Source organism: Lissotriton helveticus, chromosome 8 (genome assembly GCF_964261635.1).
Source record: "Lissotriton helveticus chromosome 8, aLisHel1.1, whole genome shotgun sequence".
NCBI lineage: Eukaryota > Metazoa > Chordata > Amphibia > Caudata > Salamandridae > Lissotriton > Lissotriton helveticus.
The window spans coordinates 929,096,874-929,385,231 of record NC_136069.1 but is presented as its reverse complement, the minus strand read 5'-3'; the positions used below and the strand labels follow the sequence as shown (position 1 = coordinate 929,385,231).

The 288,358-nt window shown below is 44.9% G+C and overlaps 1 protein-coding gene across 1 annotated transcript; it reads left to right on the top strand.

The window, feature by feature from the left end:
- The first annotated feature begins 92,212 nt into the window (after window positions 1-92,212).
- On the top strand, window positions 92,213-252,927 carry LOC144773829 (uncharacterized). Its single transcript, XM_078658924.1, has 4 exons — window positions 92,213-92,349; window positions 230,321-230,424; window positions 246,094-246,197; window positions 252,791-252,927. The coding sequence occupies exons 1-4, from the start codon at window positions 92,213-92,215 to the stop codon at window positions 252,797-252,799; spliced, it is 354 nt and encodes a 117-aa protein (XP_078515050.1). The 3' UTR covers window positions 252,800-252,927.
- The last annotated feature ends 35,431 nt before the right edge of the window (window positions 252,928-288,358 follow it).

The following is a 288,358-nucleotide window of genomic DNA, read 5'->3' as shown; positions in this document are numbered from 1 at the left end:
TTGGGGACTACATAGGGGCTAATTTGCAGTATATATGTAAAACAGGGGAGTGCCACCATCTTAGATAGCGCTTCTCTACCTATTAAGGAAAGAGACAGCGCTCCCCAATGCCCAACATCCATTTCCAGATTTCATAGTAGTGGTACAAGATTGTCCTCAGAATGGGAGTCTTCCCCTTGGGAAACCAATATCCATAGATATTTAAAGCGTTCGCTTTCAATTCAGAGTGGCATTGGGAAGATACTTCCTGCCTTCAATGTATCCATCCAGAAGATCAGGGATTTTCCACAGTTGATTTGCAACACACAATATTTCCCATATACTGCAAATATTTTGTCCACCTTTTCCAGGGTCTTTTCAGGGTTGGCCAGATGCAATAGCACATCATCTGCATAGAGTGAGATAGTTTCTTTCCAAGGTGGGGGTCCCATCTCGAACACTCTATCTGTGCATTTACCTGTATCTATTGTGCTAAAGGTTCAAGTGCTACTGCAAATAGCATCAGTGTTAGGGGGCAGTCCTGTCTGGTACCTTTCCCAATATGAAATGCCGGTGAGAGAACCCTGTTCAATTTTAGTTGCGCTTCAGGCTTTGTGTAAAGCAAAAGAATCAAGGCTAGAACTTGTGGCCCAAAATCCCTTTTTTTCCAAAACTTCAAATATAGTGCCATTCCACTGAATCAAACGCTTTGTGGGTATCAAGGGAGGCTACTACAAGCAGTACTCTCAAACCTTTAGCTGCATACATACTATTCTGTAGTCTCCTAAGGTTGACTGAGGGGGATCTGTGAGACATAAAACCACTCATGTCCGGGTGCCTTCGCTAGAATTTTCACGTATGCATTCAGTAGGAATATGGGGCTACAGGAGTCCCATCTATCCGGGAGTTTCCTCAGGTTTCAGAATGAGGGCCACTGTTGCCAACCTCAAGTCTCAGGGGAGTTTACCCTTCTTGTACGCTTCAACGTACATCTTGTGGGGAGGGGGTATAAGTTTTGCCGATAGTCTGCGCAAGAACTCCACTGGTAGGCCATTCGGTCCTGACACCTTCCCAGATTGTAACCGTGAAAGTGCCAGTTGCACTTCCCCCTCCGTTAAATCCTCCTCAAACTCCATCACTCTCCCTCTGTCCAGTTTTCTGCAGGAGCATTCCCTGACAAATTCCCTCAACTCCGATTCCTCTTCCTTGGAATTTCCAGCATAAAAATTTCTCCGGTACCCTGCTACGGCATCCGCAATACTGTTGCTACTTCGTATATTTTCTCTTGTTGAACCTATTGGTAATATGCTATCTCTCAGCTTCCCGTACTGCTAACCATGCCAAGAGTTTGCCTGCATTTTCACCCACCTCATGTAACCTTCTCTCTTGGGCCATATTTCTCTGTTTTACCTCATAGGTGACCACTGTTCAGTATTCTTCCCTCTTCCTTACCAAGCGCTGGTTCACCTCCTCTACTGGGGTATGAGCATGTCTGTCTTCCAGGAGCCGAATTTCTCTCTCCAGCTCCAAGCAGTCCCACACCTGTTTCCTTTGGTCCTCTACCTCTCCTGAAATTATTTTCTTGCTTACTGCAGCCTTATAGGCCTCCCATTGGGTGGCCGCAATGCTAACCGTTTTTGTGTTTTCTAGAAAGTACACATCTGTGAGTCCTGAGAGCCTCTTCACTTCCACCGTGGAGGTTTACCGACCACATTGACAAGCGCCATTCATTCAACCCTTTAACTAGCCTGATATCCCCCTTACCTGCAATGTTGTCCTTACAAGTCTAGGGAGTGCCAGGGAAGGCGTGAATACATAATCAATGCAGAAGGTATATTGTGTGCCCCTGAAAAGTAAGAAAACACCTTATCTTGTCCATGTAGGGAGAACCAAATATCCTCCATATCTAGTGCCCGTGTAAAGTCCCTCAGTTTTCCCCCATGAGCTGCCAGGGCTGGTCTAACATTTGTCGGATCCACAATTTGCCCATAAGCATATAAAAATCACCCCCCCCCCCCCAATAAGACTGTGGCCTGTGGGACCTTCGCTATTATATGACTCAATACCTGGAGGGTTTCCGTCTATAGTCCTGTTGGGAAGTATATATTAATCAGCACTAGTGTATCTCCCTCCCAGTCCCCTAGTTTCACCACATATCGGCCTATGGCATTGTCCATAACTTTGTCACTACAAAAAGGAGTGAATTTTTAATCAATATTGCCACCCTCCTAGATCCCATTGTGAACCCTGCATGTTCTGCCACCCTGTATTTTCCTTTCCCCAATGGTGGAGCTTGGTTCCCCCTCATGAGTTCCCTGTGAAAAAAACACATCAGCGTATTGTCGTGTAAGTGCTCTAGCTACAAGCCCTCATTTAATTTTATGGACCAATCTATTAACATTCCATGTCAATAAGGTAAGGCCAGCAGTCTACTCTGCTCTGTTGGCCATGCTGCCTCGTATGCGGTCAGGTGCTGTGTTCCCATACCTGGGCAGGGATCAGCAACCCGCTGAACCAGTTCTTAACATGAAAAATGGTCTCACATCGGCTGTACCTTGCCGAGGCCCAGCAGGCTAATGAGTAAGAGGTTTTGGGTGAGTGCATGACCATTTATCACGTGTGAACATGGGACCAAGGAAGTCAGTCACCAGGATTTCTCAGAGTCAAAGGACAGTCATCTGTGTGAGCCCATCATTAAAGCTAAATTTCTTGACTAAGAAGCAATGACTCAACTCTACTCCTGGTGCCTGCACATGATGTCATATTTCCTTTCTTGTGATGATCTTGCTGATGTATTAAGGGATGTACAGGAGGCAGAGACTTTTCCGTCTAGGGATGTTGGGTTCCTATCTTTTTCACAACCAACAGATTGGTAGCAGACTTTTTGGAGATGCTGTAATGTTTTTATCTGAATCAAATCAAACCGTCTACAGTTCAAGTCCTCCCCAGACACAGCTATATATATATCAAATCAGCCCTTCAGCTGTATATATCTTGATCACTGTGGTCCGTGTCCTTCAGATGCTGCACAAAAATATATTTTTGTTGCAGTTGATTCATGCACTCCATTCCTTTGGGTTTGGCCACAAAGCAGGGCTGACGCTTGAAATGTCATTAGAGATTTGCGTGTCTTTCTCTGGACTTTTGCCTGTGGCACCTTCCATTCTGACCAAGGTCGAACCTACACCTCTAAGACGCACAAGGACCCGATGAAGTCTTTGGGGTTCTGGTTCTGGGTTTTCGTCTCCATTCAGGACTGAGGACTATTCTGTAGTGGAGCGAATGAACCGTGACTTAAAGCAATCTTTGACAGCTAGAGTCTTAGGTACTGGCAGGAACTGGCTGGACTATTTTTACCGGGTTGAATGGGCACTTAATAATCTCCTAAGAAGATCTCTGGGTGGGTGGACCCCATACAAAACGCTCTTCGGCATCAAAATGTTTGTGCCCCACCTTGATGGTCTAGACATGGTGGCGGTGGCTGCCACATTTGACGTAGATAAGTATACGACTATGTTACAGGACCTTCAAAAGACCAGTGACAGCTTTGCTACTGAATATATACCCTCTTCCACTGACACAGCAATGCTAATTCGTGTCGCCGGCTGGCTTCCTAAGATTGGCGATCTGGTACGAGAAAAGCTGGAGAACAAAATAGAATTTGGTCCCTCTTATCGTGCACCGGTCCCAGTTCATGGATTGAAGGATACTTGTACAGTGATACTGCCAGCTTTGCCTGGTCGCAAAGACAATCAATACATTTCAATTGACAATGTCAAGCTACACCATCTGCCCGATTCTGAATAGCGTGACTCTAAGGGTTTCCTGCAAAGCTCTTCCTTTGAATCTGGTGAAGTCTGCTTCTTCCACTAATCCCCATGCCATTGATGGTGAGATGTAAATTCTGGCTAGTCTTTTGCCTGCTGTGCCTGCTTCAATCGCGCCTTCAAATGCGGATGTTGAGTATACTTATCCTGCTGATGAGTTCCATATTGAGGTACCGGACAGTCCTTTACAGCATGATGCTGACTCTGCAATGCCACCATTGCTGAACGTGGATGCAACAGCAGTTATTTCGAGGACTGTTCGAGTTTCTCTTATGACTCTTCTTCGTCTTCTTCTGTGACATCTCCACCATCAAAGACAAGTATTTTTTTCTCCTGGTTCAAAGAAACTTATCTGATCCCACCCTGGATCTACATCTGGTTGGTGCTTATCCTGATTTTCCTTTTTATGTCAATTGGATTTGTGATGGTGTTCTTCTTGCTCATCAATGGTCATTATTTGCCAGAACGCTCTGCTGTCAAGTTAGTTGATGGCATTTTGGCTCCCCAAACATCGTCCCATATCATGAAATGTGTTCAAGCCCTTGTGAACATTTTGGTTTTCCCTATTGCTGAGGGCATTGTTTGGAATGAAGTAGCATTCGAAATTCATGGTCCGACAGAGGTCACCAAGATACCATACGTGTTTCGCATCTCCTTAGGAGATGTGGTAACACAGGACATGCATTCTGATGGCTGGGATGTACAAGCTGTACATTCATTGTTTTCTGATTTGAAATGTAATCCTGCTTTTGATGCTGAAGATTTGTATTTAAATACTGCCAATTATGCAGATTTATTCTGTTATCAACATTATGGCCACCATTTCTTGCACAAAACAAACACATTAAGACCAGTTTTTAACTGCACGCAGTGGGAACATTGCCCAACTCCGTTACAGGGTAGTTCAACAACACTTAAAAGTAAGTTCACTTGTTTCACTGATTATAACACATCTAATCCAGACTCCGATTACTTTAAATTAAAATTGCAATCTCAATTAAAATTCATTTTGATACACTCTAAGCTAATATATTCAAACTCTTTTAGAAGTCAATTGGCCTTACATGGTTATGAAAACTGGAAAAATACCATTGATATAAAATTGATTTGGGGCTCTAAGGTTTGGCAGGAGCAAGGAACAGAGGCTTTGCATCATGTATGTCTAATACCAACTCAAATATTGTTTTTGAATGACACAGTGCACCAGACAACTTGCTTTGGCCTGGCTACTGCCAAAAATGTGAATACTCCATCTATTCCGTCATTGGCTGAATATGATGATTGGTGTAATCACACCATGTGTACAATAGATTTCCTACAAGCTCTGTTTCAAAATGGGAGTTTCAATATCTCAGATGTTGACCCTTAAGTTAAGGATGGTTGGTGTGGCAAACCAATTCTAATGCTTGTCAACTGCGTTTTTAATAATGCAACAACAGGTTTTACACAAACAAGATCTGATCCGCGATACCCACATTCACACTCGGTCACCACATACTCAGTAGGAAAATTGTGTCAACAGTGGTTAGAACATTCCACTCTGTCATCTGTGAAACAACATCTGTCACTCTTGTCTAGCGAAATTAACTTTTCCAATTTTCTCTTGGGTACAAAATCTCCTAGATCTAAAAGATTTATCTATGCAACATACAGTGAAATATGGAAACCTTCTCAAATTGAGGCAGCACCCCGTCTGCGCCAAATTGACTAAGCTAATTTGGAAAAAGTTCTTGCAGTAGTAGATAACAGCATAAATACACTGCCTTCTCGCATTTATACTTTAGATAATATCGTCTCATCTGTTATTAATATTGTTCAAAATTATGTTTCTGTGTGATATCATGCACAAAATCAATTACGATCTGTAATGCAATTTGCTTGGACATTGCAGATGCTCAAAATAGGTGAATTTCCATGGGAATATTTGAATGCTTCTGCCTTGTTTTCGCCATTTAATCTAACTGAGAAACAACAATTCATGCCCATGAAAGATGCTACATACACACTGTTACATATTGAACAATTGGAACATGCCATTTTTTGTAGCGGAAACAGGTTCGTCTGTATGGTTATTTCATGGTGTAATCTCTCTACCTTTTTTACTGTTTCAATTTAAAACACTGCATGAAACATTTTCCTATTGGCCGCTTTGAAGCATTGGGTAGTGCGTTCTTACATGAATTATGGTCCGTTCCATTTATTTACAGATGTCAATGGGAGGATACAGACATTTTCCTATCAGGGGAGGACTGCGATTCCACAGTGGGACACTCCCTAGTTTGCAAACAGGTTAAATTGCACAGCGCTTGTAATGTGTCTGCACCTAATCTGGCTTGTTTTTTTAAAGGAACAACATTTTCAGCAAAAATTCCTGCTCTCCCATTGCTTTCTAACAGCAGTAATCTTATTTTGAACAACAACGACTGCTATGGCTTGCGGGTAGGCATCCCATATATAGTTACAGTTTCCCACTGTGTTACTTGTTGTAGAAATGTGATTTTTCCACCCCCACATGAGACTCTAGATAGTTAACTTTGGCCTTCCATTCCAACTTTCAAACCAGATTTCAATACATTAAGCAGGCTCAAAGGGTTATTGTTTCAACAAGAAGTGGCTCTCACTTCGTCTAGAGAGACCTTCGAATTGCAGGTGGCTAGAACATCTAGTGAGATTCAGTCACTGCTGAACACAAATCTCCCTCTACATTTTGGAGAACTGATGAATAGAATAGTCAATGCATCTGATACAGAAGGCCTTGCTATTTTTTTTAGACTTGTGGGATTTGGCCTTTTTACTCCTTTTCAGATGATTTTTGAGTAATACCAGCCTTTATACATTCTATTTTTTTCAGTGCTTTCAGACGCTTTCCCTTAATACTGGCTGTGGTGGCTGGCGTGCTGATACTTCTACTCCTCTTACGCAACAGCTGCCCATCTTGTGGTACAGTTTTCACAGATGTCCCTGTAGGAATTATTTCAGCAGAAATCAATCAATTTTCATATTGGCACCATAGTGGTCAAACATTAACTGAAAGCAAGGAAAACAGATTTAAACTGTTTTTTATTCCAAATATTCTCAATTTCTTCTTTTGTGCTTTTTACATATACAAGACTAAAAAATATGGCAACAAAAATACTACAATATTGACAAGCAAAATTCTTAGTAGTATAGGGCAACTTTTGTTAGACACATGGAAAAGTGAATGTCATGTGCAAACCAATACTTATCACAATACAGTCATTTAGCAATCAAATGATGATATCGGAAATGAACAAAACGTTGCCAAGCGTCGACGTTTCGGTCCTTAGTTGGTTTAAACAATCCATAGGACCATCTTCAGGACCATACGCTGCACATATTAATCCAGGACCTCCAGCCGGAAGTCATAAGGTCATGCGCTGCATTAACCTCAAGTCTACAGAAGACGTAAGGAACTCCAGTAGTCTCGTGTTTCAAATGGAAATTCGGCCGTAAGTTTAGGGAAGTACACGTCACTTAATGACATCTCGTGGTACTGCGCAGACCCGGCCAATTGCAACTGTACAGTGACCGAATGCAGCAGTTTTTTGGATGCTTGCCATTAGTGACGTTCAGCGTAAGTTATGGACTAACTTTTTGCTTTGCCTACTTCACTTGCATGTAACCTGTGTTTTACTGCCAGCAATGCCCTTTCTACTTGGCTTTGGATGTATGCCTTTCCAATACGTCATGCACTTACCCGGATTATGATCTGTTAATGGGTCCCTTAGTAGCCCATGACCAGACCTGTTCACGGGATTGACGCATGGCATGTGCCGCTTCACTTGGCATGTTGGCTGAATGGAATATCTGTGCGACTGCACAGCAGCTCTTGCAATGGAGTTTCATTGAATATCACACAAGTTGCATGGATATGGTCTTGGAGGCATCGGATTATGAGTTACACGTGTGTTTCTTTGAGGTACTTGATGGGATGGCATCCCTTTTTGCACGAATGATAGGGATGTCCTCTTGGAAGAAATTGCATTCTTAGGATCACATACTCCAAATTGAGCTTGTTCTCAATGAACTATGAAAGTACAATAAAAAAATGTTGTCTTTTTCTTTTAATTTTTTCCAAATTTGGTTTTTTGAGCACTTCTTGACTCTGCTTACCTTTGAACTCTGTTTTTGGTTCTTTCATCTGTATGCTTTGACCTGGCTAGGGGGAGGGTGTAGTATGGCCGTTAGGGTCATTGTTGATATGGCTAAGTTAGCATGAGCTGTGCTGCCATGCTGCTGCTTTTGCGCATGTTACTACATGACTTTATTTTGCAAGACTCTGATTGTGCCTTTCACATGAGAACTGTCTGATTTCTGCATTCTCTGCCCTTTCCTTGAGTTTATCTGGACACACAGTGCAAGGTCGATAAACAATGCCCCTTGTTATTCTGTTCTGGTCAGTCCCTAGCACTTAGACAAAACATGCTACACAGCTGCAGATGCTAGAAACCCGTGCTTTGATATTATGGGATGGCATGGTCATTTAACACACACTTGGAGAGGGACCTTTCCAGGGAAAAGAGCTCTGCAGTTCCTATGATGTAAAAACTACAGTCTAGGCACTAAGGTATGGGGTCTGCTGACAGCCAGAGATTTCCTTTAAATAACAAAACTTCTTCTAGCCAAGGGGATGGTGGTTAGTCCTTATAGGCCTTTATCCCCTGTCTGTATACGATCATTTCCCATTTCATAGTCTATGGACTTGCTACAATGCTGTTTTAAATTTATGAGTTTTGCCGCAGGTAGTGACTTGTATACTGCATTATGGAGCGCGATAGGTAAATAATAATTTTAAACATATATCAGTGACTCTGAACACTGTTATCGTGGACAAGTATGAGTGAGTGAGCGAGCGAAAGGCTTCGTCATGCCACCACGATTCCTGAGAGATTCGAGAGTGTTGTGTTCTGGGTTGTCTAATCATTTGTAGCTTCATGATTATGTAGGAGAACGAATGAGACACTATAACTAGTCTGTTCTTGGATTTTGAGTACTGAGGAGGTAGGAATGTTTAGCCCCCACACACCGAGGTCCTGTTTACCTGCGCATAGTTCTGTGTGTGCAGAATCCCCGCAATAACTGGAAATCCAAATTCAGCCAGTAATTACCTTCAATTTATGAATTACGACTACCAGGGACCTCAGAATAAGGCATCAAGTGCCTTTTTCGAGTTTGATCAAAAAAGGTCCTGTGCAAAGGCAAGCCCTATGTTAGAACGAGTCTGCTTCAAATTCTAATAATAGCCAAGCAGCAGTGTCACTTTACATGTTTTTATGGCTAGTTACTGTAGGGAGACTAGTATTTTTTGGTTGATTATTTCCCCTCTTTTGTGAAGACAGTTGACACCTGGAGCCAACATGCTGCCTTGCCTAACTTCACAGTCACAACCACCACTAAGTCGCTATCACACTCTTTGTTTATTCATCCACTCATGCTTACTTTGCTTTTTTGCTGTTGTTTTTTCAGAAAAACACGCAGATTAAAACAATGTGCTTTTTAGGTGCCACATTATTTGTTTTTCTAATAATGGTAAACTAGCCATAGACCATAATTATCGGAGACATTCTTCAAGGTGTTGTGCTTTAGTGTTCCCATTCCCAATATAGCAATACGGAAACTGACATAGGTCTTGCACTATATATTGCTGCGGCTGTAAGGTAGTCTCTGTAATAGAAAAATGAAATACTGGGGCCAATTCACACATGTATTTATGAGTTCCCGGGAGGAGTACTACAGGAGTACTCTTGAGTTATCTTACATGACTTTGTGAAGCAGCTCAAAAACTTTCCAACTCACTTTTAGTAAAATAACAAAGTGGGTGCAGTCCTTTCTGTTTCCACTAAGAGTTCGAAAAGAGTACTACAAGAGAATGTTTTATGTACTCCAACATACCTTTGTGAGTACCCACCCTCCCCCTTATTTTTGATGGAGTGGATCGGTGAGCTGCAAGCTTGCCACTAATACATAAGGTGGGCACCAAGTCACACGTCTGGAACCTGGCAAGGCTGACTTATCCTTTCACAATTTTGAAGTTGGTAAAATTGAGAAAGCTATATTGGGTAATAGAAACGCCTGTTATTTAGAGCTCTTAGAAAGAAATGGCACGTGGTATAAAGCACATTTTTTATTGTTATCATCTACATACACATTAACTGACTAAAGTATACCGTTAGGATAAAAAATAATGCCACTGAACACCAATTAGAATTGTACGTGATGTTCCTAAATGTGCCTGTCCTCTTATGCAACGAGGAAGCCCCTCCTGCTGCATCACATGAAAACAATGTGTCAGAGAGTTCATTTTAGGCCATGACACTACACACAAATAGTTCTCGTCAGGGCATGCTTAAAACGGTTTTCCACAATACATTAGCACAGTCTTACAGGCTATAGGCAAATATGTGTATTATCAGTAACATGATGAAATGTACCTTGATATGTAATGGGATGCATACACAGTTACATTTAATTATATCTAAATCAACACAAAAAAGCTCAAAGTTGGCATATATGTTTATATTGAAAACGTTTATGAGTTGAGCACAAATGTGCCTTTCATGAATGATTTGTGTAGGGCCATGTGTAGGAAGAGGGTGTGCCCTTGGGAAGAGTGTGGTATTTATCTGGTGTTATGTTATAGTTGAAGGGGAATTGATAGTTTTTTTTGATACGCTCAATTTGCAGCAATATAGATGGTTGTCTTTGTGAGAAAACTGACACTTGATCTTGATCACAGCAACAAACGTTATTTAACTATATAACGTTTTTCTGGTAATTTCAGGATATTTTGGTGAGAAAGAAACAAGAGGGTTTTTTACGTTCAACAGCTGCCAGGATGGGTCTGACGTATGTGCCCTTTGCTTCCAGCCCTCATACACCTATCACACATGAAAATTCCACATCTTCACTGGGCTTATAAAACAGCCTATTGACTCATGTAGCCTATTAACATCATACATTTTCCAAGGGGCCTGATGATACAATGTGATGGGAAACCTGAAGTTCAGGATTTATTGGTTGAAGAGGTGATGATGAAGACTAGTGTATTTGAGATTTCTCATTTAAGGGCAAACCTTCTTCAGGAAATTCTTCTGGGACCAGGCACTCACTTTCTGACAAGACTTCATATATAGCCCGATTATTGCAGTGTAAAGAGTGAGGAATTTTAGGTGAGTGAATCACCATTTTCCCAGTTTGAGCATGGAAACAAAGAAGCCAGTCACCAGGTTTGCTCAGAGTCAAAGGACATTCATCTGTGTGAGCCCTTGATTACAACAGCCCTATCTCCTTGAACTCAACTCTAATCCTTGTGATGGAGGCTCGGAGCACGATTTTTGCAAAAAAAATCTGCTCAGAAAATCCACCCATGAGTATGTTTTAATAAATTACTAACATGAGTGAAAAAAACAAAGGGGCATATTATCAAGGGGGTTTATCTCCGCTTTTTTGGCGTTAAAAGCCAAGAAAGCGGAGATAAAATTATCTCCCTATTACCTGGCTGTCGCTAACACCAGTTAGCGACAGTTCGTAGGAGATAGCGACCATCTTGGGCCCCACTTTGCATGTCAGTGATATTTATCACTAATGACATGCAAAGTGGGCGTGCCAAGATGTTAGCGACTGGAAACATAAAAGCACATAATAAAAACAGTCATTAAAATATTATACAAAAGGTACAACATTTCTAGAACGATGGGGAGGGTACCATAAACAGACACACCACTCCAAGATACAATTAAATTTGATCACATCACAATTGTTTTCCTGCATTTATAAACATTCCTTAAAAAAGCTATTACTGATGTTACAGCAAACACAGATTCTAGTTGTTGCAGTTTAACATAAGCAGGCCGGCAAGTACGTATCCCCAACATTTTAAATACCGGGCGAATCCATGCTTTCCTGTACAAAGTGTAAAATTTGCAGAATAACATGACATGAATGGAGGACTGGTCTGACATATCGTCACAGGGACATTTACAAAGCTGTTTTGACCAGTCATTGGCAGATGGGAAACTTAATAGCCTATGGATAGTACCTAGTCGGAAACGGATCAATAAGAATCTGTCATAGTCAATCGTTATCCATTGTAATTAGGGCTGCAGACTAAAGGATATTAAAGTCAGATTGGGTGCTTCAAGCAGCACCCGCCGCAATGTTAAAAGTGCATGTGTAACATTTACATGCACAAAGCGGCAGGCACCGCGCGGTGCCTGCCGCTTTGTGCATGTAAATGCTGGGGGGTACCATAGGTACCCCCCATGTGAACCCCCCACCCGCCTACGCCCTGGGGGCCCACAACGGGCCCCCAAAAGCAAAAGTACACATGCTTTTCCACGGCGGAAAAACCGCCGAGGAAAAGCATGTTTAATAATGCTTCCTAATTTGGCTGGCGGTGTCTGATAGACACTGCCAGCCAAAGGAGAGCTTTTCCGCCGCGCTTGTAATCCGACCGAGGCGGAAAAGCAGCGGACAGAATCCAAGACCCACCAGCCATCGTAATGCGGCGGTGGGTCTTTGGTGACTCCGCAGAGGATTTTCCGCCTCCTCCGGGCCGGCGGTGGCTTCCGCCGGCCCGGAGGAGGCGGAAAATCCTCTATCATAATCGGCCCCAAAGTTTCTGGTCATTCAAAAAACACAGGCAGATTTTCTTTAGATCCTTCCTACTGATACTAGTTATATTTAATGGTTCATCGTAAAAATCCCGAAGGCCTATTTCATAAAGAAAAGTTTTAACATACATTAACCATTTGATTAGTTTCAACCCGTCTAGCCTCCTACAATCATTTATTATCTCGCGGTTAAAATTAGTTTCCTCTATTGTCCATATCCTGTGCCACAGCAGAACCGGTTGTATCTTTATTATATCTTCCAGATAAGTCAAACCTAGCTCTGAGTGGCAAATGAAAGATGAGGTACTTTTCGGGACCATGAGTAGGAATCTTAAAAATTTATTTTCGGTGACTTGCAGCGCGCTTACATCCGCCATCCCCATATGCCTGCTCCATATGCGGCTACGGAAATGGATTTTGCTTTATATATATCCAGTAGCTCTGCTGTGGGGCGTCTATTTAATTTACTACTAAAACTAGTGAGTGCAGACAAGGTCTTTAGGTATAATAGTCTCCTTGTTTTAACAGTCTGCACTCATGACCCCGAAGAATTAAATAAAATTCCGAGATAGGAAAATGATTTTGAGTTTTCAATACGTTTGTTGTCAATAAAGATAGGTCTCATCTTTGGGCACCCTGTGCCACAAATCATTGTGAAGGTTTTGGCAGAGTTTATGGTTAGGCTCCTGTCTGTCATAAAAATTTTAAAACTAGTAACCAGCCTTTGTAATCCCAGTGGGGTGCGCGACATTAAAACGGCATTGTCCGCATATAACAATGCAGGAATGGGACGTTTGCCTGCCTCTGGAAGGTCTTTACATTCCTGAATCAGAGACTTCTCTAATTTATTAATGTATAAAGTAAACAGCAGCGGGGCAAGGACACAGCCTTGCCTCACACCCCGTTTTACTTTAAAGTGACTCGTGCATTCCCCCCTAGACCAAACCTCACCCGTGCCCTTGCCCCTATATAAAACTCTCTAATAAAAGAAATTAAAACTGGGTCAACTCCTAATTCAACTAGGGTTGCCCATAGGATAGTGTGGTTAACGCAGTCAAATGCCGATGATAAGTCGACAAAGACCAGATATAGTGATTCTTTTTTTGCAGCAGTGTATTTATCAATCAGGTTATTTAAGTTTAAACCCTGTTCTATTGTGCTAAGCTTTTTACGGAATCTATACTGAATATCGCTTAGCACAGAGTTTTCCTCAATCCAATCTTGTAACTTGTTTAGTTCTACCTGACCTACTATTTTCGCTGTTGATTCCAATAATGAAATTGGTCTATAGCAGGCCGGGTCGGACCTATTGCCTTTTTAATATATTGATTCATACCACGTATCAATAAAAACACCCAAACTTACTGCGTTAAACACTTGGGTAAGGCGGGGGCCCCATAACAAAGTGTTTTCTTTCAAAATAACCACAGGGACTCCATCCGGGCCTGATGCCTTACCTCCTCGGCTTGCTGTAATGGCCATAATAACTTCATCTAGTTCAAAGACCAGTGCCGGCCCTTTGTCTCTAGGCAATACAACTTGTTCCCCTCCTTCCCCTTCTGTTAGGTTGCTGCGGTCTATCCCAATGTACACCTCCTCCTGTTGCTCTGTTGTATTTTCATTGTATAGATTCGTAAAGTGCTCTATCCAGCTGTATTCGGAGATAGCCACCTCTATGGTGGCAACATCCTTATCTCTAAGGAAAGGGGCGTTCACTGCCCTCCAAAATGCACAAGAATCTTTAGAGGAGGAAGCTTCACGAAGGGCTTTCCACGCATCGTCCCACAGGGCCTGTCTTCTAACTTTTAAGGCAAAATTATATTTTTGCCTTGCTTCTCTGATTGTGACTCTATCTTTAGGCACGGAGTGAAGGGCGTGCTTAAGATTCCTATATGTCCTAGTACCGTTCGAATCAAACCAACCCTTTTTCCGTTTATGTTTCATCCCGCCTTTTAGAGTTATAGTGAGAGCCTTCTTAATATGGTCAGTAATATTTATAAAACTAGCAACAATATCCTTTGGCAGAGCTTCTTCATCCAGGCATACTTGGAAACTATTCTGGCACTTCTTCGTTAGAGCTGCCAAAAAGTCAATAGGGACCACTTTCTCCCATTTCAGGGTATAGCCATTTTGCCTAGAAAGGGATATATTTTCCAACATACAGTTGGAGGCATCAGGATTCCTTTGGGCTAATACCGGGATACTAATCTTCAGACTCTGGGCGTAATGATCACTTATTGCCACATCATGGGTACAGAACTGTTCAATAAGGGGGGCATGACAATTGGATACCAGGATGTAGTCTAATGTTGAAAAAATTCCGCGACCAATAAACGTAGGGCAGAAAGGCACAGTCGGACTGGACAGTGTATTTGCAAACCCTAAGTCAAAGTCAAATATTATCTCGTTCAGGAGTTCACCATACCTTGTCTGTGGAAAGTGTGGGATATAGGACTCCGTGTCATAGGAGATACTACAATTCCCGTACTCCCAATAAGGGCATAGGGCCGTATTAAGTGTGCAACTTAATCAAAGGTAGAAAGAGAAATTCGTATCTTGTCTGTCTAATTGAAATGTTTTTATGTTTCAAGATCAGGTATAGAGCAGAATTGAGACATCTTAACATGACCTATCATATCTGATGGTGAGCAGCAATATGTCTCTGTTTAAATGACAAGTTTGGGCTGTCTAATATCAATAAACACCTATCCTTATTCTTCCTGACTGTTGTTTGGGCGCTGGAACAATTGGAGAAACCCATGCAATGAGTCCCGTCACTGGCTCAATAGTGCCCTACTGTGAATTCAGTATTTCTGCTGTAGTAAATTCTGTATTTCTGCTGTAGTAAATTCTGTATTTCAGCTTCCATTGCCTGTTGTGCATTTAAAGTGATTCAATAGAAATGTTGAGCCACTGTCTTGAAAAACTTGTCAATGCGCAATTATACATGTCTGTCTTTTGTTTTTTCCAGGCCTGCAAACAATCTGGAAAACATTTCCCAATATTGTGATCTAGTGATCACAGCTGCTTGTGATATGAGATGACACAATACATGTGGCTGAATTTGAAATTCAGCATTTTTTCTGATGTCCACCGCTACTTCAATTACGTAAACATTGAATTCCGCTCCATTTCAATTTATTTACTGGATGGTATGAAAGTAATATTAGCGTGTGAAAGATATATGCAATCAATGGGCATTTACTTTCATGTGAGATGCCTGAAGCCAGGAATCTTCTGAGAATCTGGGACATGCCTCATCAGACATGCTATTTATCAATTTTCATCCAGAAATTGTATTCTGTGATGTACCTAGAGCCAGTGACTGGATGTCAAGTGTGGACACATACTTTAGTGGCCTTACAATTGGTAATTACATGAGGTCTGATATGACACTCACCACTGAATGTACCTGATATGAGAGGGAATAATAAGATCAGATGATTTCTAGGAGCTGTATTCGTAAGATCAAAGTGATTCAGTACTAAACCTGAAAACGCATGACATTACAAGTAACATTGACCTGCTTACTATTATATTAGTGGCAACTATTGGAATGTAATAGCATTTGTAGTCTCTTTTTTAAGTCTGGTTTGAGAAGTAGTCCTATTGTTACCAATTATTCAAAACATATACAGAATTGGCATTGGCTCTGCAGAGAGGAATATTACTTTTTTCAGCTATTGCTGTTTGGGGTCATTTTACCTATTACTGAGTGCTTGCATTACAGTTCATGAAAGGGTTTTCGAATATACCCTGACCACCACATTACTGAAATTATCCCATAGTTGAACTGCTGCAGGAGTTTTTAATTTAGTCCTTACAAGCAGTGGCTGCTGGTGACATTTGAAAATGGTGGGGTGTAACATTATTGGCGTACTGCACAACGGCGAGAGAGCTCGAGCTACCTACGGGGGGATTTGGGGGGGTGTTGTGAACATTTTGAAAAAAGAGTGGACAAACTGCATTTTTAAGCAAATTTGAGGAAGCAGGAAGGTTAATAAAGCAATTATTGCTGGGCCTAAACTCCCCTCACAGGCTTATCTACAAGTTCCTCATCTCAGCACCAGAGTACCGTGTGAGTAGCACAACTCCACTACAACAACAGGCTCTACCTCACCCGGGGAAGATACGATTTTTTCAGCTGCTTTAAAAAGTAGCAGCCAAGCTAATAAAGCTCCATTGATGCTCAGGTATTATCCTGCAAACCTGACAGCACAGTGTAACTCACACTCGCTAGTCAATTAAACATTTTGCACAATCCATAAATTAATGTTTTCTGATCCACAGACACACATGCTCCCAGCAGCATAAACAAGTACCAACACCTCTCACCTGCACAGACATGATAAACGGATTACACAAACAGGCAGGCTAAGTTAACGTTGCAATGTCATTTAGCGTGGGCACTGCATCGAGCTATTCCTACACACCATGCTGCCTTGATCACCCTGTGAATTTCTCTCCAGGACTCTACAATCAGTGGAATGCCGTGGTGGCAAACGGCATAAGGCGCAGGAAGAGTCTCTTGGACAAAGAGAGCAGCATACCATCAGCATAAACAAACGTGGGGGGCATTCATGCTGTATGTTTGTATGTGTATGGCACAAACTCGACACTAAGGTATCGGTGCGCTTTACATGAGCCCCAGCTGCACTGCATTATTACAGACGGGCACATACATTGTTAGGCACGGAGAGATTTAAGTGATTTCAAATCACTTCAATCTCACCTTGCTGATTTGCCCGGAATCACAGGATGTTGAGCCTCTGTTATGTTCCCGCCGAGACTTGAACCCTTGAACCCCAGCCAGCTTCAAGGTTGGCCGGTGGGACAGCCCTTTGTGCATGGGAGTTATCCAGCTATTAGTCTACTCAGTCCCGACAGAGAAAAATTAAACTGGTCCAATTAACACAGGGCATTTTATATCTGTCCACATAACACCAGTCAACTAATGGAGGAAACTAACCGTATTATTTCCATATTTAACCCTTTAAATCAGCGTATTGGTCGTAACCACTCTAGTGATGGATAAAAACATAAACCCACTGTGACTTGCCCCCCCAACACCAGCGCTCTGCTCATACTTTGTAACCCTCACAAGCATCTCAACCATGACAGTTCTACCACTCACCGCCCTCCGTGTCCCTCCCGTTCCACACATCCAGACATTATCAACCAACACATGGAAATTTAACATCAATTCTCTCCCACCACCTCCCCAGAGCAACAAACAACCCTTTCTACCCTAAAAGTAAAAAATAGAGCAAGCGCGTACTGTTAAGAATAACGGCTTTCTAGGACAGTGAAAACAAAGGACAGTGAAAACAAAGGACAGTGAAAACCAAGCCTATGGAGGTGAAACCAGTGCCTTAATGGATGGTGAAACCAAGGCCTTATAGGAGAGGAATAACGGCTTTCTAGAAAAGTGAAACCAACGCCTCACAATTGTCTTGTGGGATCGCCACAAGGTGTTTATTACTTGCGCAATATAATGAGGTTCGCCCAAGTACACTGCAGTTTATTTTACTGGGAGGTAAGCCTCCGAGATGCAGCTGCAAAGTGGCCCAAAATGTGCCATCCCTGGGTCCATGTTTTCCCCATGTCAGCACTGCCTGTTGCAATCTGGGCGCTCCTCTTATGCCAAATTTCGTTTCCAGTGTTGGGGTTCGATCCTACCCCAGCCCTAACGACCCCATGTTTGCCCATAGACCCAGGACTCCACTAGCGAACCCATGCATTATGGATAGCGCACCCATTAGTGCCAGGCACCCAACCGACCTCCCCCTTGCCCCACCAAACGTGTCCTGATGCCCAAGGAATCCCTGGGAGGCCCCACCTCGTCATCCTTATCTCAAAGCCTCCTGGGCAGCATGGCTCCCCCCTTAAGTTATAATTCGTCTCTTGTCAGTCCTCTTGCCCAAATTTGCCGAAATGCGGCCCTCGTCTCACCCCCTCCTGTGTGCTCCACCTGCAAGCGCTTTCCCTCCCCCTTAGCCACCGCAATAGTCTAACCTTTCTCTAATTGTGTAACCTTGTGTTCACTTAGCACCATCTCCATAGCCGCCGTAGTAATATACAGGTAAGCATTTTTTTACCTCTACGTCCTTCCATCTTATAAAGAAAGCGCTCTTCCCACACGAGACCTCCTCTGAAACCAATCCATGCCCCATACTGCAAAAAAAATTCGACCCCGCAAAGACCCTTCGTTCTCACAAGGTTACAACATTTATATCAAAAGAAAACTGAGTGGGGGCTGCGAAAGAGGGGGTTTGCCGGGTCTGACCCCAGACGGGAATATTACAAGACAGTCGCGGCTCGCGGGGGTGTGGGAGGGGGGGTTGTTCGCTCGGGGGTGGTTGGCAGCCTCAAGGGAGTTAAATATAATATATACAAAGGAAAAAACTTACCTCAGCCGGTCCGCGCCACCTCTGCTGCTCCCCTTGGCGCCTTCACGAACTGCCCTGGAGTGAGTGGCAGCCTCTCCCAGCCAATCCTGGTGCTGCCAGCAGCGCCAGGCATGGCAAAGGGCACGGCTAATCTTCACCCACAGCACGGCCATTAGGAGGCCGAGGGGCTCCTAATGGGCATGCGCAAACAAGGGAAAAATAGTGCGCATGAGTGGGTACGGTGCGAAAATTCACCCTCCGTCCCCACTCATGCGCACTTGTGTTGCTGCCTGCTGCCCCTGGTGACAATCATGTCAGTCAACATGACGCCAGACCGATCACCCCCTTCAGTCTCTGAAGGGGGTGGGCGGTCCGACGTCATGCTGACTGACATGATTGATTATCAGACAGTTCTCCCTCGGCGGCGTCTTTGAACTTAAATAAACTGATTCAGTTTACTTAAGTTCAAAGACCAGGGAGCTGCAGGCAGGGGGGCTACGCCCCCACGCCCCAATGGACGCACCGTGGCTTCTTACAAATATTGCATGCCAGACCTATTGACGTTTACAATGTTTGCCGATATTTCATTGAGCAGATGTGTCTTACACGTTCCAAATTCATTTCGGGACTGAAATTCATACATTATATCCCAAATCTTTTCTTTTGTATTTAAAATGACAAGTTAGAAAATAAGTGATATTCCTCCAACAGATGTTTGCATCTGTTTTTGTTTTCATAACACATTTTTTCAAGATGCATTAATCGAAGATTTAATGCTGCATTATCTCCCTTATGGAAATATTATGCATCACCAGGTGCTTTGGAACAATCAGGCAAGACAAATGGGTAGATTTGCTAAGGTTTTGCCTGGACCTTTGAATGGCTCAACCTAAAGTAGGAAGGTAGCAGCAATCAAAATACGTGCTAATAGATGATAAAAACCTACAAACACCAGGGATCCACCACAGGAGCACACTCCCATACCATTAGTAAATATATTCCGAATACTGCAATAAATATGTTTGGGCTACTAGTTTCCAAAAGTTTCTGTTATCATTTATTTTACTAGCAGCGAGCAGGTCTTGCCAGAGGTTTTCATCCCAGTCCTTTTGTGTCTGTTTCAGTCTGGTTTGATAGATACGTCTGGCTATTCTAATTTTAGTCCTGTCGCCAGCTAGGATAGCTGGCTTTAAAGAGCTCTTGGCCAGTTTACATGTTGAGTAAAACCATACTTTACTGACTTAGATTTTATATGTGACACTTCCTTGTAAAATATCTTTTGTAACGCTCTGAAGATCTGATTATGTACAGTGAAAATAGGAATATTATCTGTGTTCATCCACTCATACTCTGCAACATATAACCTGTATAACTGTGCATAGAATTTAGGGTTGGACAGAACTTTGGGTCACTTGACAAAGCAATGATTGTTAGTTACAAAGGGAGCAGGAATATATGTATGGCAGAATATATTTTCGTATTTCAGTGGTTTGCCAAATAGTGTTACCTCCAGAGAGTTGTGGTCACTGTCTAGTCACACAGTAACTTCCATGTCAACCAAAAGCGACCATAACCTCACATCAATAAGAACATAATCAAATACGCTAGTGCCCATTACTCTCTTGAAGGGAGGCGCTCTATCGGGGTCAGAGGTGGTGCATCCATTGCAGGCCCTAAGCCCTCTATTGATTGTTAATGAGGCTAATTTGAGTGAGATAGAGGAAAGATTTTTTCTTGGAGGTCCTGATTACAATGGACTATCCCAATATTCGTCCTCCTCTCCAGTAATCGCGTATGTAAGTGTGGAAGGTTTGTAAATTGTATTAAAATCCCCAGCCATTATTATTTTTGTATGTGTTGGACCTAGCCCTCCTTTCAAGGCTAACCCCGGAACTTTGCGCCGCAATTACCCTTTTCTCAAACCTATTTGGGTTCCTTTTCTATATATCAGGCACCCCTATGGTCGGCCCTTGGGCCAGGGGCGTTGTTAGTAGCAGATAGGTCCTGCCTTGGTGTGGGTGGCATGACCTCGTAATACTTACATCCATCTTCATTTTTTTAGTAGCTTTTGATTATTACCTCTTATTATTTATCTGACCCAAGGAACATGGTAGAAATAGCAGACTAGCGTCCCAGCATTCAGAATTGATTAGTGCACCCTCGAGGATGGAGGATTTCTACCGTCTGAGTGGGGAAGTAATACTCTTAGGAAGTGGTAGTCTCCTCGTCCACTCGAGCTGGGGGCGGCTGCTGAAATGTGTATTCCCCGTCTGGAGCTCATGACAGGGCCTGGGGAAACTCTAGCATCTGGTGATCGCTGCCTGCATGTTAGATCAGGGGGAGGAGTAGTTTCAGGGCTGTGTCCTGTCCTCCACAGTGCCAACGCCGCTTCCTGCTGGGCGGATGATGACCCTGCCTTCCTGCTTCACAAGGTGAAGTGTCCCATGACAGAGGACACCCACCACCCGGATCCGGGGAGGGGAACTCCCTGCCCACATGAAAGACTTGAAAGACATTTTCGGGGGATAAAGGAGTGGGCCTGGGACAGAGAAACAGACTCTTTTGGGGAAACAAGAGAAGATGCATCCCCAGAGCCCTGCTGACGCTGTCGCGGCTCCCACTTAAAGGCACTGCGAGTGTGGGAACAACAGGAGAATACGCGCCGTACTCCTGGCCTGCACCCGCTGGTGCGCATCGCAACCTCCAAGCCCGGGACTTGTTGAGTACGCTCCGTACCCTTGGTCCGCACCCGCTGATGCGCATCGCAATCCGTGAATCCAGGAATGTAGGGTACGCTGCGTACTCCTGGCCCGCACCCCCTGGTGCACATCGAACCCTGCTATCCAGGAACGTAGAGTACGCTCCGTACTCCTGGCCCGCACCCGCTGGTGCGCATCGAACCCTGCCATCCAGGAACGTAGAGTACGCTCCGTACTCCTGGCCCACACCCGCCGGTACGCATCGTCCTTCAGCCTGTCAAAGGATCAGAGTACGCCTCGTACTCCTCACCCGCACAGTACCCGCAGCGATGGACTAATTGCATCATATTGGCCTGCATGCCTTGTACCGGCCACTTGCCCCAGCAGATGCGCATCCTTGCTTTTGTTTAACGTCGCCCCAGCTGAAGGGGCCTGGTTCTCCATTGTTCCCCAGTTATTTTGAGACACTACGAGTAAAAGGGGGTGCTATATCAAGAGCTTACGTAAAAGACTCGGACACTCATCCAACCAAAGCATCTGTACGAAGACACATAAGCCTCGTTTTAAAAGTGATACTGTGGATGGTTATCGTTATTGGTCCGGTGTCAAATTTATATAAAGAATTAGATATTTTTACATACGTTCTATGTGGCGTCTATCTGTTGCAGGTCTCTTTTACTACCAAGCTTAGTCTGAAATGCTTGGCACGCTATCTAGGGAGTAAGCCTGTCTGCCCTGGCTACAGTACTACCACGGTGAGCAGGCGTCATTTTGGGGGGAGTATACCTCCCCTCGTTACTTGGGAGTGGGGTTTCTACTGGACTTTGGTGCGACCCTCAGCCAACGGGGAATCCCATTTCCAACACTATGCGACTGTACAGTTTATAATACAGCATCTAAATGGCAGAGGGTGGAAAATTTGTCACTTGCTATTGTCGTTCTGACATCCATATTTATACTGTCCAAGGACAGTCCTATATCTAAAGTTAGTATGATTCCCATTAGATCGAGGCAATCTATATTCAAAGGGGTTAGTGAGCTTAAACGCCTATTGTTTACTAATATTAGAAGCCCTTTCATTGCCCTTCCAAAACGCTCAGCTGGTTTTGCTTCTACACTAAAAGAAGTAAACCCAGCTATAAATGCTTTCTCAGTGGCCCATGTTTCTTGGAGCAGACACATGTCATATTTCCCAATATTTGATAACCATTCAGGATCAATCCACTTTGAGTTCAAACCCACTATGTTCTAGATTAGTAAATTAAGGCTAATGGACAGACAATTATTGGTAGTCAACTTGAGCTCTGGATGAACTTGTTGGCAAAGTGACTCGTCTATAGGTGAATGAATGTACATGTTGACCATGTTATGCAAATTCGGATTCACACCCCCACCTTCTCTGATATTATCCCTATTAATCCTCTCGATCTGACCAGGTACTTTTCCAATAGTATTAGCATTGTAAAGGTATAGCTTATATTATCGTTAACCTGGATTGGATTTGGTTCATACATCCTAGGCACTTTATAGTTAGCAATGGTTGGTATATACGTTACATTTCCTTGATATGTGCTTGAAGTCATTTGCCGTTTTCCTGTCAGTCAGTTGATTTCATTCAGGGTCAATGTAGAGGGAGGTTAGGGAATAACAATGTTCCATTGAGCCAAAATAAACTGTGGCCTATGGGAACCTCCCATTGCGTTCATGGTTGGAGGAATGCTTGCAAGCGTATTCCCAGCAGTCTACCCCAGAGAGTTGGCAGGTGTGTAGTTCAACATTTTATAAGATTTTCAACCAAATGATTGAAACACAAGTGAGTTGGCTGAGTGCCCTTTTGCAAAAACAATGTCGGATCTAATAATCGATAAGCATTTCCGCTCCACCCTGTTCCAATTAATCACTTTGTTAATTAAGGTTACGGTGGCCTCAAATGTTCTTAGCTTCCCAGTTTTGGAACCTGGACCACGTAGATACCCTATTGGATTTTAGACTCGTTTTCTGCAAATTAAATTGGTTGGTGGAGAGATAGTGGCAGAGCAGAGGAATAGCTGGTGTTCTGGGTTTATCCAATGGATACTGGGGTCTTTTGCAGGGATACATCCTCTCATCAAGAAGAGTATCTACATGAGATGTCATTGCAGCTTGAGATTTTGGGCAGCAAGCATTTTGTGAACTAAAAGGTCCATTTTGCACATTCTGCTTGAGTAGCTCTGAATGTAAACTTGCAGGAAAATTTTTATTATTTAGGGAACCTTGGGTTACATTCCTATTGCTAGCTAAATGTAACGATGGGATTTCACCCTCGCTTACTGCAGAATCTGATTTAACGGCTTCCTGGTCTATCGAAATATTCTCTTGAGCAGCTTTTTCACACCCGTGACCCCTGTAGCTACAAATGGATTCTGATGAAAGACCAGCTACCTGTGTCCTTAAGGACATTATTAAACTTCGATGGTGGTTCAATTGCCACCCAATGATTCAGTGGCAGCAGTTCCAGCATGATCAGTTTGGACACCTATAGTAGACAGTCCTGTGAATCTTTCTCGTCAGGGCTCACTAAGCATATGCGTTGCTCAAGGTTGTTCAATGGATTGCAGTGGGTTAAAACGATTTTGACAGGGCACATTGGGGACAATGGTTTCCTCATGGTATAAGGAGCAAGGAATTGTGATGGTTTGACCTGGAGAATAAAAAAACTCTATGACTTGAGGTAGTGGGAATTAGAACTGTCGTACTCAACTCATCCTGAGCAACTGAGGTTTACATATTAGATTTGGTCTATTTAGTGTGCTCCTAAGGGATAAGGGAGGCTCTGGCTTTTTGTTTAGCTTTAAACATATCCAGTGCATTTGGTTATTTACCCTTCCACTTTACATTACTTGTATTCAGTATCAACTCAACCTCTTCTATTAGCACATCTATATCAGCTAACATAGAAGACTCAGTTGGGGGGGGGGTTCTGGTCTATTTTTCCCTGGTCTCCTCGGTTTCATGGCAAGACTCTCAGGTGTTGAAAGGTCTACAGCTTTGCGTTTACCCATCACTAAGACAGGTAAATGGGCTAGGTAACTAAGCGAACAAAAGGACAGAAAAAGAAAGAGAAAGGGTTTTATGGATCAACTTACAAGTGCCAGGAGTCTTCCCGTTCGAGAAAGAGGGTAGGCCCGGCCCAGCCTCTTCTGGGTTAGGACGAGCAAAGATGGGCCTGGTTTTGGCCCGGTCTTGGTTCGGGCACGTCCCCCGCAATATAGAGGGGACCCCCTCTGAAAAAGCAAAAAGAGGTCAGGGAGAAGAGGGGAAGTACAGAAACGTCAAAGCAAAAAATCTCCCTCAGACCTACAGTTATTTTACATTACCATTATTTCAATTCCAAGTGTGAGACATCCAAGAACTATTCAGAAACACAGCCAATTCACAAAAATATCCTTTTAATTAAGGTCTTTTATCAAAAATACTTTTATCATCTTAATCTCTTTTTTATATAAAAGGTTTTTCTTTTTTTCACAATTGTAAGACACTGCTATACAAATTAATCAAAATCAAAATACACATATACAAAATCAAAGAGCATTAAATACACAACAACTAGCAACCCCGAGAAGAGAGACACACACCAAGTTCACACAACAACTTTCATACCACAGTCTCACTACCCCCAACACACATCCAGTCAATCTAGGAGGATCTGCTACAGACTGATGTAGTAGTTTTAGTTGACCATGTCCAACAACTGCACAAGGCAGGATCTTGACCCTGCTATGGTCGACGCGTTTCGGTGGCCAAAACAGGGATGACATGCCACCTTCTTCAGGACCAGCCCGATATGAAGAGGGGTGTCTACTCAACCAAGGGAAAAAAACGACCTAAAAGGACAAATATAAACAAAAAATAAACAAAAGATGCCCACAATAAGTATTAAAAAAGATGCCCACAATAAGTATTAAAACATGATGCACTATTATTTACACATCTCTGGGCCACCAAACTATCATTATTTACCATTGCTTTGACTCTCAAGGGTACAAGAAAATAGTAGATGTCCTACATAGATCCCATAAAAAGGAAGGCACACACATATAAAAACTCATGTAGCCCCTACCTACTCAGGGTACAATGAGTTATACTCAAAACACTATGGGGCTCATTAGGATGGCAGACGGACTTGCGTCCGTCCGCCACCCTAGAGTAGGAGGGACCGTCCGCATGGGCTGCAGCGGTCCCTCCGTGCAAATTAGGATGTGACCGCCACCCTGGCGGTCACATCCTGGATATTTAACATTGCGGCGGGTGCAGCTTCAAGCTGCACCCGCCGCAATGTTAAAAAAGCATACATTGCATATGTATGCAGCAAGCAGCAGGCACCGCGCAGTGCCTGCCGCTTGCTGCATACATATGCAGGGGGGTACCATAGGTACCCCCCATGTGCACCCCCCACCCCCCCTTCACCCAGGGGGCCCGCAACGGGCCCCGCAGTGAAGCACCGTATGCTTTTACACGGCGGAATATCCGCCGTGTAAAAGCATTTCTTTCTGTGCATCCTAATATGGTGGACGGTGTCTGAGAGACACCGTCACCATATTACAGCTTTTCCGCCGCGGTTGTAAGCCAACCGCGGCGAAAAAGCTGCGGACGGAAACCAGGACCCACCAGCCATCCTAATGTGGCGGTGGGTCTTTGGTGGGTCCGCTGCGGTTTTTCCGCATCCTCCGGGCCAGCGGTGGCTTCCGCCGGCCCGGAGGAGGCGGAAAAAACGCAATCCTAATGAGCCCCCAAGTGTGTATACCACCACCAATCACAAGTGAGACGTACATAGCAAATTCATGGTGGGGGACGGGCACGGCCCCCACCATGACACTGCTCCGCTGGTCTTATGGAGCAGCCTCTCCTGGCCCCGCCTTCAGGCACTGGAATGCTGGGGGACCGAGTCCCACCCCAGCAGGGTGTATTGTGTCCTCTGAAGCAGCCCAGAGCTGGAAGATTACAAGCAGCCCTCTGTAATAATAGGTCGCATAACTAACTCCCCAGGTACATGAGGTCATACAATTACCTATCTAACTAATATTAAATATCTGCAACCCCCTTTTTAGGTCGAGCCTGGCGTGAGCAGTGCGAAGCACTGCTGTCACCAGCGAGCTCTATTGTTAGGGAATTGCCTTGAAAGTGGGACAGGAGATGGGCACGCGCAGAGTTTTCGGCGATTTCAGCAGGTGTATGCGCACGTACAGCCACGCGGTGTGTCCATCTCCTGTCCTGCGTCTGAGGCAAGAGACACACACACACACACATATACACACACACCCCTCCCCCCTCTCTCACCGGGCTCTTTTGTCGCTGCGCTGGTGTCATCTCCTCGGCATCACCCGGCACACGTGGGGCTTCCCTCACGCACGGGAGCCCCGCACTTGCATCGGCAGCCTCAGCTGCCACCTCCTGATGTCTGCAGCCGCCGCGGAGCTCTCCCTCTGGCATGGGAGCCCCGCGTCACCACTGCTCCTCTCGGCCACGCACTCCGTGGGCACGGCGTTCCCACAGAAGTGGAAGTCCCGCCCCACGACAGGCTTGACGCTCCCGATCTTCCGGTTTTCGGGGCGGCGGCGGTGATACCTTAACTCAGGGGTACTCATAGTACGGCCCGCGGGCCACTGGCGGCCCGGCAAGCGTTCCCTGGCGGCCCGTGGACCTTTCAGACATCGTACCCGAGTTTTTTATATTTTTAAAGGCTGTCTGCAACCAGAGCTCGACTCAGAGACTCTGCTGCCTGTGGGGGCCGGGCAATTTCCACCGAAGTCAGAGTGGGGCTGCAGGTGTGCTGGGAGGTGAAAATAGCCTCATTAACATGCTAATGGTCTTTTAAAGACCTGTGAAATGCTTGGGTGCGGCTTTGTGCGCGCGCCTGGAAGCTGTCACAGCCCGGGAGTAACACAATCACCTTCCTCCAACCCTCTTTTAAATACTTGTTCTCATGTGCTTTCTCGTTTGAGGTATTGCGAATAATTGCTGAATCAGTGCTATGAAACTAAACATAATAAAAACAGCTTTAAATCAGTTCCGAGGCACCTTTTACACAGTTTTCATAAGTCACTTCTAAACTGTCTGTAGTTCCGAATGTTTGCCAACTGCTAGGTCTGGTGGCAGGCATTGTGACGTCACAATTCAACTGTACTTTTTTCATTACCATTGAGTGAGGACACAATTTTATTGTTTTAAGAAATGTAGAGGGAGGGATTTAGAGAGTTATTACACGTTATCATCAAGAATACAACGAAATGACGCCTTCAGATGCAAAAATTCATATGTGAACAGGATGAGTCAACGTTTCCCATGCGAAATCATAATGTAACGTTCAAATTTCGACCCGTTTACACAAATTAGGTGTATTCTGCTTTTGCAAAAAAAAATAATAATAATAAACTATAAGAAAGAAAAAGCAGCCAGCCATAGGAAAACTAAATCCGAAAATATAAGTTTGCAGGTGATGTGTTGTGTCCAGTTTGGCGGAACCCAAAGGATCTCCTTGTTGGTGTGTGATGGGAGAGGTGGGTGGATTGTGAATGAGGGGAGTTTACCTTGAGGGCATTGCCAGGTTATTGATGGCAGACAGCTCGTAACTCGGATGTCAGAGCTGTCCAGACATGCGCCGGGCCCCGTCGGTGCCCCCGGGCCCCTTCCTGCCCTCGTGCTGCGATGCGGCCTTTTCCAGGGAGATTCAGTAACATGCATTTTCGCAGCCTTCAGATCAATATATCGCGGTGTGGTCTGTTCTAGCTCTGTCCCGTCCTGTCCTGTCTGGAGACGGACAGCAGAAGGCACAGAGTTCGGGGTCTGTACGGCGGTGTCTATGCGCCTTAAAGCCAGGCGGCCTGCAGCAGAGAGCGCAGTGACCGTCTCCGGGCAGGTGAGTCGGGCAGAGCGCCTGAATCTGAACGTCTATGATGCCGAGTGGTTTTCGAGATTCAGACCGGCCTGATGTCGGCACTGGAGGCCACGTGAAGGACCCGGGCCTCCAGTGCCCTCCCCCCCGCTGTGACAGTTTCCAGGCGCGCGCACACAGCCGCACCCAAGCATTTCACAGGTCTTTAAAAGACCTTTAGCTTGTTAATGAGGCTATTTTCATCCTCTCAGACTCCCTGCAGCCCCACTCTGACTACGGCAGAAATCGCCCGGCCCCCACAGGCAGCAGAGTCTCTGAATCGAGCTCTGGTTGCAGACAGCCTTTAAAAAAAAGGAGGGAGACAGAGGGAGGGAGAGGGAGGGAGGGAGGGATAGCGAGGGAGGGAAGGAGAGCGAGGGAGGGAGGGAAAGCGAGGGAGGGAAAGGGAGGGAGGGAAGGAAAGGAAGGCAGACAGAGGGAGGGAGACAGAGGGAGGAAAAGGGAGGGAGAGGAAGACAGAGGGAGGGAGAGCGACAGGGAGGGAAAGAGGGAGAGGGAAAGTGAGGGAGGGAAAGTGAGGGAGAGCGAGGGAGAGGGAGGGAGGGGAGGGGAGGGAGGGAGGGAGAGTGAGGGAGAGCGAGGGAGGGAGGGAGAGCGAGGAAGGGATGGAAAGCGAGGGAGGGAGGGAAAGGGAGGCAGACGGAGGGAGACAGAGTGAGGGAGGGAGACAGAGAGAGGGAGGGAGACAGAGAGAGGGAGGGAGACAGAGTGAGGGAGGGGACAGAGGGAGGGAGACAGAGGGAGGGAGGAAGTGAGAGAGTCAGAGTGAGTGAGACAGAGGAAGAGAGGGAGTGAGAGAGTCAGAGGGAGTGAGAGAGTCAGAGGGAGAGATGGAGACAGAGGGAGAGGTGGAGAGATGGAGAGAGATGGAGAGAGAGGTAGTGAGAAAGTCAGAGGGAGACAGAGTCAGAGGGAGACAGAGAGCGGGAGAGAGGGAGAGGGAGAGGGAGAGGGAGGGAGAGGGGCAGAGATGTGTGTCTATGCCGGGTCTGGTCGCTCAGTGGACGAAGGCGTCCGCTTCAGGGACCTATGATCAACCTCATGGTCACAGTTTTTTTTGTTGCTCTAGCCCCGCCACTTCCCCATTGACCCCGCCCCCACCGGTGCGGCCCTCGGACACAAACCACACTGTAAATTTGGCCCCCGAGAGAAAGTTTGTGAGTACCCATGCCTTAACTGCTCTTGTTGTTCAAGTTGGCAGGCATGGAGCAGGTCCTTAACATGTGGTTTAGCACACAATGACATTGCCAGCGTCACTTATACACACCTGACCATTGCTCTGCAAACCGACCACACCCAACATGTACTAGTTATAGATGCATCGCTAAAAATACTCACTCCTTGAGCATGGCATTTGATTCGAGTTTGCTCCCTTTGCGAGAAGAGCACAGACCGGAAGCTTCCATGTGCCTCCTGTCTGCACGAACAAGCCTGGCCGCTAAAACCTGCAGGTCCCTCAGATCGAATCCATGCAAGGCCGACTCACGCTCCTTCAGAGGTTGGTGAGTTGACTACCAATAAACTAGTTAGTAGAAATACTGGGGTTTGGTTTTTTTGCAGTGTTTAAAAATGGCACCAGAGGAGCGCGTTAAAAACGTATTATTATTTAAACGCAGGTCTTACAATATTTAACAAGGTCGTAATGCATTTTTATCGCCATGTGACACAGCTAGACCCAATAAAAATGTATGTGTCGATAAAACCAGCTGTAGGACACTGAATGTTAAAGCATAAATGCAGAAGTACATTCCTCAAGGTTGGTAAATATTCTCTTCAATATATTTTTTATAATCCAAAATAACGATTGAACTGTTCACGGGAAGCAAATAGAGATCTAAGGACGGCTGTGAAAGAGCTTTACGTCTAGACTATGAGCAGTTATAGCACATTTTACTGCAAACTGAGATGTAGAAACTCATTTTCTGACTTTTCGGTAGAATCTATCATCGCTGTGATTCCAATTACCAGTACAAATCACCATTTTCCACTAACCACAAGGAGCCAGGCATTTTAACAGGTGCTTTGCAGGTCACAGATTGTTTTCTTTTCAGGTCTGTGCATACATATATTGCATTGGTGTTACTATACATATTTATAATACTCATTTAATACACCACCAGGAAAACGCATCCAACAGACCTTCAACGGGACTCTTTGTTTAAGAGTAAAGGTAATGAAGGAGTCAGTCTGAATGAGCGACACACTGACCTTTTGGGGATGGCCTGAATGGTCTCAGTATTCGTCTGTTCAACCCACCACTAAACCCTCTCCTAAGTTTGTAAGCCCCTCCCATGCCTGTATTTTCATTCTTCCTGTTTGAGTGGATTTAAAGGCACCTGAAAATAGATTTTTCCTAAATGTTCGAGGACAGCACTTTGAAAGGTAAATTATCCTGACAATGAATATTGCGGCATGTCTGGTGGCTTGGTGGACGAATGCATTCGTTTCCTCAATATATGTTTGACCTTAAGGTCACAGATTCAAATCTCGGTGGGTCCACTCAGCCCTTCAAAGTCAATGAAATATGTACCATTGAGGTTGGTGATGACAAATACCTGTCATTCAGCACCAACAAGCCACGTTATTTCTATGTATTGTCTCTACTTATATTTTTGGGGAAAGTACAGCTATACAATTACTTCCAGGATTCACAGACAAATGGGGAGTTTTGACAGTTACAACATCGACACAGAATTACTGGAAACAAATACCAATACGCCAGAGCATATATGTATGTGATATATATACCGTGCCATATGCATTACTATCTACATTGGAGTGGATTTGATTAGGAAGTAAATAATTATGACGAAAAATAGTCATGAGTGAGGGGTTATTTAGATGTTTTTACATCTGGGCATTGACAGTGCAGCTGCCAAACAGGCCAATTGCTAACAATATTCCTAGAGTGGACTTTAAGTCCACTCTTTCCAACCACTGATTTTCTTTCCCCAGCCTCTTCCAGTTATTGTGCTGAGACTTTATCAATCATTGGCTCAGCCAAGTAGAGTATCATCCCTTACCTAATCCTATTGGCTCTTTACATATATCCATCAGCCTCCACTCGAGTGATTGCATTAAACTGAATGAGGAACTATTTTACAACTAATAGCGGTTTCAGTCCACTCCTGCTGGCTCCCTCTCCTTTATCTCACTCTAATGTGCGAATGATGAATGAGTTCACAAATTGAACCCAGACTAATTGGCTTTGTCAATTCTTATTGTTTTGTAAATCATTTCTACCTTGTACTTGCCAGCAAAGGGGTTCTGAATGCACGCAGCACTGTACTATAGAATATTGTAATTATTGTACACATTATGGCTATCATCATATTGTACAGCACACACACATGCACTAGAATTTGGTCAACTCTGCCAGAAAATAAGTCAAACTGAACCGAAAAATAAGCTTACCTCTGCCAGTTAATACTACAAGATATGCCCTTGAATACACCAATCAGTGTAACATCATAATTTCATCTGTGCCAGACAACAGGTTCAACAGTGCTTGAGAACTAGCCGACCCATGGCAAGGAATAAACCTAAGTGCATTCACAGGGGTTAACTAGACAGTTAACAATGGAGTGAACATCAAGACATTATGGAGGGCCTCTTGGATCTAGACCTGTGGGAATGCCTGGTTGGCATCTTTAAGTAAAAGTGAGGATGACCAGCTAAGGTTTATGAGAGGGTTTGGGAAGTGATGTGAGGTGGCAGAGGAAGAGTAGCTGTGTTTGTAAAATAGGAGAGCACAAAATCATGCAGTTTTGGGCTTGTTTATTTATGTCGCGGCCGCGAGGCCAATGCTAGTTTTTATAAGCATTGGCCACGCGCGCACACAACTCCCGATTCTCTCCCCCACCTCGTGCGCGGCCAATGCTTGGGGCCAATGTAGAAAACCTGGTATAATATAAAAAACGAGTCAGGAGGCACACTGAGCAAAGTTCTGTGGAGTGCTATATCAGATCCGGGTTACACAGCCAGGCACACAAATATACGAACCTAGCTCTAACAATATTGCAGTCTAATCCACTGTGGGGCTCAACACTCACTCAGACTGCTTTCAACGGAGCCATTAATTCAGCAGCCAATAAACTTTCTTCCCTTACTGACAGAGCCATGCTGACAAATAGATCCCATGCATGGATGACTATAGGCAAATATTTCCCCCCTAAAGTCACCTCTGTAATTAGGAGAACTGTTTGGTTTAAGGGCAAAGCTCAAGTTCCTGAGTTACCAGCTGGGCACCTTTAACACCTCATGTAATGACCGTGTCTGGCTGAGACAAACCACTGTGATCGCATGCTGGCTGTGCCAATGCACAAAGGGGGTCATCTGCCACATTGTCTGCACATGTCCTGCATTGAAGAGAGAGTGGAAGGGACTCACACACACACAACAACACACAAACACACAACCACACACACAACCATACACACAACCACACAGACACACATAACCACACAGACACACACAACCACAACCACACACACAACCACAGCTAACAATCACACACGACACACACACACACACACACACACACACACACAACTGAAAGCACACACACAACCACAAACACACACACAAACACATATACAACCACACACACAACCACAAACACACAGCCATGCACACAACCACACACACACACACAACTACACACACACAACCACACACACAACTACAACCACACACACAACCACACACAACCACTCTAAACACACTCACAACCACCCACACAAGCACACACACAACCAAACAATCCCACACACACAACCCCACACACACAACCACACACACAACTACACACACAACCACACCCAAGCGAACACCAAAACACACACACACACACACCCACACCTACACCCACACCCATAACAGCACACACACACACAACCACACCAAGCATTGGCAGAGCCAATAGGTTTAGCATTTGGGACCTTATAAGTGTTTAGCCATGCAACACTTGATGTAGTTGCACAAAGGATATCATGCTGCATAAATAAATACTTAGAAGATCTCAAAAGCAAGACATATTGGCTATGCCAATGCTTTGTGTGGTTGTGTGTGTACTTTGTGATATATATAAAAAAAAAACAATTTCAGTGCAATAGGTCTCACATTACTGAATCTTTAAGCTGCTAGTGTTGCATTATTAATAGCAATGCCAACAGCTCAAACTTTTATAATGCGAGACATATTGCATTGCAAATGCTTGTTTTAAATTCTGTTTGGGAATATATTGAGAGGAGGCTACTGTAGTCTCCTGCATCAATATCCACTCCCCTTGAGGTCACCCAAACAGATTCCCATTTACAAATTAGTTACCACCTTCTTTGAGGTTGTGGTATCTGATCAAGAAGTTACAAACTATTGTGAGTCGCAAGTAGTAGGGGACCAGACACCCATTTCACACACCCTTCTAACTGTGATTTGGAAAGGATCACAAAATGCGTTTAATGAGTGGAGAAAAACATTTTGCAGGGTTTGCAATTAATAAATTGCTTTGTACTTCGCGACCCTGGTACCTTAGTGCTGTTCCTGTAATTAACAGCAAATGAACCATCCCACTTTGCACACCTGATTTTTATATTTCAAATTGCTTCTGTAGGAGGGGTACAGCTTCCACTTACAATGGTGTCAGGAAAAATAATAAGTAAAGCCAAATGTTCATAGATGTATATTTCATTGTGACATGGTCTAACAATAAAGTATCCTCATAGATTATGATTATGTTATTACATTATGTTGTTGTATAGGGTTTTAGGACCCTAGTGTAATTTTCCCGATTCATGCCATTATACAGGTATAAAATATCGTATCCTTATATAGGCTTGGAAATCATAACCATATTAAGACATAGCTCAAGTAGTCCTAATACGGCTTGGCTACTTCCGCTAGTTCCGAAAATCTACAACGATTTCTTGGAAAAACCCGCCTTCAGCAGTCAGGGACTTCCCCCTGCATGAATATTAATTTATCCAAGAACTCATAGAGTTTTCAGAGAATTAAGTCTCTAATGACTTTATTATGTCCAATCTTACATCAAACTCGGCACCTTCAAGGTATAAATATGCCCACACTTGTCCAAACAAACACATGGTGGTTTGGAGCAGTTCGACTATCTACTTGCCCGACGCGCCCTGCTGCAGCAAGTGCTGAAGGAAGCCGACCCACCAGCTGACGCACTGAGAGACACTGTACTTTCTCCTGCTGAGAAATACAGCTCCAGTGTTTCCAGGCTACCCTTGCGGGTTGCTGGGAAATCGAGTCCTGAGAGAGAGATACAAGACCTCCTTCATTCTAAACCAAAGGAACAGAGCTGATGAGACCCTAAGAGAATTCTTGGAATAGATTCTTGGCAGAGAATAATAAAACTAGGCTACACCTTACTTACTTCTTCCCTTGTACTAGACCTAGGTTAGGTACACCGGGGTAGGCGTATTTTAGAAGCACCAGTTGAGTACTTTTGGTCATTATTTATCACTGTATGTATTTTATGCATTTTAGGTATTTTATGGCTTAGAAATCATATCATGCTTTTACAATATTATTTTATAATACTCTTCGTACTGTACGCTTTGTACTTTACCACAAGTATTACGATTGCAGCAATTCATTTCTTATGCTTGAGAAAGAAGACTGTTCAATTAACACCTTTATTGAAAACGCCCGTCTCTCTATTTCTCTGCACCCCTGGTGAAAAGAAGCATGCACGATTGACTGAGTGAAATAACTATATGTTGTTTCCACGACTCTAGAGATATATTTCTTGTTCTTGGGAAACAAAGTTGTCATGTTTTAAGCGGTAGGGAGACAAAATATCGAAATTAAAATATCGATATACAATAATATTGATGTTTTAATTTCGATGGTATAGAATATCGATGTGCAATAATATCGATGGACAGAATATCGATTTTAAGGTATGTATGTTACTAATATCGAAATTTTGTTTAGTGTTATGTATTTTATTATGTATTTTATATGTTTGTTAAACATGTTTTTAATGTATGTTTAGACATTAGTAATTTTGTTTACATTTTGCGTTTTAGTATCAGAGCGGGTTGTGGGTTTATAGGGGAATAGGGTGGGAAGTAATTTAATTATAATGAATTTATTATTATGTTTTTTAAATATTTTTGATTAATAATTAATAGTTAATAATAATTAATTGGTAATTAAATATTAATTAGTTAATTAAATTAACTATAGTTGAAGTAGTCATATTTTGTATTTTTTGTTATTGTTAATTAATAATTAATTGGTAATTAATTATTATTAAGTGATTAAATGATAATTACATTTTTATGTGATTTATTTATGTGTAGTGGGTTGTGTGTTTATAGGGGAATAGGGAGTGAAATAATTAAATTAAATTAATTAAAGGGATTGTATTTATTTATTGGTATTTCTTATTAATTGATTGTTACCTAATTAATTGGTAATTAGTTTTTTTAATTATTTTATAATATTAATTAAAATAATTGATTAATATATTTTGTTTATTTTTGTAAATATCGTGTTGATTAATTATTAATTGGTAATTCATTATTAATTGGTAATTAATATTTTTCAATTAGTTAATTTATAATTACATCAATGTAATAATATTAATTGTTATTAATTGATTAATTGATATTTATATTAATTGTTTTTTTGTATGTATAGTGTGTTGTGTGTTAAAGGGGGAGTAGCATGGGAAGTAATTTTTTGTTATTTAAGTAAATATTAATTATAAATATTTGGTATTTAGTAATATATTTTTGTAAATAAAATATTATATCTTTTTTTTAATAAAAAAAATATCTAATTGATAAGTATGTTAATATAACGCTTACGCTATTCTGCGCTTTTTCAACTATTGCACCCTCTGGAGTGGGAATAGTAATTTTTACCCCTATGCTATCCAACGCTTTCCCTACAGTTGCACCCTTTGGAGTGGGAATAGTCATTTTTACCCCTACACTATCCAACGCTTTCCCTACTGTTGCACCCTCTGGAGTGGGAATAGTAATTTTTACCCTTACTCTATCCAACGTTTTCCCTACTGTTGCACCCATTGGAGGGGGAATAGTACTTTTTTTCCCCTATGCTATCCAACGCTTTCCCTACTGTTGCACCCTTTGGAGTGGGAATAGTAATTTTTACCCCTACGCTATCCAACGCTTTCCCTACTGTTGCACCCTCTGGAGTGTGAATAGTAATTTTTACCCCTACGCTATCCAACGGTTTCCCTACTGTTGCACCCTTTGGAGGGGGAATAGTATTTTTTCCCCTATGCTATCCAACGCTTTCCCTAAGGTTGCACCCTCTGGAGTGGGAATAGTAATTTTTTACCCCTACGCTATCCAATGCTTTCCCTACTGTTCCACCCATTGGAGTGGGAATTTTAATTTTTCCCTTACGCTATCCAACACTTTCCTTACTGTTGCTCCCTATGGAGTGGGAATAGTCATTTTTACCCCTACGCTATCCAGCGCTTTCCCTACTGTTGCACCCTCTGGAGTGGGAATAGTAATTTTTACCCCTACGCTATCCAACGCTTTCCCTACTGTTGCACCCTTTGGAGTGGGAATAGTAATTTTTTCCCCTATGCTATCCAACGCTTTCCCTACTGTTGCACCCTCTGGAGTGGGAATAGTAATTCTTACCCATACGCTATCCAGCGCTTTCCCTACTGTTGCACCCTCTGAATTGGGAATAGTAATTTTTACCCCTACGCTATCCAACGCTTTCACTACTGATGCAATATGTAGAGTAAGTATATATATATTAATTTATATGTAGAGTTTTTAATTTATTTTAAATGTATATATATTAGTTATTTTTTAAATATGTTTTAATGTTTATATCTATAATTTGTTAAATTATATGTATTTTAAAAATATTTTTACATTATTATTAATACATTTAAAAAAACGATATTTTTTACTTCTATATTTTTGTACTACAATATTTTTTTTCGATATTTTTGTACTTACCTTTATGTAGATAGAACTTTGATATTCTTGATGTCAATATTTTTGCTTCGATATTTTTGTATGTCTGTATTCTGTCTGTCGATATTATGTCATAGATTTGTTTTAAGCGGTTGTCAGAAACTAATCCCTTCTTGTTCAATCGAGAAAGTTGCTAGTGTCCTCTGAGCTAGCTGGCACACACACAATTAAGTCTAGTATATTCGGTAGAGACCTAGTCGACTCCACTCCTACGTCTAAACTACAGGATACACTATTCCAATGCGCAGAGCCTATTGGGAATATAGGAACTACACTAGATGGCGCCCAACATTTGGTAAGGCGATAATTTAACGCTAGATACTAGAGTTTCTCAGTCGTGCTTTTCACACAGACCACTTTTTCCCGTAAAAATACTCCAATGGACGCCTGGAGTGGGTTAAAGGATAAAATATCCGCTTGAAACTAAGTAGGCCAGAAAATCCTATGTATTAGTTTTTAGTTTGTTCAACGTTGAAGGATACAGTGTTTCAAAAACATTGTGCACCTAATCTTTGTTTCTTTGAAACTTGCTCTGCAAACTTTCGGTCAACACAATGAGTGACAATGAAAGGGATAGAGCTACAGCAGCAGCTCAGGCAGTTTTAGACGACACAAATCTCCAACAAAATGAAGCGGATGCCATACTCATCGCGGCAAATATAAGGAAAACTATCACTATAAAACTTATAGAAAATTGAGTATCATCGAGAGGTGGTAAAGTAATATTTGTTATAGAGGCACATGAATATCGGCAGACAGAGGTATTCTATTAATGGATTCTGTTTCCTGCAGCAAATGCAGTAACACACAAGTTCCACTACTATAAATTAGAGGAACCACCAGCGGAATACGTTCCTTTCGAGGACTTTGAAATTCCACTAACTTACCAAGAACAGCAGCTCTGGTTTAATGGTGCCTTACAACATCAAAATCACATTACCAGGCTCGGTCCACTAGGTAGACCAGGAGCCACATGGCGGGTACTCGCCAGCTGTACACCACATCCTGACATTGAAAGAATGACAGCTCCTGAATTGTTAGCTCAGCTACAACAGCTGATTAAAATACACAGGCAGTTGGTTCAATTTGTCATGCGGACTTTAACAGTCCAACCAGCTTTAAGAATTCCACAGCAGATCCCACACCAGGGAAACACAAACAAAATCACACCACAGACTATACAGTCAGTCATTGGTAAATTGCCCGCAAAACGAGAACAAATTCCGTTCTGGTTAGCACAAGAAATTACTCAAATAGAGGCAGTATTCCCTGATAGTACACCTCACGAGAAACACAGGATTCTGACAATCTGTTTACCAATGGGGATTGCACCATACGTAGAGGACTGCGACACTTGGGGTACCGTCTTTGCTTCAATCTACACAAAAACACATGGTGTCCCATCTATGGCGGTGATACCAAACGTTCTGAGACAGATTAAAAATAATTACGGTCCAGAACCGGCCTTAAATCTGGGTATGAAATTACTGAAAGATTTCAAACAGTTCGGCTATACTATCAGCCAACATTAAAGGTGAAGCAGCATCCGTGGCGATCCGCTAAAACTAAAAGAAACAGATATTACTGAGCAACTGTATGAGCTTGCCAGAATTATTGAAAAATCTTAGAAGAACTAGGTAGAGATAGTTTGGGTGGGAAACCAGTAAAACCCCAACTAACTGAAAATCATGAAAAAGAATTTAATAAAAATAATCTCACAACTACTAAGAAGAAGTGGGAAAACACCAACCAGGCACTTCCTAGAGAGAAGCATACACAGTCCAGAGGAAGGTCTCCTCAACAGGAACCCTCTGAGAAAAAATACAACCTTAGAAATAGGGATAATTTGAGAAAACCTGATAGATATCAAGATAATGATACACGTTCCTCTCATACCTTTCAGACTTCCTCGCAGAAATCTGAAAGAAGAGGATGATCAGAACAAAAAGAAGAACGAGTGAAGTCTAAAGACGAACAACACGTTCCAAAAAATAAGAAAACTCAATTCACCAAAAGGAAGGTAGCAAGTCTAAAGATCAGACATGCCGAGGATCTTGCGGACACAACTCAAGAACGGGGAGTGGGCCCAAACAATGCTAGACAGCGCAGCTGAGGTAACCATAGCTCGCAAGATCTTGAAGGATCATCTGGAGACAGTGGACTTGAATGAAAGCATCCAAGTTGAAACTGCAGATACCAATGTTAGTGTACCACATAAGTTAAATGAAGTAACACTCCGGATGGAGGGGGACAAACCAAGAAATATTGGAGCACTCTTTTGGGAGAAGCTCTCTAAGGGTTATGACATTCTTCTAGCTGAACAAGACTGGCCACCTGAATTTGTCAGGGAGTGCCCACATGGCGAAGATATAATTATGCCAGCCTTCTCAAATCACATTCCAATTCATAAAAATTACACATATGCCAGGAAATGGGCTGTGTCCCAGGCCCCCACATTATACAAAAATCATGTAGGATGTGATGAGGATTCCCCTCACCATAAAATCCAGTTGAAAACTCAACCAACAATGCAAAGGCAATATCCTGTAAAACAGGAAGCTAAAAAACAGGTCAGGGAGATCTTAAATCAACTTGAATACCAAGGGGTGATTGAAACATGCACCTCATCAATGAACAATCCTTTGTTTCCTGTGTCCAAACCAGACTAGTCATATCGTCTAGTTTTGGATTACAGACATCTAAACTCCTGTTGCAAAACTTTTGCAGTACACAATGCATATAGTGCAGCACTGATGAATAACATTGTGCGCAAAAAATATAAAACTACGTTAGATATCTCAAATGGTTTCTTTTGTCAAAACATTGCACCAGAAAGCAGGTATTTGGCCGCTTTCTCCATAATGGGGGCACAGAGACAATTTTGCTGTCTCCCCCAGGGATTCAAGAATAGTCCAGGGTTATTTTCAGCAAGAGTAACGGAGTTACTACAAATGTACGATGATGAGGCATTATCCTATGTCGATGACATCTATCTTACAGATGATGATTTGGACGTGCACTTGAAAAGAGTGAACACCATAATACTCGGGTTCGCTTCTGAAGGGTATAAATTCAATTTTAAGAAATCACAAATTGCCCATCTCAACGTCCTATTTTTGGGATATGAGCTATCAAGTGAAGGCAAGAGCCGGGCAGCAAACTTTTTAAAGAAATGTGCGCTGCTCCAAAACGCTGAGAAACTGACAGTCAATTCTAGGTTTCCTGAATTTTGGAAGAACTTATGTTCTAAATCACGCAGAAAGGGTTAAACCTCTCTACGAACTAATCAAACCTGATTTCAAACCTACAAATTGGACACAAAAACACACAGAAATTTTGCGTTCAGTGCAAACAGACATGTTAGCAAAAACACAGTTACAAACACGAGACAACATGTAAATTGTAAATTGATACTGTATAGCGCACTACTCACCCACAAGGGTCTCAAGGCGCTTGTACGAATACCGCTGTGGAACCCATCCTGGCTTTCCCTGTGAGGTGTCCACTCCTGGGCACCCCCAAGGTGGAGGCGCAACCTAGTGATCCGAATCATCCCAGGGAGATGCGGATTCACATACCTAACCTTTAACAAAGGTGAGACGGTACCAATAGCATAAAAGGCACACTTGTACACACAAGTGGAAATGAAATTCATTTCAACAGAAAAGATACTGACAGCGGTTCAAACTGCTGTAGCAAAAGAAATAGCCCTCTCACAGGGTAAACACATTAAAATCGATATACCTGTACCTGCCTTAGAGGCAGTGACAAAGGCAAAAATTCCAAATGCTAAGGCTTTACATCTGAGATGGATACAATGGGTTAATTCTCTTGCTGCAACAGATGTTGAATTCGTTTTTGACCCGTATTTAAAAACACAAGAATTCCTACAATACAAATTAGAATGTCCTATGCCGACTGAAATTCTGCCACTTGAACATTACGGCTATATAATATATACAGACAGCTCAGCACAACCAGCAATTGGGGGTAAACAAGCCTATAGTGCTGCGTGCGTGATTGTGAAAGGTCGCTGGCGGAAGGTAAATTTAGACCGATGGTCAGTAAAACTCAATCACTCGGGGACTGTACAGCTCAGTGAGCTGAACTACAGGCTCTCAAGATGGCGCTTGAAAATACAGATCGCGTATTGCCCACACTGATAGTATGCGACTCGTATTACTACATCCAATCTAACAATAAATACTTGCAAAACTGGGTTCAGAACGGCTTCAAAGACGCTAAAGGTGGCACAATTAAGCATAAACTGCTATGGGAACAAGTAGTTCTTTTGCAACAAGAACTACAAAAGACTCACGTGATTCATACACTGAGTCATCAGCGTGATGGCGTTCACATTGAAGGGAATTCATTGGCTGATGAGGCCGCGAAGGCAGCTGTGCAAATGGCTTCCGAAGCTGCAATCACTCGTTCAAAAACAAAAATAGACAGCGAAATAATGCAAGCTGTCACTGCTTCAATAAAAGACTGTGGTAAGACACTCCCGAAAGGCTTTCCAGTTAAGTACTCATATATAACTGATTCAAATAATGTTCCTTTTGCTCAAATCCCTGGAGTGGGGGATAGGGCAATCCCAAACATGGAACATAGGCTACGACTAACCTTAGCAGCACATGAAGGTCTCGCCTCTACACACGCAGGAGTTTCCGCAACAGTATAATTGTTAAAACAGGGATACTGGTGGGCGCGCATGAGAAAACAAACTAGAAACTATGTTCTAGAATGTGAAATCTGCCAAAAAATTAAAGTTTCTACAGTAAAACGACCTGCGTAGATGCCCCTTCTAATTTCAATTAAACCATTAGCATGTGTTTACCTGGACCACTGTGGTCCCTTACAGAGGGATGGTAACTATAAATATATCATGGTCGCAGTGGATTCCTGCACAAGATTAATTTGGATATGGCCCCAGCGCTCGGCTGACGCCACAACTGTTATAAAAGATTTGCGAGTCTTTATCGGCACATACGCAATCGGCATGCTACATTCTGACCAGGGTCCTGTGTTTAGCTCCAAAGCTTGCAAGGAGGCCATGGCCAGCTTGGGTGTTGCATTGCGGTTTTCGAGTCCCTTCCATTCTGAGGCAAATGAGGTAGTGGAAAGAAAAAACCGTGACATAAAGCAATCTATAACAGCTAGGGTATTAGGTTCGGGTGACGGGTGGGTCAGACATCTAAATAGTGTCCAGCGTAGTCTTAACAATATGCAAGAAATTCTCTGGGGGAATCACTCCATATGAACTATTATTTGGTACTAGAATGCTTATCCAGGACCTTGATTGTCAAACTTCAGTGGTGGAACAGAAACCCTTTGATATCAAAGACCGTTTGGCTGTTTTACAGGACTTAAATGAAACAAAAAGAAGTCTGAGTAACACAACACAAAGCCCAACGACCACTGAAGAAAAACCACCTGTCCCAGCAAGACCAGTCTGGATTCCAAAGATTGGGGATCTAGTCAGGGAAAAGATCGCGGTAAAGAATGAATTTGGGCCTTCTTATAGAAAAGCTGTGCCTGTCTTAGCAATTCTTGGAACAAGATCAGTGTTACTACCGCCGCTTGCTGGAAAAAGGGAGAACAGAACAGTATCAATTGACCTGGTAAAACCACATCATGTGGCCGATAATAAGTAGTAGGCCCAGTGGACTCCCAAGAAGTAACAGATGACCAAATCTGGCTACTATTCAATAGGTTCAAAGTGAAAGACTTATCACCTTTGATAAACCTGCAGTGAGAAAAGAAGGACTTTGCAACACAGCCATGGAATTCGTCCCTCTTGATTCCCAAATATCAGTTTGTCAAGAAACTCCTGTCTACAATGATGTAGCATCTGACTATACAAACATGTCAAAGGAGGAAGCAACACCAGTGATCTCATAAAATCCGGATGCAATACCAACTATTGACCGAACTGCCTCTGGCTATTTTATCAACTACGATAACTTTTCTGAGGATCCCAGTGAACCAGAAATAACGCCAGCAAATAAAGATTTTAAAGGAAAAAATAACAGAACTCTTTCAACAACTTGAGAAAACATATCTGGTTTTGCCATGGGTTGAATTTTGGATAGGATTAGGTGTACTTTTTCTACTATTATGGCTCATTCTTGTTTTGAGTTTGGGACAAATGATAGATGGAAAATACAGTACAATGGACACAGCAAGTAAGAACATCAACTTGCTCCTGCAACCTTACAAGTCATCTCATCGTGAGCGAAGAGACCTGTCATCAGTAAACATCACAGCTGTTCCTATACCTGGGGGTATAGCATGGGACACAACTGATTATGACATTTATGGTCCGGTGGAACTGCTTAAAATTCCACACCAGTTCAAGGTTTCTTTAAGTGATTTTGTTTCATCAAGCACCTTTTCAGATGATTGGGACTTTGAAACTGTCAATAACTGTCAATAATATGATGACAGACTTAAAAATGTCAGCAACATTTCAAAAACATGAACACCTAGAAGGTTCAACAAGTTATGAAGAACTGTATTGTTATAATCATTTTGGTCACCATTATTTGCACAAATCTGTAAATCCTAGAAATGTTTTTACTTAAAATCAATGGGAACATTGTCCAACGCCGCCAGAAGGCAGCTCTAAAACATGTTATGACAAATTTCCATACTTCTCAGGTTTTAATGTCACAAATCCAGAAACATGTTATTTTAAAAATATAGGGGCAGATTATGATGGCGATGGGTCTTGAAATCTGTCCGCAGCTTTACCGCCGCGGTCGCCTTCCGACCGCGGCGGAAAAGCTTTAACATGGCTGGTGGTGTCTATCAGACACCGCCAGCCATATTAGGATGGCGTAAGATGTATGCTTTTCCGCGGCGGCTTTTCCGTTGCGGGCCTCCTGGGTGAAGGGAGGGTGGGGGTGCACATGGGCGGTGCCTGCCGCTTTGTGCATGCAAATGCACAACTTTCATTTTTAACATTGCGGCGGGTGCTGCTTAAAGGCAGAGTAGAAATGAATAATGCACCTTTGGAACAAACTGATACCTTTTCATATCTAGGAGTAACTATGGGTAGGAGGATGAACTGGAAATCCCAGTTAGACGTCCTAGTCCTTAGGCACAATCAGTTAGCAGGAGCCCTACTAAAAGAACACCGACTCTCAAACACTAAACCGACTTTAACGATCTACAATGGGAAAATCAGAGCTTCTATAATATATGGTGCAGAGCTTTGGGGGTTCGAAAACCAATCCCCCTAGTTCTTGCACAAAATAAGTATCTTAGATTACTGACCGCCCTCCCTCAATAAACCCCCATTAAGCCCCTGCTGCTAGATCTAGGCTGTATTTCATTTGATCAGGTTACGGGAGTCAGACTCCTAGCCTGCTGAAGGAGGCTTTGGACAAGCCCTGAATTGGCACCTTACGCCAACGCACTAATTTATATTAGAAATGCTGATCTGTTCTCAAAAATCAAATGACTGCATAACTACTTGATTATTTCCACTGGCAAGTGGGCATTCCAATGATAGAATCTGTAGGAAAATGTTCATATATGGATTTGATTTTACAGTCGCTTATTTTAAATAATTGTTAGGAATTTTTGATAATGCTGATATTAAATTATGTAAAGAATTGTATGATTTTAGGGTGATATTTTTATGACACTTTATGTTTGGATTGTGTCTTTTATGATTGAAAATTATGGAATAAAGACTAACTGATGATGATGAATAGAGGGTGGGCTAAATAATGTGGGATTAAGAAAAGCGAATCATGGCTAGGTATCAAAGCAAATACCTGAGGAGTACTGGCGACAGAGAGTGTCTAAGGGGGATTGAGAAGTGCCCTTATCTGAAGGTGATGGACCACAGACTGAACTGATATGAACTTAAATATTAGCATTCAGAGTGCCCTAGGCCCTATGAAAATGCAGTAATTTCTTTAACTAACAAGATCTAGGCTACATTATATTCAGCAGATTGTCATGAAATGATATTTAATATGACACACATACAACATAAATGTAACACATGAGCACATGGCATACATTGTAATGTATGACAACAAACAAGTTCCTATGTATCTAAAGAAAGGGCTAACTGTTGTACCTTTGACCAAGTGTCACTCTCTTAAGCCAGTATTTGCTCAGATGACCTTTGATCATCTATTGTCTCAACATATGCACTTAGAACAAAAACATCCACTTATCATCAACTGTAACAGACCTAATGTATTATACACAATTCAAAAAAGTAAGTTAAAAACATATTTATTTAGTTTACAAAAATAAAATGTGTATATAGACAATCATTATTATCAGTCAAAATCACATTATCATTCCTCCCTGAATGGGTTACAATCTTATCAAAACTATTTATAAAATCTAAAAAGTTGACGCAGCGTTTCGGTGATCTCTTGAATGGTTCCACCTTCTTCAGGACTAAAATAGTTTCACCAAGTCTTTTTAAAATCTTGTAAGTAAAAGTTCAATTGTTCCTTTTCAGGGGGGGGGGTTTATCCTTCACAAAATCTAACCAGAAGCGGCGTAAGGGTGAGCCTTGTTCATAATCATATTAACTTAAACATCCGCGAGAGCCACCATCTTAGTATACCATCTGTGTTGATTAAAAAGCCGCTGCAGTCAATTCAGGACTTTATCCCAGAAATCGATGCAGGGTGGATTATTTTCTCATTTAAATTGAGTCAGACCGGTATTTTCAATTACCCGTGGAGGTAAAGATTCTGTAATTCTTTTAATTACCTCACTTAAAAGTAACCGTTAAAAAGGATGTCGGCCTCCCTGCTCTCAGGGACTCTTCAAAGAACATTGTAATGTCACACATAACTGAATTGAAAACTTTGTAGCTCTGATTCCCATGTTCCCAGTATGATTGTGCGTAAAATTTCAATGCTCTTTGTGGGGTACTATGAATGATACTTATTACGAGCAGAACAAAGCATGTATGTCCAAATAGTTTGATGAATTACTCACTCTTGTGTGATATTATGGTCTCATATGCCTAATAATGTAGTATGCTTCTGTGTTTCATTTGTCTGCATTATGAGTGATAATGTCAGTGACACCTTATGACAAGTATCTAAACACAGAACACTACTCAGATATTCAAACATGTGAATTCTTTTTATAGATCCAATAGAACGCAGGAGCCGTGATATGATATTGCAATAAATATTTTTTTTATTCTTTACAACAAACTGATGTCTACAAGCTATTAATTCTTGTGACCAATGCCTCAGTCCAAGCTCTGGGAGCGGTTTTGATTCAGCTCAGTCAAGATGGAGAAAAGCAATCAATTGCCTTCTTCTGATGAAAATTCTCCACAGTAGAAAGAAACGGTTCCTTTTTATTTATTTTTGTTTATTTTAGTAAGCCATAACCATTCATTAAACATTTACAGAAGCTTTGTTTACACACAAGGGGCAACTCAGTAGGGATCACAATATGCAAATCCTTGCAGTACATAACAGAATAGTATACAAACAAAAAAAGAAAGAATGACTGTACCTGCCTAATCCCATGACGTTGGTGCATCCTCTTTCTGAGCCACCCAAAAAACTGTCAACATATCTGACTGTATTTCGGTTAAAAAAATCTTATAGACTTCAAGCGGAAGCTTATCCGGCCCTGCAGCTTTCCCTGCTGCTAAGCATCCAACCACCTCCACTAATTCTTCCAGAGTTATGGGTTCTCCCAGGTATGCAGAGTCTTCTACACTTAGTGTTTTCCTATATGGGTCTTTATGGAATGATCTAAATCTATCCTGAGTTTCTTCTTCCTCTGTATATAACTCCTCATAAAAAACTCTAAACATCTCCGCTGGTGTTTCTACAACTTTCCCATTATCATCTTTTATTGCAGTAATTGTGTCTTTTACCTGCCTATTCTTGATTTTCTTGGCCAAACACCTGTCTGTAGTCTCCCCAAACTCATAACATTCCCTTCGATATGTTTGATATTTTTGGTGTTGTCCTTTGCCGATTCCTCATTTATCTTGATCTTATACCGTGCTACCTCAGTTTGTACGTGGGAGCTATCCCTCTTTTCTCTCACAGCCCAAATTAACACATATTAAGCTTGTTAAAGGCTGTCTTACAATTCCTGGGTTAACTGTCTCTGCTGCTTTTGAACATGTAATCCAAAACTCAGGGTTTCCCCTGTAAGTGCTGCATTTAGTGCATCCCACAAAATAGCATTTTTAGTAGTATTCCGGTTTATGTCTAAAAATTGCTTCAACCACTGCTTTATATGGCTGACACACTGATCATTTAACAATAGCTTCTGATCAGAAGAAAAAACAGCCCGAGGACAAACCACTCCTGGCATTTTAAATTTTAATAATATTGGGTTGTGATCTGAGGTAACTCTTGGGAAGGTCTGTATTTGCACATTGACTAAAAGTGTTTTAGTAACTAGAAAATAATCAAGCCTTGTCACATTCCAATGTGGACAATAATAATGCTTGTATCCTGGATCTGATTGCTTTAATTGGAGCCAGGCACCATGCAGCCCATGATCATATATAAGCTGCCATAGGGCCTTGTAAACCTTAGGCTTTCAACCATAATATTTATCTCCAGTAGAGCCCTGCATAATTTCTGCCAACTGTATAGTAAGATCCCCACATAGAATCAAAGGAGATACCCAGGAAGCTAGCTCGGTATTTAAATAATTCTATCATCTGGTCTTCCTCATGATTTGAACTATACACCGAACAAATTGTAAACTTTTTATTAGCCACACTACACTCAACAATGACCCAGTGCCCTTATTTATCCGCAAGACTTTCCCTACCATTAAATTACGTATTTTAGCCAATATAGCTACACCTCTAGTTGTAGTATATTGTGAGGTACAAGCCAGTACCTTATACCCTAGGTCTGCTAGTACCTTCCGCTTGGACCAAGGGATATGCGTTTCTTGGATACAAATCACACTAGGCCATATTTTTAATTTCTCGCGCTACCCTCTGCTGCTTAGTTCTCTCATTCAAACCCCAAACATTAAATGAGCAAACTGAAAACATACTCATTGTTGACCTTCTTCATACTGCGAGAGGCAACAGATCTCTTTCTCCCAACATAATAACTTGCTTATTTTGCTTTGCAAACAAACATTTATTGGCTTTGGTGGCTTAGGTGTTTTGTATTGTTAATATGTATCCAATAGCATTGAAACTTCTAATGGTCCTACTGCTCTGAAACCATAAACCAAAGTGAAAAACATAATTCAAATGGGAATGCCTAGAAAGTCCTATTTCTTTCTGAAAGTTCACCTTATTACATATTAATACAGATTATTGAAACATATGAATTCTTTTTTGCCTTATTAGTATGGTGAGGAGCATCGCAGCGGACGGAAAGACCGTCCGCCACTTTTTCGGTGGTCGGATTGCCGGCTGGGCGGAAAAGGCACAGGTAATGGTGGCGGTGCCTTGCAGGCACCACCATCCATATTAGGATGCATGCCTTTCCATCGCGGAGACTCCAACATGGAAAGGTATGCAGGAAATCACTGTGGAGGCCTATTGTGGGCCCCCAGGGGTTGGGGGTTTGGATGGCTAAAAAGCACATAATCTAGAACGCCCTCCCGCCCTCTACTAGTCAAACTTCACTGGTTGCCAGTGCGGCAACGCACGAAGTTCAAAATTCTGTGTACCATTCATAGATGCCTGACAGGAAAGGGCCCCAAATACTTGACTAAAGCTTTCCGACCTTATGTTCCAGGCCGATCACTTCGATCGTGCAATCTCCATTTACTACAGGTCCCTAAAATAAAAAAATCTCGTCAGGGAGGTCGTGCTTTGGCACACACAGGACCTGTTCTCTGGAACTCCCTTCCCCTTAAACTCAAACTTATCACCAACCATTTATCCTTTCGCAAAACCCTCAAGACCCACCTTTTTACTATTAACTAATCAGCTTACGATTTACTACCTCTGTAAATGACCAGGCATGGGACAAATCTCCATCTCTAGAACAAGCGCGGAGATACCCCTTCGGGGGTTTATTCAGGCGCTATAAAAGCACATAAATAAATAAATGGCTGCACTGGGTGGTACCCATGGTACCCCCCTATCGTTGCCATGCACACGGTGGCAGGCACCGCTTGGTGCCTGTCACATTGTGCATGGCAATGCACAACGTGGGCTTTAACATTGCGGTGGGTGCTGCTTAAAGCACCGTCTGCCGCAATGTTAAAGTCGAGGATGCACCCGCCAGTGTGGCGGGTGCATCCTAATTTGCCTGGTGGGACCACCGCAACTTCGGCGGTTGGTCCCGTGCTCTGTTTCAGTGGCGGGTGGACAAAGTCCGCCTGCCATAGAAATAGGCCCCAAAGTCTAAATTCTTTGTAAAGGCTTAAAAAGAATCATGCTTTAAATATGTCATGAATCATTTGTCAACTGGCATAGAGGTAGAAAGGTCACAGAAGATTTAGGGGCTGATTAGGATGTTGTTAGGAAAGCATTCCCACCTAGGCCAGATTACGATGCGGTTAGGGAGGCCTCCTAACGGCATTTGCTCCTTATGAATCATACTGGGAATTTGTCGTCCCCATCGAGGTCAAGATTACAATCCGGTTAGGAACATAGGCTGCCATAGAAGTCAATAGGAGTTCAACTAAATTGTATCTGGAAGCATCCGTATGCATCATACTCAGTCGGTCAGGAACCATTTCCAAACCAACTTCATCAGGAATATTTCCTAACTGCATTGTAATCGGTCCCTAAGTCAGAAGGATGTTCTGGTGGCCATCTCTAGATCACAATGTTACAAGATGTATTAACTATATGAGGTCTGTGCCTAAAAGAAATCTGTAAAACAATGAAAAACAGGATAATTAGTGACACTTAAAATTCCCTCTCCCTTGGGAAGTTATTTGTACTGACTTTATAGTAGACTTACCTCCTACTGAGAATTTTACTCCAATAATGGTTACAGTGGATTTACATTCTAAAATAGCTCACTCTTCCGAAATTACCTACTTAGTCAGAAATGGCAGAAGTGCTCTACTCTGACATTTTCCAACTCAATGGATTACCTTATACATTATATCAGATCATGGACCTCAACAGGTGTCTAAATTTGTTAAAAGCATGTGTCATAAACTTGCCATCCAAAGAGCACTATCCTTTAGCTTCTACTCTCAAGTTTTTAACCAAAATGTAAGGCTTAATCAAATTTTGAAGAATTCAAAGTGTGCTACATTTCTGTTGGCCAAGGCAATTGAAAGGCAATCCTAAATGCAGCAGAGTTTGCTTACAATGACTCAATCTATAATTCCACAGAATTTTCTCTATTCTTTCCCTTAACAGGCTTCTATCCTCAAACCTTTCCAAGTTCTTTGGAAACAGACGATATAGTACCAGTATTTCAAGATTTGTTGGAAAGGTTAAAAGAGGTCCAATAGAAAATAATTCAGAATTTACAGACCACTAAGTCAAAAGAAAGATTACAGGCCAATTGGCGTAGGCGACCAGCTCCTACGTATAAGATAGGAGACAACGTTTGGTTACCTTTATTAATTTACCTCACTCACACAGTAGGTCTTTGTTTTCTCTGAAGTATTTTGGCCCTTTTGAAATTTCCAAGTTCATTGATCCTATCATTTTAAGACTCAAGCTTCCCCTTTCCTAGAGAGTTTATCCTACCTTTAATTTATACAATGTATAACCCTATCCTAGAGGCTGAATCTTGCTGAGGAAAATATGACAGTCGGCTAGAGGCAGGTCGCGGGTGAACTGGGAGGCACATAGCAGAGCGCGGTTTTGGATGGTGGAGACTGGGAGGTGTGATTGAATGTGACTAGAAACGGGACCTTAAACAGAGGCGGAAAGAATTGACAACTAAAGTTTTAACGAAGCTTACTTGTATTTCTTGCTGCTCTGCTGGGTCGGCTATGTCATCTTCGGTCGGAGGTTCAGTGCAGAGGTGTAATGCGTCTGGGTGTTCAGGCAGGAGAGCTGTTACTGCACTGCCGAGTCTCATCAGCTGGAGGCTCAGTGCAGAGGTGGGAAGTGTCCAGAGGAGAGAGCAACCACGGAAGAGCGTCTGTGGCTGAGAGCGGCTCTGGAGCTGTGCTGGGGGCGTCATGTGGCTGCAAGCGTTCTCTCCCCTTCCGTGGGACTGTGGAAGAGACAGCGGAATTTTGGAGAGTGGAAGATGAAATGGTAGCAGTAAGCCCTTACAGGAGTACTTAGTTTTTGGTATATCAGACGCACGGGCACAGGCATAGGCGGTGCCTCTATCTACAGCAGCCCCAGAACCGGAAACTGACGGTAAGGAAAAATGAGCTCTAACAATCAAATCAAGTACAGGAAATGGAGGAAGGGGCAACAGCATTGATTTGAACATTAGTGCTGGGGTGGTGGGAGTCTCAAGATACGCATTGAGAAGGGTGGGTTAGGGGAATAGGGTGGATTTCCCCAAGCTGCAAGACAACACCCCTAATTGTGTTAAACTGTGTGGGGTGAGTAGGAAGGAAGTAAAGGAGGTAAAATCCAGGGGAGGGCTATTGGGTAAGGGAAGTATAGCTCATAAAAAAAACTCTGAGAAGGGGTGGTAACGAGCATAAGATTAAAATGACAGCCTCTCTCAGGACCTACTTGAAAGCAATACCAAAAACACTAGTGTTAAGGGGTAAACCTGCAATGGCGGCGAGTGAGCCCTAACACAATTAGCTACACCAACCAGTTGAAGAAGACAATATAAGTGGAGCTCCAAATCTGGGGGAATGGACTGCGCATCAGAGCCCTAACCATTTTCAGGTGTTGGCCTCGGAGATGGGGGGAGTAGATGAGTCTCCAGAGGGGAAAGTCTCTCCAAATGCCAGTGCGGGACCTTTAGACCAGTCCCCTCCTGATTCACAGGGGATATCCCGAAAAAGCAATGCGGGCCAGGTGGAGCCAATGTCTGAGAATTACGCCAGGGATGTGCAGGAAGAGAGGGGTAATGTTGTTATAAACCCAGAGAATGGGGACCCTTCTATCAGTAGTCTGCTAGCCACTCTCACGCTTGAGATATGAAACAGATCCGAAACCTCAGAGCTGAATCAAAGAGATATAAGGTCTGCTTGTGATATCTTAGAGAAAAAGATGGATGTTCGTAGTGGAAGGGCTTTGGCATTAGTAGCAGAAGAAAGAGACCTTAAAGAAGTAGTACAAGTTAACAGAAAAGAGATAGATCTTAGGGCAAGGGAGAGAGAGCAGGATGAAAGAGTGGAACGCTGTAGAATTTCCAGAGGAGAAATAATCTGAAAATTCTAAAACTTCCTGAGGGTAAGGAAGGTAGTGATATTAAAAGTTTTGTGGTTCAAATGCTTAAAAAGGAGCTTCAGTCATATGAAAAGGAAGATGAAATTGCTAGATACATTCAAAGGATCCATAGAGACCCGTTCAGGTTAAATGTAAATAGATCTAAACCTAGGAGAATCCTAGTTAATTTCCTCTCTTACTCATTGAAGGAAACGATTTTGGCTAAGGACCTGAAGAATAAATCATTAGTACTGGATGTAGCAAGAATTGAAATAAGATCGGATCTCTCAGTAGTACAATCTAGTAGGCAATGGGAGCTAGGGAAAAGAATGGAGCCTTTAAGAAAGTTAGGAGCTTCGGTTCAGTTGAAATTTCCAGCCCTACTTAAAGTGATGTTAAATAACAAAATGCACTCTTTTCGATTTGTGGAGGAGGTTGATAAATTTATTGAGGAGCTCCAATCGGGGGCTCATTAATAATGTCCCACTCAGATGCTTTATTGTGCACTTTTTTGGTGGTAAGCTCTGTTTGCGCACCTAGAGGTTCCCCCATAGGGATTTTGCCCTAAGAAGTTGGTTAGGGTTTTCCAAGGGTGGGGGGGGGGGCTGGGCGGGGGCACAGGGTGGGGAGCACCTCAAATGTCTTGTTTTCGCCAAATCAGTCTGCACTGCCAGCTTTTTAGGGGATGAACGGGAATGGGGCAAATGAGATAAAAGATTTAGCGTGGGAAGTAAATGGGCTCCGGGAAAAGGGTAGAAGAGATAGGATTAGGCAATATGTGAAAGATCGCCCAGCACAAGTTATTATCTGGTAAAGACACATCTCACGGAAGGGAAAGTAGGACGTTTTTTAAACCACAGAGGTGCGTTGTACATGTAGTCTACATGAAGCAGACAATTGTCACGAAGGGGATAGCACTATTGGTTAAGCAAGGTACAAATATTTCAGTAGAAAGTAGTGTCTCAAATATTGCAGGAAGATGGATTTTAGCACAGTTAAACATTTTTGGTCAGATCTGTACTTTGGTGGGGTATTACGGTCCAAATCAGGATGAAACAGGTCCATTGGACGAGTAAGTTACTGAGCTTTTCGGTTTTCCAGATCAGATTATTATGGCAGGAGATTTTAATGCCGTCTTGGACCAGAAATTAGACAAATCCCAGAACAGCAGAGAAGCATTTAATCCTAAAATATCGGATAGGGTCCGATTGTTGATGGCCCAGTGGGGTTTCTGTGACATATGGAGGTGTAAGGCTGGGTCGCAACCAGGTTTTATTTATTACAACAAAAAGTATAAACATTAATCTCGGATTGACTACTTTTTGATTGACAGGGTTTTAAAGGACTTTGTGGTGGAAGTTAAACATATTGGTGTACACCTGTCAGATCATTCAGCTATCATCCTTCATGTGAGGTTAGGAGAAGGAATTGTAAGTTCTAGGTGGACGTTAGACCGTACAATCTTATTGGAGGATGAGACTGTTGAGATTCGAAGAGAAGAGACCAAAGAATTTTTGGGGAGAAATCAGGGCTCAGCCACCATTGGGACTGTCTGGGATGCTTATAAGGCCTATTTATTTATACGAAGACTGGGAACTCTAGCGACAGGGAAAAGGCGAGCTTACTATAGAAAAGTTTTGTAATTAGAAGCGCAGATTCAGAAACTGGAAGGGGTCTTGAGTAATTTAGGAAGATCTGAGGGAGGTGAGAGGGAGCTGGCCAAAATGACTAAGTTAAAAGCTAGTTTGTCAGGAGTTATAAGTGATAGAGTTAGAAAGAGTTGGGAGTCTACCCAGTTGGCACATTTTGAGTACGGTAAAAGTTGTCGTAAATTACTAGCGTGGAAGGCGGAGAGTGATCAGGTTAGAAATTTTATAAAAGAGATCAGCTGTGAAGATTCAGGAGCAGTGCTGAGTGACAGTCAAGGAATTTGTCTGCCTTTTACAGGCATTTTTGGAAAGTTTATTAGGAAGATTGGGTTATAAATGAGGCGATGTGTTGACTTGGCTGGATTACATAGAACCTTTATCTGGAGAGGCAATAGAGGAATTAAATGAGGAGATCAGGTTGGAGGAGCTTGACGAGGTGATAGATGGTGGCAAGAGGGGGAAGGCTCCAGGGTCAGGGCTCCAGGGCCTTCCACTTGAGGTATATAAAGCCTTGGCCAGTGCTATATTTCGTATTTTGAGGCAGCTTTTTAATGCAATATTTTTGACAGATACTGCTCTACCTGAATCTTGGAAGGAGGCAATTATAACTTTAATTCCAAAGCCTGGGAAATCTTCCCAAAAAGTTGATTCTTATAGGCCTATTTCCCTTTTAAACGCCAACTATAAGCTTTTTGCAAAGGTTATGGCGGGGAGGCTAAATGGTGTTAGGCCTCATATGGTAAATGAAGACCAAAAAGGGTTTATAAGAGGAAGAGCCTTGAAAGAGCTGACATACTCATTGATTAGCTCTATAGATATGGCAACTGCCTACGGTCTTCCCCTGGCAGTTATAGTGTTAGACGCATCCAAAGCGTTTGGCTGCGTTAACTAGGCTCATTGCAGAATATGGCTAAACGTTTTAACTTAGATTCAAACTTCAGTAGAGTGTAGAGAGGTATTTATTCTGCCCCCTAACCCAGAGTGTTAGTTAATGGGGCTTTGACTCTGCCAGTGAAGATTATGCGAGGTACCAGTCAGGGTTGTCTCCTGTCTCCTCTTTTGTTTGATCTTTATTTTGAGCCTTTGGCCAGGAAAATGAGGAGCAGTAGCAGTATCTTGCCGTTTGAGTTTTATGGCTGGATAAAGAAGGTTGGGCTGTATGCAGACGATATTCTAATTTTCACAACAAACCTTCTGCAATCCTTGAGAGTGGTGATGGAAATAACAACTAACTTTGGCAAAGTTTCAGGGTATGATATCAATAAAGATAAGACAGAAGTAAAGAGTTGGACTATGGGGCAGTAGGGATTGATACTAAGAGTGAAATGAGATATCTAGGAGTTAAGATCACTCAGAATATTGCTGACCTCACTAAGGCAAATTTTGACAGGGTTAAAAAGGAGATTTGTGCTAGTCTATGGGGCTGGATGCTTCTTCCTTTAACATTATTTGGCCGAGTGAACTTAGAAAAGATGATTTTGCTTCCGAAACTAACTTTCTTGTTTGATACAATCCCCTTATTTTTGGGAAAAGAGTGGCTCATTAAATTACATAGTGATATAAGTTTGTTTATATGGGCATCAAAAGGGGCACAAATATCATGCCGTAAACTGAGGAGGATGTTGGTGAAGGGGGGTTTAGCGCTACCCAATCTTTTGTTTTGTTCCTGGGCCTTTTTATTAAAAAACGGTAGAATGTTATTGGACATCCCCATAGATTCAGAGATAGGCAGGACGTTTAGAGTGATGCTGACAAAGGAAAAGGGTGCTGACATGGGTTTCATGTATAAATATGCTGATCCGAAATACTTTAAGAAGGTCAGGCTTAAGATTCTCAAGGACACAGCGGAAATGTGGTACAAAGTTAGAAAGGTCTTTAATATACCATATTTCAGTCAATGGTCCGCCATCTGGGATGCACCAGGCTCTCCTGAATGGACAAAAGGCTCACTGGCTTTACCCTGAAAAGAAGAGGGCATTTTTAGGTGGAAGCAATTGTTGCCAGATGGTCAGATGGTTTCGTGGGGCTGGTGTGAGCCGGTGGTAGGCCCAACGCTTTCAAGGTTTAAATACCTCCAGGTCCAAAGTTGGTACTTGGCAATGGGTGTAACGTTAGGAGATCCTAATGAACTCGAGACAAAAACTGTCTACTGTGGTGTTCAAAAAGGAAATCGCACTATGGTATTGGATGATCCTGGAGATGGAAGACGGCGCATTCACCTTGCCAGTGGATCTGTGGGGAGGCTGCTTGCCAAGGACCAAGCTGGAAGACCAATGGCAAGTATTTATGTCTATGCTTTACAAAATAGTTAAACCTACATATCTGAGAAGGAACCATCTTTTTACTGTGCATAGGGCGTACTTGACTCCACAAAGGCTTTCTAAATTCGGGTCAGGAAGAGTGGTGGCGTGTCCCAAGTGTGGCAGTCAGAATGCAGATGTCTTACACATGTTTATGTACTGTCCGAAGTTACAGCTCTTCTGGGAGGCCGTAAGTAAATGCCTGGCTAGTGCTTTAAACCTGTAGATAGGTAAGCTGTTTATTGGTTATTTTTTAAAGATTGTAATTCCAATGTATTGTTACTAAAGACTGTACAAAATTGGTATTTTATGCTTTTAGTGCATATTGAGATATGTAAACTGTGGGTATCTCCGACACCTCCAACAATGGATGATTGGTTGAAATCTATGAGTTATATTGCTAATTTGTATATTTCGGATCAGGGGGAAAGGAAATGTGAATTTTAGACTCCCTTTGTGTCTAGGGGAACTTTATGAGTGGAGGAACTTGTAAAAAATTGGTCCAATGCTTAAGCCTTCTCTTGCCTCTGCTGGTTATAGTCTTTCTTGTGTGAGCAGAAGGACATGGGGAAGGGTCTGTGGTCGATTGAAGGAGGAGGTCTATTTGAAAGATGACAGGGATGCTGTTCTGGGAGTCTTCACCTTATTACACCTTTTCCAGTGCATGGGGTTTGATAACCCAAGGTTGGCATTGTTAGAAGAAAGAAGGGTGGAAATTAGGCAAATGAGGATAACAAAAATAAAAATAAATAAATGCATACATGTATGTAAATGTAAATGTAAATGAATTTATATAGCGCAAATCACCGAGCGGTTTCTAAGCACTTGCTTAGGGAACCCGTCCTGGTATTCCCCTGTGAGATAACCCCAGCAGGGTATCCGCAAGGTGAAAGCCAGGCATCCCGCCGCGAAGGGCCATTGTGGAGATTAAGCAAGCTATTGCCCAGAGTCGCAGAGTGTGAACCCATGAATCGAGTAGGCACCGGAGCGAGAATTGTCGAGTCCATGGACATTTTAGGACTCAAGACCCCGCCGAGCCGGGAATTGAACCCTGGTCCCGGGTCTGACCTCTGCGTCCAGGTCTGCCTCCTCTAACCAGTGAGCCACACTTCTCCACATAACCCTATCCTTGTTGTAGAGGACCAAAGGTTGAAAAGAGACCAGCTCCCATACTTGTTTCTGGGAAACCGACTATGAGGTTCAGGAAATATGTGTCTCTCAATACTAGGTGGAAGCTTCAATATCTTATTGACTGGAAGAGCTATATTCATTGTGATCACTCATGGGAACCAGTGGAACGGGTTCATTCATGCTCCCTTTTTGGTTGAAATTTCCCCTTAAACCAGGAGCTATAAAGAGGAGGCAAAGTGTAAGGGTTTTTCCTTACCTTGAACTCAGAGCACCTGGGCATATGCTCACTAGCATCTCCAGCTGCCTGCGGCTCACGGTTGCGCCTTGACCTTCCACATTTCTTGATGCCAATGCATCTCAAGAGCCATTTTCTTCCCTTTCACACATATCAGTCAAGATGCACTAGGCATTATAGGTCAACTTCCTGCCTGCAAGGAGGCCTCTCAGAACTCTGCAGGTTCCCTCAATGTATCTCTGTGTTTTAATACACCATTAGATATTTACAGATTCTACTAGTATAATATCTATTTTATCCTGAAAATTACAATACAATAAAGTATATTTTGATGTTTTACCTTATTTCAACTTCCCAATTCAAGATGACCTAACCAATTTGCAGTTATTTTATTTCCTGTTTTACACTATGTAAAAGGAGTCCCTTTTGAGTCCAGTTAAGTCTCCATTGTGCTTGCTAGATGGTTTGCTCGCTGAATTTGTGGATTCCTCGCCTTCTGTTTTCCTTCTTTGATTTTCCTTGCACTTCTCCTTGATGCCTGGCCCGGACAGTTCAAAGGGTTTTCTGGTCTCTAGTTCTTGCCTACCTGTTGGAAATTATTTTCTGAAGCGATTCGAGACTCCCAGTTCCATTCCATCATCTGGGTTTGTTTCTAGAGAATGTAGGCCATTCCTAGGAACCAAGAAGACTGTACAACCGTCGCGAAGAAGACCTGATCTTGACAATCTATCTAGACTTAAAAGAGCCATAATTAACTGTATTAAAATGGAATAGATTACCAGTGTTGTAAATCGATGTTCTAAACTTGTAATATTTAACTTATGCATACACCCCTGTAGCATTACCAAAAAGGCTAGGCAGTGGGTCATGAAAGAAGTTTTTGAGATTAGGTGTTCAGAGAGGGAAGCAGCTGTACTTCAAAAGCCCTCAGCTAGATATCATGCTTTGTGAAGAAATTCTTTTGACGTGAAACTTTTTTTTATCATTGGTCACTAACTCATGGGGGAAATATTTTTTATGCTATTTCAAGATTGAAATTACACACTATACTCTCCTTTCCTAATGCCTGGACTTGCTGTGATACAGTATGTTGTTGTCTATGTGATGAGTACTCCCTGTAGCACTGTATTATTATATTTTATTTTGGTACGCTTAACAAACTCATGTATTGCTACTATTTTCTACCTCGGCTTAAGAATTCAGTTTTTTTCTAAATGTAGGCTAGCACTTATGTTTTTACGAAGGTTATAAACCCACTTAATTTTTTTTTGCTTTGTTTGCAGTTGGTGGCTTTTAAAATTTTGCTAACAAATTCTGTGACTCCATGGGGATGCCAGAGAGTCGAAAAGGAAGATAGTAGCTTAACAGGGGGTTTTCTCAGTCTGATAAGTCAATAGCTGCCAGTGTACCCATAAGTCCCATTAGTCCCGCCATCATGACTTCATAAAGCAGATTATTGAAGATGCTGATCCAGGCCTGGCCTGGCCTTTCTGTTGTGGCCTGCCACTTGTCCTGGAGCCCGCCCTCAATTGTGCATTCATCTTAGGTTGTTTTAAACTTGATCACCTGTAGGAGATACCCTGGTTTAGCTATATAAAAAACACAGATGGAGTTAATTGAGCTGATGTATTGTTTATATAACCCAGCGAATATTCCTAAAATTCCAAAAAACAAATTGAGAAAGGACTTCCTGACCTGTTTTAAGTTGTCTAGTGAGCGTCTTGAGATGGTAAAAAAGCATCTCAGAACACTCGCTTTTAGTACGTTTTCCAGGTGTTGAGTCTTATCTCTCTTTTTATTTCTGTCACACTAAATTGTTTTATCTTATTTGATTCAGGTTTGGCATCTCACACCTTTTGGTCTATTGTGATGCTAAACTGGATCTTTGCCCTTGTGACTCAAAATCTACAGGGAGCATGCTTTGCTTCCTATTTTTCTGTCAACTTTATATCAATCCAAGGAGCAATATTATTATTCCCCTGTTAAAAAGTTTAAATATAAGTGTCGGACAGCTAAATATCATCTCCATCCTCAAATTATGAATTTACTTGTTCAATGGTCTACAGATATATCCCTACAGCTGTCGATCAACGTAATATTGTTGGGAAATTATTTCTTCGGTTCGATTCTTAATGAATTACTTTATCATTTTATGATCCTTGGGACAGGGGGTTTATCACAAAGTATATTATACACTGTTTTTAGATCATGTTGCCACATCATAGAAACATTAACTTAATTAATCCTCTTTATTACAGTTCAATTATGAATTACTACTATCTTGAAGTGTCCTGTATATTGTCTGTGTCATATTTTTGAAAAATATTAATGTTTCGATCATTTTTATGATGTATTCTTTTATGGCTGCAAGACAGCTGAATAAAGATATTTGACTGACTGACTACCCATAAGTCCCAAGAGTCCCGCCATCATGACTTCATAAAGCAGATTATTGAAGATGCTGATCCAGACCTGGCTGGGCCTTTCTGTTGTGGCCCGCCCTGTGTCTTCACAGTTTCCAAACTTTTCTAAAGTGAGAGCTACTTCTGATGAGTGAAAATCATTGTGAGCTACTGAAGGCTAAACAGCCTGTGCATTGTTACCAGACACCCCCATGCCCAGCTTCATTAGCTTTAAGCCTCCTAAGTCCATAGAGCCAGACACTGTGGTTTGAAAACAATACTTTGACTAGTTACAATATGGCTGCCATATGTGTCAGTGAGAGTGTGGCTTTTGGGGATGTATTAACATGTGTGCCTATGAATGGGATATATGTGTATGTGTTACTAAGAGAGTGTGTCATATGTACTTGTGGCACAGGACCTATCTTTTGCCATATGTGGCACTATTTCATATAGAACACAAACATACAACTTTTTTTTTAAATGGTAAAATTTAAAGTGCAAAGAAATGTTCAAAGAATGAAAAAAATTTCAGCACTTTAAATTTCTCCCACTTAAAATAATTACTGCTGTTGTCAGTTTTTCAGTTATACATATGGTACAGTGTCCACTGGCCACTGGGAGCAGGAGGCCTGCTGTTTATCAATACAACACTTTTAAATGGGAGAAAATTGAAATGAAGAGTTAACTTAATCATTAAGTTAACTTTTCATTTTGATATTCTCCCACGTTAAAGCATTCAGAAATATAATGTTGTCCTCAAGCTACAATACTGAGTTGACAAGGACTTTTGTTTAAGAGTTAAACATCTCAGTGCTTCAGTTTTTTACCACTGTCCCCAAGCCCCAGCCTGGGTCATAAATGTGACTGATCACTGCTCATTATCCGGCCCTGATATCTGCAGCCTGATGATAATAATGTACATTAAAAACAGTCTTCCTTTAACTATAAAATGAAAATGTGACCCTGTACTAATTTGAAAATAAACTCAAAGCAATGAGCTACTCTGAAGGTGTCTGGGAGCTACTGGTGCCTCATGTTCGACTTCTTAGAGACACCTGATTTGGGTGGATTGTGTAGACCTGCCAGTGCCCTGTTGTTGGTGAACCCAGGGTTCGTCCTGATGTCTCCATTGGCTGGGGATTGGCCCTTGTGCTGGGTGGAATCTTGGGGATTGCTGTTGTGGTGGTCAGCCACAGCGTTGGCTGTATGATATGTCTTCCGCTACTCCCATCAGGAGCATGAGGGCTGGTGCCCTGAAGATTTCACCTGATTGGTCCCCACTTATGGTCGTTGGCCCTGCATATCACCTCTGGCTTGACAGATCAGTGGCTGGCACTGAAGACCTGCTACCCAGGATGCATGGCTGATGCTTCCTCAGTTGGCTCTTTGGAGCTCCATCGGAGACATTACCTTGGGTCATGGTGGTGATGGTGGCTGACCCGGGGGTCTGTGCAGGGCTGTTTGAGCTCTGCAGTCACACAATATCACTGCAGTGTCAGACACTGTACCCACATGATCGTCTGGTCATTGACCATAAGACCACGCTCAAAGATAGACCCTGCACTAGAGTAACCCAGTTGTTGGCTCCCTGGAGTTCCAAGGCATATTTCAGATAGTTCTTGGATATTGTACCATGGGGTCTATGATGCATATGACTGCTTGACCTGCCCACACCCCCACCTCTGCACCCCCCCAGTGGACCTCTGTTGCTAGCCAGCGAGCCTGGGGCTGTACACCTAGTGGGTGTCGGGGTGAACCTGTGTTGAGGTCAGTTAAATCACAACAATCTTGCATATTGCTCATGCCCTGAGGTGAAGCTGCTTCACTCCTGGGCAGCTGCCACATTGCTGGTATTCTCTTCTAGGTGCCCTTCATGCCTCTTTTATAGTGGCAGGTGACATGATTTGATAATTAGCTAGTTGCTTGAGAAACATAGAAACCACTATGGGCAAAATGGATCATGAACAAGTAAAGTTTCACTTTGATAAGAAACAGACCACTGCACGTTGGATTGATCAGCAGCTGTCAAAAGTGGCCCAGAAGAGGACACTGCTATCTTCCTACCTGAAATAAAAGACAGCTTGCATTCCATAAATGGCAAAAATGATCTGTTGACATTACTAATGGATCGTTTTTAGAAACCTGTGGGTAAACACGATGCAAAATGCACCCAAGTAAAGATGAGTATCTTTGATATGGAGGACACTCAAAAACAGGCTGAAGCCCCCTAACTAAAGTTACTCATGATCTGCAATTGGTGAAGGTCAAAAATGAAGATTTGTAATGATGCTCCTAAAGGATCAAAGTTTGGATAACGCCGGTGGCTGAAACTTATAATAATAAAGAGATATCTTCTAGCATCTTTAAGGTGGAGAGAGCTCACTGCTCTCTCATCCCTACAGAGTCTCCAGGGCAGAGTCCACACCCTAACATCATCAAATTACTAAAATAACAGAGAAGAAGTCTGAATTGTATGCTTCAATAGGTTTACTCCAGTTCTGCAATATGCCAGCTCCACAATTGTGTTTTTATTTTGAATTCACTCCTGTGGTCCAGAGGGCAAAGTGGGCATTCATAGAAGTCAGAAAAGCTTTGATGGAAAAAGATATAAGGTATTTGATGGTCCCAGCCATTTGAAGAATAGAATTCAATGAGAAAACCCATTTTGTCACCCACTCAGATGCAACTCTTGCATTTAGTGACACACACTTGGCGAGTTGTGCGGGGAGCGGGTCGATGCCCAGTAATCCCACATCTTCTGTTGGAAACAGATGCTGTTGAGCCTCACATCTTAGCAATAGTGATTGAAGGTGACTTTTCTTGCTTCTTGCTTTGAGGCCTTGGTAAAGACGTATTAGACTCAAATAGAGTTAGAGATGCTAATGCTGACCTTTATTTCAGCTACTACTATGTTATATCCATCAATGAGAGCTCAGATTATTATTGATAAGCTTCTCATTTATGTTGTCACATGTAGTGATGCATCTTTGAGCAAGCTGCATTTTTTTCTCCTCTTGTGCCCATTACCAGACTTAGGGCCTGATTATGAGTTTGGCGGTGACGCCAAGCTCGTACTGAGACCACCTGCCGCATTCCAAGTGGGATACAGGTCGGGCAGTCCTACAGTGGCTGACCCATCGTGGTACCTTTTAAAGGCTTGTATGTGAGCCATAGAAAGGCAGCGCAGTGGGACCGCCACAGCACGTTCCTGCCCGGCATGAACTATTAAGTCCATGCTGTGCAGGATCTGGGGGTTCATGCATACAGGGGGGGCACAACATGTGCCCCACTGCATACAGCCTCTGGCTCACCGCCATGAAAACTGTGGCAGTGAGGAAACTCAAGAATATGCTTGCAGTCCCACAGCGGCGCCACCAGCATATTGCTGGCCTCAGACTGCCGTGCCACCAATGAGAGATCGCAGATCCATGGCGGTAGCAGCAGTCATCCGGTGGTCCAACTGCTAAACTCGTAATAGGGTGGTCAGACCGCCGGTGCGGAAGTGCCCGTCCGCCACCGTGGCTAACGGGGTCAAACAGGCCATCATAATCAGGCCCTCACTGTTCATGTATTGTTGCTTATTATGTTTTCGGTTTTGAGGGTATTTTTTCTTCATGCATATCAGTTATGATGGTCTAAGTCCCCTTTTTTCATAGGATTATCCTTGATTTTGCAGTTACACTAGTAATCTGGCAGACTCGGGCTCCACTATATGTACATTCTTGATGTGAGGTTTGTCGCCTGGGCTGGTCTGCACTCCAAAGAGCCCACATGCATGAATAACACACACAACATTAATGTTTGATGATGTAGTTGTTTTTTTAGGTTGAGCATTCAAGACATCTAGTATATACTTTAGTATATACTTTAGTATATATACTTTAGTATATACTTTAGTATATACTTATATGTGTATGTACTTTGTGGGCTCTGGAGATCAGCCCTAGGACTTGTCTGCTTCGATTAGGGACGTTTTTTTCTGTTCAACTGCCTCTATTTACCTGTCTTGATAGAAAACAACCAGCAGAGGTCAGTGAAATAACAGAATTGCTTTCTGCTAAGGTACTATATTTTTCTGGCAACTGCCTCTATTTAACTTTCTTGATAGAAAATGAGCAGCAAACCTCAGTAAAATACCAGAATCACTTTATAATTTAAAATCTTGTATTTTCAGTAATATGACCACAGAAGGCCCTACTTTTATATTAAAAACAGAGCTTTGGACTATACCATTTCCCGCTGAAAGGCAATATTTCTCTCCATGTGTTCCCATACCTGGCTTGTCACACAGTTTGGCACTTATTTTCCCTCCATGTTAAAGAAGCGTAGATGTTTCAGTGCACAGGCTAATGTGCTGCAGAGCTAAATACATATAAGGTCCCAAAGGAGAGACCGATTGCATGGCAAATGCTTGTTAATGTGTATTTGGAGATGTACAGTGCTGAGCTGCATGACACAGTGTTTCGCTCTGAAGTAAAGGCAGCCATTCTAAAATATTTCACGTTAAATTAGCATTCTGTGCCTGGTATTGAAACCCTGCGGGAAGCCTTCAAAGTTTATATACGTGGGATTCATACATATAAAGAAGCATGCATCTTTAATTCTGTATGCTGCTCCTTCGATCGTTCGGAAGCGGAAATGAAAAAATTTGAAACTGAATATGCCACCACAAAAGAAAAACATATACTGCTTAAATCCCAGGAGACTCTGCACTAGTTTGAAGGTGTGGCTAACTGTGAGACTCTCTATTTTGGAAAGCATGTGCTTGCACGTACATTTGGGGAGGGTGACAGACCCCGGAAAACTATTGCATGGATAATTAAGACCTCAACTTCCAGTCCCCAAAGCCCATGTATTAGAACAGATGGTGGCACTGTCTCCTCTGAATCATCAAACATGGTTGAAGCCTTTATGTAATGTTATAGTGAACTTTATACAGCTAGGACCCAAAAGTTACCAAATGGAATTGTGGACTATCTAGACAATGTGGACCTAGCGAGGGTTGAAGGGGCGGTCAGAGATCCGCTTGAATCACCATTAATGTTACAGGACATAAACATTGCAATCAAAAGTCTAGTTAGCGGCAAGGCATCCTGAGGGAATTGTCTTCTCATTATTCAGTTTTATTAAGAATGTATTGATGTTTATGACACAGCCTGTTGGAAGTGGGTGTCCTTATCGCTTACCGCTGCTACCAAATGCTGGAGGTGGGAGTCCCCAACCCCTCGCTTTAACGTTAGGCTAAGTAAGGACACTGTCTGAGATAGCCCTGCTCACCCTCTTTGCAGCTTGGCACGAGCAGCCAGGCTTATCCCCAAGGCACAAGTTTACAGTATGTGCAACCACGCTCACAGTAACCCAATGATGTCACCACAAATAGACTCCACACAAGTTTTTATAAATTTTAAATAAGAAGTTATACTTTATGACCACACAATGCAAAGTCAACATACAAAAATGGGTAGTATACTTTCCGGTGGGTTGGTAGGTTTTAATCCCAACCACCGCTTCTAACCAACAGTTAAGCTCCCTTCTAACCGTTTCCAAAAGGGTAGGCCAGTAGTATTGCTAGAATGACACACGTTGCAAAGGAAAACGAATTCTGCAATGCGTAACGGTATTCTCTTGTACTGTGAAACAGAGAAATAATGCCAAACGTAGCACCACAGTCATGAACATTGCAATAGTAGGAATAATGCAATGGTTATCATTACCAGCATGCCCTGCACCAGGAAGAAACAAAGCAATGCGTCATGCTACAATCCTGTACTGTGCAACAAAGAAATAATGCACTGCATCACGTTATAATCAGATACTGTGCAATGAAGAAATAATGCAATGCTCCACGTTACAATCAGGCAATCTGCAAGGGAGAAATAACGGAGTGCGTAGCGCACCAAGCATGTAATTCGTCAGGCACAAATGAGGCCAGTATGATAGTTTGTTAGCAGCAATAATGCAAAGTGTAATACAACAGTTCAGGTGCTCCGTTAACAGTGCCCCCAATATAGATCAATGATGAGACAAAAGTACTGCTTCCGAATCCGGCCCCCAGTACTGCCCCACATTGGGTCAGCACGGGCCGAGATCCGAGCCGAAGCAACAGGCTCGTGCAGCTGACAGAAGTGAGAGGCCAAGATAGTGTCCCTCCAGGCCCACACCCCACCCCAGGTGGTGATCCCCGTTACCTGGGGGGGTGCGACCACACTCTCCTTTCCAACTTCAGTGACTTGGACCTTGATCCAGAACTCTGTCACGGGGTGCGACGGGCTCAGGCCGGCGGCTCAGCTCCTCCGGGGCTGCCGTTCCGGGCTGTTGTACTCTGAGGGCCCAATGATTTGGCCCTCCTTCCCACGGTCTCAGTGAACACCGAGACCCGCCCTCAGCACTGCAGAGACTTCACTTCAAATTCGGAGCACACCCTACCCGGGCACTCCTCACCAGAGCCTCAGGTTGCACCTCGACATGCACACTGCGCCTCCGAGACTCGCCTCTTCTCTGGTGCTCACGATGAACCGGCGCTCTTCACCAGTACCCTGTTTGCACCTCAACAGGGACCTTGCGCGTCCGAGTCTCTCCTCTTCTCCCGGTGCACACGATGTCCAGGTGCTCTTCACCAATGCCCTGGCTGCACCACTCACTCCACGCCTCCAAGTATCACCTCTTTTCCCGGAGCACACGATGACCAGGTGTTACTCACCAATGACCTGGCTGCACCACGACATGCAAGCGGCGCGTCCGAGTCTCACTTCTTCTCCCGGTGCACACGATGACCAGGCGCTCCTCACCAATGCCCTGGCTGCACCACGACACGCACCGTGAGTGTCGGAGACTCAGCTTACTCCTGTGTGCCCACGATCACAAGACACAACTTCTGAGGGTCTCAAGCTGCAATAGTACACACACACAGCGTTGCTTGAATCTTCTCCAGAAACTTTTATGATCCTGTATTTCCAAACAGGGAGCCAGCTCACCTCTGGTCCTTGGGGTTACAAGACACAGCACAAAGCACCGTCTTCTTCAAGCAGGGGTACCCAGCGCCTCCAAGCACAGTCCCAACAGCCTTTCCCTTGGTTAGAACAGCAAACTGCAGACCAGCCCCAGAGTACAAAGCAGGGATTGGTATTTCTACAGCAGTCTCTGCAATTGCTCTTTCTTTAGCAGTGGTTCCTCTTGACCACAGAATGGGTCCAAGCCTTTTCAGTCTCAATCTATCCCTGTTTCATTCCAACGTTCAGGGATTTCAGCTCTCATAGTTATGCCCTTCATGTCTTTGAAGTTCGTTTGTGCTCAGGGGTCCCTGACCCTCCCTAAATCAGTTCTGGGTGTCCCCCTCCCAGTGTCCCCTCTCTCCCTTCTACACTGGGGGTCTGGATCCTTAATCTTAATCCCTCAGCAGGAGATGGGTCAATTGGTTTATAGCACCAGCCTAGGCCTTTTCACCTCCCAGGCTTTTCCTCCGCCTACTCTCCCGATGCAGGGCAGCCTGCTGCCATCTCACACCTACCTGGGTCAAGACCTCTCCCAGCTCCTTTCACCTTTCAGATCCATACAGACAATCCACATTTCAGAAGAGACACACAGAAATGCTTAGAGCACAAAACTTAACCACTTTCTAAAAGAGTGGTTTCTGAACACACAGTGACAAAACCACCTTCACAGAAAGATGTGTTATGACACTGTGAGTTCATACATATTAAACTTCACCTCTCCATTATAAACTGTCAGGAAACTAGGCTAACAAACACAACTCCCAGCCTTCCCCATTCTGTACTATGGGCAGAATGGCCTTTCATCAGTGCAAAACGAAATGGCAAACATACCAATCATGGCCAACCAATTACCATTACATTTTACGTAGGGAATACTTGTACTTTGATACTTATCAGCAGTGGCAAAGTACCCCAAGCATCTAAATTGGCATCTCAATGTCAGGAAAATGGTCTACGGGGAAAGCAAAAAGTTTAGAGTACTTTAAACAAAAGGGCCTAGTCCTACACAACCCCCTCCCAGCCAAAACCCAGGGTAGACCAATCATTACTTTGATGGACTTCCCGGCTTCGGGCGATAGAACCAGGACGCAGGCCCTCTACCACAGGGACACCCTCCTGTTCCTTGCCTTCCTACCCCTAGGGGGACTTCTTGATCACTACCCCCTGAGCCAACAATGCTGTTCCATGGTTCCCGTCCTGCTAGGTGGACCCCTCCAGGGGTGCTTGACCCATGCCAAATCCCCCCTTGAGTGGTACCCTGGAGAGAACCATCGGTCAGGATACTACCTCCATTTATCCTGTCCTCTAGGTTAAGAGTGGGCTTACCTTGGTCACTCCTAGAAGACCCAGCCCCACTGACTGGACACTATCCCTTTTGTGTCCCCACTGGCGAACCCAATCCTCTTTTAACCTTCCATTTATTTTTCTGGGCCTGCCACTTTGGAATGGCAACCACAAACTTCAGGACGGCAGAAGCTCTGACTCAAGACTCCCCACGCCCTCCTGACACTAGGTGTTCTTCCCCACACTGCTGGCAACTAGGCACAAGGCCTCCACCCTGGGGCTCTACTATGCCCCCCCCTAGTTTCCTGGGTGGTGCTGCTGATCTCTGGGGGTGCTGCTCACTCTGCCTCCCCCTCTTTGGAGACAAGGGGCTAGCCAGCAACCCCTCTTCCCTACTCTGGGATTTCCTTGCACCACCTGGCCCTTCTTTCCCCTCTGGGGCCCCTTCAGGGATCCGGTTCTCATGCAGGCTCTCCAAAATCAAAGAGCCCATACCTTAACCTGGGGTGGCGCAATCCTGGAAATTAATTTCTGAGCCTAGGCTCCCCTTGGGCCAGATTGGATAACCCCTCCAAATCATTCACCATGCGAACCACTACCAAATCCACTACAATCAGGTAATCTGCAAGGGACAATTAACACAGTGCGTAGCGCACCAAGCATGTTATTCGTCAGGCACAAATGAGGTCAGGTGTCATACGACAGTTCGAGAGTTCGCTAGCAGCAATAATGCAAAGAGTAATACAACAGTTTAGGTGCTCCGTTAACAGTGCCCCCAATAGAGATCAATGATGAGACAAAAGTACTGCTTCCGAATCCGGCCCCAGTACTGCCCCTCCTTAGGTCAGCACGGGCCGAGATCCGAGCCGAAGCAACAGGCTTGTGCAGCTGACAGAAGCGAGAGGCCGAGAGAGTGTCCCTCCAGGCCCACACCCCACTCCAGGTGGTGATCCATGTTGCCTGGGGGGGCGCGACCACACTCTCCTTTTGGACTTCAGTGACTTGGGCCTGGATCCAGAACTCTGTCACGGGGTGCGGCGGGCTCGGACCGGTGGCTCAGCTCCTCCGGGGCTGCCGTTCCGGGCTTATGTACTCCGAGGGCCCAATGACTTGGCCCTCCTTCCGGCGGTCTCAGAGAACACCGAGACCCGCCCTCAGCACTTCAGAGACTTTACTTCAAATTCAGGGCACACCCTACCCGGGCACTCCTCACCAGAACCTCAGGTTGCACCTCGACACGCACACCGCGCCTCCGAGACTTGCCTCTTCTCTGGTGCTCACAATGACCCGGCGCTCTTCAACAGCACCCTGCTTGCACCTCAACAGGGACCTTGCGCCTCCGAGTCTCTCCTCTTCTCCCGGTGCACACGATGTCCAGGTGCTCTTCACCAATGCCCTGGCTGCACCACTCATTCCACACCTCCAAGTCTTACCTCTTTTCCAGGTGCACACGATGACCAGGTGTTCCTCACCAATGACCTGGCTGCACCACAACATGCACGCTGCGCATCCGAGTCTCACTTCTTCTCCTGGTGCACTTGATGACCAGGCGCTCCTCACCAACGCCCTGGCTGCACCATGACACTCTCCCAGCACGTCCGAGTCTCACTTCGTCTCCCCATCCACACAACGACCTGGCGCTCCTTACCAACACCTTGGCCTGCACCACGAAACGCACTGTGTGTCGGAGACTCAGCTTACTCCTGCGTGCCCACGATCACAAGACACAACTTCTAAGGGTCTCAAGCTGCAAAATCACACACACACCGCGTTGCTTGGGACTTCTCTAGAAATTTTTATGATCCTGTATTTCCAAACAGGGAGCCAGCTCACCTCTGGTGCTAGGGGTTACAAGACACAGCACAAAGCACAGTTTTCTTCAAGCAGGGGGACTCAGCGCCTCCAAGCACAGTCCCAACACCCTGTCCCTTGGTTAGAACTGCAAACTGCAGACCAGCCCCAGAGCACGAAGCAAGGATTGTTCTTTCTATAGCATTCTCTTCAATTGCTCCTTCTTTAGCAGTGGTTCCTCTTGACCATAGAATGGGTCCAAGCCTTTTCAGTCTCAATCTATCCCTGTTTCATTCCAACGTTCAGGTGTTTCAGCTCTCATAGTTATACCCTTAATGTCTTTGAAGTTCGTTTGTGCTCAGGGGTCCCTGACCCCTCCTTAAATGAGTTCTGGGTGTCTCCCTCCCAGTGTTACCTCTTTCCCTTATATACTGGGGGTCTAGATCCTTCATCCTAATCACTCAGCAGGAGATGGGTCAATTGGTTTATAGCACCAGCCTAGGCCTTTTCACCTACCGGGCTTTTCTTCCCCCTACTCTCCCGATGCAGGGCAGAAGGTGACATCTCACCCCTCCCTGGGTCAAGACCTCTCCCAGCTCCTTTCACCTTTCAGATCCAGACAGACATTCCACATTTCAGAAGAGACACACAGAAATGCTTAGAGCACAAAACTTAGCCACTTTTTTAAAAGAGTGGTTTCTGAAAACACAGTGACAAAACCACCTTCACAGAAAGATGTGTTATGACACTGTGAGTTCATACATATTAAACTTCACCACTCCATTATAAACTGACAGGAAACTAGGCTAGCAAACACCACAGCAGCCTCTCCGATTCTGTACCATGGGCAGAATGGCCTTTCGGCAGCGCAAAACGAAATGGAGTGTTTTTCACTGTCAGGACATAACCCACCTTAGTATATGTCCTGCCTTTTACCTACACTGCACCCTGCCCAGGGATTACCCGGGACCTACCACATGGGTGCCCAATGTGTATGTAAAAGTATGTAAAAGTGAAAGTCAGGCCTGACAAGTGGCTGCACTTGTCTGGACAACATGCTAACTTAGCAAGCTGCGTGCAGGCCCTACACTGCAGGCCTGAGTTCCCTTCTCCGCTTGGCTGTGCATTACTAGCCTTGCACACACAGTGCACATCACTAGGGACTTTACTAGTAAGGTAAACATACCAATCATGGCCAACCAATTACCATTACATTTTACATAGGGAATACTTGTACTTTGACACTTATCATCAGTGGCAAAGTACCCCAAGCATCTAAATTGGCATCTCAATGTCAGGAAAATGGTCTACGGGGAAAGCAAAAAGTTTAGGGAACTTTAAATAAAAGGGCCAAGTCCTACACAACCCTCTCCCAGCCAAAAGCCAGGGAAGACCAATCATTACTTTGATGTACATCCCGGCTTCGGGCGATAGAACCAGGACGCAGGCCCTCTAGCACAGGGACACCCTCCTGTTCCTTGCCTTCCTTCCCCCAGGGGGCCTTCTTGATCACTACCCCCTGAACCAACAATACTGTTCCATGGATCCCTTGATGCTAGGTTGACCCCCCCAGGGGTGCTTGACCAATGCCAACCCGCCCTGGAGTGGTACCCTGGATCAACCCATCGGTCAGGATACTACCTCCAATTATCATGTCCTCTAGGTGAAGAGTGAGCTTACCTTGGTCACTCCTAGGGGACCCAGTCACACTGACTGGACACTATCCCATTTGTTTCCCTTCCATTTATTTTTCTGGGCCTGCCACTTAGGAATGGCACCCACAAACTTCAGGACAGCAGAAGCTCTGACTGGAGACTTCCCACGCCCTCCTGACACTAGATGTTCTTCCCCACACTGCTGGCAACTAGGCACAAGGCCTCCACCCTGGGGCTCTCCTACACCCCCCCCCCCAGTTTCCTGGGTGGTGCTGCTGATCCCTGGGGGTGCTGCTCACTCTGCTTCCCCCTCTTTGGAGACAAGGGGCTAGCCAGCAACCCCTCATCCCTCTGGGATCTCCTTGCACCACCTGGCACTTCTTCCCTCTCTGGTGCCTCTTCAGGGATCCGGTTCTCATGCAGGCTCTCAGGAATCAAAGAGCCCACACCTTAACCAGGGGTGGCGCAATCCTGGAAAATATTTTCTGAGCCTAGCCAGATTGGATAACCCCTCTAAATCATTCACCATGCTCACCACTACCAAAAACCTCCATTGCTCACTTCTACTCATCCACACTTGGCACTGGCTGTGCGCTGCTACCAATCACACTGGACTCTGCTTGTCTACCCTTAATGTCCAGTTCCCTCTTGCTTAACTCATGACCGAAGAAAATCTGTTTCCCTTCCAACGCAAGAGCGTTCCTGCTCTCCTGTGCTTGAGTTTTAACTTTTAACACCTTGAACTCATGCAGCCTGACCCTTTGGTTTTCCTCCTGCTTCTCTGGTGAAAAACCTCTCCCTGAATTGCTACTACCAGCCCCTGCAGCTGGTCCCTCCACTGGCAAATCCTGTGGACCAAATCCATTCCCTTGGTCAGCCTCATCCACCTCACTATCACCTGTCTCCTGAGCCTCCTTGGCTTCCCACTAGGCCCTCAAGGCCACCTGCAGCTCCTCCTTTTTGGCACTACTTTTCATGGGACATCCCAAAGCCCTGCAGAATGTCCTCAACTGATCAACCTTGTAGGTAAACAGCCCCTCAATGTCAAACTCTAATTCTGCAAAAACAACAAGTGATGGACTGAATGTGGATCAATGTCACACACTCCCCCAGTCAAAAGATCTGGGCCCAAATCCATCGTTTTTTTGCACTCCACACCACCCTGGGTTAGACAATGGCGATATGCAAATCAGCTCTGACCCTGTTGCCCCATGGGAACAGTCCAGTCCGAACTACAGAAGCCATGTCCTTCCCAGAACGGAATCAAGCATCCGAGGACCGGACCGGTTTCGAGGTAACACCTCTCTTCAGCCCGGCTAGCTTGACTCCAAGTGGTGTGGAGTGCCTGGGACCCACGTCTGGGCATCCCCAGCACACTTAGGGCGGCAATTGCAAAAACAACAAGTGATGGACTGAATGTGGATCAATGTCACACACTCCCCCAGTCAAAAGATCTGGGCCCAAATCCATCGTTTTTTTGCACTCCACACCACCCTGAGTTAGACAATGGCGATATGCAAATCAGCTCTGACCCTGTTGCCCCATGGGAACAGTCCAGTCCGAACTACAGAAGCCATGTCCTTCCCAGAACGGAATCAAGCATCCGAGGACCGGACCGGTTTCGAGGTAACACCTCTCTTCAGCCCGGCTAGCTTGACTCCAAGTGGTGTGGAGTGCCTGGGACCCACGTCTGGGCATCCCCAGCGCACTTAGGGCGGCAATTGCAAAAACAACAAGTGATGGACTGAATGTGGATCAATGTCACACACTCCCCCAGTCAAAAGATCTGGGCCCAAATCCATCGTTTTTTTGCACTCCACACCACCCTGGGTTAGACAATGGCGATATGCAAATCAGCTCTGACCCTGTTGCCCCATGGGAACAGTCCAGTCCGAACTACAGAAGCCATGTCCTTCCCAGAACGGAATCAAGTGTCCGAGGACCGGACCGGTTTCGAGGTAACACCTCTCTTCAGCCCGGCTAGCTTGACTCCAAGTGGTGTGGAGTGCCTGGGACCCACGTCTGGGCATCCCCAGCGCACTTAGGGCGGCAATTGCAAAAACAACAAGTGATGGACTGAATGTGGATCAATGTCACACACTCCCCCAGTCAAAAGATCTGGGCCCAAATCCATCGTTTTTTTGCACTCCACACCACCCTGGGTTAGACAATGGCGATATGCAAATCAGCTCTGACCCTGTTGCCCCATGGGAACAGTCCAGTCCGAACTACAGAAGCCATGTCCTTCCCAGAACGGAATCAAGCATCCGAGGACCGGACCGGTTTCGAGGTAACACCTCTCTTCAGCCCGGCTAGCTTGACTCCAAGTGGTGTGGAGTGCCTGGGACCCACGTCTGGGCATCCCCAGCGCACTTAGGGCGGCAATTGCAAAAACAACAAGTGATGGACTGAATGTGGATCAATGTCACACACTCCCCCAGTCAAAAGATCTGGGCCCAAATCCATCGTTTTTTTGCACTCCACACCACCCTGGGTTAGACAATGGCGATATGCAAATCAGCTCTGACCCTGTTGCCCCATGGGAACAGTCCAGTCCGAACTACAGAAGCCATGTCCTTCCCAGAACGGAATCAAGCATCCGAGGACCGGACCGGTTTCGAGGTAACACCTCTCTTCAGCCCGGCTAGCTTGACTCCAAGTGGTGTGGAGTGCCTGGGACCCACGTCTGGGCATCCCCAGCGCACTTAGGGCGGCAATTGCAAAAACAACAAGTGATGGACTGAATGTGGATCAATGTCACACACTCCCCCAGTCAAAAGATCTGGGCCCAAATCCATTGTTTTTTTGCACTCCACACCACCCTGGGTTAGACAATGGCGATATGCAAATCAGCTCTGACCCTGTTGCCCCATGGGAACAGTCCAGTCCGAACTACAGACGCCATGTCCTTCCCAGAACGGAATCAAGCATCCGAGGACCGGACCGGTTTCGAGGTAACACCTCTCTTCAGCCCGGCTAGCTTGACTCCAAGTGGTGTGGAGTGCCTGGGACCCACGTCTGGGCATCCCCAGCGCACTTAGGGCGGCAATTGCAAAAACAACAAGTGATGGACTGAATGTGGATCAATGTCACACACTCCCCCAGTCAAAAGATCTGGGCCCAAATCCATCGTTTTTTTGCACTTCACACCACCCTGGGTTAGACAAAGGCGATATGCAAATCAGCTCTGACCCTGTTGCCCCATGGGAACAGTCCAGTCCGAACTACAGAAGCCATGTCCTTCCCAGAACGGAATCAAGCATCCGAGGACCGGACCGGTTTCGAGGTAACACCTCTCTTCAGCCCGGCTAGCTTGACTCCAAGTGGTGTGGAGTGCCTGGGACCCACGTCTGGGCATCCCCAGCGCACTTAGGGCGGCAATTGCAAAAACAACAAGTGATGGACTGAATGTGGATCAATGTCACACACTCCCCCAGTCAAAAGATCTGGGCCCAAATCCATCGTTTTTTTGCACTCCACACCACCCTGGGTTAGACAATGGCGATATGCAAATCAGCTCTGACCCTGTTGCCCCATGGGAACAGTCCAGTCCGAACTACAGAAGCCATGTCCTTCCCAGAACGGAATCAAGCATCCGAGGACCGGACCGGTTTCGAGGTAACACCTCTCTTCAGCCCGGCTAGCTTGACTCCAAGTGGTGTGGAGTGCCTGGGACCCACGTCTGGGCATCCCCAGCGCACTTAGGGCGGCAATTGCAAAAACAACAAGTGATGGACTGAATGTGGATCAATGTCACACACTCCCCCAGTCAAAAGATCTGGGCCCAAATCCATCGTTTTTTTGCACTCCACACCACCCTGGGTTAGACAATGGCGATATGCAAATCAGCTCTGACCCTGTTGCCCCATGGGAACAGTCCAGTCCGAACTACAGAAGCCATGTCCTTCCCAGAACGGAATCAAGCATCCGAGGACCGGACCGGTTTCGAGGTAACACCTCTCTTCAGCCCGGCTAGCTTGACTCCAAGTGGTGTGGAGTGCCTGGGACCCACGTCTGGGCATCCCCAGCGCACTTAGGGCGGCAATTGCAAAAACAACAAGTGATGGACTGAATGTGGATCAATGTCACACACTCCCCCAGTCAAAAGATCTGGGCCCAAATCCATCGTTTTTTTGCACTCCACACCACCCTGGGTTAGACAATGGCGATATGCAAATCAGCTCTGACCCTGTTGCCCCATGGGAACAGTCCAGTCCGAACTACAGAAGCCATGTCCTTCCCAGAACGGAATCAAGCATCCGAGGACCGGACCGGTTTCGAGGTAACACCTCTCTTCAGCCCGGCTAGCTTGACTCCAAGTGGTGTGGAGTGCCTGGGACCCACGTCTGGGCATCCCCAGCGCACTTAGGGCGGCAATTGCAAAAACAACAAGTGATGGACTGAATGTGGATCAATGTCACACACTCCCCCAGTCAAAAGATCTGGGCCCAAATCCATCGTTTTTTTGCACTCCACACCACCCTGGGTTAGACAATGGCGATATGCAAATCAGCTCTGACCCTGTTGCCCCATGGGAACAGTCCAGTCCGAACTACAGAAGCCATGTCCTTCCCAGAACGGAATCAAGCATCCGAGGACCGGACCGGTTTCGAGGTAACACCTCTCTTCAGCCCGGCTAGCTTGACTCCAAGTGGTGTGGAGTGCCTGGGACCCACGTCTGGGCATCCCCAGCGCACTTAGGGCGGCAATTGCAAAAACAACAAGTGATGGACTGAATGTGGATCAATGTCACACACTCCCCCAGTCAAAAGATCTGGGCCCAAATCCATCGTTTTTTTGCACTCCACACCACCCTGGGTTAGACAATGGCGATATGCAAATCAGCTCTGACCCTGTTGCCCCATGGGAACAGTCCAGTCCGAACTACAGAAGCCATGTCACTCCCAGAACGGAATCAAGCATCCGAGGACCGGACCGGTTTCGAGGTAACACCTCTCTTCAGCCCGGCTAGCTTGACTCCAAGTGGTGTGGAGTGCCTGGGACCCACGTCTGGGCATCCCCAGCGCACTTAGGGCGGCAATTGCAAAAACAACAAGTGATGGACTGAATGTGGATCAATGTCACACACTCCCCCAGTCAAAAGATCTGGGCCCAAATCCATCGTTTTTTTGCACTCCACACCACCCTGGGTTAGACAATGGCGATATGCAAATCAGCTCTGACCCTGTTGCCCCATGGGAACAGTCCAGTCCGAACTACAGAAGCCATGTCCTTCCCAGAACGGAATCAAGCATCCGAGGACCGGACCGGTTTCGAGGTAACACCTCTCTTCAGCCCGGCTAGCTTGACTCCAAGTGGTGTGGAGTGCCTGGGACCCACGTCTGGGCATCCCCAGCGCACTTAGGGCAGCAATTGCAAAAACAACAAGTGATGGACTGAATGTGGATCAATGTCACACACTCCCCCAGTCAAAAGATCTGGGCCCAAATCCATCGTTTTTTTGCACTCCACACCACCCTGGGTTAGACAATGGCGATATGCAAATCAGCTCTGACCCTGTTGCCCCATGGGAACAGTCCAGTCCGAACTACAGAAGCCATGTCCTTCCCAGAACGGAATCAAGCATCCGAGGACCGGACCGGTTTCAAGGTAACACCTCTCTTCAGCCCGGCTAGCTTGACTCCAAGTGGTGTGGAGTGCCTGGGACCCACGTCTGGGCATCCCCAGCGCACTTAGGGCGGCAATTGCAAAAACAACAAGTGATGGACTGAATGTGGATCAATGTCACACACTCCCCCAGTCAAAAGATCTGGGCCCAAATCCATCGTTTTTTTGCACTCCACACCACCCTGGGTTAGACAATGGCGATATGCAAATCAGCTCTGACCCTGTTGCCCCATGGGAACAGTCCAGTCCGAACTACAGAAGCCATGTCCTTCCCAGAACGGAATCAAGCATCCGAGGACCGGACCGGTTTCGAGGTAACACCTCTCTTCAGCCCGGCTAGCTTGACTCCAAGTGGTGTGGAGTGCCTGGGACCCACGTCTGGGCATCCCCAGCGCACTTAGGGCGGCAATTGCAAAAACAACAAGTGATGGACTGAATGTGGATCAATGTCACACACTCCCCCAGTCAAAAGATCTGGGCCCAAATCCATCGTTTTTTTGCACTCCACACCACCCTGGGTTAGACAATGGCGATATGCAAATCAGCTCTGACCCTGTTGCCCCATGGGAACAGTCCAGTCCGAACTACAGAAGCCATGTCCTTCCCAGAACGGAATCAAGCATCCGAGGACCGGACCGGTTTCGAGGTAACACCTCTCTTCAGCCCGGCTAGCTTGACTCCAAGTGGTGTGGAGTGCCTGGGACCCACGTCTGGGCATCCCCAGCGCACTTAGGGCGGCAATTGCAAAAACAACAAGTGATGGACTGAATGTGGATCAATGTCACACACTCCCCCAGTCAAAAGATCTGGGCCCAAATCCATCGTTTTTTTGCACTCCACACCACCCTGGGTTAGACAATGGCGATATGCAAATCAGCTCTGACCCTGTTGCCCCATGGGAACAGTCCAGTCCGAACTACAGAAGCCATGTCCTTCCCAGAACGGAATCAAGCATCCGAGGACCGGACCGGTTTCGAGGTAACACCTCTCTTCAGCCCGGCTAGCTTGACTCCAAGTGGTGTGGAGTGCCTGGGACCCACGTCTGGGCATCCCCAGCGCACTTAGGGCGGCAATTGCAAAAACAACAAGTGATGGACTGAATGTGGATCAATGTCACACACTCCCCCAGTCAAAAGATCTGGGCCCAAATCCATCGTTTTTTTGCACTCCACACCACCCTGGGTTAGACAATGGCGATATGCAAATCAGCTCTGACCCTGTTGCCCCATGGGAACAGTCCAGTCCGAACTACAGAAGCCATGTCCTTCCCAGAACGGAATCAAGCATCCGAGGACCGGACCGGTTTCGAGGTAACACCTCTCTTCAGCCCGGCTATCTTGACTCCAAGTGGTGTGGAGTGCCTGGGACCCACGTCTGGGCATCCCCAGCGCACTTAGGGCGGCAATTGCAAAAACAACAAGTGATGGACTGAATGTGGATCAATGTCACACACTCCCCCAGTCAAAAGATCTGGGCCCAAATCCATCGTTTTTTTGCACTCCACACCACCCTGGGTTAGACAATGGCGATATGCAAATCAGCTCTGACCCTGTTGCCCCATGGGAACAGTCCAGTCCGAACTACAGAAGCCATGTCCTTCCCAGAACGGAATCAAGCATCCACATTCTGTCCATCATTGTTGTGTTTGCAGTTACCGCTCTAAGTGTACTGGGGATGCTCATACGTGAGTCCCAGGCACTCCACACCACTGGAATCAAGCTAGCCGGGCTGAAGAGAGGTGTTACCTCGAAACCGGGCCGGTCCTCGGATGCTTGTTTCCGTTCTGGGAAGGACATGGCTTTTGTAGTTCGGACTGGACTGTTCCCATGGGGCACAGGGTCAGCGCTGATTTGCATATCGCCATTGTCTAACCCAGGGTGGTGTGGAGTGGAAAAACGATGGATTTGGGCCCAGATCTTTGGACTGGGGTGAATGTGTGACATTGATCCACATTCTGTCCATCATTGTTGTGTTTGCAGTTACCGCTCTAAGTGTACTGGGGATGCTCAGACGTGAGTCCCAGGCACTCCACACCACTGGAATCAAGCTAGCCGGGCTGAAGAGAGGTGTCACCTCGAAACCGGGCCGGTCCTCGGATGCTTGTTTCCGTTCTGGGAAGGACATGGCTTTTGTAGTTCGGACTGGACTGTTCCCATGGGGCACAGGGTCAGCGCTGATTTGCATATCGCCATTGTCTAACCCAGGGTGGTGTGGAGTGGAAAAACGATGGATTTGGGCCCAGATCTTTGGACTGGGGTGAATGTGTGACATTGATCCACATTCTGTCCATCATTGTTGTGTTTGCAGTTACCGCTCTAAGTGTACTGGGGATGCTCAGACGTGAGTCCCAGGCACTCCACACCACTGGAATCAAGCTAGCCGGGCTGAAGAGAGGTGTTACCTCGAAACCGGGCCGGTCCTCGGATGCTTGTTTCCGTTCTGGGAAGGACATGGCTTTTGTAGTTTGGACTGTTCCCATGGGGCACAGGGTCAGCGCTGATTTGCATATCGCCATTGTCTAACCCAGGGTGGTGTGGAGTGGAAAAACGATGGATTTGGGCCCAGATCTTTGGACTGGGGTGAATGTGTGACATTGGTCCACATTCTGTCCATCATTGTTGTGTTTGCAGTTACCGCTCTAGTGTACTGGGGATGCTCAGACGTGAGTCCCAGGCACTCCACACCACTGGAATCAAGCTAGCCGGGCTGAAGAGAGGTGTTACCTCGAAACCGGGCCGGTCCTCGGATGCTTGTTTCCGTTCTGGGAAGGACATGGCTTTTGTAGTTCGGACTGGACTGTTCCCATGGGGCACAGGGTCAGCGCTGATTTGCATATCGCCATTGTCTAACCCAGGGTGGTGTGGAGTGGAAAAACTATGGATTTGGGCCCAGATCTTTGGACTGGGGTGAATGTGTGACATTGATCCACATTCTGTCCATCATTGTTGTGTTTGCAGTTACCGCTCTAAGTGTACTGGGGATGCTCAGACGTGAGTCCCAGGCACTCCACACCACTGGAATCAAGCTAGCCGGGCTGAAGAGAGGTGTTACCTCGAAACCGGGCCGGTCCTCGGATGCTTGTTTCCGTTCTGGGAAGGACATGGCTTTTGTAGTTCGGACTGGACTGTTCCCATGGGGCACAGGGTCAGCGCTGATTTGCATATCGCCATTGTCTAACCCAGGGTGGTGTGGAGTGGAAAACGATGGATTTGGGCCCAGATCTTTGGACTGGGGTGAATGTGTGACATTGATCCACATTCTGTCCATCATTGTTGTGTTTGCAGTTACCGCTCTAAGTGTACTGGGGATGCTCAGACGTGAGTCCCAGGCACTCCACACCACTGGAATCAAGCTAGCCGGGCTGAAGAGAGGTGTTACCTCGAAACCGGGCCGGTCCTCGGATGCTTGTTTCCGTTCTGGGAAGGACATGGCTTTTGTAGTTCGGACTGGACTGTTCCCATGGGGCACAGGGTCAGCGCTGATTTGCATATCGCCATTGTCTAACCCAGGGTGGTGTGGAGTGGAAAAACGATGGATTTGGGCCCAGATCTTTGGACTGGGGTGAATGTGTGACATTGATCCACATTCTGTCCATCATTGTTGTGTTTGCAGTTACCGCTCTAAGTGTACTGGGGATGCTCAGACGTGAGTCCCAGGCACTCCACACCACTGGAATCAAGCTAGCCGGGCTGAAGAGAGGTGTTACCTCGAAACCGGGCCGGTCCTCGGATGCTTGTTTCCGTTCTGGGAAGGACATGGCTTTTGTAGTTCGGACTGGACTGTTCCCATGGGGCACAGGGTCAGCGCTGATTTGCATATCGCCATTGTCTAACCCAGGGTGGTGTGGAGTGGAAAAACGATGGATTTGGGCCCAGATCTTTGGACTGGGGTGAATGTGTGACATTGATCCACATTCTGTCCATCATTGTTGTGTTTGCAGTTACCGCTCTAAGTGTACTGGGGATGCTCAGACGTGAGTCCCAGGCACTCCACACCACTGGAATCAAGCTAGCCGGGCTGAAGAGAGGTGTTACCTCGAAACCGGGCCGGTCCTCGGATGCTTGTTTCCGTTCTGGGAAGGACATGGCTTTTGTAGTTCGGACTGGACTGTTCCCATGGGGCACAGGGTCAGCGCTGATTTGCATATCGCCATTGTCTAACCCAGGGTGGTGTGGAGTGGAAAAACGATGGATTTGGGCCCAGATCTTTGGACTGGGGTGAATGTGTGACCTTGATCCACATTCTGTCCATCATTGTTGTGTTTGCAGTTACCGCTCTAAGTGTACTGGGGATGCTCAGACGTGAGTCCCAGGCACTCCACACCACTGGAATCAAGCTAGCCGGGCTGAAGAGAGGTGTTACCTCGAAACCGGGCCGGTCCTCGGATGCTTGTTTCCGTTCTGGGAAGGACATGGCTTTTGTAGTTCGGACTGGACTGTTCCCATGGGGCACAGGGTCAGCGCTGATTTGCATATCGCCATTGTCTAACCCAGGGTGGTGTGGAGTGGAAAAACGATGGATTTGGGCCCAGATCTTTGGACTGGGGTGAATGTGTGACATTGATCCACATTCTGTCCATCATTGTTGTGTTTGCAGTTACCGCTCTAAGTGTACTGGGGATGCTCAGACGTGAGTCCCAGGCACTCCACACCACTGGAATCAAGCTAGCCGGGCTGAAGAGAGGTGTTACCTCGAAACCGGGCCGGTCCTCGGATGCTTGTTTCCGTTCTGGGAAGGACATGGCTTTTGTAGTTCGGACTGGACTGTTCCCATGGGGCACAGGGTCAGCCCTGATTTGCAAATCGCCATTGTCTAACCCAGGGTGGTGTGGAGTGGAAAAACGATGGATTTGGGCCCAGATCTTTGGACTGGGGTGAATGTGTGACATTGATCCACATTCTGTCCATCATTGTTTTGTTTGCAGTTACCGCTCTAAGTGTACTGGGGATGCTCAGACGTGAGTCCCAGGCACTCCACACCACTGGAATCAAGCTAGCCGGGCTGAAGAGAGGTGTTACCTCGAAACCGGGCCGGTCCTCGGATGCTTGTTTCCGTTCTGGGAAGGACATGGCTTTTGTAGTTCGGACTGGACTGTTCCCATGGGGCACAGGGTCAGCGCTGATTTGCATATCGCCATTGTCTAACCCAGGGTGGTGTGGAGTGGAAAAACGATGGATTTGGGCCCAGATCTTTGGACTGGGGTGAATGTGTGACATTGATCCACATTCTGTCCATCATTGTTGTGTTTGCAGTTACCGCTCTAAGTGTACTGGGGATGCTCAGACGTGAGTCCCAGGCACTCCACACCACTGGAATCAAGCTAGCCGGGCTGAAGAGAGGTGTTACCTCGAAACCGGGCCGGTCCTCGGATGCTTGTTTCCGTTCTGGGAAGGACATGGCTTTTGTAGTTCGGACTGGACTGTTCCCATGGGGCACAGGGTCAGCGCTGATTTGCATATCGCCATTGTCTAACCCAGGGTGGTGTGGAGTGGAAAAACGATGGATTTGGGCCCAGATCTTTGGACTGGGGTGAATGTGTGACATTGATCCACATTCTGTCCATCATTGTTGTGTTTGCAGTTACCGCTCTAAGTGTACTGGGGATGCTCAGACGTGAGTCCCAGGCACTCCACACCACTGGAATCAAGCTAGCCGGGCTGAAGAGAGGTGTTACCTCGAAACCGGGCCGGTCCTCGGATGCTTGTTTCCGTTCTGGGAAGGACATGGCTTTTGTAGTTCGGACTGGACTGTTCCCATGGGGCACAGGGTCAGCGCTGATTTGCATATCGCCATTGTCTAACCCAGGGTGGTGTGGAGTGGAAAAACAATGGATTTGGGCCCAGATCTTTGGACTGGGGTGAATGTGTGACATTGATCCACATTCTGTCCATCATTGTTGTGTTTGCAGTTACCGCTCTAAGTGTACTGGGGATGCTCAGACGTGAGTCCCAGGCACTCCACACCACTGGAATCAAGCTAGCCGGGCTGAAGAGAGGTGTTACCTCGAAACCGGGCCGGTCCTCGGATGCTTGTTTCCGTTCTGGGAAGGACATGGCTTTTGTAGTTCGGACTGGACTGTTCCCATGGGGCACAGGGTCAGCGCTGATTTGCATATCGCCATTGTCTAACCCAGGGTGGTGTGGAGTGGAAAAACGATGGATTTGGGCCCAGATCTTTGGACTGGGGTGAATGTGTGACATTGATCCACATTCTGTCCATCATTGTTGTGTTTGCAGTTACCGCTCTAAGTGTTCTGGGGATGCTCAGACGTGAGTCCCAGGCACTCCACACCACTGGAATCAAGCTAGCCGGGCTGAAGAGAGGTGTTACCTCGAAACCGGGCCGGTCCTCGGATGCTTGTTTCCGTTCTGGGAAGGACATGGCTTTTGTAGTTCGGACTGGACTGTTCCCATGGGGCACAGGGTCAGCGCTGATTTGCATATCGCCATTGTCTAACCCAGGGTGGTGTGGAGTGGAAAAACGATGGATTTGGGCCCAGATCTTTGGACTGGGGTGAATGTGTGACCTTGATCCACATTCTGTCCATCATTGTTGTGTTTGCAGTTACCGCTCTAAGTGTACTGGGGATGCTCAGACGTGAGTCCCAGGCACTCCACACCACTGGAATCAAGCTAGCCGGGCTGAAGAGAGGTGTTACCTCGAAACCGGGCCGGTCCTCGGATGCTTGTTTCCGTTCTGGGAAGGACATGGCTTTTGTAGTTCGGACTGGACTGTTCCCATGGGGCACAGGGTCAGCGCTGATTTGCATATCGCCATTGTCTAACCCAGGGTGGTGTGGAGTGGAAAAACGATGGATTTGGGCCCAGATCTTTGGACTGGGGTGAATGTGTGACATTGATCCACATTCTGTCCATCATTGTTGTGTTTGCAGTTACCGCTCTAAGTGTACTGGGGATGCTCAGACGTGAGTCCCAGGCACTCCACACCACTGGAATCAAGCTAGCCGGGCTGAAGAGAGGTGTTACCTCGAAACCGGTCCGGTCCTCGGATGCTTGTTTCAGTTCTGGGAAGGACATGGCTTTTGTAGTTCGGACTGGACTGTTCCCATGGGGCACAGGGTCAGCGCTGATTTGCATATCGCCATTGTCTAACCCAGTGTGGAGTGGAAAAACGATGGATTTGGGCCCAGATCTTTGGACTGGGGTGAATGTGTGACATTGATCCACATTCTGTCCATCATTGTTTTGTTTGCAGTTACCGCTCTAAGTGTACTGGGGATGCTCAGACGTGAGTCCCAGGCACTCCACACCACTGGAATCAAGCTAGCCGGGCTGAAGAGAGGTGTTACCTCGAAACCGGGCCGGTCCTCGGATGCTTGTTTCCGTTCTGGGAAGGACATGGCTTTTGTAGTTCGGACTGGACTGTTCCCATGGGGCACAGGGTCAGCGCTGATTTGCATATCGCCATTGTCTAACCCAGGGTGGTGTGGAGTGGAAAAACGATGGATTTGGGCCCAGATCTTTGGACTGGGGTGAATGTGTGACATTGATCCACATTCTGTCCATCATTGTTGTGTTTGCAGTTACCGCTCTAAGTGTACTGGGGATGCTCAGACGTGAGTCCCAGGCACTCCACACCACTGGAATCAAGCTAGCCGGGCTGAAGAGAGGTGTTACCTCGAAACCGGGCCGGTCCTCGGATGCTTGTTTCCGTTCTGGGAAGGACATGGCTTTTGTAGTTCGGACTGGACTGTTCCCATGGGGCACAGGGTCAGCGCTGATTTGCATATCGCCATTGTCTAACCCAGGGTGGTGTGGAGTGGAAAAACGATGGATTTGGGCCCAGATCTTTGGACTGGGGTGAATGTGTGACATTGATCCACATTCTGTCCATCATTGTTGTGTTTGCAGTTAAAACTCTAATTCTGCAGCCTCAGCCTCACCGGCTATCTGGCTCTCCCACTGAGACATGATGTGTGGATTAAACGTTTCTCAAAAATAGAACCACCAAATCAAAAACAATATGTTGTTGCGTTGTGGTCTGCAACCAATTTATGGTGAACACTAATTACTGTGAGTGATTTTGCACATACACTTTTAATTTACATTTGGATATAATCCCACTGCCCTGCCGCCAAATGTTGGAAGTGGGGGTCCTTATCGCTTACCGCCGCCACAAAATGCTAGAGGCGGTAGTCCCAGACCCCTTGCTTCAACGTTAGGCTAAGTAAGGACACCGTCTGAGATAGCCCTGCTCACCCCATTAGTAGCTTGGCACGAGCAGCCGGGCTTATCTCCAAGGCACAGGTGTACCTTGTGTGCAACCACACTCACAGTAACCCAATAATGTCACCACAAATAGACTCCACAGGAGTTTTTATAAAATGAGTTTAAACTTTATATAAGAAGTTATACGATATGACCACACAATACAAAATCAACATACAAAATAGGTAGTATTCATTCCAGTGGGTTGGTAGGTTCTAATTCTAACCACCACTTCTAACCAACAGTTAAGCACCCTTCTAACTGCTTCCAAAAGGTTAGGCTAGTCAAATTGCTAGAATGACACATGTTGTAAAGCAAAAACAAATACTGCAATACGTAACCATATTCTCTTGTGCTGTGCAACAGAGAATCAATGCCAAACGTAGCACCACAGTCATGAACATTGCAATAGTAGAAATAATCCAATGTTTATTATTACCAGCATGCCCTGTACCAGAAAGAAATACAGCAATGTGTCACGCTACAATCTTGTACTGTGTAATGAAGAAATAATGCACTGCGTCATGTTATAATCAGATGCTGAGCAATGAAGAAATAATTCAATGCGCCATGTTACAATCAGGTAATCTGCAAGGGAAAAAAAATGCAGTGCGTTATGCACCAAGCATGTAGTTCATCAGGCACAAATGAGATCAGGTGTCATACAACAGTTCGATAGTTTGTTTCAGCAAGGATGTATGACATTACAACGCATGCATTTACATCGCATGCCTTTACAACGTAAGTATTACAACGCAGTCCATTACAACGCATAGTGCTTTGGGGTGCTGGATAGTGAATAGTTTAATTTACTATTTCAACTCCAGTCCCCGTGGACACTAGGGAAGGTTAGTGGATAGTAAATGAACCTATTTCCTATCCTAGAGCGCCCCCCAGGAGCAACGCGTTGTAATAGTTTGCGTTGTAAAAGTTGCGTTGTAAAGGTAGTGCGTTGTAAAAGTTTCGTTGTAAAGGCTGTTCTCCTTTCAGGGATAATTCTAAGTGTAATATGACAGTTTAGGTGCTCCTTTAACAGTGCCACCAATATGGATCAACTATGACACAAAATTACTGCTTCACACTCCGGCCCTAGTACTGCGCCTCCTTGGGTCAGCACGGACTGACACCGAGCCGAAGCAACACGCTCGCGCAGCTGACAGAAGCAAGAGGCTAAGGGAGTGTCCCTCCAGGCCTGCACCCCACCCCTGGTGGTGATCCATGTTAACTGGGAGGAGGCAAACCCACTTTCCTCTCCGACTTCAGCGACTTGGGACTTGATCCAGAACTCCGTCACGGGGTGTGGCAGGCTCGGGCCGGCGGCTCATCCCCTCTGGGGCTCCCGGTCTGGGCAGCTGCTGTTGTACTACAAGGGCCCAATGACTTGGCCCTCCTTCCGGCGGTCTCAGTGAACACCGAGACGCGCCCTCAGCACTATGGAGACTTTACTTCAAATTCGGTGCACATCCTACCCAGACACTCCTCACCAGCACCTCAGGTTGCACCTCAACACACACTGCGACTGACACTCGCCTCTTCTCTGGGGCTCCCCATGACCCGGCGCTCTTCACCAGCACTCCGCTTGCACCTCAACACTCACCCTGTGCGTCTGAGTCTCTCCTCTTCTGCTGATACACACACTGTCCAGGCACTCTTCACCAATGCCCTGGCTGCACCACAACACGCACTCTGCGCGTCCGAGTCTCACTTCTTCTCCCGGCGCACATGATGACCAGGTGCTCTTCACCAATGCTCTAGCTGACCCACGACACACATGCTGCGCGTCTGAGACTCACTTCTTCTTTTGATGCACACAGTGACCAGGCGCTCCTCACCAACGCCCTGGCCTGCACCACGACACACACCCAGAGCGTCTAAGTCTCACTTCGTCTCCCCGTGCACAAAACGACCAGGCGCTCCTCACCAATGCCCTGGCTTGCACCATGTCACGCACCCTGCGTATCGGGGGACTCAGCTTACTCCTGGGTGCCCACAATCACAAGGCACAACTTCTAAGGGTCTCAAACTGCAAAACCAAGTGCACACCGTGTTGCTTGGGACTTGTCCAGAAACTTTTATGATCCTGTATTTCCAAACAGGGAGCCAGCTCACCTCGGGCCCTTGTGGTTACAAGACACAGCACAAAGCACAGTCTTCTTCAAGTAGGGGGACCCAGCGCCTCCAAGCACAGTCCCACCAGCCTCTCCCTTGGTTAGAACAGCAAACTGAAGACGAGCCCCAGATCATGAAGCAAGGATTGGTCTTTCCACAGCAGACTCTTCAGTTGCTCCTTCTTTAGCAGAAGTTCCTCTTGACCACAGAATGGGTCCAAGCCTTTTCAGTCTCAATCCATCTCTGTTTCATTCCAACGTTTAGGGGTTTCAGCTCACATAATTATACCCCTTAATGTCTTTGAAGTTCGTTTGTGCTCAGGGGTCCCTGACCCCTCCCTAAATCAGTTCTGGGTGTCTCCCTCCCAGTGTCACCTCTCTCCCTTTGATACTGGGGGTCTGGATCCTTAATCACTCAGCAGGAGATGGGTCAATTGGTTTATAGCACCAGTCCAGCCCAGGCCTTTTTACCTCCCGGGCTCCTCCTCCCCCTACTCTACAGATGCCGGGCACCCTGGAGCTATTTCACCCCTCCCTGTGTCAAGACCTCTCCCAGCTCCTCTAACCTTTCAGATCCAGACATACAATCCACATTTCAGCAGAGACACACTGAAATTCTTAGAGCACAAAACTCAGCCACTTTCTAAAAGAGTGGTTTCTGAACACACAGTGAGAAAACCACCTTCACAGAAAGATGTGTTATGACACTGTAAGCTCATTCATACTAAACTTCACCTTTCCATTATAATCTGACAGAAAACTAGGCTAACAAACACAACACCCAGCCTCCCCATTCTGTCCTATGGGCAGGATGGCCTTTCAGCAGTGAGAAACAAAATGGAGTGTTTTCTACTTTAACACACCTTAGTATATGTCCTGCATTTTACCTACCCTGCACTCTGCCCAGGTTTCACCCGGGACCTACCACAGGGGTACCCAATGTGTATGTAAAAGGGAAAGTCAGGCCTGACAAGTGGTTGCACTTGTCAGAACATACTAACTGAGCATGCTGCGCGCAGGCCTTACACTGCAGGCCTGAGTTCCCTTCTTCGCGTGCCTTTGCATTACTAGCCCTGGCACACACACAGTGCACATCACTCGGGACTTTACTAATGAGGCAAAGATACCAATCATGGCCAACTAATTACCACATTTTACATAGGGAACACTTGTACTTTGGCACTGATCAGCAGTGGCAAAGTACCATAAGCATCTAAATTGGCATCTCTATGTCAGGAAAACGGTCTAGGGGGAAAGTAAAAGTTTAGGGAACTTTAGCCAAAAAGGCCAAGTCCTACACAGCCATTGAGAAGAGTTACTTCTGTTCTACACTGATGGCAGCCACGATAACTGTGCTTCTGAAAAATTGTAGAGATTTGTCCCTAGGTGCCTCCTGTACAGTGGCAGTTTCTCTTTGAGGACGTCGGGGCTCCACCCCAGTTACATTTATCAAGAGAATTAATTTTGAAATTCTCAAAGAATAAAACATGTTATTTCATGGGAATTTCAAACTTAAAATCTCCACTCACTGTCTCTGCGAATCTGCCCCACTCACCAATACCGCTGCTGCTCCCGGCTGTTGTCACGTGAAGCTTTGCTCCCAGGCATCCGGGCCGAAAGAAGCCTGCCCTGCTACGTGGTGTTTGCCGGCTGAGAACCTCACAGCCCTGAAGGCTGTGATGTCATCAGCTCGGCAAAGACCTGGCTGCAAGGCCCAGTCTCCACCCCCTGATGGCATGGAGATTAAGTTAGTCCTGGGCGTTTTTACTACAAGCCTGTCATCCCTGATTTTGAGTTAACAGTCGAACCACTGGCTGGCTTCCTACAGAAATTGTTCTCCCATCATGGACTGTGGACTCGCAACACATCAATCATACTTTCCCTGTATGCGGATGATTTCATCCTGTATGTTCAGCGACCGGAGAAGAATTTGTCTCCCCTGACTAGGGAAGTTGCAAAATTTGGTCGTTAGTGTGGTCTTTTATATAAATTGTTTCTTTAGAAGAGTTGTAGTAGATTCCGTGAAATATGTAGGCATTCATATAACACGGTACACATCACAAATAAAACACCATAATTTCGGAGTCATTATGGATCCTTGTAAAACACGAAATGAAGATGGCTACAACCGCCTCTCCCAATGTGCAGATGTGTCTCTGATCAAGATGATCATCTTACCTAAATGTATATATTTCTTTGTGAATATTCGAGTATGCTTACCATTAGAATTATTCGGTCAGCGATGACAATTGCTTATGTGACTGAACTGGGGAGGCGGACAGCCGTGTCAATGGTCAGTCCTAACTAGATCCTTTGAAGATGGGGGTAGGGCAGTTTCAGATCCCTGTATCTATTATTTAGTAGAACAGGCACACTATTTTAGATATTGGTGTTTACTGCGGGCACCAATCGTGTATGTCCAGATGGAACAAACATTGACACGCCCTGCTTCAACCCTGACCCACTTCTGTCAGCAACCCTCATCTCTGAGAGACGATGCTGATGGCATTGGCATGAAATGTAGACCCTGGTGGGAACTGATAACATATTTTAACTATGATATGTCATAATCCCTATTTCGACCTGCTATTCATAATCCGTTGCTTCTTTCAGTGCCAGATGCTGTCACTGGGAAAATCATGAATGCTGTAGAAGTGGAGGTGTTGGAAGCTCTATTTCCTTACTGAACTTTTTCTTTCCCTCCAAGCTTAGAAAACAATAGATGTGGTATGTCCCTAGTTATGGTATCCTAGATTGTGGTTGGTATCCACGGCTGCTATTTCAAGCTTTCCCAATCCTCCTAGAGAACTGTTGATCTTAACCAAGAATACAAAGTCATATATGAATGGGAAGGGAGGAGTGGGTGTCAAATCACTGATTGCAGCCATACTCCACTAAGGCAAGTCCCATTCATTATAAGCACAAACTAATACAATTTAGGTTTTGGCACTGGTACTATTACACTCCAGAGTGAATGGCTAAACGTATTTCGAATTCTAATATTGAGTGCAAAACATGATGGGTGGTGAATGTTAGTTTTCTGCGTATGGCTTGGTGTCCCAACAGCAGAGTTTTGCATTTACGACTCTGCTCAGAATGATAAATTATCCTCTTGTCTTAGATCCAGAAATGGCATTTCTAGGGGCCGCCGCTGATGCCTCCGAAAACTTAGATGCTTTGTCACCATAGCCTTGCTTCTTGCCAACCGACGTATGGCAGTGCTGGGATGTGTAAAATGGTACCGGAAATTGCAGAGTGGCTCCAATATATGCTTTACTGCAGAGATCAGCTAGAAATATCTGCTGACGGCTTCCACCCCAAATCACATCCCAGGGACATCTGGGATCCTCTTCTCTCCTCTCAGTTAGTACAAGATTCCCCACTGCACATGTGAAAAAGTGCATGTAACACTTATTTCAGTACTATGCATGTTTCATGGTCCTAATTCTAGCGCTTTCACCGATTGCTTAAGGGCTTGACGTACCGATGTTAGAACGCCTGCAGCATATCGATGTATGAATATTTCAATATGTTTCTATCTAAATGTACCCTTGGTGTCAGGAATAATGCTGCAGTGGCGTCACAAGGGGGGTGCGGGGGGTGCGGACCGCACCGGGTGACATCACCACATGGGGTGACACCGTGAGCCTGCCTCTCGAAGACTTCTGAAGGCAGAGGAGCAGACGAAAGGAGCGAGCACCATAAACCTGTCAAATACAGGAGAGACACAGAAGATGAGGAGATGCAGGCAGAGGCTTTCCGGTGCTAAGCACCAGCACTTAATTTGCGGGGCCGGGTCTAGATGCGATATTGGCTGTTCACTAAGTTCACATGGGTCAGTGAACAGCCGATATCACACATGATTGGGTGGCTAAAACGTTTCAAATTGGATCCTGCACCTGCCTTGTAAAGCACACACGCAGTACCAGAAACTAATTGTGTCCCAGCCTCATTCTAAGTTTCAAGTCACTCGTTCCAATCAATCCATGATGAGCGCTTACAATTTAAAATATATTAAAAACTCGCTCCTTCCCTACTTGGAAATCGTCAGGTGTGTGTGTGTGTGTGTGTGTCCTGAGTCGGACCAATGGGATCAGTGTTTTCACTACGGCCCGCCCTAGCATACTGCGCAGCCGCAACGCTTTTCTGTCGACGACACAAGAAGCAAGCAGCATGGTGCACAGCAGGCCTTGGACTAATTAAAACTGAAAGTCGGCAGTCCCAGTAAGTAGTGATTTTGAATCATGATGCTAGCAGTGTGTGAACTGAGGCAAGTAAGAAATTAAATGAATGTCGCTAAGTTGCAGGTTGCATCATTGTGCAGATTCAATTTGAATCTCACACGAGACAGACCCCAAGTTCTTTTGCACATTGTGTAGTAGTTATTTTATCCTCCCTTTGTTTTAAATTTCCCCTCGCAGTCGCACATCACCTCTGCCCTGGAAGGATGGCATGAAATGTTTCTCTGACGGCGGTCGGGCACAAGCTGCTCGCCCTCTCACTTGAGGTTGAATTGAAGAGAGGTGCGCACATTTTGTTCCTAATGTGCCCATCACTCCCTCCTCTCTCTCTGCACTTGGATAGTAAAAGCACTGCCTTCTAGTACTCACGCATGAAAACACCCGGATGCTGAATCACGTTACCAGGCATTTACATGTGTGCAAACATAGAAGGTGTTCTGCGATTGAAAGGTCGGTTTACACTTGACAGCCAGGCCCCTGACACCTCAGCTGACCTTGGGCGCACAGATAGTGACTGAGGCCTCAAGAGCGTCGCTGCCCCTGCCCTGGGAACATTTAATCTGCATAAAGCAACATTTCACAATTTTTATTTTTATTTTATAATGGACTTCAAAATGGTATTATCTTGAATACTAGATCCACCAGAGGTGGACTGGCCTGCTTGGAAATCGAAAGATTTTGTGATAGATCAAAACGGAATAAGACAGAAAAACTGTGACAAAGAAAAAAAGAAGGGCTGAGAAGGAACCTGCAGGAGTGATATAAAGTGGCAGGGAGAGTGTTGGGGGTGGATTAAAAAAGCATGAGGTGGTTTTAAGAGTATGCAGCCTTCAACTTCAGTCTTTGAGCTTGTAAACAAAGTTATACAAGTAATTTTCAAGCTATTTAAGTTGGCAAGGATTTGAGCTTACTGCAGATAATGTTTGCTTGAAAACCAAGGAAATCAATATGAAAAACTCACCCCAGTAGAGCACAAAACACTCCCAGAAACAGCCAAAAAAGGCCCACACACGTGACCTGTCAGACCAACCCATTGGTTACTACTTAATTGCCTTATAGGCTAGTCCAGCCCTTGTTGCTTTGGCATTCTGCACGTCGACATTCAGTAGCACCGGCCAGTCTATTCTAAGTAAAACTTTGAGACTTGGCACCTACTGTTTCAAAAATTGTAAGTAAACCGTATCTGAATAACGGGGTCTCTGGGGCTGCATTGTCAGGGAGTGGGGGTGTAGGTTATTAGAGAAGTCTGGGTCTGTGGATAAGTGAGGAGTCCGAGGACCTTTTGGTTACAGAGGACGATGGCGTGTGAGGCACCTTGGGACAGTGAGTGTTATCAGAGGAGCCATAGGAAAAAAGGCATATGCCACCTGCCCTTAACACAGAGGCCACCCACCTTCCTCAAATGCAGAGATGGTATCAGCTGTGCTTCTTTTCCAGGACACCAAATGGTGTCAGACTACTCTTTGCTGCACATATTGAGCTACTGGTCCTTAATGTAAAGACTGTGCCACCTCCCTTTAGCACAGACTTATATCTGTCCTTAATGCATTATCTACATCAAGGCAGATGAAGCTGTGCTGAAAAGCTGGAAGGGTGGGGGTGGGGGCATTTTTGTAGTGGCGCATCAGTTTTAAAAGCACTGCAGAGTTCTTTGTATATCCAACAGTTTTCAGGCAACAATTAATGTGCCACGATAACTCTGGTAATTAATGTACCTGCCAGTGCCGGAGAGAGTTCGGAGTTTTGTCTAGTGACAGTTTTGACTCATCTAAGGTGGCACAAAGGGTTAATAGGCCTGCTGCAAAGAGTGCGTACTGTGCAGAGCACAGAACAGTATTTCATGTGCATAGCTCAGTGGGATGCTGCTTTTGCCACAGAGATCCTTTTGTTATTGTGCAATTCATACGTTACAATCATGATCTAGCACATTAAGCTATGAACTACTACCATCAAAGCGCATGATGCAAACAGCATGGTATAGGTTAGAGTTACGTTTTTCACCAGTCTTTGACTATCCTAATTCTACTAAAAAGTGTTTGTTTGTGTAGAAATAAATTGTTACTGGTTAACTCAACCCTAACCACTGTGTTATGTTGCAGAAGTTGCATTTGTTATTTTAGCAAATTGATTCCAAAATTGAGCTTTGAATGCCCTTTTGCTTTCCTTTTTTTCAAGATTCTCTTGGGTGACGGGAACCACCTATCAGCAACTTTCTTGTCTCCCTTCTTGGAACTTAGATTAGGTATTACACCTGGCTTTCAGCAGTGCCAGTTGAGGATGTGGGTGGAGCCAATAGAGTATGTGGGTGGAGATGGGGGAAATGGTTATGGCCTCCTAAAAAAAATTGAGCACCTGGACTTAATATTTTACAAATTAAGCACAGGGCAGAGCGCACAAAGAGACGCAAGGCTGTTGAAAGAACCTTGCGCTCTTTATTTTATAGAGCAGCATCGGGATTGGCTGGGCTGGGCAGGTCAGAGGAAAGCAGATACTGAGAAGCAGATCCTCTCACAAAGAATAAAGATCAGCGCACGTCCGTTTGGCTCATGAACAGTTATTAGATATAAACACAGAGTTTGGAAACCCAACTCCAGGGTCAACACAATAAACATATTTTCTCTTTCGAGCCAGGTGAGAGAAAAGGCTTTAATTTTCTTTATTATAATGTGCCGTCACCAACTTTTGTAACTGGGGAACTGTGGTCGAGTCCTCCTGACACCGGCTGAACATCATGTGACTCTCGGCAAATCAACTAATCTCTTTATGCTTAAAAAGGACTCGGACCTTGTGAAATTTAACTGGTGTTCTTACAGAGTGCTCTGGTCCAATTTCATTGAGTTTGCAACATATTTTCAAAAAATAGTAGTGCATACATGCTCGCTTTTTTTACTTTGGAAACTGTTTTTACTCCCTGCCACTTTTAAATCTCATCAGCCACCACTGAGGCACGCACTGCCGTCCAGCCAATTACAAAGCTAATGGAAGTGGGCATTCAAAATCCGGGCTTCACCAGCACAGTGCGGCAGCGCAGAGCTCAAACCCGCACTGAAATGAATTAATTTTAAAAAGTACGCAATATCATGGGGGGCAATATAGCAATGGTGGTTTGCCGGATACATTTACCTTCTATGAAAGGTGTTAAGTCTCGGGACTTTTTATCTTCTTTGCGCCATGCCATGCTTTGTGCTAGAGCATTATTTGGCACTGGCGGACTCGGAGGAGGTCCATCATGGGGTAAGTCGTGAGGGGGTGACACCATGAGTTACCGCACTGGGTGACACCAACCCTAGTGACGCCACTGTAATGCTGTACTTTGTGCAATAACTAATCAAAACTTTTGAAATAATCTTTGTGACTCCATGCTGCTTTAACATTTGATGAATTGGTTGTTTCCATTACTAGGATTATCTTTATGGTCTTATTTTTTTTAAACTGAATAACGAATTAATTGTTTGATTGATAGTGGTTATGCCAGAAGATTTCATGTCATCAAAGAATTCTTAGCGTGTCTTAGAAGCGGGATCACTCTTTCTGTTCCTAAGCACATATATTGTATTTCTCTGGTTAGATATGCCCGGTTTGTGTTTATTTTATGAACTGTAACGGCAAGGCATTTTTTCCTTTCCTAGAGGGAGGGTTCAAGCATTGTTTAACTTTAACTAATACAAGCCATATGCCAATTTGTTCTTGTAGGTACAGTAGCGCGTTGTTGCTTTGATAACAATTTGATGGGGTGCAATCCCTGGGCGTTCTTTGATTGGACTACTTTTATTACCCAGGCTGTCAATTTTCCTCAAAATGTAGAGCTTAACACTTTAAGCGTGACCTGGCATAGCTCCAATCGGTGCTTTCCCATCGTCTATGGTTATGTGGGCTACGAAACAGACCTACAGTAAAACAACAACTGCAAACTGCCATCCCATCCAGCTCTACCTTTAATCATTTGTAAAGATGCCTTTACGGCAGATCCTGAGGCATTTGATGTAAACAATATGTCACTTACATGTTAGTTACACCATGGAAGCTGCACCAGTTTTCGAAGGTACAAGAGAACCATGTTCGGCTCTAACTAAGATCCCGAGTGTAGACAAAAAAAACAGGTCTACTTTGATAGGCAGATGCTTCTCGTAATTATGGTACAGCACATTTTGTTGACTTTTCCTGAAAAATCAGAGGAAACTGCCTTTTCATTCGTGGAGTCCTTTTTGAGTAAATTCGCAATTTAGCAAAGGAAATTCAATCAAGGGATGGCCACGTTTGAGCTCACAGAGTATATAATCATTAAAAATGTATTTTTTCACAAACGAAGGAGTTTTCATATTGATATAATAAGCCTATATATAATATATACACCTATTTATAATCGAGTTGAGCACAGCAATATTGATTAAAACTGCATTTTCATTAGAGTACATGGAGAGAAATTCTTGCATAATTGGAGAGGTTCGCCATGTTTATTGTCTATTGCTACAGGACTCTTTAGCACTGCATGCAAAACATGTGCTAAAAAAAGCACTCCACACTTATTAGAATATAAGAATGCTTATCCATGGCCCATTTCACCAATAGACTAAGGGGCAGATTACGATCTTGTTAGGAAAGCATTCCCACCGAATCGGGTTGGGAATGCTTTCCATACGAATCGCAATCCTGGAGTACCACCGACCGAGTACGATGTGTTCGTATGTGTACGAACTCGGTTCAGTCGGACCCCCATTCAATTCGATGCAGCCTGTGTACCCAACAGGAACACAGGCTCCCATAAAAAAAATGGGTGCCGTGGGAAAATCATTCACCCTGTGGCGGGCAACCCATGATGCCAGCCATATGGTGCATGCATGGAAAGAGGGGACCCATGGGTACGCCCTGCAACAGAATTGGAGGGCCCTGGGTGAAGGCGGCCTGCTATGGCCCCCCATAACCTGATTGCCACAGCTGTTTCACCTCAGCAAAATCGAGTTGGTACTGCTGGTAGAATCGGTCATCGTACTCGCTCGTTTGGAAGACGTCCCCATTGAGCAGCACGATTCGGCTCCAAACGACTCGGATTGACTGATTAGGATTCAGAACCGATTTGGTCAGCGCTGACGGCTTCCTCACATCATACTTGGTTGTTCAGAAAGGGGGACGATTTGTTCGGAAACAAAGGCTTCGAATTGGATTGCTATTTCCAAATCCCATTTGGAACCCTTCCTAACGAGATCGTAATCGGTCCCTGAGTAGTAAACTGCAGCATCAATGTAAGATCCCTTGAATTGAGAGTGAGTAACAACTAGTGGAACATTTATCATTAAAATTACTATCAAGCATATTACGAGTTTCCTGACCACCTTACTTTTCATGGTGGTATGCCCACCAGGAAAAGTGTGGTGGTGAGGTAACAAAGGGGGCCCTCAGGGCCATGGTATGCATGCAGGGGGGGTACAACCCCTGTCTGCATACACCTCCTATCCTGTACGGCATCGGCTGAATAGTCCATGCCTTGCAGGAGTGCGCCTTGGAGCTCCCAATGCAATGCCTTTTTAAATTGCACTGCCATTGGAACACCAAAGGTCCACCGCCAGACCACAAGATTACTCGTTATCTGGTTGGCAGCCATTGTGAGGTTTGGCACTGTGAGAGTGGGACAGTGGTTTGGCAGCCTGCTCCCACACTGTCCATCTCATAATCAGGCCCTTAGTCTTTTGTATTGAAATAGACCAACATGTGTAGAAAAGGTTATAATGTACCTGAAATCTTATTCAAGCTTTAACTGATATTAACCTTTATTTAAATTAAGGAGAGATAAGACAGTTGTGCCATTCAGTTGCATTATTATGGCTGCAATGTGTGGACCTGGATCTTGTTCTCATTCAATTGCCTTGTTTGCCTAATGCATGTCAACTCATATACGTACGGCTTAGTCACTGTCCTTTTTGGGCACTACCGCAATGTAAGAGACTCATGGCGTTGGGCCAGTTGAATGCTCAATGAGATCAAGCTTTTTTTTTGAGTTTTATATAGCGCAAACTTGACTTAAGGGTATCAGATATCAGAGCGCTTTACAGCTGCACCGGTTTTGTCACATGAGGACAGATTCATTTTTATAAGGTACAGGGAAATTACGTGATTTGCCGAGAATCACAGGATATTGAGCGTACTTGCCGGGACTCGAACCCAGTTCCCCAGCTTCTAGGTCGACAGTCCAAGACATTATACCAACTCCTCTCCCCTTAAGTAACAATTCAAGTTCTTTTTCAACAACATCTTTCAAATCAAAAACAATTTGCCTATATCTCTGAGCTTCAGGACGGTTGTCCTCATTATTATGCAACTTTCCTATTCTTTAGCTTTCCCAAACCATGAAACAATGAAGGGAACTGAGTTACTATTTAATGGTGAGCGTTCATTTCGTAGTTCACACAAATTAGTCCCATATCAACAGCTGTGCTGAAACTGAGTAAACAGGCACTCAACACTGTCCCTTGAAGCACATGGATGAGTGCTTGCACCTTCGTTTTCTTATGTTTCATCGTCACTATAAATGAACCTTGAATTTTTAAAGGGTGCCTATGCAGCCCATGTATACACTTTGGATTTCAATGGTGAGATCGCTCTAGGCCGCGTCTTCCAATTTAACTCTGGTCAATAGTCCTTTGTAGTAGCCTGAGAGAAAGAGGAGTTAACGATAATCAAAATATTAGGGTACAGTGTGATCATTAGTATCACACAATAAAAGTCTGAATCAATAGCTTGAAGTAAAAAATGTATTATAAACTCAAAGCCAAGCTGAGATAAATCAATCTCAAGAGCATACTGTAAAAATAAAGGATATTTAAAGGTAGACCAAACCATCTAACAGTATTGGTCCTCAATAGCAAAAAACATATTAACCCCTTCACTGCTAGGCCTCTCCGCCCCTGTGCTAAACCTTTTTTGGCTATTTGGGGTAGTGCACGCTTAGGCCCCTGTAACTTTTTGACCATATAAGGTATCCATGCCAAATGTGCTGCCTTTTCTTTCAACATCATGGGGATTCTAATGGTAGCCATGGTTTGTGGATTCCCCTAGAGTGGACCAAGAAATTAGCCAAAATACAGCAATTCTTTTTTTTTTGAAAAATGGGAAAAAAGGGCTACAAATAAAATCATCAGTTTTTTTCCCTGCAAATGGTATCAACAAATGGGTTGTGGTGCTGAAATCACCATTGTCCCAGCTTTCAGGGACAAGCAGGATTTTGATAGAAAACCAGAAATGTTTACACATTTTGGCATTTGTCTGAGACATAGCCTATTTTTGCAATTTTTGTGCTTTCAACCTCCTGCCAGTAAAGGGTAGAAATAGGTATGAACGCAATAATGGATCCTAGAAAGGTACACAATTGTGAAAAGTAGACAACATTCTGAATTCAGCAAGGGGTCATTGTGTAGATCCTTCAAGGTTTCTTTACAGAAACCAACAGTTGAATATAGGACACATTGAAAATTAGTTGAAAAAAACAGACATTTGTGTCAATGTTTACACCTGTAAATTCTTTTAATTATGACAGCTGTTTGAAAGCAATATACCGTCACATCTGCTGGATCTTTCTGGTTGTGGAGATATATAGGAATTGTAGGTTCAATGACTGAGCAGCGTTTTGCAATGTTTTTTTATTATGATACCGGGTATATAGCAATTCATTTGGGAAATTATATACATGGAAAAACCGGTATGAAAGACACCTAGGTATTTCTGAAATTGGAACAAAATATAGAGTTTAGAAACAGTAGATATTTGCACATTTCCAAAATTGTGAGTACCCATACTAGAATGAGAATTATAGGTAATTTTCCAAAATGACTTCTTCTTTACACATTGTCTTTCATTTGGAAGGCAGAAATGCATCGAAAGCCAATAGGTAATAACAGTTGCTCTACAATTCTCTATTGACCTAAGTCTCCCTATCAAAATGGTACCTCATTTTTGTGGGTAGGCCAAGTGCCCGCAACAGGAAACAGCTCAAAACGAAACATGGACACACTTTATTTTTACAGTGAAAACTGACCCTTTTTTTGCAAAGTGCCTGTAGATTTTGAACCCTAGCTCTAAAGACACATAGGGAAAACTAGCAAACCTATAAATTTTTGATAACCAGACACCCAGGGGAATGCAGGATGGGGTGACTTGACTGGTTCTCACCATGTTCTATTACCCAGAATCCCTTGCAAACCTAAACATTTGTTTTAAAAAGAACATATTTTCCTCATATTTCTGTGATGGAAAGTTCTGGAATCTGTGTGGATCTACAAATTCCACCTACATCGCGTTCCCCAAAGTTATCAGAGAAAAACAGTACCTCACTTGTGTGGGTAGGCCTAGTGCCGGGCGACAGGAAATGGACCAACAAGCAATGTGTACACACCACATTTTCACAGAGAAAATGAACCCTTTTTTTGCAAAGTGCCTAGCTGTAGGTTTTGAACCCTAACTCTGCCGGCATCTAGAGAAACCTAGCAAACCTATACATGTTTGAAAACTAGACACTCAGGGGAATCCAGGATGGGGGGACTTGTCTGGCTCTCACCAGGTTCTGTTACTCAGAATTGCTTGCAAACCTACAAATTTGTCATAAAAACACATTTTCCTCACATTTCTGTGGTGGAAAGTTCTGGAATCTGTGTGGATCAACAAAATTCCACCCATCCCGCATTCCCCAAAGTCTTCCAAGAAACATGGTACCTCACTCGTGTGGGTGGTTCAAGTACCCGCGACAAGCAAAGGCCCAAAACCTATTGAGGCAACATCAAATTTACCTATCACTAGACACCTGGAGGAGTCCAGCAGGGTATGGCTTGCATGGGTCCCCCAACATTTCCCTACCCAGAATCCCCTGCAAACCTCAAATTTAGCTGAAAAAATCAATCACTTTTTCTCAAATTTCTGCTTGGGAAAGTTCTGGAATCTGCGTGGATTCACAAACTCCCCCAGGCACTCAGCGTGAATTCTGATGGTTTTTATTTTTTAAATGCTTTTTCTGGCCCTGGGGGTCCCTGAGGGACCCCCTGAGCAGGCCTAGGGGGTCAGGGTGTTTTCTATCCTGCCCCCTTTTCTTGTTTTTCATATTTTCTTCACCCTTATTCTTGTGGTTTCTCGGTTACCGAGTCACAAGATGGCTGCCAACACGTCCTGGTTTGGAGTGTTGGCAGCCAATCCGAGTAAAGTTCGTGCCCAGGATGGTTAGCAAACCCTCCTTGGTGCTCGGGAATCGATATTTGTATTTCCTGATTTCCTCAGCAACTGCTGAATGAATTTACACCATTTTTTTTACAAAAAAGTTCTCTTTCTGATCCAAGAGCTACCTTTTAGTCAAATTTGGTGTGATTCTGTTCAGCAGTTCGGGCTGTAGCCTGTTCCAAAATTTCCTATGGAAATTAACATGGGGAAAATGCGTTTTGCGACCCCCCTTTTTTCTCGGCCCCCACTTAATGAATCACCCCCAAACTTTCAAGACAGGAGCTGACTTGAGCAGGCCATTAGTTTAGAAAATTTCGCAAAGATTCGTCAACCAGCACCAAAGATATTGGCTAAAGAAAAAAAGCTTTTCCTATGGAAACTAGGAACTAACTATAAGTACCTACTGGCAACTCCCAGTAGGTAATATATATATATATATATATATATATATATATATATATATATATATATATATATATATATATCAAGCTCGGGTCTGTACCACAGACGGCGGGGCACTTGCGGTGGGTGCCGCTAACACGGTGGTACGCCGTGTATTGAATGCCGCTCCAGAGCAGGTGGCCTGGTCTGAAGGTAACAAGATGTGGACTGAAAATGTGGTAAAATGGCATAGATACATAGACGACCTCTTTCTGGTGTGGAAGGGGTCGATACAAAGTGCCAAAGATTACATCCTTCACCTGAACAATAATAATGTCAATTTACAATTCACTGGCGAGGTAAGCTCAGTGGCAGTGAGCTACCTCGACCTCCAGATAGCAATCGTAAACAACCAGGTGATTACTTCCTTGTATCGCAAGCCAACCGCTGGAAACAGCATCCTGCACGCTGACAGCGGGCATCCTGTAAACCTCAAACAAAGCATTCCCTACGGGGAGCTATTGCGTCTTAAGCGCAACTGCTCCCGTGAGGAAGACTTCCAAAATGCGGCCAAAGATAGCATTGAAAGATTTAAAGTGAAGGGTTACAACCCAACCCACCTGAATCAGACACTGAGCAGAGTAACCAAGATACCTAGGGATACGCTGTTAAGACAGAACAGAGACAAGATAGGCGAGGATGGAAAATTCCGTCTCATAACAACTTTTTCTAATGATGCCAACTTTTTGATGGCAACATTACGAAAAAATTGGCACATCTTAAAGACCGACCCGATCATTGGGATGGACATCCCGAGCGGTCCCTTAGTGACTTTTAAGAGAACGAAATCCCTCAAGGATCTCTTAGTACATAGCCACTTAGATGCTCCAAAATTGAGAACCAACACCGTGGCAGACATGAAAGGCTTTTTCCCTTGCGGGAAATGTAAAGCCTGTGCATATAGCAGGAGGGTTTTAGGCTATGATATACCAGGTCTTAAAAACCGAAAACCCATCAACTCATTCATTACCTGCCAAACATCACATGTGGTGTATTGCTTGATGTGCCCCTGCAAGTTGAGGTACATCGGGAGCACCATTAAAAGCGTAAAACTAAGAATCCTAGAGCATATGCGTGCTATAGCCAATAAAGACATGACATCTCCAGTGGCTAAGCACTTTGCGATCAAACACCGCAGCAATAGGGATGCCTTGCAGTATTTTGGGATTGACCAGGTACCAGAACATGACAGGGGCGGCAATAGACTTACCAAACTTAGACGCCTAGAATCCCGGTACATTATTGACCTGCAAACCGAAATTCCTACAGGCCTTAACAGTGGGGAAGAACTGGCCATCCACTTAGGAAAATAAACATAAAAACACAGTACCAGGGCCACCACTACTATCCACAGGAAAATTACACTGCCGATTTCGGCACTTTCAGGGGTTTTTGTTTTGCGGTTTCTATTTGATAGGAACCGCCAGAGCCGATCCACGGCAAGATTATCTAATGGAACTGTGTTTGATATTGGGCAATGTAGTCACATATTATTACTCATTGTTACCATTCTGATGGGAAAATCATATGTCAAATATTCATGATGATAATCTTAAGGTTGGAAGTTGAATGGTTAATGACTATACAATGTCGAATGAATGCATTGCACATTTGTAATTGCCGATCCACGGCTTGATTAGAAATTCTCATCATGGTTGCAATAATTCTAATTATGAACTGGGTTGGCCGATTTTCGGCTGAATGCTTAATTATCGATATGTATGATAATATGACTTGAAAACATTTCAATCATTATGTTATGATTTGTATGTGGTTTTGCTCGATTTGCACATTCCAACATGGCGCTCGTATAACAACAACGAGTAGTCCTACCTCTGTTTCCTTGTGAGATCGCACGCTGCACTTTAAAACGAGTTCCTGTGCAACACTCGTGTTGACACATTGATAAAGGGCTTGACCCGAAACGCGTCTGTGAGAACTCTAATAAATTTGGAAGAATCTAACTAAAATACCCCGCGAGTGCTGCCTTTTTCTTTCCCGGCTGGGGGAGGAGATCTGGAGCGGCATATATATATAGAAGAACAACTCCTCTCTTTAGGACTCTCTTACTGTCGACCGAATGATTTTTCATATGTACAAGCGCGTATTGATGTTTTTAAATTTATAAGAAAAATCAAATTGCAAAAATATTTCTTGATACATCCAGAAATTCCAATTACGCATATTGAAAGTGAGACAGTAACAACAAATGAGGAATCCTTACAGGTTCGTCATTTGCAAGGTCTGCAAACATTGTTGTCTTTAGCGAATGAAGACAACTCACAAACTGATGTCACAGTGAGTCAGACCATCAAAGTGAACTGTTCCCCTCCTACTACTTTTCGTGGTAAATCCACATTCCTGCCCTTGATGCCCAAAGATGCATTGGACGTCTTCAGTGATAGGATTATCAGTGAACTGAAGACACTCAATAGATCGGTACTAAAGAAGAGGGAACAAGTTGATTTTAATAACGTCCAATACAATAAACTAGTGAAAAAAATCCAAGGTAACAATCAGGTTGTAGTGAAGAGTGCGGACCAAGGGGGGAACACGGTGTTGTGGGCCCAGTCTGATTATATTGCAGAAGCATCCCGACAGCTGTGTGACCCTCTGTGTTATACCAAATCCACTAAATTTGTGATGCTCAAAAGCCATGAAACCACCAGAAAAGCTATTAATCTCTGGTATAGAACTGGCTTATTAACAAAAGATGAATTTAAGTTCTTGAATGTGTCACATCCCATCACTCCACTTTTTTATTTGTTACCCAAAATTCACAAATGTACTTCTCCTGTCCCTGGTCGGCCTATCATTTCCGCCCAGGGCAGCATGAACGAAAACATTTCAAAGTACGTAGATTTTTTTCTTCAATCACATATGTTTTCTCTTCCTTCCTTCTTGAAAGACACTGCAGATTTTTTGGTTAAGGTTGGTCATGTCACTTGGGGTCCTGATTTCTGTTTCCTGGTGATGGATATTGAGGCACTTTACACCAGCATCAACCATTTCCAGGGCTTAGAAGCAGTTAAATATTTCCTAGATGGACGAGAGGCAGCATTAAGAGATCACAACCTCATGCTGCTGGAAATGATACGCCTATGCCTTTTCAATAATTACTTTCAATTTGGAAAGGACTTTTTCCATCAAGAACGCGGGGTGGCGATGGGTTCATGCTTCTCCCCCAGCTACTCATGTCTTCATGTTGGCTGGTGGGAGAGGCATGTCCTGGGTGTCACCCACGCACACTGGCTTCCCCATCTAATGCACTATTGGCGCTTCATTGACGACATTTTTATCGTCTGGCGGGGCACCAAAGAACAAGCGGCTTCTTTTGTCGATGAGATTAATGTCAATGACAGGAATTTAAAGTTTACTGCGAACATAACATCTGATTCTGCAGAATTCTTGGATGTCCAGGTTTATATTGACCATGGTACCATACATACGAAACTTCACAGGAAGAGCACTGCGGGCAATTCCATCTTGCATGCCCGCAGTGCTCATCCACCACACACCATCAATAGCATTCCTTTGGGGGAATTCATACGAATCAAACGTATTTGCAGTAGTCCTGAGGTACTCGATAAATGCTTAATGGAATCCAGGACAAGATTCCTCAAACGAGGTTACAGTAAAGCCATTCTAGATCAGGCTTTGACTAAGGTACTTGCTCGCCCTCGTGAGGAACTCTTAATCTCCAGAAATAAAGAGATCATTGGATCTAACGAACAGGGCTCTGTTCGTTTTATCACCACTTATAGTTCTCAAACATCCAAGATAAGCAATATTATCAGATCAGAATGGCCAATTGTATTAACTGATGTGATTTTAGCACCATTTCTACCTAAATCACCAGCTATTACCTTCAGGAGGGCTCCATCTATGAAAGATTCACTTGATAGGTCTCAACCTGAACTTTCACCTAAAACAAATTGGTTGAACAAACCAGGTTTTTTCAGGTGCACCTCCTGTCGTGCTTGCACTTTTGCAGTTAACGGTACACACTATGCTTCGGCTTTTAACGATAGGCTGATTCCAATACGTGAACATCTGACATGTCGCAGCGACTATGTAGTTTACCAGCTGACCTGCACCTGTCTATTGTCTTATATTGGAAGTACTAAATTACCAGCAAACCAGCGCATTCTGCAGCACATTCGTGCCATAGTTAACTCTGACATGAACTATCCAGTGGCGCGCCATTTTAAATCGGTGCATGATAAGAAACTAAAAGATCTCACATATACCCTACTTTGCTCAGTGGCTAATCCGGGCAGAGGTGGAGATCGAGAAAAATTGCTTCGCCAAAAGGAAGCTTATTTTATACTGTTGCTTGATACTCGAGCCCCTGCAGGTTTAAATGCTTTTGATGAATTGCATCATTTTCTGTGAATTGTTTGAGTTGTTTCCTTGATCAATATAGCTTTAGCCCTGACCAATAACTGTGTAGTTCTTTTTCCCTTATGCAATATGTTTCCCTTGTGTTTTGGTGCTGCTGATTACTATTCTCAAATTTGAGAACACACTGAGAAATTGTTTCCTTCTGGTTTTTATTTGTAGGTTCTCTAATTGAGTTTTCTATAGCCTGTTAATTTTTCATTTAGATCATGAAATATTTTTAAGCACTTGCACTTTAGCACAATGGCATTTGGTTCACATTGAGACACATAATGTATCAGTGATAGGGATGCTGACAGCCAACTTGGGGAGTATGACATGTCAATCTCTCTGTTCTTAAAATGTTTCTATGCATTAGCATTAGATTTCCAGAGTTCTTGCTATACTTAAAACCATGTTTGTATTGTTGAAACTCAGGATCCATTGTATTTATTTTATTTTTTGGGTGGATATTTATTAACTTAGATGAGATTCATACAATCAATTGATTTCTGTTGATTTATCTGCCCCAAGTTGATTTGCTGGCTTGTTGAAGTGACGATATCCCTACTTGCTATTAGAGCACTATGCTCTAATTGTGTCTTTTTTTGTTCATCTACCAAACATCAATGTTTTGAACTTTTTGGTTTCATTATGAACTTGTTGACCATTTGCTTTGTTGCAACCCGTGCGTCCTGTTTCTTTAGGCGCTTGGGCTTTTAATTTCAATTTAATGCACTGCCTACTCCTGACGCGTCATGTGATCAAGCTCCGCCTGCGGAGCGAAACGCGTCAGGGAGGGCACTAGCTCTTTTCACTTTGCTGAATTAAAATGGATTGCTGGCACAGAAGTGTGTGATGTGGCTTTTTGGTGTTTGCTAGATCAAATACAAGCACCTATTCTTGGAGTGAGGTCTACGCCTGCTGCAGCCGCTACTTTTGGCGGTCAGGAGTTTCTGTTCATATATATATATATATATATATATATATATCACTGAAAAAACCATAGGTTATAGACCATATATAGTTAGGAATTAGCATTTAAAAAACCTTTTTTTACTCACACAAAACCATTGAAATTCCATATATAGTTAGTTAGTTGCACTAACTATATATCGCGCACCCGCAATCCAATGCTGATCATGTCACATATTACATCATTCATGACATGGTCAGTGACATCACTGATGACATCACTGATGACATCTCAAATGACATCACTGATGACATCACTGATGACAACATCCAGTGACTGTATGTTTCTGTAAAGTTAAAATATGTCTTACATATTGAAGAATGAGTGGAAGTATACGTGTCTGGACGAAGGATTTAGTAGGTGCATGACTGAATGTATGAGTGAGTGATTAAATGTGTCTCACTGAGTGCATGGGTTAGTGACTAAACTGTCTTAATTTGTGCATCATTATGTCTGTTGTTCTGTAAACTGCTGCATGTGTTGATCAGTAGCTATATGATTAACCATATGGGTTATTGATTGATTGTCCAAGTATTTGTATGGGAGACTGAGTGTGTGTGTGGCTGGCTGGGAGGTGTGTGACTCTGTGCAGATCAATGTGTACTTGTATCAATGATTGTATAAGAGAGTAAGTATGTGTTAGTATATGTTTGAAAATGTAAGGTGCTCTATGTTTAACTGTATAGACAAGAAAATGGAAGTGTGATTGATTCTTTACAGGACTGACTAGGTGTGTGAGTAACTCCATGGATGAGTGGCAGAGTGTGAGTGTCTGTATAGGTGTATGAGTGCATATGATAGTGTTGTAAAGATGAGTGATTGTATGTATGAATGATTGTATGGGTGAATGAGTGAATGTGTGTGTAGACGTAGGAATCAGTGAGTGCGTATGTAGTAACTAGTATTGGTGTGTCAATGGTTTCAAAAATTATACTCTGTATTTAACACTGGGTGTAACAGAGGTTATATTAAAATGTGAGGAGATGCATTGTATTGTCACATGAATGATATCATCAGTAATGTGGTCATTGATGTCAAATGAGATGTCATCAGTGATGTCATTTGAGATGTCATCAGTGATGTCATCAGTGATGTCACTGACCATGTCATGAATGATGTAATATGTGACATGATCAGCAGTGGATTGCGGGTGCGCGATATATAGTTAGTGCAACTAACTAACTATATATGGAATTTCAATGGTTTTGTGTGAGTAAAAAAAGGTTTTTTAAATGCTAATTCCTAACTATATATGGTCTATAACCTATGGTTTTTTCAGTGAATTTTCAAGGTTTTGTAAATGCTAATTCCTAACTATATATGGTCTATAACCTATGGTTTTTTCAGTGAATATATATATATACATTCAAAATCTAAATTTGCCATGCACAGGTGGGAGCATATTTACAAGGAATGTGCCCCACGGAGAAAGGTCTTTTAATGTAATATGGGAAAAATGACATCAGAGACACTGAAATGCCTTATAAAGAAGCATACACCATTATGTCCTTGTCATAAATTTAAAAACCATTCCTTTTCCCCAAAAACGATTTTCAAATCATAATTTCAAAACACTGCACATGGAGAAATGACTTAAAATGTCCTTAAGACACATAAAAGCGTTTTTTGATTGCCTTTGCAGCATGTTTGTGTCATTTTTAACATGGCTATGTAACGCAAACATTCAAAATCTAAATTTGCCATGCACAGGTGGGAGCATATTTACAAGCAATTTGCTCCACAGAGAAAGGTCTTACATTAAAATGGGAAAAATAACATCAGAGACACTCAATTGCCTTATAATGAAGCATACACCATTATGTCCTTGTCATAAATATTATAACCATTCATTTTCCTCAAAAACGATTTTCAAGTCATAATTTTAAAAGACTCCACAGCTGCTATGCACAATAACACCCTGTCAGTACTAATACTTCACATTTTCTCCAATTACATTTTCTCAAAGAAACAAAATCTATTTGTAAAACACTTGAGACAAAGCAACATTTGAAGAACACAACTTTCTTCATAATTTTCTCCTTAAAGCACACTATTCTCTATCTAAATTAAAGAAATCTTTTCTCACCTTAGCAAATACTTTGAGTTTCAAAACAGTCTCAGAAACACACCAATTTGTCTTCAGCAGAGCAAAAGGTATGCACTCCAGAGTCTGCAGCTATCAAAAGCACAGAAATGCTGTAATTCTTCACACATATCTCTCATGTCACCCAATCAAAACTCTTCCCTCACTTTTTTTCAAATCAAAACCCTTCCCCCCTCTGCCCTTTCTGCCTTTTTTGCATAGCAACCACCTCCTTGAAGGCCTCTGGTGTTTGCAAGTTCACACAACAATGTTGCAATTGAACTCTGAACTCTCAGTGCACCTCATATCCAGTGCATTCTTTCATTTAATGATTTTTTCTTGACCACTCAAAATACATCTTTCAAAGAACTCATCCATGCACCCTAACTTTCTGTTTTCAGCAATCAAAATCCACCAATCACTGTTACTGCTTCATTAACACAGAAACTCCACAGTTTTTTTCATTTTAAACTCTTATTTTTTCAACTGCCATTTCATTGCCACACTTCATCTGACTGCAGGAGAACCTTCTCTCACCATGTTTTCTGTCTGGATTGTTGGACATAGTTACATCTATTGGGCTCAGAGGTATGCTGAGAACAGGAATTTACCTAACCTCAATTTACAAGATGTGGAAATTAAGTGGTTTGGCCACAGAGGATTAAAATGTCACCAATTGATACCATTGGTGAAAACCTTTATGCATTTGCCAAAACCTGACCTGTTAATTGTGCACTGTGGAGGTAATGATTTGGGCACTTTGACTGGGGTAGGTCTGGAAATGCTTTTAAAGGACACCTTTGAGCAATTGATGGCACTTTTTCCTCAGACTGCCTTGGTATATTCAAATATATGCCAAAGACAGAAATGGAGGTGGTCAAACCAATTTTGTCCACAAATTGAGAAGTCGAGGAAGCATGTAAACAAATCTGTTTCAGCTTACATGAGAGACCATGGAATGGGCTCCCTGTACAACAATAACTTGCGTTACTACATGCAAGATATCTACAGAGGAGATGGAGTTCACTTCTCAGATGGGGGCAACAGAATTTTCATTCTGAATTTAAGACTGTGCATTGGTACCTACTTATAAGTACCTAAATGTACCATAAACCCAAAAGCTCTTCTCAGAGCTACCCTACATCTGATCACTCACAAATATTATTTTACTCTAACATTTTTCACTAATTTTCAACAAAGTACGCTCCCTGGGGCGCTACCCGGTACGCGAACCGGGAGCTAACCTCGCTAAATTTAAAAAAAAATGTTTTTTTTTCGCACATATGGGCCTCCTCAGCCACCCTCAGAAAACCTAGGGGGTCAAGACAAGTCTACCGTGCCCCCTTCTACCCATTCTGAACATTATTTGCCCTCCATCTTGTATCTTAATTCGACCGAAACACAAAATGGTGGACTCCCGTAACGCTTAAGGTTCGCGAACCGGGGCGCTCGCCAGTTCACGTACCGGGTCGCTCCCTGGGAAGCACACCATCAAAAAAGGTGGGAAAGTAGTTTACAGAAAAGCGACTGGAGACAATTTCACCAAATATAGATTAGCTCATACTACATACCAATGCCTACCATTTTCACAAATTTGATTGAAATTCCATTTAACCATTTAGCCTGTAGACCTCTCTAAATACCCTGAGGTAAATTACTTCACAAAACACATCTGAAGTGTTGGAATTGACAACCAATTAAAATGTTACTTTCATTTTCTACTTTTTTTACCTGACATTTGATTGGCTATGCACCTGAATATATATAAAGGAAGAGAGAGAAACACAGCCATTTTGACTACTACTTCCTGAACTACATTGCAAGATCATTTTCACTCACAACTTAAACTTGTTTTTAGAAGGTGAGATATTATTTTATAAATTTGAAAACATTTTCAGATAGTTATATACTATCCCTCTGTAAGAGTTAGACATTGAGAAAGGCTTCTTTATTATAATTATGGATTGATTTAGGTTTCTGTGGTATAATTATGAATTTACTTAGGCTTCTTCACAGGCACTTTTTAATAGTACTACTTCACGCCTGAAACCATACAGTGCCCATAGATTACTTCTCTGTTATAAACTCACAAGTACCTGTCTGAACTTAAACCCAACAGTGCCCTATCTCTACTGATATATTTATTTTTTATGCAAATTACAGCAATAAAATGGAAGGTGAGCAGAATGTTTCCTTCGAAATTGTTCTGGAGAACAACACAGAAAAAGATATTGAGGACAATGATGACTCAGATTTCATGGATGAATCACGGGACCATGAATTAGTTCAATGTGTAGAATCTGTGGATCATTTACTTCATTATGATGACGGTCAAATGTGGGAACTTATGTTCACTCAACAAGAGGACATATCGGACAGTCAAATGCTAGACGTTCTATTAAATTTTGAAAAACAATCCGAAAAATAAAATTGTATGTAATATTAAAAAATTGTTTGAGTCTTTAATCATTTTTATATGTAATTCATAAACTAGTTAAATGTTAGAAATGTTGTTCCATTTTCAAACACAATCACAATAATAAATAATTGCTTAAAAAAAAAAAAAATTAAAAAATAATCAACAAAACCAACAATCAATTAACATACAGTATTTGAAAAGTCTATCATTCTTTTTTCCTTATAGTACGCTGCCCAGAACGCTTCCCGGTTCGCGAACCGGGCGCTACCCACGCAAAAAAACAAAAAACAAAATTTTTTTTTTTTTGCCCCGCGGGGCCCCTTTAAAGCCTCCACATTAAACCTAGGGGGTCAGGGAGGATCTACTATGCCCCCTTATGGTCATTTGCCCCTTTGTTTTAGCCTCCTCTTGTCTCTCAATCCTACCGAGAGACAAGATGGCGGCTGCTCCGGACTGTTTAGAATGTTGACAGACACCGGAGAGCCAATCAGCTTCGCTACGCGAAGTTCCGTTACGCGTAAAGTCCGCGAACCGGAGCGCTGCCCGGTCCGCTGTTACAGATATATATCTTTTTTTGAACGTTAATTTCTCAAAATCCACTGAAGCACATATATTGAGACCTAGCAAAGGCACATCGGGCTACCAGTCCCTACAATTTTGCCAAGTTTTGTGGAAATCCATTCAGCCGTTCGGGCTAAAAGTGAGGCCAACCGCCCTATGGAAAACTCAATGTTAAAAACACGTTTTGGGACCCCCCTTTTTTCTCGGCCCCCCCTTGACCAACCCCCCCCAAATTTCCAGTGGCTGCTCAGAAACAAAATGTTCCATTTTCCAGAAAATTTCAGCCAATTCCGTCCACAAACGCCAAAGTTATTAGACATAGAATTTTCAAAAATCCCATAGGGAAAAAATCCTAACTATATATACCTACTGGCGACCGCCAGTAGGTAATATATATATATATATATATTTTTTTTTTTCACCAACCGTGATCAAGTTAGTTGTCACTAACGAAACGAGTCAGTATTTGCTTTGGAACCAGAAGCCTAACTGAACATAAAGATATTGTGGAAATATCAGACACTATGAGTGCGTACCAATTCTTCTTGAGCAAAAGAAGGCTGTGCAAATTTTATCGACATGGCTCTGTCGACGAGCATGCACCGGGAGTAGAGCGCCAGAGGTCCGTGAACTGGAGCGGTTTTGGGAAATATATATATATATATATTACGCCTCCATGGGGTTGTCCAATATATATGTGTGTATATATATATATATATATATATATATATATATATTACCTACTGGCGGTAGTATATATTGAGGAATTTGCGTGTAATTTTCCAAAATTTTGGCCAGCTCCGCTCCGCTCCTTCCCTGGAAGTTTGAAGGGGATTCGTTGTGTGGGGGCTGACAAAAAAGAGGGGTCCCAAAACGTGTTTTCGCCATGTTAATTTCCATAGGACGGTCTGACGAGTCTACAGCCCGAACCGCTGAATGGAATTACGCCAAACTTGGCAAAATTGTAGAAACTGGTATGCAGATGTGCCTTTGCTATGTTTGCTGAAAATTGCTCCAGTGGTTTTTTTGAAAATTAACTTCAAAAACACATATATATCTATAGGCGCGCTCCGAGCGCTCACCGGTACGCGTACCGGGGAGCGCACCTGGCGCACTACGGGAGTGCGCGAGCGGAAAGCTGATTGGCTGTCGGGTGTCCGTCAACATTCTAAACAGTCCGGGGAGTCCGCCACCTTGTGTCTCGGTAGAATCGAGGCACAAGAGGTGAAAAAGAAAGGGGAAAATAATTAAAAGGGGGCTGGGTAGACATTCCCTGACCCCCTAGGTTCTCTGAGGGGGGCCTAGAAGGACCCTGAAGAGCAAACAAACTTTTTTTTTTTTTTTTTTTGCGGGGTGAGCGCTTGGTCCGCTCCCAGGTGTGCGCTCCGGTACACGCACCCTGAGCGCTCCACGGGGAAAAACAGTGTAAAAAAATACAGTAAAAAAATAATGTAGAGAGTTTAGAGGTAAGTTAGCTCTGAAAAGAGCTGTTGTGTTAAGTGGGTGTTTTTTGTACCTACAAGTAGGTACCAATGCAGAGTCTTATATTCAAGAAAAAAACTCTATTCCCCTCATCTGTAAAATGCACACCATAAAATGCACACTATAGATGTCTTGCATGTTGTAACGCAAGTTGTTGTGGTAAATGGAACCCATACCATAGTCTCTGAGGAAAGCAGAAACAGATTTATTTACATGTTTCCTTGCTTTCTCAATCTGTGGACAAAATTGGTTGGACCAGTTCCATTTTTGCCTTTGGCATATATTAGAAAATACCAAGGCAGTTTTTGGAAAAAGTGACATCAATTGCCAAAAGATGTCCTTTAAAAGCATTTCCAGACCTACACCAGTCAAAGTGCCTAAGTCATTTCCACCGCAGTGCACTATTAAAAGGTCAGGGTGTGGTAAATGCATAAAGGATTTTACCAATGGTATCAATTGGTGACTCCTCAGTCCTCTCTGTCCAATCCATACAATGTCCACATTTGGTAAATCAAGATTGAAAATACTTCTGTGAACTGCGTATTTTTGACTCCAGTGGACATAGCTATGACCCACAAACCAGACTTTTGTCATTGTGAAGGTAGATGTGCTTCAAGTCAGACGAGTTGTGGAAATGAAATGGCAGTTTGATTATGAAAAAAGTGGTTGTGAATCAGTGCAGTTGAATAACCATAAATGATTGGAGCTTTGTTAAAAATCTCCACTGAAAATTAGGGTGCATGCTTTTTTTTTGTAAGAAGTCATTTCAATGGTTGAGAAAAAGTCATTTAAAGAAACATTGCATTTCATTAGCTAGTAGATTGAGAGGTCAAACAGCCTTGAAGGATTGTTTTGCAACATATTATGATGAACTTGTGAACTGAGTGCTGGTTTAAGAGGGAGTTACCATGGTTACAGGGTAAATGAGCACTGGGGGGATGGGTGAATGTTATGTGAGTTTCAAAGGCTTGAAATGTACAACCAATTAAAATGTGCAGTTTGGTTTTGAATTTATGTGGGAACAATTTTTATTGGCTATGTACAAGAATATGGGTTTGAAATGAGAAAGAATCTGTGCCATTATTGAAAGGCTCCAGTGAAGGTAGCATTGTTTAGAGATTCTGCTTAAGAAAATCTGTTGAGTGTGACTGACACTGTTTGACATCTTCCAAAGCATTTTTAAAGGTGAGTAATGATTGTTTTAAAAAAGATAGAGAGCTTAAAGATTTTTGACAAGTATCATACTGAGTGTCTGTGTGAATTAAGGAATTATATTTGTACCTTTTTCCATAATGTTACCTGTGTGTTTATAAGGTAGACTTCTTTATAAATAGTTTTTTATGCTTGGATTCGATGCTGGTTTAGAAATTGTGTTATGGTTTCATTGGACTTGTGAATATGCTCTTTTTTTTAAGCGCCTTCTGCAACCTGTAGCATGGGTGGAAGCAGTGAATGTATGGAGAGGGATAGAAATAGCAGATAGAAAACCAAATGAAATGGTGTGGGAGATGCATAAAGTATTTCAGTAATGGTATCAATTGAGATGGAATATAAGATAAAGAGGAGCCTATTTACAAGACTTTTGCACAAAGTTTCACATGTTTGCAAGCAGAAAATGCATGCAGAATAATGAAATTGGCACCCAGACAAGAATATGAAATGCCGTGAGAGATGTTTAAAGGTTTCTTTTAATGGGATACATTGATACAGAATATTAAAAAAAAGACAAGCATATTTACAAGCTGCGTGCGCAATCTTTGACATAGCTTTTTTTTTATAAGGTAGTCTTCTTTAAAAATTGTTTTTTATGCTTGGATTCGATGCTGATTTAGAAATTGTGTTATGGTTTCATTGGACTTGTGAATATGCTCTTTTTTTGAAGCGCCTTCTGCAACCTGTAGCATGGGTGGAAGCAGTGAATGTATGGAGAGGGATAGGAAAAGCAGATAGAAAACCAAATGAAATGGTGTGGGAGATGCATAAAGTATTTCAGTAATGGTATCAATTGAGATGGAATATAAGATAAAGAGGAGCCTATTTACAAGACTTGCGCAAAGTTTCACATGTTTGCAAGCAGAAAATGCATGCAGAATAATAAGATTGGCACCCAGACAAGAATATGAAATGCCGTGAGAGATGTTTAAAGGTTTCTTTTAATGGCATAAATTGAGATAGAATATACAAAAAAAAGACAAGCATATTTACAAGCTGCGTGCGCAATCTTTGACTTTGCTTTTTTTTTATAAGGTAGTCTTCCTTATAAATCGTTTTTTATGCTTACTCCACTTCACTTACTCCTTCTCTTTCTTTCTCTGTCCTCTTACTTCTACACTTCCCTTCCCTCAATCTCTTTCTGTTAGCCTCATTCTCTTCATCCCTTTAGTCTCTCACTCCTCTTCTATCACACTCACTCCCTATATCTCAGCCATACTGCCACACTCACCTTCTTTGAAACCTTCTCCTTTACTTTCCTTTCTTTCTCTTCCCTTCTTTCGCTCCTTCACTCTTTTCTCTTCCTCTACTCTCCTTAATCCACTTCACTAACTCCTCTTACTTCTCTATCCTGTTAGTTCTACATTTTCCTTCCCTCATTCTCTCTCTGTTAGCCTCATTCTCTCCGTCCCTTTAGTCTCTCGCTCCTCTTCTGTCAAGCTCACTCCCTATAAATTAGTTATACTTACACACTCACCTTCTTTCAATCCCCCTACTTCACTTCCCTTCCCCTCTCATCCCTTTTTTTGCTCCCTCACTCATTTTCCTTTCCTCTCTCACTAAAATTAGGACTGGGGATGGCAGCAGTGGTTCTCTAATGCTCGAACAATGATCATAATACTTTGTTCCCCGTAATAAAGTAGGGCATCACAATGTTTGCATTTAATGGAAGCCTCATTAAAAACAGGCTGAATATTTGGGATTAGCTGCTCTGGTTGCCTCCTCACCGATGCAGTTATTCCTCCAGTTGAAGTAGAGGCACCATCTCTTGGAGCCTCTCGTGCTAGAGCCCTGACACTCTTCCGGGCTTAGTTCTGGGGTGCCTCCTCTGCACGTGCCGAATCATAGTTGGATTACCAAAATTGTACTTCATTCTGGGGTCTTTTCAGCAAAATATAGTATGGCACATATTGCACTCCACCTTTGGAGCATTACAATTCACTGTCTTCTGAAAATACAAAAAATGGCGGCGATAGTGTACGTTAGAGAGAGACAGTGAGAGAAAGAAGGTATGAGATGAAGAAGAGATGTGAAGTGCACATTAGAGAAAATATAGTGGGAGAAGGGAAGTAACTGTGAGTAAACTTACTATGTAACACACAAATGCTGCACTCTATACTATAAGTCTCACTTTATACCACAATCATTTCACTACTATCTCATAAATTTCTAGTAGAATAATAGAAACATGTCTCAAACAATTTATAATTTCTAAATATAAATTTATTCTTTAGAATTTTCATAATTTAGAAGAACTTCTAACATCAACTGATCAGGAATCTCCTCATCAGAACTCTTCATACATGACTCCTGGAACTCAATATAGTCCAAACATTCCATTAATTCAGCATCGAAAGTCTCATCATTAAAATCCTCCATTCCATCTCCTCTCAAAAAAAGGTCTTCTTCATGGTTAGTGTTCTCAACAGGATCATTTAAGACCTCAATCAAACTCGCCTCAACAAAGGTCGCAGAAATTTCCAAATTAATATTAACGGTGTCCTCATTGAGATCCATATTCTTTTCAAATTTCTTGCTGAAAATTGCAGAAAAAAAATCCCTTTAATTTTTTGTTTTCAGTAACAGATAATATTAAACTAGCTTTATCAAGTATTAAATTCCCCTTACAAATTAACAAATTACCTTTTACAAAGCAGTAGAAGAGTTAGTACTGTGTAAATTTCACACCAGAAATAGAACACCAAAAATTCCTCACAAATATACCTCAAAGAATACTATCACAAAATGGCTGTGTTTCCCTCTCATTAGAAAACCATTTCTTTAGTAGAAAACCAATGAAACTTCATCACACACAAATTCAAAACCAAAGAAACATTTTAATTGGTTGTAAATTTCAAAAGCTAATTGGCTCTTGGGTGTCTGTAAACATTCTAAATGGTCTGCATAGTCCGCCATCTTGTGACTCTGAAGAACTGAGACACAAGAGGTGAAAAATAAATGGGGAAATAAATAAAAGGGGGCAGAGTAGACACCCCCTGACCCCCTAGGTTTTCTAAAGGAGGCCTAGAAGGACCCTGAAGGGCAAAAAAATATATTTCTTTTTTTTTACATTTTCGCGGGGTAAGCGTTGGGTGTGCTCCGGAGTGCGCTCTCCGGTACGCGCACCCTGAGCGTACCACAGGGAAAAACAGTGTAAACAAATAGAGTAAAAAAATTAAGTAGAGTGTTTAGAGGAAAGTAATGCATTGCTGGAGTGTGTCACAAAAATGATGCAACTCCAGCAATGCATCCTTTCACATGGGGCCAGTCCCAGGTGAAAGGGCCTGCGTCAGTCTTACGCCTGCTGTGAAGCAGGCGCAAGATTTGGACGCAACAGCGTCGTAAAAGTGACGCAGTGAAATCTCATAGATTTCACTGCGTCACTTCTACGACCCTTCCTTATGTCAATACGCCCCCTTTGCATACATTATAGCTGTCACAGGTATAATGTGGCGCAGGGGTTTACAAAGTGACGCATCTACCTAGATGCATCAGTTTGTAAATATGACTCAACAAGGTGTATTTTTTACAGCACTGGTGCGTCACAAAAAGTGACGCACCGGTGGCGTAAAAGTGATGCATGGCGTCATAAATGAGACCTTCAGTCGTCTACTAATGCGTCATATTTAATGTATGACACATTATGTCGCAAGGAGTTACAGATACGTCAGTATTTCTGACGTATCTGTAAGCACTAACATGATGCATTGCTGGAGTGTGTCACAAAAGTGATGCAACTCCAGCAATGCATCCTTTCACATGGGGCCAGCCCCATGTGAAAGGGCCTGCGTCAGTCTTACGCCTGCTGTGAAGCAGGCGCAAGGTTTGGACGAAACAGCGCGTAAAAGTGACACAGTGAAATCTCATAGATTTCACTGCGTCACTTCTACGACCCTTCCTTATGTCAATACGCCCCCTTTGCATACATTATAGCTGTCACAGGTATAATGTGGCGCAGGGGTTTACAAAGTGACGCATCTACCTAGATGCATCAGTTTGTAAATATGATTCAACAAGGTGTATTTTTTACAGCACTGGTGCATCACAAAAAGTGACGCACCAGTGGCATAAAAGTGATGCATGGCGTCATAAATGAGACCTTCAGTCTTCTACTCATGCGTCATATTTAATGTATGACACATTATGTCGCAAGGAGTTACAGATACATCAGTATTTCTGACGTATCTGTAAGCGCAAAAATGATGCATTGCTAGAGTGTGTCACAAAAGTGACGCAACTCCAGCAATGCATCCTTTCACATGAGGCCAGCCCCATGTGAAAGGGCCTGCGTCAGTCTTACGCCTGCTGTGAGGCAGGCGCAAGATTTTGACGCAATGATGTCCTAAAAGTGAAGCATTGAAATCTCATAGATTTCACTGCGTCACCTCTACGATCCTTTCTTGCGTCAATACGCCCCCTTTGCATACATTACACCTGACGCAGGTATAATGTGGCGCAGGGGTTTACAAAGGGACGCATCTACCTAGATGCGTCACTTTGTAAATATGACTCAACAAGGTGCATTTTTTACAGCACTGGTGCGTCACAAAAAGTGACGCACTGGTGGCGTAAAAGTGATGCATGGCGTCATATATGAGACCTTCAGTCTTCTACTCATGCATCATATTTAATGTATGACACATTATGTCGCAAGGAGTTACAGATACGTCAGTATTTCTGGCGTATCTGTAAGCGCAAAAATGATGCATTGCTAGAGTGTGTCACAAAAGTGACGCAACTCCAGCAATGCATCCTTTCACATGGGGCCAGCCCCATGTGAAAGGACCTGCGTCAGTCTTACGACTGATGTGAGGCAGGCGCAAGATTTTGACGCAATGGTGTCCTAAAGGTGACGCAGTAAAGTCTCATAGATTTCACTGCGTCACCTCTAAGATCCTTTCTTGCGTCAATACGCCCCATTTGCATACATTACACCTGACGCAGGTATAATGTGGCGCAGGGGTTTACAAAGTGACGCATCTACCTAGATGCGTCACTTTGTAAATATGACTCAACAAGGTGCATTTTTTACAGCACTGGTGCATCACAAAAAGTGACGCACCGGTGGCGTAAAAGTGACGCATGGCGTCATAAATGAGACCTTCAGTCTTCTACTCATGCGTCATATTTAATGTATGACACATTATGTCGCAAGGAGTTACAGATACGTCAGTATTTCTGACGTATCTGTAAGTGCAAAAATGATGCATTGCTAGAGTGTGTCACAAAAGTGACACAACTCCAGCAATGCATCCTTTCACATGAGGCCAGCCCCATGTGAAAGGGCCTGCGTCAGTCTTACGCCTGCTGTGAGGCAGGCGCAAGATTTTGACGCAATGATGTCCTAAAAGTGATGCAGTGAAATCTCATAGATTTCACTGCGTCATCTCTACGACCCTTTCTTGCGTCAATACGCCCCCTTTGCATACATTACACCTGACGCAGGTATAATGTGGCGCAGGGGTTTACAAAGTGATGCATCTACCTAGATGCGTCACTTTGTAAATATGACTCAACAAGGTGCATTTTTACAGCACTCGTGCGTCACAAAAAGTGATGCACCGGCGGCGTAAAAGTGACGCATGGCCTCATAAATGAGGCCCTCAGTCTTCTACTCTCACTTTTTCTTTCACTTTCTCTGTCTTTTTACTCCCTTACTCACCTTGTCTCACACCCACTTGCCTTTATCCAGTCTGTATCTCCACTCTTTCCTAAACATCACTGCTCTTTTCTTACCCTTCCACACCCCCGTTCCTTTACTACATTTTCTTCACTTATCCACATTCCCCATGTTCACTCTCCTGCTCCTCACTCTCCTTCCGCACTCTCACCTTCTTTCAGTCCCCCTACTTCACTTCCCATCACCTCTTGTCCCTTTCTTTGCTTATTCACTCATTTTCCTCTCCTCTCTCACTGCACTCCACTTCACTTACTCTTTTTCCTTTTTTTAAGAATACAGCTCTTTGATGAGAATTGGAGGTAGTTCTGAAAAGAACTTTTTTTTTCTTCTTTTTTCTTTTTTTTTGAACAAAAACAAAAACAGGGAATGGGAAACTGCTCAACAGGAGCAAAAAAAAAAAAATTAGGGCTGGGAACGGCAGCGGTGGTTGTCTAATGCTCGAACCATGAGCAGAACACTTTGTTCCCCATAGCAAAGTAGCTGATCACAATATATGCATTTAATAACGCCTTTATTAAAAGCAGGCTGAATGTTAGGAATCAGCTCTTGTGATCGCCCCCTCCCTGATGTAGTTTCTCCTCCGGTTGAAATAGAGGCCCCATCACTGGGAGCCTCTCGTGCCAGAGCCCTGACACTCTCCCGGGCAAAGTTCTGGGGGTGCCTCCTCTCAACATGTCGAATCATAGTGGAGTTTCCAAATGAATATTTCTTGGTGGGGTCACCCCGTGACAGGACAGTGTGACAAATCCTGCACTGCACATTTGGAGCATTTACTTTTTTCTGATCATTTGGAATGGAAAAAAACTTCCATATGAAGTGTTCTTTGGTCTTCGGCTGAGGAACCTCTTCATCAAGAAATCCCTCTGTGTCATCTTCACTGCTGGATGCTCTGGCAGCCATGGTAATCCAAGATAGTAATCCAACAAAGATCCGAGAGCAAAAACACTGGTCTCGCAGTCACAAAAGTGAAAGAAGAAGTGAAGGAAATGGGTGAGGATTTCATTCTTTATAAAAAAAACTGTTAGCAACCAATCAAAAGAGTTATTTTAAGGTCACATGACTTGACGCGCTTCCGGGGGCGCTTACGCGGCGCGAACGTAGGTGCTTCCGGGGGCGCTTACGCGGCACGCCTGAGTGACGTTTTGATAGCTTTACGGAAATGCAAAATCATTTTCATTTCGTAAATCAAAAATACTGCTTTTATAAGTATGGTACTTAGGGCCTCATTATGATGGAGGATTTTCCGCCTCCTCTGGGCCGGCGGAAGCCACCTCCGGCCCGGAGGAGGCGGAAAATCCTCTGCGGAGTCACCAAAGACCCACCGCCGCATTACGATGGCTGGTGGGTCTTGGTTTCTGTCCGCAGCTTTTCCGCCGCGGTCGGATTACAACCGCGGCGGAAAAGCTCTCATTTGGCTGGCAGTGTCTATCAGACACCGTCAGCCAAATTAGGAAGCATTTGTAAATATGCTTTTCCGCGGCGGTTTTTCCGCCGTGGAAAAGCATGTGTACTTTTGATTTTGGGGGCCCGTTGCGGGCCCCCAGGGTGTAGGCGGGTGGGGGGTGCACATGGGGGGTACCTATGGTACCCCCCAGTATTTACATGCACAAAGCGGCAGGCACCGCGCGGTGCCTGCCGCTTTGTGCATGTAAATGTTAAACATGCACTTTTAACATTGCGGCGGGTGCTGCTTGAAGCTGCACCCGCCGCAATGTTAAATATCCAGGATGTGACCGCCAGGGTGGCGGTCACATCCTAATTTGCACGGAGGGACCGCCGCTGCCCCTGCAGACGGTCCCTCCACCTCTGGGGTGGCGGACGGACGCAAGTCCGTCCGCCATCCTAATCGGCCCCTAAATGTCTTCCATTATTATTTACTTTTCATACATATTTTTTTTTATGAACGCAGAAATAGCGCTCTCGGTGCGCTCTCGGGAGTGCTTACCGGTGCGCGCACCCTGAGCGCACCAGGAATTTTTTTTTTGTAAAAATGTATACATTTAACAAATGATTTTTTTTTTTTTAAATATAATTAATTTTTGTAAAAAACACCTAACAAAAAAAAATAATCGTAGGTTACAAAGTCGATATACAAATGAATTAGCTTTTAAAAAAACTATGAAATTTACTGAAAAAACCATAGGTTTCACAAACAATATAGTTAGGAATTAGCTTTTAAAAATCCTTTGAAATTCACTGAAAAAACCAAAGGTTTCACACTCGTTTTGGTTAGGAATTAGCATTTAAAAAACCTTTCAAATTCACAGAAAAAAACATGGGTTTCACACCAGTTATAGTTAGCTGAATATTTTACTCATACAAAACCTTTGAAATTCCCACGTTATAGTTAGTTGGACTCACTATAACTTGCGCGCCCGCAATCCACTGCTGATGATGTCACATATTACATCATTCATGACATGATCAGTGACATCACTGATGACATCACTGATGACATCTCAAATGACATCTCTGATGACATTTCTTAACTGTTGTTGTATCCCTGAGCAATCATAGCATTTTATATTTGATATTTGCAAAATATGAATTAGTTTTCATTTCCTAAATTGTATCATTTGCTATTCTTAAATATAGATTTTCAAAAAAGCCCTCTTTATATATACATCAAAATAAACGCTTAGGTAGTTTGAAAAAAACCCTTAATGGGGAGGGACTAGATAGGTCAGCTTCGTAGAGGGTGTAGTACCCATTTAAGCCAATTGTCTATTGTTTTAAGAAAAGGTGCGTGATGCTCACGGGATCAAGAATAAATTATATATAGATAAGCAGGAATGCCAATTTGTTTAGACACATCTATTTTGCTAATGAGAAAAAATTCCAACCAAAAGGAGGAGAAGGGGGGGGGGGGCTTTTTAGAAAAAACCCTCAAAGAAATCCCTCAAAAGAACTTCAAAACAATCCATCTCAAAAAAGCTGGTGTTCAAACCAATTCACTAGTGTTTACGGATAATGTATTTCGATTCTAGTTGTCGGAGTTTTTTCTTATCATCTCCCATTCTCTCATTTGGTTCAATAGCATCTATTGCGAAAAAACTCATATTAAGCCAATTGCCATTTTGACAGGCCAGAAGATGTTTGGCAGTGGCGTATGTGAAGTCCCGATTTTTTACAGCACGAATGTGTTAGAGAATTCTCTTTTGAAGCATGCAAGTGGTGCTGCCTATGTATAGCATTGTGCACTCACATTGGATAGCATATACTACTAGTTTGGTTGTACATGTGATCTTTTTATTTATGGTAATCAATTTACCTTCAGGATCTCTGATGGTTTGTTTGTTAGTAATAATTTTGCACGCTTTGCACCCGTTGCATTTCCTGAACCCCAGTTGTTGGTTAAATAGCCAGTTGGTTTTTGTGCTTTGCAAATTAAAATGGCTTCTGATCAGAGTGTCTTTGATGGATGGAGCTTTGCGGAACGTTATTTGTGGTCCAGGACCTATGATCTTCTTGAGGTCTTGATCTTGTTCTAAAAGTGGTCAGTATCTTTGTACAGTTTTGCGAATTTTCTGAGATTCTTTACTGTAAGTTAGAATGAGTCTTGGTGCTTGTTGTACAGTCGCTTCTTCTTTTGGCGGTACAGGTTTTTTAATCAGAATTTCAGTTATAGTTAGCTTGTCCACCTTCTTCTTGCTTTTGTTGAGTTCTCTTTCATGATATCCTCGTTTTCGCAATCTGCTTGCACTGTTTTTAATTTCTACTTCAGCATTTTTGTCTTGTGAGCAATTCCTCTTCATTCTTATAAATTCTCCGTATGGAATACTACGGATTAGTGGTTGTGGGTGGAAGCTCTCAGCATGTAAGATGCTGTTAGTGGCTGTTTTTTCCGAAATAGAGTTGTTTGCAATTGGTTATCTTGTATGTAGATTTTGATATCCAGGAAATCTATGTGATTGCGATTGATGTTATATGTGAAAGAGAACCCAATATCATTTTGGTTGAGGGAGTCAAAGTATTGTTTGAATTCTGATTTGCTGCCATTCCAAATTAAAAACATGTCGTCAATGTACCTGGTCCATAATATAATTTTGTCCATTGCCCCATTGTGTTCCGATGCCCATGCGATTTCCTTCTCCCACCACCCCATTGTTAAATTTGCATAGTTGGGAGAGAATGACATTCCCATGGCACATCCGCAAAGTTGGTGAAATAGTTCATGATTGAATAGGAAGATGTTATTCTCCAGGCACATTCTGATCATAGTTAAAAGCATGGCTGAGTGTTCTATGCATTCGATGTTGCGTTGTCTGAGGAAATAGGCACATGCATTTAAGCCAATGGAATGTTTAATGGACGTATATAAGGAAACTACGTCAATGGTTACTAGTAAGTAAGTGGGACTCCAAGTGATATTTGAGAGAACTCTTAGGAAGTTCGATGTGTCTTGTATATAGGATGTCAGGTTTTTGACCATGGGTGCTATATAGTGATCAATGTATGAGGAGATGTTTTTATAAGCAGAGTCACAAGAGGAAACAATAGGCCTGCCAGGTGGGTTAATTAGAGTTTTGTGCACTTTGTGCAGGAAATAGATTGTGGGAATGGTTGGTTTTTCTTTGAATAGATATGTCAGTTCATCTTTATTCAATAATCCATTTGTTTGCCATTGGTTCAAGTTGTTCTCTATTTCCTCAATCATTTTCTGTATTGGATTCGTTTTCAGTAGTTTGTATTTTGTCTTGTCATATAATAGACGATGTGCTACCGCAATGTAATCCTTTGTATTTTGTATGACAATATTCCCGCCCTTGTCTGCGAGCTTGATTGTAATTTTGTCATTTTTAGCCAATGTTTTTATAGCTAAGCGTTCATTGCAGGACATGTTTTCTCTCTTTGATTGATTCCTTGTTTTCTCAATTTTTTCTAGGTCACACATTAATGCTTCATAAAAAGCATCTATTTTGTTCCCTGGTGAGAGTTGTGGACAAAATCTTGATTTCCTTTATAAACCACTGGCTTCATGTGATGTTGTTTTGATGTTATATTGTTGCAATACAGTTAGTTCAGTGCTCTCGCTCTCCTCCATTTCACATTCTAGATTGTATAGGTCTCTTAGGAGTGGAATTTCCTCTATTGTTAATGATTCTGAATTTCGCAAGGCGTCAGAGTCGCCTGTATCTGAGGAGTCGATGTTAGAGATCTTCTTATTTATATGAGTTTTCGAAAGTTTGAGTTTCCTTACATATTTGTATAGGTCAATTTTGGTGTCTGTAAAGTTAAAATGTTGCTCAGGACAGAATGAGAGTCCCTTATTTAATGCTTTTTTCTCAGGTACGGTTAGACAGTGGTCAGACAGATTAATGATGAGGTTTTCTGATTCTAAGTTCTCTTGGTCCGGTTCCTTAATGGATAGAATCTTTTCGGCCCTTGATCTTCTGGTTTATATATATATATAACAACCAGTGCCTCCTTCCAGGTAGGGTAAAAGGCTCGACACACTCTGGGGTCTCTAAAAGGCTTTATTTACAAATTACACTTGCACGCTGCTGGCAGTCCCTTAAACGCTTAGGCAGACGCGTTTCAGACATTCTTGGCTTTCATCAGTGCCGGTCTCACGAACTCCATAGTCTCTCTGGGGGTCATGCAGATTGCTGTTAATAAGTTTATCGCTCCCAGTCAGGTGGTATTCGACCCTTCCTCCAATATATATATTACCTACTGGCGGGCGCCAGTAGGTAGTTATAGTTAGGACCGAGTTTCCATAGGAAGATAATTTTTTGTTTTGCTTATAACTTTGGTGTTGTTTGATGAATCTTCATGAAATTTCAGAACTAATTCTTTGTTCATATCAGCTCCTATGTTGAAAGTCTGGTGGTGATTCGTCAAGGGGGGCTGAGATAAAAGGGGGTCCCAAAACATGATTTCTCCATGTTAATTTCTATAGGAAACTTCAGACAAGGCTACAGGTCGAACGGGTGAACCAAATTACCCCAAAATTTGGCAGGGAGAAGGGTTTTGGTCTAGAAATCACGCTCTTGTTTATTTGGTGTAAATCCATTCAGTATTTTTTTAGAAATATTTAAATTTACAGATATCGATATTTGGGAATTCTGCCATCTGATTAGCTGAGGCGTTACAAGCACGAGATTGCTGCTTATTGGCTGCGAGCATTGCGAGCGGTTGCAACTAGGAAGTGTTGGCCACCATTTTGTGATTCTGTTAAAGCGAGTAAGGGGAAAAAAGGGTGAAAAAAGTTGGAAAGGAGGTTAGGAGGACTGTAACCTCTGTGGGGGAGTGCGAAGTGAAGTAGTCACTGTTACCGGTCTCAAAGTGCAGTGTTGCTCAGAGTGACATGGTGCTGATATGATATGGTGCTACACTCGGGCATGAAAACGAGAGCCTAAACAGTGAGGTTATTGCTGTAAAGTGATGTGGTCTGGTCTTTGTAGCATATGTGTGCAAGTAGTGTTAGTAGGCAATTATACCATACAGGGAGTGGGAAGCGAACTACTGACCGCTATCGTGCGTTTATTCCATACCGGAAGCGGGAAGCAAAGTACTCACGCCTACCGGTGTGAAGATTTGGGGATAAAACCAAGGTGATTGCTGTAAAAGTATGGGCTGTGGACACTGCAGTATTTGTGTGCAAGTAGTGTTAGTAGGCGTTTATACCAAACAGGGAGTGGGAAGCGAACTACTGACTGCTACTGTGTGTTTATAGTATACCGGAAGTGGGAAGCGAAGTACTCATTCCTGCCGGTGTGAAGACTTGCGGATGAAACCGAGGTAATTGCTGTAAAGGGATGGGCTCTGGGCGCTGTAGTATACGTCTGCAAGTAGTGTTAGTAGGCGTTTATACCATACAGGGAGTGGGAAGCGAACTACTGACTGGTACCGTGCGTTAATACTATACTAGAAGTGGGAAGTGAAGAACTCACGCCTACTGGTGTGAAGAGTCGGGGATCAAACCGAGCTGATTGGTGTACATTGTTGGGCTCTGGGCGCTGTAGGATACTAGCTGCTGTAGTATAAGTGTGAAAGTAGTGTTAGTATGCGTTTATAGTATATAGGGTGTGGGAAGCGAACTACTCACCCCTACTGCTGTGAAGACTCAGGAATTAAACCGTGAGCCTAAATTGTGAGCTCATTACTGTAAAGTGATGTGCTCTGGGCACTGTAGCATACCTGTGGAAGTAGTGTTAGTTTGCGTTTATACAATGCAGGGAGTGGGACGTGAACTACTCACCTCTACCAGTGTCAAGACTTGTGGATGAAACCATGAGCCCATTGCTGTAAAGTCATGTGCTCTGTGTAGTATTCCAATGTAAGTCATAGTAGTATGTTAGTATGTAATTCTACTAGAATTTAAGTATGTAATGTTAGAATGTAGGGCTATCATGAGGGGAAGATTGCGGAGTTTGTACATGGGGCTGGAGAAGAAGGTTGCCTTGCTGTCTGCTCCTGTTGGTGGCTGTTTCAGGTGCCTTGTTTTCCTGTAATAAATCTATTTATCGGATCCACTGCTGTCTGCCCCTTCACTAAATTAATTTGACGACGAGCGGGAGAAATTAAAAAGAAGGCAGCGCTTACCAATATTTTAAAATTGCTTGCGTTGTGCTGAAGACCCCTTTTCTTCGTGTAGCTGTTTCTACTCATGCCAGGGTCCTCGGCGCATTGAACTATGTCATCTGCCTTCTGGCAGGATTTATATTTTTAGATTTTGTGCTTCCTCTGCTTCTTCACTCACTCTGGTCACTGTACTACACGTATGCAAGTAGTGTTAGTATGGGTTTATACTAATTCTGAAGTTATGCAGTAGCCAATGCATCATGGTCCTAGGGAGCATCACCTACAGGCGTAGCTCATACAATGTCCCCAGGTGTGCATCTGCGGGACATTTATGTTTGCTATTGCAGGGTGGGTGCATAGCTTCCACCCTGTGATAGCAAATCCTTGCTTGCTTCGTTGAAGTGAGAGGAGGAAAACCTCATATCGCTTTAATAGAGAGGATCCAGATGGTAACAATGGAAAAAAAAATAAAGCGGGGTCTCACCCGTTCATTTAAATGAGCCCCCTGGTGGGTAATGTTCTGGGGCCAATCCTATTATTATACTGTGGGGTCTCTGTAGCACTGGGGACCTTAATCTCACATGTAAATTAGTTGCGGGAGGGCACACAGACGTTTCACAGCCTAAGGGATTGGCACGTCCCCGGGTATTGTTTACTAATTGTTCGGGGGGTTTCGAGGCCAACTCAAGGATCACCACCCTGGGGGCTTTACTTTAATATGCAGGGTGGGCCTCGCCAGTCCCTGAAGCCTCGGTAGTCCTAGGCAGTGCCTTATTGGTTCTGTAATCACACGGGCAGTACTTATGGTGGTATAAAGTGATACACTCATAGAACTCTTGCAGTTTTAGAATCACGCAAGCTTCATTTATGTAATAGTCTGTTGGTTTATATTTGGTAGTTGCACCGCAAAATTACAAATGTTTTCCCTCATAATTTCCTATAAACAGATGATTTTCACAATAAACTACAGACAAATGTTGTCAGAAAAAGAAGACTCATATACTCACTTATTTATTGCTAAAAAAAATAACCTTTATTAAAACAAAACAAAATAAATGGAAATGCAACTTTATTTGAACAAACAACAGTATAACATGAAATAAGTGGGTGGGACTCCTCTGGAAGCAGCGTACAAACCCTGCAAGACAAAAAGGAAAAATAAGTATGTGTGCCATGTCCAAGAGAAAAAAAAAAGGTAGTCAGAATGAAAGGAAGATAGTGAGAATGGGACAGAGAGGGAGTGGGTGGAAGGGAGAAGGGGAGGGAGAGTCAAAAGAACAGAGGGAGGAGGAGACAGAGCATCGGCCTACTGAACCCAGCCCTCACTGTTTACCTCTCGTCACCCATGTGTCTAGGACGCTGGGGTCCGCGAGAAAGAGTGCGGTCCAGCAAGTGTTTAAAATGAAACCGATATGAATGAGGCCAGAGATTACTTTATTATCTACGGCAACATCGCTTGCCTGCACCTGTGCACCCAGTCTGCTGCACTCCAGCTCCTTCCCCCCCACTGTGCTCAATTGCAGCTCCTGCGCACCGAGGCTTCACTGCTCACCTGCCACCACCGGTGTGTCCAAGGACATGCTGGTGCAAGCTCCGACTCCGGGGTGCCTCTCTCAGGGTGGCACAGCAGGTATCTGGTCGGGGACGGTGTCTTGATACCATGATGGAAGGTGTCAGAATGTCCAGGGCATCATCACGGGGTGAGCACCCGCTCCCCCCATTTTGGCACAAGCAACTCAGTGTCTGAAAAGGGAGAAATAACATAATGCTGGAAACGTCTTGAGGTAAATGAAGGTTTATTTCAAGCTTAATAGAGAACACCAGTTGAGTGCATCCTTCCTTTTTGAAGTACGATCTACCAACTGTTAGTGGTAATCGTGGTTCAAAGAGGAGTTGGAGTGCACGAGAATACTCAAGGTTAAATAACAAAATGTTATGCCAATGTTTACTAACAAAGGAACAGAGTGCATGCTAGAAGCATAATGTGCGCGTGTAATGCAGTGGCGCAAGCCTGTGTGCATGTACACTTAGTAATTAGCGCACTACAGTGTTCAAAAACCCAACACCACGTGTCTGTAGAACAGCGGTGCCCGCTGGCTCAGGTCAACAGTACGGTCCAGCAGACAGAGATGCGACTCAATGAGTTCAGAGATCACATCATTATGCACAGCAACATCTCTTGTTCGCACCTGCGCACCCAGGCTGATGCACCCCACCCCTCCCGCCGCACCGCGCTCAATTGCCGCCCCTGTGCACCCAGGCCCCACTGCTCACCTGCTCTCATTGTTGTGTGTCCAAACCTTACGGGCAGCAGTGTTCACCATTCATTTGCAGTATTGATTGCTAGGATGGTGTACACCTCATGGATCCCTTTCCAAACACGACGGCCAGTAGGGTTCACAATTCATATCCAGTGCTGATTGCCAGGATGGTGTACACCTCATGGATCCCTTTTTTTTATTGCGCATTATGATATGCGAGGTGGATACGGCCATATCACCTGAGGCAGCATGGAAGAACTGGGACATGTGCCGTCGTCATCATCCTATTTATACGTACTCAAAGTGGGCTGAGCTTGCGTACGCCAGGCCAGCGTAGGGTTGTGAATATTTATTCTGGGGACCTGGGCGTTGTTCAGTTCCTGCTTGGCCAGGAAGTGTACTTATGTGTGTTTCATTTGCAGTTTTGTCGGCGCAGAATGCACAATTTACATTAATGTAGCATGTACCGGGAGGGCGGCAACTATCACTAATGAGATGCTTTTCGAAAATATTGAATTTCCAATATCACATGTTGTTGTCAAGCTTGCGGATGTGCGCAGACATGCATGTCAATGGTGTGCGGTATTATTGAAAGTGTTGCTATCGCGAAGCGCACACATGTGAATGTGCTCGGATGGAGGGAGGATCAGCAGAGAGGCTGCGTCATACATAGTGATAACACTCATTACAGTCAAGCAATACATGTCAAACTTGAATCTGAAAGTCTCACATATGACACACTACTATACTGGTAAAGGCTGACAACAGAGCATACTGCAACACAAATCTACACATTACTCTTTACTGTTTGTCACATGTGATCTAGGATGTGCACTCTGCCAGTGGCTGATGATACCCCTTTGAGCCACCAATACCCAGGCTGAAAGGCAGCACAATAATGCGCACACACACCAGGGGCATCGTGTAACACACATTTCTTTTTTGATGTAATGTTTCAGATGCATTGCCATCACACATGGAAGGTTAATGTACAGACCATGAATATTTATCAAAATGATCGTTGCATGTTGTGTATACTATAAGATATGTGCACACAGCAAAAAACTTTTCAAAAAAGCTCTCTAAGCAGAAGGGGTTGTCTCATCAAATGCTGTAGAGAGAATGACTAAAATGGGTGGGGTCCTCCAACTGTTACAATGTGAAATGTTATGAACTAATCAAATGTTTTTTTTAAGGTCACATGGCAATCGCGCATAGTGCGCTCAAGGAGGCCGCTACCACACCCAATGCGATTTTGAGAAAATATATTTATCATAATATAAGTTTATTACAGTTAGAAATATACAAATGTTTAAAATATTTTAGATTATCGCTTGCTGTTATATACACTTTAGAGTTATTTAGATATAGTTTTGAGACGTAAAAAAAAAGAGGGAATGGCGTATCCGGAGCAACACCATACGTCTATGACGTAACACAGGGCCTGGCAGCGTGCACTCGTCGCATACGCAAAACGCAGTGGGCGCGATGCCCATACGTAAATGACGTAATGCGTGGCTTGGTACTGCAAACCCGTCAGATACCAAAGTAGAAGCTGGCGCGACCTCATACGTATATGATGTTACACGGGACGTGATGCCATGAACCTCTCGGATATGAAATGCGCATCATTTACAAGTTTAGCAGTATGGCAGATAGGGTTCGCGTGGTGATGGAGCTTGGTACACTACCAGTATGGGACTGCAGTTTTCTAAAAAAAAAAGAAAGAGATCTACATATTTTTGGGGGAAGATATAAAACATTACATAATTTTTAAAGTAAAAAAAAGGATAATAGAGTTCCAAAATAGAAAAGATATAGGTTTTAGAAATATTAAAATATGAAATTAACATTTAAAAAACCGCCGAAATTCACTGAAAAAAACATAGGTTTTAGGGATGTTATAGTTAGTTGGACATTTGACTCATATAAAACAAGAGAAATTCTCCCATTATAGTTAGTTGAGCTAACTATAACTTGCGCGCCCACAATGCACTGCTGCTGATGTCACATATTACATCACAAATGACATGGTCAGTGACATTACTGATGACATTGTTACGGCGGGATTTCTGATCTATTTCTATAGGTCTAGATCCCAACTCAGGTCGACTGAACCGTTGATACCTGTCATAGAGTAAAAGGCAATCCACTACTAGGTCAATCAGTTAAGGACTTACACCACTCTAAAGAACCACTTACTACGAATAAGTTTAAAAGTTTATTATAAAGCCAAAGTTAACTGGAGATACAAACATCTCAAAATAAGGTTCAAAAGATATACTGGTATCAATACAAACATACATTTTCTAAATGCTCTTAGTCGGCAGATGAATATCACCAAAACCAATTCAAAAATCATCAGAGTTGCAAGAATAGACACAAGCTGTAGCTTATGAATCATTTACAGAAAGGAAGAAAAAAAAATCCAGATTAGACACTAGACTAAGTGACATCCCTACTTAGTAAAATCTTAACCTAAAAAGGTTTCAGCCGTGGTGACTTCCAAAGAAGATCACTCACTTCCCTTAGTCTTCGTTGTAAATCGGTGTCTCACAGTTATCCTATCTGCCTACCCATCCGCTCTCTTAGGTTCCTCAGACCATCTGCTCTAACTCCACCCAGGGGTGCTGTCCCTAATACAAAAATCACATTTACAATAGAAACGCCCTTTAGAGACGCCCCTCACGTGGTGTCAGTTCTGGCATTTTCCATGCTGATACTCCTCTGGGCCCATCGTTAGCGTTGACCTTGCTTCTCAGGCTCTTCTCCGGCAGGACGGTACCCCCCCGGAAATTCCGGAAGCCTCCTCCAGGCCTGTGCCTGGCTCTCTTAACAAAACCCTATTCATCACTCTCTTGATTGGAACCTCCTCGCACCTGCAAACAGACACTTGTACAGTGGGCCCCAAATTCCGGCCTCCACCATATCTTCTAAGTCGTAAACCATCGAGCAGTCTCTGCAATTTAAGCTTAACATGACATTCCTCTAACTAACACATGCAGATCAAAAGAAATGAACTTATCTATTCAGGCCTATTAGAACTACATGAAACGGGCCTGTACACTCTATAAACCTTTAATTTCTTAGTCTAAACAGTATTCTAACTCATTACACACAATGGTTATATGAAACACTTCTATAAAACATATATTTCAGTTCTATGATCAATAATACTTTGAATTATAACAACATTAAAATCCATATCATGTGAAAGTATAACAGCACCTTTCATTCTCTGTGAACTGCCATGTGGCCTACACATTTCTACGTTTATCAGTATTACATTCTCCTCTACAACAGCCACATAACATGGAATTTCAACATCATTCTAACATCTCTACCCACTTCTATATTAGCTTTTCACACAGATATATGCATTCTATTTTAATTAAACACTCTTATGTATTTTCACTCTATAAATTCGACACTCTTATGTAATCTTTACTATACTAATGTAACGTGCTTGTAAATATGGTGCACTTCTAATTTTTTTTTTGATTTGCGCTCTCTTAGTTCCCCCCTTTGATGACTTTTAGTAGTCATCACCATCACAACACCATCCCTGAGGTATGAACTAAATCAAACTGAACTCGTTGTAGTACTCTCTCGTTTCATCATCTCTAGAGCCCTCAGACTCCTGTACTGATTATCCTGCATCGCAGCTAATCTCCTCTCCTGCTCTCTCATGGATCTCTGCAACCTATTTGATCTATACCATTGGTACAGCCGCACCAATCCCCACAAAGTGATTATACAAATCACTATTATGATGATAGGTTTCAGTATGTACCAAATGAAACCCTTTCCTAGGTTGGCAAACCAACCTCCAACTTTACCCAATCCATGGCCTACTTTTTCCCACACATTTACCTGTGTCAAATCCTCAATCTCATGATGAATTTCAGTGATGTTCCGTATATACTTTTCTAGAGGTTTTGAATTGTCTGGAATGTAAGTACAACATTCCTGAACCTTCAAAGCCTTACAGACTCCTCCCTCTTTGGCTAACAGAACGTCTAGAGCAAGTCGGTTCTGAAGAACCATTGCCCTTATCGATTGCATCTCTCCCTCCACCAGCATTAATGATCTAGCAGTACTGGCGGACAACCTATCTACAACTGTTGCCAATCTTCTGATCTTGACATCATTCAGTACTATCCCTAAAAGAGGAAACATAGCACCAAATACGTCTCCAACTACCTCCTCATCGCTTCCATCCCTTCTTCCTCTAGCTTGAGTTCTTCCCTCTATAATTTCTAGATCCTTAGCATGGTATATTTTGGGGAAGACAATTGCTAAGTAACATGATCCATACCAATTATCCGGTAGTTTCACGTATGCATTTCTTCCACAAACAAAATATACATTCGGGATCACCTGCATTCCCTTCAAGAAATCCTTGGTATAATATTCTAATTGGAAAGCATGTTCACTATTTACTTCTCCCACAAACACATTCTCATCATAGGTTTTACCCCTATATATACACAGTTTCCCTTTTTTTCTCTCGATCTAAAGCTATTGGACCATTACTACCCTTTCTTTGGTGTGACCTTTCTTCCTCTGTCCAATCTGTTTTCCATTGGCCTGAAGCTTTAAGATCTTCTGTCTCCTGTACCGATCATCCACCTGCCCTATAAACCTTTTCTCAATTTCTGACACTTTACAAGTCAAATTATTTCTTCGGGCATGTGAAGTATCTAACGTTTTCCAAGGAATGAAAAATTTCTTTAGTTTATCTTCACTCTTATAATAATCCCACTTGTTCATGTGCTTGTAGTTTGGAACTTCTGGTAAAACAGCATCAACATTTGAAAAATAATATTCAAAACCATCACGTTCATAAAATATACTAAGCAACAAACTACATGTGATTCCATAGGTCAATGGAAGATGATGATATCTAATACCTTCGTCTACAGAGGCTGGCAATTGCATGCACACGTAGCAATCTTTTGCCTCCATAGCATCAATATATTCATAAAGCAATTTAGCATATGCATTTGATTTGAAATTTCCCTGTGATTCATCCATATGCAACCTACGAGTCTCTGCTGCTAGTAAAGCTTTATCTTTCTCTGTATTGTCCCCCCTTTGACCAGCAGTAGTAGGTTTCTGTATCGATACAATTTTTGCTTCCTTTGTTGCCTTCTCTTCATTTTCATGTCCCACTACATATGATATAGTAACTACTAAAACTATAAGGAAAATTACTCCCACTAAAAGTGTGCCTACTATGCATTTTGTCCTGCGGTTTGGGTTGCCAGCCTCCATGATCTCAAGACAGTGTAGTTCTGATTTTCTTTCACGATACAAAGTCTCTTTCCTTTGCTTATTCAGTCTTTCCGAACCACACCTGGAAGCTGATAATCCCTTCTGCAAGATCAGTCTTTGAGTTCTATAGCAACAGACAACCCTAGCCCTTCTCCGTCCACTAAATGGGAAGTCCCTAAATTTCTTCTTCTTCCACTTGGCGCTAGGTCATCTTTCAATTTGTTTATTTACAAAGTCTTTAACAATCTGGAATGATACGTGTTCCAGCCGCTCTAATCACGTATTCTAATATTTCCAAACGAAGAATGATCTCCTCGGGTGTTGGCCTCATTGAACAAAAAGTCGGAAATTCTATTCTGTTTAAAACCAGTTCTCTTATCCTGCTCAGATAAGGAGGATTAGGAATAGTGAGTGTCAGCAACCCTTCGACCTCCACTCCGGGTATCAACAACACTACTTCCAATGTTATGATTGGGTCAGTACTGGTCAATGTCACTTCCCTCACCCTCCCAGATCTCCGTGCACTGGACATCTGCAGCTAGGTAGGTCCACTCAGGAGTAGCGTATCTTCTGCAGGGCACTCGCACCCTCCTCGATCTTCTCGGACCTTCCTGTTCCTGTCCTTGTGCACCTTCGTCCAGATCCGAGTCTTCAGATATAGGAGCAAGAGTTCTCTCTGGAGTTGGCTTCAAGCTCGGCCTCGTCTTTCTTTCAGGCCAACTAGCTTCTCCACGCCTTGTTCTCCTATTTCTTGTCCTCACACTTGGTTCTTGATCACTCTTGTCTTGATCTGTGTCTGAGCCGTATTCACAGCAACTTTCTCCTTCGGTGGCAACTTCAGTTTCACTGTCGTCCTGTCTTTCTTCTTCTGGATCTGTAGCACTCCCAACTTCTTCCGACACCCCCACAGCTTGACTGATCCCCTCTAGTGTCCACAGCTGGATTTTCATCTGTGAGAGGAGCTGTTTCTTCTAAGGGTGCTGGAACTCTTCGAGTATGGGAAGCATGAATCCAGTTTGGCAGCCCTCCACACTTTACAGCAGTATTCGTTATCAGGATTATTTGGTAGGGCCCCTTCCAACGCACGTCTAGGCAGTTCTTCCGGACGTGCTTCTTCACAAGGACCCAGTCACCAGGGCACAAGTCGTGACATAGGTCTCTTGAAGATGGAACTTCAGCAGCCTGCACCTGAAGAGACACAGATTGAATGACATCAGAAAGTCCCTTGCAATAATCCAAGATCAGGTCATCTGTAATATTCAACAAAGCTGTAGTTGGAACAGACGGAAGTCTCATTGCCCTCCCCATTATAACCTCATGTGGAGAGAGACCTGTCCTCCTGTCTGGTGTGCTACGCATACTCATGAGTACCAAGGGCAAAGCATCAGGCCAGCTTAAGGACGTCGATGAACATACTTTGGCTATTCGGGATTTTAGAGTTCCGTTTATCTGCTCCACGATACCTGAAGCCTCTGGTCGATAGCTACAGTGCAGCTTCTGATCAATGTTTAATGCAGAGCAAAGCATCTTCACAACTTCGCTGTTGAAATTAGTTCCTCTGTCTGATTCCAAAGAGGTTGGCACCCCAAAGCGCGGGATCAACTCTCTAAGCAACAACTTTGCTACTGTGAGTGTATCACACCTGCGTGTAGGGTATGCTTCAACCCATCTGGAAAATATGCATACAACCACCAGAACATACCTGAGGCGGTTGATTATTGGCATCTCAATAAAATCTAATTGCATCCTGTTGAAAGGCCCCCCCAGACCTCCCAATGTGACTCATTGTAACTGGTGTTCTTTTCCCTACGTTCAATTGCTGGCAGGTGACACATCTCTGACACACTGCTTCTGCTGCAATCCTAAACCTAGGATTATACCAAGTCTGCCTAAATAACCTCAGCATGGCATCCCTTCCTAAGTGTACTGGACCATGTATCTGTCGTGCCATTGTACTCACTAGTTCATCAGGTAATACTGCCCTTCCATCTGCTGAAACCCACAAATCCATTTCACTTTTCACACAACCTGCTGTTTCCCATACCTTTTTCTCAGAATCAGGTGCTGTCTTTTAAATCATCCCAAGTATCAACTGTTTCTAGCATCATGTTTAACTCTGTCTTTTCCTGAGTCCCACCTACTTCCACTTCTGTGAAAGAATATCCTTGCTCCGCGCAGTAGCGAGCAACTTCGTCTGCATATCGATTACCTTGCGACACAAAATCTGTATTTCTGGTGTGGGCTACACATTTAACGATCGCAATTGCTGCTGGACCTTGTAATGCTTCTAACAACAGTCGCACAAATTCCCCATTTCGAATAGGCGAACCAGAGGAGGTCATGTAACCTCTCTGAGACCACAATTGCCCATAATCATGAACTACACCGAAACCATATTGGCTATCGGTATAAATGGTGACTCTAATTTTGCTACCTGCTAAACAGGCACGTGTCAATGCAATCATTTCGGCTACCTGAGCGGAGTGTACTCCTTCCAGGCAAGCGGCTTCCACAACTCCAGTAATGGTGCAAACAGCATAAGCTGCTCTCAACCGACCAGTATCGTCTCTTAAACATGAGCCATCAACAAAGAAAATTTCATCAGGGTCAGTCAACGGCTCATCCACAATATCTGGTCTTGGCTTGGTGCATAGTTCAGTCACATCAAGGCAATCGTGATCTTCACATTCTTCGCCTTCTATATCATTAGGAAGTGGCATCAATGTAGCAGGATTCAAAACAGAGCACCTCTTAATGGTCACGTTCTCCGCAGCAAGAATAACTTGCTCGTAGCGCGTGAGCCTATTACTGGTTAAGTGCTGTGTCTTGGTCCTGGTCATTAACAGTTCTACAGAATGAGGTACATACACCACTAATTGGTGTCCCATAACTATATTTTCACACCTTTCAATGCTGACACCTGTTGCAGCAACGGATTTGAGACATCCGGGCAACGCTGCGGCTACCGGATCTAAAGTAGCCGAAAAGTATGCAACTGGTCTACGGGCATTTCCATGAATTTGTACTAAAACTGACAAAGCACAACCCTCTCTTTCGCAGCAGTAAATTGAAAATGATTTTTCGTAATCAGGCATCCCCAAAGCTGGAGCACGGCACAAGTCCTCTCTCAGCTGTAGGAACAACATCAAACAATCCTTGTCCCATGGTACCGGATCACTCACCTCCTTGTGCGTCAGTTTTTGTAAGGGTTTTGCTTTCAGGGAAAAGTTAGCTATCCACTGTCGGCAATAACCAACCATTCCTAGGAACATCCTGACTTCTCTCTGTGTCGTAGGCGCGTTCATCTTCATTATCGCCTCTATCCTATCTGGTGACACCTTGCGCTTTCCTTTTTCTATTCGGTGACCCAAGTACTGTACTTCTGTCAGACAGTACTGCAATTTGCTCGGAGATACTTTATGCCCATTTTCAGCTAAATGGTTCAGCAAGGCGATGGTATCTATCTTACAAGCTTCTTCCGTTCCTGACGCAACAAGTAGGTCGTCTATGTACTGGACCAGAACCGAGTTCTGTGGCAGTACTAGACTTTCAAGATTTTTCTTCAATAGCTGGTTGAAAATTGATGGGCTTTCTGTATACCCTTGTGGGATACGACACCATGTTAGGACACGATTTTCCAGCTTAAAAGCGAAAAGATACTGGCTTTCCTCATCTAATGGAATTGAAAAGAAAGCCTGACAAAGATCTATCACGGTGAACCACTCAGCTTGGAATGGTATCTGAAACAATATCACTGATGGATTGGGTACCACTGGACAACATGAAACAACTATGTTATTAATCTTTCGAAGATCTTGCACTATTCTAAAATTTCCCACTAGGTTTCTGCAAACCCATAATCGGGGAGTTGCATGGACGACCCACGATTTCCTTCAGTATTCCCTGTTGAATCATAGAGTCGATTACGGGTTTTATTCCTGCAATCGTCTCCGGGGTCAATTTGTATTGAGGCGTTCTTGGATATTCAACATTTGGCTTTACCATGATCTTCACTGGTTCTACTCCTTTGATCAATCCTATCTCTTCTCCAGTAAAATCCCATACCTCTGATGACACTGTATCTCGTAAGTCCCGAGGAAGGTCCTCCACAGTCAGGGTAGGATACAGTTCTACGCATACTCTCGAATTTGCAACTTTAAAGGTAGCATCATCGTCTGTAGTCTGTACCTCCACTCCCTGAGGTGTGCAGTATATTGTGCAGTTCAGTTTGCACAATAAGTCTCTTCCTAACAGACACACAGGACTAGAATCACATACTACAAACTGATGTTCATAGTTGTGGTTTCCTATTCTCACTAGCACTGGTTCCGTCAAAGGGTTAGTCATTCTCCTATTTGCGACTCCTACCACTTGAATTGTTTCCCCCGACATTGGTAGATCTGGAACCACTGCCGATCTCAAAGTTGATCGAGTAGCTCCGGTATCTACTAAGAATGTTGTAGGACACCCTGCCACTTCAGCCTCAACAAACGATCCTCTTTGATCCACCTCTAGAACTGCCCCGAGGGTACAGTCCTCCTCTCTACTTACACGTCGTCCCGTCAATGGATCAACGTAGTAACACTCTTCTTCGTCTATAAAAAGAGGCATTTGTCTATAGATCTTTCCCCCTGCCGTAATCTTTGGTGGCTGCGGGAACTGAGCTCGTGGAGCCGAAGTCCCCCCTTTGGCCACCTTACTCTTTGGCACTGTCACCCTTTGAACTGGAACTTCTTGAACTTCCTCCTCCTCTACTTCTAGCTCTCCGTTTTCAGGGTTATAGGGATACTCGCGTTTCCAATGTCCCACCTGGTGACACTGGTGACACTTTGTCGTTTTTTTCAATGTAGCAATGTCTATTCTAGGTCTTGAGTTTTCCTCGCTGTCCTTATTCTGACTATTTGATTTCCGTCCCATTGTCCCTGTTCCCTGTTGCTGCTGTCCACCCTTTCCAGCCGACTGCATCTGCACCATCATCAGTTTCTCTTTTAATTTCTTTGCTTTAGAATCTATTTCATCACTGCAATACCTTGCGTATCTCAAAATTTCATCCAATGGTTTGTTTTGCCAACAAATTAAATGTTGCTGAATCATCAAACAAATATCAGGTCTCAACCCCAAAACGAACTTCGATACAAACTGTCCTATATCTTTGGGATCCATTACATCTAATCCACTGTATTGTTTGAACGTTTTCAGCAATCGCTCATAAAACTCATGAACTGTCTCCTTGGGTTCCTGTCTTGTTCGGTCTATTTTTACCCAATCTATATCTTGTGGTGGCACCTTCTCCTTCAGCCATGTCATCACCCTATCATATTTTAACATTACTGTTTCTGACGGTCCATTAGTACGGACGTCCCTTTCTGGTTCTGCAGTTGGCCATTCGACACTAACCTTGCATGCTATCCACAAGTCTCCTGGGACCACAATGTCAAATAAGGTGTTCAAATCAATCCACAATACTTTTGAAATCTTGACAAACCTCTCTACCTGCTTGTACCACTCTACGGGATTTTCCCTTAACTTCGGAAATGAGTTGGTAAATGCAGCCAAATCTCCCCTACTCCAGGGCACGTGTACATAACTCCCATTCGCTATTTCTCGCAAAGGGAATGCTTCCATCTGCAGTAGCCTTCCCTCCGGAGACATCACATTCGCGCTCCGCCTAACAGTTCCCTTTTTGGACCACCTCTCTTCCCATTTGTCCAGACCTCTCCATGCTCTTATTCCTGTGATCAGTTCCCTTATGTGTGTTTTTAATCCAGTTGTCCTCTTCTCATCTAAGTCCTGATCTGAATAATGCAACCTATGGTTACCCTGCAATGCCTTTGTTCTGGACAAATCTACCATATACTTGTCTGCCAGTTCAGACAGTTTCTCATGAGTTGCTCTTGCCTTCCGAGTAACATCCTTTGCTATAAACAGCAGCTCATCTTGTTCGTACATGTCAATCCTTTCTAAAGGCAACACACCATCAATTATCTCGTCCAGGTCAGATTTTAAACTGGTCACATCGAGTCTTTTGGCTTTTATCACAGCTTTCAGTATGCTATCTCTAGAGAGTCCATTTACATCTCTCCCATCACAGCTCTGAGTCCTACGTCTGGGCTCAGGCGTGTTATGGGGAGTCCTCCCATGCTCCCATCTCTCCAGGTCCCATGCAGTTCTATCCTCTCTGGGTGTATAGTGAAACACTTCTCTATTTCCCATAGTCCCACATTTCCCATTCTGCCTGGTTTCTCTCGGTGCATGGTAAGACATTCCATTATTCCCCATGCCTTCGCAATTTGCCTGTGATCTCTGATCACCCGACGCATGGCAAGATCCTTCGCGGTTCCCCATGTTCCCACAATTCCAGTACTGTACGTTATCATCAGGTGCGTGGAGAGTGCACTTAAACCTATCCCTGTACTCTTGTGTCCTTTGGTCTCCCTCACTTTGAATGAGACGAGACGTCTCTCCACACTCCGCACTTCTACCTTTTTGCTCCTGCCCATTTCCACCGTCAATATGACGTGTAACTCCTCTACTCTCCTGACTTTTACCGTCCCACTCCTGACTGCTTTCGCTAGCCCCGCAGTGAGATAATGTCCCGTTGCCTCGACTTCCCCATCCAGCTTCTGCTCTTGACCTGTTGCTCTGTGCTTCTGTGGACCTATCCCATTCCTTCAAGTCAGCCCTCAACTCTTTATAGGATTTCGGCCGTGGTCCCCTCAGGTCCATCGGTCCTCTCTGACCCCCCTGCTCTGCTACGGGATCCACTGCTGAATCCAATGGGATGCTCCACGTTATTGGTCCTGGCAATTTCCTCCAGGCATTTGTCGTGTTATTCCTTCTTTCCATCTCAACTCTTTCTCTGTCTAGCCGTACCTGTTCTTCCTCTCTCCCTTTCTCTGGGTGATAAACCGACACTATAGGACCTATGGTAACGGGTACTTGAAGAGCATCTGGCAATCCATAAGACTCAACCCTCTCTGTTGCTGGCATCTTCTGCACCACAACCCTTCCGACTACTCTCTGTACAGGACTATGTTGAGGTGTCTCCTCACCTTTGGTAGGTACCCAATTCGTTATAGGGAGTGGCCTGTTCTCTTCTATGTCAACCCTATCTTCCCTTGGGAGCTCAGTACCTTCTATCTCCCTATTGTCCGGAGGCGGTCTATCTATCAACAACCTATTTATTAGGCCATCCTCCGACTCGCTCTCGTCATCCTCTTCTATGGGTCTCTTTTCTCCTGTAACCTCTCTCACTGGGTACAACTTATCCACTTCAATCGTCTGTACCCTCCATTTCTTAGCTTCCGCATCCCATTTGGCATCTTGCACTGCCCTTACTGATCGCCTTACCCTTTCCTGGCGTCTGTTCTGATTCCTGTCGTGCGCCGCCCTAATCCACGCATTAAGCGCCTCAAACTGTGTTGGTCTAGGCAAAGGTCTCAATGAGGACATAACTGCTTTCAGCTGATGCAACACTTCTAGTCTAAACGTTCCGTATTTTGGAAAAGTCAGTTCCTCATTCCCTTCTGTAATCTTACTCCAAGTACCAAGCCACAGTATAGTATGCAACCCAACATTCGTTGCCATATAGTGAGCTGGTGTACCCTCTGGCGTTGCCTCTTCCCCGTAATAAGATTCTCTTCTTTTTCTCTTAAAGATCGCTCTCAAACATTTAAAACACTTCATGTTCAAAATCTAAAAAATTTCTATTTTCTCCGCGTTCGTTTACTTCCTGATGACAATCCACCAATCCCAGCGCGGTTCTCGCTAACTGGCCTATCACAGCGCGGCTTTCGCTGACGTCACACCTACCGGCCTATCACAGCGCGGCTTCACACCAACTGGCCTATCACAGCGCGGCTCTCGCTGACGTCACTCGTACCGGCCTATCACAGCGCGGCTTCACACCAACCGGCCTATCTCAGCGCGGCTCTCGCTGACGTCACTCGTCCCCCTTCGCAGCAGTTCCCCTCCTTTCTCCGCTCGTCTCCCGGTCATGCATGCGTCCCATTCATACTCTGAAAAATGATTACTTCCGACCAAGCGATCACTTTCCTTGACTGTACGCCCACAGTCTAACTGTAATTGTCACCTTAACTGACGAAATGTCTTTCCGTGTACGTCCAGACAATCGCCTTAACTGATAGGTTACTTACACACGGTAACTTTCGACCTGCGTCCGTTACCCACACACTCACTCTTGCGTTCCCCCTATCTCGGTCCTGCGGGCGATCAATGGTACCTCATGACCCCCTTTACTCTGGTCGACAACTACTCTGGATGTTCGATACACCCGAACCACTTAAGCTCTTCCCCGAACTTAAGATTTTCCCCCAGCCAGGTTGCACGCGCTCACAACCCTCTCTCAATCACACTACAGGCATTCAACTCCGCATGACATTACAATACAGATACAACACAAAACACCGCAATCTGTCAACGCATGACCCTTGTTATACTCACTCTCGTCCGACCCTGCTGCTTTTCTCTCGCACCGTCAGCACCTTCTTCGGCAGGCGACTCTTCCGCTGCTCATCTCTCGATCTCTAGGGGCCTTGGGGTAATCTTAACCTAGTCTAGATCACCTTCCTCTAGAAGGTAACCATCCTCTCTGCTACCAACTGTTACGGCGGGATTTCTGATCTATTTCTATAGGTCTAGATCCCAACTCAGGTCGACTGAACCGTTGATACCTGTCATAGAGTAAAAGGCAATCCACTACTAGGTCAATCAGTTAAGGACTTACACCACTCTAAAGAACCACTTACTACGAATAAGTTTAAAAGTTTATTATAGAGCCAAAGTTAACTGGAGATACAAACATCTCAAAATAAGGTTCAAAAGATATACTGGTATCAATACAAACATAAATTTTCTAAATGCTCTTAGTCGGCAGAAGAATATCACCAAAACCAATTCAAAAATCATCAGAGTTTGCAAGAATAGACACAAGCTGTAGCTTATGAATCATTTACAGAAAGGAAGAAAAAAAAATCCAGATTAGACTGTCCCTACACTAGACTAAGTGACATCCCTACTTAGTAAAATCTTAACCTAAAAAGGTGTCAGCCGTGGTGACTTCCAAAGAAGATCACTCACTTCCCTTAGTCTTCGTTGTAAATTGGTGTCTCGCAGTTATCCTATCTGCCTACCCATCCGCTCTCTTAGGTTCCTCAGACCATCTGCTCTAACTCCACCCAGGGGTGCTGTCCCTAATACAAAAATCACATTTACAATAGAAACGCCCTTTAGAGACGCCCCTCACGTGGTGTCAGTTCTGGCATTTTCCATGCTGATACTCCTCTGGGCCCATCGTTAGCGTTGACCTTGCTTCTCAGGCTCTTCTCCGGCAGGACGGTACCCCCCAGGAAATTCCTGAAGCCTCCTCCAGGCCTGTGCCTGGCTCTCTTAACAAAACCCTATTCATCACTCTCTTGATTGGAACCTCCCCGCACCTGCAAACAGACACTTGTACAGTGGGCCCCAAATTCCGGCCTCCACCATATCTTCTAAGTCGTAAACCATCGAGCAGTCTCTGCAATTTAAGCTTAACATGACATTCCTCTAACTAACACATGCAGATCAAAAGAAATGAACTTATCTATTCAGGCCTATCAGAACTACATGAAACGGGCCTGTACACTCTATAAACCTTTAATTTCTTAGTCTAAACAATATTCTAACTCATTACACACAATGGTTATATGAAACACTTCTATAAAACATATATTTCAGTTCTATGATCAATAATACTTTGAATTATAACAACATTAAAATCCATATCATGTGAAAGTATAACAGCACCTTTCATTCTCTGTGAACTGCCATGTGGCCTACACATTTCTACGTTTATCAGTATTAAATTCTCCTCTACAACAGCCACATAACATGGAATTTCAACATCATTCTAACCCCTTCTATATTAGCTTTTCACACAGATATATGCATTCTATTTTAATTAAACACTCTTATGTATTTTCACTCTATAAATTCGACACTCTTATGTAATCTTTACTATACTAATGTAACGTGCTTGTAAATATGGTGCACTTCTAAAAACAAATTCGATTTGCGCTCTCTCAACATCCAGTGAATGTGTGTTTCTGTAAAGTTTAAATATTTTTTATTTATATCTATGCCAAGGTGTATTGAAGAATGAATGCATTTACAAGTGCCTGAAGGGAATATTTAGTAGGTGCATGACTGACTGTATAAGTGAGTGATTGAACGTGTCTTACTGAATGCATGGGTTAGTGACTAAACTGTGTGAAACTCTGTATTAGTCTATCAGTTGGTGTGTAAGCAACTGCATGTGTTGGTGAAAAGCTACATGAGTGTCTATATGGGTTATTGATTTGTTGTCTGAGTATCTGCATGGGTCCCTGAATGTCTGTGTGGGTGGGGGGTGTATGACTTTGTGCATAGATGTCTGAGTGGGTGATTCACTGGTTGTATGGATTCAAAAGTGCATCTAGGAAGGGCTGTATGGGTGAGTTAGTATGTGTATGGGTGTGTTGGTGAGTGAATGAATGTCTCAGTGGTATATCAGTGACTAACTACATATGTTTTAAGGCACTATATGTGAGTGCTGGAGTATATAAATGACTATACGTGAGAGTAAGATATTTGAAGAGTGGGTGTAGAAATGAGTGTCTGCTTCTATCAGCGATTGTATAAGACAGTAAATATGTGTTATTATCTGTATAAATAAGTGATGTGGTGTGTCTATAAATAATGGAGTTGGTGTGTATAACTGGATACATGAGTAAATAGGTATGTGATTGATTCTTTGCATTACTGACTAGGTGTGTGAGTAACTCTATGGATGATTGGCGGAGTGTGACTGTATTATGTATAGATGTATGAGTGCATATTATAGTACTGTATTGATGAGTAACTACATGTATGAGTGACTGGATGTGTGTGTAGACCTAGGAAATAGTGAGTGGGATGTAGTAGCTGGCATTGTTATGTGTATGATTTCAAAAATAGTAGTCTGCATTTTAGAATGGGTGTATCAAAGTTTATATTAGGGCATCAGTATGTGCATCAGATTATCACGTGGATGATGTCATTAGTGATGTCATTTGAGATGTCATCAGTGATGTCACTGACCATGTCATGAGTGATCTAATATGTGACATCATCAGCAGTGCATTGCGGAAGTGCGAGTTATAGTTAGCTCAACTAACTATAACTGGCACATTTCTCGGGTTTTAAATGAGTCAAATGTCCAACTAACTATAGCATCCCTGAAACCTATTTTTTTGTGAATTTCAAAGGTTTTTTTAAAGGCTAATTCCTAACTATAACATCTGTAAAACCTATGGTTTTTTCCAGCCTTGCCCCAGCTGTAAAGATCCCTGTGACTTGGAGGTTGCTGCGGTCTGGGGACCTGAGGAGCAAGTGGATTTTGTGGGACACTTTGACTTAGGGGGTTTGTTAACAACACAGCTCATATCCACCTCCACCCCCGCAATGCCTGCAGGCAAGAACATTGCATTCTGGGACCTGTAGGCGCCAGGAACCGGGCGTCCAACGGGAGGCATATGCATATGGATTTTACCTGGAGGGGGCCGAGGGACCATTGAGAACTAAGGATGGGGCGGGGTATTTAAACCTGCAACTAGCGCCTGCATCCAAATAACACCCGGGGCGCTGAAGAAGGCATACATACGTCGAAATGCATTCGTCATGATTTGTGTTACCTGAATAAAGCTGGCTCCAAATGGTTCCCCTGTTGTGGCCTCTACTCTTTCTTGGAGGAGGTTTTTTGGATATTTTCAGCGCGATTTCCAGTGTCGCGCTAAAGAGGCCCCGCAGCATCAAGTCGGCCTTGGACTCACTGGCCTCTGCTTCGGCGGAACGTTTGCTGTATCCAGGGTACTGGAATTTCCAAGGTCCACCTTCAAGCCCGGGAGGATATGGAGCGGTGGGGCGGTCACTGACTGCACATCGGGCGAGGTGGACTTCCTGCCTTGCCCCCGCTGTAAAGATCACATTGACTTGGAGGTTGTTGCGGTCTGGGGACCTGAGGAGCAAGTGGATTTTGTGGGACACTTTGACTTTGGGGGTTTGTTAACAACACAGCTCACATCCACCTCCACCCCCGCAATGCCTGCCAGCAAGAACATTGCATTCTGGGACCTGTAGGCGCCAGGAACCGAGCGTCCATAGGGAGGCATATGCATTTGGATTTCACCTGGAGGGGCGGAGGGACCATTGAGCACTAAGGATGGGGCGTGGTATTTAAACCTGCAACTAGCGCCTGCTTCCCAATAACACTCTAGGCGCTGAAGAAGGCATACATACGCCGAAATGCATTCGCCATGATCTGTGTTACCTGAATAAAGCTGGCTCCAAATGGTTCCCCTGTTGTGGCCTCTACTCTTTCTTGGAGTAGGTTTTTGGATATATATATATATATATATATATATATATATATGTGAACAAGCTCCCCAGTGGAGTGAAACGCATCGTCTTTTCATTGAATAAATACGTCATCCTGCAACTCACTTGAGGAGTGATTCTTATGTTCGTAATTACTACTCGCTACATTGAAAAAGGATAGCTGGAGGTCCATACCTGTTTGGTTCCGCCGATCACTGACGGAACAGGAGTGTTTCTTCATATATATATATATATATATATATATATATATGCAAAGTCACGTACTATCCTAGTACCACGCACTCCACATCGGAAATTAGACTTCGTACTCCGTCCACATGGTCATATTAGTTTTTATTAATAACCATAAGCCAAAAAACAAACCCTACGCGTTTCGGCGGATAGCCGCCTTGCTCACGGGTAGTGCCCTACTACATGGCCATTGTTTATATTTCGTGCACGTGATTACACACAGACAGACAACATTAAGGATGGACTAACAAAGATATTTGGAGTCCGCCATCTTTGAACGGGTTGAAGTAACTCAGAGTTCACGAGCATGCTATGTCTTTCCAGGTCACACACTTCAGGTCAAGGAGGGTCCCCATACCTCAGATCAAGCACAATCAACAAAGGCAACTTCCGCACGCACACTGGCTACTCCCCATGAAATGAACCCCGACACACCCCAACAGCCCCATGTCCCACCCCTCCCCAGAATAGGTCCCCAACAGCAGAAACCCATCCAAATAAGTAGCACCCAACAGCAACTATCCCTGGTAACTACCAGAGTCCCACAGTAGGTGTGGGAAAAAATGAGGGGGTGGCCTGTTGCCTCTCTCACCAGACCGCCAGCAGCTCACTCCCCCGAGTCAGTGAGGCCTCCCCTACGCGCCCCATGCCCCCCGCATCCCCTCCACAAGTAAAGCTATCAGCACAACAAGTGGTGGCCGCCCAACTCCAGTCCCAGGCCCTGCAGGCCAATGTCGCCATTCCAGGGCCCGAACACAGCAGGTCATACGATACCAGTTATTATTATTATTATTATTATTGGACATTTATTAAGCGCCTGGTTACGCCAGTGGCGTGTCCCCGCGCTATGACAAGTGGAGTGACTGTCCCCCCTCCTCCCAAACCAAGCTATCTACTGAAAAGATACGTTTTAAGTTTTTTTCTAAACTGGATTTCGGAGGGCTCAAGCCGAAGTTCCAGTGGAAGATTATTCCAGCACTTGGGAGCAAGGTATCTAAAGGATCTGCCTCCCATACGAGCTTTAGATATTCTTGGAACTTTTAACAGCCCGGTCTGCGAGGACCTAAGACTGCGTGTAGGCTCGTAATAGGCTACTAGGCTCTGAAGCGGAGGAGGTGCCTTGCCGTGCAGAATACGATGGCAGGTGGCAAGGGCCTTAAACTTCACTCTCCTCTCGATAGGGAGCCAATGTAGCGCTTGCAAGGCTGATTTGGCAGATGACCTCCTGGGGAGTCTGAGGACCAGCCGCGCTGCCGCATTTTGGAGAACCTGCATGCGGCCGATGACCTTTCCTGTGGCCCCCAAATAGAGCAGGTTCCCATAATCGAGTCGGGAGGTGACCAAGGCATGCACCAGCGTCTGACGAGCAGAAATGGGAAGCAGGTCTAAGACTTTCCTGAGGGCTCTCAGAACACCGAAGCATACCCCCGCCACCCGGCCGACATGTGGGCCAAAGGTGAGGTCCTTATCGAGCCACACGCCCAAGTTCCTGGCCTCACGGCAGGGAGCGGGGACTTCCCCCAGACAAGGTGGCCACCACGCCGACGACCACGCCGACGGTACACCCCCCACCACGAGCACCTCGGTCTTGCTCCCGTTCAACTTTAAACAGTTGGCAGACATCCAGGCAGCAAGGTCTTTCATACAGCTCCTGAAGATGTCAGCCGCAAGACCGGGCGCGCGCGATAGGGAGATGACCAACTGTGTGTCGTCGGCGTAGGACACCAGGCGGAGGCCATGCCCCTCCACAATGGCCGCCAGGGGGGAGACGTAGATATTGAATAGAGTTGGGCTCAGGGACGAACCCTGAGGTACGCCCTGGCCCAGCTCAATCTCCCTGGAATAGCACTCACCCAATCTGACTTGAAAGTACCTCTCAGAGAGGAAGGACTTAATCCAACCAAGCGCAGCTCCTGTCACCCCACCTCCATTCAGACACTGTAGCAAGGTGGAATGTGCTACAGTGTCGAATGCTGCGCTTAAGTCTAGAAGGATCAGTGCCATCGTCTGGCCCTCGTCTACTCCCTGTCTGAGTGCTTCTACCGCCACGAGGAGGGCAGACTCCGTCGAGTGGCGGGGACGGAAGCCAAACTGCGAGTCGTGGAGTATTGAAGCCGTGTCCACGAACTGCATGAGCTGTATGTTGGCTATTTTTTCCGCCACCTTCGCCATGTAGGGAAGCAGGGAAATAGGACGGAGGTTGTCCAGCTTTTCAAAACTAACGCTGGCCTTTTTTTGCAGGGGAAGTACCACCGCCTGTTTCCAAGCCTTCGGGACCACCTGAGACTCAAAGGAGATGTCCAGCAGCTGACGCACATAGGGCTCTAGCACTGGCAAACTGTCCTTGAGCCGGCTGGGGGTGGTCGGATCTCTGAGGGAACCAGATTTGATGGATCCACAAATGCGGAGAAGCTCCGCAATGGGAGGAGTAACGAACATGGTTAGCCAATGTTCCCCTTCCCTTCTTGGGAGTTCCAAGGGGGCAAGGCCACTGTCGGTCCTCTGGGGGAAGGAGTTGTATATGTTGGAGACCTTGGTTGCAAAGTACTCCGCAATACGATTACAGCCCTCCATGGTGCAAAGTTTCTTCGGTACTACGGCGGATTTACCTATTGCAATGGATTTATAAATAGAGAAGAGCTCCTTAGTGGACTGCTTAGCTTCCTCAATTTTATTGCAATAGTACGTTGATTTGGCCTTCCTAATCAACATGTGATAGGCACGTCTGCAATTAGTGTAAACAGTTTTGGCCTGCATGGAGTAAGCAGTCCTCCATTGCCTTTCAGCACGTTTACATGCAGCTTTGGCCGTTCGCAAATCCTCATTGTACCAGGGCGCCGACCGTTGTATTCGGCCGCCTGATTTCGCCACACCCAGAGGTGCCACCTGATTCAGGGCTTCCAAGATCCGCTGGTCCAGGTTGGAATTGATTTCATCAGCCCCGTCACCCCCAGGATGACCTTTCTCGATGAGTGCCAGGTTGAATTTGGCCTGGGAGAAAGCTGACCATCTGCGCCTCGGATGTTTATCAGCGGGAGGGTCATTGGGGCGAGGTCCCTGTATTTCGATGGTAAAAGGGACGAGGAAATGATCAGACCATGCGATGGGAATCGGGGCTTGAGCGTCCACTTGACTCCAGTTGGCAAAAACTGGATCCAAAAGGTGACCCAACTTATGGGTAGGCTGCAGTACCTTCTGCACAAATTGTACGCTAGCCATCATGTGGCATAGCTCGCTCGCCACTCTGTCCGAAGGGGTATCTAGATGTAAATTGAGATCCCCTAGGACCAGATATTTGTCCGAGCGTAGAGCGGCTTCTGTGACACCTTCCATCAACTTTTCAACGAAGGCTGCAGGAGAGCCTGGAGGACGGTAGATTAACAAGCCTTTCAAGGTGAGACAGCCATTAATAGAGATGGAAAAGGCGCCAGCCTCACTGTCGTCAATCACAGTGCGGTCCAGCTGACATAGATAATCTTGCCGCACAGCAATGGCTATGCCGCCCCCTCTCCCACGTGGTCTATCTAGCCTATGAAGGCAGTAGCCTTCAGGGATGGCCTCAATTATCTCCGGCATGGAATCCGGGTCAAGCCAGGTTTCCGTGAAGAAAAACAGATCCCATTGTTTCCCCGTAAGGAGATCATGAATATCCAGGGAGTGTTTCCGTAGGGAGCGAACATTTAGTAGACCACATACCAAAGTATGTTGGCCTACGGTTAGCGGCTTACCTGTGTTAAAGGTGTACTCACAGTGGCTACAGCCTGCGTTGGTCCCTGCATCAATGCTGTGGGGGCATAGCCCGTATAGCTCTCTACGGAGGAGAAGTAAATCATCTCGACTCCAGGAGACTAGACAGGATGGAGAGGCAGAGGTTACGGCCCTGGGCCGCGGACAGCCGCGGACGGGCGCAGACGGGCTTAACTCTGGCGCAACTCCGGCGCGCCTTCGTCGCGCCCGCTGCGCTCGCCCGCTGCGCTGTCGACAACACATCCGCCTTATATCCCCCCCACAGTTTCAACAACTAGAGCGCTGCTGTTCCCTACCGGAAGTGCCTGGCTCGGACCCTCCACGCCCTCTGCTCAAACGGCGCTAATCGCCGGCGTCAGACCGAGGCGGGAGGGAGGGGCGAGTCCAGTCCTCCGTGATCCGTCTAACCGAGCTCAGCCGAGCTAAAACAAGGGGCACACACAACACGCTGCCAACACGCTGTGCTTCCCAGCAATGTGAGGAGAAATAATAAAATAATGTGCAGAGTTTAAAATAGCATAAAAAAATGCTCACGCGCCGCTAAGCAGGCGAGCTGCACGCTGATGCGCTTTAGTTTTAAAAGCGGTAGGGACGCTGCCACAGTCCACTTACCACCAGTTCAGGAGAGCAGCAGCTTCACTCGTCCATCAGACCATCTGCAGTCCCAGGCGTGACATGCGGAGGTGCGGGGTCCCCAGGCACCGATTCCTCCGAGGTCCCCCCGTCAGTGCCACCTCGAGACCCCGACTCCACAGCCGTCGCGGAGTCCAACGCCTGGGAGATGTCGGAGACCGCCCGGAGGGCATCCCTGCGCTCCTGCTCAGTCTGTGAGACCGTGGGTGTCTGAACCTTCGCCGGACGTTTCTTGCGTCGCCTGCCCCGTTTAGGCCTCGGTGGCGCCCGCCGCTGTTCCCCAGGCGCGTGATGTGCATCCGCACCGGTCCTGTAGAGCTCCAGCCAGTCCCAGACATCATCGGGGTTGTCGTAGAAGGAAGATTTGCCATCAAGCATGATCCGTAGGCGGGCTGGGAACAGGAGAGAGTAGCGGACGCCCTCCTCCCGAAGCGCCTTCTTGACCGCCAAAAAAGTAGATCGCTGCCGCTGGACCTCCCAGGAGTAGTCAGGATAGATGGAGACCTGGGCGTTGTCCACTTTATAAGGCCCCAAAGCTCGCGCCCTTTGCAGAATGAGGTCCCGATCTCTGTAGTGCAGCAACCGCGCCACCACCGGGCGGGGAGGCCGGCCGGAGGGCGAGCCGGCACGCGGTGGGCACGCTCTAGAGTGTAAAACGGCGACAGCCCCTCCGGGACAACCACGTCCCGTAGCCAGACCTCCAGATAGCCCAGCATGTCGGCCCCCTCAATTTTCTCCGGCAGGCCCACCACGCGAATGTTGTTGCGGCGGTTTCGCCCTTCTGCGTCCTCCGCCCTCTGTTCCAGCAGGTGCACCCTCTGCTGCAGCTCCCCCAGCAAGGCGCCAGCCGCTTTCGACGAAGGTTCCAATCCGGGTTTCGGTCTCTTTGACCCGATCTGCCAATTTGCCGTGGTCTGCACGTAGTAGGCCCAGGCTCGTGGACACCTGCCCGATATCACGATGCAGGGCCTCCCTGGTATCAGCGATGGCCTTCAGGATCTGCTCCAGCTGACTTTGCGGCAGACCCGCCGCCGGGACAGCGTCCGGAATGGGGCCCCCATCAACCACAGGCCCCCCAGCAGCCTCAGGGGGGGGCTTCAAGAGGCGTTTCCCCATGGGGGCAGCCGCGTCTCTTCCCCGCAGCAACAGGGTCAACGTCTTACCCCGCGTACAGCTCGCCAGACCGCAATCCTCGGGGCCTCTTGTCGTGCGGCACTCCCTCTGGGCTCGCCGGTCCCCAAAACCAGCCACTCTCCGACGATGCCTGGGACCCCTTCGATATAATGCAGTCCGCCGGCCACCAAGGGCCCCCTCAGCCGCAGCACTCCCTCAAATCCAACTGCGACGTGCAGTTCCGTCAGTCCAAAATGGCGGCAGGGCGGCCGTGCAGGGACCCAATTGCACGAGGGTCAAGGATCAGCGTGCCCGGGCCCCAAGAGAGGAGCCCCCGGGCGTCCTCAGGTGCCGATCACCAGTTCGGCAGCCGGTGGCGGTAGGGTCCCTCAATGGAGGATGGCCAGGGGTCGCGCAGGGGCGTCCCCCCCCAGGTCGGCAGCCTCAAAGTCCGGATGCGCCCCAATCCCGGGGCCCCCGGCCCGCAGCACCCCCCTTCTCTGGTTTGCACTGTACCGGTCCGCACTCCAAGCCTGCGCTCCACAGGCGGTGCACAGCGGGGGCCCCAAATCAAGCTGGGAGGGGGCAGCGCCGGTTGCCGTGTCCCTGGTGGGCCGCGCAGGAAGAGGTCCGACTCCAAGCGCGAGCCTCTCGGTCGGGCAGCAGCAGGGCCCCCCCGGGCCGGGCGCCTCACCAGGTCCTCTCGCTTGTAGGCTCCCCCGACGGGTCCCCGCAGGCACCCCACAAGGAAGCGGGTCAAATCCCGCTGCTGCGGTGACCTCCGCACCCAGGGCTCCAGGCCACTCGGCAGTCAGTGGCCGGCCAGGTATCGCCGCAGGTCGGCCGCCGGAGTACCTGAGGCCGGGGATGCGGCTGATCTGCAAGGCCGTAATATGGCCGGCGCCGCCCATGGCCGGCGCCGCCCACCAGTCCGTCGGTGCGGCGCGGGCTCCACGCAGCCGGGGGCTCGCCTCCGCCGCCTCCGGGCAGGCCCCCAGGAGTACAGGAGGAGACACGGGCAGACTCAGGGCGCCAGGGCCACCAGGATCAGCTACGGCAGGATTACTGGGGGAAGGCCGCTGTGGAGCTCAGCGCTCACACGTCTTCCTCCATCGGCCACCAAGCCACGCCCCGGCGCCCCTACAACCCAAGGTTGAAACCATGCTGGCTTGGGAACCACACAAAACCCAGACCGAGGTAAGAGCCTTCTTAGGTCTCACAGGGTACTACAGTAGGTGTGTCAAGGGGTATGGCAACATTGTTGCACCCTTGACAGAGCTGACTTCCAGGAAGCAGCCCAAGAAGGTGATTTGGACTGACACCTGTCAGAAAGCTTTTGAGGCCCTGAAAGCTGCCATGTGACCGGCGCCCGTGCTCTGGGCAGCCGACTTCTCAAGTGAGATTATCGTTCAGACAGCTGCTTCAGAGCATGGAGTGGGAGCTGTTCTGTCACAGGTGAATGAGGAGGGCCTAGATCAACCCGTAGCCTTTATCAGTAGAAGGTTACTTCCTCTGGAACGGAGGTGGAGTGCTATTGAGCGTGAGGCATTTGCTGTGGTCTGGGCACTGAAGAAGTTGAGACCATACCTGTTTGGCACTCACTTCCGGGTTCAGACAGACCACAGGCCCCTCAGATGGTTGATGCAGATGAGGGGTGAGAATCCAAAGCTGTTGAGGTGGTCTATTTCCCACAGGGTATGGATTTTACGGTGGAACACCGCCTTGGTGCAAAACACGCCAATGCTGATGGTCTGTCCATATTTTACTGCCTGAAGAGAACTCCCAGGAGTTAGGGTAGTTCTCCCCACATTTCAGCTGGAGGGGACAAGTGTTAGACCTGGCACCATTGGCGTGGGTCTCCCTTCCATTTTTTGCTGTTGCCTCATGTATTTTTGCTGGTGTTAGATGCATTGGGCACTGTGCCACCTCTGTCCAGTGCCACAGTGCAAGTGCTCCATATTGTAAATTGATGTATAGATTAGTGTTCCCATGATTGGATATTTGGTTTACTTGGCAGACCCTAGTCTAGTGCACTGAGTGAGCCCAGGGTGTATATCCAAATGCTGCTGGTGGGCCTTCAGCACTGGTTGTGCCACCCACAGAAGCAGCCATGTAAAATGTGTCTAAGGTCTGCCATTGCAGAGCCTGTGTGCAGGCTGGTACTGTCATGTGATTGGGCAAGTTCACCCACTTGCCAGTCCCGAAACAATCCCTTTTCTTCATATCAGTCACCCCTATGGTAGTGGTAGGCCCATGGGCAGGATGCATTGTAAGTATAAGGTAGGACAAGCCCTGATGTGTGTGGCATGTCCTAATAGTGAATTACAGCCATTTTAGTTTTTCCCTATTGCAAGGCTACCTGTTCTCCATAGGCCAGAATGGACTGTTAGATTATTACATGTGTATAATACTAACAGACTCAGAGAACATGGTAGAAATTCGAGTTTAGTATGCCTGAACTCAGAATAATAAAATACATATTTTAGTGAAGTTTATTTTAATATTCTGTGTTTGCAAATACCACTTTTAGAAAGTAGGTATTTGCTTGTCTAACTATTCAAACCTGCCTCTGCTAGGTTGTGTATTCCTTTGTCTGGTTTTGTGAGTGACAGGGCTGGGGGATTCCAAGAGACAGGCTGAGTCACCCAGTGGTGAATGGAGAGATCTGCATCCAGATGGGAGGGAGGAGTTGCACCTGAACCTTGAATAGGGCTGTGCCTGCCTTCTACAATGCTGGCTCCAACCCATGGGGAGCGGCTGATGTCTCTGCCCTGCACACTGAAAGAAGAGAAGGGGTCCTGTAAACAAAGTGCTCCAGGACTGTACTTGCCTTCCACAATGCTGGCTCCACCTCCTGTGGGGTGTCTGATGTTTCTGCCCTGCACTGTCAAAGGAAAGGAGAAGTTTGGTAAACAGAGTGCTTCAGAACTGGTTTGGACTGGGCAAAGGCCACTCTCCCCCCAGAGAACAAAGGATTTTGGGGTATAAATATTGGGACCCTGATCCCATTAAATTAGATCACTTTTGGACTACAAGAAGAAACCTTTACTGAGGAGAGGAACCTGAATAAACTGAGGGGAGACTATTCCCAAGCTGAAGTGCTGCTTGGGGGATTGGTCTGCAGTGGTTGCCTTACTGCCAAAGGAAGGAGAAAGGAACTTTTTGTAGTTTACTTTCAACTTGTGAAGGATCTCCAAGGGCTTGGAAAAGAGCTTGTCTCCTGCTGATGTCTCAGGGACAACAGACTTCAATCCCCTGCTCCCAGAGTATTTTTGGAAGTGCCTGCTGCTGTTTTGGGACTTCTGAGGATCTGCGGGTTGCAAGGAGCTGGAAGCGCGACTCAACGAGAAGAAGCGTGTTGCTGTCTCTGTGCCTCCCATCGCATCTCTGAAGGAGGGTGTCGCCGCTGGAACTGACGCACTGCACCGCATCGGAGAGAAGCTTGCCACAACAAAGAGGAAGCCTGTCGCTGCTGCTGCCATCGCAACTCCGTAGGAGGGTGTCGCTGCTGTAGTTGTGGCACTGCACCGCATCAGGAGAAGAATCTTGCAATGAGGTTGGAGCGTGTCGCCGTCGCTGTGCCTGCCGTCGCAACTCATCGACCAAGAGCACCTCGCATCCCCGAGAAGCGCGCTGCCGTCGGAGCTGCTGCCGTCGCATCTTGGATGTCGCCGCTGTAGTTGTCGTATCGAGCGGAAGTTTCACGCATCGTGGGAGAAGAGCGTCAACGCTGGAGCTGCTGCTGTTGCATTGTAAGGGTGTCGCCGCTGCCGTCCACACATTGAACCAAGACCTTCTCACATCCCCAAGAAGCGTGCCGCATCTGGAAGATCTTCACATCTTTATTTCTTTGTATCTGAACTTTGCCGCATTTCCCATTGATGCAACATTGCTTGTCGTGGAAGCGCAAGGCAACCTAAGGTACATTGACGCAGAGTGTCGCATCTAAGAACTGAACTGAACTAAGCTTAAAACTACCATCTGAAAGTAATCATAGTGTGTATTTTTGTTGTTTATGGTCTTGTGGTAACTCTATATAAAGTCTACATATTTTTGATATAAAACCTGTGTGGTGTGCATTTTTAGTGTTGTCACTGGGTTACTGTATGTGGTCACAACTGCTTAACTTACAACGCCTCTGAAGTAAAGCCCTTCTGCTCGTGCCAAGCTACCAAGAGTGTGAGCAGGGGTTATTTTGGGTGTGTAATCCCCTTATCCTGACTAGAGGAGAGGGTCCCTATTTGTCACAAGTACCTACCTGTGTCGACCAGAGACCCACAAATCTAACAGGTGCCATCAAGGGCACAATTGTAATCAGCCGCTATCAATAGTTCAAAATCAGGAATATACTGGGCCTGACTGAGAGCCGACCCCAGGAATTCCCCATCATCGTTAGTAGGGGCACGTATGTTAAACAGACATATTTTTTTTAATTGAAACAGAAGACTACAGAGCACAACTGTTTAGTAACTGGTTTTTAGAAATTGGTTTTTAAACTTCATATGGTGAATTTAATCTTGCCTAGAAACGTGACAGTGAGCACTGATTAGACTGCCAGGAATATCATTTTTAGAACTCTAACGCTGCTAAAACTTCACTCAAATCACCCATTTTGCATTTTGCATATTCGCCAAGCAGGGTGAGCTGGTGTACTTCCGCCTGTCAGAGCGGGTCACCTAATGCATGCCATCTTGTTCAGAATGTTCCCCCTCTACTTAAGGCAGGGGAGTGCAAGTGTGCAGCCTGCGCCAGAGGCACGCCCGTTTGCGTCTGTCCGCGCACCGACTGAGCACAGCACCAGCCATGCTGCCGGACATGAACACCATCTACCCAGAAATATTAAAATCCACTACTCAAGGGAACAACTTTTACACATAGGTAAGCAAGATGTTATGGGTCCTGTGGCGGTTAATCTGGGTAAAGGAACTATCTCCTTGGCAGGCTCATCTCTAGACAGCCTAAAATGTAGGCTAGTTAATGTTAGATCCTTATTTAAGCATCATCAAGAGATCTTTATTATGTTGGAATGTCATGATTTTTACGCTTTGTTTCTAACAGAAACATGGACTCTGAGTCATCTATAGTGGAACTAGGACAAGCCTGCCCCTTAGGATACAAAGCTTTCCATAAGCCCCGAATAAATGGGAGAGAAGGCGGGGTTGGAGTAATATTGAAAGAAAAATTGAATTTTACTCCACTTCAAATGGATGATGTTGAAGGTGCAGAACTTTTAGGGTTCTCCCTTAAGGAGGCTAGGTGACAGGTGTTCACAGTTATTGTGTGCTATAGGCCCCCCAGAGGACAGAGCCCTGAAATGTCAGGCATTGATCGACATTGTGTATAATACGTCACTAACCCACTCTAGGTTGATTTTACTGGGTGACTTCAATCTCTGGGATAATGGAGACCTGAAGGCTCTGAGAGAACTAGTTCAAGCATGTGAGAGTCTCAACATGCAACAATTAGTGTTAGAATCTACACACCAAATAGCCCATATCCTAGATCTAATATTTGCCAATTCCGCTGAGGCCAGAGTGGGCGAAGTACTGTCTCTGTGTTGGACTCATCACTACTTAGTCCATTTTCTGCTAGTACTACCTAGAGCAAATAATAAAGTGATTTACCCTAGGAATTTTCGACAGGGAAGGGATTGGCCCAGACTACTAAAAAACAAACAAATACCATTACTGACAGAATTTTTTTTATTTGACTCCAATAAATCAGAGGGAGAAAATGGTCTAACCCTTGGGCTAAAATTAATAAAACTCTGGATCAAAGAATACCAGTTAAGAGGCTAAAGAATAGAGATAAACCGTCTGCCCCCTGGTATATTGAGGATCTGAGATTACAGCGGAAGGAATGTAAGCAGGCAGATAGAAAATGGAGGAGGCTCTATGCTGAAATAGATAAAAGAACTTTCAAAATGCAATTGAATATGTATAAGGAAGCAATTGTTAGATCAAAGGCCGAATATTATGCAAAAACCATCCTGCACGCACCGAAGAAGGCTAGAACTATTTTTAGCATAGTAAAGGATCTACCTAAGCCGGCTTGTGTAAGTAACAAGATCACAGCTACGCAGAAACTATGCGACGATCTGGCATTTTATTTTGATGAAAAGATCAATAAAATCATTGGCAACCTTAATCGAAAGAACCAGATTGGGGTGGATGATGAAAACAATTCACCTATGAAGGAAGAGAATGATTCAATAGCGCCATCTGTGTTAGAGAAACAGGACGAGAGCATAGACAGAGGCTGTCAGCCTACTCTAGAGTGGTTTCATACCTCCACAGAGGAAGTGTTTACTAATACAGCTTTGACTGTTTCTTCCGGGTCACCATTGGACCCCCTCCCACAGAGGATTTGGAAGGAATTCAAGTTGGAACTCTTTCCCTGGTTACGTCAAGTATGCTGCCAATCATTGACTAGCGGAGAGGTCCCAGAATGCTGGAAACAGGCAATTGTGACCCCGTTACTCAAGAAACCAATACTTAATCCTCTTTGTCCATCTAGCTATAGACCTATCTCCCTGTTACCTTACCCGGTAAAAATTCTTGAGCGAGTAGTCAATAAATCCTTGTCCCACTAATCATCTACGGGATGAGCTGCAATTCAGATTCCGTCCTGAGCAAGGAACTGAAACAGCTCTAGTGACTGTGTTTGATGATTTGAGAATGAGAGCTAACAACAGACAATTGGTTGTATTAGTGCTGCTAGTCATGTCAACAGCATTTGATATGGTGAACCATAGCATTCTGCTAAAAAGACTTAGAAACATTGAAGTTAAAGTTCAGGCACTAAAATGGCTTCGGTCCTATCTATCGGACAGGACACAGTCAGTGAGTATTCAACCTTTAACATCTCCGAAGACATTTGTCCAACATTGGGTCCCGCAGGGTTCAGCAATTAGCCCAATTTTATTTAACATATACCTGCGTCCACTTATTCCTATCATCAAGTACTTTGGAGTAGAATGAGTCAACTATGCTGACGACACACAGCTTGTATTTTTGCTGGAAGGGAATCAAACAATCCCCATGTATGCATTTCATAGGTGCATGGGAAGTACCAAAAACTGGCTTAGAAACATCTTTCTCCAATTCAATGGAGATAAAACAGAAGCTGTGTATTGCACTACGAGTACAATAGTTCTCCCGCTTCCTGTTGACTTACAGCTCACCCCGACAGATACTTCATTAATCCCAGCCAAAGCAGTACATAATCTGGGGGTGTTGTTGGATGAGAATCTTCAACTGGACTCACAAGTAAATAAAATAGTTGCCACCTGCTTTTCTCTGATTAGAGCCCTACTAACTATTCTCCCACTACTGCCAGTTTCTGCCAAAAGACAAATAGTGAGGATTGTTATTCTGAGCAGGTTGTAACTCCTTGTATCTTGGAGCTCCAAATTCCTTGATACTGAAGTTGCAAAGATTCCAAACAATAGCAGCAAAGCAAGCCTTAAACCGGCAGCACAGGTCCTCTGCATCTCTGGCCCTAAGAGATCTTCATTGGTTGTCGATTCGGCAGAGGATACATTTTAAATCTCTCTGCATAGTTTTTAAGGCAGTACATGTTCTGGGTCCTAGACCACTGCAGAGAAAATTCATGTGGGATACTCCCCCAAGAAACCTCCGTTTATCGACAGCATATTTGGTTAATACTACGAAATGTAAAAGTGTTAGGACGGGAGGGAGAGCCTTTAGCTCCGTGGCCTCACGGCTGTGGAATGACTTCCAACTGACATCAGGCAAAGTGAGAATTTAATGCAATTCGGAAAGAAGCTGAAGACTTAGCTGTTCCCAAGGGAGGAGTAATACATAGATGTAATGTCACCGATCCAGCCTGCGGTCTTACTGTGGTTCCCTCTACCCCCTTAATTTTTTTATTCTTTATGCCTCACTTTAGGGTGGCCTATCATATGCGCCATATAACAACAAGGTACTCTCTCAGTGCCAGGATACCTGTTGGTTGATAGTGCTCTAAATACATCTAGTTCCCATTACAGTTTACATTACATTACATATATTATGACCGTCTAAGGTACCTTCCACCATTACAAACCTGCCATGAGGATCTAGTTTGGTTCGCAACATTTTAAAGGGGATGCCTGGACTGACCCGCACCATTGTACCCCTAGCAAATCCTGAATACGGTGTCGCATATATCTGGCCCCTCCAGCGTCATTGAACATACTTAAGACAGTCACCCCAGAGAAGCGTTTCCTGCAAGAAAGCTATTGAAATTCTATAGCGTTTCAGGAACGCTAAAACAAGGTTGTGCTTAAGAAAATTATTCAGGCCCTGGACATTTCATGTTATAAACTTATATGTATTTCCCTTCTCCATTTTTACACTGAAATCACCCTGATGATCAAGCTGCTTCTCATAGAGAGTTCGAGCCAAACACATCTCCTAACTGCATTATCCCTGTACACTTTTCCCTGGTTATTAGCACTTCTGATTTGACTGCTGGTTTTGAACATAACGCAAATACAACAATGCACCCAACATTCCCCTCCCCCACCCATAGGCAGTAGCTCTCCATCAGTTTTGTACCAAAAAAAAGGCCTAAGGACTTGGAGCTCTGCCCCACTCTTCCTATCCTCTCACCCTCCCATTTCCCCGTTTACTTCAACAGCTTAATACAAGCCCAGTTGAGGCACTTAAAATACAATTTGTTTGAGTAACTTTTACTGTAAGGTCAAACCACACTGCCCCACGATATCCCGCTGGACTTTACAGCCCTCTAGGCCATTCACGTGGATAGGCAGCTGGGAAGTCCTAATAACATTTTGTGACGGAGTCACACAGCATAGCATCCATGTAGTTGACATAATCAATGTGTGCCCACCTCCCCCCAAAACCCTGTACCTCTCAGTGAACCTGGTGCTGCCTGAATGGTTCTTGATGTCAAACTCCCATCCACCTGCCTAGTTCGTACTCGCAGTGTCCTCATCATGAACCTTCCTCCATCAGCTTAACCCTCCCCCACACTGCATCATTCAGGGGTTCCATCTGCCTGCGATTACATTTCTTGCACCAGACAGAGAGAGGAAAATTGATTCTGGAGCTGTATTGCCACCGATTCTGTCCATAGAGTTCCATCTGTTGTCGAAGAAGGATTCTACCCGACCCAGGAGTCTCCTGGGATGGTGTTTTGTGTTCTGCTCCAGGTTGACCTTGCCCTCTGTGTCAGCGTCGACGTGACTGCTGTTTCCGCCAACCTTGGTTCTGGTCCGGCCTCTCCAGGCATATCCACTCCATCCACTCTGTCACGTCCTGTGGCATCTCATAAAAATAGACCTTGTCTCTGTACTGGATTTTGAGTTTTGCAGGGAATAGTAGGCTGTATTTGATGCTGTGTGCTCTTAGTGTCATTTGATCCTCTAGAACGGATTGCACAGTTCTTGGACTTTCCTGGTATAGTCGGGGAATATTTGGATCTTTCTGTCTTCCTATTTCGTTGGGCTGTGAAGACCAGTGTGTTAAAGAATAACATCCCTGTCTCTGTGGTTGAACAGGTGAGCTATCAATGCTCTATGTGGAGAACCCAGGCTTAGTGGGGGGCTCTAGGGCCCAATGGGCTCTTTCTATGGTAAAAAATGTAGAAAGTCTGATATTGACTAGGGCTGTCGTGATCCAATCCTCCAAAAAGAAGTTTGCCGCCAGACCCTCTGCTTTTTCGGGAAAACCCACAAACTTTAGGTTATTCCTCCTCGAGCATCCCTCCGCAACTTCTACTCTGACCTCTGTGCGGCTGGCTTGAGTCTGTAGCGTGGACACAGCACTACGAATAGGCTGGACCTCCTCTTGCAGTGACACCACCTGCTCTTCAGTGTTGGTAACTCTGTCTGCCACCTTTCAGAGATCCAGGCGTAGGTGGTTAAAGTCCATCGCCATGGTATCCATTTTCATTTATAGAGCCACTCTGGAGTTTTTTATTACTTTTAGTATGTCCATTTTGTCTTGTGCAACTGTGTCATGGCTATTCACATCCTCCGTATCCCATCTGGGATTCTCCCCCAGCCCAGGTCCAGTCACTGTATTCTGCCCTCCTAGTGTAGGCTTGTCTTTGCCCATATTGGGGCCACATCTTGCTGTCATGGGAGAGGGAAGCTCGTATATCTGGTGAAATCACTCCGTGAGCCAGGCCCTGTTGGTTCTGCCATACCCAATCCTTACTCCCCCCCCTTTACTTGTGGTTTTGAGGGAGGGAGTGTGGTTTCTTGCCTCTGTTTCCCTTGTCCTTTGTCTCTCGGGGTGCTGGGCCTGCACAGTTGGATCAGGGCGGTCTGCGGCCTGTACTTTCTGCTGTGTTATCCACCTGGGCGTCGCTGTTATGTTGAATCAGTGTTGGGGCCCACCCCACTACAGAGGCCTCACCCAGACCACACTCCTGGAGAGGGGGGATACTCCTGCGATCCTTGGTTCAAAATGATTCCTCCCTTGGTGGCCCAGGCAGAGCCCCACCATCTGTGGCGCAGGCAACCGAGCTCAGCCCAGGCGCGACTACTCCGCCATCTGGATTCAAGCAAGCCTGGCTGAAGACGGCTGTAATGCCAGAAACCGGTCCTAGGAAGCTTGAATCCGGTCCAGGGAAGGCATGGCTTGGCAGTTCGGGCTGGACTGTTCCCATGAGGCACAGGGTCAGACTGATTTGCATATGGCCATGTCTGAACTGGGGTGGCAGAATGGGCTAAAGAACGGTGATGGATTAAGCCCAGATCTCTTGACTGGGTGTGAGTGTTTGATTGGTTCTGATGCTCCGTCCATCACCAACCCTTTTGTACCGCTTTGTCGCCATAAGTTGGCAGGGTATGCTCAGACGTGAGTCCCTTGCTCACTTTGCCACTGGATTCAAGCAAGCCTGGCTGAAGACGGCTGTAATGCCAGAAACCGGTCCTAGGAAGCTTGAATCCGGTCCAGGGAAGGCATGGCTTGGCAGTTCGGGCTGGACTGTTCCCATGAGGCACAGGGTCAGACTGATTTGCATATGGCCATGTCTGAACTGGGGTGGCAGAGTGGGCTAAAGAACGGTGATGGATTAAGCCCAGATCTCTTGACTGGGTGTGAGTGTTTGATTGGTTCAGATGCTCCGTCCATCACCAACCCTTTTGTACCGCTTTGTCGCCATAAGTTGGCAGGGTATGCTCAGACGTGAGTCCCTTGCTCACTTTGCCACTGGATTCAAGCAAGCCTGGCTAAAGACGGCTGTAATGCCAGAAACCGGTCCTAGGAAGCTTGAATCCGGTCCAGGGAAGGCATGGCTTGGCAGTTCGGGCTGGACTGTTCCCATGAGGCACAGGGTCAGACTGATTTGCATATGGCCATATCTGAACTGGGGTGGCAGAGTGGGCTAAAGAACGGTGATGGATTAAGCCCAGATCTCTTGACTGGGTGTGAGTGTTTGATTGGTTCAGATGCTCCGTCCATCACCAACCCTTTTGTACTACTCCGCCATCTTGGCTGGCACCTCCTCTCTGTTGAAAACTCAAGTTTGTTGTGTGTCCTTTAATGTGGAAAATTCCTCCTCCTCATGCGGTAAATACCTAACTGTACAGTAAATGGCATTTAACATCTCTGGTAAATACCTCACCCTATTTCACCCTGCTTGTAATGAGGGCCTAACTGAGTTAAAGGATGTCATCTAAAAAAGCAAAAATGTTTTAAATAACAGAAAATGTCATGAAATCATATATGCGATCCAGCCATCTTGTCTATCCAGGGTATATTAAAATATTAAGTATTCTGTTAGGAACCTGAGAGACTTGAGAAAGTACCATATTATGTTATGTTCTGTTAAGCACTTTTACAGTGCTCATACACCCTAAGGCAGGCTTCTTCAACAAGTAGTTTGTGACCTACTTGTAGCTCTCCAGCTGCCTAGAAGTAGCTCCAGTCCTGCCTACTAAATTAGGAGCTTTTGCATGACTGAATTATTATATGTATAAGGTGTCTTAGCACTAGGAAGACTAAAGGTGAGCCGAGCCTTAAGATATTTCCGACGCCTCGTCAGGGGTAGTAAGCGCTATATAAATGCAATTACAATACAATTTTAAACAAATATGTTTAGTTTTGCCTAAGGTATTGGTGGCAGGAGATAAGCCTAAAGGTTAAAGGCAGCACATTTCAGGCTCATGCAGCTAATTTGAAAAAGGGATTTCCACCTGTTGTCGTGGACTTCTAGATCTCATAAACTGTTAGTGATACCAAGATTGCCCAAACAGAGATTTTTTAAAGGGTGATAAGGCAAATGTGCTAAGGAATTCTATATACTATGATGTATCAAACAAAAGATCTTGAATTTGATTCTTGAATGAATGGCCAGCCAATGTAACTTCTGGAGCTAGGTGTGACACTAAAATAGCAAGGGCAGCCAGCACTAAGGTGGCTGCTTGACTGTAAATACATTGGAGACAATGCTACAGAGACAAGTTAAAGCTAATTGTCATTGCAATAGTTTAATTCAGTACCTTTACAGATGGCCTCCAAGATATATAAAGTTAACATTCTCCACAGTTTATGGGTTGAGTACATGCAGATTTAATTGTGGACACCTGAGAACACATTGCCAGTTTATCATCCATATTGAGTTCTTGGCTTTTCACAAATTGTGTTGCAAAAGGCTGCCATGGAGACCAGTGGGAAGGGATCCATATGTTTGCGGATTGCCCACTGGGTAGGATTTAAGCACTGCTAGCTCTCTGTAACAATGCTGGGGAGTAAAGGCAACAACAGTAACCCATTTTCTCTTTTTTTGGGCCGGCCTTTATGGCAAGGAAGGCAGGTTCTGCTTCACAGTGGTGAATTGTGCATGGCAGCTTCTCTGCAGATGCCGGGTCCTGGTAACTGGATGGCACAAATTAACATTGCAGCCTTTATTTGCCCCAGTGACTAAAAAATATTGCTGCTTCAGAAGACATCAGTATATAAGGTTATTATGTGAAGGATGAAGAGGCAGCGCCAAAATGATTTCCTTTTTTTTAAGTCTTTATAAATATGTTAAGCAAATATTTTAAAAAAAAAGCAAAAAGTCAATTATAGCCACCACCCCTTTATAGCTGGGACACTGCACCCACCCACCCCGCCCACCCCGATCCAACACCAATTTTTATAAAACAGATGGATTCAGGTAAGGACAAAGAGAATTCCTAAGAATAGAAAAGAATAAAGAAATCATAGCAAAGGGTCAGAAGAATAATAGCGCAGTGTGTTTGTGTATACAATGCATTACTCCCCTTGGCCCCGACTGCATTCTATGGATCCTTCAACCCTGTTGATCCATCTGCTTAAAGGAGCCCAGATTTCAGAACCTTTTATCGGGGTCCTGTGCCCCCTTGTTCATACACCACCATCTCCCATCGGTATACTGCGAGTAGTTTACCCAGCCAATTGTGCACAGAAGGAGGTTCATGGTCTAACCAAATAGTGGCCAGACAGAGTATCGTTCAGTCATAGCTTTAAACACAAATGTCTGAGTTGGCCGGGACATATCTTGATTCCTTACAACAAGGATTATGCCCTGGGAGGTCAAATCAAGCACGAATCCCACCATGTCTCACAACCGTTTGGCAATCTCTACTCTGAGAAAATCAAGTTTGGGACATGTAGGAAACATGTGAACACTGTCAGCAGCAAAATATCCATACCGTGAACTGTGAGGGCCTGAGGTTCCCCGCCCGGATATTCGTGCGGGCGTAATATATCAATTATGCCAGGTCGTAAAGCATTGTACCTGAAGGTTAGCCAAGATACATGCATACTGACCCAGAAGGAGTGAGTCCTCGCATTCCCCTATCCCCCACCTGAAGGAGGTCCTGCCAACAGCTTGTGTGTTTTATAAGATAATTTCCCATATCCTTATCTAATAACTTATATATTATAGCCAATGTTGGTTGGGATCTCAGCATTATGTCCAGTAAGGGGACCCTGGAGAAGCCAGCTGTTCCTCCTGATGTTTTAACCAGGAAGTCCCTTATTTGTAGATATTTAAAAATAATTGTTGTTCCCTAGGCCGTATTTTTCTTTGATTTTATCAAGCGGATATATTGCCCCCTTCTCAACTAAATCCCCTATATTCCTTGCTCTCCTCTCATCCCAGTATTTCATATGTCCATCGTTGAATAAAGCTGGGAGTAAGTTGTTATTAAACAAAGGGGTATATCTATGGACCCTTTTAAGGCCAAGTTTCTTTCGAAGTGCAGTCCAAACCTTGAAAGCACCATTAAAAATCTTAAATCTAACCCTCTTGAAATACGCTAAGTCAATATTACGCATAAGACAGCCTGTAGCTTCTATTTCAAAGATTAATTCATATATGGAGGCAGTCGACTACTCCTTCGATTCAGCCTTATCCCTTCCAAGTCATCTGCTTAATAGTCCAGTAATATGGAAGGAAACTTGGGATCACCCAGCCCCTCAGTCTCTTGGAAGGGTTATGAATTTTAGGGCTCTTTGAGGGCGTTGGCCGGCTTATAAAAATCTGGAGATCATCTGAAATAGAGCTTGGAACCAGGATTTATCAATTCAACGGGGATGGCTCTAAAAAAGTATAAGATTTTTTTGGTGAAAATATAAAAAAATTTTTTTAATAACTCTGTTTATTGGTACAGTTAAGCGTGATGGTCATTACACACATGAAATCCTTACTTGTTACAGTGCTACATAGTCAGGATTGCATACACATGTCACAATGTTTGATGTAATATAGTATAAGATGCTTACATTACATATCAATTTAAGGCTTTAATGGTTCGTCAAGGGATGGGATCAGGGGAGGCTCACACAGATTGCCACGGTACACATTCCATTTTGTCCATATTGCTATCCATTTCCGGGGGGAACTCCGGGCAGCGTATACTGTCTTCTCTTGCAACATGCACCAGTACATGTCTTTCTTCCATGCGCTAAAGGTTGGAGGTGTTACTGCCGCCCATAGGCGTGCTATAGTACATTTTGCTTTAGTCTGACCAAGCGTTGCCCATATTCTGCCCTTTGCTGTCAGGTCGGTGGGCTCCCAGATGTTTAAGAGGCACCTTTTGACTTAAAGCCATATTTCTACCCACCAAACTGTACGCATACAATCATGTACCTGTTTCCAGTAGGTTTGTATCAAGGGGCACTCCCATAGTGTACGCATAAACGTCCCTGTCAGACCACAGAGTCTCCTACAGAGCCCCTCCTCACTCCTGCCCATCAATACAAGTCGGTTACCAGAGAGGTACACTTGATTCAGTTGAATCAGCCTCAGTTTCGCTGATATTGCCACTTCCTTGGGGGAAGAAAGTGCCTCCCTCCATTCCTCATCATCTATCTCCAGACTGTCACTCTCCCATTTTCTCTTTAGTTCGATTAGGGGTCAGGGTGTGGTGTATGAGTTTTTTGTATGTGAGGGAGATGGCCTTTTCTGGCAGATGACCGTCAAGCAGTCTATCCTCTAGAGGGGAGGACTCCGGGAGGGATGTTCCAGTAGGTATGTTTGCCTGGAGTGAGTGCTTATCCTGCACATATCTAAAGTATTCCTTATGTGCTAGTTCATATGTCTGCTGTAATGAGGCAAACAACACCTTGCCATTGGGTCCCCAGAGGTCCTTATTGTGGGAGATCCCTATCAGGTCCCATTTATCGAACCCTTTAGTTCGACCCAGTGTGCCCAGCCATTCAGAAACCCAAAGTGGGGTAGCTATCGTAAGTTTATCAGCCCATCCCAGGCTGCGGCTTACAATATGCCAGAGTTGGACCAAGTATCTTTTGGGCCCTGTAAGGGGGTACTTGTTGGACTTAGAGTAGAGCGCCACCTCGAAGTTCCCACCCGGGAGAAGCCATCTGTCCATCCCGTACCCGGGATCATCGCCACTACAGTATGTACCTTGGTTGATGGTCGAGAGGTGTGCTGCCCAGTAGTATTTCCTAATGTCTGGAAGTGCTATACCCCTGTCGTACCAGCCAAGTGTCTCTGGCCCATAATAGGTCCCTTTGGGTAGCCTCGATTTCCTTAAAGTACTTCTGTGGGACTAGGTCCTGGTAGTTCTGGAGAGTGTAGAGGAAACGCGGCAGTATCATTATCTTGATAAGAGCCGTCCACCCCAACAGGTACAACGGAAGCCTCTTCCAGGTGGCGGTGTCTCTTTTAAACCTCTGCAGGGGTGGCAGGAGGTTCCTCTCATATCGGGCTGTCAGATCGGTGGTGATGAAAATACCTAGATACGTGAACCCTTCTGTGACTGTTTGGATCGGGCAGCAGCGTGGCATTGAGGGGGGTGCCATGCAAGAGGTAGAGCAACGATTTCCCCCAGTTGATGCTGTAATCGGAGTTTCTCCCGAAACTGTTGATTATGTCCAAGGCTACACTCAATGATTTATAAGGGGAAGCGAGATACAAGAGGATATCGTCTGCATAGAGCGAGATCCGATCCTCCCACCCCTAAGCCCACTTGATACCCCTTATTGAGTGGTCCTGCCGTATCCAAGCCACGAGCGGCTCAAGGGAGAGAGCAAAGAGCAAGGGGAAGAAGGGGCAGCACTGTCGCGTCCTCCTTTCCAGGGTGAACACCTCGGATATTTTATTGTTGACGACTACTTGAGCCAGTGGTTCCGTATGTAGGAGTCGTATCCACCCAATAAAATTAGGGCTGAACAGGTATGGCCATTCAAGCGTGTCGAATGCTATTGTGGCATTCAACGAGACCACCACCGCATCTTCTTGGGTCGTGTGGCAGTGTCACAATACACCATGGAGTCATCTTCAATTAAGTGCGGTGTTGCCGTGCCGCATAAAGCCCAATTGGTCTCGGTGGATCAGTTTGGTTATTATTTGAGAGCAGTTTCGCAAGGACTTTGGGTTCAGCATTTAATAGTGAGATTGGCTTATAAGAGGTACATACATCTTTGGGTTCCCCTCTTTCGGGATCGCCACCAATGTGGCAATGCGCTGGTCTCTCTGCAGTTTCCCCAAAACTTTACTATACTGAAACATACGCTTCAGGTGTGATTCGACATGGGATCTGTGCACACGTCAATTATTACAAAGTACAGTATTGAAAAAGTAAATCATACAAAATATAACACCAAGTCAATAACGTAGAAGTAATCTTGATTGCTGTAATCTTCAGTTCAGATTTTATTAGCAACGCCCAGCCAACACGTGTTTCGTGAGGGTGGTAAACCCACGACTTTGTCAGGGCTCTAGAAGGTACAATGGCTACATGTTACATACATGTACCTACACCATACACATTACAAACTTATTTGCGTCACAATGAAGTGCCTAGGGATTAGTATGAGTCTACAAAAACCGACTTGAAGAGAGGGGTGTATAGCAGAAAAGTTTCATTGAACCCGGCCCATAGATGAGCCATACCAATCACCCAAAGTGACATACGTTCACAGTATCTATGACATCTCTACCATATATTTTAATAATTATCCTCATAGAGCACATCAAAATCGGTAGACATGTACTTCAACACAATCACCAAATCTTGTCCGTGACCCAGTGGACACCCAAGTAAGAAGGGCCTCATAGAGAGGAAAGCATCCAAGAGAATAGTCTAAAAAGCGATGAAAAAAACGATGATAAAAAGTTTAGCACAGCTCTGCTTCTTACCCAAATGGGCAGTAGTGTTTCAGTATATGTTGCGAGATCTCTACTCTGCAGGGGATATCAATACATGGACTAGATGAGTACTAAGCCTATGCATTTCATGTGATACAAACAACTAAAATTATACCAAAATGCCTGAGGAGAGTGCCTCACTTCTCCGCCGGTTGTACTTCCGTCCCGGCTGTCGGGTTCAAACTGAGTAAAAATCAATACTGCATATATCCAGCAGCTCACGTTCTGTTTGGTGTCCTTATGTTGTAAGGCACTGGGGAAGGAGAAGGATGTAACTACTGTTACCCTTAAAATCCACTTATGGTACTACATACCACCAATTATATTCTATTGAACCACTAATATATTATCCATATTATACCTTTTGTCCACTTAATGGTTACAGTTATATATTAATGCAAGCCCTTATCAGGTAAAATTGATATAAATACTACTACCGAAGGCACCTCATCTATAAAGGCCTCATTTATCTATATTAAAATTTAATTTAAACACAAACATGGACATGGATAGGACCGCATACTATTCTACTGCACACTTTCGGCAAAATCGGCGTTCAATGTGCTCTTACGTTACACGCTATATTGGCTGTTTCAATAGCTGTAATCTAAATGCTCTTTAATTTCACGCTGCCCAAATAGTAACAGTGACCGTCCCACCCTGTAACAACTATTATATAAAGCCCCCTTACCCATTTGTGTGTGCACGACAAATATCCAAAAACAGGCGCCGCAGCTCCAGTACCGCTGCCGGCTCGCGTCCTCGTGTGTGAATGCAGAAGCGCATTCCACACGTCCTATTATCAGAAGTGGAGGCTGGAGCGCTCACCCTCAGACCGGACGAGGCAGAATTGGCCCATCGGAAGAGGATAAACGCTATCACTGAAAGATGTATAAAGATCCCCCCCCCCCGCAGCGCTAAACAATTAAACTGTTACTGTGTATAAATGTTACAAATTCTGTCAATACGCTTCAGGTGTGGGCCCAGGCTGTCGGGCTTGAACTTGTACAGCTCAATCGGGAGACCATTATGTCCTAGGGCTTTCCCAGGCCGGAGGTCGTTGATCGCCGTGGTCAGCTCCTCTGCAGTGGGTGTACCCTCCAGGGCCTCTCGGTCTGTGTCAGAGAGGGTAAGCAGTCTAATGTCGGCCAAGAGTGCGAAGGAGTCCTCCTCCGGAAGCTCCGATCCCTTTTGATACACTTGTTTGAAGTGTGCTGCAAACTCACTAACTATTTCCTGAGGTTTGGTTAGAAGGGTGCCCGAACTGCCTCTGAGCTCCCCCACTACTCTCTGCGCTTTCTGCTTTTTGTCCAGCCAGGCTTTCATTTTGCCCGGTTTGTCCCCTTGGTCGTATAGTCGCCCGTCCCTGTCTCTCGCTAGGCAAAAATATCATTTTAATAACATTGATCCTCCCCATTAATGTGAGGTGTAGATTATTTTTTCCAGCAAAATCTATTTTAAATTTCTGAAGTAGTGGTCTCAAATTTAATCGGCCAATTTTCTCTACGTTGACCGTAACTTCAATCCCCAGAAACCTAGCATGCAGGATGACTCGTTCATCATCCAATTCTACCTTATTATTCATCACAATTTGCATTTTGCTGTGGTTGAGCTGGTACCCCGAGATACCACCAAAGTAGCTTGCCTCCATTTCGATTTCTGAGAGAGCATCCCCCAGGCTAGGAGTAATTATGGCCAGGTCGTCTGCATAGGCTAAAATTTTCATACTCCGTCCCTTAGCGTGTATAGCCCGAATCTCTTTGTTCCCTTCTATCCTGCTAATGAATGGGTCGATGTATAGGGCAATTAGTAGGGGGGAACAGGGACAACTCTGTCATGTGCCACACACGATTATAATTATTTCAGAGATGCTACCCATCGTAAATATTCTAGCAATAGGTTCCTGGTACATGATCTGATCACCAATAAACCCTTTGCCCAAGCCTTTCCTCTCCATAATTGCCCATCAAAAAAGGCCAGGAGATCCTTCTAAAGCTGTTTCTGCATCGAACAATAATAAAGCTATAGGGTCTCCTGTAACCTTGGAAGTGCGATAGTCCTACATTTATGGTCAATCGTGCCCGTCCGAGGGCAAACCCATGTTGGCAAAGAGAAACCAGCTTCTTAATGACTGCGGCCAGTCTAATAGCTAAGACTTTTAGCATATATCTTAATATCACTATTTACCCGTGTAATTGGTCAATATGATCCCAATTCATTGGTGGGTTTCCCCTTTTTTGGAAACACAACAATGTTAGCCAACTTCCAGGATTCAGGGGCCTCCTCCCCTGATTGTGCCCTTAAAAAAATCTCTCGCCTACATTTCAACGCATGTGGAGCAAATTTTTTATAAAATTCACCTGCAATGAAGTCCGTGCCTAGCGCTTTCCTTGATGACTGGATTCAATCACTTTTCTTAGCTTCTCCTCCTTTATAGGTGCTTCTAGGCTTTCTCTCTCCTCTGGGGAGAGCTGGGACGCAGACAGACCCTTTAGATATTCTTTTATTGCTGTATCCCCTGCTTGGGTATCCTCTGCACACAACCTTTGATAAAACCTTTGGAACGCGGAGCGAACTGCCGCTGGCTCAGTGAATAGACCATTGTTTGGGTCTCTAATTTCCACAATTCTCCCCTAGACTACCTTTTCCCTGTTGCAGACTACCAGCATATGGCCTCCTCTTTCAATGCTTTTGTATACTTTGCTGCACCAGGCCATACATTTTCCTGCGGATATCTTGGCTGAAATTTCTGTAATTGCAGACTTCGCGACCAATACTCCTGATTGTGCTACCTCCGAGTCTCCCCCCTCGGCTATTGCTTCTATCAGGTGTGTCTCGGCTGATGCCAATTCCTCATGTAGCATTTGTAGATGTTCCTTCTTCTTCTTTTGACTCAACCAACCATACATAGAAGACTGCCCCTGAATACCAGCATTAAGGGCATCCCAGACTACATGAATGTTAGCACTCCCCAAATTCTCTTCGGTAAATCTAGGTATCCAGACCTTTATATGCTGTACAAAGTCCTTTTCGCTTAGCAAAGCCTTGTCAAATGTCCAGCATGCCACTGTGGGGGGGGGGGGAGTGTGGATATTCACCTCAAGCACCAGAGGGTTATGTACACACATGACTTGGGGGTATTTATATATTTTGCAGCACTGCACTACCTCCTGCAACACAAAAAAGTAGTCCTGTCTAGCGTGTACTAGATGTGGTACTGAGAAGAACATTTATATCCCAGATCGTTCAGTTCCTGCATTGCCCAAAAATCAGCCAACCTATGTAGTTGGCATAGTTGTGATAGAGACCTAAATACTTTGGGTTTGCAGCCTTGATACCCCACCCCCGCGTGTTTATCTTTTTGACAATTCATATTAATGTTAAAGTCCCCACAAATTATTGGAGGAAGTGGCCAGCCTACCAACTCTACATTGAGCCATTCGAACAGTGCCAGATCATTGAGAACTGAGCCATAGACCAAACACAAAGTAAATATACAGTTTTCTAGTTGACCGAAGTAGCCCATGCGAACCTAGCTGTCCCTTTCTGAGCCATAATTTCCACCCCTCTTTTCCTTGTTCCTTATGTGGTGCTGGAAATCAAATGATACCCTGCCAGCTCTGAGGCCTCCAGTCTACCTACTTCGATGTGTGTCTCCTGAAGGCAAACACTGTCGGCCTTCAAAAATTGGACATTGACACTCACCCTTTGTTTTTTTAGGATTATTTAAGCCACATATGTTAATAGATGCTATTCTAAGCTTGCCCATTTAATCAAGGAAATCAATTTCCGATGAACCCAAATCACTTTACACATATTTGCCATAATTGCCACAAAAGCCCTCCTTTGGATCCCCCCACCCTCCCACACCCCTTCAAATAGGCAAGAAAGGTCCATGGAGCCTTGTGATACCTCCTGTGTCCTTCTGTGCCCCTAGCCATTCTCTCTCTATATTTTGAACAAAAAAGAAGAAAAGAACCCAACAAACAACAAGAGGAACCGTACCAATCATAGGCCAACGGTAACAACCTTATGCCATCCCCAAACTTCCTGCAGAGATTGAGAGCAGAGCGCTACCATTGTGTTGTCACCCTATTTACGTGAGATATCATGCATATACTCCTGAGCTTGTATCTCTGAGGTAAACACCCTGGCTACGCCTTTAAAAATGACCTTAAGTCGGGCGGGCTCATTAAAAAAAAACTCACAGACCAATTTCTGGAAGGAAGTGATTAGCTGGCAAAGCCTCCATCTCCTTTCTACCATAGTATGGCAGACATCCAGCCTTACGAAGAAGGAGTGCCCCTTAACCGACCACCTGGCATCAGGTCTGTCCTTTCAAGAAATGCCTGACGTAGTAGAAAATTTACAAAGAATATGAGGACAGCCCTAGGTTTTTCATTCTGCTGCCCTCTCTTTTTCTTCATCAAAGGTACTTGGTGTACCCTCCGCACCTCCGCCTCCCAGATTTAGCCTCTTCTCCATTGACTATTGAAATGGAGGCTTCCCTTCCCTGTTAATCTATTCTGAAGAGAGGATCCCTTTTTTGATAAATATTGAAAAGAGGCCAGGCGCAATCTTTTCCTTCCCTGTCTCTCTATATCTATGTTGGACAGAGGATCCCTTAAGAAAAGCACATAGATAAGCACTTGGAAGATGCCAAACCCACCTTCCCTTCCCTGACAATCTTTAGATCGGTCAGAGGCCCTCCCTTGTTTCAGAGAGGCACAGCAATAGCATGTGTCTATTCCTAGAAAGATAAACACGTAAATCACATTAATTTCCTAAGTTCACTTTCAGGCTCAGAATCCCACTTCGCACACAACTTCCCCTCCATTTGAAAAAAAATGTATAGCGAGACAAACAGACAGTAACAAACCGATAACCTGGCAGGGATACAGCTGCATCACAAACATACACACCTCTCCACCGTAACCCAAGAGAAGACAATCACACCAGGCAGTCCAGTTATAAGCTTACCCGTGCGTTGTGTTCCTCTTATGGCTCAGTCAGAAAGGGGGGCACGATCGGTTAGCAGCCTGCATTTCCTGCCGGTCCAGATGTTTCCTGTCTGTTACTGCTGCCATCCGGGTCACGGCAGCAAAATCTTAGAAGGAGATTTATTGCAGAGCAGAAAGGCAAGGGGCTGGGCGCAACGGCTCAGAAAGCCTACGCTGGGATGATCGTGAGAGTGAGCTAGGGACAAAGGGGTACCTTAATTTGTACCGGGGTGTCCTAGAACGCTTGCTCTAAAAATAGGAAAAGCAGATATGTGAGCCGTGGAAACCGAGGCTGAAAGTTTAACAGATTTATTAAGAAGATGCAACTTCAAGAAACTTCAATATAAAGGCATAAAAATCACATTAGTTCTCGGACCAGTGCTCCGCATTCTCAGGTAGTCACGTGGATTAGATTTCATTACTGAACATTGCATTTACTGAACACAAGCTTCTAAACTGCTAGAGAGAAAGACTCTAAAACTTTAAAGGCACATTTATCATTTGTGGCAAAAATGCATTCAAAAAGCAAAGTACATTTTATCTCGGAATACTCACATTGGCCTATAAGGGAGAAATCCTGCAATTACAAGTTAAACACTTCAAATGTAATAAGGAAAATGCAAGGTTAACAGAGTATGTAGCAAATTCAACATTTCATAAGACAGAATATAAAATAAAGCAGCAAATTTAAAGTACATGTACAAGGGCTCTCAAGTAACCCTTGGGAAGAACTCACTTACGAGGAGTAATTCAAAGAGGTCTTTGTGGACCTCCTTTTTATATGCTTTAAGGCGGTGAGAAGTCTATGGTAACGTCATCTCATGCCACCCCATGCCACTTATCCTACCTACTCAAAAATATACACAAATTGCCGACCCTACACTTCACTCTTGTCCCCAACACTAAGAGCAACAAACCAGTACTAGTCTTGTGTTTGTTGGGTATTTTTATTTTTACCCTTTAATTTCCTATTTATGATTTTTGATTTTTCAATTTTCATGAATGAGAAAAAAACACTACATTTCACACAAATGTACACATATATACAAAACAATTTTACAAAATACACATATACACAATATATAGGACAAAGTCCTGCCAGTATTTTATTCTTCCTCTATGCATAGGCATAGAGGAAGAATAAAATAACAACATTGATTGTGAATTCGACTAAAGCATGATCTTGAGTTCCATTTAATCGTCCTTCGAGCATGACTTTGTCCTTTATTGGTGTTTATGTTTAGTTACCACTACTTAAAAGACACTGTGCAAAGATTAACTATTTGTGGTGAAAAAAAGTGGTTTAATATAGATGTGGATTGTATAAATTGTGTATATATGTATTTTGTAAAATTGTTTTGTATATATGTTTAAATTTGTGTGAAATGTACAGTGTTTTTTCTGTCAAATCCCTGGCATTCTTCCCACCCGGAAGATAATGAATAGTGAAATTATATTCTTGCAATTTTGACGGAATGCGGACTAGTCTCGCAGACACATTACCTGTGTCATTGCCATTAAGTCGCTACATAAGTGGTTTGTGGTCTGTGAATATTTGAAATTGTGTGCCCCAAAAATATGTTATACATTTTTCAATTGCCGATGCGCACGCTAACGCTTCCTTTTCAATAGTGCTGTAGTTGAATTCATCAAAACTTAAGGAATTTGATGCAAATGCAATTGTGTGCTCTTTCTTATCTACCCATTGTGATAAAATTGCACCGAGTCCCAATGGACTGGCATCTACTGGCAAAAAACAAGGCTGTCCAGATAAAAAAGCTGATCAAATTGGAGCTGAAGTGATGAGGGATTTAATCCTAGAAAAAGACTCACTTGCTACATTAGACCATTTAACAGATCTCACAAGTGTTGTACTCCTACTGTGTACCCATGGATAAAACATGAGGAGTATTCACTTAATCCTAAGGATGAGCCTAGTGTGTATTTGTTGCTTGGTGGAAAAGTGTCTTGAATGACGCAGACAAGCAATATTTTTGTTCTAATGCCCTGACTAGAGATGCAGTGACAAAGGAAATCCAACTGGGTGTCTATAAATTTACACTTTTCCTTCCTAAGAGTGATGCCAATACTCTTAAAAACATTTAGAACCCTTTCCAAAATTAAATTGTGTTCCCTGGTACACCCAGCATAAATAAGCACATCATCCTGGAATGCCTGTACTCCCTGGATGCCACCTAAAACAGTGGCCATAAATTTTTTAAACACAATTGCTGCAGAGGCCAGACCAAAAGGCATGCGTAAAAAACTTGAACATGCCAAAAGGTGTAATAAATGTGGTAAGATCCTGGCTCTCTACAGCAAGTGGTATTTGGTGATAAGCTGCTCTAGGATCAAGTAACAAAAAATCCTTGACACCCCCCCTAATTCGCTAAAAGATCTTGTACTTTGGGTAGTGAATGACATTCGAAAACAATATTTTTGATGAGAGTGCGTAAGTACACACAGAGACGAATCTCTCCTGTCTTTTTCTTCGCAATTACCACTAGACTAACCCATTCAGATGAGTCAGTTGTCTGAATAACTCCTAAACTGCATAGTTTATCAAGATGTTCCTTGAGACTGATCTGAGGCAAAAGGCACCAATCTTAGCTCATGTACTGCAGGAGTGGCGCAATCCTTGACCTTGATAAAGGGACAGATGTCTGACAGTATTTTGCGATCGCAAATGGGAAATCGTCCCATTTGCGATCGCAAAATAGGTCTGCCCTATGTACAAACCCTTTTTTGCAGTAGGTAACCTATTACCAACTCGCAAAACAGAGTTTGCGACTCGCTATTAGGAAGGGGGTGTGCCAAGGGCATCCCTTCCTAATAGTGACTTGCAATTCAATGGAAGATTGTTTGTGGCAGTTTATCACCCATTTAAAACGGGTGGTAAGCCACTCTTAAATGGGAAGGGGTCCCCAAGAAAATATTTTTGAAGAGCAGGCAGGGGTCACACGGACCACTGCCTACTCTTAAAGAATATAATAGTAATGTTTCATTCTTCTTTTTAAATGCATCCCGTTTTCCTTTAAGGAAAACGGGCTGTATTTAAAAAATAAAACTGGTTTATTGAAAAAGCAGTCACAGACATAGTGGTCTGCTGACCCCAGCAGGCCACCATCCCTGTCGCCAGTCGCAAATTGCACAATTTGCGACTTGCTAATTGGAAAGGTTGTACATCTGGCTCAAAGTGCTCAAATTTTGAAATGCTACCAATTTTGTCACTAAAAATATCTTGTAATTGTGTAAAACAAAAATCCAAATTGACATCATTGTCATTTTCAATGAAGGAAAGAGGATGGTCAGCCAAAACAATGGGATTTCACATAACAGGTATCAACATGACCCCAAGTATGAGCAAGTCTTGCCAACCTATAATGTTCCTGCCTTTGACTGCCACATACAATTTAGTAGTGATTTCCCTCCCTAAGCAAGACATAGAATCAAAGAAACACCCCAACATGTGAATGTCTTGTTCACCGAAGGCATTCAGGTGAATGTCAGTTTTAGTCAGTAACCTTGTACACAATATTTCTGTGAAAAGTACATCGGAAATGATGGTGATGGGTACACCTAAATCTGCCATCATGTCAACAGTGTCTCATGCCACAACGGCTTTACAACAATGACCACTCACTGAAGGTTGAGAAGCGTTATCATTGGAAATGGTTAAAACCACTCTAGATAATTCTTGTGTGCATGAATCTGTGGTGAGGTCTACAGAACTGACTCTCAATGTGCTCTTGGAGAGTCTGTACACTGACTACAATGGGCAAGCTTACTAAATTTGTTGCAGTGCTTATTGCTGGCAGGAGACTCTGGATTATTTCCAATATGCAGATTTGAGCCACATCTAAAACGTATGCAAGATGTTTTTCTGAAGGAGCCTACCGTGTATTTATTTCTTGCTTCAACCAAACCAACAACTTCAGTTTCACCAGACACACATGATATGGATGTGCCAGAAGTAGAAGATTCTGCGGACATCAATTTTGTGGAAATCATTGAACTTTCTATAATCTTGGCAATTTCAATTGTTTCCATTAAACTAGGGTCTCTGCAACTAAACAGTTTTTCCTGAATCTTCTTGGAAAAACAGCTTTACACAAACAGGTCACATATACATATGTCCCGCAAATACCCAAAATTGCATGTACAGGTTAACAGTCTGAGTGTAGAAATGTACTCTTCTACAGATTCATCAATATTCTGTTTTCTTCTCATGAAATTAAAATGTTCAAGTAAAATGCTTGGTTCTTCAGAAAATGTCTTTGTTACTTTGTTAGTCTAGCTACAGCATAAACATTCCAAGCTTCTTGTGCTCTTGCGGTGCATCAATTTGTGGTAAATTATTAAAACCTTGTTGCACGTCATAACCTAGATGACCATATAAAAGTGCAAATTTTGTTTTAGGGTCAAATTCTATGGCATTATTAGAAACCAAATAGTTTTCCAAGGATTTCAACCAGTGTTTCCAAAGCATAACTGGTTTGCCTGGAGCAGTAAGAAAATGTGAAATTTGTACAAGTTGGTTGTTGGATGCCATGTCAATATAACTGTAGACACATAATATTTGTAACTGCAACTAAACAAAGTAAATAAATAAATAAATAAATAAATAGTAATGAGAAATGGTAAGTTTTGCAATACAAAAGAAAACATTAAGTTAAAACTGTTACTAATAACTGAATAGTATGATACAAACAACCATGAATAATGCAAGGTGTGCCTGTCACTGAGTGTGCAAGCAGGATTGCTCAATTTCTTTAATAAAGGTGTGCGTGTCACCGAGTTTCCAGGCCATGCAAATATCAATATTAAGTAACGGGTGCACCTGTCACTGAATGTGCAGGCTATGCAAATTTCAATTTTTAAATTATGAGATGTTCCTGCCACCGAATGTGCAGGCAATAGTATTCAAACTTAGGAATAAGATGTGCCTGTCACTTAAGGTGCAGGCAGGTAAAGACGGGTACTTGCAGTAGTGAATTCCATGTGAAGATTGCAGCCAGGAGCATAGCACGTCCTGTTGATGCTGAGGTTGCCTGGCAACAGATATTTTGTTGGTTGCCGACGTGTCAGTTGAGAGTACCCCTTTCATAGTCACCCGGAAGCTGTCTTGAAGCTCCTCCTTGAAGTTCTTCAGTGCTCTTCCATGTTTGATGTGTCGTGAGGGGTTCGATGAAGACAAATGGTTCTGTGACTGGAGTGTAAAGAAGAAATGGACGGGAAAAATAAATATTTTGTAAAACGGCTGGTTGGGTGCTCTCATTTGTGACATCCCATTCTTGTCGCCAAATGTTGTGTGACCCAAATAAAAGGATCCAAGCAAGGTAGTGCAGGATAAAGAATGTATTCACTTCGCAGGAAAGAGAGCCCATGACTGCTCTTCTGATGTCCTCGGTGCAAGTGCTCTAACTCCAGGAGCTAGAGCAGATTACCCAGGATCAGCAGAATGCAGGTCACACTTGAATATACACAAGTATCCTGAGCGGAAGCACAGGACAATAACAAGTTGTCCTTAAAGGCAAAGGACAACTTGTTAACACAACAGCCACACCTTCGGCTTCAAATTTATCACTCAGTCAAGTACCATGTCAGATCTTAACTCCTCATGCCATCTTTGCTCCAAAACGATATTGTACTTCAAAGCGCATACAAATTCAGTTTCTTCATCCAACTCATCATCCACAACTGGTTCATCGATGCGTTTGGGAATCAACCTGGAAAGAGTATCAGCTATGCCATTCTTTACTCCTGCTAGGTATTCTATATCAAAATTGTACTCCTGTAAAGCAATAACCCATTTTGTAATTCTTCCTGACACCAACTAGGCCCTTTATTGTTGAAAGCCTCACAAAGGGGTTTGTGATCAGTCTTAATCATGAAGTCAGGCCCCCCCAAGAATATCTTTAATTTCTTCACAACCCAGTGCTCAGCGTCCTTTAAGCCACGTGAGATAAACAGAATGGTTTTCATACCATCCTTCCCCTTTAGTTGTAGCACAGCCCCCAATTCTTTCAGACCGGCAGCCATTGTTGTTACAGATCTTTTTTTAGGATTAAATGTTTTGGTTTAGAAGCTGTACTGAGTCCACATAGCAAAGAAGGTGAGATCATATGCGCCTCAGTTATTGGAGCATATAAGGAATCCTTTTGCTCCAGTGACATCATCGTTGAGTAGATGTGTAACTGAACGAATATTGATGGATGGTGTTGATACGGATCAATTTTGGGAACATTTACAAGGAGGGCCATTGCTTCCAAGGCATTCTGGGCTGGAGCGCAGCTGGAGGACATCTATAAAGTAGCAGATTTCTCTAGGGTGTCAACTTATAAAACATTTATTGCAAGCCTGAGGAGGCAGCAATGACTTATTAATATGTCTGAGCATTCATAATATAAGCCTCTGGTCTTAATAAATAATAAAATTGCATATACTCTGAGCCAATTGTGAAGGAGAGTCCTGATTTCATTAAAGACAACGTAGGTGAGTGTTATTCCACCAATGTAGTTTGCCAACACTGGGAATGACTATTAATATGTATATTTTGATCATATTTATTGTCTGGGGAAGCCAACCAGATGGCAGCCAGGAATATTAGATATTGGGTGTACTGGAGAAAAAGACAAGCTGGAGACAGATCTTGTTGCACAAAAATATATACCAGACCAAGAGGACTTAATGTGGGTTTTGCGGAAATTTTAGTTTGCTATGTTTGGTATTTAGATTTGCCAATGCACTTTAAAAACATCATGTAAGCATCAAGAAAAGAAGTAAATTGAAACTGGCGCTATTTATACTGTGGCAAATTGTTTTTTGTTATATGTCACTTCCTACTGAGTGTTCAGGATTATGGGCATTGTAGTGCTTTTAAGTGTCGCGTCAAATCAACAGTAAAGAAAAAGACCCCATAAGACTCACCTCAGTTGTCTTTAATAAAATCAGTACTCTGCTTTATAACTGGCTAGGAGAATCTTCAATTGTTGTTTACTTCTTAAGATTTCTCGAGCTTTACACTAGCAGACATACTCAACCAATCCCAGTTGGTGCAACTTGTTCAATTATAGTTCATTTAAAAACATTAATCCTTGCCTCTGTAGGCATTGCATGTGCGTTTCAAACCAGCGCCACTGTATTGAAATAAAAACATTGCTCAGACCAGGAAACGTCTTCTCGTAATTAAAAAAAAAGCTGTTGAAACACAGAGCATGTTGCCACGTTTCTCTGAATAAAGCATACTGCACAGGATGTATCTTGGTTGCAGGTAAGTCCTGATGCAAACATTAACAAGCACAGCCCGTGTGCTGCTCAGAGGTGGAGTGTTGTAGTCGAATATAGTTCCACCCTTTACGTTTTGTGTTTGTGCAGGCAACCTCTTGCGGTATAGACAGGCTTCTCCACCTTTGCACACCAGTCCATGGCCTTGAGCCAAGACTCTATGACAGGCGGGGTCATTGAGTTCTATCTCCAGGCTAAGTACCTTTAGGGGACCAGTGTCCCCAGACACACCAGGTAACAATCCCACTTTCTAGGTCTTCCATCCTATCATGCCGAGGAGCGTTATGCGGGGGAGCAGTCAATGTCCCAGCATAAAGGACAGAGTGACCAAAATTTCAGCCCAAAATTTCTTCATCACCGAACATGCCCAGACTACATGAAAGAAATCAGGGGGCTCTTCATTGCAGCTTTCATGTAGAAGACTGGCGTTGACTAGCTCACCAAAGCACAGTAGGGTCAGGTATGTGTTGTGCAAAAATTCACCTGAATCATGCAGAGCCTCAGGGATATGCCCAGCTCTCTGGGTGCTGTGAGGGCGTCCTTCCATTCCCCATAGGTGGCCTACCCAGGACTCCAATGTGCCCTCAGGGGGGTGAACAAGTCTGAGGAATTAGGGACTAGGGATCTATAGATGCAAAAGAGCTGGCCCTGACCTAGGAGTCCCATAGTTAGCCTGGCCTCCAGGAGGTGAAGCTTAGGTGCCTCCCCGATAGGACCTTGGTGGGAAACCAGTGCATGGCAGAGTTGCAAGAATCTGTGGAATTGGGGTTGGTGAAGGTTAAAGTCCATCTGCAGATCTTGAAAGGAACGCGTATGCATCCCCTGCCCTAGTCTAGAAATGCCTGTAAGGTCCTATTTGCTGAATATGTTTATGGTAACTATAGAGCAAAATCCTATAGGCTTCTTTGTCAGAGGGGGATTTAGTAAGTAACCTGATGTTTGCACTGGTAATTTTCTAAGTGCAATTCATCTGTGTCCCACCAGGAATGGTCTCTAGATGAAATGAAGTACATCTGTTTAAGTGGGGCAAACTTATCAAAGGCCTGAGTAAGTGGGCCATCTCAACGATAAAGCAAGGTGATAGATGTCCCTCAGGGATCCATGATAAGATCCATTACTCCTGCAATTTATCCCGCAACGCCCCCTCAGCACCCTCTGGGAAGCCCACAAAGCTCAAATATTACCGCTGGGCTCGGTGTTCTGCAACTTCCTTGTCGTTCTTCAGGGTGTGGGATGCCACAGTCAAAGTGGGCCTCATCTGACTTGAGGGTGGTGGCAGAGTCCTCAAGGGCTGAAATGTGCTGTTCTGTTCCCGCCACTTCTTCAACTAAATTGTGCTGGGCTTTTTGCAGAAGAGCGACATCCACCAGATTTATCCAATTTTAGTTTCCAATATCACCCGGGAGGCGTGACTGGTGATTAGGGTTTTCGAGGCTATGGGGGCCCAGGATGTGCATGGTCCTCCATTGCTGGCAGGGACCAGAAGTGCCAGATCTGTGTCCTCCCCGCGATGCCTGGGGCACCTCCGAGACTCAGCAGGCGCATTAGAGCTGCACCCTTGCTCCAGGGAGCGAGAAAAAGGTGCCAGCAGCAAGAATGGTGATGGAGTCCCTGCCAGAGAGCCAGGAACTCACAGAAGGATGACCACCATCCAGACAACATCCCCACTGTGTATATGTATTTTTAAAAAAACAATTGCGGGAAAAACAAAAGGTATTAACTAACGCCAGACCTAAAAAAAAAAGAGGTTGTAAAAGAAGCAGATTGTGGATGGTGGAGAATGGTCGTGGAATTCTTGATAGTGGATGCCACATCTACATTCCAACAAGTACTGGCAAAGCCAATATCACACCTTTGGAACCTATTGGCTTCTCCATTGGTTTCAGCAATGTTACTGTATATAAGACTGCGTATTTTAGATACCTGAAGACCTTGAATTTGTTGACATTTGTAAACTGTCTTTGCTTTAGTGCAATTTTGTATTGAAATTGTAGTTGACTATACTAAGCGGCAACAAAGCCAAGATGTCTCAACTCTAAAAGGCTGAGCTATTGGGTCTTCCAATGTTTGTATGGGGTATGTGATCTGAGTCACATTTAGGTGGCCAGATGAGCTCTTATAGTAAGAGAGTGTTAATAATGGGAGTTAACCGAGAGACCTAGAGCTGAGGCTGAAGGCAGTGTGAGCCAATGGGCCATAACTGTGTTCACGTTACAGGCTAATTCAATCCGTGGCCTCTCTCCAGTGCACACACAGTGATGGTCAGACATGTCCCCCTTGTAACTATCAAGTCTGCTTATTTACAACAAAATCATTGTACTCATTAATATCAAATTGCTAACAAGCAGTCACAAAGCCAATAGATCTGGCTTGTTTTAGGCATATGTGTGTTGTTGTGTTATGTATCTGGATGCAATAGCAAAAAACACACAAAGAAGCAGTTAAATACTGATCAGAAAATATTCTGTGTAGAAAACAGAATTACAGTTCACAAGTTTTAAGCAACTCCCTTAATTACTTAGGCCTGGCCCATTTTAGAGACCCGGACACATTTTTCATCCTACTTAAAGCACTGTGGTCCACAAAACACTTTTGCCTAGAGAGTTAAAAGCTGTTTCGTAGGCAAGAACTAAAAATTGCTGTGTTGTAAAACTGTGAAATCTCTGGAGTCAAATATAAAACTTGAGGTGCAGAAAGATGGAGTGACTTCCTCGCTCCTATGCGTCGCTTACTTACTTGCAGAGTCTTGGGTGATAATTAGCACAGCTAGAGGTACATGCCAGAGAGGGGATTTGTGCACTTCAGTGAAAGAAAGCTGAGGGCCTGACCTCCTACAGTGTGACACCATAATGGATCCTAGTGCTCTTTTTGCCTCCTTGCTCCCTTAGAAGTGGAGCTACAGCATTTGCTCTCCAGCAAAGTTGATCTAAAAGTCAGGCCGGTCATTTGCTACCTGGCAAGCAGATCCAAATATTCTCAGCTACTCTGAGATTCATGCACAAAGGGAAACACACGGGTGAAAAATAGCAATGTGCAGAGTGGTTGGGGTGCAAAAGCAATAAGGAGGAAGGGGCTAAAAACAGATGATGTGGTGTGGAAAGAAACAAGGGGGCGGTGGGAAGCAACGCAAAGGGCAGGCATCAGCAACACAGCAGGGGCGTGGGTGAAGGAAACACTGATGGAAGTAAACTAGCAGAGAGAGAGAGAGAGAGAAACGTGGAGAGCAGGGAGGGTAAAGTAAACGGGCAACTAAGCAACAAGAGGGGAAGAAGGACCCAGTCGAGAGAGAGAGAAAGAGAGACACAGAGAGAGTCAGAGGGGAGAAGAAAATCACACTAAATAGAAAGCTGTATGACGTGAACTCTAGGTGAATAAGATAAAAAGTATCACCTGAAAAATTAGCAGTGCAATGGCAGGCACCAGAGGAGTAACAAACATATTAATAGGAAGGAAAGCCCAAAGAAGCTAATGATTAAGAAGTATGCAAGATAAGCGAATAGTGGATAAAGGTTGGGTTCTGGTGTAGAAAAAGCATTGTGACAGCTCCGACTCTCAATTAGAGGGTAATTTTAGGTATTAAGCGCAATTTTGTAACAAGTTCAAGAAATGCTGTGAAATTCATAAAAAGCTTCTTCCTGAACCTAGCAATAGTCGGAGGAACATGTAGAAAATGTACCGGCGTGTTTCTGAGGAAAATGTAGAAAATGGACTGACATGTTTCATTATCTAGCATAATGTACAACCGATTCCTGTCAAGTTCGCGCTATATAAAACTCTGCAATAAATCAATACATATGGCAGTTTTCTAAAGGTGCTCGAGAAACTTGCATCACATTCTTTACTGGACAATGAAAAACTAAAACTATATTTCCTCAACTGGGCATGTGAACCTAGAATGTTATTGCAGAAACTTGTATGGAAATTTGGAAACCGGCATGGAAATCTCTAGCTGAATGCGGATAGAGGCAAGACAGTTTATGCTTAATTGTTACGCTGTGAAACTGGCATGCAAGTTTCCAGGGAACAGTACAGGACCTGCCAAGTCGATTAGTTCTTAACTGGGGCAATGGAAAAACCACCAAATCAAAGTGGAAGTTTTAAAACCAATATAGAAGCTATCATGTTGTTACAGTAACCAGAAACCTAGCATATTCTCAAAGCAATCTAGTGTGTTTGAGCAGCACCTGTCAGGCTTTCACACTGAGCACCAGATGATTAGAAATATTTGACCAACAATATGATAATGCTGGCAGCACCAATGCAGATTTGAGCGATTGTTATATATGTATTGGAATTAACATAGTTTATAGTGGCAGTGCACCTTCATAAGCTATCAGCTATCAGCGATTGTAATTGTATTTTATTTTTCAATTCTCATGGGATATTCGTCGGGACAGGAATACGGATGGGCCTACAGTCAGCTCGGTCCACTCTTTCCCTGGCACAAATATGCGTCTGTTCTGTTGTTCACCAAGTGTTACAGGGACCATCCAGTTTTATTGCAGACAAAAGCAAGAATTGCAGCAGCTCAGAAATAATGTTCATGACTGCTGCCGACTTGGATTATTGAAATATGTAATGAGTACCCCTTTAAAATTTCCTGCGAAAGCTGTGGCTTTTTAGACCATTTCTGTTAAAATGTTCAGTAAAATGCTATCTTTTGGCCTATTTTTTAGAATATGTCTTTAGGAAGAATCCTGTCTGAAAATTCAAAGAATGGCCATTAATTTCGCACTTGTTAGAATTCTCCAGCTTCTACTGACTTAGGCACACTCTTGGTATATTGTGATACATAAAATAAATTAATAAATACACATGAATGAAAATGTATATACTTTTGAACTACTCACCTCCCCAGTCACAATTGTTTAACGTCGGCATTTTTGAGACAGTCCTGAAAAAGAGTTACAAGGATGTATTTGCAATGACTCATGCACATAGCAGATACTTTACACTGCGCATGAACTAAGTATAAAATATTGTCCTTCCTCAGGGGAATAAATGTCCAGCCAACACTTGCTTAAGCTCAGTGTTAGACAGTTGCTCCATCAGCCTCGGCTCAGTGTTGGCCTGGCCATGCTTTGGCTGTAGACATTTCTGGAATGCATTGCACGCGCCATGCCAGGCACAGAGTTAGATGCAGAAATACCGTCTGGGCGGAGCACTCCAGGACAACTGTGCTGTGGACGAAAGACATTTGATGGCTTTCAACACTTCATGATGAAAAGAGAAGCTTTGAAGGCAATAGCACAACTAACAACTAACAACTAATCCAAGGTTACTGTCTATAACGCTGGTAATAACAGGTATTACAACAGGTGATATTCTAGTTGCTAGACACCGAGTTCATGCCTATGAAAGCTGGGAAGTGTAACATACTTCAGAGCTGCTTTATGAAAGAAGCACTGGCAAAACCAATAGGTGTGGTTTATTTATTTATTTATAAAGTTTTATGTAGCGGTTTTGGGGCATAGAGTGACAAAACTAGAGCACACAACCAGAATACACATAAAGTAAAAATGACAACATTGCAAGCAGATATGCACACACAAAGACAACTTCACAAACCAATTAATTTGAGGTATATTGGTTGAAAAGTATATTCATTAATACCTAAACACGGATGAATTTAAACATGCAAGTTTATTTCACATAAATCTGTAGCACAGGGCCAACTAAAAGGAAAAGGGACAATAAAAGGTGATCGTTCAAGGAATATTAGTAGTTGACCATCTCTGAAAATCGGAAAACGTTAAACTAGTCTGAACTCATGAGAGCAGCATTAGGTTACATAATTTAGCAGTTTTGCACAAAATCAGCAATTTAAACCACCTAGAAAGGTGTCACACAAGGTGAGCGCGGAACGTGCTAACATAAATTATGGATCTGGATGTCAAAACATTTTGACTGGCACGTTTTCATTCCCATGTCGTACATAAGGGAGGTCTGTAAGGAAGTCAGGAACCGGTGAAGTAAGTTAAAGTTGAATTGATTAAGTAGTCAACAGGACATACGATGAACGATCTGACGCTCAATTCAGCACCTTCCAACTGACCCAGAACCCCCGCTCCACAATGTACTTACCATTCTCTTGACGTGTAGGAATTCCGGACGTCCAGAGAATGGACAAGAAACCCAATACATATTTCCCCTAAACAATAAAAATGTAATTAAAACAAATAGCAATAAAGGATACAAAGTAAGGATAAAATTAACATTAAGGAAAAATCAGAAAAGTTATTACAAAACATGATCATAAAAACTGGAAGATAACTTGACGATCACATTGTATACAAATCATAAAGGTATTGCAAAATGTAACCATGAAACATTGTATAAAAATCATAAAGTTATTGCAAAATGTAATCATGAAACTTAGAAGGTAATTTAACGGTCCTGGAAGAAGAGAAACGAAAAGTGCAATTAGTGTCAATGTTAATATTTCTTTTCTTTTTTTTTTTTTGTTTAAGAAATTTTTATTAGCATTTTAAAAATAGATACAATACATATGTCATAAGAAATTTGAAATAAGAGAATAACAAAAAGAAGAACTAAAACATATGCAATGAATAATAAAAATAAAGAAGGAAATGATCCGAGAAAGAAGACAGAAAGAAGAAAAGGGAGAAACAAGAAGAAAGAAAAAGAGGCTAAAGGAAAGAACAAAAGGAAAGAAAAGGGCAAGAGAAGGGAAGGGAAGAGAGAAGGAGGAGAAGGGAAAGGGAAGTGGGAGAACTAAGAATCAGTCAAGAAGGGATTTGGAGGAAAGATAAGTGGTAAAGGGGAGCCAAAGGAGATCAGATTTAATTTTCAAGGGGACAGAAAAGGACGAAGCAATAGCAATCCTATGTTCATCACAAACAAAGTTCCACCAGGTGTGAGTAGAAAGTTTGGAATTATCTTTCCAACATGACAAGATAACTTTAAATGCAAGAGAAATAAACAGGTCCAACAATCTCGCAGACGAGGAGATAATTTCTATATCAGATGACAATGATCCTAGGAAAATAGTCTGTAAAGATAACTGGGTATGACACTTAAATACTAGCATACATGTCTTCCAAATTTTCTGCCAAAATGACAGAACATGAGAACATTCAAACAGTAAATGTTTAAGCGACCCAGTTTCTTTAGCACAGGACCAACACAGTAAAGAGGAAGTAGGGGAGAATTTATGAACAGTTACAGGAGTAATAAGGACTCTATGATAAATAAACAACAACGATTGGGTAATGCGAGCAGCAGGAGACATTTAAACAATTTGGACCATACACGATCCCACATCAAAATAGAGAGGGACATATTAAGGTCCGTTTCCCATGCAATCTCAACAGCTGATTTAGAACGTTCTGAACTAGGTGACAGTAATAGAGTATAAACGAGGGCAGCCTTAGGTTGTTGGGAGGAAAACAAGGGATAAAGGGCAGAGGGAGGAACTAAAGATGTGAAGACATCAGGAATTTGAAGAGAGGCTAAGTGCGACTGAATAGCAGACGTAATACTGGTATAATCAGAGAGATATGATGAGGGTAAATCAAACAGACTTTGTAGTTTCGAAAAAGGAATGAGAGAATTATTATCAAAAAACTGATGAACAAACATAACATTCTTCTCTTTCCAATGCTTAAAATAAAATGATTTCCCTTTATAACGAAGAAATTTGTTATACCATACAGCAGATAATAGAAAACTCTGAAACGGAGAAATAGTAGAGAAGAAGATACTGTGTAATACTGTTTAGGAAAATTTTAAGATAGGGTATTTAGTCAAAAAAGAACAGTTCGACATAAATACAACATGTTGAAATGAAAGGTCCTTCAACAGAGAGCGTTCTAGAAGGACCCAGGTAGGTACAGGAGTGTCATCAAAATCATAGGCTAAAGAAAAGGATTGTTTAATCAGGAAAGCAGAGTGGTACATTTTAAAGTTAGGAAATCGAACTCCACCTTCAGATTTAGGGCGAATCAGTTTCTGTAGCGCTATTCGGGGATCCTTATCATTCCACAAAAATTTAATACAAATGGAGTTTATACGGGAACAATAGGACATAGGAATTTTAAATGGAAGCATTGACACCGTATATAGAACATGAGGAGTAATCATCATTTTAATTGTATCAAGTCTACCCCACCAGGAAAGACATAATGGGGACCAGAGTTGAAGAAGGGAGGAGATTTTCTTTGAAAGGGAATCAAACGTAAATTTGAGGGTATCCTTCAAGGAAGGAGCGAACCAAATGCCAAGGTATTTAAGTTTAGAGGGACACCAAGCAAAGTCAGTATTATTAAACATGTATTGGTAGCAAAGTGAATTAAGTGGGAGAACTTCAGTTTTGGATAGATTCAATTTATATCCCAAAACAGCGGAATATAAACGGACCTCGTCCAGAAAAGGCGGAAGGGAGGTTTCAGGATTAGGCATGTATACCAGCACATCATCTGCATAAGCGGACAATTTAGTTTCAGTAGAAGCCAATTTACAACCAGTGATGTTAGGATTAGAGCGAATTCTCTCTAAGAAGGGCTCAAGACAAAGAATAAATAACAAGGAAGAAAGGGGACAACCCTGACGAGAACCTCTAAACAAGGAGAATGATTTGGAAAATTGGTTATTGACAAAAATACTGGCACGAGGAGAGGAATAAAGGAGTTTAACCATGGAAATAAAAAAAGGACCAAAACCAAACCAATGTAGGGTGCGTATGAGATATTGCCAATTGATTCGGTCAAAAGCCTTTTCGGCATCTAAGGACAGTGCTGCTAAAGGAACCTTGAGATGTTTGCTGTGTGCAATGACATTAGAAAACAAACGAGCATTGTCCGCAGCAAGCCTCCCCTTCACAAAACCCACCTGATCCGTCTTTATAATGCGGGGGATAAGGGAATCAAGGCGAGAAGCAAGTATTTTAGCAAAAAGTTTGCAATCATAATTTATTAGGGAAATAGGGCGATAGTTTTTGCATTGGGTGTGATCTTTATCAGGTTTGGGAATGATGATAATGAGGGCATCCAAAAACGACCCGAAGCCTTTGCACTACTAATAAAGGAGTTGAAGAGTTGGAGAAGTTTAGGGGCAAAAAAGGTATGAAAGGAAGAATAAAATTTTACAGGCAGGCCATCAGGACCAGGAGCTTTTGAACGTTTGAGGGAGTGAATGGCTCTGGTTACCTCCTGTAGTGAAATTTCCTTCTCCAGGAGTGCAAAATCCTCGGGGAGGGATGGGGGAGGGGGCAAGCTCTCAAAAAAGGAAGAAACATTTACATCAGAGGGATGGGTGTCATCAGTATATAAGGAGTGATAATAGGAGTGGAATACATCAGCGATATCCTCATCAGCTGAAACCAATTTATTGAGAGAATCATTGAAGATGGGGCCAATATTCTTACGTTCCGATTTAATTTTCAAATAGTTTGCCAGCATTTTCCCCGCTTTATTTTGACCACCATGAAATTTGGATTTTATTTTGAGAAGGGTGTTACAAGCCTCATTGGTAACAATCTTATTAATGTCTGTTTTAGCTAGAATCAAATCATGAAGGGAGGAGGGGGACTTAGAGGAGAAATATAAATGCGCCAATTGTTCAATCTTACGAAGTTGGGCATCATACTTTTCCCTATTCAATTTCTTTTTTTTAGCAACATAGGATATGGTAAATGCTCGGAACGCAGCTTTAAAAGCATCCCAGTTATTAGGGACGGAGGTATCAGATGGATCGTTAAAGGTAAAAAATTCAGTGAAAAATTCAACACTTTCCTTCATAAAAACAGCATCAGATAGAAGAAAGGCATTACATTTCCAGCGACTAAATTTAGAGGATATAAGGGACAAATCAAGAGAGGTAGATACAGGGGCATGGTCAGAGATAAAAATGGAGCCTATGGTGGACTTTTGAATAGAGGGTAATAAGGATTTACTAACCAAAATGTAATCAATTCTAGAGCGGGTGTGATGCACAGGGGAGAAAAAAGTATATTCCAAAACATCTGGGTTACATAACTTCCATGAATCATATAAAGGACGTGCAGCAATGGCAGATTGGAAACTTTTATGGGTTTTGTTGGGCTGAAATTTACTGGAGGATAGTCTGTCAGAGAACGGGTCCAGCCATTGGTTCAAATCACCTGCAATAATAAAATCAGGGCAGTCTATAGAAGAAATCAGGGATTTAATAGCATTCCAAAACCTAGGGTCAGGACGAACCGGGCCATAAATATTGAGCAAAACCATTGTCTTATTATGGATAACAACCTTAGCCATTGCCCAACGTCCTTCATCATCATGTTGAGAAGATAAAATCTGTACATTCAAGGCCTTATGAAATAAAATAGCAACCCCTCCTTTTTTGAGACACGCTGGAGAGAATACAACTATTGAGCAAAACCATTGTCTTATTATGGATAACAACCTTAGCCATTGCCCAACGTCCTTCATCATCATGTTGAGAAGATAAAATCTGTACATTCAAGGCCTTATGAAATAAAATAGCAACCCCTCCTTTTTTGAGACACGCTGGAGAGAATACAACCTGACCCACCCACTGTCTCTTCAATTTGATAGATTCGACATCAGAACAATGCGTTTCTTGAAGAAAAACAACTTGAGAGCCAATTTTGGATAAATGAGACAATACCTTTTGACGCTTGACAGGGTAACCAAGACCTCGCACATTCCATGAGACAAAGTTACACACCATTGAGGAGGGAGGTGATGGGCGACACGTGAAGATAACACATGGTAAGGGATGCACTACAAAAAAGGAAATAACAGTGACATAAACATAAAGAACAAATAAGGGAAGCTCTCAGCAAACAGAGAACACAAACATAAAATCCGGTCGGAAGAACAAAATACATCACAAAGTAAAAAAAACGGAAAAGAGATTGCAAGGGTAATGAAAGACATGTATCAGTGTAGCAGAGGAAAAGGAAGGAAGAAAGTAGAGAAGAGAAAAAAGAGATAAGAGGAAAGGTAGAAAAGAGAACAGAGAAAAGATAGAAGAAAGTAAACAGATCAAGGCACGTATGCCTGATCGGAGAGAAAGCAAATAACAAAAGCATCAGGGGTGAGGGTACACCGGCAGAGGAGACAACCCCATGAGCAACCGAGAAAAAGGACACAAGAAAATGGTGAAAAGAAAATTGTAAGAGCGAATGGTAGGATAATAGAAAAGAACAAAGATATAGGCAGAAACATTGAAGAGAAGTACACATAAATAGAAATAGAGAAACAGGAAGCAACTTGTCAGAGCACCTAGAAAAGAAAAGAAGCACAGATGATTAAGGCACAGTGTCCATCGTAGAAGAAGAAGCACTTTGGAGATAGGCATGAAGCTTTTGAGGATCATCGAAGGAATGGGTTCGGCCATGGGTGAAGAATGCCATATTGAATGTTAAGTTGTCGCATCAGAGGCCGGAGATTTAAGAACTCTTTACGTCTGGCATTAGTCGCAGTCGAGAGGTCTTGGGAAATGAAAATATTATGGCCGGACCACTGTAGACGACGTTTCAGCCTGGCAGCTTTTAAAATAGTCATCAGCTCCGTGAATTCTAGAAAAAGCATAATGATACCACGAGGTTTGTTTGAAGCAGAGTTCAGACGACCCAGACGGTGCGCTCTTTGAATGTTCAGAGGGAGAGATGCAGGTTGGAGATCTAGAAGTTCTTGTAGAAATTTTTGTAAAAAAGATACCATATCAGAGCCTTCCAAATTTTCCGGAACACCATAAACGCGTAGGTTATTTCTACGATTGCGATTTTCCAAATACTCCATGTGCAGCTTAAGTTTATGAATTTCTTGCTCTAGGAGAGGGATTTTAGTGGAAGCATCTTGAATATCACTAACCCTTTGCTCCAAATTTAATACTTTGCCCTCCATAAGCACCCAACGGTCTTCAATCTGCTTGAGCCTGTCATTAGTAGCACTCATAAAAGGTTGTAGGCCTCGAATCTCTTTGAGAATTGAGTCCAGGACAGGATTAGAGGAAGACTTAATAGGAGAGGGCGGATCATTTTTAAGCCTTTTCGGTTTGGTACCAGACTGAGACATCTTAGAGTCATTGGCCATGGTGAAAATGTGCGCAGGAGACAAAAGATGCAGTCAAAAATGAATAGCGAGGGATACACTGCACTGTAGATATTGCCGATGAAGAGGAGCAAAGACACGAAGACATATAAATGAAAATCGCAGGACGCTGAAAAAATGGTGGCACTGAGGTAAGCGGAAATATGAGCGCCAAGTACAGCACTAAAGTTCAAAAACACAGATATCCAGCCTCATAAGTAGCGTTAAAAATGCGCAGACCATGAGAAGAGTAATTCAAGATGGTCAAAAAGCCAGTATACATGCCATAGCAAAAAGGTGAAAGAGAGTCACGTTAAATATTGCATATGAAAAATGGTGGCATCCTTTCCTGACTGAAAGCACAGAGTAATTCAAAGGTATAAAAATGAGGCAACCAAAAAGGCCAGGAACAGCAAAAAAGACGTCATGATAAGGCAGAGTATGGGCAAAGCTGAATAATAATGCCCAGTATAATGAAGGGAGAAGAAGCAGGCAGCGAAAACAGCGACACGGGCTCAGCGCATAAAATGGCGGCCGCCCGCGTCGCGTCTGAAGGAAAATTTACCGCTGTGCATACGAAGTCCTCCCTGCATGAAACTCGCCTCCGCTGGCAGTATTCAGGTCGCGTCGCCTTCTGCTGTCGATGGAGCCGCTTCCGACGAGAAAATATCAGGAAACAACGCTCTCATGGCATTATTGTGGAAAGTCCGTCGCGGAGCTCACGAGAAGCGCGTCCTCTCCGTCCGGCGTGCAAGCCACGCCCCCCCAATGTTAATATTTCTGTTCGGTTGAACACCCAAACCTGTTTTTGACACAGAAACTGGTATAAGTACTGAAGCTGTGACACTATAACTACAGAACACATCTGGACTAAAGATTATTGTGCCAGGAAGAAGAGCTGGACACTGAGGGAGGAACTGACACTCGGATCACTGAAATAATATCGAGGGACAGAATATCGACCATCAAAAATATCGTTGACAAAATATCGACAGTCAAAATATCGAGTTTCTATCTACAAACAGGTAAGTACAAAAATATCGAGTTAAAAATATCGTTTACAAAAATATAGTTGTAAAAAATATCGTATTTACTAAAAACAGTGTTAAATTAAATTAATATTAATAATTAATTACTAAAATATACTTAAAATTACTTAAATTAACTTATAATAATTACATAATTAATGAAAGTTAAATAAATATTTTTTTATTTCATATTTATTAAAACATATATATATAGTAACAAAATATAATAAAATAATACCCAAAAACTGAAAACTGACCCTGAACCCTAAAAATACCCCTTTACCCAAAAACCCAAAACTGACCCTGAACCCTAAAAATACCCCTTTACCCAAAAACTGAAAACTGACCCTAAACCCTAAAAATACCCCTTTACCCAAAAACTGAAAACTGACCATGAACCCTAAAAATACCCCTTTACCCAAAAACTGAAAACTGACCCTGAACCCTAAAAATACCCCTTTACCCAAAAACTGAAAACTGACCCTGAACCCTAAAAATACCCCTTTACCCAAAAACTGAAAACTGACCCTGAACCCTAAAAATACCCCTTTACCCAAAAACCCAAAACTGACCCTGAACCCTAAAAATACCCCTTTACCCAAAAACCCAAAACTGACCCTGAACCCTAAAAATAAAAACGAATTTTTTAACTATCTATATTATATACTTACATATTTTCACTTTCTACATTATTTATAGTCGATATTACTTCACTTACCTTAAAAACGATATTTTGGCTGTCTATATTCTGTCCTGTCGATATTTTGTCCAAACGATATTTTTGACTCGATATTCTGTCCAAACGATATTTTGGAGTCGATATTATGTCTGTGCACCCTGACACTCTGCCTGTTGCTTTCTGTGCTGGCCTAATGCTTGCTGCTTCTGTCGTGGGAGTGAAAAGACTTGGTTTTGCTTTCTGAATCCTGCTTCCCATGTTCTCCAAGGGCTTGTGTGTGCTTACCTCCAAATAAGGTGGCTTAGGGCCATCAATGACTTTACTTACCAGGGCATGGGCTCTTCTGCTGAGAAATATCATTTGAGAGTGGGTTGCACACCTTAATTACTTCTTGTTACTCATTTTCATCATAAATTACTCAAAGCGTGCTCAGTGGTTACGTGCCCAGCCCCAGTGGCACGTGATGCAATACTTTGAAACACTGGGACACTGGATGGTGCCCCAAACCATGGCACAATAGCTGCTGCTTGTGTAGATATTATTCTTCATAGATCGTCATTTTAAACCTTTTCACTCCATATTTTCACATTTTCCATCCATTATCTTTCTAAACCGTTTTCAGTCCACATGCAAGTAAATTGCAATTTCCTAAGTTTCTCATATTCCTGATGGGCCCTCCGAACCTCTTCTGTCAAGAATACGTGCAGAAGCAGATTTCATCAAAAAGCAGTTTATTGCAAACCCAATGCATTTCGGGCCCTCATGGGCCCTTCGTCAGGGGTAACTGGAAAATCAATTAAACAGGTATTGAAATACACTGCGCCATTGTACATATGAAATTCACATGATCATCAATTATTTGCTCATTTAAAACAGTGATCAAACATGTCAATAACACACGTTGCTATAACTGGAAATGTGTACTGTTCCTATCTTAATTCACATGCATTAATAGATTTATTTCTGGTCTGATGTTATCAATTTGCATATACATTCACCACATCCCCTCTCAACCCGTGGCTCTACGAATCCTGTGTTATAACCCCTCCTTTTGAACTTTGGGCTCGTGTGCTTAATGCCGTACATTCCACTTTGTGAGGCACTCATCCCTTAACGTCCTGTGCGTCTAAATAATCCTCGGCAGGCTGCCCGCCGTGAGAGCCATGACATGCCAAGTGGTGCCAAATCCAGTTTCTAGGCTCTTGGAAGCAGAATCTGGTGATCTGATAAAGACAATCCATGCACTGAATCTTAGCGCTGTGAGACTAAAGAATCGATGCATCACAGCAGTGCGGCCAAAGAATTGATGCTGGGCCTGCAGTGCAGCTGAAAAAATCACTGCAGTCCGAGTCCCATGCACTGTGCTACCAATGTCCATTGGTATTGTCCATTATGAATCCGAAACCGGTCCCAGGATGCTTGTTTCCGGTCCATGGAAGACATGGCTTGGCAGTTCGGGCTGGACTGTTCCCATGAGGCACAGGGTCAGACTGATTTGCATATGGGGTGGAGACGAGTTAAGCCGGTGGCAGTGGCTGACTCTATCCGCTTATGCACTGTGTGAGACAAGCATTACACTGCCAGCGCTGAGTTAGAGCGTTTTTAATATTTTAGCGATTGTTCTGATAATTTTAAAAATCACAGTGTACCTTGTTATGTGCTTTTAAAACTGCTTGCACTTTACTTCTGGGCTGATTGATAGCTCGGGGGTCACTCACTTACTCTACTCCCGCCCCGGTCCGCCGCGACCATTCTGGGCGTTTGATGCGGAGGGTGAGGAGGAGCCCAGCACTTCTGGGCTCATTGCTGCCAGGTCAGCGTAGCTGCCATTCCCTCCCTATAAATGTGTGTGGGCCCGCGACCGCGCAGCGGACGCGTGCAGCGGGCGCGACGGAGGCGCGCCGAAGTCGTGCCAAAGTCAAGCCCGTCTGCGCCCGTCCGCGGCCGACCGGGACTCGGGACCCCGATCCCTGTGCAGTCCGGGCCTACCCACGTACAGTATGGAAGACAAGATTTGCAAGATCTATGTCCATCAAACGCGGGTCCTTGCTTGCACTCAATGGAGGATTTAACACTCCGAAACTGCTCATTGTGCCCATTCAAGAACCATGGAGAACCGGTTAGTGATTTAGACAAGGGGAGGGTACATGGAGGTCTGTTAAATTGCAGATCACTTAGCAAGCACAGTAATCAGATATGGGACCTCCTCCTAGATGAGGAATTGGATGTACTCTTCTTAACGGAGACGTGGCTAGGGGAACACTCTGACCCTGATATTATAGAGGCTATTCCTCCAGGTTACTCATTCTCCAGAATAGATAGGAGTGGAGGGAGGGGTGGAGGGATTGCCGTTGCCAGTAAGGCTCCGTTGGAATGCTCTTTATTGCCCTTGCAAATTGAAAACTGTGAGGCTGGCCTTTTTACTCTTAAACTTGGACCTCAACACTCTGTATCAGGAATCCTTGTTTACCGACCCCCAGGAAGGCTCAACGATTTTAAATCTAGCCTAGTGGAAGCTGTGGCTCATTTAGCCATAAGGAAGAGCAGGATCCTGGTATTAGGAGACTTTAATATTCATCTTGAGGATGAACAAGCTAAAGAGGCTAGTAACATCAGGCAAGAACTCCAGGCCTTACAATTAGAATTAAAAAATAGTGCCCCTACCCATAAACACGGCCACCTACTGGATCCAGTTTTTTGTAGTTGGAATGGAGTGAGGGTGGTTTCGCCCTTACCCATACCATGGTCGGATCACTTCCTATTTCCCTTCGATATTCATATTCCAGAGTCGAATACACGCAGGGAGAACAACAATGGGTACCCACGTCGCAAATGGAAGAACTTTTCACAAGACACCTTTAACAAACTATTAGAGTTAGGTGGTCAGCCAGAGGATGCGGACTGCGAGAGCGCAAATAGCGAGCTAGATATGCGCATTCTAAATGCCCTAGATGCAACGGCCCGATATGTTTATCTAAGGTCGGGAGCAGAAGGAAAAAATCTGCCCTTTGGTTTACATCTGAGTTACAAACTGCCAAATCTGACTGCAAAAAATTAAAGCGGAGATGGCGGTTAGACTTTTGTCCTCAAATTAAGTTGAGTTATAAGGAAGCACAAAGAAAATATCAAACCAAACTGCGTAGAGCTAAAGCTACGTATTACAAAGTTCGCATTGGGGAGGCAGAAAACTCCTCGAGAGAGCTTTTTAAAATTTTAAAAGAGATCTCAGTGGTAGTTAACGCTAATTCATCACAAAATGACTCAGTTGAAGAATGTAATAGAGTCGCAAACTACTTTGCAGGAAAAGTTAGAGATATTTATGCGACTTTTCCTGGCAACACGATATGTGGACGCGATTTTGAAGAGCAGGTAGGGGCAAGTAAAGTGGGGGATTGCCTAAAGGTCTTTTTGGTACCCCCTCCAGAGACACTAAGCATTATATGTCAGAGTATTAAATCGGGTTCCCCTCGGGATCCAGCACCACCTTGGGTGTTGGGAGAGAGCCTCACGGTGCTGGAACCGCATATTAGGCATGTGCTTCAGATCTCATTCGCATCCGCAATACTCCCGGAAGATTGGAAAAAAGCAATTGTGCTTCCCATTAAAAAGAAACCTAATGTAAGCCATGAAATACTTGAAAATCTGAGACCGATCTCCCTGCTACCGTACTTAGCCAAGGTGGCGAGGAAAGTGGCCAATACTCAGTTCATGACACATCTGGAGAAGAACAACCTCCTGCACCCCTCTCAATCTGGGTTCAGGCCGGGCTTCTCTACGGAGACGGCCCTTCTGAGAGCGACTGAGACCTTGCGACAAGGGGCAGATGCCGGACACACCATGGCACTGATTATGCTGGACCTTAGTGCGGCGTTTGACACTGTAGCGCATTCCATCTTGCTACAGTGTCTAAACAAAGCAGGTGTCACTGAGTCTGCGCTGGGATGGTTGAAAGTGTTTCTTACAGATCGCAGCTTTCAGGTCCAGCGAGGCTCCTTTGTATCATCTGCGATAGCCTTAGAACAAGGGGTGCCGCAGGGCTCGGCCCTGAGCTCTACTTTGTTCAACTTATATATGGCCCCCCTAGCAGATGTGGTACAAGAGTACGGTGTAGAGCTAGTCTCATACGCCGTCGATACCCAACTGCTGATCTCCCTATTCCCAAGCACCGCCAATAGCAGCAGCTAATTTTAAGTCCTGTATGCAGGCCCTAGCTGGATGGATGAACTCTCACTGCTTGAAGCTCAACGGCTCCAAGACGGAGGTAATGGTGATTGGAGGGAACAATTCCTGCTGGACGGCTGACTGGTGGCCGTCCTGTCTGGGCCCTACGCCCACTCCCTGTAAAGAGGCTAAAAACTTGGGAATGTGGGTTGATAACAAACTATCTTATGAGAGCCACATTCACCGACTAGTGGGAAAGTGCTTTGGGGTGTTAAAAACCCTCAACCACACCCTAGATCTACTTCCGCAGGAGGCCAGACGCACCATGACCCAAGCATTGGTAACCTCCCGTATGGATTACGGTAATGTACTACTCCTAGGCACCACAGAAAAAAACATGGGGCGCCTGCAAGTTCTCCAAAACACAGCAGCACGCTTGGTGTTAAAACTCCCTAGAAGAGCTGCTTCTAAACCCGCTCTTGCGGCTCTGCATTGGCTGCTGGTCAGGAAGAGAATCGTGTACAAAGCACTCCTAATATGCCATAGGATTATATGGCATAAAGCTCCATCCTATCTCCACGACCTTATTCAGACCTATGAGCCTAACAGAGCACTACGCTCAGCAGGAACAGGCCTTCTGAGGATCCCCCGTGTAAAAAAAGCAAAACTGGGAGGCCGCTCGTTTAGAGTGTTAGCAGCTAACAACTGGAATCGGCTCCCGGCCGACCTTAGGCTGGAAGAATCAGAAACCAATTTTAGGAAACACTTGAAAACGTATCTATACAACCTCTAGCACTCTGAGGGGGGGAGTAGCCAACCATAACACTGAACTTACCTTGTCTCCATAGCGCGGGGACACGCCGTGATGGCGCCGCCAGGCGCTTTATAAATTTCTTTATTATTATTATTATTATTATATAGCCATGTCTGAAATGGGGTGGCTGAGTGGGCTAAAGAATGGTGATGGATTAAACCCAGATCAGTTGACTGGGGGTGAGTGTTTGATTTGCTCAAGCGCTCTGTCCATCATCCCCTTTTGTATCGCTTTGTTTGCCCTAAGTGTGGCAGGGTATGCTCAGATGTGAGTCCCTTGCTCACTTGGCCACTGGATTCAAGATAGCCTGGCTGATGAGGATTATGAATCCGAAACCGGTCCCAGGATGCTTGTTTCCGGTCCATGGAAGACATGGCTTGGCAGTTCGAGCTGGACTGTTCCCATGAGGCACAGGGTCAGACTGATTTGCATATAGCCATGTCTGAAATGGGGTGGCTGAGTGGGCTAAAGAACGGTGATGGATTAAACCCAGATCAGTTGACTGGGGGTGAGTGTTTGATTTGCTCAAGCGCTCTGTCCATCATCCCCTTTTGTATCCCAATGTCCATGGCACCTGCTCTTACTCAGATGCAGTCTGCGCTTTGTTTTTCATGCGCCTCACCTCCTCTGCACCTGTTTTCATTTTCAAATTTTTAAGCATCCTTTACTTTGTGCTAAAAGTGACATATTAATTGATTTCTATGGACTACATTTGAAAAGTGATATCTCTACTTGTCTGTGTAGTATTTTTGTCATTTTGGTATTGTTTTATTCAAATAAATATTGGATATTTTTCTAAACTGGTGTGGACACCCTTTCTAGTGTTTTCACTGTGTTACTCTGTGTGTATGTACAAATGCTTTACACACTGCCTCTGAGATAAGCCCGACTGCTCATGCCAAGTAGGCCTGGGCGGAACTAGTGTAGTTTCACTCCACATCCGTGGGGTTACCAAAAGACTCAGCCAAATTCCATGGAGTTCCATACATGGTGAGAGAAGAGTGTGCAGACTATGGCCCGCTGTGTGAAGAGTGGAGTTGGGGGTAATGTGTGTTTATAATCAAGGCGTTTGCCAAACACTGCTCCAAGAAGCCTCTCCAACAATAGACTAGTCAAACCTGTGGGTTTTGTGTTATCATCAGATTGCCCAACTCTCTACTTAACAGGCAGTTAACACTCACTTTTAAAACAATTATTTCTCATGCCTTGTGCTTGCTCCAGGCTCTACCACTCTTAGCACTGCACCTGTAGCAGTATATCAGCTCTCTCAGCATTACACCTGTACCAGTTCATCAGCCCCTTCACTGCTGTACTTGTCTCAGATGGGAAGAGATGCCAGAAGCTTTGGGGACCCCACCGCACTAGGTACGCACAGGCATTAGTACAAATGAACAAAAACACAAAATACTCCCTCCTGCACCTCATTACCAAGTACAAAAAGAGGTACAGTAAAGGCAAGCTTACCAATACAAAAGAGGTAGGCAGTAGGAGGCAATGAGGGTTTAGTGGCTTAGTGGAAAATACTTGCTGTATAATTAATTTGTATTTGTATATTAAATTTAGGGGTGAACATGCCAGTAAACTCCGCTCGGCTGGTAGGTGGCAGAGTTTTTGTAAAATTCTGCTCTCCGAAACCGAGGGCGGAGTGGCAAAAATACAGGGAACTTCGCTGGCGGAGCAGAGTTTACCGCCCACTCCTAGTGCAAAGCTACCAAGGGGGTGAGTAGGGGTTTTCTTAGCGGTGTGACTTCCTTACTCTGTATAGAGTGAGGGTCTCTACTTGGACAGGGTGAAAACCACTGCCAACAAGAGACCCCATTTCTAACAGGCTTCTTTACAGGAAACATGGAAAGGGTTAAAAAAATAGTGACCATTTAGAAGTGGTATAACAAAAATAAAAAATGAAAGGAGGTCCTTAATTTGCTAAGTACTGGAGTTTGAATAAGAGCATATTTTGAGGGGTAGCCATTTTTGGTACTTTTCTACTGAGAGTGGAGGATGATTGTCATAGTTCTGATGAGATTTGCAGTGGAGAACAGATGTTAACAGATATTACAATAAAAGTTGGACAACAGCAAATACATTTTACAGGTAGGTTAATTAGGTTTCACTATAAAAAAGTACATTTAAAAATCAACCTTGAGTGCACATAAGCTGGAAGAAAATGTGTAGCATATATGTGCTGTAATAAAAGGCAAAGTAAAAGGGAGCTTATATGACAACGTTAACTAAAAACATAGGGCCCTATTCACAAAAGTAATCTGAGACAAAATCCCAAACTTACTACTTTTGGTATTCACAGAAGGCATTTAGTAGTAGTAAAGTTAGGATTCCTAACTTTCCTACTACTAAACTGTGACAAAATCCTAACTTTATGACTTTTGATATCCAAAAAAGGCATTTAGGAGTAGTCAAGTTAGGAATCCTAACTTTACTACTACTAAACCCCTTTTGTGAATACCAAAAGTAGTACGTTTAGGATTTTGTCTCAGATTAGTTCTATGAATCGGACCCATAGTGAGCAGTAAAGGAAGAAGACAAATTGATAGTAATTTCATTAAACCACTATGGATGAATGTATTAGAAATTAGATGTGGGTTCTTGCTCATAGTATGTAATTTAATAGTAGAAATGTGCACTCAATCGAACATCTGGCAGGCACTTACACACACAGTTACACTCCCACAAAAACACTTATGTGCCTACCACTCACATAACCAGACAGTGACTGACACACAGTCACACACCCCTCAAACTATTCACACCCCCATTTACTCACCTATACATCCACTTACATATTCATTCACACACCCATACAGGCACTGTCACACCGACTCACACCCGTTTATACCATTCATGTACTAGCTACTCAGCCACTTAAACATCCACTTACACACCCATACACCCAGTTTTACACCCAGTCACCCACCATACAGCCATTCACATACCTATTTACAAATCCATACAGCCACACACACACACATCCAGTCAGACAGTGACAGAGGCACTTACACATATATTCCCCCACCCACACAGTACTTATGTATGCACCACTAATAGAGCTACTTACATACCCATTTAGACACTGATACAGCCTCTAACACACATGGTCACATATCAACACAGCTACCTACATATACAGTGACACACCCACAGAGGCACAGATACAATCACACTCATATCCACTCATCCACTCACACTCCCAGTCACCCATCTGTACAGCCACTCAAATGCCCATTTATATACCCACACTCAGACACTTACACAGCCTCTTACACACCGACATAACCACTTATTTAGCTACTCACTTGAGTATAGTATGTTATTTGTACATTTGATAACTTTATTTCGGTCAATGACCATAAAAGTGCAATAAAATATGTACAAGCACAGAAATAAAACCATAAATACTGACAGTTTAAAAAGTTATTAAACATAGAGTTATCATAGATGAGATAAAAGAAAAAGCAAGGGACCGTTATTTTTTGTTAATAAAAACAGTTCTTCTCCGCCACATGCCATGTAAAAATCGGGAGACAGCAAAGACAATGGGAGGGGCAGTATTGTATGTTAAAACTCTGCAAGCTTGTGCACATTGTCTAAGACCCACATTTTTACACAATGGGATAATCCAGCATTTCCGAATTTCACTATATGCTGGGCAGAAAAAGAAAATATGTACAATGTCTTCCCTACAATAATTACAAGCAGGACAGTTGGCCTCCATCGACTTTGCCCATTTGGATGTCAATGCCCCAATCGGTATACAGCCGTGCCTCAGTTGGGTATAACGTTTTCTTGCAAGTGGGGGCTGCACTAAATCCAAGAATACCTCCGTCTTGGGTTCAACTTTCATCAATAGGAACTCAGTAGACAGCCTACCCAGGGAAGTCGAGCAATACAGTATTTTGAGGTTATAAGACCTTACGGCCGCCACTAATACAGACCTTTGCGTCCTAACGCAGCTGTCCTCTGGTGTGTCCCACAGTTGGGGCAAACCAATTTGATAGAGGAGAGCCTTTACATGAACCAACCAGGATATGTTCTTGTTCTTTAGCTGCCCCCAAATTGCAATGAACTCCGCTCTAAAGGATGCAAGCTCTGGCACAGACCAGAGCCTTCTCCAGTAGAGCAGAGGTCGTGCAGCTGCCAGTTCGTTAATGGGTTCCAAGCCCAAATCCAACCGTAGTGGTATGAGAGGCGTGCTTTGGGGAAGGCTAACCAGATGGCGCATGAAGGCCTGTTCTACCTTCAGTAAATTATATATGTTTGTGTGTCCCCAAAGTTCTGCAGCATACAAGGCTGCAGACCTGACCTGTGTTTTATAAATCTCAAGGACAGGGGTAACTGGTTTGAAAATTGAGGCTCTATGAAATCTGCCTATGCCTCCCATAATCTGCGCCAGTAGCAGGGAAGATTTGGAAACTTGATGGTTCCATACAAACTGCTCGGTCAACCTGACCCCCAGGTAGATAAAAGTCTTAACTCGTTCTAAGGGAGTTCCATTTAGTGCGGGATTTGGACGGGTATGCCTCGGGGGATTGAAAATCATAAACTTGGTTTTCTCCAAGTTAACCTCCAATCCCCGCAAGGCACAAAAGGTCACAAACCCGTCCAGGACCCGCTGGATGCCCGATGATGTCCGCGACAACAACAAAGTGTCGTCCGCGAACATCAGAGCGGGCACCCTACCAGTAGCCAGGCGCCGAGCATCATTATCCCTAACACCGTTGAGTTCATCTATCAGACCATTAACATACAGGCTGAAAAGAGTGGGGGCCAGTACGCAGCCCTGACGTACGCCCCGGGTTACAGGGAAACGAGCTGATAATTCCCCGTTCCTCCCACACCTCACCTGTGCGTAATTCCCTGTATGAAATCTAATTAGGGCATCCAATAAATAGGGCGAGAGACCTAATTCCTCCAACACCATCCAGAGCCTCTCCCTAGGTACCAGATCGAACGCGGCCCGCAGGTCCACAAAAACAAGGTAGAGGCTGCCACCCTCTACCCTTGCAGTTTTCCTGTATAGGACCTGGAGCCGGAAGATCTGGTCCATGGTCGAGACACCTGATCTAAATCCGGCTTGGAGAGTAGTCAATGTTTTGTTCTCCTCCATCCTGCCCAGTAATCTGTCGAGTAGAATTCGGCCCATCAGTTTCTGGGTAGTGTCCAGTAGACTGATTGGTCTGTAGTTAGATGGGACAAGCGGGCAGCCCTTCTTAAAAATTGGAACAATCCCGGCTCCTAGCCAGGTCTCTGGTAATGCGAAACCCTGTAGGACCGCATTAAACAAGACCGCCAGGTATGGAGCCCAGATTTTTGGTTGGGAACGAAAAAGGTCCCCTGGGAGCTTGTCAAGGCCTGGAGCTTTATTCGGCAGCAGTCTCTCAATTGCGGATTCAACTTCCTTAAGGGAGATGGAGTCTAGGTTATTAGTGGCAATTCTCTCGTGGGCATCCAGCTGGTCTATCTGATATCCAGGGCCCAAGGCCCCCGGCAGTCTATGCTCGTGCGGGGGGTCTGGGGCTGTGGAAATCCCAGAGACTGGCATGGTATCCTGGTTTTGACGGGGAAGAGCCCCGGGCCCCAGGACCCCCGGCAGTCGATGCTCGTGCGGGAGGTCCTGGGCCATACAGGTCCGAAGGACCGAAGCCACTTTATGCAACTTGACCCGACCTTGGCACACATATGCCCCCAACTCAGGACTTGTGTAGAGTGACTTAAAATGCGCCTCCCACACTGAGGGAGCGATATTTGAGACCCCAGCCTCTCTCTCACCTCCCGCAGTGGAAGTGGCGATGGCCCAGATGGTCTTAGCATCCTTTAAGAGGAGTGCCTGTCTCAGCTCATCCCATCTAGAATGTACAGCAGTCTAGATGCAGTCTAGATGCTCGAATTTTTAGGGTGTCTTTAGATTTGATTGCTACAAGAAGATCTCTCTTTGCTTTTTTACAGGCATGGTCATGCCAGGGATGTGTTTTAATCCTAGGCAACTTGGTCCCGCTAACTGGATAGAATACATCCCCTAGACTCACGATACCTTTTCTGTGGATCTCTATAACCTGCCCATGAGAGGTAGAACCCCCCATGTCACTTATGAGCAGGGTAGCGATCTGGTAAATTTCTGCAAGTCGGTGGGAGAGTCCACACAAGAAGGCCATTTGACCCTTCTCCTGTTATTAGATATAATATAGGGTGGCACTGCCATTTTAGGGCTAGAGTCAGGGTTAGTTAAACCAAATGCACCAGGCTTAAGTGTCAGGACCAACGCGTTGTGGTCACTGTCGTGCCTTGGAACAACCCTAAAGTCTTTGAAACGGTCCCAATGTTTAGCTTCCAACATGAGATAGTCAATGATGGAAGTGCGATTGATCCTTTTATATGTAGGTAGGCCGGAACTATCGTTATTGGCCCTTCCGTTGCATGCCCGCAAAGACATTGCAAGGGTAAAGGATTTAATTTGTAATACTAACGAAGTCCAGGCCCTTACCGGGGCAATCATTGGGGCCGGGATGTGCCAAAGCGAATCGACCTCATCCTCATCGCACAACTCGGATCCACCCAGGGGTTCGAACTGGCAATTAAAATCGCCGCCAAGAATTATCGAAGTTGTGGGGTCAAGTGTCTGGATGAAAAGGTCAAGCGCTTTAATAGTACTCGATTCCTTTCCATTCATGGTGGGCCTAGAGTAGATGTTTATAATAGCCACTCGAGATTTATCAATGGGCATTAGTAAGACACATTGGATATCTGGGGAATTTGTTTCCATATGGGTAGCCTGTACACCTAGGTGTATATCTACCCATATGGAAAGACCACCCAAAGGGCGGCCCTTCCCCCCAGAAACTGCAGGAATATCGTAGGTCACGAAGCCGGGGCTGGCACTCTCCTCCAGGGACCAAGTTTCTTGCATCAAACAAATGTCATGTGTGGCCATGAAAGAAGACCACTCCGGTACAAGTGACTTACTCTTTATCCCGGCTACGTTCCATGAAAGGATTTTTATACTTCCTTCCATTACCTTTTCTAAACCTTGCGCATCCCCTTCCTTGTTCTTTTAAGAATCCCTGGTCCAAGCTCTGCTCTACACTAATCCCCACCCTCATGACATCATTAGGATAAAGGTCCTCGCCAATAGTCAAGGGTAAAATCTTTTCCTTTGTTGCAGAACCCTCCGCTAGGTTGCCGTTGTTAAGTTCTAATGGGGGGGTGCCTTTCGGGGTGAGTCAATCAACCTCCTCCAGAACACTAAACCTGTTCCAGTGAGCTTGCAACGGGTAAGAAGGAATAGGTGGAAAGATACCCTCCCCAAATGGCTGCCAGTGGTGAATCCTATTAGGAGGAGAGTGGCGATTTCTGTTATGTGAGGGCCTCCTATGGTAGGTCAATTTACGAGTAGGGGTAGGATAGAAGTAGCAACTAAAAATGAGATTCCTTTCTGTGTATTTGAATTTTAGATAAACAATACCATTTGTTCTAGTCAATTATACCAACAGCCCACCACACATAATATTTAAGTCAAAAACATAACATTTGGTGTATCTAATTTATTATTTCTTTCTATTTAAAACCAATTTTTCATATACACAGTATACACAATTTATTAAAACATATAGTTTTTTTTACAAAAAATCATATTACATTAGTCCAACATAGTATATCCTGACAAAACATATAAAACACAAAATAGTACAATTAAAAGACTCTTTTTGTCAAAAGTTTGTCGACGCGTTTCGGTGCTTTGTTGTTTGGAACACCTTCCTCAGGACTGTTAAAACATCTTCTTTCTAAAAGTAGATACAACATTTGTTAGTAATGCACTCTAGAGTGGTGGTTATAGCTGTGTGGTTATAAAGGCAAGGAAATTCAATTGTATCTTACATGTAAAGCACTTTTTATTATGCAGTACCAGATTCAATCCAGGAGTGGTTATGACATTAGTGGCTCCTCCTCCCTGTTATGTCATCAGAGACTCTGTATGTAAATTAACAGACGTTTTAAGTTTCAATCCACCAAAGCTAAAATTAATTTTTTAACAAGTGGGGTGTTTTTAAGGTAAAACGCTTACTTTTCGTTTGCGCTGAAGCAGTCCAAGACAATTGCTGCACTCGTATAAACTTGTTTTTCTGTTTCTTCCATGTATCAGTCTGGTCACACGTGATCCTAAATACTGCACGGGTTCAAGAACGGATCCCTCCTCTTATTCAATTAAGGCAGGTCGGCATTGTCTAGATAAATGTTTTTCGTTTATAGTGTTAGAAATACGTGCATTAATTTTTTGTAAATTACATCGATTTTGCATATCGCGTTACTGTTTATAACTTTCAAAACGAAGGGGCATTACCTTCCCTATTATAAAACTGAAGTAGCGGCTGTATATAACTTTCAAAAGGAAGTGCATTACCTTCCCTATTGTTAAACTGAAGTAACGGCTGGTTTTTTCATTACACCTCGAGATTTACCAGGTATCTAAAGCGAAATAAATATTTTTATCTAGCATTTTCGGTAACCTATATTAGTGGATGTCAGTTCAAGATAAAAGACATCCCTCAGTTTTAAGCCAGAAAAACATACATTTCAAAATATGTCAGGAGCCCGCGACCATCTACTTGAAGTAGCAATTTATCTAACGCTACAGGGAAAGGTATGTGAACTGCGAACGTCTAGACCTAGGGGGGCTAACCGATGGACCCTTTCCCTACCGAAAATGCTAGATAAAAATGTTTATTTCGCTTTATATACCTGGTAAATCTCGAGGTGTAATCAAAAACCAGCCGTTACTTCAGTTTAACAATAGGGAAGGTAATGCACTTCCTTTTGAAAGTTATATACAGCCGCTACTTCAGTTTTATAATAGGGAAGGTAATGCCCCTTCGTTTTGAAAGTTATAAACAGTAACGCGATATGCAAAATCGATGTAATTTACACAAAATTAATGCACGTATTTCTAACACTATAAACGAAATACATTTATCTAGACACTGCCGACCTGCCTTAATTGAATAAGAGGAGGGATCCGTTCTTGAACCCATGCAGTATTTAGGATCACGTGTGACCAGACTGATACACGGAAGAAATGGAAAAACAAGTTTATATGTGTGCAGCAATTGTCTTGGACTGCTTCAGCGCAAACGAAAAGTAAGCGTTTTACCTTAAAAACACCCCACTTGTTAAAAAATTAATTTTAGCTTTGGTGGATTGAAACTTAAAACGTCTGTTTATTTACATACAGAGTCTCTGATGACATAACAGGGAGGAGGAGCCACTAATGTTATAACCACTCCTGGATTGAATCTGGTACTGCATAATAAAAAAGTGCTTTACACGTAAGATACAATTGAATTTCCTTGCCTTTATAACCACACAGCTATAACCACCACTCTAGAGTGCATTACTAACAAATGTTGTATCTACTTTTAGAAAGAAGATGTTTTAATAGTCCTGAGGAAGGTGTTCCAAACAACAAAGCACCGAAACGCGTCGACAAACTTTTGACAAAAAGAGTCTTTTAATTGTACTATTTTGTGTTTTTATATGTTTTGTCAGGATATACTTTGTTGGACTAATGTAATATTATTTTTTGTAAAAACCCTATATGTTTTAATAAATTGTGTATACTGTGTATATGAAAAATTGGTTTTAAATAGAAAGAAATAATAAATTAGATACACCAAATGTTATGTTTTTGACTTAAATATTATGTGTGGTGGGCTGTTGGTATAATTGACTAGAACAAATGGTATTGTTTATCTAAAATTCAAATAAACAGAAAGGAATCTCCTTTTTAGTTGCTATATGTCCCGGTCCTTTCTGGGTTTAAGAGGGAAAACTCTCTCCTTTTTTAAGTAGGATAGAAGTAGGACAGGTGCAGAGGGAATATTTGGGAGTCTCTATAAGGAGGGGCTTTGCAGATATGGTCCACAGCGGAAGAGTCCCTAAAGTTAATTGTAACAACATCTCCTGCCACTGTTTTAGGGCCCCTTCCAATCCAATCTATTCTTCTCACCGCCAGTATTTCACCTGAGATATTGGGAGGTAAAGGTCTATTTAAACTCAACCACTGGATACACTTAATATATAAGTCAATCTCATGTTCTCTTTTCCCCTCACTAAGGGCCGGGACACCCACTAGGGCAACCACATATGGTTGTGCTTCCGGGGGCAAATTTATTGACGGCAATTGACAAGAGACTGCCTTGGGCAAAGCAGACCTCACTAGTGATAGTATACTAGTTGTTCCCAGATTTTTACCCTCCTTAGGATGTGGTCTAGATTTTCCAGTAGGGTCTCCTGCAGGCAGAGAGGTATGACCTATTGTATTGGTGGTTGATGTGGGGGGTGGTACGGGGTTTACAGGCTTGGGGGTAGTTGTTACTATCCCTAAGTTTTTATTCAACAGTACTGGGTCAGTAGGCTTAACTACTTCAGGACAAGGGGCCTTTGTGGACGCACCACCAGATGTAGGGGGTGCCAGATTACCGTGGGGATTTGTTGACTTCGTTGTCCCTACCATCCTATTGTTTAAGATGGAGGTTATTCTATCCAGTTTTGACACCAGAGGTTTAATGTGGGAGGCAATAGTTTGCTCCAAACTTGCCTGAAGGTCAGCCACCATATTGGTGACCCAACATGGTATCCCTGAAGATGGATACAGGGTATTATCAGACGGGGTCACCAAATTATGGTTGGCCTGCTTCCTTTTATCCATATTTTTTGGGAAGCTATCTTTTTTCATCCTGGAGCTTTTGGAGGGGGTATTTATAAAGCGCTGCGTTCGCTCCGAAGGGAGCATCATGGCGCTGAGTGATCCTTGAGTCCAAGTCGCAGAGGGTAAGGGGGAGGCTAAATGGAAGCTTTGGCCCATTCGTCGGGGAGATTGAAAATCCATGTTTTAAGAAGTTTCCTGAACGGTTTCTCAAGAGTCTGGACCTGGCTTACCAGGTTTTGAAATTGCCACTGGGGGAGGAGAAGTCAGAATAGAGAATGGGTCCTCGTCGTTTATAGGGGACACTACTGGAACCTGCACTATTTCAACATCTACTGGGGTCTCAGCTGGCATCTGTGCACAGGGCAACTCAGCGTAAGTAGATGTTAAGTAAGAGTCCAAGACCGTAGGGTCAATCGCAATAACTGAACAGTCCCCGCCACGGTCTTGGAAGCATGCTGTGGGTGGGAAGGATAATCTTCTTTCTGTGTTTTCAATTGCATTAGCCACAACCCCTATAGTTTGTTGTAACATTTTGTCAATAGCCGTCAATGTTTGCAAGGGCTGTGGCAATGTTGCCTGGAGTTGAGATGCTGGTAGTTTTAATTTCCTGCCCTGATTGCTCATTTTTGCTACAGGATATTTAACAGCTAAGTACCAGAAAGAAATTAAATGAATAACAAGTCCCGCACAAATCAAATATGGCACCCTCAGTCCTGTGCAAACCAGATGAGTCAATTAATAATGGCTAGGGGGAGAAATGTCCGGGTAGCAGTACCTTTATAATAGAAGGCAATTCCTTGTAAGTTAGGACGTCGCTGGTAAGGGAGGTAGCCCGTCCCGTCCCCTGTAGTCCCCGGACGGCCACAGACGGCCCGCCCTTTGCCCGGACTTAGCCCGGCGCCGCTCGTGCGCGTCCCACGACGCGGGGGCTCTCGCTGGACTAAGAGCACCTCCGGGGGTGGGACAGGGTGTGTGCGACTTCCGGTCGTGAAGGGGCCGCTGGGGGATGTTGTCCCCATTCCTCCGTGCGGTGGCTGGTATGATAGACATCAGGGGTGCAGTGAGGCGGCAGAGAGGCTGCATATGGCAGCGGCAGTTACCGCGGGAGAGAAGCGGTGCTCCTTGGCTCTCCCCGCAACACCCAGGTCAGTGTCAGCAAGTCCCCCGCTCCCCCGGGGCTCTCGCTGGACTAAGAGCACCTCCGGGGGCAGGACAGGGCGTGCGCGACTTCCGGTCGCGAAGGGGCCGCTGGGGGATGTAGTCCCCGTTCCTCCGTGCGGTGGCTGGTATGATAGACGTAAGGGGTGCAGTGAGGTGGCAGAGAGGCTGCAGACGGCAGCGGCAGTTACCGCGGGAGAGAAGCGGTGCTCCTTGGCTCTCCCCGCAACACCCAGGTCAGTGTCAGCAAGTCCCCCGCTCCCCCGGGGCTCTCGCTGGACTAAGAGCACCTCCGGGGGCGGGACAGGGCGTGCGCGACTTCCGGTCGCGAAGGGGCCGCTGGGGGATGTAGTGCCCGTTCCTCCGTGCGGTGGCTGGTATGATAGACGTCAGGGGTGCAGTGAGGCAGCAGAGAAGCTGCAGACGGCAGCGGCAGTTACCGCGGGAGAGAAGCGGTGCTCCTTGGCTCTCCCCGCAACACCCAGGTCAGTGTCAGCAAGTCCCCCGCTCCCCCGGGGCTCTCGCTGGACTAAGAGCACCTCCGGGGGCGGGACAGGGCGTGCGCGACTTCCAGTCGCGAAGGGGCCGCTGGGGGATTTAGTCCCCGTTACTCCGTGCGGTGGCTGGTATGATAGACGTCAGGGGTGCAGTGAGGCGGCAGAGGGGCTGCAGACGGCAGCAGCAGTTACCGCGGGAGAGAAGCGGTGCTCCTTGGCTCTCCTGAGGAAAATTGAATTTTGCCTTGTTATATGTGCCTACGTGTTCCCCATCCTATGTTATATGTGCATGATCGATATGCATATATCCCCCTATGATCGATTTAAGACGCAATTATAGTTGTGTCCAACTCTAGTATGCCAGTATCCAGTTCTCGTGAAAGCAACGAGTATTAGGCCTATGTTGCTACGTTTTACATTATGCACGTTAATTCACCGCATTGTCCCCGTTTCTAGGCCTCAAAAGGGCCCGGACACCAGATTCAAGCTCCAGTCTCCTGAACCCACTCCGAGGAGCGATGCAGCCCCCACCTGCATCCCTGACCCTTCACTTACTTCCTGCCGCGCAGCGCGGTGCCCGGCCTGGCTCTGCCTGCCTGTCTGCCAAGAATATGTTATGCCTCCAGTTATCAGTTCAGCTCTCCTTCTTCACATTCCTAAGCTAACGAACCGCATAAACAGCTTCAGCTATAGTCTAGTCTTTCTGTCTCCATGCAAGAGAATTACTGTATTAATATTCATAGAAGATTCATAGCACACGCAATACATGTAGAATATATGCATGCACCAGCCTTTGTGTCCAGTAGCCTTTGCCCTGATAACTTTTAGATTCTATCAACATGTACTCCAAACACCAGATACCAGATATGTTATAGGTACATGTCGTCCTGACACCGCAGACTTTAGTCTCCTCTTCTAGTGCAGAAGTCATAGCCCCCAGTTCTCCCCGGTAACACGTCATTGCCCGTTTGCGCGCACCACTAGGTTAAAGGCCCCAGCTACTCAGGTAGCCCCCTCCATGTTTCCGCCCACTTTATGACATTTCTGTGACGTTCACATCACATGTCTACGTACACGCTCTGTGCACGCCTTCTCTTCACGCCCATGTCTTCTTATCTTACGCTTGTCATAAGTTACGCCTACTGTATGTAATGTAATAGAAATGTCTTACTATATATATGTTGAATTGTGATGAAACGGGTGCAGCTGCCTTCCTTCTTATTTTATTTCAGGCTGTCCCGTTCCAGTCCCTTCCCCTTTGCCTGAATAAAGCCTGTTCAACTCGGATACATCGGATCCTGCCTCTTATTTATTGAGCTATCTGTTATTGTTAATATATTAAAAAATAGTACCGGTAATTAATTATTTATTTACCACATAAATGGCGCCCGAATAGGGACCAGCCCCTTCCTCACGCGCTGGCGATGTACGCAGGTCCCCTGACCCTCTGCAGCCGTGACGGAACTCTACTGCGCACCGGCAGATATTTCTGCTTCAAGTCTCCCTCAGGCCCACGGAGGAGACGGAGACTGCGGTCCGGCATCCAGACGAAGCGGTGTGGAATGCGGTTCGTCCCGACCAGAGCCCAAGCCGAGAGTCAAGGTCCGAAGTATCCGGAGGCCCACCTGTTTCTGAAGTCCGAAGTTCGTAGTCCGACGTCGTAGCAGTCCAGTCCAGTCCGAGGCCTTCCAGTTTCTGCTTCCCGGTGAGTACCGTCGCGGGGGAAGTATCTAGACAGGATCATTAGTTTGTTCCTGGTCCGTTGGGTTTGGGTACACAGATCCAGTCCGAAGTATTCACCTAGGTGGGTACGGTATGACGTGTCTCTTTATGGGACCGGTATGTTCTGTACTGTTTTAGCAGTGCATCCAGTAATTCTAGTAAGTTTCGTTCTCGAGAAATTCATGTGTTCTGTTTTCAGTGTACCAGGTAGTATTTCTGTTCGAACTGTTTTTAATGTATTTCTATGTCGTGGTATGAGTGATTTGTTTGCCATATTATTACTGTGATTATTGTGTTCCAAGTGTATTACCGAAATGCCTCTGTTCTCGAAATTACGTCAGTTAAAGACCAGAAAAGGGTTACTCGAAGAAGCAGTTCCTGTCCCTCCTAGGGACAGTCCAGGACATTTTATGTATCACAAGCATGGCTTAGATGCCATAATATATCTAGACTTATGGGCGGACTATACCAAGGAACTAGAAGAGAAATATAGATGGCCCGTATCAGGTACATGGGATGCCGAGTGCATCATGAGAGTAGAAGAAGCATTATGGAAAAAGAAAGCCAGACAGTCCCAGAAAGATGCCATCGAGTTATGGCGCAAAGAATCTCATAAAAGAACCGAAAAAGAATTCAGAAAAACAGAATTAAGTAGGGAATCCTCAGAAAGAGCCCAAGAAAGGGAATTAATAGAAGAAGGTGAATGAGTTAGAGCAGAACAGTCAGACAGACAGAGAAATGCCCTTATTAAAGGTATGTATCCTCTTCTTGCCGAGGGCTTGCCGAAGGCAACCCCGGAAGCACCCTGTAATTTACCGCCACCATTGGTCCCGATTAAGCTACGTCATAAACCGACCGCAGCTGACATATTTCTTTCGTCCTATTTGGACGACACCGTCCCAGCCTATGCAAATCCTGTTCCGCCTGCTCCCGTTAATAATGTAATTCCTGTCCCGCCAACTACTGTTCCCGGGGGTCAAGTTCATATTCCAGCACCCCCGGACCAGCCCACAGTAAATGTACCCATTTTACCAGTCACTCTGCCAGCCCGTACAGTATTAACTGACGATTCCAGCTCAGGAGGGGCTGAAGGAGGTGCTCCTATCACCCCGCCTCAAGTTAGACGACTGACGCTGCATGACGTAGCGTTACAGCGTACGCCAAAAGTGGCGACATACACAGATCTCAAGCGACTTCTTACTGACTGTATATATGATCCAGTTCCAGGCGAAGATCACATGATCTTATATTCAGTACGTTTAAGACGGGTGGCCAGCTTTTTGATCACCCTGCCTGATATGAAGGAACATCTAAACAGAATATATCGTTTTATCCGTACAGGAGAGAATCCAGGACGTATTCACGAAGCTATGTCACAAAGGAAAGCCGAGGTTCAACTTATGATTTTAAAGTTCTTGATTAACTGTTTAATAAGAGAACAAGATTATCCAGATAAAGACCAAGACGAGATGAAAGTCCGGACCAGGTGGAGTGACAATATAGCCGAGGGAAAACACAAGACACAAGGTAGTGTAGAGAGTATGTACAAGAAAATTCGTAAGGAAATAATACGTATACACCAGAAAGAGGAAGCAAAACGAGCAACCGAGAAAGAGAATGACTCTTCCAGTGAAGAGGTAGACAGCGAGAATCCCTCCAGAATAGCGTATGTAGGTAGAACTAGACTTTCCGACCGATATTCACGCCTAGATTACAAGAAAGTTTTTCCTCCTCCAGTACCAGAACAGTGTTCTCTTGAGCAAGTATTCCAAGCCACCGATCACATTCTGAAATTACGAATAGGGTATAGCGAGCTTAGTACAATGCATGAACAAGAACTAGCCCGATCAGCAGTCCGATGGACTAGTGATTCTACCACGTTTCCAGATGAAATAGTGGCCCAAATGTTTCTGAAACTGCCCCCAGCCGAGCAACGTCTGGTGGGCACATATATGATTCAGCACCTCATTACACTGTATGAGGAACAACATTCTGATCCAGGTCCTTTACATGATGTACTGAAAGAGTTACTCCAAAACAAATGGAAAGGTCTAGGTACCGATTTAATTAGTGTCATACTAGAACAGCGCCACAAGTACCGAACGTTTCTGAATCCACATTTTGTTCATGTCTCACCCCCAGAAAATAAATCATTCTACATAGACAGACAGAATCCGTTACGAGAAGTACATCCAGTCAAGAAAGAAGATGGTAGTCTAGAACGAGTATTTGTTTACACCCCTATCACGAAAATAGAACTCTTGGAAATGAAAAAGTTAATTCCCTGTCATGATAAAGATCCAGTAGGGTTTCACCGTGAATTAAAGGACATGCTCCGTATGGGAGAATACACGTATCCTGATATCATTAAAATGTTAAAGGTCCTGTTGCCCGCGGGCATATATGAAAAACTCAAAGAAAAAGAATGGGAGGTGGGAGAGAAAAAGATAGATTGGACCGCATTAGAAACTGAAGATAATACACGAGTACCAGGTACCGGTCTTGGGGATAAAGCTAAAGCTTTGCCCGAATTGTTAATACAAGTCTTGCCAAGATTACTAGCCACGAAAAAGGAAGATTGGGATGCCATCTCAGCCTGTAAACAGAAACAAGATGAAGATACTAGTGATTTTTATTCTAGATTTGAGAAATGTTTCATTATTAATAGTGGTCTGAAAACAAGTAGTGAATCGTATCCCCATCTTTTTGTTACCAAACTAGTCGAAAATTCAAATCCACAAGTTAAAAATAGAGTACTGAAAGTCGAAAGTACCTGGCAAGCTAATACTCCGTCACAAATGCTCCAGATGCTCCAGTATCACCAGAACAGAATCAGGGAAGAGCAGGAACACGAAAAGAGACGTATGAAAGACACGAAAATGAAAGTATTAGTTGCACAATCTGTTCCACAAGACAGTCAGAAGAGGGGTCCGAATCAAGCCAGTCATCCGACAGCTCCCGTTAAAGGGACATGCAATTACTGTAAACAGCCAGGTCATTATATAAACGAATGTGCAGTTCTGAAACACAACATAGCTACTGGTAAGACAAAAGAGAGACCACGTCCGCATAGACAAGAACAAGTTTCACAGACTTCCCAGCCACCGCAGAATGCACAACAGACAGTTACAGTACCGCAGCCTATCGCTGCAACACAACACGTTACACAGCAGATGTACCAGTATGCACAGTCAGAGTATCCAGATTATCAGCCGTATTCATGAAACAGCCTAGAGAGGGAGGTAGGCTTGCCTCTCATCGAGATTCCTGTAGATCAAGAGGGTCCCTATGTACACAGTCAAGTATTAGGGAAAGACAGAAAGTTTCTGATTGATACAGGGGCAAGTAGGACTACCATCAGTCATGACGAGGTTCCAGGGGCTCCGCTCTCAGGCTCTAGAAATGTTTCCCTTGGATTTTCAGGAAAGCCTATTGTTAATGAAATATCGAAACCAGTTACTCTAGAAGTCGGTCCATTGTCCCGAACTACAGACTTGTTACTCACGAAATCATGTCCAGAAAATTTACTAGGCATTAGGACCCTGAAAGAAATAGGAGCAGTAATATGCTGCTCCCCAGAAGGGGTGCGATTGTTCCTGAGAGATTTTAAAGGTCATTATGTATTACGTGATTTTGATCCAAGATTATTGAATGTACCGCAGCATTTATGGGCGCAAGGTCCAACTGATGTAGGTTGTATGCATATCACACCCCATCGTGTTACCCTGAAGCCAGGTGTTGTATTACCACGAATCCGACAGTACAAATTGCCACCTGAGGCTGTAGCAGCCTTATCTAAAATTATTGACGAGCTTATTGTTCAAGGAGTGGTTGTAGAGACTGACTCCAATATATGTAATTCTCCTATCATTCCGATTCTGAAACGTACTGATCCAAATGCACCTCCAGTTTATCGATTAGTGATTGACCTTCGAGAACTTAATAAATGTATCATACCCCAGTACCCAGTGGTTCCAGATATTTCTTCCCTATTGACAGCAATTGATTCTGAAGCTACGTTCTTTACAGTTATCGATCTCAAGAACGCATTCTTTAGTGTCCCCATTCATCCAGACAGCCAGTTCCTTTTCGGATTCTGTTTAAATGGAAAAAGCTATAAATTTACACGAGCTCCTCAAGGTTTCACAGAAAGTCCTAGTATTTATAGTCAAGCACTTAAAAGACAACTAGACAATATTCACATGCCAACTGACACTGCCCTGCTCCAGTATGTCGATGATCTACTGATCACAGCCCGTTCTGAACGTGACTGCGAACGTGCGTCACTTACAGTCTTGTATTTCTTGGCCGAGATGGGGCACAAGGTGTCCCCTTCCAAATTGCAATTCTGTGTCCAGCAAGTGGTCTACTTAGGACACTTACTGTCCAAGAGGGGTAGGCAGTTGACACCTGACCGTATCCAGTTAATAGCACGTCTTCCACAGCCCAAGACACAGAAGGAGGTACGAGCTTTTATCGGCCTCACTTCTTACTGCAGACAATGGATTCCTCAGTATGCATTTTTAGCCAAGCCACTGATACAGTTAACGACACAGGAGGCAGCCGTATCGACTGTCCTCCCTTGGACCCAGGAACATACACTTGTTTTCAATGAGTTAAAGAAAGCTTTATGTAATGCACCCGTTCTAGCAACACCGAACTACAATAAGCCTTTTACACTTTTTGTTACTGAACGTGATGGTACTGCATTATCTGTTCTCACACAAGATCAAGCAGGACAATACAAGCCCTGTGCTTATTTTTCTAGCACATTAGACCCAGTAGCCCAGGCTCTGCCTGCGTGCCTCAAGTCAGTTGCAGCCACAGCACTAGCTATCAGACAAAGTGATTCCATAGTGTTAGGACATTCCCTGACAGTACAAGTTCCACACTCCGTGGAAGTTCTTTTAAACCGAACACAGACCCAGCACTTGACAATTACACGTTTAACAGGTTATGAACTGACAATGTTTCAGCCACACATAGAAATAAGACGCTGCAACATTTTAAATCCAGCTACATTGTTACCGTCAGTTACTTCAAATCCTGCCACACATGACTGTGTGGAAGTTGTTAACACTACGACAAAGCCAAGACAAGACTTGACAGACATTGCATTACCTAATCCCGACCTGACACTTTATGTGGATGGTTCATGTATGAGAACAAGTACAGGAGAACTAGTCACCGCGTATGCAGTGACTACTGAAACTGAAGTTATAGAAACACATCGTATTGACACCCTGTCTGCTCAAGCAGCAGAGCTTGTCGCTCTGACCCAAGCCTGCATACGAGCCAAGAACCTGAAAGTTAATATATACACAGATTCACGTTATGCATTCGGAGTCGTACACGACTTTGGAGTGCTCTGGCAAGAAAGAGGCTTTATGACTTCTCATGGAACCAAGATTCAGCATGGCCCCCTCATTCAAGCTCTGTTAGATGCAATACATTTACCGACAGCTATCGCCATCATGAAGTGCAAGGCACATACGAAAGTCACTGACATCATTTCCCAGGGTAACGATCTAGCAGATCGAACAGCCAAGCTTACAGCCCAGACTCCAGACATTCCAGTTAACACGACACCGACACACATTCCAGATCAGACTACTTGTATGACCGTTAAGGACCCTACACAAGATGTGATAGATATACAGTTACATGCCACTCCAGATGAAATCAAGAATTGGTCTGAACAAGGAGGGGTCCAGACAGATCAAGGATGGTTGACAAAGGGAAAAGCCACATGGTTTCTCCCCGACTCTATGGTTCAAGTCATTATTAACACCGCACATAGTCCAGCACACCTAGGAGAAAAAGCCATGTTAGACAGTATTCAGAACCTCTGGTTCAACAAGCATTTACGAGCAGCAGCCAAACAGAAAGTGCGTACCTGCATGATCTGTTGTCAGTTCAATCCAGGTAAAGGTATTCCGGTGGAACAAGGTGGATTCCATCCTCCTGACCACCCTTTTGAAGTCCTCCAGATGGATTATATTCAGATGGAGCGATGTCGAGGTTTCAAGTATGTTCTCGTAGTTGTATGCGCTTTGTCCAGGTGGACAGAAGCATATCCAGTTCCAGATTACACAGCCACTGCCAGGCAGTTGGTTCGTGAGTATTTCCCCCGCTATGGATTGCCTAGGGTCGTGTATTCAGATAACGGCCAGCCATTCTCATCCGAGCTCATGAAACAAGTTTCCCTTCTGTTAGGGTACCAGTGGAAGTTCCATTGTGTACGCCATCCTGAAGCGGCCAGTCTCGTAGAGAGACATAACCAGACTCTGAAAATCCGCATCGCCAAAGTATGCGCAGAGAAAGGCGTAGATTGGATGGTCGCCCTGCCAGTCGCCCTTTTTTATATGAGAATGGTCGCTCATTCCCGTTCAGGTCTATCTCCATATGAGATAGTGTTTGGTCGTCCCCCAAATATGTGGGGTACACCTAGACCACGTACAATTACCGATGTTGACAGTAATATGCTGACAGATTATTTGGCCGCCTTGATGTCTGCACTACAATCTTGTCGTTCACAGGTCGCCGCTGCATTTCCAGACAACACCGAAGTGAAACCGCACGAGGTCGTTCCAGGTGACTTCGTCCTTGTGAGAAATTTTGATCGTTCAAATCCGCTGGAGCCCCGTTGGAAGGAGCCCGCCTTGTTCTTCTCACCACCCGGACAGCAGTGAAAGTCGAAAACAGAAAAGGGTGGCTACACGTGAGCCACGTCAAGAAATTCCATGGACTTAAAGCAAAAACTTTTCTCAAGGACTGCCCAGACACTGAATTTAAACTTCCCTTGTTAGAGAAAACTCCGCAGCAGGAGTATAAAACAAAGTTGAGGTCTAGTAAGTCAGCCAGTTTAATTGTCTAAGTCCCTCTCGGGTGAAACGGTTAGACAGGTTCCTGACATGTATGAGATAGACCCACACAGCGAGAGAGTTAGTCTAAACTCTAAGAGATGTATCATTACTCTGTTTTTTCTATTATTTCTGAGTCTTATGGTTACTTGCATAAGTTATGCTTTACATTTATGTTTTCCTATTTCACATGTACATATGTTTTCTAATGTTACAGTAGAGCACACATTTAGTGACCTGCCTCCTCACGAGTTATCATATCGTCTTGCTATGCGTAATAATACTTTTATCCGAATGCTGCACTATTCACACCAGACCAGCAATGCCACTAATTGTTGGGTGTGTGGTCGACTCCCCCCTTTCCAGACATCGAAGGGAGTTCTGCCACTCTTTCCCTATCCATTTTCACACAATGGTTCGTGTGGAGCATGGTCCACGTTAACGTCATCCTCAAATGATATGTCCCTTCTGAATCGAACATGTTTCCCAGACAAGCAAAGTCTTTCCCATAGAACAGGGTTAGATCTAGAAAATGAAGTATATGATTTAGGTAATTATTCCTCGAATTTCATGGTTCTGAATGTTCAGTCCGAGACTACTCCAGATTTGCCTGCTATTTCAGTTCTACCAGTTAAAGGCGAATTATGTGTCAGAAAAAATGGTTCTACACATGTAGGACATAGTGATTGTACCACTATGGTCGAGTATAGTGACAGTGGGAAATCTATTTTCAAAGCCTCACGTCATTCTTATTTTGTGTGTGGTCAGACCGCATATGTACGTCTGCCCCTAGATTGGGATGGAACATGTTATATTGCCTTCCTACTGCCACCAGTTTTCCTAGCCCCATCCGATTATCACAGAAACACACATCTAGTACACGTTAGACATAGAAGGGAGATCGAGTCCCCAATTGTCGATCAAACTGAAACTGCCTTAGAACAATATCAAGACTTCAATAAAGGTTTCTTTTTCTTCATAGGTCCTGTCCAGAATAGTAAATTAATACGTAGGCTAACCAGAACCCTTGAAGCAGTAGTGAATGAGACTACTTCCGCTCTAGGTAACTTAACTGAAGAACAATCTGCTATGAGATTTGTCGTGCTCCAGAATTGTCTCGTCCTTGACGTCATACTGGCCAATAGGGGAGGAGCTTGTAGAGTCATCGGATCTAGTTGCTGCATTTTCATTCCTAATAACGCGCCGTCTGTTTATTCAGCTATAACCAGACTTCATAAAATTGCCCATCAGTTACACCAGAATCCAGGCACCTGGACATGGTCCGGTTGGCTCTGGAGTATAATATCTGCCTGGGGATGGAAAGTATTGTCATTCCTGGGTATAGCAGTAATGATCATATTCAGTTGCTGCCTCTGTTTACAATGTGGCCCTGCGATTTGCGGCTTGTGTGCTACCTCTTGTATTCCTAGTCCTAAGTCCCGTTCCAAGACAATTCGAGACGAGCAAATGATGCTCTATGAACAGATAGATGGAATCATGAAAATTGATGTTTCCTGATGGAAACGTAGGGCACAAGGAGGGAATGAGGAAAATTGAATTTTGCCTTGTTATATGTGCCTACGTGTTCCCCATCCTATGTTATATGTGCATGATCGATATGCATATATCCCCCTATGATCGATTTAAGACGCAATTATAGTTGTGTCCAACTCTAGTATGCCAGTATCCAGTTCTCGTGAAAGCAACGAGTATTAGGCCTATGTTGCCACGTTTTACATTATGCACGTTAATTCACCGCATTGTCCCCGTTTCTAGGCCTCAAAAGGGCCCGGACACCAGATTCAAGCTCCAGTCTCCTGAACCCACTCCGAGGAGCGATGCAGCCCCCACCTGCATCCCTGACCCTTCACTTACTTCCTGCCGCGCAGCGCGGTGCCCGGCCTGGCTCTGCCTGCCTGTCTGCCAAGAATATGTTATGCCTCCAGTTATCAGTTCAGCTCTCCGTCTTCACATTCCTAAGCTAACGAACCGCATAAACAGCTTCAGCTATAGTCTAGTCTTTCTGTCTCCATGCAAGAGAATTACTGTATTAATATTCATAGAAGATTCATAGCACACGCAATACATGTAGAATATATGCATGCACCAGCCTTTGTGTCCAGTAGCCTTTGCCCTGATAACTTTTAGATTCTATCAACATGTACTCCAAACACCAGATACCAGATATGTTATAGGTACATGTCGTCCTGACACCGCAGACTTTAGTCTCCTCTTCTAGTGCAGAAGTCATAGCCCCCAGTTCTCCCCGGTAACACGTCATTGCCCGTTTGCGCGCACCACTAGGTTAAAGGCCCCAGCTACTCAGGTAGCCCCCTCCATGTTTCCGCCCACTTTATGACATTTCTGTGACGTTCACATCACATGTCTACGTACACGCCCTGTGCACGCCTTCTCTTCACGCCCATGTCTTCTTATCTTACGCTTGTCATAAGTTACGCCTACTGTATGTAATGTAATAGAAATGTCTTACTATATATATGTTGAATTGTGATGAAACGGGTGCAGCTGCCTTCCTTCTTATTTTATTTCAGCCTGTCCCGTTCCAGTCCCTTCCCCTTTGCCTGAATAAAGCCTGTTCAACTCGGATACATCGGATCCTGCCTCTTATTTATTGAGCTATCTGTTATTGTTAATATATTCAAAAATAGTACCGGTAATTAATTATTTATTTACCACACTCCCCGTGTAATCTCACGTTAAAAGTACTCTATATTTGCTTTTCAGATATCTATTGTGTTTAAAGCGAAATGGAAGATGAAAAGATGAAGTGAAAATAATATTAAGCACTAAGCTTCTTTAGAGCATCCATAAACTGGGCAACAGTTGACATATTCAGTGCAACTGGTGTATGACATTTGCCACAATGAGTGACCTAGGGCCAGATGTAGGTAATCCAGATTTACCGATTCTGAAATACCGAATTTTACCGATTCGGTATTTTAGAATCGGAAAATGGGCTGTAGGTAAAAATGTGTTAATTTTTACTGAATCAGTAAAATTCGGTATAAGTCATTCGGTATTTACCGATTTGGTATTTACCGAATCGGTAATTCACATTCATTCCTATGGGCCACAAGAAAGTATTCCTATGAGCCACAAGAAAACTTTTTTGCATTTGAAAGAGAAAAATGGCAAACACCAGTGAAAAGGAAGTTCCAGAGAGGAAGAGAAAAATAAAATTCAGCACCATGGAGCTGCAGGTCCTCGTGGAGGAGGTGGTGAAAGAACACCAACAATTGTTTGTGAAGCAGTCCCTGACGGTGGCAGAATCTGCCAAAATAAAGATTTGGCTGGAAATACAGTCTAAGGTGAATACTGTAGGAGTGACTCCACGGGAGATAGATGATCTAAAAAAGAGGTGGTACGACCTCAGGACCTTAACTAATAAAAAAATTGCAGAGCTCCACAAAGAGGCAAACCGTACTGGAGGAGGGAAGAACCGTGCACCTGCCCTGACTGAGCTGGAAGAGCTGGTGGAGTCCACCAAAGAACCAGAGAGCGTCTGTGGGCTGGGCGATGCAGACAGCTCAGCCAGAGCTGCCACCAGAAAAGGTAAGAAGCATGCAGCAATCACCCGCACCCCATCACCTTCCCTTTCCCCTATGTGGCAGTGTTAACCACACTCCAGTAGAGGTAGCAACATACACCAGCAATGTATTATGGGAGATGTAGTCATTGAAACACCTACCATGTCATACAGCACACCAAGCAACAAGTTATGCAACACACATCAGTGATAGGCAAGCTGAGGCAATAGCTACAGTGTTTCAGTTATAAGAATGTAATTGTATTAGCAGTGCTACAGGAGCACAGAGCTAATGTACGCTTTATGTCCAAAGGCGAGACATCTCGCAGGCATACCAGGGAGAAGGAAGGCAGTGCACCACAGAGGGACGACACCCAGGAGGCAGGCACAAGTGCAGGGAATGACACAGAGGACACTGGTGCACCAACAACACAGCCAGCCTCCCAAGACCTTGAAATGTGTCCACAGCTGCAGGCCTCCCCAGAGCGTTCTGGATCGCCTCTGCTACTGTCCTCACCTGAACTGCCTGCATCACTGCCTGAAACAACACCTGCAGCTCAAAAGAGCAAGAGGCATGTAGTTGCCTCACTAGTCCAAGTGGAGACATCAGCAGGTGACATGGAGGGGGGTGAGACACCAACCTTGGCTGGGGAAAGAAGGACTACCATACAGCAGTCCAGCGCAGAGGGTTCCCGCACAGGTACCAGACGCTGCAGGCTCCGAGACAGCAGTGCTGCACAACATGTGGAGAGTCCCAGTGTCTTCCGTGGGCTGGAGGGTAGCATGGTGAAGATACAACGTATGCAGGGGAAGGCCATCCAGTCGGTGCAACGCCAGATGAGGCACCTGAATGCAAACATGGAAAACATAGGGAAGGGCATCAGTGCATTGGTGGATGAGAACAAAGAGATGGCATCAGGTATGAGGGAGATGGATGCAGGGATGCGGGACATGTCTCAATCCGTCCTTCTCTTGTGCACAAAACTGTATCAGGACAGAACAACAAGGAGGAAGGACAGGCAGGAAGCACAGCGACACACAAAGGCTGTTAACCGCCTGGCCACAGCAACTTCCCTTCTTTGCAGGCGATGCATCAACATGCAAGAAGGACTAGCACACAGCAGCAATGAGGTGTCCAGGGGCCTTGCAAGGGTGAGAGTGCTGTAGAGGTGCTGCTTAATGCTCAGTTAGCACATACTGCTGCTCTGGATGTACCTGAGAGTGAAGAAAGCACCAGTAGGAGCAGCATGACAAGCCCCCTGTTGCTGAGACACAGAGGATCAGCAGGCTCCATGGTGCTACCTCTGCCCACACACCTAGTGAGGACAGCCAGACAATTTTATCTGGCACCGGTAGGCGTGGCCGAAAATGACTAATGCTGCCCACACTCCATGACCTTTAATGGGGAAGTGAGCCAGGACTCCCACTATTAATGGATACCATTTGTGTTGCACATTTGTGCCTTCGAGTACCTGCGTAGTGCCAATAAATAAACTACGTTGGGTACATACTCCACCTGTCTTTGTCTCTTTACTTACTCAAAAAGAGTTGTGCGTGATCTCTGCGCGTCTCTGTCTGCCATCTGTTGCTGGCGCTACTCCTTCTGTGTTGGGGTCAGGCAGTGCATGTTCATCATCATGGTCCTGATAATCGCACAATTCCACCTCTGTGCCCTTCTTTGTAGCAAGGTTGTGCAACATTGCACATGTTGCAATGATCTTACAGCAGATGAGTGGTGAGTACTGCTGTGGGCCTCCTTTTTTGTGGAGGCAGCGGAACCCGCTTTTTAAAAGCCCAAAGGTGTGCTCCACAACGTTGCTAGTGGATTTGTGTGCCACGTTGTATCGTCTCTGGCTTGACGTTGATGGGTTCAGTTAGGGTGTCAGGATGAACGGCATATGCACTGTCACCTGTTTAGAAATGATAGAGCCATTGATCACATGTGCAACAACACATACATCTGCAATATCTATCAGGGTGTGCCACAGTGTTTTACCTAGCAGGTATCCTTCTCTAAATTCCCCCGCTGTCAGGCGTGTGTAGATCCCACTGTTCTGAAAGATGTAGGAGTCGTGGTGCTTCCCGGGAATTTGGCCACAATGTCTGTGATGATGTTGTTGGCATCAGAGATTACCTGCACATTGATAGAGTGTGTTGACTTCCTGTTTCTGTAAATGTACTCTGTGGCAGCAGGTGGGCAGATTGGGATGTGGGTGCCATCAATACAGCCGATGACGTGTGGGAACTGTCCCAGTTGATAGAAGTCAGTCTTGGTGTTTAGCAGTTCTGCATGTGTGTCAGGGAAGCTGATGCAATGATGCATTCTCTGCATCATGGCCTCTAGGAACTTCCGGAAGAAATGGGATAGGCAGCTCTGGGACACCCCACCTACCGCAGCAATCACCCCCTGGTAACTCCCAGATGCAAGCAGGTGTAGGCTACAGAGCACCTGTACATGGGGTGGGATGGTGTGTGCCCTTGGTGTTGGGTGCTCCAGGAGTGGGTGCAGGTCCCTAATCAAGTCCAGGATGGTTTGGGGGTGTAGCCTGTACCTTTGCAAGATTTCTGCCTCAGTGAGTTGGAAGAGCGTTATCCGCTGTCGGTAGACTTGCTCCTCCTGTCTCCAGACCCTCTCTCCTGCTGCCTGTAGCCGTAGCCGCCTTGCTATCACGTAGAATGCCGCCATTCTGGTCACACTGTTGCATGTTGGGGCCTTTTTTATAGCCTGCACCTGGTTACCACCTGCTTTCAATCCATGGTAAATACCGACTCTTAAATACTCAATTTCATGAAATTCGGTATTTTAGAAGTTACCTACATCTGGATTGTCATTTTTTTGCCATTTCTTATTTACCGAATCGGTAAATTCCGATTCGGTAAATTCTGAATCGTTAAATACCGAATCGGTAAATTACCGATTCGGTCTTTTTTGCTGTTCTACATCTCAATTGCCCAATACCGGTCGGTAACGGCCGAAATTCGGTATTTTCGGCCGTTACGGACCGGTATTGGGCTACCTACATCTGGCCCCAAGTCTTGCAGTTTTGGTGAAACAGCAGGGATGGTAGGTATCTGGTCAGGTGGTAAAGGTCCCAAAGATGGTCCAGCTGCTGCTTATGATGCATCGCCTTCCCTTTCTCTTATCATCCTCTGATATATTCTTGTCTGTGTGGTTTTCAGGTGTTTTGAAACAGAGGATTTATGGAAAAATGTTGCAAGAACTTTCTTTTCTCCTGAAGGGATACATAAGCATTTCCAAACGTCGGAGGACTTCTTTGGAGGAGGTAAGTCTTCTTCTACTTCGTCCTGCTGTTTCTGTTCTCTTCTATCTTCAGTAGAAGACATCGTAACTTTGAAACTCTCTTCTTTGGAAGGAAAGGTAAATATACGATGGAGCTATGCTCCCTACACTGTCTCCCGAGAGAAGTGAAACCAAAATAACAGATTTTGGTTAATGTTTTCAATGTGAATTGATGGACAGATTTGTGGTAGCACAGTGGCAGATCTACGGAACCCTAAAATGAATAAAAAACTGAGGAATACTTTGTTTTACATTTGTTTAATGCATTCTATTATGTTCTTTTGTTAATTGTTAGTTTTAAAATGTAAAATATTAAATGTGCGCATTAAATGTATTCATATATGTGTAAAAATGTGTATTACAAAATTGAACTTATAGGTGAAATTGTAGTGCAATTTATATTTTAAAAAATGCCAAAATTCACCAACAAGCCAAAGGTTACAGGGACATTATATTTAGGAAATAACATTAAAAAAATTAGAAATTAACTGAAAGTACCATAGGTGACAAGGAGGTTATCATTAGGAGATAAAATGTTTGCAAACTTAGAAATTCACTGAAAAAACGGAAGTTACAGGGACGTTATAGTAAGACTCAGATTTTAAACACAAAAAACTATAGAAATTCAGCAGTTTAATTACCTGAGCTTCCTATAATTTACACCCCCACAATGCACTCCTTATGACCTTGCATTCTACATCAGGAATGACATGGTCAGTGACATAGCTGATGACATCATCCAGCAAAGTAAACTTCAATATCCTTCATAAAATACCAGTTAAAATGTTTTTAAAAGTAAGAAGACACAGATGAGAGATGTACAGCACAGAGTGCACAGTAACCATATCATGTAGGAGACAGTTCTCAGTGGGTAGTCTTTTGTTTTCTAAACCACTACTGTAAACACCAATGACGAAAGTAAATGATGTATCTGTATATGCTAGTCTATTGCAAACCACAACAACATCATCTGTATAGAGTGAGGGTCTCTACTTGGACAGGGTGAAAACCACTGCCAACAAGAGACCCCATTTCTAACAGGCTTCTTTACAGGAAACATGGAAAGGGTTAAAAAAATAGTGACCATTTAGAAGTGGTATAACAAAAATAAAAAATGAAAGGAGGTCCTTAATTTGCTAAGTACTGGAGTTTGAATAAGAGCACATTTTGAGGGGTAGCCATTTTTGGTACTTTTCTACTGAGAGTGGAGGATGATTGTCATAGTTCTGATTAGATTTGCAGTGGAGAACAGATGTTAACAGATATTACAATAAAAGTTGGACAACAGCAAATACATTTTACAGGTAGGTTAATTAGGTTTCACTATAAAAAAGTACATTTAAAAATCAACCTTGAGTGCACATAAGCTGGAAGAAAATGTGTAGCATATATGTGCTGTAATAAAAGGCAAAGTAAAAGGGAGCTTATATGACAACGTTAACTAAAAACATAGGGCCCTATTCACAAAAGTAATCTGAGACAAAATCCCAAACTTACTACTTTTGGTATTCACAGAAGGCATTTAGTAGTAGTAAAGTTAGGATTCCTAACTTTCCTACTACTAAACTGTGACAAAATCCTAACTTTATGACTTTTGATATCCAAAAAAGGCATTTAGGAGTAGTCAAGTTAGGAATCCTAACTTTACTACTACTAAACCCCTTTTGTGAATACCAAAAGTAGTACGTTTAGGATTTTGTCTCAGATTAGTTCTATGAATCGGACCCAAAGTGAGCAGTAAAGGAAGAAGACAAATTGCTACGCTGAAAAGATAGTAATTTCATTAAACCACTATGGATGAATGTATTAGAAATTAGATGTGGGTTCTTGCTCATAGTATGTAATTTAATAGTAGAAATGTGCACTCAATCGAACATCTGGCAGGCACTTACACACACAGTTACACTCCCACAAAAACACTTATGTGCCTACCACTCACATAACCAGACAGTGACTGACACACAGTCACACACCCCTCAAACTATTCACACACCCATTTACTCACCTATACATCCACTTACATATTCATTCACACACCCATACAGGCACTGTCACACCGACTCACACCCGTTTATACCATTCATGTACTAGCTACTCAGCCACTTAAACATCCACTTACACACCCATACACCCAGTTTTACACCCAGTCACCCACCATACAGCCATTCACATACCTATTTACAAAACCATACAGCCACACACACACACATCCAGTCAGACAGTGACAGAGGCACTTACACATATATTCACCCACCCACACAGTACTTATGTATGCACCACTAATAGAGCTACTTACATACCCATTTAGACACTGATACAGCCTCTAACACACACGGTCACATATCAACACAGCTACTTACATATGCAGTGACACACCCACAGAGGCACAGATACAATCACACTCATATCCACTCATCCACTCACACTCCCAGTCACCCATCTGTACAGCCACTCAAATGCCCATTTATATACCCACACTCAGACACTTACACAGCCTCTTACACACCGACATAACCACTTTTTTAGCTACTCACTTGAGTATAGTATGTTATTTGTACATTTGATAACTTTATTTCGGCCAATGACCATAAAAGTGCAATAAAATATGTACAAGCACAGAAATTAAACCATAAATACTGACAGTTTAAAAAGTTATTAAACATAGAGTTATCATAGATGAGATAAAAGAAAAAGCAAGGGACCGTTATTTTTTGTTAATAAAAACAGTTCTTCTCCGCCACATGCCATGTAAAAATCGGGAGACAGCAAAGACAATGGGAGGGGCAGTATCGTATGTTAAAATTCTGCAAGCTTGTGCACATTGTCTAAGACCCAAATTTTTACACAATGGGATAATCCAGCATTTCCGAATTTCACTATATGCTGGGCAGAAAAAGAAAATATGTACAATGTCTTCCCTACAATAATTACAAGCAGGACAGTTGGCCTCCATCGACTTTGCCCATTTGGATGTCAATGCCCCAATCGGTATAGAGCCGTGCCTCAGTTGGGTATAAAGTTTTCTTGCAAGTGGGGGCTGCACTAAATCCAAGAATACCTCCGTCTTGGGTTCAACTTTCATCAATAGGAACTCAGTAGACAGCCTACCCAGGGAAGTCGAGCAATACAGTATTTTGAGGTTATAAGACCTTACGGCCGCCACTAATACAGACCTTTGCGTCCTAACGCAGCTGTCCTCTGGTGTGTCCCACAGTTGGGGCAAACCAGTTTGATAGAGGAGAGCCTTTACATGAACCAACCAGGATATGTTCTTGTTCTTTAGCTGCCCCCAAATTGCAATGAACTCCGCTCTAAAGGATGCAAGCTCTGGCACAGACCAGAGCCTTCTCCAGTAGAGCAGAGGTCGTGCAGCTGCCAGTTCGTTAATGGGTTCCAAGTCCAAATCCAACCGTAGTGGTATGAGAGGCGTGCTTTGGGGAAGGCCAACCAGATGGCGCATGAAGGCCTGTTCTACCTTCAGTAAATTATATATGTTCGTGTGTCCCCAAAGTTCTGCAGCATACAAGGCTGCAGACCTGACCTGTGTTTTATAAATCTCAAGGACAGGGGTAACTGGTTTGAAAATTGAGGCTCTATGAAATCTGCCTATGCCTCCCATAATCTGCGCCAGTAGCAGGGAAGATTTGGAAACTTGATGGTCCCATACAAACTGCTCGGTCAACCTGACCCCCAGGTAGATAAAAGTCTTAACTCGTTCTAAGGGAGTTTCATTCAGTGCGGGATTTGGACGGGTATGCCTCGGGGGATTGAAAATCATAAACTTGGTTTTCTCCAAGTTAACCTCCAATCCCCGCAAGGCACAAAAGTTAACAAACCCGTCCAGGACCCGCTGGATGCCCGATGATGTCCGCGACAACAACAAAGTGTCGTCCGCGAACATCAGAGCGGGCACCCTACCAGTAGCCAGGCGCCGAGCATCATTATCCCTAACACCGTTGAGTTCATCTATCAGACCATTAACATACAGGCTGAAAAGAGTGGGGGCCAGTACGCAGCCCTGACGTACGCCCCGGGTTACAGGGAAACAAGCTGATAATTCCCCGTTCCTCACACACCTCACCTGTGCATATTTCCCTGTATGAAATCTAATTAGGGCATCCAATAAATAGGGCGAGAGACCTAATTCCTCCAACACCATCCAGAGCCTCTCCCTAGGTACCAGATCGAACGCGGCCCGCAGGTCCACAAAAACAAGGTAGAGGCTGCCACCCTCTACCCTTGCAGTTTTCCAGTATAGGACCTGGAGCCGGAAGATCTGGTCCATGGTCGAGACACCTGATCTAAATCCGGCTTGGAGGGTAGTCAATGTTTTGTTCTCCTCCATCCTGCCCAGTAATCTGTCGAGTAGAATTCGGCCCATCAGTTTCTGGGTAGTGTCCAGTAGACTGATTGGTCTGTAGTTAGATGGGACAAGCGGGCAGCCCTTCTTAAAAATTGGAACAATCTCGGCTCCTAGCCAGGTCTCTGGTAATGCGAAACCCTGTAGGACCGCATTAAACAAGACCGCCAGGTATGGAGCCCAGATTTTTGGTTGGGAACGAAAAAGGTCCCCTGGGAGCTTGTCAAGGCCTGGAGCTTTATTCGGCAGCAGTCTCTCAATTGCGGATTCAACTTCCTTAAGGGAGATGGAGTCTAGGTTATTAGTGGCAATTCTCTCGTGGGCATCCAGCTGGTCTATCTGATATCCAGGGCCCAAGGCCCCCGGCAGTCTATGCTCGTGCGGGGGGTCTGGGGCCGTGGAAATCCCAGAGACTGGCATGGTATCCTGGTTTTGACGGGGAAGAGCCCCGGGCCCCAGGACCCCCGGCAGTCGATGCTCGTGCGGGAGGTCCTGGGCCATACAGGTCCGAAGGACCGAAGCCACTTTATGCAACTTGACCCGACCTTGGCACACATATGCCCCCAACTCAGGACTTGTGTAGAGTGACTTAAAATGCGCCTCCCACACTGAGGGAGCGATATTTGAGACCCCAGCCTCTCTCTCACCTCCCGCAGTGGAAGTGGCGATGGCCCAGATGGTCTTAGCATCCTTTAAGAGGAGTGCCTGTCTCAGCTCATCCCATCTAGAATGTACAGCAGTCTAGATGCAGTCTAGATGCTCGAATTTTTAGGGTGTCTTTAGATTTGATTGCTACAAGAAGATCTCTCTTTGCTTTTTTACAGGCATGGTCATGCCAGGGATGTGTTTTAATCCTAGGCAACTTGGTCCCGCTAACTGGATAGAATACATCCCCTAGACTCACGATACCTTTTCTGTGGATCTCTATAACCTGCCCATGAGAGGTAGAACCCCCCATGTCACTTATGAGCAGGGTAGCGATCTGGTAAATATCTGCAAGTCGGTGGGAGAGTCCACACAAGAAGGCCATTTGACCCTTCTCCTATTATTAGATATAATATAGGGTGGCACTGCCATTTTAGGGCTAGAGTCAGGGTTAGTTAAACCAAATGCACAAGGCTTAAGTGTCAGGACCAACGCGTTGTGGTCACTGTCGTGCCTTGGAACAACCCTAAAGTCTTTGAAACGGTCCCAATGTTTAGCTTCCAACATGAGATAGTCAATGATGGAAGTGCGATTGATCCTGTTATATGTAGGTAGGCCAGAACTATCGTTATTGGCCCTTCCGTTGCATGCCCGCAAAGACATTGCAAGGGTAAAGGATTTAATTTGTAATACTAACGAAGTCCAGGCCCTTACCGAGGCAATCATTGGGGCCGGGATGTGCCAAAGCGAATCGACCTCATCCTCATCGCACAACTCGGATCCACCCAGGGGTTCGAACTGGCAATTAAAATCGCCGCCAAGAATTATCGAAGTTGTGGGGTCAAGTGTCTGGATGAAAAGGTCAAGCGCTTTAATAGTACTCGATTCCTTTCCATTCATGGTGGGCCTAGAGTAGATGTTTATAATAGCCACTCGAGATTTATCAATGGGCATTAGTAAGACACATTGGATATCTGGGGAATTTGTTTCCATATGGGTAGCCTGTACACCTAGGTGTATATCTACCCATATGGAAAGACCACCCAAAGGGCGGCCCTTCCCCCCAGAAACTGCAGGAATATCGTAGGTCATGAAGCCGGGGCTGGCACTCTCTTCCAGGGACCAAGTTTCTTGCATCAAACAAATGTCATGTGTGGCCATGAAAGAAGACCACTCCGGTACAAGTGACTTACTCTTTATCCCGGCTACGTTCCATGAAAGGATTTTTATACTTCCTTCCATTACCTTTTCTAAACCTTGCGCATCCCCTTCCTTGTTCTTTTAAGAATCCCTGGTCCAAGCTCTGCTCTACACTAATCCCCACCCTCATGACATCATTAGGATAAAGGTCCTCGCCAATAGTCAAGGGTAAAATCTTTTCCTTTGTTGCAGAACCCTCCGCTAGGTTGCCGTTGTTAAGTTCTAATGGGGGGGTGCCTTTCGGGGTGAGTCAATCACCCTCCTCCAGAACACTAAACCTGTTCCAGTGAGCTTGCAACGGGTAAGTAGGAATAGGTGGAAAGATACCCTCCCCAAATGGCTGCAAGTGGTGAATCCTATTAGGAGGAGAGTGGCGATTTCTGTTATGTTGGGGCCTCCTATGGTAGGTCAATTTACGAGTAGGGGTAGGATAGAAGTAGCAACTAAAAAGGAGATTCCTTTCTGTGTATTTGAATTTTAGATAAACAATACCATTTGTTCTAGTCAATTATACCAACAGCCCACCACACATAATATTTAAGTCAAAAACATAACATTTGGTGTATCTAATTTATTATTTCTTTCTATTTAAAACCAATTTTTCATATACACAGTATACACAATTTATTAAAACATATAGTTTTTTTTACAAAAAATCATATTACATTAGTCCAACATAGTATATCCTGACAAAACATATAAAAACACAAAATAGTACAATTAAAAGACTCTTTTTGTCAAAAGTTTGTCGACGCGTTTCGGTGCTTTGTTGTTTGGAACACCTTCCTCAGGACTGTTAAAACATCTTCTTTCTAAAAGTAGATACAACATTTGTTAGTAATGCACTCTAGAGTGGTGGTTATAGCTGTGTGGTTATAAAGGCAAGAAAATTCAATTGTATCTTACGTGTAAAGCACTTTTTATTATGCAGTACCAGATTCAATCCAGGAGTGGTTATAACATTAGTGGCTCCTCCTCCCTGTTATGTCATCAGAGACTCTGTATGTAAATTAACAGACGTTTTAAGTTTCAATCCACCAAAGCTAAAATTAATTTTTTAACAAGTGGGGTGTTTTTAAGGTAAAACGCTTACTTTTCGTTTGCGCTGAAGCAGTCCAAGACAATTGCTTCACTCGTATAAACTTGTTTTTCTGTTTCTTCCGTGTATCAGTCTGGTCACACGTGATCCTAAATACTGCACGGGTTCAAGAACGGATCCCTCCTCTTATTCAATTAAGGCAGGTCGGCATTGTCTAGATAAATGTTTTTCGTTTATAGTGTTAGAAATACGTGCATTAATTTTTTGTAAATTACATTGATTTTGCATATCGCGTTACTGTTTATAACTTTCAAAACGAAGGGGCATTACCTTCCCTATTATAAAACTGAAGTAGCGGCTGTATATAACTTTCAAAAGGAAGTGCATTACCTTCCCTATTGTTAAACTGAAGTAACGGCTGGTTTTTTCATTACACCTCGAGATTTACCAGGTATCTAAAGCGAAATAAACATTTTTATCTAGCATTTTCGGTAACCTATATTAGTGGATGTCAGTTCAAGATAAAAGACATCCCTCAGTTTTAAGCCAGAAAAACATACATTTCAAAATATGTCAGGAGCCCGCGACCATCTACTTGAAGTAGCAATTTATCTAACGCTACGGGGAAAGGTATGTGAACTGCGAACGTCTAGACCTAGGGGGGCTAACCGATGGACCCTTTCCCTACCGAAAATGCTAGATAAGTTTATTTCGCTTTATATACCTGGTAAATCTCGAGGTGTAATCAAAAACCAGCCGTTACTTCAGTTTAACAATAGGGAAGGTAATGCACTTCCTTTTGAAAGTTATATACAGCCGCTACTTCAGTTTTATAATAGGGAAGGTAATGCCCCTTCGTTTTGAAAGTTATAAACAGTAACGCAATATGCAAAATCGATGTAATTTACAAAAAATTAATGCACGTATTTCTAACACTATAAACGAAATACATTTATCTAGACACTGCCGACCTGCCTTAATTGAATAAGAGGAGGGATCCGTTCTTGAACCCATGCAGTATTTAGGATCACGTGTGGCCAGACTGATACACGGAAGAAACGGAAAAACAAGTTTATACGTGTGCAGCAATTGTCTTGGACTGCTTCAGCGCAAACGAAAAGTAAGCGTTTTACCTTAAAAACACCCCACTTGTTAAAAAATTAATTTTAGCTTTGGTGGATTGAAACTTAAAACGTCTGTTAATTTACATACAGAGTCTCTGATGACATAACAGGGAGGAGGAGCCACTAATGTTATAACCACTCCTGGATTGAATCTGGTACTGCATAATAAAAAGTGCTTTACACGTAAGATACAATTGAATTTCCTTGCCTTTATAACCACACAGCTATAACCACCACTCTAGAGTGCATTACTAACAAATGTTGTATCTACTTTTAGAAAGAAGATGTTTTAATAGTCCTGAGGAAGGTGTTCCAAACAACAAAGCACCGAAACGCGTCGACAAACTTTTGACAAAAAGAGTCTTTTAATTGTACTATTTTGTGTTTTTATATGTTTTGTCAGGATATACTATGTTGGACTAATGTAATATGATTTTTTGTAAAAACCCTATATGTTTTAATAAATTGTGTATACTGTGTATATGAAAAATTGGTTTTAAATAGAAAGAAATAATAAATTAGATACACCAAATGTTATGTTTTTGACTTAAATATTATGTGTGGTGGGCTGTTGGTATAATTGACTAGAACAAATGGTATTGTTTATCTAAAATTCAAATAAACAGAAAGGAATCTCCTTTTTAGTTGCTATATGTCCCGGTCCTTTCTGGGTTTAAGAGGGAAAACTCTCTCCTTTTTTAAGTAGGATAGAAGTAGGACAGGTGCAGAGGGAATATTTGGGAGTCTCTATAAGGAGGGGCTTTGCAGATATGGTCCACAGCCGAAGAGTCCCTAAAGTTAATTGTAACAACATCTCCTGCCACTGTTTTAGGGCCCCTTCCAATCCAATCTATTCTTCTCACCGCCAGTATTTCACCTGAGATATTGGGAGGTAAAGGTCTATTTAAACTCAACCACTGGATACACTTAATATATAAGTCAATCTCATGTTCTCTTTTCCCCTCACTAAGGGCCGGGACACCCACTAGGGCAACCACATATGGTTGTGCTTCCGGGGGCAAATTTATTGACGGCAATTGACAAGAGACTGCCTTGGGCAAAGCAGACCCCACTAGTGATAGTATACTAGTTGTTCCCAGATTTTTACCCTCCTTAGGATGTGGTCTAGATTTTCCAGTAGGGTCTCCTGCAGGCAGAGAGGTATGACCTATTGTATTGGTGGTTGATGTGGGGGGTGGTACGGGGTTTACAGGCTTGGGGGTAGTTGTTACTATCCCTAAGTTTTTATTCAACAGTACTGGGTCAGTAGGCTTAACTACTTCAGGACAAGGGGCCTTTGTGGACGCACCACCAGATGTAGGGGGTGCCAGATTACCGTGGGGATTTGTTGACTTCGTTGTCCCTACCATCCTATTGTTTAAGATGGAGGTTATTCTATCCAGTTTTGACACCAGAGGTTTGATGTGGGAGGCAATAGTTTGCTCCAAACTTGCCTGATGGTCAGCCACCATATTGGTGACCCAACATGGTATCCCTGAAGATGGATACAGGGTATTATCAGACGGGGTCACCAAATTATGGTTGGCCTGCTTCCTTTTACCCATATTTTTTGGGAAGCTATCTTTTTCATCCTGGAGCTTGGCTTACCAGGTTTTGAAATTGCCACTGGGGGAGGAGAAGTCAGAATAGAAAATTGGTCCTCGTCGTTTATAGGGGACACTACTGGAACCTGCACTATTTCAACATCTACTGGGGTCTCAGCTGGCATCTGTGCACAGGGCAACTCAGCGTAAGTAGATGTTAAGTAAGAGTCCAAGACCGTAGGGTCAATCGCAATAACTGAACAGTCCCCGCCACGGTCTTGGAAGCATGCTGTGGGTGGGAAGGATAATCTTCTTTCTGTGTTTTCAATTGCATTAGCCACAACCCCTATAGTTTGTTGTAACATTTTGTCAATAGCCGTCAATGTTTGCAAGGGCTGTGGCAATGTTGCCTGGAGTTGAGATGCTGGTAGTTTTAATTTCCTGCCCTGATTGCTCATTTTTGCTACAGGATATTTAACAGCTAAGTACCAGAAAGAAATTAAATGAATAACAAGTCCCGCACAAATCAAATATGGCACCCTCAGTCCTGTGCAAACCAGATGAGTCAATTAATAATGGCTAGGGGGAGAAATGTCCGGGTAGCAGTACCTTTATAATAGACGCCAATTCCTTGTAAGTTAGGACGTCGCTGGTAAGGGAGGTAGCCCGTCCCGTCCCCTGTAGTCCCCGGACGGCCACAGACGGCCCGCCCTTTGCCCGGACTTAGCCCGGCGCCGCCCGTGCGCGTCCCACGACGCGGGGGCTCTCGCTGGACTAAGAGCACCTCCGGGGGTGGGACAGGGTGTGTGCGACTTCCAGTCGTGAAGGGGCCGCTGGGGGATGTAGTCCCCATTCCTCCGTGCGGTGGCTGGTATGATAGACGTCAGGGGTGCAGTGAGGTGGCAGAGAGGCTGCAGATGGCAGCGGCAGTTACCGCGGGAGAGAAGCGGTGCTCCTTGGCTCTCCCCGCAACACCCAGGTCAGTGTCAGCAAGTCCCCCGCTCCCCCGGGGCTCTCGCTGGACTAAGAGCACCTCCGGGGGCAGGACAGGGCGTGCGCGACTTCCGGTCGCGAAGGGGCCGCTGGGGGATGTAGTCCCCGTTCCTCCGTGCGGTGGCTGGTATGATAGACGTAAGGGGTGCAGTGAGGCGGCAGAGAGGCTGCAGACGGCAGCGGCAGTTACCGCGGGAGAGAAGCGGTGCTCCTTGGCTCTCCCCGCAACACCCAGGTCAGTGTCAGCAAGTCCCCCGCTCCCCCGGGGCTCTCGCTGGACTAAGAGCACCTCCGGGGGCGGGACAGGGCGTGCGCGACTTCCGGTCGCGAAGGGGCCGCTGGGGGATGTAGTGCCCGTTTCCTCCGTGCGGTGGCTGGTATGATAGACGTCAGGGGTGCAGTGAGGCAGCAGAGAAGCTGCAGACGGCAGCGGCAGTTACCGCGGGAGAGAAGCGGTGCTCCTTGGCTCTCCCCGCAACACCCAGGTCAGTGTCAGCAAGTCCCCCGCTCCCCCGGGGCTCTCGCTGGACTAAGAGCACCTCCGGGGGCGGGACAGGGCGTGCGCGACTTCCAGACGCGAAGGGGCCGCTGGGGGATGTAGTCCCCGTTACTCCGTGCGGTGGCTGGTATGATAGACGTCAGGGGTGCAGTGAGGCGGCAGAGGGGCTGCAGACGGCAGCAGCAGTTACCGCGGGAGAGAAGCGGTGCTCCTTGGCTCTCCCCGTGTAATCTCACGTTAAAAGTACTCTATATTTGCTTTTCAGATATCTATTGTGTTTAAAGCGAAATGGAAGATGAAAAGATGAAGTGAAAATAATATTAAGCACTAAGCTTCTTTAGAGCATCCATAAACTGGCCAACAGTTGACATATTTAGTGCAACTGGTGTATGACATTTGCCACAATGAGTGACCTAGGGCCAGATGTAGGTAATCCAGATTTACCGATTCTGAAATACCGAATTTTACCGATTCGGTATTTTAGAATCGGAAAATGGGCTGTAGGTAAAAATGTGTTAATTTTTACTGAATCGGTAAAATTCGGAATAAGTCATTCGGTATTTACCGATTTGGTATTTACCGAATCAGTAATTCACATTCATTCCTATGGGCCACAAGAAAGTATTCCTATGAGCCACAAAAAACTTTTTTGCATTTGAAAGAGAAAAATGGCAAACACCAGTGAAAAGGAAGTTCCAGAGAGGAAGAAAAAAATAAAATTCAGCACCATGGAGCTGCAGGTCCTCGTGGAGGAGGTGGTGAAAGAACACCAACAATTGTTTGTGAAGCAGTCCCTGACGGTGGCAGAATCTGCCAAAATAAAGATTTGGCTGGAAATCTAGTCTAAGGTGAATACTGTAGGAGTGACTCCACGGGAGATAGATGATCTAAAAAAGAGGTGGTACGACCTCAGGACCTTAACTAATAAAAAAATTGCAGAGCTCCACAAAGAGGCAAACCGTACTGGAGGAGGGAAGAACCGTGCACCTGCCCTGACTGAGCTGGAATAGCTGGTGGAGTCCACCAAAGAACCAGAGAGCGTCTGTGGGCTGGGCGATGCAGACAGCTCAGCCAGAGCTGCCACCAGAAAAGGTAAGAAGCATGCAGCAATCACCCCCCCCCCCATCACCTTCCCTTTCCCCTATGTGGCAGTGTTAACCACACTCCAGTAGAGGTAGCAACATACACCAGCAATAAATTATGGGAGATGTAGTCATTGAAACACCTACCATGTCATACAGCACACCAAGCAACAAGTTATGCAACACACATCAGTGATAGGCAAGCTGAGGCAACAGCTACAGTGTTTCAGTTATAAGAATGTAATTGTATTAGCAGTGCTACAGGAGCACAGAGCTAATGTACGCTTTATGTCCAAAGGCGAGACATCTCGCAGGCATACCAGGGAGAAGGAAGGCAGTGCACCACAGAGGGACGACACCCAGGAGGCAGGCACAAGTGCAGGGAATGACACAGAGGACACTGGTGCACCAACAACACAGCCAGCCTCCCAAGACCTTGAAATGTGTCCACAGCTGCAGGCCTCCCCAGAGCGTTCTGGGTCGCCTCTGCTACTGTCCTCACCTGAACTGCCTGCATCACTGCCTGAAACAACACCTGCAGCTCAAAAGAGCAAGAGGCATGTAGTTGCCTCACTAGTCCAAGTGGAGACATCAGCAGGTGACATGGAGGGGGGTGAGACACCAACCTTGGCTGGGGAAAGAAGGACTGCCATACAGCAGTCCAGCGCAGAGGGTTCCCGCACAGGTACCAGACGCTGCAGGCTCCGAGACAGCAGTGCTGCACAACATGTGGAGAGTCCCAGTGTCTTCCGTGGGCTGGAGGGTAGCATGGTGAAGATACAACGTATGCAGGGGAAGGCCATCCAGTCAGTGCAACGCCAGATGAGGCACCTGAATGCAAACATGGAAAACATAGGGAAGGGCATCAGTGCATTGGTGGATGAGAACAAAGAGATGGTATCAGGTATGAGGGAGATGGATGCAGGGATGCGGGACATGTCTCAATCCGTGCTTCTCTTGTGCACAAAACTGTATCAGGACAGAACAACAAGGAGGAAGGACAGGCAGGAAGCACAGCGACACACAAAGGCTGTTAACCGCCTGGCCACAGCAACTACCCTTCTTTGCAGGCGATGCATCAACATGCAAGAAGGACTAGCACACAGCAGCAATGAGGTGTCCAGGGGCCTTGCAAGGGTGAGGGGTGCTGTAGAAGTGCTGCTTAATGCTCAGTTAGCACATACTGCTGCTCTGGAGGTACCTGAGAGCGAAGAAAGCACCAGTAGGAGCAGCATGACAAGCCCCCTGTTGCTGAGACACAGAGGATCAGCAGGCTCCATGGTGCTACCTCTGCCCACACACCTAGTGAGGACAGCCAGACAATTTTATCTGGCACCGGTAGGCATGGCCGAAAATGACTAATGCTGCCCACACTCCATGACCTTTAATGGGGAAGTGAGCCAGGACTCCCACTATTAATGGATACCATTTGTGTTGCACATTTGTGCCTTCGAGTACCTGCGTAGTGCCAATAAAAAAACTACGTTGGGTACATACTCCACCTGTCTTTGTCTCTTTACTTACTCAAAAATAGTTGTGCGTGATCTCTGCGCGTCTCTGTCTGCCATCTGTTGCTGGCGCTACTCCTTCTGTGTTGGGGTCAGGCAGTGCATGTTCATCATCATGGTCCTGATAATCGCACAATTCCACCTCTGTGCCCTTCTTTGTAGCAAGGTTGTGCAACATTGCACATGTTGCAATGATCTTACAGCAGATGAGTGGTGAGTACTGCTGTGGGCCTCCTTTTTTGTGGAGGCAGCGGAACCCGCTTTTTAACAGCCCAAAGGTGTGCTCCACAACGTTGCTAGTGGATTTGTGTGCCACGTTGTATCGTCTCTGGCTTGACGTTGATGGGTTCAGTTAGGGTGTCAGGATGAACATCATATGCACTGTCACCTGTTTGGAAATGATAGAGCCATTGATCACATGTGCAACAACACATACATCTGCAATATCTATCAGGGTGTGCCACAGTGTTTTACCTAGCAGGTATCCTTCTCCAAATTCCCCCGCTGTCAGGCGTGTGTAGATCCCACTGTTCTGAAAGATGTAGGAGTCGTGGTGCTTCCCGGGAATTTGGCCACAATGTCTGTGATGATGTTGTTGGCATCAGAGATTACCTGCACATTGATAGAGTGTGTTGACTTCCTGTTTCTGTAAATGTACTCTGTAGCAGCAGGTGGGCAGATTGGGATGTGGGTGCCATCAATACAGCCGATGACGTGTGGGAACTGTGCCAGTTGATAGAAGTCAGTCTTGGTGTTTAGCAGTTCTGCATGTGTGTCAGGGAAGCTGATGCAATGATGCATTCTCTGCATCATGGCCTCTAGGAACTTCCGGAAGAAATGGGATAGGCAGCTCTGGGACACCCCACCTACCGCAGCAATCACCCCCTGGTAACTCCCAGATGCAAGCAGGTGTAGGCTACAGAGCACCTGTACATGGGGTGGGATGGCGTGTGCCCTTGGTGTTGGGTGCTCCAGGAGTGGGTGCAGGTCCCTAATCAAGTCCAGGATGGTTTGGGGGTGTAGCCTGTACCTTTGCAAGATTTCTGCCTCAGTGAGTTGGAAGAGCGTCATCCGCTGTCGGTAGACTTGCTCCTCCTGTCTCCAGACCCTCTCTCCTGCTGCCTGTAGCCGTAGCCGCCTTGCTATCACGTAGAATGCCGCCATTCTGGTCACACTGTTGCATGTTGGGGCCTTTTTTATAGCCTGCACCTGGTTACCACCTGCTTTCAATCCATGGTAAATACCGACTCTTAAATACTAAATTTCATGAAATTCGGTATTTTAGAAGTTACCTACATCTGGATTGTCATTTTTTTGCCATTTCTTATTTACCGAATCGGTAAATTCCGATTCGGTAAATTCTGAATCGTTAAATACCGAATCGGTAAATTACCGATTCGGTCTTTTTTGCTGTTCTACATCTCAATTGCCCAATACCGGTCGGTAACGGCCGAAATTCGGTATTTTCGGCCGTTACGGACCGGTATTGGGCTACCTACATCTGGCCCCAAGTCTTGCAGTTTTGGTGAAACAGCAGGGATGGTAGGTATCTGGTCAGGTGGTAAAGGTCCCAAAGATGGTCCAGCTGCTGCTTATGATGCATCACCTTCCCTTTCTCTTATCATCCTCTGATATATTCTTGTCTGTGTGGTTTTCAGGTGTTTTGAAACAGAGGATTTATGGAAAAATGTTGCAAGAACTTTCTTTTCTCCTGAAGGGATACATAAGCATTTCCAAACGTCGGAGGACTTCTTTGGAGGAGGTAAGTCTTCTTCTACTTCGTCCTGCTGTTTCTGTTCTCTTCTATCTTCAGTAGAAGACATCGTAACTTTGAAACTCTCTTCTTTGGAAGGAAAGGTAAATATACGATGGAGCTATGCTCCCTACACTGTCTCCCGAGAGAAGTGAAACCAAAATAACAGATTTTGGTTAATGTTTTCAATGTGAATTGATGGACAGATTTGTGGTAGCACAGTGGCAGATCTACGGAACCCTAAAATGACTAAAAAACTGAGGAATACTTTGTGTTTTACATTTGTTTAATACATTCTATTATGTTCTTTTGTTAATTGTTAGTTTTAAAATGTAAAATAATAAATGTGCGCATTAAATGTATTCATATATGTGTAAAAATGTGTATTACAAAATTGAACTTATAGGTGAAATTGTAGTGCAATTTATATTTTAAAAAATGCCAAAATTCACCAACAAGCCAAAGGTTACAGGGACATTATATTTAGGAAATAACATTAAAAAAATTAGAAATTAACTGAAAGTACCATAGGTGGCAAGGATGTTATCATTAGGAGATAAAATGTTTGCAAACTTAGAAATTCACTGAAAAAATGGAAGTTACAGGGACGTTATAGTAAGACTCAGATTTTAAACACAAAAAACTATAGAAATTCAGCAGTTTAATTACCTGAGCTTCCTATAATTTACACCCCCACAATGCACTCCTTATGACCTTGCATTCTACATCAGGAATGACATGGTCAGTGACATAGCTGATGACATCATCCAGCAAAGTAAACTTCAATATCCTTCATAAAATACCAGTTAAAATGTTTTTAAAAGTAAGAAGACACAGATGAGAGATGTACAGCACAGAGTGCACAGTAACCATATCAACTACTGCACTAATGTATCATGTAGGAGACAGTTCTCAGCGGGTAGTCTTTTGTTTTCTAAACCACTACTGTAAACACCAATGACGAAAGTAAATGATGTATCTGTATATGCTAGTCTATTGCAAACCACAACAACATCATTTGAGCACCTGCAAAGAGGTTTTAGTGCAAATGTCAGATTTACACAAACCATAACCAGTAGGGAGGTGTTAATGGACAGGCTACTGTGTGTTAAACCACTAGTGAAATTATTCTTTATCCTGAAGAAAGAAGTGAGCAGAGAGGTGAGTTTGTTATACATGTATACTACACTGAGCCATCTCCCTAGAGAAAGATCTGAGTGAACAGATTCATGTATTGTACTCTACTATTACAGCTATTCATCACAAAGGAGAGATCTGAGGACACTGGCCAGTATGTCATACAACAGAACTATACTCAGCTATCTCCGTGGAGTGAAGACTCAATGAACAGCTTAGACTGTTGCAAAGCACAAACATACACATACATCAGCAGTGGACATGTGTCAGTGTGGAGGCTAGTTTACTGATAAATTGTACACCCCTTTTAAAAATGGGATTACAGATCAGATGACATATTTTAGAAATATATTCATTCATTATGAGTACAGAAAGAATAGTAATTTAACTTATGCAGTAGCTTAGCAAATATCTTTAAGTCTCAGAAACTTTTATGAAAACACTTACACTCAATGGATGATGTCATCAGTGATATAATTTGAGATGTCATCAGTGCTGTTAGAAGTGATGTCACAGAACATGTTATGAGTGATGTATATGTGAGCTCAGAAGCAGTGCATTGTGGGGGCATACGTTACAGTTAGCTCAGGTGACTATAACTGCTGAATTTCCATGGTTTTATGTTTGTACAATCTGATCCTAACTATACCATTCCTTTAGCCTTTGGCTTTTTTCAATGAAATATATATACACACTTACCTGTGAAAGAATTACATTTTTTTGTAAAGGCATGCGTGATATAGGCATATACATAGTAAAAATGTGCACTGTAAAGGCATTTGTGTGGAAATGGATGCATGGTAAAGGTATTGCCGGGTAACGTCCACATTGTAAAGGTTGTTTCCCAGCACCCACACCTTGCAACAGGACTGAAACTTGGCTCAATGTGTTAGGATTCTTATGGATGATTAAACTAGAGGGATTAATCTCATTAAACTATTTAAAATATTTTCAGAGTATTCATTTTTCAAACCAATATAAATGTGAGATTTTACATATTTTATTTTATATTATTTTTGTGAGAGACCATCATATCCCCTCATTTGAACTTTTTCATACTTTAATAGTATTACTACTATTATTATCATGAGTTTACATATGTAGTTGTTTACTTAATTTTTTTATATAAATATTTATTTAATATGGAAGACCATTACCTTTTGTTATTTTCACTCTCACATAGCTCTTATCCTACACCCTTTATTACCTCCTGACCCTTTCCAATTTTTGTTTCTAATATTGTATTTTCCTGGTATTATTAACACGTTTTTATTCCTAGTTTTATAACCTGAAGAAAATGACTTTTCACTTTTCATTTTTGTATTGGTATTTGTGGACTGTGTGCCTAGCTAGAGAGCAATATACTGCTGCTAGATAACAATGGAGCGCTACTGTATTGTATTGGAAAGTATTTTCATTCCAACTATCCCAGCACTGGTTGTTCCTCAAATTCATTTTTCTTGTTCCTGCCACAGGCTCTCCACTAAACACTCAGTCCATGATCGATGGTGACTCAAGGCTTACTGAGGCTCCATCATTTTGCATTAAGCCATTGTAACCTAGGCCAATTTTCTACTCCTTTTGCCACTTTGGATTGTTTCAGGAGCTGAACATCCCATGAGCAACTATAGTGGTAAGTGAGCAGGTGTGCACATTAGGGTGACCAACCGTTCATAAATTTCACGGACCGTCCGTAATTGAGACCTCACATCCGTTGTCCATGATGATCCCTTTTACGGATGCCTTTTGTCCGTAATGGTGGCCTTTGGAGAACAGCACTGTTCCCCCTCTGAGAATCCTCAACGCCCTAATGGGACCACCCCACACTACTCTGAGCGCAAGAGCAGCCACTCTCCACCCATTGTCATTCTGTGTGCAGGCTGATTGTCACATACAGAATGACAATGGGCCAGTCTGGCTGGTAAAGCATGTGGTGGGCCTCCTCCGGCCTCGGGCATCCTGTCAGAAGGAAGAAATGTACAAAAATGCCCATGCTGCTATGAGAGAATCCCGTTCATCAAAATAAGGCGGCGAAAGAAGTAAAAACAAGTGTTATAATTCTTTCACAGTCTCATCATTTTAGAACTGATGCATTTTCAATATTATATTCAGTGAAGCCATGGCTGCTCCTTTTTTTATGCAACTAACAACCATTGACAGAGCCTATAGTTCTGGCTTGTTGTAGGTGTAACATTACTTTATGTATTATATAGATCTGAATTCAATAACAGAAGCAGCAAAATACCAGTCAGGTGGCACACTATGCTAAGCACAGATTTTTAGCCTAGGTTTTTTTAAGCTACACCCTTAATTACATCGAACACCCCCTTTGGAGAGACCCCCAAGCTTGGTCATCCCACTTTAAGCCCTGGAAACAACATGAGGCCATAGTCACCTTATGTCCTGGCACTGTGCATCATGCATGACTCATGACTTTCAAGGTTTCAGATTGACTATATGCAGGGGCATCTTGAACTCCTACCTTTGCTTTAGGAACTACAGCGAGGGGTGAGTTCCTGACGGGTCTCTTCTGTCTACAACTCTGCAGACGAAGGCTCAGCTCACAATTAATGTGAAAAGGTAGGTTAGGGAGTAAGTGAAAGGATGGATGGATGGATGGATGGATAAGTGAAAGGGTGAATGGATGAATGAAAGGGTGAATGGATGGATGATGAGAGAAAGAATGGGTGGATGGATGAGTGAAATGATGGATGGGTGGATTGATGAATAGATAAGTGAAAGGGTGAATGGATGGACAGATGTGTGAAAGGGTGGATATAAGGATGGATGAGTGAGTGAGTGAAAGGGAGGGTATATGGGCAAAAGGTTGGATAGATGAGTGAAGGAGTGAATGGGTGGATGGATGAGAGAAAAGATGGATGGATGGGGGATGATTGAAAGGATGGATGAGTGATAGGGTCAATAGATGGATTTATGAGTGGATGCGTAGATGGATGGTTGGGTGAATGGAAGGAAGGATGGATGGCTAAGTGAAAGGGTCGATGGAGAGAGAAAGGGAGGATGGATATGTGGATGACTGAAAGGGTGAATGTGTGGAAGGATGAGTGACTGGGTGGATGGATGAGTAAGTGAAAGGGAGGCTGGATGGGTGAAAGGGTAACTGGCTGAATGGATGAGTGAATGGATGGATGGGTGGAAGAGTAGATGGATGAGTGTGCGTATAGATAGGGTGAAAGGGTGGATGGCTGGATAATGAATGGATAAGTAAAAGGGTGGATGGAGGGATGGTTGAGTGAAAAGATGGATGGAAGGATACATGAAGGAAAGGTTTGAAAATGGTTGAATATGTTTGGATCTGGATTAGCTGCATCTTACGCGTGCCACTTTACATCTCACAATGTCTATCCAAGCAGATCTTCCCGACCATTTTTCTCACCAAACATGCCTGCTCAGGACCATGAATTGTAAACAAAATATCAGACTGGAAAACCCAGTCCTGTAATCATATATATATATAGATTATTATCATATGAAATACCACAAAAAGACCTGCACAGTTGATCAAAGCTGCGTGCATACTGAAAAACCGTGAAGTACATGATTATTTCAACCTAATTTAAACTTATTTTGACTAGTGCTTAAATGGTTGTCTATTTCCTTACTTATATACTATTGCGCAACCTCCTCTGATGTGTCTCTAAACCTTATCTTTTGTCTAGAAGTTTTGTCCTGAATTTTTGTCCTGAATTTTGACCCTTTGTCCTGAATTTTTACACTCACCTTCCTGAATTTGCACCCATGCCAGTTGGTCACCATTGTGCACATGGTGTTCCAGACTACACCCAAAAGGTATTGTGGGGTGTTATGCAGCAGTACATAACCATCCAGAAATGGCTCCTGTCCTAGTCCCAGCGTAGGTGCTCAATTACCTGGAAGTCTGGTTGAATGATTGCATTGTTGAACATTGACTCAATAGTATTAAAAACTTGTCAAAATTTTCACTTTGTATTCGTATTAAAGAAATTATCCATAGTGTACAAAGTAATGCTGGAAAAGAAACATTTCAAGTCTATTGAAAAGTGCCTGGCACCATACCACACTTAGTTGAAAGTTGACAGGGTTTATAGATGCCTCTTACAATAGTGAGGTGGCTGGTTGTGGTAATACAAAATGATCCTGATTCTTTTGAGAGTGATCCAATCTTAGTGATTGATGAACAGAGGAAGGGTGTGCACAAAAATACCCCACCCACCTGGGCAAGGCATACATGACCTACTACTCTGCTGCTGTAATGCCCTTCCTCTTCCTTTTTTAGTTAGTACCTCACAGGGCCCATATTCATTCAATGAAATAATAATAACATTGTGTTCCATTGTCTGCAGCAAATGCTTTTATGTGCCATCTGCTTCACTGCTGGCTAAGTCGCATAAAGTGCCCTGTCCCTTCCCAAAGTCTACTCATATCATGTCATACAGGAAAAATGACTAGGAGGCCATTGGAGGTGCCATACATCAAATCGCATGTGACTAGCAGACTATAATTCCTCAACTGCCCACATTCTAAAAAAGATATTCCAGCGCGGGGTGGGGGGTTGGGGGATATGCATAGGGTCTCATATCTTGGGTGCTATATTTAGCAGAGACCTAAAGGGAGTACTTACTCTGTAGAGAAATCTTGTAAAATGGCGAAACAGTTTATCAACATGCAACGTTCAGATGTCATCTGCTGAGAATTCTCACATTTTAAATTAGAACATTGGGATGCTCAGGGCTCAGTTGAGACAATGGAGCATCAGTGGTCTGCAGACACTGGTAAGACCTGCTGCTGTCAGCTTTCCAAAGTCCTATTCCACACTGTTCAACTCTCGCCCTTTCCTGCCACTCCACAGGCTATATAGATTGTGCATGCAAATGAGAAAACCAGAAGATGGTGACAAAGGTACATACTAAACCTACCCCATCATCCCCTTCCCTCGTTACAGTCAGTGTCCCTGGGAACAAACAAGGATGGAGGAGGGAACTCTGCTGAACTCCTGTTTCCCACTGCTCCATTAAATAAATCAAAACAGTTTGGAGGAGCCCAATGTAAGAGGCTCTGCTTTTCTACAGCTCTTGCTGTGTGCAAAGGCATCTGTCAGGCACTCACCTGCACACACAGGAAGAATTACAAAAGGAACCAACACTTTAGTGGAGCAATGGGTCATAAAACCTTTGTGTCTCCCATGGGCTGTTTTTATCAATTAGGGTGTTACATGCTCCACGGGTACTTTATTAGAAGTATAATGTGCAGAGCACACTTTTAAAATGAAATGTGCTAAATGCAAAATTTGTAGTAGGCAATCCTACTTAAAAACTAAAGGCTGTAACATAGAAATGAAGCATGAATTATTAACTTGACATAAACGAGGCTGCCATGAATGAATAAGAAGACATATTGATACTGAAAGACTTGTTTTTCAAATTAAAAGACCAGTGTGCACGATGTTTTTCTTCTATTTGCTGCAGACATTGTAATTTTGGAAGCTACTGTTTAGTAGCTAGTGAAGAGACACTTGTTTGTGTTAAACAAGTGATATTGAGTTTCTCACACCTCAAAGGATGCAGATGGCAGGCCGGATGATTCATGGGAAAAATGTTTGGAAACCAAGAAACGATGTTCCACAACATTAAAGGACATGTGATTAAAAGACGACTGTACTCTGGTGAGGAGATAGGGAGAAAACCATTTCCCAGGAGAGTGCTGAAATCTTATTGGCCAACATGAAGAAAAAAGAATGGTAAAGTTGCAGCATATAAAACATGTGTTTATATTTGTGTGTGTTCTTAGACTATTCAGGAAGAATAATTGAGCTTCTTTATTTATCATTTTTATGTGGACTGAGAGCAGTAGGTGTGAGTTCTTTATGTTTCAGATTCTCTTAAAGGAGACTTTCTGAGTTTTCTTAGACATCTCTTTATGAGAAGCTTTAGCCTATTTCCTTGTCTGCTATTATTTGACTTGACAATACTTTCCAGTTTGCTATGCTAAAGCTTCAAGATTTTGCTTCATTCTCTCATCAGGACCCTTCATGAGTATCTGAAATGACACCTTTTTTTCCTTCTCACATTTTCTATTGTTTTATTTAAAATAGGGAAGTTTCTTTATTGAACAGGCTGGTTGCATTTTTATTGTATCAATACCTTATTGGTTAATATATGGATTTACTTTATTATCAAATAGCGATTGATTGATTACATTAACTTTTAATCATGAGACTTGGAAATTAAGACCTTAATAAGAGAATGAATAGCTAAAGATTTTAAAATAAAACCTTTAACTCACTTTAACTCTCTATATTGAATGAACAAAAAGAAATGCTAATTGATAACACCTATATTGACTGCAGCACCGTACATCTCTATCGACAACAAAGACCCATCGACTTGTTCTGAGGGGTTCATGATTGATGAGTAAGTGATAGTGAAACCCCATGCTCCAACAAGAACATCTCCCTCGTTTAAGTCCTTCATCTCAGGAAAGAGGGACTTTAAAAACCTTTATTGGGTGTAACATTACTGACTGCTGCAATGGGATAAGTGGTGGTGACTAACTTTAATTTCGTAGTGGAGTGAATGTGTAAGACATAATAATTATCTGTAGATCCTCCATCATGTTTAATTAACCTGGCCAAATTACAGAATATATAAAAATTAAAGTTTTGTCAATAATCATAAACATACATTTGACATTCTAGCACAGCTTTTAAACTCATTCCATTTTTTGTAACAGTACTGCTGCTTCAGCAGCTTAACTTTGAGTTCGGCTTTGATCAAGAGAGCTGTATTGTTATCCAAGACATCTGCAGGAAAACATGTGGGATTCTTTTTCAGCAATTACTGCGAAGGACAGTGAGCAATTCACATCATGTTTATAGCATGTGTTAAAAGTAAGCTGCGATCACAGTGTACTGTATCTGAGGCCATGAAAATGCACGTAGTAAGCTTTGGCAGAAACATTGCTAATGAAAAGAAACGCATGGCTGCCTTGACAAGGCCAACGGAGAAAGGTGAAAATGTGTTCTTATCATTACCACTCTGTTTATAGAAAATTGTCTATATTTAATGCATTCTTGAACAATTTCCGAAGTCCTCTTGGAAATCTGTGCTAGTCTTATATTCACAGAAGTACTCAGATGCAGAACGTTTACTAATGCAGTTTTGCCTAATAAATATAATTGCACCTTAAAAAGTGAAGCAGATGTGCACTAACACGTTTTTTTTCTTTACTGGGAAAATATTTTTTCCTGTGTAAAAAGCGTTTCCCCATAGCCAACATTTAATATGGCAGTGTGCCTTCCACTCCCACCCTGGAAATGGACGTCCTCCCATTCTTGGCAGAATTGCAATTGTGACTGTTTCCACTGTGGGGTACCACTTGCAAGAGGTATATGAATATTCACATAGTTATGAGCTTGTGAATGTTCATCTGCTTTCCAAGTAGAACCAGAAAGGAATTCCTGTAACCTGCTACTAGACCTTAATGTGCAATTACAGGAATTTCACAATGCTAGCCGGATTGCCTTGGCAATACTATTTGTAACGGTTAATTTATAGCAATCTGATTTGGTGAATCTCGGTTGGAGTTTTCCTTTGTATTGTGCGTCAAAATTAATTTAGTTGTGGAAAAGTTTTGAGAATCGTACTCGATTAACTTTATTCCGTTCATAAAAAGCAAACCATAAAAGTATCACAACAACACAAGATACAAATTCAATAAAACATCCATTACATAAAACAACTTCAGAGAATGAAATTCAGTGTAATATAAAAACGTTAAAATTAATACTAAAACACTTCTCTTTATGCTTTGTTAGGGAGTGGCTCTGAGTCACAGGGTTAGAATGTCAGGCTCTTAAACTAATGCAATAGGTCCCCCAAGTCTGGCAGTGAGTCTCTAATCTGGACACCTGGAAAGGAATTTAGCAACCCTATAACAAAATCCTGGGTTGCTTAAATCATAACGGAGCCTTATGGATAATTTTGTCCTGTAAAAAAAAAGAGTTTACGATATAGTTTCCTCGGAGTTAAATAAAACCTGCAAAAATGTGCAATACGCTAGGTTGGTTGCTTCGACCGATTATCACAGGGGCAATTCTGAGTACCAGTTCCCCATCCTGTTTTCTTGGGAATTAAACCTTGCCATGGAATATAAGGAGACGAAAGTGTATTAGTAAATATCTATTTTGCATATTATGAATAAACGTAATGTACATTTTGCAACCCTACTAATCATTCAGAGCAATATAACGACCTATGGATACTTTATGGAGGTCTGTCGGGGCCTTTTTCTCACGACAAGCCTTCATGACAGTCTACTTTAGGGCCCCTTTTGGTATAGCTAATTATACTGTCAGGGTAAGCTCAGCCCAGAGATCCCTCTCTCTCTGTCCCAAGCATAATAACTTCTGTTTTATGCGCCATAGCGTGGGGGTTTTGTTAACCTGGTCTAGGCCCATACAATCCTGAATGATAATTAATTTGGTGAGGTGGGCCTCTGCTTTTAAACAAATTGATCGCCATAATAGAAGCGATTTGCTTTCTAAGATGTCTGATGAATAATCAACTCCCAGTGGATATTAGAATCTGGGGTTGAGTAGGGTACAGCAAACAGTCTCTCAAAATACCTATTTTCTTCCATTTGTAAAATACTGTTAATCCTCATACCCCAGATCCCAGCGCCACATATCACGGAAAAGATCATCTAAACATTGTAAGAGATTATCAATTCTGCAACTGATTTAGTGACTAGCATTGTAGCAAACCTGGCCTGACCCTCGTTATTTCTAATCATATTAGATTCAAAGATCTCCCTATGTTGCTTCCAATCCAATTTATCGGACATCTGGTTCCCTAGGTAGCTAAAAAATGTTATGCTCTGTAGTTTACTCCTCTTTATATAGAATGCATTGGGTTTCTCCCTTACACGTACACACCTCATAGTGTATGTTTTAGCTATATTCCTTTCCATGCCCCTACCTTCCATAAAGTCAGAGAAATAGTTGATTAAGGCGTATAAGCTTTTTGAGGTAAAGGCCAATACAGCTGCATCATCAGAATACAACAGTGTTAGTACCTGTTGCCGCCCAATTTTTGGGGTGTCCCCACCAACCGCCTGAAGCGCTTCTTCCACCTCCTTGATATACAGGGAGAAGCAGAATGGGGCCAATGCACACCCTTGCCTACCCCCCCCTCACTATCCAGAAGGAAGGAGTTAATTCCCCCTTGTTCCATAGCGGACCTTTGCTGTCAAGTTGCGATACATGTGAGCTAAGAGTGAAATGATCTCCTTAGGTGATCCCATTTTGTCCATACACTCCCACAATCTGCTATGATTGATCAAAATAAAAGCACTACTGAGGTTGATAAAGCAGATATGCAGTCACCCTTGCTTGTAGAGAATGCACTTCCCCATCCGAAGGTTCAGGTTGAGCAACTGCTCAATAATCCCTAGATCTTTTCTATCCCTAGATTGGGTGTTAGAAAGTATTCTATTGTCTTCCACCCACTGTTCTAATCTTTCTAGTAAGAGAATCAGACTCATTCCTTTCCTGTTAGGTTTCTTTTAAGGAAATTCACTCTTTTGCATGCAGTCTGCAAGAAATATAAATTTGATACCTCCATTTCATGAGTGTCTCCTATTTAAAAATAAATTTGTCCTGGAATGCGGCCGTTCTACAATGTGTTCGATTGTTTGGTTTTTCCAACTAAAATACTGATAAACTAATAATAATAGTCAATAATTATAATGGAAACTAATAGTAGTCACCCTTTCAATAAAACCCAGTGCACCATCAAGACACTGGGGTAGTGTATCTAAAGCAGAATGGACCAAGAGTCTGCAGGAACACCTTTCCCCTCCAGCCACACCAGAAACCCTGACAGTGACACAAAAATATTTAACAACTGGATCACCGTTTACCCCAACCACTTCACACACCCCCACCCCTGTATCAACGGCAACAAGAACCACAACAAACGGCTCAACTGGTACGCGAACGACCTCAGAGATTCCAAACTCTGCTACAAACAACTCGAAAGAAAATGGGGACCTAACAAAAACACCACAACAAGACTCACGTACAAAGCTCACCTCAACCTCTACAACACATAACTACTAGATGCAAAGAAAAGAGCCCTTAAATTCAAACTTAAAACCATTGTCAATGAGCTCTCCAATTCTGCAGCAGTTCCCAGTGACATCGCCCCTTCTCTAACACTCTGTGATGGCCTCACAAGAAGATTGCTATGACCTACAACAAATTCGACCCTCACCCCACTGACCCAAACCTCCTTGACCAATTGGACTCTGCCACCACCACCAATGAGAAGATCAACAACTGGAAACCCCTCTTTTTTTTGTTTAAATCTGTTTATTCATTTTCATTTTTCCAACATTCTCTGAGGCCAAGTTACACAAGACAATTGGACAGTATACACCCATTTACAGTATGTATCTCCGGTATGAATGTCCCATTCGCAATATAACATGACTCCAGTTCAGCCGGTATCCTGTTTCCCAGTCTCGCGGGCAGAATCCATGTCTGGACTGCGGTCTGCACAGTTACACAGATGCTAAACTTTAAATTCAACCGAACCAAAAAGGGGTGAAACCCCCCCCCCCACAACAGTAATATTTGACCGGGGATGACATATCAGTTCCTGCATAACGGGCACGCCGTTCCTCCCCCCTTAACAAAACATCCATCCCACCTGTGTAAACCCCCTTCAAGCATACGCACCCTGTGACCGTGCCCAACATTCATGTCAGTAACCAATGATTTATGTAAATGGAACATCCCGGGGCACCCCACTCTGGTCCGTGCTAGTTTCGTCGGATGTTCTTATCTCACTTGCACGCTGTCCAATCAGGACACTACACTCTGATTGTTGGAGAATATGGAGTAATTCCTCCCAATGGGCTGCTATGGGCTCTTTCCGCAGGCCTAGTTTTTCCTCCCGCTGGATGGCGATGCCTTCTGCTTTGGCCCATGCAGACAGCGAACGCCTCCACGCCTGCGGGTTAGGAGGGTCCCGGGCCTTCCAGTGCTTAGTAATGAGTCGCTTGGCCACCACTATACTCAGGTCCAGAAACCTAGACGTCACCTTCGTGGCTGGGGTTCTGTGGTATTGGTGTAGAATGTACGTGGGCTAATCAAAAGGTATGTCCCGGCCAGTACACCTACGCAGCTGCACACTGATGCCCCCCCAGTAGGCGTGGAGTCTACAGCAGTCCCAAAGCATGTGTACTAACCCCACCCCCTACATGGCACATCTGGGGCAACATGCGTCCTCCCGGTGGAAATATATCTATTAAGGAGGTCGGGCGTGAGGTTTGCCCTGTGGATGATGAATAATTGTATTTGTCGAAACCTCATATTCCTCGGAATGCATGTGGGAGTCTGCAATATGCGGTCCCATTCTTTGTCCCGCAATTGGCGCCCCGTATCTACCTCCCACTTCCGTTTAAGGGATGTCAAACTAACTGCCATGTGTGCCCGTAGTGCTGCCGTGAACCAACGGACAAGGTGACAACCTCTGCCCATAACATGCAAATATTGTATAACAAGGTGTTGTTTAGGTTCAGTCGTCAAGTACCCACACTTGACCGTGAGCGTCGCAACCAGTGATCTGTGTGTGAGGAATTGCCCCGGTTGCAAGCCCTCCTCCCTAATTAGGGTACCATACAGCAGTAGTGCCCCATCTCAGTAAAGGTCCCCCATGGTCTGTATGCCTGCGTCAATCCAGTCCGCAAGTCTCGATGCGTAAGTGTTCCTGTCCCACTAGGAGAGCCCACAAGCGACTGCGCTGGTGCATAGGGTATCAGCTTCCTGGTGAGGTACAAACTCCTACGGTAGCATTTGTACGCCACCACCAGGAGGAGAGGTGTAGGCGTCGCTGCTTTATTGGCGGGATGGAATAGACTAGTGATGCGTTCTAGGGTGTATGGGGGCTGCACAGACGCCGTATCATCCCGTCCCCTGTCTGCAAGCCATCGGGCTACCCACTGCAACTGCCCTGCCAAATAGTAGTGCTCCAGGCAGGGTACCGCGAGTCCCCCTTGATCTGTGGGCAAGTGTAATTTCGGCAGGGACAGCCTATGCCGCGAGTTCGCCCAGATGAAGTCCCTAAGCAGTCTGGCGAGTGGGGTAAAAAATGCTGCTGGGATATATAGGGGTAAGTTGGTGAAGTAATACAGGAGTCTAGGGAGGATCACCATCTTAGACAGCGCCACCCTGCCCGTGACTGTCAAGGGCAACGTGGACAAAAATTTCACCTGTGATCTGATCGCCGTTAGCGCTCTTCCCAGATTCCCATCGATCAGATCTGACGGCTGGCGATATATTTGAACACCTAGATAACGAAAGGTGTGCTCCTGCCACTGCACCCTGGTACCATTGAGGGTGTATTCTGGGTCCTGGTTCCCTTCCCCGAACGCATACAAGCAGGACTTGCCTGCATTCACGCAGAGTCCCGAGACGGCAGCAAAGACCCTAAGGACACAACCCAGTTGATCCGGTATATGCGCAATGTCTTGCACGAAAACCAGAAGGTCTTTGTTGCATCCCCCAGTGTTATGCCACTACTAAGGGATGCCCACAGGGCTACCGCAAGAGGCTTAATGGCAAGCGCAAATAGTAGGGGCGATGACGGGCAGCCCTGCCTTGTACCCCTACATATCGGTACCGCATCCGAAACGTAGGGCCCCAACCGCACCCGAACTGTTGGTCCCCGGTACAGGAGGTTAACCATCTCCAGGAAACCACTGTCCAGACTGTATCTCCTCAACACTGCCGCTAGGTAGTTCCATTCGAGGCAGCCGAATTCCTTTTCTAGATCCAGTATAAGGCATCCCGACCTAGGCCAGATCTGCGCACTGACTGACGCCACCCGAAAAAATCTCCGTAGGTTTAGGGATGTGCTCCGTTTGGGCACAAATCCGTTTTGGTCAGTGTGCACCAGGTCGAGAACTACTAACGCCAGGCGCTCCGCCAAAACCTTGGCTAGGATCTTATAATCTACATTAAGGAGCGCCAAGGGCCTGTAGGACCCCACAGCGGTGGGATCTCTGCCCGGCTTCTGCAAGGACACCAGGTACGCCTCGCCCATTGAGGGGGGCAGTCTGCCTTCCTCCACTGCTGTCACATATAGCTTATGCAAGTGTTGCAGCAGATTCTCTCTATTTGCCTTATAGTATTCCGCTGGCAGGCCGTCAGGCCCAGGCGTTTTGCCAGACGCCAATGACCCGATCGCCTCCCCAATTTCCTCTAGGGTGAGGGGGTCCCCCAAGGACTCTGCATATTCTCCAACGGCCGTGGGCAGCTGGACCTGTTCTAGGAAGCCCTCAACATCCTGTTCAGTGCATCGGGACACGGATCAGTACAACTGAGTGTAGTGAGCGGTGAGGGCTTGGTGTATTTCGTGTTGAGTGTGCACTAAGATGTCATCTGAGGTGCGTATAGCCCCAATGGGAGAATGAGCATTCTCCGGCTGCAGCAGCCACGCCAATATACGGCCCGGTCTATCTGCCACAGCGTGTGTGCGAGCCGTGTGCGCTGTGTAGTTAAGGCACCAAAGCCGCTCAAGGAGGTCCGCATGTTACACCCTAAGTCTCCCCAATCTATCAGCGTGTATGCCTTTCTTCTCTCCCTCGCGTTCATATGCTATGAATTGGGACTCTATCTTGGCTAATGAGGTGGATAATTGCTTTCGTATATTCCAGGTGGCCCCCAGGCAATGGCCCCGGATCACGACCTTCAGCGCATCCCATTCTATCAATGGGTTGCTTGCTGTGTCCTCGTTTTGGTCAAACTATGCCAGAATGGCTGATCCTAAAGACGAGCGGAATTCTGGGTCTTCCAACGCCGCAGGCTGTAAGCGCCACGTAGAGACCGGGGGGCGACCTGCGTCCCAACTAAACTGAATTTGCAGAGGGTTATGGTCGGAGTGTGTCCATCCTAGGTATTCTGACCCTTGTATGAGGGGGAGCAGCGACTGGGAGCCGACCACCCTGTCAAGCCGCACGTGGAGATCGTGCACCACCTAATAGTATGAATAAACACGATCTGTGGGGTGTTTTGTGCGCCATATGTCTATCAGCGCCCATTGTGTGAGCCAGTCTGTTAATGCTAGGGCATTGGACACTGCCGCAGTCCGGGTAAGTGGAGGGAAGGATCTGTCTATGTGCACATCTAACACCGCGTTATAATCCCCGCCTAGTAACCAAGGGAGCCCTGCATGTGGAGTCAATATGAGTGAGAGTCGTGTCAGAAAAGAAGCTTGGTCCACATTCGGGGCATAGTACGAGCCAAGTAGTACAGCCTGACCATTTAGTGTTCCCTGCACTAGTGTGTATCTTCCACTGGGGTCTACATCCCCCCTTGTGCATCGAAACAGTACGCCAGCCCGCACCCAAATGAGCGTGCCCCTCGCGTGTGCCGAATATGTAGTGCCGTAGACTTGGCCTCTCCAACAACGGCGCAGCTTGTCTAATTCCGTCCGTGTCATGTGGGTCTCCTGCAGGAGCGCTATCCCAATGTGATGCCGCTGCAGGTATGCGAAGACAGAATAGCGGCTTGCAGGTGTATGCATGCCCCGGATGTTCCACGGCTGTATGTTAATGCGCGCCATTACCTGGTTTAGGGGCTAGGGAACGTGTTAGCAGGAGGTCCTGGCAGTGCATATAAATCACATTGTTTCTCTGTGTCATGCCGGTCTGATGCAAAAGGAACCAAAACTGAACTGTGAACAACATAACCGTATGGGCGAACCCAGGTGAGGGTCCGTCCAAACTTTTATAAGAAAACATCTAGGTAGATTAGGGCAATGTGTCGCCTACGAGGTGTGTGCCTGGATGGCAATTGACTGCAACTATCCCCCCCATAGCATCGTATGAGGCGTGCCCTTAGCAGACCCTGTGTGGTGCGATCTGGCGGAAGCAAGCGTTCATGTATACAGGCATCACCCCCAGATAGCTCAATGTGTGGGCGTGTGGAATTATGTCTGGGAGAGAGGTGTCACGGAGTCACATCCAATGTGTGAGGAACCTGCATTACGCTTCAGGCTGGCTCCCCCCCCAGTTCTCAGCCTTGCCAAGGGCTATGCCCAAAACATGTGCATGTTACTACGGCGCGCGTAGCCCCGTTGTCTGGACACCGAGAAATGTTGGCCTGCTTCATCCTATGATCTCATCCGCTGTCTGAGGGGTGACCACCGGCAGGTAAGTGTCCTCCGACATGTCAATTGACGGCGAGGATGGCCCACTGACCATCATCGTGTCCTGTTCAGGAGAGGTTGACACCCCCATTGTAGGTAGAGTGCTCAGGGTTAAGACTTGCGGCCACCGCATTCTGCCGCTCCTCTCTCATGTTATCTGGACTCGGAGCCGCTGTAGTGGACTTCGTTTTCCGTTGTTGTCCATGCCTTCTACGTCGTCTGCTTTGCCGGTACCCGGCTCCTCCCCCTCTGTTTCCGATGGTCTGGCGCCGGACCACTTTCCAGTTTCCTCTAGCCAGTCCCACGCTTCCGTTGGTGTCTCGAAAAAACGAGCCCCATCCTTCATGACCACCCTCATCCTGGCGGGGTAGAGCAAGGAATACGGAATTTCCAGCTCCCTGAGTTGGCGCTTCACAGCCATGTAGTTACTTTTGCGCTTCTGTGTGAGAGCCGTATAATCCGGGAAGAAAATTACTTGCGCACCATCAACCTGTATCGCTCCCAGCTTCCTTGTTTCACGTAAGATCACGTCCCTATCCCTGTAATTGAGAAGCTTGAACAGGAAGGTCCGTGGACGTGCTCCTGGCTTGGGCCTCTGCGCTGGTACACGATGCGCTCTTTCTACTACGAATTGCTCTGATAGAGTACTCTGAGGCAGGAGGCTCCGGAGCCAAGCCTCCGTGTGGTGCTCTGGATTCTTCCCTTCTTTCCCCTCCGGCAGGCCCACCACTCGAATATTACTGTGCCGAGAGCATCCCTCTGCATCCTCCGCCCTATCTTCAAGTGCGTGTATACGGTCGATCATATCCTGTAGCACCGCAGCATGACTATTCGTGATCGGTTGGAGTTCTTGGATCGCCTGACCCTGCCTGGCTACCTTGTCTGCCAATTTTCTGTGATCCGCGTGCAGGAGCGTGAAATCTGACACTACTTTATCAATCCGGCTCTCCAGTGAGGTTCTAGTTTGGTCTAGGGTGGCATTCATCTTCTCTACTGTCGCAAGCATCAGGTCCATTTTAGTCTCAAGTGCGGTGGATCTAGAGTCCAATCCTTTACCATTGCTCCTTTGCACAGGGTCCTGACTGTTCGCCCGCGCTTGCTTTTGCTGCTGTTTGTCCCGTAGGTGGCCCATTGCGAGCTGTTGCGCTGTGAGCATTTGTTACACTTGGCTATGATTCCACCCTGATGGTCTCCCCCAGCATGATGGCCACCGCGGTCGCCTCCCCGGTCACTGCAGGGGTCCTGGGCAGTGGGGATGTACTTTGTTGGTTCACCACAAGTCCCGAGTCGTCCTGTAGGTGAGGCAGTCGTATTCACTGGGTCACTCGACTATCCACCATCAAAGAGCTAGCGGGTTCCTCCCAGTCCACTCATCCCCTCCATGACGTTACTGACTCCAGCTCACACCATGCCGTGTGTGCGCTCCAAACGCATCGCATGCGAAGTCGCCGGCCCACCCCTCCGAATCGCCGATGTGTCCTGCGGATCCCTGGGCCGGGGGGGATGAAGAAAATTGTGTTTCTGGAAAGAAGGAGAAAGGTCTCCAATAGCAGCAACTGCATCAGAGGAATGCACCACAGCAGCTCTGCCCTGCCCGGTAGCTAGTCCGGCTACTCCCTTTAAGGGTTGAAAGGTGGCACCCCCTCCAGCTGTTCAACCACAGCGGCTCCCGCTTGCCCCTCCAGTCTTCTCGACTCTCCTCAAGAGCGATTGCATGTCCGGGACTCCCTACTGCCTCCCAGGACCCCGCGGCCTTGTAAGGTCCCACGCCGCACTGCCCCGTGGCTCGCTGTTCCTCAGTGTCCCAGCAATATTTCCCTCCGCCAGGCAGGCGCTCCAGTCGGTATTGTGCTGCGACCTCGGTCCCTGGCTGTGAAACCTGCACCTCTGTAGACAGATGATCCCCACTCGCCCCTCCGCACCAACCTCCTACTGGTCACGGTCAAGCAAGCCTGGGTGCCTCAGGGACAACGGCCACGAGCCCTGCTGCCGGCAGATTACTCTCCGGTGGTGTCCACTACCACTTCATGTAGCAGCCTTGCTGCCAGGGTTGTCTTCATGGAAGCTGCTGCCCTTATCCAATGGCGCACAGGGATGGTGGCTAACTGTCCCCCCTGCTCCAGGGATACACAGGGCCAAGGGTGCGTCCCGACTGCCTTCGCCACTCCACAGAGGTGGGGGGAGGGGGGGAAGAAAGGATGACTGCCCCACTGCAGCCTTATAAAACTGCCAATATCAATGCAGGGGGGAAGGGGGAGGGCCGGGGCTCCCCCCGGGGGTACCAAGCTCTTCTCCCGTACCCGGGGTGACCATGCCGCTCCCTCTTACCTTGAGGCTGCTTGTGCAGAGGGCCTCTGGGCTAAGAACTGCCACGAGCTCAAGCGGGAGCAGTTTTGAACATCGAGCGCGTGAGCTGCGAGTCCTCGCGGCTCCTGTATTCAGGCTCCAAAGTTGTCCACGGCCCCCGTGTGTTGGCGCTGCTACTCCGCCAGCCCCTGAACTCACGGTTTGCGACTCACGGGAGGAGGGCGCAGACAGGGCAAGGCTGCTCCGACCTGTATCCGCCGCCAAGTGCAACCCGCGGCTCCCGCTCGGCCTGGTCTTTCGCTCCCTGGGCACAGCAGCACCAGAGACGGCAATTCTTGGGCCGCTGGATCCGCACACCATCAACAGGTAAGGCGCCGCTGTTGAGTGTGCACCGGGCACATTTCAAAAGGATTTAGGCGGATAACTGGGGGATAACGAGACGGAGCTTTACAGTCTTGCGTCCGCCATATTGGCCAGCCAGCCACGCTCCCAACAACAACTGGAAACCCCTCTTGAATAGACACAACCTCCCTGATGAAAGCCATCCACTCAGGAGCCCCCTTTGCCCACTGCCCCACCTCATCTACAACCTAGGAAGCAACATCAACTCTGCTGCTCTCACACAATCATCAACTCCTCCCTAACCATTGCCACCTTCCCGGCACACTGGAAAATGCAGAAGTCACCCCACCCTGTTAAAGAAGCTATCAGCAGACCCCAACACCCTCAGCAACTACAGACGCATCTCGGCCCCACCTTTCCCAGCCAAAGCAATGGAAAAAACAATCACCACTCAACTCTGACCAACTAGAGCACCACCAACTCATCAAACAGAGCTCAATCAAGTTTCCACGCCAGCCACAACACTGAAACAGCCCTCATCATGGCCATCAATGACATCAGAAGTATCCTTGACTGAAGAGAAAGAACCGCCCTCATCCTTCTCGACCTCTCCACAGTCTTCAACACCATCTCACAGAATACGCTCATCAGAAGACTTCACCCCCTGAGTAACTGTGGGCCAGCCCATTCAGTGGATAACCTCCTTCCTCATGGGAAGAACCCAATGCATGATACTGCCACCCTACACCTCAGAACCCTGACATCTCATCTGCGGGGTCTCTCAAGGCTCATCCCTCAGCCCAGCACTCTTCAATGTATACATGGCACCGCATGCAGACATCGTTATATCTCGTGATATCAGCATTGTCTCATACCTCAAAGGCACTCAGCTCATTCTCTCCCTAACGACATATCCAATGCCTTGAAACCAACTTTGCCAACTGCCTGAGCAATGACTAGTAAACACTGCCTCCAGCTCAACTCAGAAAAAACGGAGTCCTTATTTTCAGAAACAACGACTCCCTGTTGGATGCCTCATGGTGGCCCTCCGAAGTGAGCTGCCCACCCATCCCTACTGATCATGCAGAGAACACTGGGATCCTCCTAGACACCAACCTCACCAAGAATAAATAGATCAATACTGTATCCTCATCATGCTTTCAAATCCAGCGAATACTACAGAAGATCTTCAAATGGATGCCACAATTTCATTTTTTTATTCCTGACATATTATTGAAATTCTTGATTCAGATACAAAAAACGTCCCCAAAAAAGTTGAACATTTCACCCCTTAGGTTTGCTTTTAAATTTAGAGCAAATTTCTAACTAAAAAATACTCATAGGACTCTACAATTGTTCTCACATACATATCTGTTTACACATGGCATAACATAAGAGGTATACATTTCTGCATGAGAACATCTGCCAAATGACCATGCAGCCTATTTTACTGCCCATCTGATTCATATGACAGTCTGGCATTGGGAAAAGTGATTGGTACCTCATTTAGGGACCCTTCTACCAGGGTGTAGGAGGGGATTCAAAGGAACCAAATCAAATAGACTTATAATCTTGAGAGTGATAAGGCCAGACTAAATCTGGGCAGTCGTTAACCTCCCTACTCTTGCACAGTAAGGGTACAAAGATGTCCAGTGCCAACATCAGATGGGGCAACCACATTCACAAGGATCACAATGCTAGAAAGAGTCCACCCTCCTCCTGGGATGAGCAATGTGGTGTGCTCCTCTGCCTGAGAAAGATGTTCAGAGCATTACACCAATTGGGTTAGGCCTGCATTCTTTAATGATACGAATGTACTGCCCAGTACAGCTGTAACACTGGCAGATACGCTGCCTCTTAATGGCATTTCTAGAAGGAAAGTTCCAAATGGTAGGAGAGAAAAACCTCATTGTTACTGAGGTAGTATATTACATTTGGTCGGTTCAAAGACCATTATTGGACTATATTCTGTCAGATGATTGCTCTGACTGAATATCCTCTTTGCATGGAAGCCGTGGCAGGTTGGATGTTGGATGTCCTCAAACTTTCTCAAACTGAACTTTTGGTGGCAAACATGATCTATGGTAGGATGACTGGTGGCCACCCTCCCTTGGAACTTGTCCCAAGCCGTCCCTGGCTGCCAGAAATTTGGGTGTCACTTTTGACACCACTCTAGCGTTTGACAAACAAGTGAACAAAACTGTTTCGACCTGCTGTGGGGTCTTGAGGATACTCAGGAAATGAGTACACTTCCTCTCCCCTGAGACTCGGAAACAGGTTGTAGTAGCCCTCATCTCACCTCGCCTGGACTATTGCAATGCCCTCTACCTTGGCATCTGCAAAAAGCTCATTCAGCGCCTCCAGATCATCCAGAACGCTGCAGCCAGGTTTGTGGTGAATGCCCCTAGGCGTGTTTCTGTCAAAGAAATCAGGAAAAGTCTTCAATGGTTACCTGTACAGGCCAGAATTAACTTTAAAGTTCTGGTTCTGACCTACCGTGCTTTACACGGCCTGGGTGCTGAGGACATTGGATCTCTCGTGTCCTTCTACACCCCAGGTAGGGCCCTGAGGTCGGCTCACAAAAACCTTCTGGCAACCCCCCGGATCCTCAAGGCCAGGTGGGGAGGGAGGGCTTTTTCTTCCCTCGCCCCCAAACTATGGAACACGCTTCCCGCTGACCTTAAGGGCCTGCCATCTCTTGCCCTTTTCCGGAAAAATCTAAAAACCTGGCTATTTACAGAATCCTACCTGTAAAATCTGCTTCTTTCCTTTGCCTCCGACCACTCAGTTGCTTTTCCATCTGATGCGCCTTGATGCCTTCGGGTTAAGTTGCACCTATACAATCATCACAATTCATTCATTCATTCATTCTTTCATAGGGAAAACGTGGCAAAGATAATTCCACCAGTGCATCCTCAATCACAGAAAATACGATGAGAGATTTACTAACGCCTGCTTAATTTGGAGAAACTTCTGCTACCACCCAACTCTGAATCAGACCCTAATTCTAGCCCCGCAGCTCAATAGGATCACATTGGTACTGAGTAACTGTATAGTGCAGGTCACATTTGAAAATGTATTTGTTAGATTTGGGGTCTCTAGCTGGCACAGGTAGGTACTTGTGACAAGTAGGGACCCTCTCCTCTAGTCAGGGCAAGGGGATTACACAGCTAAAATAACCCCTGCTCACCCTCTAGGTTGCGTGGCGCGAGCAGTCAAGGCTTATTTCAGAGGCGTTGTAAGTTGAGCAGTTGTGACCACATACAGCAACCCAGTGACAACACTACAAATGGACACCACACAGGTTTTATATCAAAAATAAGTAGACTTTATATAGGATTACCATAAGACCATAAACGACAAAAATACACACTATGATTACTTTAAGATGGTAGATTTAAGCTTAGTTCAGTTCAGTTCTTAGATGCGACACTCTGCGTCAATGTACCTTAAGTTGCGTTGCGCTTCCACGACAAGCAATGTCACAGCGATGGGAAATGCGGCAAAGTTCAGATACAAAGAAATAAAGACGTGAAGATCTTCTAGATGCGGCACGCTTCTTGGGATGCGAGAAGTTCTCAGTTCGATGCGTGGACTGCAGCGGCGACACCCTTACGATGCGACGGCAACAGCTCCAGCGGCAACGCTCTTCTCCACGATGCGTGAAGCTTCCGCTCGATGCGACAACTACAGAGGCGACATACAAGATGTGACGGCAGCAGCTCCAACGGCGGCGCACTTCTCGGGGATGCGAGGTGCTCTTGGTCGATGCGGTGCAATGCGCCAGATCCAGCGGCGACACCCTCCTGCTTCGGAGTTGCGACGGCAGGCAAAGTTCAGATACAAGGAAATGAAGACCTGAAGATCTTCCAGATGGGGCACGCTTCTCGGGGATGCGAGAAGTACTCGGTTCGATGCGTGGACTGCAGCGGCGACACCCTTATGATGCGACGGCAACAGCTCCAGCGGCGACGCTCTTCTCCATAATGCGTGAAGCTTCCGCTCGATGCGATAACTACAGCGGCGACATACAAGATGCGATGGCAGCAGCTCCGACGGCGGCGCGCTTCTTGGGGATGCGAGGTGCTCTTGGTCGATGCGGTGCAATGCGACAGTTCCAGCGGCGACACCCTCCTGCTTCGGAGTTGCGACGGCAGGCACAGCGACGGCGACACGCTCTGACCTCGTTGTGAGATTTTTCTCCTGATGCGGTGCAGTGCGACAACTACAGCGGCGACACCCTCCTTCTTCGGAGTTGCGACGGCAGCAGCAGCGACGGAGACACGCTTCCTCTTCATTGCGGTAGCTTCTCTCCGATGCGGTGCAGTGCGACAGTTCCAACTGCGACACCCTCCTTTCTCCGGAGTTGCGACGGCAGGCACACCGACTGCGACATGCTTCTTCTCGTTGAGTCACGCTTCCAGCTCCTTGCGACATGCAGTTCCTCAGAAGGCCCAAAACTGCAGCAGGCACTTCCACAAGAACTCTGGGGAGCTGGGGGTGAAGTCTGTTGTCCCTGAGACTTCAGCAGGAGGCAAGCTCTTTTCCAAGCCCTTGGAGATCCTTCACAAGTTGAAAGCAAAGTACACAAAGTTCCTTTCTCCTTCCTTTGGCAGAAAGGCAACCACTGCAGGCCAATCCCCCAAGCAGCACTTCAGCTTGTGAATAATCTCTCCTCAGTTTCTTCAGGTTCCTCTCCTCAGTGAAGGTTTCTTCTTGTAGTCCAAAGTGATCTAATTTCATGGGATCAGGGTCCCAATATTTATACCCAGTAATCCTTTGTTCTATGAGGGGAGAGGGGCCTTTGCCCAGTCCAAACCAGTTCTGAAGCACTCTGTTTACCATACTTCTCCTTTCCTTTCACAGTGCAGGGCATGCACATCAGACGCCCCACAGGATGTGGAGCCAGCATTGTGGAAGGCAAGTACAGTCCTGGAGCATTACAATTGGGGGTGGGGTCGCACACTACTCACACATCAGCAGTATCGCCCCTAAGGACTATGGTAAATGTAGTTACGTGTTCCGCGATGCATCTTCTTTCGATTCTCTGCTATCTTCGCTGTCTTCGCCATCCCTGGACACGTGTTTCAGGGTATCACCCCTCGTCAGCAGGGATAGGCCGTGTTCTGGGGTTGCCGGTGGCTGCCAAATATCTGCCAGGTTTAGTACCACTCAGGCGCGTAGGTGCGGGGTCCCAGGCTCGTCAGCCAACTGCTCGAGGAAGCTTTAACATTTCAATTGGGGGTGGGGTCGCACACTACTCACACACCAGCAGTATCGCCCCTAAGGACTATGGTAAATGTAGTTACGTGTTCCGCGATGCATCTTCTTTTGATTCTCTGCTATCTTCGCTGTCTTCGCCATCCCTGGACACGTGTTTCGGGGTATCACCCCTCGTCAGCAGGGATAGGCCGGGTTCTGGGGTTGCCGGTGGCTGCCAAATATCTGCCAGGTTTAGTACCACTCAGGCACGTAGGTGCGGGGTCCCAGGCTCGTCAGCCAACTGCTTGAGGGAGCTTTAACATTACAATTGGGGATGGGGTCGCACACTACTCACACACCAGCGGTATCGCCCCTAAGGACTATGGTAAATGGGGCGATACCGCTGGTGTGTGAGTAGTGTGCGACCCCACCCCTAATTGTACAGTCCTGGAGCACTTTGTTTACAGGACTCCTTTTCTTCTTTCAGTGTGCAGGGCAGAGATATCAGCTGCTCCCCAGGGGGTGGAACCAGCATTTTGGAAGGCAGGCACAGCCCTATTCAAAGTTCAGGTGCAATCCTCCCTCCCATCTAGATGCAGATCTCTCTATTCACCACTGGGTGACTCTGCCTGTCTCCTGGAATTCCCCAGCCCTGTCACTCTTGTGACCTTCACCTCATCCATCTTTTGTCTCATTTAGACTAATATTGATTTTGGATAGGTGTATTTAGGTTCTGCTGTGTCAACTGTCAATGTATTCTGTGTTTGACCTGCAGTCCTAAATGTTTCTGAATTAATTTTTTCTGTATACCACATTTTTGACCCTTCAATTTTCTGATAAATTTCTTTTTTCGATACACCTTGTTGTTTGGTATTTATGTTTTGTGTTTTCTATATTTTATTTATGACTATATATCAGTTATCCGATTGTTAATGAATTAAATTCACAAAAGGATTATTTATTCATCCTACTAAGTGAGTCTAAATTCCTATTTGTCATTTAAACAAATTCCCTTGACGGCACTTTTACCCTTTACATTTAATCACCCAAGCCCTCAAGGGTATATTTTGGGTTGCTCACTGTTTTTTTGATTACTCTCAAAACCAGACATAGGAATATACAACCTAGCAGAGGCATGTTTGAATGGTTAGACAAGCAAATACCTACTTTCTAAAAATGGTATTTGCAAACACAGAATATTAAATTAAACTTTACTATAAGATGTATTTTATGATTCTGAGTTCAGGCATTCTAAGCTCGAATTTCTACCATGTTCTCTGAGACAGTTAGGATTATAAAATGTAATAACTCTTAACAGCCCGTTCTGGCCTATGGAGAACAGGTAGCCTTGCAATAGTGAAAAACGAAAATGGCTGTAATTCACTATTAGGACATGCCACACACATCAGGGCTTGTCCTACCTTATACTTACAATGCACCCTGCCCTTGGGCCTACCATAGGGGTGATTGATATGAAGAAAATGGAAGGTTTAGGGACTGGGAAGAGGGTGCACTTGCCCAGTCAGCATGACAGTACCAAACTGCATGCAGGCTCTGCAATGGCAGACCTTAGACACATTTTACAAGGCTGCTTCTGTGGGTGGCACAACCAGTGCTGCAGGCCCACGAGCAGCATTTGGATTACACGCCCGGGCACACTCAGTGCACTAGACTAGGGTCTGACAAGTTGTTGGAAAGGTGACCCCAGGGGAGACAGAAGGTGTCTGACTGTCCGCCCCGAGTCCCACCTCTCTCTGGGGAATAGGCCGAGCGCCGTAGGGAGGCCTCCTGGGCGAGGCTCCGCTCCTACAATCGTACCAGCAGAGCAATCACACTACTTACAGATAGACACCACACAGGAAGGATATTCACACGAATCTTTATATAAGTAATCAAAGCAAGGTCTTGGCAGGGTAACAGCAAGGATCGAGGGATCCGTAATGTCGTGGTCTCGGGGGAAGGGGGTAGCGGGACAGTCTTGGCACCCACTGGTGCATGGATAGTTCAAGGGTTCAGGCCGCGACAGCGTCAGCAGGGCCTCGGAGATAGTTCAGCTTGGACAGGCCGCGACAGCGTCAGCAGGGCCTCGAAGGTGGTTCAGCTCGGTCAGGCCGCGACAGCGTCAGCAGGGCCTCGAAGGTGGTTCAGCTCGGTCAGGCCGCGACAGCGTCAGCAGGGCCTCGAAGGTGGTTCAGCTTGGTCAGGCCGCGACAGCGTCAGCAGGGCCTCGAAGGTGATTCAGCTTGGTCAGGCCGCGACAGCGTCAGCAGGGCCTCGAAGGTGGTTCAGTTTGGTCAGGCCGCGACAGCGTCAGCAGGGCCTCGAAGGTGATTCAGCTTGGTCAGGCCGCGACAGCGTCAGCAGGGCCTCGAAGATAGTTCCGGGTGCAAGAGTTCGGATCAGGATCAGCCGCGACGAGGTCAGCAGGGCTTCGACTCCAGATACAACTGCCGTCTTGATCCGGGGCTGGCCCAGATATAGGACTGGAGGGCTTTGATGTCCGGACCCTCGCGCCTGGGGGTCAGAGGGGCCGGGATGAGGGTGTCCAGACACCCAGCAGGGGGGCGGAGCCAGCGCCCAGGGAGCCGGGAGAGCGATCGATACCAGGCGTCCGGGGGCGGTGGAAGGCCCATCGAGACTCTCCTCCTCCGGGATCTGGTCGAGTGGCCACTTTACCACCTAGGAGGATCCTGGTGCCTCAATGTCTGGGCTTCGCTGGGGCCGGGGCCGGGATGGCTGCGGCCACGTGTTCGGGGCGTGAGGGTCCCAAGATGGAGTCGGGCCGGAAAGGGGTGGCCTGGTCAGGGTGCCAGGCTGGCAGCGTTGGCGAGCAGGTTCTGCCGGGGTACCCGGGAGGGGGAGAGCTGTAGGTGGCCGGGGAGGCTGCTCGCGCCGATGGTTCGTGAATGTGCATGTCAGGGGGGTCGATAGTGGGTAAATGGAGGGCCGATGTCGTCCTGGGCCCTCCATGCGGACGGGGTCGGACCACGCCACGAGGCCGTGTCCAACACACGTCCCCTCCAGCTGAAGGCGGGGAGTGTCACCCATCTTCCTGGGGGCTCTCTTCGTCGAGGCGGAAAAACCGGGACAGGCCGTCCGCGTTGGCGTGGTCACTGCCAGGGCGATGCTCCACAGTGAAATCCATGCCTTGGAGGGATATGGACCATCGCAGCAGTTTGGGATTTTCGCCACGCATGTGCATCAGCCACCTTAGGGGCCGGTGGTCAGTCTGCACCCGGAAGTGGGTGCCGAAGAGGTAGGGCCGGAGTTTCTTGAGGGCCCACACGACAGCGAAGGCTTCTCTCTCGATGGTGCTCCATCGCTGTTCTCGGGCCAGCAGCCGCCGGCTGATGAAGGCCACAGGATGGTCAGTTCCTGCGGAGTCCAATTGCGATAGGACCGCCCCGATGCCGTGTTCCGAGGCGTCGGTCTGGACCACAAACTCTCGGCTGTAGTCGGGGGCCTGGAGCACAGGGGCGGTACACATGGCTGCTTTCAAGGTCTCGAAGGCCACCTGACACGAGGGCGTCCACTGCACTTTCTGTGGCCGGTTCTTCGAGGTCAGTTCCGTGAGGGGCCCCACAATGCTCCCATAGTTCTTGATAAAACGCCGATAGTACCCCGTGAGCCCCAGGAAGGCTCGGACGGCGGTCTGGTTGACCGGAGGTTCCCAGGCTAGGATGGCGTCGATCTTGGGTTGGAGGGGAGCCACTTGGCCGCTCCCCACTTGGTGTCCCAGATAGGTCACGGACCCTTGGCCTATCTGACATTTGCTGGCCTTCACAGTTAGCCCGGCCCGGCGGAGGGCTGACAGGACTTCCCAGAGGTGTTTCAGGTGCTCAGCCCAGTGGAGGCTGTAGACCGCAATGTCGTCTAGGTAGGCGGCACTGAACTCTTCTAGCCCCGCCAGTACTTTGTTTACTAGTCTCTGGAAGGTGGCCGGGGCGTTTTTCATGCCGAAGGGCATCACCTTGAACTGGAAGTGGCCATCAGGCGTGGAGAAGGCTGAGCGCTCCTGGGCGCCAGGGGTGAGGCCGATCTGCCAATACCCGGCGGTGAGGTCGAAGGTACTGAGGTACTTGGCGGCCCCCAGGCGGTCGATCAGTTCATCGGCCCGGGGGATGGGATGTGCGTCGGTCCTCGTAACAGCATTCAGCCCCCGGTAGTCGACGCAAAACCGGAGTTCTGGCGGGGTGCCAGGCGCGGCGGCCTTGGGGACCAGGACCACTGGGCTGGCCCAGGGACTGTCGGAGGGTTCGACTACCCCCAGGGCCAGCATCTTGGTGACTTCCGTCTGGATGCAGGCCCGAACTCGGTCGGGGACCCGGTAGGCCCGGTGTCGTACTGGTTGACTGTCCCCGGTGTCGACATCGTGGACACACCATTGGGTAACCCCGGGGGTGAGGGAGAACAGATCTGTGAATTGTCCCAACAGTTCTTGACAGTCTCGGCGCTGTGCGGGGGTCAGGTCGGGGGAGAGAGAGATCCCTTCGACGGAGCCGTCCTTCGCAGTGCACTTTAGGAGGTCGGGCAAGGGCTCAGAGTCGTCTTCGGTCCCATCGTCGGTAGCGAGTAGCAGGCTCAGTTCGGTGCGGGCAAAATGAGGTTTGAGCCGGTTGGCGTGCAGAACCCGGAGGGGGTTCCGGGGAGACTCCATATCCACGAGGTAAGTGACGGGGCTCTTGCGCTCGATCACCGTGAAGGGCCCCGACCATTTGTCCTGGAGGGCACATAGTTCGACCGGGGACATGACCCAGACCCGCAGGCCCGGCTCGAACTCGATGGAGGAGGAGTGCTGGTCGTACCAGCGTTTCATGTCCTCCTGACTGGCCTCCAGGTTGGCCTCTGCAAGGGCCCGGAACTTCCGAGTCTGGTTTCGGAGGGTCAGGAGGTACCGGTAGACATCCGGTGGTGCGTCTTGGACGGTAGTTTCCCAGCCTTCTTTGACTAGGCTGAGCGGACCTCGGACAGGGTGTCCGTACAAGAGTTCAAAGGGGCTGAACCCCAGGGATTTCTGTGGTACCTCCCGATAGGCAAACAGGAGGCAGGGCAGCAGGACATCCCATTTGCGTCGTAGTGGCTCTTCTAGGCCCTGGATCATTCCCTTGAGTGTCCGGTTGAACCGCTCCACAAGTCCATTCCCTTGGGGATGATACGGGGTGGTGAACTTGTATGTGACCCCGCACTGTTGCCACAGGGACCGCATATACTTAGATATAAAGTTCGTGCCCCGATCGCTCACGACCTCCCGGGGGAATCCTACTCGGGAGAAGATCCCCATCAAGGCTCGCCCCACCATGGGAGCGGTGATGGTTCTGAGGGGGATGGCCTCAGGATAGCGGGTGGCGTGGTCCACCAGGACAAGTATGAAGCGATGCCCTTGCGAGGTTTGAGGGTCCAGGGGCCCCACAATGTCTATTCCCACTCGCTCGAAGGGGGTGGTCACTACTGGAAAAGGTTGGAGCGGGGCCTTCACCTTCCCCCCGCTCTTTCCGCTGGCTTGGCATGTCGGGCAGGTGCGGCAGTGGTTATGTACATCAGTGCGCATTTTGGGCCAGTAGAAATGGGTCACCAGGCGGCTGTAAGTTTTGTCCTGCCCCAGGTGCCCTGCGAGGGGCACATCATGCGCCAGGTTCAAAAGGAAGTCTCTGAATCGCAGGGGAACCACGAGCACTCGGCTGGCCCCCAGCTCGGCAATTTTTTGTTAACTATATAGGAGGTCGTGGTCCCAGTAGACCCAGTGGGACCCTGAGGTGTCCCCGGTAGCTTGGGCAGCGGCTTGCTGGCGGGTCCCCTCGAGGGAAGGGCAGGTCTTCTGTTCCTGCCGGAACTGTTCTCGGGTGGGACCACCCTCTTGGCGCCATTGGGCGAGTTCGGGGATGTCGCTGAGCTCGTGGTGGTTTCCGGGCTCCGAGGGCCTGGTCTCGGAGTCGCATTCTTCATGGATGGCAGAGGGTGGTGGCTCGGGCCACTCCGGCTCTTCAGTTGGGGCGGCCTCGGTCGCTGCCGGTTCGGGCCGCCATAGATCGGGTCGTCGCACAGACCCACTCTGGTAATCCCATCATGCCCAGGTGCTCTCTCCGCTCGACTTGGGCCCAGGGAGAGCTCTCGAGGTCGTTCCCAAGGAGGCAGTCCACGGGGGCGTCGTCCCGGACGGTCACCTTGAGGGTGCCCGACACTCCCCCCCATTCGAAGGGAATTCGGGCCATCTGGCATAGAGTTTTGGAGTTGTCGGCGGCCCTCACGGGGCAGCGTACGTTCGGGATGATCTGTTCGGGGGTCACCAAGTGGCAGCGGACAGCCGTCACACTGGCTCCCGTGTCTCGGAGGGCTTCGGTCCGTCGTCCATTGATGTGGACCCACTGACGGTATTTACGAGTGTTGCTCGGTAGCTGGGCTTGGGGGACCAGGTCTCTACTGCCCAGGCAGGCTAGGGCCATGGCGGCCGGTTCATACTCGGTTTGATCTTCCTCGTAGACCTCTACGTCTTCTTCTCCCTCTCCTCCCAGAGCTGCAGCAGCGAACTGGCGGGTCGAAGGCCCAGTGGTGCCGGGACGCTGGTTCATGGGGCAGAGGGGGTCACTGGCATAGTGACCGGTCCGCTGGCATCTGTGGCAAGTAATGTTCGGGTGGGGCCCCGGCCGTGCTGGGGGGTCCCTCTTCAGGGACGGCGAAGTGTTACTCGGGGGGGACCTTGGAGGGGGGCCCCGGCCCGAGGCCGGCGGGAAGCTTCGGCTCTGGTTCTGTCCTCCTCCGCCTCCCCGCTGGCGGGGATGCCCCCGGCCGCCCTGACCGGTTTCTCCTATCGGTGTTCGGGGGACCCGGGTGTTCACCCATCGATCCGCCTCGACGGCGAGTTTCCGGGGCTCGGTTATCTTGCTGTCGAGTAGATGCTGTCTGAGCTTGACAAAGCAGTTGTTGGAGAGGTGCTCCCAAACGATGAGGTCGAACAGCTGCTCTTAGGTGGACACTTTGGTGCCCTTTATCCATCCTTCTAGGGCCCTGCTATAAAAGTTCACGTACTCGACCTGTGGAAAAGTAAATTTTGCCATGTTCTGTGTCCCTACGTGTCATCCATCATATGTTATGTGTGCATGATTAAATATGCATATGTACTCCCCATGTCTGATTAATGACGCAATTACAGTTGTGTCCACCTCTAGTATGCCAATTTCCAGTCCTCGTGAATACTACGAATATCAAGCCTATGTAAAGCTACGTTGCCACGTTTCTCAGTGTGCACGTTATTCTATTATAAAGTCCCCGTTTCTAGGCCTCAAAAGGGCCTGGACACCAGATTCAGCTCCTGTCTCCTGAAGCCTCGCTGAGGAGGGATACAGCCCCCACCTGTATCCTCGACCCTTCACTTACTTCCTGCCTCGCAGTGCCCGGCCCAGCCTGGCTCAGTCTCTGAGTCTGCCAAGAATACGTTATGATTCCAGTTATCAGTTCAGTCCTCCTTCTCTGCATTCCTAAGCTACTGAACTGCATCAATAGTTTCCGTCATTGTCTAGCCTTCACGTCTCCACGTTAGAGAAATACTGTATTCAATGGTCATTTAATATTCTTCATCACGCACTACATGTAGAATAATGCATGGTCCAGTCTTAGAATCAAGTTAGCCTTTCCTCTCTTGACTTATGGTTTATATCAACATGTTCTCTAAACATCAGATACTAGATACTGTTTAGGTACATGTCGCTCCGACCCTCCAGACTTCAGTCTCTGCTCCTAGCACAGAGTTCATAGCCCCCAGCTTCTCCTAGTGATACGTCATTGCCAGTTTGCGCGCACCATTAGGTTAGAGGTCCCGGCTCCTCAGGTAGCCCCCTCCATGGTTTCCGCCCCATTCATGACATATTCTGTTACGTTTGCATCACATGTCTATGTATACGCCCAGTTACACCTCTTTTCCCCTTTATCTTTCGCGACTGCTACGCGTCACGCCTTCTGCTCCACCCACTGCTACGCCTACTGCAATGTAATGCTATGTGTTTGCGTTATGTATATATGCTCATGTATTGTTATTAAAAGTCAGCGCGCTCATCCCAGACCCGAGCCCCAGCAGCTGCTGGGCCCTGTCATCCTATTCCTATGCAGGTTGTCCTGTTCCTGTCCTTATGCTGTATTAAACCTGCGAAACTCCTACTACCTCGAATCTTGACTCTTATTTATTGAGCTATCTGTTATGATATATGTCTAGTCAAAAATAGGGTATTATTTATTTATTTACCACATAATGGCGCCCGAATAGGGACTTGCCCTTTCCCCACGCGTCGGTGAAGCCACGCCGACCCCCTGACCCTCTGCAGTCGTGACGGAACTCTTCTGCGCAGTGGCAGATATTTCTGCTCAAGTATCCCTCAGGCCCACGGAGGAGACGGAGGAGGCGGTCCAGCATCCAGACGAGACGGTGGAGGAACGCGGCGAGTCCCGACCAGAGCCCAAGCCAAGAGTCCAAGGTCCGAGGTATCCGGAGGTCCACCCGTAACTAAAGTCCGAAGTCCGAAGTTCGTCGTCCGTCGTCGTAGCAGTCCAGTCCAGTCTGAGGCCTTCCGTTCTTGCTGCCCGGTGAGTACCGTTACTGGGGTGGTATCTAGACAGGGTCAATTTAATTGACTCTGGTCTGTGGGTTGGTGGTACACAGTCCCACAAACGAAGTGTCCACTTCGGTGGATACGGGTCCTGACGTGTCTCTTTAGGAGACCGGTAAGTTTCGTACTGTTTCAGCAGTGCATCTAGTTTCTGTTCTAGTCAGTTTCTGTTCTCGAGAAAATTTATGTGTCTGTTCTCAGTATTTCCAGGTAGTATTCTGTTCGAACTGTTATTTTAAATGTTTTTTTTTCATGTATTTTAATGTCGTGGTATGAATGGGGTATAAGTATCGTGTTCATTGTGTATTATATTGTGTCTAGATTACAGTTCAGTCATGCCCATATTTTCCAAGTTACGTCAGTTAAAAACTAGAAAGGGTCTGCTGGAAGCAGCAGTTCCCGTCCCGCCCAGGGACAGTCCAGGTCACTTTATGTATCAGAAACATGGCATAAGCGCCATATTGTATCTAGATTTATGGGTAGAGTATACCAAACAGTTAGAAGAAAAGTATAGATGGCCCGTATCGGGTACATGGGATGCCGAGTGCATCATGCGAGTAGAAGAAGCATTATGGAAAAAGAAAGCCAGACAGTCACAGAAAGATGCCATCGAGCTATGGCGCAAAGAAGCTCATAAAAGAACTGAAAAAGAAATCAGAAAGTCAGAATTAAGTAGAGAATCCTTAGAGCGAGCCCAAGAAAAAGAATTAATCGAGATAGGTGAACAAGTCAAAGCCGAACAGTCAGACAGACAGAGGCATGCCCTTATTAAGGGTATGTATCCTCTTCTTGCTGAGGGCTTGCCAAAAGCGACCCCAGAGGCATCCAGTAATTTCCCGCCACCACTAGTTCCGACCAAGCTACGTCACAAACCGACCGCAGCTGATATTTTTATTTCGTCCTATCTGGACGACACAGTCCCTGAATATGCAAATCCTGTTCGCGCTCCGCCAGTCCCTGTAAATCAGGCACATCCTGCTTCTCCAGACACCGGGGCACCCCATGCAGTACCTGCTACGGTACCCCCGGTCCAGCCAGCATTTCAATTTCCCGCTCCGCCACGAAGAATATCAGTCGACGATTCTAGTCTAGGGGCCGCAGGAGGAGGTCCTCCTCAAACCCCACCGCCACGCAAGCGTTTATCAGCACTCGAATTACATGCTCAAGCATCACAGCGTACTCCCAAGAGTAATAAGTCCGTTGCAGAAATCAGGCAAGCCCTTGGCGAATGTGCCTATGACCCAGTCCCAGGCGAGAATAATATGGTTTTATATTCAGTACGCGTAAGGAGGGTGACCGAGTATCTAGTCACCCTACCCAATATGAAAGAAGATCTAGACAGAATATATCGTTTCATCCGTACAGGGGATGATCCAGAAAGTATTAGTGATGCCATGTCTCAAAGGAAAGCTGAGATCCAGCGTATGATATTAAAGTTTTTAATTAACTGTCTAATAAGAGAACAAGATTACCCGTCTAAAGATCCGGCCGAAATGAAAACCCTGACAAAGTGGAGTGATAATATAGCCGAGGGTAAGCACAACACCATTAGTGCCATGGAGAGTATGTACAAGAAAATCCGTAGAGAAATAATAAAGATACACGAACAACGTAAAGCAGCACAAGTAAGCGAGAAAGAAAGTCACTCTGATCCTGAAGAGGAAGACGACGAGAATACCGCCAGAATAGCGTATGTAGGAAAATCTAGATTTCCAGATCGCCATTTACGCCTAGAACACAAGTCAATTTTCCATCATTCAGCACCAGAACAGGGTTCCCTAGAACAAGTATTCCAAGCTACCGATCACATTCTGAAATCACGAATCGGTTACAGTGAGTTAAGTACCATGCATGAACAAGAACTAGCCCGATCAGCAGTCCGATGGATTACTGATTCTACCACTTTTCCAGACGAAATAGTGGCACAAATGTTTCTGAAACTGCCCCCAGCCGAGCAGCGACTGGTGGGTATGTATATGATCCAGCACCTCATTACTCTGTATGAGGGTCAGCACTCTGATCCAGGTCCGTTACATGATGTCCTGAACGAGTTACTCCAGTATAGATGGAAAGGTCTAGGTACCGATTTAATTAGTGTCATTCTAGAACAGCGCCACAAATATAGAACGTTTCTGAACCCGCATTTTGTTCATGTCTCACCCCCAGAAAGTAAACCGTTTTACATAGAAAGACAGAACCCGTTACGAGAAGTGCATCCAGTTAAGACAGAGGACGGTGAAATGCAACGAGTGTTTGTATACACCCCAATAACAAAGATGGAACTCCTCGAGATGAAGAAATTAATTCCCTGTCATGACAAAGATCCAGCAGGGTTCCATAGAGAATTAAAAGACATGCTCCGTATGGGAGAATACACTTTCCCAGATATCATTAAAATGTTAAAGGTCCTGTTGCCCGCAGGGGTGTATGAAAAGCTAAAGGAAAAAGAATGGGAGGTGGGAGAGAAAAAGATCGATTGGACAGTTCTAGAAGCTGAAGACAAGGCACGAGTACCAGGTACCGGTCTAGGAGAGAAATGTAAAGAATTACCAGAATTATTGATTCAAGTTTTACCCAGATTATTGACAACTAGAAAAGAAGACTGGGATGCAATCTCAGCCTGTAAACAGAAGCAAGACGAGGATTTTAGTGATTTTTATTCTAGATTTGAAAAATGTTTTAGTATCAACAGTGGCCTCAAGACAAGTAGCGAGTCATACCCTCACCTTTTTGTTACTAAATTAGTCGAGAATTCAAGCCCACAAGTTAAAAATCGAGTTTTGAAAGTTGAAAGCACCTGGCAAGCTAATACTCCGTCCCAGATGCTCCAGATGCTCCAGTACCACCAGAATAGAATCAGGGAAGAGCAAGAACACGAGAGAAAACGTATGAAAGACACGAAAATGAAAGTACTAGTTGCACAATCTGTTCCTCAAGACAGTCAGAAGAGGGGTCCGAATCAAGCCAGTCATCCTGCAGCTCCCGTTAAAGGGAACTGCAATTATTGTAAACAGCCAGGTCATTTTATAAATGAGTGTGCAGTTCTGAAACACAACATAGCTACTGGTAAGACTAAAGAAAGACCACGTCCGCCTAGACAAGAGCAAGTTTCACAGACTCCTCAGCCACAGAATGCACAACAGACAGTTACAGCACCGCAGCCTATCGCTGCAACACAGCACGTCACACAGCAGATGTACCAGTATGCACAGTCTGAGTATCCAGAGTACCAGCAGTATTCATGAAACAGCCTAGAGAGGGAGGTAGGCTTGCCTCTCATCGAGATACCTGTAGATCAAGAAGGTCCCTATGTTCACAGTCAAGTATTAGGGAAAGACAGAAAGTTTTTGATTGATACAGGGGCAAGTAGGACCACAATTAGTCATGCCGAAGTTCCAGGGGCTCCGCTCTCAGGCTCAAGAAATGTTTCCCTTGGATTTTCAGGAAAACCTATCGTAAATGAGATTTCAAAGCCAGTTACTCTAGAAGTAGGTCCATTGTCCCGCACTACTGATCTGTTACTTACTAAGTCATGTCCAGAAAACCTATTAGGCATTAAAACCCTGAAAGAGTTAGGTGCAGTTATATGCTGTTCCCCAGAGGGAATACGTCTGTTCCTACGTGACTTCAAGGGTCACTATGTGTTACGAGATTTTGATCCAAGACTGTCTAATGTTCCACAGCATCTATGGGCGCAAGGTCCAACTGATGTAGGTTACATGCAAATCACACCCTATCGTGTGACTCTCAAGCCAGGTGTAGTGTTACCACGAATCAGACAGTACAGATTGCCACCTGAGGCTGTAGCAGCCTTATCCAAAATTATTGACGAGCTCATCGCTCAAGGAGTGGTTGTAGAAACTGACTCCAATGTATGTAATTCTCCGATCATTCCAGTCATGAAACGTACTGATCCAAATGCACCCCCAGTATATCGATTAGTGATCGACCTACGAGAGCTTAATAAATGTATTATTCCGCAGTATCCAGTTGTCCCAGACATCTCTTCCCTATTGACAGCCATTGATTCCGAAGCCATGTTCTTTACAGTAATAGACCTCAAGAACGCATTTTTCAGTGTCCCTATTCATCCAGACAGCCAGTTCCTTTTCGGATTTTGTTTAAATGGAAGGAGCTATATGTTCACACGCGCTCCTCAAGGTTTCACAGAAAGTCCTAGTATTTACAGTCAAGCACTTAAGAGACAACTAGACAACATTCACATGCCAACTGACACTGCCCTGCTCCAGTATGTCGATGATCTACTGATCACAGCCCGTTCCGAACGTGATTGCGAGCTAGCATCCCTTACAGTCTTGTATTTCCTAGCCGAGATGGGGCACAAGGTGTCCCCTTCGAAGCTTCAATTCTGTGTCCAGCAAGTGATCTACTTAGGCCACTTACTGTCCAAGAGGGGTAGGCAGTTGACACCAGACCGTATTCAGTTAATAGCGAGTCTTCCACAGCCCAAGACACAGAAGGAGGTACGTGCTTTTATTGGCCTCACTTCTTACTGCAGACAATGGATTCCTCAGTATGCATTTCTAGCCAAACCACTGATACAGTTAACGACACAGGAGGCAGCCGTATCGACTGTCCTCCCTTGGACATCTGAACATACACTTAGTTTCAATGAGTTAAAGAAAGCCCTATGCCAAGCTCCAGTTCTAGCGACACCGAACTACAGTAAGCCTTTTACACTTTTCGTTACTGAACGTGAAGGTACAGCATTATCTGTTCTCACACAAGATCAAGCAGGACAATACAAGCCCTGTGCTTATTTTTCTAGCACATTAGATCCAGTCGCCCAGGCTCTGCCTGCGTGCCTTAAGTCAGTTGCAGCCACAGCCCTAGCTATCAGACAAAGTGATTCCATAGTCTTAGGACATTCCTTGACAGTACAAGTTCCACACTCCGTGGAAGTTCTTTTAAATAGAACACAAACTCAGCACTTGACAATTGCACGTTTAACAGGTTATGAATTGACACTGTTCCAGCCACACATAGAAATCAGACGCTGCAACGTCCTGAACCCTGCTACACTGTTACCATCAGTTACTTCGAATCCTGACCCACATGACTGTGTGGAAGTAGTTAACATTACGACAAAGCCAAGACAAGATCTGACAGATATTCCGTTACCAGACCCCGACCTGACACTTTATGTGGATGGTTCATGTATGAGAACAAGTACAGGAGAACTAGTCGCCGCGTATGCAGTGACTACTGACACTGAAGTTATTGAAACACACCGTATTGACACTCTGTCCGCTCAAGCAGCAGAGCTAGTTGCTCTGACACAAGCCTGCATACACGCCAAGAACCTGAAAGTTAATGTTTATACAGATTCACGCTACGCATTCGGAGTCGTACACGACTTCGGAGTGCTCTGGCAGGAGAGAGGTTTCATGACTTCTCATGGAACCAAGATTCAGCATGGTTGCCTTATCCAAGCTCTGTTAGATGCAATACATTTACCGACATCCATTGCTATCATGAAATGCAAAGCACATACGAAAGTCACTGATATTATTTCCCAAGGTAATGATCTAGCAGATCGCACAGCCAAGCTTACAGCACAGACTCCAGACATTCCAGTTAACATGACACACACTCCAGATCCGACTACATGTATGACAGTTAAGGACCCTACTCAAGATGTCATAGATATCCAGTTACATGCTACTCCCGAAGAAATCAAGAAATGGTCCGAACAAGGAGGGGTCCAGACAGATCAAGGATGGTTAACAAAGGGTAGAGCCACATGGTTTCTCCCCGACTCTATGGTTCAAGTTATCATTAATACCGCACATAGTCCAGCACATTTAGGAGAAAAAGCTATGTTAGACAGTATCCAGAACATCTGGTTCAACAAGCATTTACGAGCTGCAGCCAAGCAGAAAGTCCGTACCTGTATGATATGTTGTCAGTTTAATCCAGGTAAAAGTGTCCCGGTGGAACAAGGTGGTTTCCAGCCCCCTGACCACCCTTTTGAAGTCCTCCAGATGGATTATATTCAGATGGAGCGATGTCGAGGTTTCAAGTATGTCCTTGTAGTTGTATGCGCTTTGTCCAGGTGGACAGAAGCATATCCAGTCCCAGATTACACAGCCGCGACCACTGCCAAGCAGTTGGTTCGTGAATTCTTCCCTCGTTATGGACTCCCCAGAGTCGTATATTCTGATAACGGCCAGCCATTCTCCTCAGAGTTAATGAAGCACGTTTCCCTTTTGTTAGGGTACCAGTGGAAGTTCCATTGTGTACGCCATCCTGAAGCAGCCGGTCTCGTTGAGAGACATAATCAAACCCTGAAAATCCGCATCGCCAAAGTCTGTCAAGAAAAAGGTGTGGACTGGCTAGTAGCCCTGCCAGTCGCTTTATTTTACATGCGCATGGTCGCACATTCCAGATCAGGTCTGTCCCCGTATGAGGTCGTTTTCGGCCGCCCCCCTAACATGTGGGGTACTCCTAGACCCCGAAGTATTACCGATGTTTCAAGTAATATGCTGACAGATTACCTAGCTTCCTTGATGTCTGCCCTCAACTCATGTCGTTCACAGGTTGCCGCCGCATTTCCAGACAATACCGAGGTGGCACCGCATGAAATCGTTCCAGGATCCATGGTGATGGTCCGCAACTTTGACAGATCAAGTCCGCTGGAGCCTCGTTGGAAAGAGCCCCGACAGGTCCTCCTCACCACCCGTACAGCCGTGAAATTGGAAGGACGCCGCGGCTGGGTACACCTTTCGCACGTCAAGAAATTCTACGGATTAAAGCCGGTCTCCAAGAACATTTCCCAGGATTTAAAAACTTGTCAAAACATTGTTCCTAAGGACTGTCCCGCAAATGACTTTGGCACAACCCCTCCCCTGTTAGAGAAAACTCCGCAGCAGGAGTATAAGCAAAAGCTACGGTCTAGTAAAATAAGTCAGCCAGTTTGATTGTCTAAGTCCTCCCCTAGGTGAAACGGTTAGACTGTTTCTGACATGTATAAAATAGACCCCCATAGTGAGAGAGTTAGTCAAAACTCAATCCGATGTATCGTTTTTCTATGTTTCATATTGTTTTCCAGCCTTATGATTTCCTGCACCAGTTATGCATTTTACCTATGTTTCTCAGTTTCACATGTAAATAAGTCTGCTAATGCTACAGTAGAGCACACGTTTAGTGATCTGCCCCCTCATGAACTGTCCTACCGCCTCGCTATGCGTAATAATTCCTTTGTCCGCATGTTACATTACTCGCACCAGACCAGCAATGCCACTAATTGTTGGGTATGTGGTCGACTCCCCCCTTTCCAGATGCCGAAGGGAGTTCTGCCACTTTTTCCTTATCCATTTTCACATAATGGTTCGTGTGGAGCATGGTCCACGTTAACGTCATCCTCAACAGATATGTCTTTTCTTAACAGTACATGTTTCCCAGACAAGCAAGGTTTCCCTCACCGAACAGGTTTAGATCTAGAAAATGAAGTGTATAATTTAGGTAATTATTCGTCGAATTTTATGGTCCTGAATGTTCAGTCTGATACTACTCCAGACTTACCTGCTATTTCAGTACTACCAGTCAAAGGCGAATTATGTGTCCGAAATAATGGTTCCGTACATGTAGGACATAGTGATTGTACTACTGTTGTCAAGTATAGTGACAGTGGGAAATCTATTTTCAAAGCTTCACGTCATTCATATTTTATTTGTGGTCAAACCGCATATGTTCGTCTGCCCCTCGATTGGGAGGGAACCTGTTACATTGCCTTCCTACTGCCACCCGTTTTCCTAGCCCCACCTGATTATCATAGAAATACACATCTAGTACACATTAGACATAGAAGGGAGTCCCCAATTGTCGATTATACTGAAACTGCTCTAGAACAGTATACAGATTTCAATAGAGGTTTCTTTTTCTTTATAGGACCTGTCCAGAATAGTAAACTAATCCGTAGGTTAACCAGAACCCTTGAAGCTGTAATAAATGAGACTGCCTCTGCTCTAGGTAACTTAACCGAAGAGCAATCTGCTATGAGATTTGTCGTTTTACAGAATCGTCTCGTCCTTGACGTCATACTGGCCGATAGGGGCGGGGCCTGTAGACTCATCGGATCTAGTTGCTGCATTTTCATTCCAAATAACGCGCCATCTGTTTATTCAGCTATAACCAGACTCCATAAAATTGCCCATCTGATACACCAAGATCCAGGCACCTGGACATGGTCCGGTTGGTTCTGGAATATAATTTCCGCATGGGGATGGAAAATATTGTCCTTCCTAGGTATTGCAGTAGCGATCATATTCAGCTGCTGCCTCTGTATACAATGTGGCCCTGCGATTTGCGGCATGTGTGCTACCTCTTGTATTCCTAGTCCCAAGCCCCGTTCTAAATCTCGTTCCAAGACAATTCGAGATGAACAAATGGTACTGTATGAAATGATAGATGGCATCATGAATATTGATGTTTCCTGATGGAAACGTAGTGACAAGGAGGGAATGTGGAAAAGTAAATTTTGCCATGTTCTGTGTCCCTACGTGTCATCCATCATATGTTATGTGTGCATGATTAAATATGCATATGTACTCCCCATGTCTGATTAATGACGCAATTACAGTTGTGTCCACCTCTAGTATGCCAATTTCCAGTCCTCGTGAATACTACGAATATCAAGCCTATGTAAAGCTACGTTGCCACGTTTCTCAGTGTGCACGTTATTCTATTATAAAGTCCCCGTTTCTAGGCCTCAAAAGGGCCTGGACACCAGATTCAGCTCCTGTCTCCTGAAGCCTCGCTGAGGAGGGATACAGCCCCCACCTGTATCCTCGACCCTTCACTTACTTCCTGCCTCGCAGTGCCCGGCCCAGCCTGGCTCAGTCTCTGAGTCTGCCAAGAATACGTTATGATTCCAGTTATCAGTTCAGTCCTCCTTCTCTGCATTCCTAAGCTACTGAACTGCATCAATAGTTTCCGTCATTGTCTAGCCTTCACGTCTCCACGTTAGAGAAATACTGTATTCAATGGTCATTTAATATTCTTCATCACGCACTACATGTAGAATAATGCATGGTCCAGTCTTAGAATCAAGTTAGCCTTTCCTCTCTTGACTTATGGTTTATATCAACATGTTCTCTAAACATCAGATACTAGATACTGTTTAGGTACATGTCGCTCCGACCCTCCAGACTTCAGTCTCTGCTCCTAGCACAGAGTTCATAGCCCCCAGCTTCTCCTAGTGATACGTCATTGCCAGTTTGCGCGCACCATTAGGTTAGAGGTCCCGGCTCCTCAGGTAGCCCCCTCCATGGTTTCCGCCCCATTCATGACATATTCTGTTACGTTTGCATCACATGTCTATGTATACGCCCAGTTACACCTCTTTTCCCCCTTA

Bases quoted from the DNA above. Each gene is read 5' to 3' on its own strand.
- LOC144773829 (XM_078658924.1), top strand. From the start codon at position 92,213: ATGGGATCAGTGTTTTCACTACGGCCCGCCCTAGCATACTGCGCAGCC. The intron at 92,350-230,320 runs GTAAGTAGTGAT...TGTGGTTTTCAG, and splicing joins ACTGAAAGTCGGCAGTCCCA to GTGTTTTGAAACAGAGGATT. The intron at 230,425-246,093 runs GTAAGTCTTCTT...TGTGGTTTTCAG, and splicing joins GGAGGACTTCTTTGGAGGAG to GTGTTTTGAAACAGAGGATT.